Here is a 268,637-nt window from a genome sequence, read left to right on the forward strand (position 1 = left end):
GTGAGGTTGAGGATATGGATGCTCCCTGGATGGAGGGGTGGACGCTCCTGTGAGCAGACAGGAAGGCTGGCCACGCCGAAGAGGGGAGACCAGGCACATGTGAGATGATCAGAGTCCTGCTTTATGTCAGTTATGTATGAGAAGAAAAATATAGAAAATACTAAACAGAAATAAGAAAGGAAAACAATGTAAAGTAAAGGGAACGCAGCCCAGTGACACCAGATCTCTGGGCAGGAAGCTGGGGTGCTCGACATCTTCCGCGCTTCGGGCAGAGGGCAAGACTTCTGGACTTCAGCCGCTCCGCAGCCCACCTTTCCAGGTTCTAATTGCAGAGAGGGCTTCCCTGAAACTCGGGGGCTGCAATGAGGTAGAGGACGCTCCTGCAAAAGGGCATAAACTTTAATACAAAGACGAGTTTAATTGCCAAGAGCCACCCCTCTGCCCCAAGGGCTGCCCAGACGGTCCTGTCTCTGCCACAGCGGCGGGAAGGCCGTCCCCTTGGCAGTTCTCTGATGGCAGCAGACCCCAGCAGTGAGAACTCGGCTCCTCTGCGAAGGGGACCCCGTGTCGCTGGCATGACCTCCAGCCCCAGGCCGCACGCAGTTTGCAGACTCATCATTAGTGGTAAATCCAGGCGGAGGTTTGAAGGACAGAGATGAGCACATGGCCGGCCGTGGCTCCTCTTCATCTTTTAGTCTTTACCCATCTGAAAATAATCGTAGGGCATTGAGGAATTCTTTGTGTCTTTGTGTTTTGCCTTATGTAAACAGGGTTCCTGGCTATGGCTCTTCAAACGGAAGCTTGGTGGCAGTCTGAGGTAGTGAAGATTGGAGACTTTGCTCCTTTGGAAAGCTGAGGGGGTTCTCCAGGAGAACTTGAGTGCTGGGCTTTCTTCCTGCGTTTACGTCTGGTGCCTGATTTTGAGAAATGCAGGGATGTGCTGCAGCAGGGGTGTAGAGGCAGGGCAGAGAGTGAGATGCCCGGCCTCGGCGGCTCTGTGTGTCGCAGAGAAAAACCTGGCCTCTGTTCACCGATGCCGAATAGGAATACAGCGACAGAGCTTTGGAGGCGTAGAAAGGAATAGCTTTATTACTTTGCCAGGCAAAGGGGGAACACAGTAGCCTAGCGCCTCAAGAACTCCCCCCCTCTCTGGTGAATAGGGAGAGGTCTTATAGTTGGGGCTCTATAAAGGGGTCAGGGGTACACAAAAAGGATGAAGGCAATAACAGTTCTGCATTCCTCTGATGGGCTGGTGGTGAGCTAAGTAGGAGTCAGCATCAACCTTCAGGTCCCACTGGTCAGGGGTCCATGCTTGCGGGCAGCATACCCTCATTAATCATTAACTTCTCACACCCGGAGGGAGTTTCGACTTCTGCAAAATAGCTCAAAGATGTTGTGTGTGTACTGTTGCTGGGGAAACAGGACCTGCCCCAAGGCTGCTCTTGACTGCTTCTCCCAGGTCTCCTGCATCCCCTTCCTTCACTAATTAACCGCTGCTTGAATCTGCCCACTGGAACTCAGGGAAGGTCATGGAGGCTGAATGAAGGCTGTTTTCCTATAATCAAAGAAATAGGGGACACAGAAAGGCTTTGTGCCCAGGAGCCCCACGGGGCCCTGCTCTGTATCATGTGTTCAGGGTCTAGCATGGAGGGCGAGGTGCATTCAGTCCACGAGCCACTTACCACTCTTTCCCGTTGCAGAAGAGAGCCCTGGCTTGGGGTTAAAGAGGGGGGCACTGATCCTGCCAGGGCTCGGTCTATGGCTTCTAGCCTTCTGCTGGCTTGGCCTTCTGCAGTGGAAACATGGGTCCCCCTGAGTTTGTATTCACAGAGGAGATTTGCTCACCTTTCCCAACGGTTGCCCAGTTACCAGCACAGAGGAATGGCATCCCGTGCTTCCCTCCAGCGTCTTTACCACACTGTATTGTAACTGGTGTGTTTACGTGTCCATATCCCTGTTACGTCTGTTGAATGCTGGGACTGTATTTCTGCCATGTCTATCACCAGGGTCTCGTGCATAGAAGGAGGTAAATAAATGAGTCCACTACCTCCCCCATTTCCCACGCAGTGGAAGTGCCATATAATATTTGGGGAGCATTCCAGCTGTAATATTTGCTAGCGGGACTTTACACACGTCGGAGCGGCCAAAGCTAGTTTTGCATTCTTACGGCTAGTGAGCCTGACGCTGGCGCTGGCAAAATAGCGCCTTCCAGGTGTCTTCGCTGACGATGAGCAGGGGCCGATGGCTGCTGGATCTCTTATCCAGGCGACATGCTTGGGCTGCAGATGGCACCAGGAATGACGTGGAATGGCAGCACTCATGCTTGGCAGTGGCCCTGAGATCCTGGAGATCGATTCATGGGGCCGAATTGGATGCAGCAAATGAGGACTCTGCTCTTTGGCGGCCCTTCTCGGGAGGACCAATGGCACCGGACTCAGAGATTGCAGTTCTTGAGTGCCCAGCCCATCCTGGTGAAATCTAGGCTAGGGGAGAAGAGCAGCCCCTTACCACATTTCTTGTGAGGCTGCATGGTGTGGTGGAAGAAAGAGATAAGGAAAATCGCTTCTAGGCTGTGGCCACTAGTTAACCAGTTACTCCTCTGGGATTCAACAAAAACAGAGGACCCAACAGGTTTGCTACTAGCTCAGGGAGTAGTGAATTCGGCAGCTGCTTTGTTGGCCCAAGACCGTTTCCTCATCTCCAGTGAGAGCCACGGCACTGGCAGAGCTAGGGAGAGGTTACATAGAAGCCACTGAGGGTGGTGGCCTTGTTAGTTGCCAGTCATGAGTTTGGGGTGATTGCAGGGCAGGAAGATAGAGAACAAGTCTCTTGTGAGACTGCACTTGGCTGGATATCATGAGTAGAAACAAAGGAGCCTCGGAACAGTTGCAAAAGGAACCAACGGACCCGTTCCCAAGGCCCAGCGTACACGGCTTTCCCAGGTTCCACTGCCAGACACCATCACGTTAGCCTCCTTGGCTGTGGCCACCACCACGTGCCGCTACAGCCCTTTTTCTGGGAGAGGCTGTGCAGGGACCCTCAGCTGATACTCATGCAGTGTTTTCTGGCCCCGGTGGCTGGGGTGCAGCATGCAGGTGAGCTGCTCTATGATACCCAGACTTCAGATGAGATTTTCCCTTTGTAGCAGGGCCTTCGTCCTCTCCAGCTCCTCCTCTTCCACAATTTCTTGCGGCTGCATAGTGTCCAGGTGTACTGGTAGCAGCAACAAGGTACATGAGCGATGAACGCAGGATCTCCAAGGATGAGTCCCCAGCCATCAACGAGGTTGGCTGCAAGACGCCTGCCCACTCTCCCTCCGTCCCTTCCCTGAGCATGGTGGAAGGTTCCCTTTGCTATCTGCTTTCTCATCTCCTGTTCCAAAGGGTCAGGTTCCATCTACTGAGGAGGAGCTCATCTCTCACACAAGAGAAGAAGAGGACAGCACAGACTCCCTTCTCTAGGAGTCCCAACCTGCTTTCCTGCAGAAAAGCAAGAGCTACAAAACCCCTGACACCTCTTTCTCCTGCTTCCGGTTCCTGTAAGCCATGTGGGTGGAAAGGCCGTGGAGCCGGGCCCTAGATTGGCTCTTCTCCCCTGCTGATACACCTTGGTTCTGGTCCTTCGTTTCCTTTCACCTCTTATTGCCTGAGGTCTCCTGCTGTTGCTGCTTAAGGCGGATCTCTTTCCTAGTTTCTGCCTGACAAGACACAGCAGCTTCAGATACCGGAGAGATTGTATTCAGGAGAAAGGGGGTGCGGGAAAATGGGGACGGGGGAAGAGTAGGAAATTGATCTGTTTGGGGACTGATGGGAGAGGAAGGCATGGGAAGATGGGGAAACCTACTAAACCAATCATTAGGAGTCTGATAGAGGGAATTCCCTCGTGGTCAGGGGTTAGGACTTGGCGCTTTCACTGCTGCGGGCCTGGCTTCAATCCCTGGTCGGGGAAGGTCCCACAAGCCGCATGCTGCAGCCAAAAAACAAACAAAACAGGTGGGAGGGAATCTCAGCTTTGTAATTCAACTATACTTCAGTAAAAATAAATTAAAAAAAGTTTTAAAGAAAGAGTCTGATAGAATTTATAAGTTCCTTCCTCTTTCCTGGAGTGTCTGGCTTCCTCTGCACCCTATTGAGGAGCAGGTCAGCTTCAGGCTTTGCCCCCACACAGGCGGACAGAGGAGGATGTAGGGCTAAGTACCTGGCACACTCTTTTCTGGCCTTGGAGGCAGCAGTCTCCCGGAAGAGGGACACATTGTGCTTGAAGAAGGGCGCGTACTTCTCCCTGTCAGGCCCAGGGTAGATGCGCTGGTGTCCCCCCAGGTGGGAGTCCTCATAGGGGTCCTGGACCAGCATTGCTGCATGGACGGACTCATTTGGTTCTCGCCTGTGGAAACCAAGCTCAGGGTGAGTCAAGGGAGGACTGAGAGAACGTTCAGTAGGGAGAGGAAGGCTGGCTGAGGCTTTGAGAGCCTCCTGCCAGCTTCATGGCCTTTCGGGCCGCGCCCACGTGGCCAGTCTCACCTGTGTGTAGCCATGAGAACAGGCTTGCCTTTCAGAAATATGGTTTTCATCTTAAGTGCAATGGCGTCCACTTGTAAACTAGCACTCCAAGTTATAGTCTTTTGGGTTTCTAATTACAGAGTAGTATTTAATTACTACTCTATACAGTAGTTAATTACAGAAAATTTACAAGAGCAAAAAGAAGATAAAAACCTCTAATCTTACTATGAAACTGGCATATTGGCTATGAGGATGAACTCTAGGGCAGGCCTTACTGAGTTTGAACCCTGGCTTTGCCACATTTTACCTTGTTCTTTATTCCTTCCTTTCCTTCCTTCTTTGTTTTAGATGAAAATGGGATTATACAGCATTTTTAAATGGCTGCCTAGTATCTTACTGGTTCTATGATTGTACTTTTGTTTATTAAGTCCCGTAGTTTTCAACCTTTTTTCTGCATTGAAAGACATGATTCCTAACGGTCATGTGCACTGTCCAGTCTCGTGGGAATACCTGGGGTATTTACAGTTACACTTCACCTTCATTCACACAGACACTTGAGTGCCAACTGTGTGCCGGGTCGTCAGGGTGTCATGGCAAAACTCACACACACACTGGCCTGCATATCACAATGTAAGTGGTGAAGTGATGCCATTACAGGAATAATCCTCACTGTACTCCAGTTCATTTTTTTTGATTGATTGATTGGCTGTGTTGGGTCTTCGTTGCTGCACATGGGCTTTCTCTAGTTGCAGCGAGCAGGAGCTACTCTTTGTTGCGGTGCGCGGGCTTCTCATTGCTGTGGCCTCCCTTGTTGCGGAGCACGGGCTCTAGGTGAGTGCGCTTCGGTAGTTGCAGCACATGGGCTCAGTAGTTGTGGCTCACGGGCTCTAGAGCGCAGGCTCAGTAGTTGTGGCACACGGGCTTAGTTGCTCGGCGGCATGTGGGATCTTCCTGGAGCAGGGATCAAACCCGTGTCCCCTGCATTGGCAGGCGGATTCTCAACCACTGCACCACCTAGGAAGCCCAATCTTATGCTAATTTTAAAAATCAATATAATTGTTGGGTTTGTGGCCAATTACCTATGACAAGTACTTTTGGGTTGCCTTGGTGGATTTCTCCCCTCTAGGGCTCTAATTGGATGGCCCTTAGGAAAATGACTCTAGAGAAAGAGAAAAAAATTATAGTCCTGTTCGGCAGATCCCCTCACCTGACTAATTAATAATACCTGCTCTGACCCTGGCCATAAATTCAAATTTTCTTTTAAGGTCACTCAGGCTCAATCAGAATGACAGCTCTAAGTCTCAAACAACAACTGTTACATACTCTCGTCTACTAAAGGGAAACTTCCCACAATTATGGGATGGATTTATGTGGTTAACACCAGGTTATAATCATTTAAGTTTAAAAATACTCCTATGTTGGGAACGATTAAGTCATACTAATCAGCCCAGTAACATCAGGAAATTAGGCTGGGTGCCTTATGAACAATGCCTACATGTTATTATTCTTAGAGACAGTGATTGGTGTGGAACTGACTGAGTCAGATGACCAGAGATTCACTGGGTTGCACCTAATGGACCTCATTGGATTTGTGGTACTAATGTATTGCCTTGGCTTCCACTGGGATGGGTAGGAAGATGTACCCTAGGATTCCCATGGACTCAGGGTCATATATGTAACAAATTAGAGATGACTGGCACGAGCTGATGGGTCAAGAGATGTATATTCTGCTGGTATGACCATTTAACAGCTATTTTGTGCCTTCTAGTCAGCCATTTTGAAGCTTTGACAAAATTCACTCAACAGGCCTTAAAATGATAGTAACCAGACTATTAGCCTATTGAATTCTGAGGTCTCTGATGAGAAAAGCGGTGCTATAAAACCACATGGCCCTCGACATCCTTACAGCATCTCAGGGAGACACTTGTGCCATAATTCAAACTGAATGCTGTGTTTTCACACCTGATAAATCCTCTAATGTAACACATTTAATGAAGCCTATGAAAAATTAGATTTCTGTCTTAAGTGACCACTCCCAAGTCTTGGTGAGCTCTTCCAAAAACTGATTTGGTGAGGGAAGCTCGTGGCTTAAGTATTTACTTGTAACTCTATTGACGTTACTAGCTATATTATTTGTATTTTGCCTGTTTTTCAAGATTATTGTTTCTTGTATTACTAAGTGTGTGACTGAACCGCCAACAAAAATAATGATGACTAGGTTACTTGAAGCAATTGATCAAATATATCGTTCTGTGTGTGACCAATGACTGTAATAGTGTAACTCTGGATATGGGAAGATGCAACAAGAGGGAATTTCTCCTGGACCATAACAGCTTAGGAATACAGGTGGTCCAGAGAACTTTGACTTTTATTACAGAGACCTAGCCCAGTACTGGCACATTGAGTGTGGCCTATTGGCAAAAGCTTCCTCAGACCTGGGAATGAGCCTTCCTAGCACCGTGGGATGAAATGCCTCCCAAAGCATGGTCGAATTTATGACCATGAGGGGGCCCCGTCAACTATAAATTCGAACTTGCCATCTTCCTGTGCAAGAATTAAATCACTTTGTGCTGCTGTAGCTGCTGACCTTCCACATCCCCTGAAGGGAATTCAGGCTGGAGATCGGGAATGAGGCACTCTGGGCTTTGGAAAATGGGTGGAACAGGTCTTCAGGTGGTTAGATGTCTTCAGGAGCTGATTTTATGAGCCCAACCCTTGCATCCCCTCATATCTAGAAAAGCACTAAATCCCTGCATGGTGATGTCTGCTCCTCGTGACGAGCAGAAAGCCCCTACCAAAAAAAAAAATGTATTTGATTACATACACTCCTCCTGATGTGGAAAAATTTGGAGTTCATAGCTTTATGCCTGCTCGCCTTTGTTTGAAAACCCTTTGCGTGTAACCCCTAGTAACGCCCGTGCTCTGTAATCACCTGTAACCTATGGAGATTGAGTAGCCAATCTATTAATCCAATCAATTAATGCCAACTGTAGCCAAGCAACTAATGCTAATTGTAGCTATGTGTTTTAACCTATATAAGGAGAGAATTCACCTAGAACGGGGCCCAGGATTTTGGAGCGTTGGCTCGTCTGGGTCCGCCGGCTCAGTAAACCTGAATTCTCCAACTCTCTGAGTGTGGTGCTTGCTTTCTCGTGGGATCGATTTGTGCAACACTCCTTTACCAAGAATACATATATGTTAATCTTCCTTCTTGCCTCTTTGGGACAGTTTCTCAGAACTATCTGAGATGCTGTCTCCCGGGCTGCGGTCCTCATTTTGTCCCCAATAAACTCAACTCGCAGCTGTCATGTGCAACTTTTTTTTAAGTCGACAACTCCAATATAAAATAAAAAATTAAAAAAAAAATAATGCAATTGGCTGTGGTAAGTTTCCAAGTTCAACGCACAGAAATGTATTAAACTAATATATATTAAATTAATATAAAATATTAAATTTATATTAAAATATTAAAATAACATGATATAGTGTAAATTAATAATATAACCAACAATGCATTTGAAGAGTAGACAATAAAACTATGGAAATTAGTAACTAAGTCACAACACAACAGAACAAGGTAAGAAATCCTCTGTTATTTTGAACATCGCTGCCTCAGGAAAGGTAGGTCTAATCAGAGGGTGCCTGTAGACTGAGGACTCCAGAGACTTCTGGATCATTTCAGGCATGTTAAGAAAACTCCTAGGGAAGTCTGGAGAACTGCTTTTTCAAACAATTTAATCGTTAAATTTACTTTTAAAGGAACCCTGGAGAAAGACGAAAAGCTCAAGGCACCACAACATTGCCCCTAGAAGGCATTAGTTTTGGACATCAGGGCCTGAGGTGAAGAGATCTTAGCTCTAATCCGCCTCCGCCTCCGCCTCCCCTGCCCCCAGGCCACTTACCACTTCATGGTAGGGGATAAACAATCTCCCTGCATATGTGCCTCAGCTTTGCTGGTCCTGGAACCAGGATGCAGCCAACACTTCAGAACAGCTTCAGCAGGGAGAACGTGCAACGGACATCCTGGACTTAAGAATATTTGTCAGTGCATCTTTACCACTACTCAACTTCGCCCAGTTGGTGTTCACTCCCTGCCCTCGGGGCCCAGTTGTAAGAGAGAAGATGCAAAGAGAAACCAAACAGTGTCCTTGGAGAAGATGGAAAAGCCAAGTCCTTGCACAAAGGTAGGTTTGCAGAAAGACTTGCTGGAAGTATAACTTGGAAGAGCTAGGTCGGACTCCACATTAGATCTGTTTCTTTGACTTTAACCTTTGCTTTTTGTTGCTTTTGTTATTATAATCATACGTGATTACCTGCCTCAGGGTACACTGCCCCTCTGCCTGAAGGTTAAACTAAAGAGCCTCTGTTGAGCTCACAGGCAGACAATCTGCCCTGCCCACCTGTGTGAATGGCAGAAATTAACACATCCCCTCACAGAGGCTGGTTGTTTCCAGAGATCTTCCGCAAGACTGATGGCCCTTTCACTTTACTTCCTCACAGCCTCTCCCTCTCTGAGTCTATAAAACAAACTGGCATCCAGACCCCAGTAATGTTTTTTTTTAGGAGACACTAGTCTGCCATCTTCTCGGTTTGCCGGCTTTGTGAATAAAGTATTCCTTGCTTCAACACCTCGTCTCTGATTGATTGGCCTGTCTTCCAGCAAGCAGAGCGAGCTTGGACTTGGTAACAAGACTATCTTTCCTACACTGAGGAGGATCAATTGGATCAATCATTGCTGGGGAGCCCCTTGGATATTAAGCCAGGGAGAAGGATCCCATGACAGAACTGGCCCTTGGGATTTTTGAAAAGGACCCTAAGGTCATCCTCTCCCTCCTGCTTTCAAAGGCTCAGGAACTGTACTTTCTGTACCTCTGACACCCCCTCCACTCAAAGGAGCACCTGGTACCCAAGGTGGGTTGTGGGGAGCAGGGAGAGGGGAAAAGGAGGGAGCCGGACAGGTTGAGTCTGGGGGTTGGAACTTGAGGACTGTCTGCTCCATCCCAGGCACCTACCTCTCTCATGGGGCGAGATACAAGGAGTTGCTAGGTGCAGATAAAAGCTCTCTGTAAAGGACAGGCTCCTTGCTTGTTATGATAACACCCCCTCCCCTTAGGATCGCAGGAAAACGTTTAGGATGTATCAATCAAACACTCGGGATTGCTTTGTTCATTGAGATTTTAACTTTTAGAATGTGTGACCATCAAGTACTGTGTATCATGGAGGCCAATTTGCCACTTTTCATATTTTCAAAACATTTTCCAGATCAATTGAAGACATAGCCAGTGAGATGGCTGTGACATTTTTTCTTCTTCTCCTTTGAGAAGACATCAAGTGTCTCAACTGAAATCTCAAGGCTGGCCAAGGAGGCACAGACCCCAGGCTGGTGTGGATGCCACCACGTACTTCAGTGCTGACAGCAAAGCAGGTGGGCCTCCACCAGAGAGGACGTGAAGAGAGTCTTCAAAGAAACAGAAAATCCATTGCAGCTTTACAGTCTTGATTTTATTTATTTATTTTTTATGTCCACTTCCCAGCCCCAGAGAGTATTAGACTGCTAGAGGGAAGGACACTGTGGAATCTCCATGCTGGCTGCTTTCCAACAACATATTCCTGGGCTCTGGACCTGGAAATAACCAAAAATAATTTAATGAGTGTATGGAAATTATTCATCAACCATTTACCAAGCCCACGCTGTTGTAAAGGGCACAGGGCTTAATGCTGGGTATAGATTAATGATACTGGAAGATTCCATTCTCAAGTACCGTCCCTAACATCTTTCCAGAATCATCTGTCCCAAAACATAAACCATCTCATTTCCTGGGCACACTGTCAGGACAGAAAAAGGAAGAACTAAATTTTCCTCCAAAAACACATTGCAAAATCCACACAAAGGAAATACACATTTTAAGAACTGAAGTAAAATAAGAGATAATAATAACAGCTAACATTTGAGTCTGTAGTACATGCCCTGCACTGCTGTATATGTTTCACATCTATTAGCTCATTCAATCTTCACACTAACCCTAGGAGTCAGATGGAGTAAAATGTTTATCCCCATTTGACAGTTGAGGAAATTGAGAGAGAGAAAAATTAAGGAGCTTGCCCAAAGCCACACTTAGAGGCAAAGTGGAAACCCAAACCCAGGCAGCAGGCCTCAGAGTCTGTGTTCTTAACCACTACCCTCCACTGCCTTTTTCTTTGTGCTGCTCTTCATTGAAAAACACCGGATCCAGTGGCTGTCACTTTACTTCCTAAATGAATCCATGGATTTCATGAGATTATGGGTGAGGCTGACGGCTACATTATCAACATTGACAAATCCTATTGAAACTCATCTAGAACTGTAGCCAGTTAGATACATCACAGAACTTTAAAATGATGATGGTTTCATCACCGCAGCTTTTCAAACACATTACCTGCTGACCATTATCAAACTCTTGTGCCAACTGAGTTCAAAACAAAAACCTAACGGGTGGTTTCAGGATAGAAATTCCAGAAAAGGATCCAATTTCTCCTAAGTTCCTGGTTTCCAGTAAAGCAGAAATAACTAGATGATGCCACGTCAGCCGCTGGGATTTCTCAGCCGGGCCCATGAACGTGGACTCCATCTATGTGGACATCCCTGGGGCTCTACTTGCTCCAGAACCTGCAGGACTTTCTCTGCTCAAGATCCAGTCTCCACTCTGGGCAATTATACACAGAGGCTGTCAGGCTCCCTCTGAGAAAAGCAAACTTGTCTAGACCAAGCACCCAGAAGCTGTGAGTTCCTTGCAATGGGCTGTAGCTCTCACCACCAGGAAGAGGATCGTAGAGGCTGCCCAGTGGCCTTGCACCCAGCCCACAGACCTTACATCTTGTTCCCCCTCCACGTCTGCTACTGGCAGGCGACCCCCAGTGGGGGTGTGGGAGTGGGTGAAGGGAGAAGTAGGGTGTCTCCCACCCAGAGAGAGTCCGAGTCCTGTGGGCTTGGTTCTCTTGTCGGCTAGGTTCTCTTATTCCAGTCTGTACATCTCACAAGCTGCCAGGAGCCCCAGGAGGAGAAAGGGCCATTGTGGGTCATTTTCTTTTCTATTTTCCAGCAGAATGCTGGGCTTCTAAAAGGAAGTCTTAATTCTGAGCCTTCCCAACCCAGGAACTCTTGGCAGGAGACTCCAGGGCCCGTCCAGGCACCAGGTAGCTACCCAGAAGACGCTGGAGCCCAAGTAGCTATGGGCAACATCGCGTCTCACCTCTGGGAGCCTGGGTCGCAGCCTTGGAGGCCCTGGCAGGAGGAAGCCTCCCCAGGGGTGGCGGCTGCTGGGCTTCTGAACTGACTCCTCCTTGGGACAGGCAGGTGCTCTGTCTTCTTGTCTGCGGCTGCCAGTGTAAACGAAGTTAGACCACTCTCCTCCCCGGGCTTTTAGCACCACCGTGGAGGCAGAGCACCTCCCTCACTACCCAGGGAGCATCCTTGGTCATCGCTCCCCATCCAGGGCTCATTTCCCCAAAAGAGGCGTCCCTGAGGCTGCCAAGCAGCCCCACCCCCACTCCCTTCTTCCTTGACATTGGGTGTCCTTGGAAGCACACTCCGCTCCATCCTCCCCCATCGCTGCAACCCACTGCCACAACCCCCAAACCAGCCGCCTCCCCGGCCGTTTTAGCACGTTCTCCCCAGTTTTGTCCACACACACGTTCCTGCACACGGCCTCACCAGATCTCACACTGCCTCTTGGGGGACACTGGCTGTGGGTCAGGCACATTCACTAAAGGCTTTCTCAATAGCAAGAGAGCTCACTTGTGACCCCAACTCCTCCAGGCCCCCGGCCACACGGCTTGGGCTCTCGCTGGGTGGGAGACACCCCGCTTCTCCTTTCACTGTCCCCTCCCACCCCACCGGGGGTCGCCCACCCGTTGCTGGGGATGGAGGGGAGCTCTGTCGTACTATACTGAGGCAACATGTCCAGGTGGGACACAGGCACGTGCTGGGGCCCCAGGTGCTCTGCAGACACACCAGCCCCCCATCCCGGAGGGACCAGGGCTGCCTTCCTCGGGCATCCCAGCCGTCTCCCCTCCACGGGCCTCCCCTCAGAGTTCTGAGAAATTCATTTTCCAAGCAAGGTCCTGGGCTCTTGTGTCCGGGGCCAGAGGTCAGGCTCTCATTGGTTTCAGGCTGCGGGTACAGTGGTGGGGGTGAAGGGCCAGCCGCTAGTGGAATGGAGAGACGTAGAAGGAGGGGCCCTTAGGAGGGAGGCCCTGGCCCTCCCCTGCCTCCGCCCCTAGATCATGGTTTGCTCTTTCCAAGGAAAAGTCTCATGCAGTACGTCCTGCTATGTCTTCTCCTCTGGCTCTGATCTTGATGGGGAGACACGCTGTTGTGGCAATTGGACCCCGTGCTGCCTTCAACTTGGCCTCTGACACCAGAACCACCAGGGTCTCCTCAGAGGACACCCGGTAGCTGAAACCCTCTTTTGCCAGGAGCCAGCAGCCCTGGTGCAACAGGATTTCCAGACTGAGAAGCCCGGGCAACATTCACTGCCATTTGTGAACCAGCCAACGGAGGCTCCTGCTCTAGCTCCCCTTTGTCAGCTTTCTAGGGGAGAAACTGCAGGATTCTGACTCCAGGGGCCCCCAGTCAGCAAGATCAGAGGCCTCAACAGCGCACCTGGCAGCTCACTTCTGAGCGCCTGTGCTTTCCCCAAAACAATACATTTCTTAAGGATCAAATCCGTTCTCTGGCCCAACATGGTGGCCACTCTCCATTCAGCCTGGACATGGGGGAGGTGTGCCCCCGACCCGGACACCCCTCACCCCATCTTCCCCCCACCCCCCGCCCCCCACCAAGTGGGGAGGGAAAGCCATGAGACACAGGTGTAGAAGGAAGACCTAGAGGAAGAGGAAGCCAATGGCCTCCTACTGAGTCTTGCTTAGGGTTCTTGGTGTAGGTGTCCAGCCACAAAGGGAATTTACCCTCTTGTGGAGAAAGGAGTTGAACTCACAGAAACTCTCTGAGCCCAAGTTTCCTCAAGTGTAGTATGAGGACAGCAGACTCCACCGTTCCCAGGCGCCCTTCTGTGGTAGACACAGTATTGCTTCCCCGACAAAGACGTCCATGACCTGTTCCCCAGAACCTGTCAATATGTTACGTCACATGGCAAGAGGGATTAAATTTGTGGATGGAATTTAGTCTGCTACTCAGGTAACCTAGAAATGGGGGCAAGGTGGGGGATATGATCCTGAAGGAGCCGGGTGAGCCCAGTGTAATCTCCAGGGCCCTTGTGATGGAAAGAGGGAGGTGGGAAGGTCAGAGTCAGAGAGAGATTTGAAGATGCTGGCTTTGAAAATGGAGGAAGGGGCCGTGAGCCAAAGGATACGGGCGGCCTCCAGAGTGGGAAAAGGCAAGAAAACAATGCTCTTCTAGAGCCTTCTGAAGGAACACAGCCTTCCCAGCACCTTGATTTTAGCCAAATGGGACCCATTTTGAACATTCTGACCTCCAGAACTGTAAGGTAATAAATTTGTGCTGCTTTAACCCACTCCACTTCTTGTAATTTGTTACAGTAGCAGTAGGAAGCTAATTCACTCTCCATACCTAGCATCCACACCACAGTTTCCCATCGCCTCCAGCCCAGGGCTCCGTCTCCTCTTTCTGTAAGTCACAGAGCCCCAGGTACCAGGACTGCTAAGACTCAGAATCCCAATCCTAGTGCAACCTCATATCAAAATATTTATGTGCACTGAAGGAAGACGGGAGTATAATGTCCTACACTTACAGGGGGTCTTGCTGTTTTGAAACCACTGTCATTGCAACAACAACAAAAAAGTAGCAGAGTGCTCTTTTGTGCCAAGTACTGAGCTGCTTCCTGCAGATGTAAAGTCAAATGGACATCATCCTTTCCCTCAAGTAATTCACTGTCTGGTTGGAAGCAACTACCTCAAACCCTTGCTGTTTCCGAAATTAGTCTAGAGCTGAACTAACCCAGTCTCCTTCAGTGGAAACAGCAAATGACAAGAAGAACGGTATTCATTGACCACCTCTGCTCTGGACTCAGCCTTGGGAGCCTACCTGGGCAGGTGTTTTTGTTGTTTATTTCTTTAATGAACAATTCTGAGTCACAGCCAGGACACTGAACCACTGAAAGACCTTTTCATGTGTTACTTTGAGTCAAATGTTCTTTGTACTTCTCTTTTGTCAGAGGTGGACGGAAAATAGGCAGCAGTAGAGAAAAACCACTGCTGAGGAGCAGAATTGTGAACAATGCATCCTTTTCCTCCCGTCTCCTCTACTTTTCCTGTTTCTCAAAACATTTCAACCTTGCGTATATTCTTTATGTAGATGGATAGGACCGACTCTAACTTACATCGTTCCTTTTTGTGTGGTTGGTTTTTGGTTTGTTTGAACCTGAGCAGAATTGCTGTTCGGACCTGCAAACAAGGACGTGGCACAGGAGACTTGCCCATAAAGGAAACTTGACTAAATTCCTCCTCTGGTGTTGAATGCTGACTTCTGAAATACCCAAACTGGCAATTTATCAGGAGGAAAACTGGCAAACCTTTGGGATAGAATGTCTAAGAAACGGTAATTTTTTTAGTGGAGTCAAGGGTTGCCTGTTTTTACAATAAGATACATACCTTCTGAACCCAGCCAGGTGAGACCATGCAGGTAGAGCTATGAGTCACCTTCGCAAGGATCAGAGCTAGCATGACAAGCTGTCCATCAACAGTTCAAGAGGCAGGGATTCTTCCTTGGCTGTTTCTTTAGCTTGAGTTTCTAAACCTACCCCCATGAAGGAGCATTGCCAAACCTATTCCAGCAAGAAGGGATCCAGGTGGCTTCAAAGATTTTGATGTTGGAAGCTTGTCCTGGTCTATCTGAAACACAGAACGCCACATTCAGTGGGCTCAGCCCAGAGCCCACACCTTAAGCATCTGCCCAGACGTCTCATCCCAATTCTTTATCCCTCTATTCTTCTCTCCTGGGCCAACTACTTCTTCATCCCAAGGGCGATGTCTATGGGGCTTTGATGCAACTGAGGAATAATCAGAGAGGACAAGAGTGCAAGAGGCAAAGGTTTAGAGGAAACCTGCTTCCAGATGAACCAAGTCCCTCATAGATGCAAAGCTTTGGGAGAGAGTTTAAAGAGCCAGTTGCCAGTCACTGCCACTTAGGAGGGGTTAGCAGAAGACACTCATAACAATCATTGGAATTAAAACATTCTTGTCACTTCCAACTTTTCAGAGCACCTATTTAAAAGCTGAGAGTGGAAGGTGTCTATCCCATTCATTGCATTGTACGTCTCCTCTTTTACCTCCCTCCCAGTCCCCATACCTGCCAACATCTCTCACCAGTTGTCCACCAGGGAGAGTGGGGACAGGGAATCCCCAGCCCATCCCCCCACCGAGGGTCATTACAACTTTCCCCCAGAGCCCAGTGGCCCTCAGCATCCAGCCTTGTGCATTCCCTTCTCCTGCAGCAGGTCTGTCGTTTCATGCTTCCTTTGAAAGACTACCACCCTTGACTCTCGAGGCAGCAACCATTCCCACCTTCCCCCTCATTTCATCTCAGCATGGGACTCTTTGCGTGCTCTAGACATCATAGGGCTGTAGGTATGGGGTGATTCAGTTACTGCATTGAAACATGACAGCTTGGGTCACTTTGGGTCTAAACCAACCCCTTTGAACGCTCGCACCAACCGCGCGATCCACCATCATTTCCCGTGATGCCACATGATCCCCCAAGCCTCATCCTTCGGTAAGAACTCGATTCCAGCTGGGGATAGCATCACTGCAGACTGAGAAGAGGTGAAGAGTGGGGAGTCGACCTTGGCTGGCTGCAAGTGTCCCGAGAGAGGAGAGGTATGATGTGACATGGGTGTTTGAGAAGGAGAGCATCTAGGCAAGGGACAGAGGACTGGGCAGGAGACAAGAGCACGTCCAGCATGTTCAACGACAACCTTTCCAGTGTGATTGGAGGGTGTGAGCAGGAGAACTGGAGAAATGGAATCTGAAAAATATTTCTGGGACTTGACTGTGGTGAGTTTTCTAAAGCTGAGCTAAAGAGATAGGACTTTATCCTGTTCACAGTGGGAAATCAGCAAAGGGTTTTAGAGCGAGGGTAAGGTGCCCCTGCTAAGCATGGTTTGAGAAAAATGGCTTGGACAAGGGATACAGGATGGATTGGTGGATGGAAGTGTCTGAAGGCAGAGAGACTGCAGTGGGTTGAATGGAGTCCCCCCAAAACTCATGTCCCCCCAGAACCACAAGATGTGACCTTATTTGGAAATAGCAAATGTAATTAGTTAAGGTGAGGTCATAGTAGATTAGGGTGGGCCCTGCATCCAATGACCAGTGTCCTTATATGAAGCTAGACAAAGACACATACAGAGAGGAGCACACCATGTGAAGACAGAGGTGGAGACTGGGGAGATGCGTCTACACACCAGGGAGCACCAAGGATTGTCAGCCATCAGAGGAAGCCAGGAGAGACGCAGGGAGCTCACTCTCCCTCAGAGCCTCCGGCAGGAGCCAATCCTGCGCACACTTTCATTTCTGACTTCTGACCCTCCAGAACTGTGAGACAATACACTTCCGTTGTTTGAAGTCTCGGTTTGTGGCGATTTGTTACAGCAGCCCTAAGGAACCCATGCAGACACCAATAAAGAATCTAGCTGGATGCAGCTCTGGAAATGACACCGCAGACAAGAACAAGGCCTTGGAGAAGAAACAAACAAAAACAACCACTTGCAAAGAACAATCAGTGAGAATTAATGACCAGGGAACTAGCAAACCGTAGCAGCAAGATCTGACTCCATGTTCACTGGGGGTGGGGGTGGGGGGGGGGCGGTTGGCGGGCTGTACAGGTGGGAACTCCCAGTGTGCTCTCAGGGCTGTGCAGGTGGGAACTCCCAGTGTGCTCTCAGGCCAGCGCACTGGGGTGTGAATTTCAGGGTAGTTTATAGTCCTTGAAGATGCTCCTGGGGGTCAGAGGTTACATTTGGCCTCGCAAACTGGGAGTCATATTGAAAGCAAATGCACGGTGACCTCTAGCAACCCTAACCCAAGGGCAAGTAAATACTACATACTGTAAACCAAATTACCTTGTTTCCCTTTTCTTGTTTTGGGGGCTTTTTTGTTTTGTTTTTTTTTTTCGGGGGAGGTGGGAATTGTTTTTCAGGGAAAAAAAATCTCTAGTAAACAGTCTATGGAATAGTGTCTAGAGCGTGCAAAAAAATGCAACGAGGAGCAGCTGCCCTGTGGGAGTTGCATGGTGGAAGCAGGAAATTTTGATGGGGTTGATGCAAAGGGGATCTTGCCTCTCCCTACATCCAGGTTTACCTCCACTTCCAACTTTGCAAGACCTAGCATTTATGAAATGGGGGAGCAGCTTTCTTGGCGTTCCTCTGCCTCCCCTCTCAGCTGGGCAGGTGTAAGCCCTCTCAAGCGTCCCTTCCCCAGTAGAAGCTCTTACCCCCGAGGCTTTGTGCTTGAGGAAAAGTCTAGGAAGAGGTGGGTTTCGCTCAGCTCACCTTAAGAGTGTTCCCCACCCCCTCCGCCCTGCTCCAGGAACCCTTCCCAGCACATCTGGAAGCTGTCATTGAAGAAGCCACAGGATTGCTTCCCTTTTTTTATTTTTTTTTGATTGATTGATTGATTGGCTGCACTGGGTCTTCAACGATGCACATGGGCTTAAAGGAGACAAAGCAGACAGATAGCCAGCGTGTGCACCAATTGCCCCAGGACCTTGCCTTGGGGTGCCTGTGCTTCTCCAGGCCTGAGGCCCTCCCTTCTGCCTAGGAGATTCTGAAAGTGTGACAGGCTCTGTCCCTGGGGGCGGCATTCGATGACAATGCAGCCATCCCCCTGGCCCCACCACAGCTTGCTCTCCTCTGCTCCTCTGCCCAGGTGGGCTGCCTCTCAGCACTTAGTCCCCCACTGTTCCCCCAAGGTGTCATTTGTCTCTCCTACAGTGCAACCCGCAGTGAGGATCTGAGGCACCCACGAGCATCTCTCCCTGAACTAAGTTGGCACAGTTGGAGGACGTGGGGCAGAGGGCCAGGCCCGATAGGAAGGCTGGCATGCTTTGCCGTGGGAGTGTCCGTTGACACCAGTTTCTTTCCTTGGAGGTAAAATCTGGTTTTGAAAGCCTTTCTTTTGTTTCTTTAATTGGTTCTCACTTCTAACCCAGAAATTCCACTTCTAGAAACTTTTTCTAAGAAAAGTAAGTATGTGTTCAAAGATTTCTCTGGAAAGATTTCCATCAGAACCTTATGTGCAATAGCAAAATAAAATTAAATAGCACCTAACTCTCCAAGACAGGAAGCTATGTCAATGAATTTGGGAACATGCCCTCAGAGGAATATTATCTCACGACCAAATTGCATGTTGTAAGGTAATATCATTTGCCGCCAGAAAGGAGAACTGAATGGCTGGGAGGTAGGCAATAAAAGGCAACTTTCCATTGAATGCTCTTTTATACCTGTTGCATTTTGAACCATTCCGATCACCGATATTAGGTAGGTAGATAAAATTTTAAAGAACATTTTAAAGAATAGGAGCTCAGACAGAGACAGATATTCAAGAAGGGTTCAGTGAAAAAGATATGCTGCAAAATAAGAATATTCTGTGTGATACCATTTCTGCTAAAAAACAGAACGTCTGGAAGGAAAATGGGTCCAAAGTAACAGTAGATATTTCTAATGGATGGAATGACAGGTGATTTTTATTTTTCTCTGACTCATGTTTATTTCCTAGCTTCTGCAAGGAACATGCAATCGTATTTTGGGGAGTGGGAGTGGGCAGGATCAAGAAAGCAATACAAGTTATTTTTCATTTTTGAAAAAATGTTCCAACGATGAGTCCTGCACTTTCTCTCCTTCCTGTTTTGGTCAGACTTTTAGAAAGAACAGAGAGACACGCTGTCTCTACTTCCTCACCCCCCACCCTACCCAGCTCTACCGGAAATACAGCCTCCTCCATCCCTCCATCCCTCCCTCTATCCAAGCCCCACATCTTCCTGGAAAGCGTCTGGCCCCGCCCCCGTTACCAAACCCACTGGATGTTTTCTACCCCTCTCTTACTGGCCTCTGTGCTGTATTTGTATTCAATGGATTTAACAAACATTAATTTAGTGGCTACTGTGTGTCAGGCTCTGGTAAGGGGATAGCAACCCTAAAAGCTCAGCTCATTGCCCTCAAGGAATCCCTCCCCAGGCTGGTGGGAGAGGAGGAGGAGTGGGCACACGGGGGAAGCCCACTCACCATGCTCTCTGGATTCTCCACCAAGCTCTTCTACAGCTCCCCTGGCTCCCTCTGCCTGTCCCTTACACATCTGTCCCCGGGGACCTCTGCTTGCCCACCACTCCCCCTCACCCTCCCTGGGCTGCATCTCTTGTTGGCTCTTATTACAGAAGCTGATGTCCAACAGCCCCACCCAGAATGACAGACCCCTCCCTTCTGTTTCCCCCCAGGCCACAAGAGACCTTGTCATCCTCACCCCCACCTCCCAACTCGCTTCCTTTCTCACTCGCTGCATCTACCTGGGACCACCCCTAGGCAAGCCAGCTCCCATCCTCTCCACTCAAGCCCTTGTCCCCGGCCCCCCTCATCTGGGGCTTCATCTCCTACCAGGTCCACTGCAGTGGCTTCTTGGCCCCACTTAGTCTGTTCTTTGCAGACTGGAGCCCCAGTTCCATCCAAAAGGCCCCGTCTGACCCCTCGCAGCTCTGCTGCTCACCGGTTTCTACGGGATAACAGCTCTCCCCGGCTGCTCCCTCTCTGCACCCACCTCCCACTAGTTTCCTGGATACTAATCCCACCCTTGATCTGTCACACCTCGGTGCCTTTTCCCAAGCCAGGGTGTCCTTCCCCCCCTCCCCCCGGTCCCTGGGACCCTTGGATTCTCTCGCAAGTACCCCTGGCCTGGCTGAGTCCTGTCTTCATCAGGGTTCAGCTCAGGCTCCCTCTGCTCTGGAGACTACTCAGGAACTCAGCCCCTGCTGGGTGGCCCTCCTCTGTGACCCTATCCGTCACAATGGGAGCACAGCGCTCACCCCATTAAGTGGATGTGACTCACACACTTGTGCTTTCCTCCCAAGTCGGCTGCCGGCCCCCTGGGACAGCCACTGTGAATAATCACTGCATCTTCAGCTCTCGACACGACGCCTGGCCAGCCCAGGCACATCCTGAGGTGAACCAAGGGCTGCTACCATCACAGAAGGAAACCAGCAGAAAGTTGGCCCTGGCCGTAGAGCTTTTGCTTAGGTCCGAAAGCATCTCAGGCCCAAGGGGAAGCTGTGTGTAGAGGTGCCTTTGCCCAGTGATGGGCCCCCACCCTGAGCAGGGGCCCCGCATCCCAGGCCCCACCCGGGTGTGCCCCTTGCTGCCCATTCCAGCCCAGCAAGGAGACCCTCCCCGCCGCGGGTCAGGCCAGGCCAGCCTGAGGGCTCCCCTCCCCCACCCAGGCGCACAGCGTTGCTCTGAAGGCCTGGATCCACCAGGAGGACAGGGCCCTGATCCCTCCAGCAGGAGACCCCCCCAAACGGGCCCAAACCTCCACGGGGAGTGAAGGGGAGCAGAGCGCCAGGAGGGCTCATTCACAAAAGGCCTCAAACCATAGGCAGTGGACCTTGTCTCCAAGTGAAGGTCTACCCAGCCATTGTATTTGTACCACTCTTAAAAGGCATTTATTTAGTAAGCGTTTAAATAAAACAGACCATCTATATGTTTCTGTACTAATTTTTGGTATTTTTCTTTTTTCTTTTCAAATAGTCAAGGTACTCAAGAAATGGAAAAGACCAGGGCCTCTTGCCATCTCCAAAATGTCCTCTTGGGGCTGACACAGGGGAGTCTGGGGGTGTCAAGGCAGGGGTGGCCTGTTCTCCAGCCCCCTCCCAGTCCCCATCCCCAAACCCCTGCACACACTTGGTGACAACAGAGCACAGCAGCCTGGAGAGGCGGGGTCCTGGGAGGAGGATGGCGAGGAGTGGACACCGCCACCTTGGGGACAGCCGGTCTCCTCTCCCTGAAGCTGTGAGGAGGGGAGAGGATGACCACATCCTGCACACACATCTTCATGCAGCCCCCACCCCCATCTCTGCGGGCTGCGTGCCCTCCTCACCCACCTAGAAAGATGCAAGAGCCGTGGCAAAACACAGGCACAGCCCGGGGGCAGGAGACGAGCCCAAGCCCCCCAGCCACTAAGCTCCCTGGGCCCGCCAAAGCTCCCACATCAAGTGTTTCCTCAGCGGAGGCAGGGAGAGCCCCTGGGGAACAACCAGGCAGTGACCAGGGTCTCCCATGCAGCCGCGATCGCCCGGACCCCATGCTGGGAATGAAGTGATTGCGTGGATTCCCCACGCGCCCGGCACATTTCCATTGTGCTAGCTGCTGGGTCCTTCACAAAGGTCTGCACCTTGTGCCTGCAGCCTGAGAATCTCCCCACTGCAGAGCCAGGAACAGCAACCGCTCAGAATTTTAGGGAGCAAACATTTCGTTGGCAGTTGAAGGCGACTGCTGAGTGAAGCCAGGGGCCAGCAGGACCCACAGTCTGTAGAGGGGCACAGAGGTGGGCAGGACACTTCAGGGCCTGCAGGGAAAAGCTGATGGGAAGGGGATGGGGGTGTGGGGATCAGCTGAGATTGTGCTGGAAGAAGAAAGGGATGAGGGAGGGGGTTTAGGCATTGTTATCAGGTGGCCTAAAGGCAGACTCTGACAACTGTTGTGTGTCCCTGTGGGGAGGCTGCCCCAAGGACCCAAAGGGGCCTTGCCACAGTCATTGAGCTACCTATCTCTTTCTTAGCCCCAAAGGCAGGAGTCCTGGCTGCCCCTGGGGCTGAACTCCAAGTGGGGACTGTGAATCAAGATCAAGTTCAGGAGGGTTGGGGGGAGTGAATTAGGAGATTGGGATTGCCATATATACATTACTAATAAGAAAAAAAAACCAAATTGCACACTCGAAATATATGCAGTTTATTGTATGTTAATTGTATCTCAATAAAAGTTCTTTAAAAGAAAAAAAAGATCCAGTTCACACCAGGGATACAACAACTTCACAGAAAGAAATCAGCCATGGCAAGTGCAAAGGAGCTGGCCAGTGCCAAGGCGGAGCAGGGGAAATGGAGCAGAGACGTCTGGGAGTGGCACCTTGCCAAGCACCCATCACGTTACCTACATGCTGTCTCCACACCAAACCCATAATGGGTTGCCAGACTTTCTCGGTTCAAGGTGCCCTTACTGCCTCAGTGATGCTGTGCAGTGCCCCTGGGCTACAAGAAATACCTGGTACTTCCATTAACAGGCAGTTAGTTCCAAACAACTTCATCACGTCCAGCCTGGCAGATGTTGCTGTGGTCACTTTGAAAACTTTTAAATATTCAGCGGTGCTCTTGGGAGTTTGCTGCAGGGCCCTGGGTCACCTCACTATGAAATTGGGAATCACAGAGGTAAACCATTGGTTAGAAGTCCTGGTTGAGTCCTTCCGTGCTTACTACCTCTTATTAGAGGGAGAAATGGCAGGCACGCTGGTCTCAAATTGTTATAAAATATGTTTGTTGCTAAGGCAGTTTCTAGAGTCAGCTGTTTTATTTCCGCAGCCATCTAATACCAGTCTTCTCGGGAAAATTTGCCCGTAAGGAACAGTTTCGTGCACTGGAGTCTACACTGTTAAAGTCGAATCATCTGGAAGGATGCTCCCAAGGATTTCAACGTTTCCCCACTAACACGCATGGGAAGAAGTTTACCCTGCAAAACATACCCCATGGAAAAGCAATGATAGCAGTGAGAGTCTGTGGCGGACGGTCGCACACTTGACCGCGTCCTACCTTTCCTGGTTTCCACAGTGACTAACAAGCACACATGTTGAACTCTCTGGTGGCATGGTTCTAACTAAATTAAGCATGTAGTATAGATTTAAAGCAGTGGGCTAGATACTGGATCATTTCTTTTCCTTAGTGAAATGTGCCATCTCTCCATGTGAGGGTCCCACCACCCTGTCTCAGGGATGCTCCACACAGCGCATCCTCCCAGCTGAGTGCTGTCACCACTAGAGACCAGGCAGGAGGACCGTGTGCGCGCACATGCACCCTTACATTCTTTCTCCTCCCTCTCAGCGTTCTGGACGCTATTCTCTAATTCTCTGTTGTTTGTGAAGCATTCCCACCATGAATGATGGAAGGCTTGCACTCTTCTGTTTCTCTACTGCAGCTTGCAGCTAGCCGAAACGGTGGCTTTGCGTGAGGAATCGGGCGGGGCCTGCCCCCTCCTGAGACTCTGTGCCTTCTCTAATGGTCGCTGAAGGGGGGCCCTTTGAAACTGATCTGCCAGGAAAAAGGCCCCCATCCCTGGCACCTCCAACTCTTCCAGCGGATCTTGGATTTCTTGCTTTTAGCAAAGCAGGCTGAAACCTTGAGAGCGCGTTTCCCTGCCCATCCCCTAAGCTCAAATAGCATGTCCCAGAAGCCCACTGACACTCCCTGACAAATTCCCGGTTTCCCATTCTGCCTCCCCATCCTGCAGTTCTTCCAAGTTCTCTTGGGCTCTTATAAATGAGACTGCACTTGGCTGGATGTCATTACTAGAAACAAGGCCTCTTCAGAACAGATGCAAAAGGAACCAATGGACCCTTTCCCAAGGCCCAGCATACACAGCTTTCCCGGGCTGCACTGCCAGACACCATCACGTTAGCCTCCTTGGTTGTGGCCATCACCACGTGCCGCTACAGCCCTTGTTCCCTTGTTCTGGGAGAGGCTGTGCAGGGACCCTCAGCTGATACTCATGCAGTGTATTCTGGCCCCGGTGGCTGGTGTGCAGCATGCGGGTGAGCTGCTCTACGATACCCAGACTTTGGAAGAGGTTTTCCCTTTGTCAGGGTCTTCGTCCTCTCCAGCTCCTCCTCTTCCACAATTTCTTGCGGCTGCATAGTGTCCAGGTGTACTGGTAGCAGCGACAAGGTACATGAGCGATGAACGCAGGATCTCCAAGGATGAGTCCCCAGCCATCAACGAGGATGGCTGCAAGACGCCTGCCCACTCTCCCTCCGTCCCTTCCCTGAGCGTGGTGGAAGGTTCCCTTTGCTATCCGCTTTCTCACCTCCTGTTCCAAAAGGTCAGGTTCCATCTACTGAGGAGGAGCTCATCTCTCACACAAGAGGAGGAGGAGACAGCACAGACTCCCTTCTCTAGGAGTCCCAACCTGCTTTCCTGCAGAAAAGCAAGAGCTACAAAACCCCTGACACCTCTTTCTCCTGCTTCCGGTTCCTGTAAGCCACGTGGGTGGAAAGGCCGCGGAGCTGGGCCCTGGATTGGCTCTTCTCCCCTGCTGATTCACCCTGGTTCTGGTCCTTGGTTTCCTTTCACCTCTTATAGCCTCAGGTCTCCTGCTGTTCCTGCTTTAGGTGGATCTCTTCTGCTTGCTGCCTGACAAGACACAGCGGCTTCAGATACCGGAGAAATTGTGTTCGGGAGAAAGGGGGTGCGGGAAAATGGGGATGGGAGAAGAGAAGGAAATTGATCTGTTTGGGGACTGATGGGAGAGGAAGGCATGGGAAGATGGGGAAACCTACTAAACGAATCATTAGGAGTCTGATAGAGGGAATTCCCTCGTGGTCAGGGGTTAGGACTTAGTGCTTTCACTGCCGCGGGCCTGGCTTCAATCCCTGGTCGGGGAAGGTCCCACAAGTGGCATGCTGCAGCCAAAAAATAAACAAAACAAACAAACAAACAAAAAACAGGTGGGAGGGAATCTCAGCTTTGTAATTCAACTATACTTCAGTAAAAATAAATTTAAAAAAGTTTTAAAGAAAGAGTCTGATAGAATTTATAAGTCCCTTCCTCTTTCCTGGAGTGTCTGGCTTCCTCTGCACCCTGTTGAGGAGCAGGTCAGCTTCAGGCTTTGCCCCCACACAGGCGGACAGAGGAGGATGTAGGGCTAAGTACTGGCACACTCCTTTCTGGCCTTGGAGGCAGCAGTCTCCCGAAAGAGGGACACATTGTGCTTGAAGAAGGGTGCGTACTTCTCCCTGTCAGGCCCAGGGTAAATGCGCTGGTGTCCCCCCAGGTGGGAGTCCTCATAGCGGTCCTGGACCAGCATTGCTGCATGGATGGACTCATTTTGTTCTCGCCTGTGGAAACCAAGCTCAGGGTGAGTCAAGGGAGGACTGAGAGAACGTTCAGTAGGGAGAGGAAGGCTGGCTGAGGCTTTGAGAGCCTCCTGCCAGCTTCATGGCCTTTCGGGCCCCGCCCACGTGGCCAGTCCCACTTGTGTGTAGCCATGAAAACAGGCTTGCCTTTCAGAAATATGGTTTTCATCTTAAGTGCAATGGCATCCACTTGTAAACTAGTACTCCAAGTTATAGTCTTTTGGGTATCTGATTACAGAGTAGTATTTAATTACTACTCTATACAGTAGTTGATTACAGAAAATTTACAAGAGTAAAAAAGAAGATAAAAACCTCTAATCTTACTATGAAACTGGCATATTGGCTATGAGGATGAACTCTAGGGCAGGACTTACTGAGTTTGAACCCTGGCTTTGCCACACATTACCTTGTTCTTTATTCCTTCCTTTCCTTCCTTCTTTATTTTAGAGGAAAATGGGACCATACAACATTTTTAAATGGCTGCCTAGTATCCTACTGGTTCTATGATTGTACTTTTGTTTATTAAGTCCCGTAGTTTTCAACCTATTTTCTGCATTGAAAGACATGATTCCTAACGGTCATGTGCACTGTCCAGTCTCGTGGGAATACCTGGGGTATTTACAGTTACACTTCACCTTCATTCACACAGACACTTGAGTGCCTACTGTGTGCCAGGTCCTCAGGATGTCATGGCAAAACTCACACACACACTGGCCTGCATATCACAATGTAAGTGGTGAAGAGTGATGCTATTATAGGAATAATCCTCACTCTTTTCACGTTCATTTTTTTAATTTAATTGATTGATTGGCTGGCTGGCCGTGTTGGGTCTTCGTTGCTGCACACGGGCTTTCTCTAATTGCAGCGAGCGGGGGCTACTCTTTGTTGCGGTGCGTGGGCTTCTCATTGCTGTGGAGCACGGGCTCTAGGCACGTGGGCTTCAGTAGTTGCAGCACATGGGCTCTATACTTGTGGCTCACAGGCTCAATAGTTGTGGCACACGGGCTTAGTTGCTCCGCGGCATGTGGTATCTTCCTGGGGCAGGGCTCGAACCTGTGTCCCCTGCATTGGCAGGCGGATTCTTAAGCACTGCGCTACCTAGGAAGCCCCTCAAGTTCATTTTTATTGTCATTAACAAATTATACTTTAGTATCAGCAACACATTACTATGTTTGTAACCCTTCTTACAATGGAAACAGTGGGTAAACGATAACGCCCTATTATTGGATGTCTAAACTGTTTTCTCTGTTTCTTGATTATAAACTTTCATGGAAATGGTTTCTAGAGGAGCTTCATTGGAAAGAAAAGAAAAAAAAACAGAACAAACCCCATAAAGTTCCTTATGTGCTAATATGAAATAGTTCTAAAATACACTGGTAAGCAGGGTACAGAGAGTGTGAAAGTTATGCTATTGTCTGGGTAAAGGGAGAAAACCAATTTATATAAATACACATATGTATGTGCATTAAAGTTTTGTGAACGTGTACACATGACCCAGGGAACACTGATCCGCTCCAGGGAGGAAAACTGAGTAGCTGGAGGAGGAGGGTAGGAGAGAGACTATTCACTGTGTCTTTTGAATTTGCATAGATAATACATTACTTATCTATGATATGTGGTGTATTATTGATGCAAAAAATTGTTTTTAATAGCTACTCAGCCCCAGACTGCCTTCTCCATCTAGAGAAGGACTCTTACTCACAGGCAAGTAATAATAAAAGAAGATAAGTTACACAACTAAGCACACATCAAACACCTGGGGCACCTGGCTTCTCGTGGCTCTTGGTGGCACTGGAAAAGCCGCTCCTTCACTCGCCGCTTGTCCTCTTCCATCACCTTTCTTTTGTCACAGCCCCAGAGGTTGACAAGGGTCACGGTATCACAGAGAAGTGCATCCTTCACTTCTCGATCAAGGCATGAGTCAGCGGTGAAGCTCGGAGAGTGGTTTACCTGCCAGGAGAAGGCATTATCCATCCCCTTCCTAGACCACCTGAGCAGGTCATGATTCTTGCAGGCCCAGCTGGAGGGTCTAGGAGAGACATCCCCCTCCAGTGGCTTTAGCTGAAGAAGCTGGATGTTCTCACTTCCAAGGCCACAGGACTCTGCCACAGAGATTCCCTCCAGTGTACAGGCTGGTGAGAGCAAATCAGACAGCCTGACTCTATAGCTATAGTGTCCTTACAGGCAAGGCTTACACGAGGAACGTTTGGGATCCAAGATCTGGGTTCCTATGGTGGAGGCCAGAGACCACCAAGATTGGACTTAGCAGGTCAGACGTGCCGATGTCTTACACCTTCTGTTACATCCTATCCACCCTAAGGCCTGTGCGTCCCCCATTCCATGTTCCACCAGCTGAGTACACTCCTATCCCAGGTGTCCTGTTCAGGGACAGACCTTGGTTTTGCAAAGCCTGGGAGATGATCCTCACCTCCAGCAGCCAGGGCTTCAGTGTGTGGTCCAGCAAGATGTCAAAACCAAGGATCTCAAATCAGGCACATGTACCTCCACTCAGATATTGGGGAAAACAGGTTCAGCAGTTGTGGCGAAGAACAGAATGTGCCGAGATGCTGGTTTTGATGATGATGTCCTCGATGTCTCCCCTCCGCTCTCGGGGGTCGTAGCTGTGCTCTCGCAGCCAGGCGTTGAGTGTTGACAGCTTCCTGTGAGGCCCAGGGGTCAAAGGAAGACCAGCGGAGCCGGGCTGCAGGCAGGAGGCTCCCTAACACTAACCGTAATTCCATGCCTAGGTTCCTTGCTCTTTAAGGGGTTGCCACCAGCTTGGAGCAGGGCTTAATTATAGGGTGGGGTTTGGGGCTGCACTTGGTAGTCAGGCACAGGACAGGGGTCTGTGAAGGTTAAGCCAGCTCAACCTCCCAAGGGCCAGCTCATTTCATGGGCTGCTGAGACCGTGGGGCTAAAGGGCAGAGAAAGAGGAGAAAGCAGAGTAGAGCATACCTTTCACTGCCCACAGCATCCTCCCGGACAATATGCTCCCTGTGTTTGTGGGTAGCATAGTTGGTCAGGTGCATGCAGACGTCATCCTGGGAAGAGAGTGGCCCTGTGGCCTCTGGCTGCTTCCACATAGTTCTTCCCTCCAGCCCTGCGTTGCCTTTTGATGACCCACCCCTCCCCAGGGTGACTCCTCTCCTCTCCCTCTTCAGGGAGGACTGTTCTGTAGGCTCCCAGGGAGGGGGGGTGTCCTTCCTGCAGGTGTGGCTCTTCTGCAGTCAACCCCCCGCCCCGCCCCCACCACGTGCTCTCCTCCTACTCCTCCTAGCCAGGTGCCCAGGCACTCCAGGTTTCACTCCTTGTTCATGGGTGACAAGCTAGCTGCATGACAAGCCCCTGTACCCAGTTTCTCCGCAGAACCTCAGTACTCGTGGCAGTGGAAGAGGGTGCTGCCCTGCACCGTAGGGCTGCTGGCTGCCCTCTTTTGTGTTTTGTTTTGTTTTTTTTTAAGGATTCTCTTAAGATTGTTTTGATGTGGACCGTTTTTTATAAAGTCTTTATTGAATTTGTTACAATATTGCTTCTCTTTTACATTTTGGTTTTTTGACCATGAGGCATGTGGGATCTCAGGTCCTTGACCAGGGATTGAACGCGCACCCCCTGCATTGGAAGGCAAAGTCTTCACCACTCGACCTCCAGGGAAGTCCCCCAGCTGGCCTCCTACAGGTGGTTGTGCCTGGGCTCCACGTAGGGCATGGTGGCAAAGCGGGCCAGGCCCTCCTCATACGTGAAGATCCGAAGAGGGTCACAGGATGTGATCAGGATGTAGATTCGCATGTCAAACTTGAAGCCGTCAATGAGGAAGGGCTGAGAGCAGCAAAGCCACCAGAGGAAAATAATAATACAGTGGTTTCTCAGTATCTGCAGGGGACTGGGTCCAGGACCTCCCCAGGGATACCACACCCCGTGCATGGTCACGTCCCTTGTACAAAATGGTGTCAGCCCTGCGCATCCATGGGTTCCACATCTGCACAAACAGAGGGAGGGCTGACGACTTTTGAAGTACCTACTCTGTCCCATAAACTGTTGTAAGCGCTTCAAATACATAATAACTCATTTAATTTTCACAGCAACCATATAAGATACTGTTTTCATGCCCCTTAACAAATGAGGTAACTGAGGCATAGCACAGGCAAGAAATTTGACCAAGATCACATATTTAGAAAGTAGAAAAACTCAGGTTCGGAGCACGTTAGCTCCGAAGCATGGCTCCATGCTGCCTCCCAGATAACAGGGGGTCGCAGGAAGGGGAGGAGCCTAGAACTGTCTTCCTCCCTGGCTGTGGCAGAGATGAGGCACCCCAGTGCTGGCAGAGGGACCTGGTGGTCCTGAGGCACCCTTCACCTTGGAGGTGTATTGCTGGCAGATCACGTGTTCTCCTGGCTTCAGCTCCCGTGGATTTCGGGTGATGAAGACGCCACGTCCCTGACAGCCTCTGTCCGGCTTGCCGATATAAGTGCGGGTTTTTCGCTGAGGGGCATAGGACTGGAAGTCCCATAGCTGTGTGCAGAGTGGGGGGAGGGGTGGTCAGAGGGTTTCTGTGCATGATGGCTGTCCCAGGACCCTGGGGAGTTCTTCCCGCTGTCCAGTCCCTGCTCTTCTTGGAGTACTCAGTCTCACACCTACTTCTTTTTTTTTTTCCCTCCAAGTTTTCTTTTTTTAAAGAACTTTTATTGAGATATAACGGATGTGAAATAAACTGCATGTATTTAAAGGGTATGATTTGCTATTTTTTTCTTATTAGTAATGTATATATGGCAATCCCAATCTCCCAATTCAGCCCAGCCCAAGTTTTTTTTTTAATTGAAGTATAGTTGATGTACAACATGATATAAGTTTCAGGTGTACAATACATTGATTCACAGTTTTTAAAGGTTATACACCATTTATAGTTATTATAAAATATTGGCTCTATTCCCTGTGTTGTACAATATATCCTTGCAGCTTATTTTATACATAATAGTTTGAGACTTACTTTTCTTTAACCTGCTAAAACTGCCCTTCTACTGCCATTCCCCTGAGACATCCTAGGTCCTGGGGCCAGGGTCTGGTGGGAACTGAGATGGCGAACCCTCTCCTCCCCCAGAATCTCAGCCTGGGCAACTAGGCTCACTCACTCTGCAGGGAGGCACCAGGTGCGTGGGAAGATGTTGTATTCGGTAGGATAGAGTTTCTGCATGCGGTTGAGGTTCCGAGCCCGCAGATTTTTGCGGCAGATTTCTGTCATGCCAGGGAAGTGGCTGATTTTCTGAAACAGAGCCAGTTGGCTATATTACCCCTCAGAGTAAGGAGCCGTTCCTGGGGCCTGGGCATTCCAGGTAGCAGTGGAGAAGGACTGGGGAGGTCAAGGGAGACGTCACAGTGGAGGTAAACACAGCACCTAGTCCCCCAGGGGAGAAAAGGAAGGTTCCCTAAGGCAGGTGAGAAACTGCCCCTTGGCCTCTCCCCAGAACACACATACACAGCCGGGTGAGGAAATGAGGGGTGGCGAGGAGGGCTAGGCAGGCCTTTGGGCCTTCTAGCCACCTTATAACATCCCGCAGACGACCAGGGCCTAGTGCTATGGGGATAACGGGTGCAGAGTAACACAAAGCAAATGAGAAAACGTTTCCCCAAAAAGAAAGGAGACTAAGATCAGCCTCAGGGAATGCACAGCCGTGGCACCCTCAGAGGGCAAGGCACTGGCACGGTGGCCTGCTGGAAACCCCCACTGCTCTGGCCCACAGGCCTAGGAGTTGCCCTGCCCTCTGGCTTCTCCCCTCACGAGCTGTGGGAACTGCGTGTTTCTGAGCCTCAGTGTCCTTAACAGAGGGTATCTTTTGGGAATCCCCTGGCGGTCCAGTGGTTAGGACACGCTGCTTTCACCACTGGGGGCCTGGTCGGGGAACTAAGATCCCACACGCCGTGGAGCAGCCAAAAAACAAAACAAAACAAACGTAAGGGTATCTTTTTGAGGATTTAATGAGGGGAGAATGTAAAACACTTAACAGTGTCTGACCTCAGTAAATGCTGTTATGGTCACCCTCATCTCACAACTGCTCCCTGCATGCCCCTCCTTAGGGGCTTCCTGAGCGCTTCTAGCAGTCTCTCTCTCTCTGTCTCTCGCTCTCGGTCTCTCTCTTCTCCCACGAGTCTCAGGACAGGTGATAGTCTCAGCTCCCTGCCTGCTTCCCTCAAAATAAGCCTTACAGACACTTTTAAACTATTTTATTGCTAACCACCCCGTAGACCCAATCAGAGCACAACAAACACACCATGAAGAAGTAATGTCTTCTTGTGGACCCCAGTCCATCTTTCCTGACTTTCTTGCTGCCTTGCAGGACCCCACACTGACTCTTAATGGATGTGGAGTGCAGGTGAAGCTGCTCACAAGGCTGGATCACTCAGCTGGCTCTGCTGACAGCTCTGAAGCTCCCCGTCTTGCCGGTAAGATAGGCTCGCCTGCCCTGCAGGGGCCAGCTGAGCACAAATGCTTCCAGGCAAGCAGCATATATTGAGATAGGATGTGCCCAGCAGACACTTCCTTCAGATTACAGAAGTTCCAGAGACCAAGAGAAAACTATTTCCATTGGTGCAGGAGCCCCTGGTCATGGCCTTTCCTACTCTGCCCAGGGCTATAGCTACCCAGAGTGGCAGCCTCGGGTGCCTGGGCGAAAGGTTGGGAGTAGCCATTCTGGGGCGGTAGTTCCTTTAGGATCTTGGGTCGGGAGGTTGTACCTGAAACCTCTTCATGTCCCTGACTTGTTCCAGTGAGACATAGCAGTCTGTCCAGTACACAGTTCACTCTTCGTCCTCCCCCACTTCCTTCAGGCCACACATTTGGGCTGCCCGACGCACTGTGGAGAGAGGCAGGTCAGTGGAGCCAGCCTGGGCACTGGCAGCAAGCTTTGGGACTGTAGCTGGGTCAGGAAAGGAGGAGACCTGACCAGAAAGCAGGATGAAGAGGGAGGTAGTTCCTACCTTAGCCCTGCAGTTTGGTTACCATTGCGAAAATTCCAAGTTCATGAGGCCATCAGGGCCCTTCCAATATCTGTGACAGAAAACTAGAGCCTGGCTCTCTGTTCCTTTCAGTCCTGTCAATTAGGAACGGTTTCTGGCCTGCAGCGCTGACCCTCAGAGGGGTTACACGGGAGCCTCACACTTTGGGGGGACCCGCAGCACATTTGCCAGTGGGGAGGAGGGGAGGAAGAAACGACTAACCGAGCTGGTGATTTGTTTTTTTAATTGCTGAAGCCCCCTCAAAAGCTGTCTTGCAAAAACACGTTTAACCTGGTCTCATCTCATCTCTGGCAAGATCTAGGAGGGGCGGGGGATTTTTGCCCTTTTTTTTCTTTTCTTGTTAGCTAACTGGAGATTCCCACTCTACCGCTGAGACTAAGTGGAACAGTGATGTCTCAGCTGCCGGGAGCTGAGCCAGGAGGCTTTGTACAGGCTATAGGCCAGCCTAACAAGATCCAGGGGCCGGGAGCAGATTGGGGGACCATCTCCAGAGTGAACGCCGCAGCCCTAAATGTCCTCTTACGGCCAGTGGTGCGAGTGATGAGCTGGGTGCCTACCACTCTCATACTTGCAGTTGGTCGGATCGCTGGCCAGGGGTCTGGAATGGAGGAAGAGCACACATCAGGCAGAGGGAGAAAAGGACCCTGGGCTGCCAGGCACCCTGATGGAGAGATGCCCAACAGATTAACAGTGCAATTCCTTTTCTCTAGAAGCCACTTAAAGGAACCTCCTGGATGATATAAACATGCTGAAATTCGAAACTCAGCCAGCCCAAATGGTTCTGCATTTTGTTTTAGTGGTACCAAAAGGCTAGTCATCTCCTGTATTTCCTGTCCTCTTTGCCAGGCTAAAGGGAAGACTGGATCCCAGCCTGACGGCTGAAGGGCAGAGGATTACTCTCTGGAGCTGGGCAAGTGAGGGGGTCCTGGGAACGGTTACCTGCGTTTCGGCCTTCTCTTTCTCCTCCCAACTGCTAAGTCATCTGGGGCAGCTGGGGGTATGATTTTCTTTGGTATCTTCTTGGCTATGGTGGATAAAGGAACTCTATTGCTAAATGCACTATAGTCAGCCTCTGAGCGTGCCTGCTGAGAAAGGTTAGAAGGGATGGTAGCTTCCCCTTCAGCACTCCTCCTCAGGTTCCTCCTCTTCAACATAGTCTTCCTCGGAGTCACCGGTCTTTCAGGTACTTGGCTCCATCCCCTTAGATTCTGAGGGGAGAGGGGTGGGAATGAAATATATATGACGTCCCTCCAGGTCCAGGAAGGCCAGGGGGAATCCACCCAGGGATCTTTATGGCGTTCTAAGGGAACATTGCAGCTCCTTCAGAACAGAGCAGTCCCATTACAGAATGGGATGTTTCCAAGTAGGTAACAGAGTCCATGGGATGCCCATGAGGTGTAGAGTCTCTGACAAGCCCCAATCTTCCAAGATCACTGCATACAACTCTGGGGTGCATGAAGGAGCTGAACTCAGCTGGCAGTGGCCATGACCATAGCTTTTTGCTCTGAATGTGATGGGGGATGGCTGGGGGCCCTGGGGGGAAGTTTGCATTGAAAAAAAGAGCTTAAGACCAAAGGTCGCCTAGGCCAGCTTTTTCCCTGTCCCATGATTCAGTTTCTCCATACACACACACACACACACACACACACACACACTGGGGCCAGGCCCCCAATGGCCAAGACCCCTTGGGCTCTGACAGCAAAGGGGAAGCCCTGGCGGGTATTGCCCACCCCAGGTTCTGAGGAGAGCGGAGGGGCTGCTGGGTCCGCCCCTATGGCCTGGTGTGGGACTCAGCGGCTTGCTAATGACACCCTCGGGCGCTTCCTGCTCCTTCCCGCGTGCTGCTGGGCCTCTGGGACCGTGTCCTTGTTCCACTGGACTGGCTGTTCCCGCCAACCGCGAGGGGGAGCCCGCTCCCCACTGCACCCCAGCTTCAGGCCTGGCTCGCAGAGCCCAGGGGAAGCGGCGCCTCCTGAGGCAAGCCGGCCACCCTAAGGGCAGCCCTATTGGCCGCCCTAACGGCTGCGTCCATTGCCATGGACACGAGGGCGGCCCCCACTGGAGATGCGTCCTGGGGGCGGGGCTTTCCCGAGAACCACACCCACTTGGGCGCCTCCGCAGCTCCCTGGGGGGCAGATTTGATTGACAGCCACGATCCCCAGTGAACAGCGCCCCCCAGAGGCCGACTTGGTTTCGCCCATTTCCCCACGCTCTGAACAGGGAGCGCGGGCCCAGCGCTCACTTGCGTGAGCTGGGAGAATTGCGTGGACCCTTCAAAGCTGGTTTGAGGCATAATCCTTCTACCACAGGAACACTCGTCTCTGGTCAGGAAGGAGACAGAACCTGGACAGGTGGCCGCTCGCTGGCAAACGTCCCTTCCAGGACACCTCCTTTTCCGGGTACGCCGAGCGCTTTGCCAGCGGGCGGGCCTTCCGGGAGGGGTGGGAAGTGGCTCGTGTCTCTGGCAGGAGGCGGGTGTGTGTGCGGGTGTAGACCCGAATCCTGCGGGCGGGCGGAGGGGCCGCAGGCCTGAGGCGAGGTCCCCCGAGGCTGCGGCTGCTCGGCCGGGAGGCGGCCATTCGTTCCTCCGGTGGGGCGGCGCAGCGAGGGCCCCTGCGGGGGCTCTTCCGAAGCCCGTGCCCTCACCTGAAGGAGGGCCGTCCTGCGCTTGCCCGGCTTCCCCGGCGCGCTGCCGGTCATCCCCCTTCCACCGTGCGGCTCAGGTCACCGCTGCCATGGCTTTGCCCCATCGGCCGGATGCCCCGGAGCTGCCTGACTTCTCGATGCTCAAGAAGCTGGCCCGAGACCAGCTCCTCTATCTGCTGGAGCAGGTCAGTGCCCGCCCCGCGGGGGGACTTCGCTGCATCAGCAGTGCAGCACTCCCTGGATGCATAGCTCTTTCTCACTGAGTTCCCTTGATCTTGCTCTTGGCCCTTGGTGTTGTCCTTGGAGCTTCTGTGGCAGGTCCAAGATGAAGCACTCGGGCAGGAAAATCAGAGGGCAGTAAGAGCTGCTTGGGTCGCCCTGGCCTGAGAGTTCATGGGACTCTCCCACCCACCCCCACCCCGCCCCTAATTTTTTCATACAGACAAATGAGACACCCCTAGTGTCAGGCATCCCTGGGGACGGAAAGATGGTTAAGACAACCTTATCCTTAGAGTTCTTGCATTCCAATGGGAGCCCTGTGAAACACAGATGACCACACACAGGGTATCATGTGGTAAATGAGTGACAGCTAGGGTGCCTGCAACAATCATTTCTAGCTGGAGTCATCTAGGAGTTTCAAGGAGGCGGAGTGTGAAGATTAGCACATTTTCCTTGGAGATGGGAGAGGATGTTCCAGGCAGATGGGCCGGTAGGAGCAAAGTTGAGGAACCAGGGAAGGACAAGGCATGTAGTACAGGGAAGAGAGGGATGAGAAGTTACACCGTGAGCATTAGGCAGCTGCTGAAGGTTTTTCCCCCATACGTGACATGAAACAGTACTTGAAGATGACTGTAATAGCCATTGTGAAGTTGGGTACATGGGCAACAAGAAGGCCGCTGAGGAGACCATAGATGAGACTGAAGTAGTAAAGGCCCACACAAAGTTAGTGGCAATGGAAGTGAAAGGAATTGATGGGGGGTTTTGGTTTTTGAGTGGAAGACTCAAAGACGTTGACTGGTTGTAAAGGTTAAGTGAGAAGCAGAGCCGAGTCTGGGGTTTGTAACTTGAGCTAATGAGACAGTGATGCTGTTACTGTGATGGTAACGGGTTGTGCATACAGTCACTTGTTGACTGTTCATACTTCCCACTAGATCGGAAGGTCCTTGAAGACAGGGAACCTATTTTGTTCAGCACTGTGTACCCAGTGAGTACCTAGCTTAGAGTCAGGCGCTTAGCATGTGCTTAATAAATATGTGTTGCATGAACATTGAATGGAAATGAGAAAAAGAATTAGAAAGAGGAAGGGGTTTGGGTTGGTGGGGAAAGTTGAGTAGTTTGGGTTTGGATAGGGTGAAGTTAAGATGCTAGTAGGAAATACTGATTGTAACACATCAGCAGATGGAAATGCAGGCTTGCAGCTGGGATAAAGATGGGGACTTGGGAGAATCTCAGAGAACCTCAGGGGAGGTGGAGCCATAGTTTATTTCTCTGACCTATGTCTTGTAGTGGTAGCACAATGATTGGCACATGGAAGACACCCAACAAATGTCTGAGGGATTGAAAAGAGATGCTAGTTAGAGCCACTAGTTCAGGTGAGCTCCGCATGAAAGAGGGTGAATGAGACCAAGGATGGAAACTTGTAAATAGAGTGTATTGAGGAAGAGCTGCCCGCAAGGGTGACTCAACGCGTCCAGAGTGGATTTCTGTGCACTCATGTCCTCTTCGAACGAGCTCCTCTGACTTAATTCTTATTAATAAGCACTGCTGTTCAGGCTTGAAACCTCAAAGTCGTCTTTGACTCCCCTTCCTTCCTCACACTTAGCTGATCCAGTTGCTGAGTCCTGTGGATATTTCCTTACACCTGACTTTTTAAATGGTGATTAGAAAATAACACATACATATTCTCGAAAATGTAGAAGATTAAGTGTAAAGAAAAAAAATCACTTATAACCCTAGCATCAGATACAAGCACTGTTAATGCTGTTAATTTCTTTCAAGTATTTTTAAAAATTCTAATACACGTTCCATGTATCTCTTAAATGGCCTATTTTTGTTCACATCACCACCAGCCTAAATCAGGTCCTCCTTCATTATCCCAGGCTTGGGCTGCTTGTTTGTTTTCTGTTTTTGTCTTTGCTTTTTCTGCCGCACCCTGTGGCATGCAGCCCTTCCCCGACCAGGGATCAAACCCTAGCCCCCTGCAGTGGAAGTGCAGAGTCTTAACCACTGGACCACCCAGGAAGTCCTTGGGCTGCTTGGACTGTCGCATTAACCACATAAGTGGACTCCTTGCCTCCAGTTTCTCATGTCTCCAAGCCATTTTACCCGCAGTTCCCAGATTTACCTAACGAAAACTCCCCGCTGATTGGATACTTCAGTGCACAAAAGCTTTCTATTTTTCCTTGTTAGAGGAAGAATAGAGGATCAACTGCAAACTCCCTAACCCAGCATTTGGGACCCTTCATGCTCCAGTTCCTGTCCAATGTTTCAATCTTGTTTCCCGCCATTCCCTACATCAGGATGTCTCAGCCTTGGTGCTGTTGACATTTTGGGCTGGTGAATTCTTTGTGGTGGGCCTGTCCTGTGCGTTGTAGGATATTTAGCAGCGTGCCTAACCTCTACCCACTAGATGCCACTAACACCCCCTGCCCCAAGGTGGACAACTCAAAATGTCTCCAGGCTTTGCCAGATGTCCCCTGGGAGGCAAAAGCAGCGCTGGTTGAGGACCACTGCCTTGCACGTACCTTACCCATCAGGCAAACTGAATCGTTTGTGCTGCCCTTCCCATTCAGCCTGTACTCTTTCCCTGGCCTTTGCCGGACTGTCATCTTAATCTATCACTGCCCACATTCTACCCATTTCTCAAAGCCTAGTTGAGAGGAAGCTTTCAACAACTTCCCCCTCTCTTCCACTCAGTGTGACCTCTTCTTCCTCTGGACAGATGGGAGAGCGGCGTCAGGAGTGCTGAAGCAGGAACCAGATGATAGGGATTTGGGGTGGGAGACGCGTGGGTGGGTGAGGGCTGCCCTGGGTTCAGTTTTCTGCCTTGAACAGAGGTTATTTTTGTAATTAGAAGCAAAATGCCATTTAAAGAGATATCTGGCAGTCAGTTGAGGGGCTGCGGGTTACATGGTGCGGTTTTGTTTTGTTTGGCTTCATTCAGCAGGGGATGGCTTGGGCTATCAGGAGGCAGAGTGGAGGAGGCAGTGGAGTGGAGGAGCCATGATGTAGAACAAGGTCACAGGCAAGCAGGAGGGTTGAGCGGTGAGGACTTAACCTTAGAAAGAAAGTGAAATATCCTTCCACTGGTATAGAAAATGAGCAGACAAAATAGGTGAATATGTAGAGAAGTGTCAACTGTGGATATAGGCAATAAACAAGTTGCTGGGGTAGATGAGGTCTAGTGACCTTCCAACCCAGAGACTGTGCTTCTCTTCAACGGATGGCTGGATGAGCTCTCAGCCGAGGGCCCTTGGGTGACCTCCAGCGTGACCCAAGATATTATCTCCTTCAGCGTCCAGGAAAAAAGGACTTGTTCATTGAGGCAGATCTCATGAGCCCTTTGGATCGAATCGCCAATGTCTCCATCCTAAAGGTACCTTGTCCCTTTTTCCAGCTGGAGTCAGGCCGCTCTTTTCTCATTAAGCAGTGTTTCTTTTGGTGAACAGTACAAATTACTGAAGAGTGACTGCCCTTCTAGGATAAATAGAGGATGGCAGAGTTGAGTGGACAAGGAGGGGTTGATACTCTTTGTATTGTTTCTGCATTGTTTTATTTTTGGTTTTCCTATTCACAGTGAGAGGACAGTTCAGTGGAATGGTTGTCGTGGGCGGGGGGTACTTTGATTCCTAGAATTAGTGTAAACAGGAGGGAGCCCTTCCAGAAGACCCCTGTCTTTGAATCAGGCTTTGGGTTTCCAGGCACACGTATGTCCACTGTTTTGTTGGGTTTTCTCTATAGCAACACGAAGTAGACAAGCTGTACAAAGTGGAGCACAAGCCAGCCCTCAGCTCCAGTGAACAGCGAGTGTCTGGAAGACTCTGTCTCGGCTCCAAGCTGGAGGAGGTCCCTGCACACGTGCCTTTGATCAGTCCTTAGCCGAGATCTGGCACCTTGATGTTTGTGATAGGGTTCACCTCCCTTCTTTTTTACAGTTTCACCCCAGGTTATGCTTTAGCCTCTTAATTGGTCTCCCTTTCTGCCGTTTCTCCCTCCCTTGTCCTCTTCTCTCTCTATGGCCAATCTGCCATCTCTAACCAGACTGATTATTCTTTCAAAACTATTTTCACTGTGCTCTCCTCAAGAACCTTCAAGGCTTCCTTTACTTACCCAGAGAGGTCCATGTTGCTTGTCGTAGATTCCAAGGCTGCCTCTAGGGAGGCCTCTCAGCCCCTTTCCAGCCTGGTGACTTGCACATCGCCCCTACTTGGCTCAAAACTTTTCACATGTTTCCCAGCTCTGCACACGTACCTCTGTGCTTTTGGCCACTCCACCCGCTCTGCCTGAAATTCTCTCCTCTCCTCACTGTTGTGAAAAATACCCATCTTTCAGGGCACAGCCCCACCCCCTCCACGCAGCTGTCAGTTGCCATTCCAGGGTGATTTTCTCCTCTGGGTTTGCATGGGGTTCAGTGTTTGTCCCATTCACCTGGCACATGGTCACATCCTGCCTGTTGTCTGGTGTTTGCTTTTATTGTTAATATTTCTCAACCTAAGTAATGTACACCCTCCCTTAGAGGAAAAAGCTCTCCTGGATACGTGGGACTACATCGCTGAACCCCAGCTGGAAGAACATTATTTTATATACCTTCTTGTATTGTTTTTTAACACTTGATTGTTGACATACTCCATAGGTACGTGCATCTTATTTGAGAGCAGGAACTCCTGGGTCTACCATAAGGCCAGGAAGTGCCCCCAGCTCACCAGGATATACCTGCTTTGTCTAGGGGAGTCTTCTGTGGTTGGTATGTGGTGAGCCAGGAGATCTGCCAGGGCTTTGGCTGGGGTGAGAACTGTAGCACATGGTGGAAGAGTTGGCATTGTTTAAGTTTCTTCTAAGCTGCTGTCACCAACTTCATGAGTTTTCTTCACTGAGGTGTGTTGGTTTTGTTTTCCCCCCTTCTCTCCCACAGATTGTGCTTCTTGGTCAGACCTTGCATCAAGAATATGCGGTAGACAACGAGGGGGGAGTCAAGGAAGGGAGGGAATACGGGGATATGTGTATAAAAACAGATGATTGAACTTGGTGTACCCCCCCAAAAAATAATAAATAAATAAAATTTAAAAAAATAAAAGAAAAAAAAAGCAACAACAAAAAAGTTACACCCTAAAAAAAAAAAAAAAAAAAAAAAAGAATATGCGGTACATTGCCAGTGAGTGTGCCATGGTGTTCATTGTAACTAAGACTTGGGAAAGGGGGGAAGGTCTGAGGGCCTTGGCCATAGGAACTCTGTCCCCTTGTAAAGTCTCTCTGCTTCCTTGCTTCTGGTCTAACAAAGGCCCATGGCTTTCTGGGTTGCATCCCTTCTGTCTGTAGATCTTGTCAACGCTGACAAAATGGCTGGCCGAACTCGGAAATACAAAGTGATCTTCAGCCCTCAGAAGGTGAGTTTGGATCCTGGTGGGAGTGAGGTAAGGTAGAAGAGGACTGGGGACTGGGAAGGGGTAAGGGGCCAATAGCTACATCTCCCTCAAAGCAAAGTATGTGTCTTTTTCTGAACATAGCAGATAGTCTGTCATCAAATTGCCCCAAATATAGATTGCACAGTTGTGAGAGGTGGCCTCTACATAGATTTCTTTAAATGAAAAGATTGACACTTTTGAAGTAGAATCTGCTCTGTAGCCCATCTAACACCAAATCCTATGTGATAATGGTATACAATCTTATGGCTTTCAATGACGTTCTCCCTGTATCCCTTTAATGTAAACATAGTAAATCTTCACCCCCTCCATACTCATCCAAGGCATGTGGCTGGCCTGCCCTTGGGTTGTTAGAACCATACCAGTGTACTTTGGAAAAGCCTTTTCTTATACAGGGTGCGGTAAAATGGTGTCTAAGCTTGGAGCCCCTGAGGGAACTGAAGCCTGCCATCACACAGTGAGTTAGCATTGCCAGGCCAGGTTTCGTCCATCTTTACCTCAATAATTGCAGTAAGTGTTAGGTGATCTATCATAGTATCTCTGTTTCTCGAGTCCATCAACCCCCCCTGGCCTCCCCATATCAATGGGTTGCATTGCAGGTCCATCCTCAACGTGACTGATTGGGATGGATGATATACCAGGTCTCTACGTTGCCTGCCATAGGCCTATACAGTTATACCAAGTAGTTCATGTCACACTTAGAGTAGGTAGAAATTAAAGTTGAAAGGATAGGGATTTATCCCTTTGCAATTTTCCCAAGAAAATTCTGAAGAAAATAGAAGCAGTAGGTAAGGCTAAAGACAGTGAAGCCAAACAATGAACTCTCCCAGAAAGACAATGCAAAAGCCTTGACGTTCACAAAAGAAGATTTACAGGTGGGATCAGGAAAATGAAAATGGGAAGCACTGTGTGATACAGTATCACACCTACCAGAATAGTGGAAACAAAAAGACTGATGATGTAACATTCTGGCAAGCAACTGAAATGCTTATGCATCACAGATCAAAGGATGAAACAGGACAACCATTTTGGAAAGGCGTGTGGCATTTTCTAATAAAGTTAAGCATACACCTACCCTTGACCTGGCAATTCCAGTCACAGGTATTTACCCAAAGAAAATGAAAATATGTTCACAAAAAAATTCATATAAGAATGTCCATAGCAGCCCTCAGTTCATAATGTCAATCAACAGGAGAATGGATAAACAAACTATGCTGTATTCACACGATGGGCTATTCTTCAGCAGTAAAAAAGAATGAATTACTGATATACACAACAGTATGGGTGAATCTCAAAAACTTTATGTTAAGCAAAAGAAGCCAGACACAAAAGAGTACATATTGTATGAAGTCCAAGAACAGATAGTACTGATGTATATTAATAGAAATGAAGAAGTAGTTGCCTGGGAGGAGAAGGGAATTGATGAAAAAGAGGCCGGAGGAAACTTTGGGGGTGATGAAATGTTATGTACCTTGCTTTGGGTCATGGTTACATAAGTACCTACAGTTGTGAAAACTCATAAACCTGCATGCCTGATATCTGAGCATTTTATTGTGTATGAATTATACCTCAGCAAAAAACAAAAACAAAAACAAAAACAAAACAAAACACCAAAAGCAAAACACATGTTTTTTTAAAGAAAAGCATGTGTGTCCTTCCTTGAACTGTCAAGGTGTCTTGGTGAGATGTGACATAGTAGAAAGAGTGAGATTTAGAGTCAGACACACTGGGTTCCAATCAAGCTGAAGGAGCTTGGGAAACTCACTTCACTTTTTTCAGTTTCCACCTGGGCAAGTGAAAATAATGTAATTTACAAGATGGCCATCAGGATTAAATGGAAAATTGATGTTAAAATGTTTAACTCAGTACATATCACCTGGAAAATTCTCAATAAACTTAGCTGTTCTTAAAAACTGTTTTAAATCAAATGTAATCCGGGGCGGGGCTGGGGGGGCAACTAAAAATATATTCTGTTCTGCTTTGCAAATGATACCATATGCACCTTAGGACAAAAACTCCAAAATCAAAAGGAAAAACTGGAAAATCATTAAGTTAAAGAATCCAGTCTGCTCTGTGAGGGAGCCTATGGACACAGCTGGTAGCTAAAAATTACTGGTGATTATTACAAGAAAATCTGGTACTTTCTGTAATCATACACAAATTTGTCATCCTCATGTCCTACCTCATCTTTTTACCAAGTGTCAAAAGGGAAGGGAAAGGCTGCTTGGAATGGGACTAAAGTAAAAAGAGTCATAATTATTGGAGGTAGTCAGCTTCAACTTTTCTAAAGGAAACTCCCATTTTCACCTTTCCAGATGTTTCCATGACAAATTATGTATGCAGTTTCAGGACTAATCTGAGGTTTAGATTAAGAATTAATGGAAAGGTTTTGGAATCAAGATGGCAGTAGGAGGACATGCACACATTCCCTCTTGCAAGAGCACTGGAATTACAACTCACTGCTGAACAATCCTCGACAGAAAGACACTGGAACTCACCAAAAAAACCCACCCCACATCCAGAGACGAAGGAGAAGCCGCACTGAAACGGTAGAAGGGGCGCAATCGCGTTAAAATCAAATCCCATAAATGCTGGGTGAGTGACCCACAAGCTGGAGAACAGTTATACTGCAGAAGTCCACCCACTAAAGTGAGAGTTCTGAGCCCCATGTCAGCCTTCCTAACCTGGGGGTCCAGCAACTGGAGGCGGAATCCCCAGAGAATCATTCTTTGAAAGCCAGCGGGATTTGGTTGCAGGACCTCCATAAGACTGGGGAAAATGGAGACTCCACTTTTGGAGGGCACACAAAAAATGTGCTCACCGGGACCCATGGGGAAGGAGCAGTGACCTCATAGGAGACTGAAGCAGACCTACCTGTTGGTGTTGGAGGGTTACCTGTGGAGGTGGGAGGCAGCTGTGACTCACCGAGGGGACGGGGCACTGGCGGCAGGGGTTTGGGGGAGGGCTCATTGGCATGAGTCCTCCCAGAGTCCGCCATTAGCCCCACCAAAGAGCCTGTAAGCTCCAGTGCTGGGTAGCATCAGGCCAAACAACCAGCAAGGTGGGAACACAGCCCCACCCATTGGCAGACAAGCAGATTAAAGTTTCACTGCGCTCCACCCACCAAATCAGATTAAAGTCTTACTGAGCTCCGCCCATCCAGCCCAACCCACCATCAGTGCCTCCCATCAGGAAGCACCCATGAGCCTCCTAGATAGCTTCCTCCACAAGAGGGCAGACAGCAGAATCAAGCAGTATCATCAGTATTTCGTCTTGTGGGACTGAAAACCACAGTCACAGAAAGAAAATGAAAAAGCAGGGGACTTTGTACCAGATGAAGGGACAGGATACCACCCCAGAAAAACAACTAAATGAAGAGGAGATAGGCACCCTTCCAGAAAAAGAATTCAGAATAATGATAGTGAAGATCATCCAGGACTTTGCAAAAAGACTGGATGCAAAGATCGAAGGTTTACCAAAGACCTAGAATAATTAAAGAGCAAACAAACAGAGATATGGAACACAGTAACTGAAATGAAAAATACACTGGAAGAAACCAGTAACAGATTAACTGAGGCAGAAGGGTGAATAAGTGACGTGGAAGACACAGTGGTGATAATCACTGATGCGGAAAAGAATAAAGAAAAAAGAATGACAAGAACTGAAGACAGCCTAAGAGACCTCTGGGACAATGTTAAATGCACCAACATTCGCATTATAGGGGTCCCAGAAGGAGAAGAGAGAGAAAGGACCCAAGAAAATATTGGAAGAGATTATAGTTGAAAACTTCCCTAACATGGGAAAGGAAATAACTACCGAAGTCCAGGAAGCGCAGAGAGTTCCAGGGAGGATAAACCCAAGGAGAAACACGCCAAGACATATAGTAGTCAAACTGACAAAAATTAAAGACAGAGAAAAGTTATTAAAAGCAACAAGGGAAAAACGACAAATAACATACAAGGGAACTCCCATAAGGTTAACAGCTGATTTCTCAGCAGAAACTCTGCAAGTCAGAATGGAGTAGTGTGATATATTTAAAGTGATGAAAGGGAAGAAACTACAACCAAGAATACGCTACCCAGCAAGGATCTCATTCAGATTCGACAGAGAAATCAAAAGCTTTCCAGACAAGCAACAGCTAAGAGAATTCAGCACCACCAAACCAGCCCTACAACAAATGCTAAAGGAAGTTTTCTAAGTGGGAAACACAAGAGAAGAAAAGGACCTACAAAAACAAAAACAAAGGATTAAGGAAAAGGTCATAGGAACATACATATCGATAATTACCTTGAATGTAAATGGACTACATGCACCAACCAAAAGACACAGACTGGCTGAATGGATACAAAAACAAGACCCATATATATGCTGTCTACAAGAGACTCACTTCAGACCTAGGGACACATTCAGACTGAAAGTGAGAGGATGGAAAAAGATATTCCATGCAAATGGAAATCAAAAGAAAGCTGGAGTAGCAGTATTCATATCAGATAAAATAGACTTTAAAATAAAAAATGTTACAAGAGACAAGAAAGGACACTACATAAAGATCGAGGGATCAATCCAAGAAGAAGAGATAACACTTTTAAATATATATGCAGCCAATATAGGAGCACCTCAATACATAAGGCAAATGCTAACAACTATGAAGGAAGAAATCGACAGTAACACAGTAATAGTGAGGGACTTTAACACTGCACTTACACCAATGGACAGATCATCCACACAGAAAATTAATAAGGAAACACAAGCTTTAACTGACACAATAAATCAGCTTGATTTAATAGATATCTATAGGACATTATATCCAAAAACAACAGATTACACATTCTTCTCCAGTGCACATGGAACATTCTCCAGGATAGATCACCTTTTGGGTCATAAATCAAGGCTTGGCAAATTCAAGAAAATTGAAATCATATCAAGCATCTTTTCTAACCACAATGCTATGAGATTAGAAATCAATTACAGGAAAAAAAGTGTAAAAAACACAAACACATGGAGGCTAAACAATACGCTACTAAATAACCAAGAGATCACTGAAGAAATCAAAGAGGAAATCCAAAAATACCTAGAGACAAATGACAATGAAAACACAATGATCCAAGACCTGTGGGATGCAGCAAAGGCAGCTCTAAGAGGGAAGTTTATAGCAATACAATCCTACCTCAAGAAACAAGAAACATCCCAAATAAACAATCTAACCTTACACCTAAAGAAACTAGAGAAAGAAGAGCAAACAAAACCCAAAGTTAGTAGACGGAGAGAAATCATAAAGATCAGAGCAGAAATAAATGAAATAGAAACAAAGAAAACAATAGCAATAAAACTAAAAGCTGGTTCTTTGAGAAGATAAATAAAATCGATAAACCTCTTGCAAGACTCATCAAGAAAAAGAGGGAGAGGGCGCAAATCAATAAAATTAGAAATGAAACAGGAGAAGTTACAACAGACACCGCAGAAACAAAAAGCACCGTAAGAGATTACTACAAGCAACTATATGCCAACAAAATGGACAACCTGGATGAAATGGACAGACTCTTAGAAAGGTATAACCTTCCAAGACTGAATCAGGAAGACACAGAAAATATGAACAGACCAATCACAAGTAATGAAATTAATACTGTGATTAAAAATCTTCCAACAAACAAAAGTCCAGGACCAGATGGATTCACAGGTGAATTTTATCAAACATTTAGAGAAGAGCTAACACCCATCCTTCTCAAACTCTTCCAAAAAATTGCAGAGGAAGGAACACTCCCAAACTCATTCTATGAGGCCACCATCACCCTGATACCAAAACCAGACAAAGATACTACAAAAAAAGAAAACTACAGACCAATATCACTGATGAATTGAGATGCAAAAATCCTCAACAAAATACTAGCCAACAGAATCCAACAACACATTAAAAGGATCATACACCATGATCAAGTGGGATTTATCCCTGGAATGCAAGGATTCTTCAATATATGCAAATCAATCAATGTGATACACCATAGTAACAAATTGAAGGATAAAAACCACACAATCATCTCAATAAATGCAGAAAAAGCTTTTGACAAAATTCAACACCCATTTATGATAAAAACTCTCCAGAAGGTGGGCATAAAGGGAACCTACCTCAACATAATAAAGGCCACATATGACAAACCCACAGCAAACGTCATTCTCAATGGTGAAAAACTGGAAGCATTCCCTCTAAGATCAGGAACAAGATAAGGATGTCCACTTTCGCCACTACTATTCATAGTTTTGGAAGTCCTTGCCACAGCAATCAGAGAAGAAAATGAAATAAAAGGAATCCAAATTGGAAAAGAAGAAGTGAACCTGCCACTGTTTGCAGATGACATGACACTATACATAGAAAATCCTAAAGATGCCACTGGAAAACTGCTTGAGCTAATCAATGAATTTGGTAAAGTTGCAGGATACAAAATTAACACAAAGAAATCTCTTGCGTTTCTATACACTAACAATGAAAGATCAGAAAGAGACATTAAGGAAACAATCCCATTCACCATTGCAACAAAAAGCATCAAATACCTAGGAATAAACCTAACCAAGGAGGTAAAAGACCTGTACTCAGAAAAGTATAAGACACTAATGAAAGAAATCAAAGAGGACACAAACAGATGGAGGGACATACCATGTTCTTGGATTGGAAGAATCAACATTGTGAAAATGACTGTACAACCCAAAGCAATTTACAGAGTCCACGCAATCTCTATCAAATTACCAATGGCATTTTTCACAGAACTAGAACAAGAAATGTTACGATTTGTATGGAAACGCAAAAGACCCTGAATAGCCAAAGCAATCTTGAGAAGGAAAGATGGAGTTGGTGGAATCAGGCTGCCTGACTTCCGGCTATACCACAAGGCCACAGTGATCAAGACAGTATGGTACTGGCAACAACAACAAATATAGATCAATGGAACAGGATAGAAAGCCCAGAGATAAACTACGGTCAACTAATCTATGACAAAGCAGTCAAGGATATACAATGGAGAAAAGGCAGCCTCTTCAAAAAGCGGTGCTGGGAAAACTGGTCAGCTACATGTGAAAGAATGAAATTAGAACACTCCCTAACACCATACACAAAAATAAACTCACAATGGATTAAAGACCTCAATGTAAGGCCAGGCACTATAAAATTCCTAGAGGAAAACATAGGAAGAACACTCTTCAGTGTAAATCACAGTGAGATCTTTTTTGATCCACCCCCTAGAGTAATGGAGATAAAACCAAAAATAAATATGAGGGACCTAATGAAACTTCAAAGCTTCTGCACAGCAAAGGAAACTATAAGCAAGATGAAAAGACAACCCTCAGAATAGGAGCAAATATTTGCAAATGAATCAACAGACCAAGGATTACTCTCCAAAATATATAAACAGCTCATGCAGCTCAATATCAAAAAAACAAACAACCCAATCAAAAAATGGGCAGAAGACCTAAACAGGCATTTCTCCAAAGAAGACATACGGATGGCCAAGAGGCACATGAAAAGCTGCTCAACATCACTAATTATTAGAGAAATGCAAATCAAAATGACAAAGAGGTATCAGCTCACACCAGGTAGCATGGGCATCATCAGAAAATCTACAAACAGTAACTGCTGGAGAGGGTGTGGAGAAAAGGGAATGCTCTTGCACTATTGGTGGGAATGTAAATTGATACAGCCACTATGGAGAACAGTGTGGAGGTTCCTTGCAAAACTAAAAATAGAACTACCATATGACCCAGCAATCCCCCTACTGGGCATATACCCAGAGAACCCCATAATTCAAAAAGACATATGCACTCCAGTGTTCATTGCAGCATTATTTACAATAGCCAGGACATGGATGGACCTAGAGACTGTCATGCAGAGGGAAGTGAGTCAGAAAGAGAAAAACAAATATTGTATATTAACACATATATATGGACTATAGGAAAATGGTACAGATCAACTGGTTTGCAAGGCAGAAATAGAGACACAGATGTAGAGAAGAAACATATGGACACCAAGTGGGGAACGCGGGGAGGGTTGGGGGGAGTGAATTGGGAGATTGAATAGTACACTGTAAATATATGCAGTTTATTGTATGTTAAAAATAAAATAAAGTAACAAGAGCAACAAAAAAGAATTAATGGAAAAGTAAGAATGGAATTGAAATGCACCTGTAACCTGTCTGCTTAATCTCTGCCCTCCGCTAAATCATCTTTCATTTCTCGGCCTGATCCATTTTTGAGAAATAGAACCTCTTAGGGCATTCCCTGAGAGACCCTCTTCTTTTGACCTCTTGCCTCTGCTTGGAGAGTCCTGAGGAGCCAGCCCACTGCACAGAATACCTCCTGCTTCTCTCTGGGATTTTTCTGGCAGATCTAGCTGGTCTGCAGTAGCCCTTCTCCCAGGCTGTGGTCCAAAGGCCCCATTCTGGCTCCCATTCCCACCAGTTATTATAATAAGCTAGTTGAGGGAAAGGAAATTTAAAGGACACCCTTGCACTGTATGATGGCTTTTTCTCTGTTCTCAGGGAACCAGACAGACAGCTTGTGGTAGTCTTGGCCAGGTCGTCTCCAGCCCATCATCATTTCTCAGCCTCCCAGGGACTGCGTGACATTCATTTTCTTTCTGCAGAGACGTTCTGGGAGCTTGGTAACTGGACACATTGTTCTGCCACCTGTGGCCACTTGGGAGCCCGAGTTCAGAGACCTCAGTGCCTGATGGCCAATGGGCAGGAAGTGAGTGAGGGCTTCTGTGATCACCTCCAGAAGCCACTGGCTGGGTTTCAGCCCTGTAACATCCAGGACTGCCCCTCGAGGTGTGTGTAGTCACTCTTCTTATCTCATTGGTACCAGGTTTTTGCTTGTTTTTAAAGGGGCAGTCATTTGGATTTAATAACTCAACCACTATCATTTCTTTAGCATGTACTGTACCAGGCACTCTGCTAAGTGCTTTATGTGGATCACATCCAAGTCGCCTATGAGATCAACAGGACTCATTTCTGTCTTACAGAGGGAAAAACTCCCCTAGGCCACACAGTTACCAGGGCCAGAATTCAAACTGAGATAGCCTGATTTCAGAGCTTCTACTCCTAATCGCTACGCAAATCAGCTTCCTGCACTCACAGTGTACCTTAAGAGCACAGTGAAGGTGGTTTCCTGGGTTTACCTGGGAGAGAAGGCAGTGGGCCAGAATCGCGAGAGGCACTAGTTAAAAGCACAGTTCCCTAGGTTTTACCCCAGGGGTAGGACCACTAATAACTTTTCTATGTCATAGAGGACACAAATCAATAGTTTAAAGAGTGTCCAGAGTCAGACTCATGGTCTCCACCAAATCTGATCCGTTCCCAGTGTTCCAGGTCACAATGACTGCATCCTTAACTCCCCCTTTCCTCTCCCTTCTGTCCATTCTTGTCAGCTTCCCACTGTTAGCACTGGAGTCCAAGCCATCATCATTCCTCACGAGGACCACTCCAGGAGCCTCCCTAGAGTGCCTTGTCCACCCTATAAGCAGAACCGACTTTTAAAACACAAACTCATCATGATGCTCCTCTGTTTAAAACCCTTCCATGCCTTCGCATCGTTCTTAGGACAAAGGTCAAAATTCCTAGTGTAGGGGCTGTGTCTGTCTTGTTCATTCCCCCCCGCCCAATGTCTAAAATAATGCCTTGCACATAGAAAGTGCCCAGTACCTACTTACTGCCTGAACGAATACGTGAGTGAAAGAATAGACGTCCCTTGGTGGTTGGGTCTCAGGCTGCCGTTCTACCTCATTGCTGTGTCTCCCAGCCTGGTTATGGGAACTCCATCCACATTGGTCTTTTTTGGTCCCTTCGGTATGCCATTCTCTCTCCTGACTGAGGGCCTTTGCACATACCACTTCCTCTGTTTAGAACACGGTTCCCTCTCTTTTGACTTCTTGATTCCTATTCACCTATTTTCAGGGAAACTTTCTAGGCCCCACACTAAACCAGGCCCCTGTGCTATGTGTTTTTCTGTTTCCTTATCTTTCTTCTCCACAGCTCTTACCACAATCTGCCTGTCTTGCTCTCGCACTGGACCATTAGTTCTATGAGAATAAGTCCACGGCTGTCATGCTAAACAGCACTCAGCACAGTGATTGGCCCATTACACACTTTCTAAAAATGCTTGTTCAGTGAATGAAGAATGATTGAGTAGCATAGTCCCTAGCAGGTAATTGACCAGTGATGCTGTCGACTAAAAAAGAGGCATCACCTAAAAGTTGAGAGGCGTGTTTTTCTTGGCGGACATTCGGAGGACATTAAGCTTGGAGCACAGCATCGCAGATAATGCTGAGAAGCTGTTCTGAAGAAGCAAAGTGGGAGGGGGGAAGCAGGATATATTGAATTTTTACAACGAAAGACCAGGTAGTTGGAACATCAAAAGATTACTGTTAATTAAAGAAAACCAGCTATCTCAAGTTAAGGAATTTAGCGCTTTTCTCTGTATGGGAAGATGCAAGAGTCTGGGCTCGCTGAAATCACAGAGTCAGCATCCTGTGCTTTCTCCATCCTGTGTCCCCTCAGGGTGCACCGTCGGGGTGGCTCTAATGTGATGGCTTGATGCCTGCAGAATCCTTTGTTCACTGATATGGCAGGCAATAATTTAGTTCACAATGCAGAAATCCACATTAAAAGACAAAAAAACCAAACCAAAAAGACAAACAGTAGTAGCATTTATTGAGCACAAACCTATGAGGCAGACACTATTATCAGCCTCATGTTACTGAGGAGGAAGTGGAGGCTGCAGAGTGTGGTACAGCTCACTGCCCTGTGCAGATGCGCACCCTGGATCCGTGATCTGTGTCTTGGGGGAGAAGTGGGAGAGAGGGTCACACAGTGAAACAAAATGGGTGTTTTGGAACACATTGTGTGTGTTTGTTTTTGGTTGTCATAATGGGCATGTCTAGTGGGTAGAGGCCAAGGATGTGCTGAGCATCCTTACAATGCACTGGACAGCCCACCAGCACAAAGAGGGATCTGGCCCAAAATATCAGTAGGACTAAGGATGAGAAACCTTAGTCTTAGCCCAAGCTTTTTCCTTTTTTTGGCCACACAGCATGCGGGATCTTAGTTCTCTGACCAGGAATTGAACCCGCACCCCTTGCAGTGGAAGCGCAGTGTCTTAACCACTGGACCACCAGGGAAGTCCCCCTAGGAACGTGTTCTCAGAAGGGCTGTGGATACTGTGGGTACCTTGACTGGCCTGTCTTCCAGTGCCCACTGTGTTCTTCAAAGGAAGAGCTCATGTAAGAGTCATCTGTCCCCCAGGAAGCATCAAATTCATGCTGGAATAACTGGGAGGAATTCGATCCAAGAAAACTGGTTTATGTCCATTCTCGATTCCCACAAAGTGCGAAAAATTCACCTGGGAAATTTGTCCATATTTATTAAGCTCTCTCAAGTTTTACCCACTCCTAGAAAAGAACAGAGTCCTACACTTTCATACCCAGAGGAAACAGTAGAGATCATCTACTCTAGATTCCTCTACATCAGGGGTCCTTCCCATTTCTGTGCCACGGACCCCCCGTAGTCTAGAGAAGCTTTCTCAGAACAAGGGCTTTAAATCTATAAAATAAAATATTTGATCACAAAATGGAAATGTATAAAATATATTTCCAATTTTATAATTGGAAACCAATTATATTGAAATACAGTTACTGAAATATTTTTAAATGTGTGTTATAGGGACTTCCCTGGTGGTGCAGTGATTAAGAATCTGCCTGCTAATGCCAGAGACATGGGTTCCAGCCTAGTCCAGAAAGATGCCACGTGCCACGGAGCAGCTAAGCCCGTGCGCCAAAACTACTGAGCCTGTGCTCTAGAGTCTGCAAGCCACAACGACTGAGCCCGAGTGCTGCAACTACAGAAGCCTGTGCCCCTAGAGCCCGTGCTCCACAACAACAGAAGTCACTGCAATAAGTAGCCTGTGCACCGACATGAAGAGTAGCCCTTGCTCACTGCAACTAAGCAGCAGTGAAGACCCAAGGCAGCTGAAAAAAACCAACTGAATGATAAATAAACCTTTAAAAAATAATAATAATAATAAAAAATGTGTGATATAGTAGATTTACCTCTCTATTAACACACTAAATAATAGGATCTACTAGTACAATTGATTTTGAAATGGTGGTGAATATAGTTGCTGTTTTGAGATGCCCGCCACAATGTTCATGTCATGTGAAAACAGGTACGATTTCTATTGGTAACAAAATCACAAATATTGCTAATACTACTCTATGTTGGGACCTACATGTTTATCCATTAGAGCTTCGTGACAATGAAGATGTAATTCTTTTCCCATCCAAGTGCATGGTTTCCTTGGAGAACACCATGGGGTCCAGGGCAGGAACCCTGCTCTGCAGTATCCTGGCGGCAGCTTGAACATCTTGAGTGACAGAACACTCAATATCATCAAGATGTCCACTTCCAAGTTCAGTCTCCTGAGATCATTACGAACTTTAGGGCCATATAAATCTGGGATCAATGCCGGCTTTACTGGCATATTAGTTATGTGACCGTACCTTTTTAGCCCTGCAGACATTGGTTTCTTCATTCCAAGAATGGCAACAAGGGCTTCCCTGGTGGTTCAGTGGTTAAGATTCTACCCTTCCATTGCAGGGGGCATGGGTTCTATTGATGGTCAGGAAGTGCTGCATGCTGTGTGCTGTGGCCAAAAAAAAAAAAAAAGATTGGGGACGAAGATAACAATTACATAAGTTAACATGTAAATATGTAAATATCTCTCAGCACCAAGGGCTCATAGGTGCTTTAATAACATTTTCTTCCCTTTGGTTTCAATGAGTTGAAATCCACCCTTTTGAGACTTCCACTCCATTTTGCCCTAGCTCTACTCTCTGAAGCTGTTACCAAAATTCAAGGGCAGTGAGGCCACACAACACCAAGACATCAGCGTTTGGAGCAGAGAATGGTTAATTACAGGGCCATGCAAGGAGATGGGTGGCTCATGCCTGAAAACCCCCCCAAAACGTGAAAGCTTTCAGCAAAGCCCTCTTATGGGAAAGGTAAGCAAGGGGTGTGGTTCGTTGTTGCAAACTTCTAGGTGTCAGCTCCTTGGTTCTTGAGGTCAGGTCGTGGTCAGGTAATGATGTTCCTGTAAATCTCCACCTAACACATTACTCGCTAAGCTGACAAGAAAGGACAAGGTCCCAAGGCACAACTCTCACCCTCTGAGACCTGGCTAAGAGGAAAGGGGTGCATGAGTGGTTACCCCAGCCCAGAGCACCCGCCCAGCATCCAGTGTGGGTCCCCACCAGTGCCCAGGCCTGGCTGAGGAGGTGGGTCTCTGGTGGTGGTCCTTACTCACCTCCTGTAGTTTCTGCTCTTAGGGGGTGCACGGGCGCGTTCACCGAGTGCTCTGTGTCCTGTGGTGAAGGACTCTGCAGTCGCCACGTGACAGGTCAGCGCACAGGAGCCAATGGAATGTGCAGGTGATGCCTCCGAGAGCTTGTGACCCAAAGCCAGGCCTCTGGGAAGAAGACCCTGTTCCAGTCACGTGTGTGTTCAAGGGCTCGCTGAACCAGGGAACCAGGTGACAACTGACACATCTTGTGTTTTTTTTGTTTTTTTTTTGGCACACGGGCTTAGTTTCTCCGTCATGTGGGATCTTCCTGGAGCAGGGATCGAACCTGTGTCCCTTGTATTGGCAGGCGGATTCTTAACCACTGCGCCACCTAGGAAGCCCACATCTTGTGTTTTGATGGTAGAATCATCCAGGATCAGCATCCAGTCCCTGTGGTCACACCCACACAGCAAACAATTAAGAAAGGGGCTTCCCTGGCAGTCTAGGGGCGAAGACTTCGCCTCGCAATGCGGGTGGGTGTGGGATCGATTCCTTGTTTGGGGAGCTGAGATCCCTATAAAGACTTTAAAAATGGTCCACGTTAAAAAAAAACAGAACACAACAAGAACAAAAACGTGCATCGGAGTCCCTCCCCCAGGGGGAAGGGGAGAGCCCGGCTCCTGCATGATAGGCAGGAAGCTCAGCTGCACAGGGACCTGACCGCAGCGCCCACAGGCTGCTCCACAGGACCTTGCTATCTTGTCATGGGCCCCTGTAAATAACACAGGCCACAGGGACCACATTCCCCTCGGGGCTTCTGGCAATATTCAGGAATGTCACAGCAGGAAGGCAATACACTCTTTCCGCACGTCTGACCTGCTGTGCAGCAGTTGTTGCTGTTGGGACTCATTGCACTAATTCTCTTAGGTCATTTCTCCATTTAGTTGTTCTCAATTCACTCCAAGTACTACATGACCACCTGCTTCTCTAACTGGGAAATGCCCAGCCCCAATTCTGTGCAGGGAGGATGCAAAACAGAGTTTATTAACAATCAAGTTTATTCACAAAAATTGCAAGAACCAAGGGCTGGGGCGGGGTGTGAAACAAGGCTTTTGATGGCCATGGAGGTGCTGCATTTGAATCCCGTGCAGAGAACACTCTCATCGTCCACCGGGCCAGGCCCCACGGAGTGCGGCAGCCCGAGCGTTGTCGGTCACCTACGGGGTGCAGAGAACAGTCTCACCCTCCACTGGACCCGGCCCCACAGAGCGTGGCAGGCTGAGCATCTTCGGTCACCTACGGGGCGCAGAGAACAGTCTCACCCTCCACTGCACCGGGCCCCACGGAGCACGGCAGCCTGAGCCTCTTCAGTCACCTACGGAGTGCAGAAAACACTCTCATTGCCCACTGGACCAGGTCTGAGCGAGCGCGGCAACGTGACCTCCTGTGGTTTTCCACGGGTTATATTTACAAGGGTTTAACTTTGGTTGATCTCCTCTTGCTGGGCAGCCTGCAGCAGAGGTGAGTTAGGATGCAATTCCATATTCTCCGAGCCAGTCCCTTCTTCTGTTTCTGCCTGTGGCCAGAGGGAGTGGCTGGAGACACACTCTCAGGCTGCCCAGCACTGGAGGCGCTTCCGGTGTTGGCCACCCCTGGGGGGCAGTTGCTTCTCTCTTGGGCTTCAGTCCTGTTGCCGGTGCTGCTGCTAGAGGAGGAGGCCCCAGGGCCACACGGAGTGGCTGGACTGGGGGTGGCGGTCCTCTCCTCTGTTGTGGGTGGGGGAGAGGGTGCGGGAGTGAAAGACTTGCTTGTCTCCTGATCTTGGTGCTGCAGCACCTTTCCTGCATCGTAGAACCACTCGGGTATCAGGGTGGACACCTCTGAGCTGGAGGAAGACTCAGTGTAGCTGCCATAGAGCCCAGTTGAAGAGCAGTTCCACACAGTGCTGGCAGTGATGGTGCAGTCCCCCACCTCAGATCCCTCAGAGCTCTTGCTGCCTCTTCTTGACTCCTCCATGTCTTCCCACCTCGAGTCCAGGGTTATCCGCACTGTCGCCCCCAGGTTCTCGTCACAGGCTGGCCGGAGTGGCTCCTCCCGGCCCACGTTCACCCATACGTGGTGCAGGAGTTCGGTTGTGTTGCTTCGTTTGCTGGGGTTGACTACGATCATTCTCTTGATCAGATTTCTGATTTCTGGTGAGAGATTAAGTGGGATGTGGTATCGCCCTCGTACGATTTTCTGCTGCAGATCTGAAAGGCTTAGTGCCCAAAACGGCCGGGACCCGGTCACCATCTTGTATAGGACGACTCCCAAGCTCCACACGTCCACCGGTGGGCCATAGTAACTCTTGCGTTGGAACATTTCTGGGGCAGAGTACATAGGACTTCCACAGAATGTGTTCAGCTTCTGGCCCTCCTTGCACTTTCGGCTCAGGCCAAAGTCGGTGACCTTCACGTTTAAGTGGGCATCCAGCAGGAGGTTCGCTGGCTTCAGGTCCCGGTGTACGATGCCCCTCTGGTGACAGTGCTGCAGGGCGGAGAGCACCTGCCGGAACGGGGCTCGGGCCTCTTCCTCGGTCATGTAGTCGTGGTGTTTCAGGTAGCTGCACAGGTCTCCGCCACAGAGGTACTCCATCACAAGGCACAATGTCTTGTCGGTGTCAATCACCTCGAGGAGTTTCACGATATTTGGGTGATCTAAAGCCTTCATGTTCCCAATTTCTTGGAAAGGTTCCCAGTACTCAGAGGAGGTTAGATCCAGTTTCTGAATGACCTTGACGGCAACCTCTGTCCCGGTCCAAATGTGCCGGGCCAACTTCACCTTGGCGAACCTACCTTCGCCGATGGTGTGGAGGATCTCGTAGTTCTCAATACGAGCCTCGTTGTCAGTAGAGGTGGCCGTGAGGCCCTGCATGGTGGTGAACTGCTAAACTACACTAGCCAGCAATGCTAACTATGCTAACTAACAATGCTAACTATACTAACAATGCAAAGTATGCTGACTATACCAATTGTACTAACTATGCTAATAAACTGTTAAGTATACCAACTACACTATTCCAGTGATACTAGCTATACTAACTGTACTAAGAGCACTAACTAATACTAACTATGCTAATAAACTATTAACTATACCAACTACACTAACTATTCCAGTGATACTAACTATACTAACTGTACTAACAGCACTAACTAATACTATGCTAATAAACTATTAACTATGCCAACTATGCTAACTATTCCAATGATACTAACTATACTAACTGTACTACGTGTTAATAACGATACTAACTATGCTGATAAAGTATTAACTATACGAACTACGCTAACTATTCCAACGATACTAACTATGCTAACTGTACTAATACTAGCAATACTAACTAAAAAAAACTAGGATAAATGAGAAAAATAACAAAAAACAACTAAGATAAAATAAGAAAAAATAACAAAAAAGAGCTAAGGTAAAATGAGAAAAAGAACAAAATGAGGAAAAGACCAAAAGGAAGGTAAAATGAGGAAAAAACACAAAAGAAATAAATGGGAAAAATTGAGAAGAAAAACAAATTAAAAGAAAATGATAAAAAGACAAAAATAAAGAAAAATGAGAAAAAGGCAAAAAAAAAAAAAAACCAAGGAAAAATGAGAAAAATAGACAAGAGAAAAAAATCAACAAAATGGCAGGAACAAGGCAAAAAACACACTAGCTGGGGATCAACGCTCTCAGGTCACCAAAAACAGCTTCCTGGGCTCTAAGGACCTGGGCCCAGCTGGGGTATTTTATAGGGTGAGTTTCATCACAGTGGTGCCCTGTGAGCAAGGGCAAGAAACGGACCAATCAGAGCTGGGGATAAGCCACAGTGGTTTTCTCACTTTTTCAGTTCAAGTCCCCTTTACACTTAGGAAAAAGGATCCCAAAGAGAATTTTCTTTATGTGTGTTAATAGAGATTGGTATTTGCTGTGATAGAAATTAAAATCTGTAGGGTGCTTCAGTGGCCTTTTCCTTTGTAGTTTGAAAATCTGTAATAATTTTAAAGACCACATAACATCTACACTTGAAGTATTCAGTTCCTTTTCCTGAAACTCTGGTCTCAAAATAAATGTTACAACTTAACTGACTACATGATATAATAGGAAACGTTCTGGTGCATAAGACACTGATAAGGTACATCATTCATGTCTGTGAAGCTGCGAGAAGATTTGCCAGGAGGGTCGTGAGCAGATTTCTCATCAGGAGCCTCGGAGGCCAGATGGCAGGGGTCGGTGTATTCCAAGTGTTGAAGGAAAGAGGCTGTTGACTGAGAATCCTATATCTAGCAAAACTGTCCTTCAAAAACAAGGGTGAAGTTAAGTCATTGCCAGCTAATCAAGAGTTGAGAGAGTTCTTAACCACCAGACCTGCCTGCAGCAGGGAGATCTTCAGGGTGGTGTGAAGGACCCTGGACAGTAATACAAAGCCTTGTGAAGAATAAAGATCTCTGGTAAGAGCAGATAGCTGGGCGATTAGAAAAGCTAGTCCTAATGTTCCTTTGGTTTCTATTTGATTTAAGGGACTATCATAGAATTAAAAACATGAACACACACAAATCATCACCTTGTTTCTAATCTTTTTTTTTTTTTTTTAATTTGGGGGTGGGGAGAAATCTGCTTGTTCTCTAAAATGAATGTATGTGTCTGACCTCATGGATTGCATTTAGAAATCATAGTGTCTCTGTCTTCCAATGCAAAATTAAACCAAGGTTGGGTCCCTTTGAATGCAGCAGCTCAAGAACAGAAGCTACAAGATAGATGGATTTGAGGCAATAGGAATAAGAGCAGGCTTCAAGAAAAGAAGCAGAGGAACACTAAGTAATATGTGCACAAAAGTCTCAGAACCCTTATTCCAAATACCACCTTGAATAATATTATAATAAAAAATATTTGGGAAAAAAATTTTGAGAAATGTGTAGGACCTTGCATTAGCCTGCTGGACACCATAAGAGAAAACCACAGACTGGGTGCCTTAAACAGTAGAAACTACTTTCTCACAGTTCTAGAGGCTAGAAGTCCAAAATCAAGGTGTTGTCAGGGTTGGTTTTGGTCAGATGCCTCTTTCTGGCTTGTAGACAGCCATGTTCTCACTATGTCCTCACATGGCCTCTTCTGTGTGCACAGAGAGAGAGAGAGAGTTCTGGTGTCTCTTCCTCTTCTTCTACAGACACTATTCCTATCGGATTAAGGCCCCATGTTTATGGCCTCGTTTAACCTCTAACCTCCTTGTAGACCCTGTCTCCAAATAGTCACATTGGTGGTCAGGGCTTCAATATATAAATTTTGAGGGGATATGAATTGGTCCATAACATTCTGCCCTTTCCACCCCCAAAATTCATGTCTTTGGCGTATGCAGAATACACTCCATCGCAATATCCCCAGAAGTCTTAACCCATTCCAACATCAATTCCAAGCCCAAGGTCTCATTAAATTTCACCTGATCAGGTATGGATGAGAAATGACACATAAAATTAACCATCACAGAACCTATACAGAAAAATATCACACATTGTTGAAACACATAATAGAAAAGTTGAACAGTACTATAAAGATGTCCATTCCCTTAAATGAACTGAAACATGTAATTCCAATTCAGATGACAGTAGAATTCTTTTTTTGGAACTTAAGATAATTTTGACATTCGTATGGGAGAATGAGTGAGGACAAGACATTTTTAGCAAGGCAAATTATGCGAGGTATAGAAAGACGTTCCTTATCTGATATCAAAGCGTGCTGCAAAACTGTTGTAAGTAAACTAGTGCAGCGTTAGTGCAGGAGTAGACATGAGTCATGGACTATAATTAGAGTATAGGAACAGACCCATGAGAAATGAGTTTAAAGTTCAAAGGCAGGTCATCACAGAGGGAGGAATAGTTTAAAAAATAAATACTATAAAACTACAAAAAGATTTTTTTCAGGACACTAAAGATCTAAATAAATGAAACGATATCTTCTACTTATGGATCAAAAGACTTAATATTATTCAGATGACAACACTGCCCAAATTAATCTACAGACTCAACACAATCCCTATCAAAATCCCAGCTTCTTTGCAGAAATTGACAAGCTGATCCTAAAATTCATATGGAAATATAAAGGACCCAGAATAGCCATAACAATCCAGAAACAGGACAAAGCTGGAGGGCTCAGATTTCTCAGTTTCAAAACTTACTACAAAACTATAATAATCAGGACAGTGTGGTACTAGCATAGAACAGACACATAGATTGATGAAATAGAATTGAAAGTCTGGAGATAAATCCATGTTATCTATGTTGATTGAGTTTCTACATGGGTGACAAGACCATTCAATGGGGAAAGAATCATCTTTTCAACAAATGGTGCGGGACGACTGAACATCCACATACAAAAGAATGAGCTTGGACTCCTAGCTTATAACATGCACAGAAAAGTTAAGTCAAAATTTATCAGAGACCTAAATTTATGAGCTAACATGATGAAGCTCTTGGAAGAAAGTGTGGCCATGAATCTTCATGCTTTGGATTAGGAGACAGTTTCTTAGATGTGACACCAAAACCAGAAGCTACAACAACAACAAAAAGAGAGACGCTGGACTACATCAAAATTAAAACCTTTTTTGCTAAGGACAGTATCAAGAAAGTGGACAGCCCACAAAATGGGAGAAAATATTTGAAAATCATAGACATGAAAGGGAACTTGTTTCTAAAGTATATAAAGAACACTCACAATTCAATAATAAAAACACAGATAACCTGATTAAAATTTTGACAAAGGATCTGAATAGACATTTCTCCAATAAAGATTTACAAGTGGCCAATAAGAACAGGAAAAGGTACTCAGCATCTTTAGACATTAGGGACATGCTAATCACAAAGAGAGATAGTAAGCAAGTGTTGATGAGGACCTGCAGAAACTGGAACTGAATACATTGTGAGCAGGAATGCAAAATGGTCTAGCCACGTTGGGAAGCAGTCTGACAGTCCCTCAAAAGGGTAGATGTATGGTTACCATATGACTCAGTGATTCCACTCCTAGGTATGTACCGGAGAGAAACGAAAACAGGTTCACACAAAAGCTTGTATGTGAATGTTCATAGCAGCATTATTCATAACAACCAAAAAGTGGGAACAACTCAAATCAAACCCATAATAAAATTCCAAAAATTGGCAATAACTGATGGATAGATAAATGTGGTATATTTGTACAATGGAATATTATCTGGCCAGTAAAAAGAATAAAGGACTACTATGTATAACAACGTGGATGAACCTTACAGACATTATGGTCAGTGAGGGAAGGCAGACACAAAAGGCCACATAGTGTATGATTCCACTTATATGAAGTGTCTACAATAGGCAAGAATATTTCGTTACACATTAAATCTAGAGACAAAAGTAGGTTAACAGTTGTCTAGGCCTCAGGGGAGAGGCTGTGGGAGGAACCGGAAGTAGCTGCTAAAGGGAACAAGGTTTTCTGGGGGGACGTTGATAATGCCATTTTTTTTTTTTTAAAATTTTATTTATTTCTTTTTGGCTGCGTTGGGTTTTCGTTGCTGCATGTGAGCTTTCTATAGTTGCGGAGCATGGATTTCAGTAGTTGTGACTTGAGGGCCCAGTAATTGTGGCACACTGGCTTAGTTGCTCCGAGGCATGCGGGGTCTTCCCGGACCAGGGCTCAAACCCATGTCCCCTGCAGTGGCAGGCGGATTCTTAACCACTGAGCCACCAGGGAAGTCCCGGTGAGAATGTCTTAAAATTGATCGTGGTGATGGTTGCAGAACTCTAAAAGCCATAACAGTAAGTCCTCTCCATATGAACGAGGTCCATTCTGAGAGCATGTTTGTCAGTCCAATTTGCTCATAAGTCCAACAAAGTTAACCTAGGTACCCAATTAACATAATCGGCTATATCGTACTGTACTGTAATAGGTTTACAATACTTTTCTCACAAAAATGCATAAAAAACAAACATAAAAAATAGAGAAAATATTTTAAACCTTCCAATACAGTACCTTGAAAAGTACAGTAGTACAGTACAACAGCTGGCATACTGGGGCACATTCACGTCTTTGAAAGTTCCCAACTTGAAGGTTTGTATGTAGGCGACTTACTGTAAATTGTATCCATTAAAGAGTCTGGTCAATTACAGATTGGCCCTGTCCTTTTCCTTTCTCCAGAGGTGGTCTAAGTTTCTGGGGGCAAAGAGGAGGAAGGGAAACTCAGGTATCTGTCTGGCTCTGAAGGAGGGCTGTCTGGTCCTCAGAGCTGGGCTTCCATCCTCCCTAACTCCCCTTGGGGACAGCGGATCCCTAGAGCTAGTGTTTGGCAAGGCTGCCACAGCACATGGGTTTGGAACCCCAGCATGTGTGAGCTCACGGTGTTGTTTATACTGCATTGTGCTTTTGTTCCAGTGTCCTGGTCGTTGCCTGGGTCGCGCTGTGAGGATGCAGCAGCAGCATATCGTTTGTCAACACCCCAACAGTTCTGAGTCTGGCTGTGATGACAAAAGGAGGTACCGGCCCCACCCTAGGGCAGCACACACCCTCTCCCACCTCAGATAGTGACTTTGACCGCCTGAAAATGGCATCATCTCTGCTGTGTACCACCTCTCATAGTGGAGAGTTCCTGCTAAATGATGGTTTCTCATAGTGCCATCCTCAATAGTATGTATTATACCAATTAGTATGTAAATACTAATTAACATGTACTCTTTATAATTACAGATCATTGGGATGTCGAACATATAGAGACACCCCAAAGAGAAAGAAAAAGTAGCATTGGGAATAGACAGGTTCTTTTCCCTTTATATACAGAGTTGATGAGGCCTAAGAATATTTCATTACACATTAAATCTGTAACCTAGTGTTTTCACTGAACTACTCTATTCCTTTGTTTAGAAACTGTTTAATGAGGAGATTGGCACAGTGGGTTAGCAGAGAATAAAAGTAACTTTTCTCTTATTTAGGGCCTTAAACAGGAAAAAAATGCTTTTCTCTTTGATAAAAGTCTCAGCTGGTAGATGGTTTAGGGGAAGAAGAGCTTTGTTCCCTGAGGTCACTCAGAGGTCACCCAGACCTCTTCCTTCTGGCGACTCTACCACCCGGGAGGAGCGTGCTCCAGCCAGGGAAAGTGAGGAGAGAGCCGTGAGGGCACACTAATGGGGAAATTTGGAGTTCTACCATGCTCTTCTTGTGTAACCTTGGACTACCTAACCTCCTAATCTGCACAGTGGGGTGTTACTGTCTGTGTGAAATTGTGGCTGGGAAGTTGGTGTTTTTGTTTTACTGAAGTATAGTTGATTTACAATGTTTTGTTAATTTCTGCTGTACAGCAAAGTGAGTCACATATATATATATACACATATATATGCAGTCTCTTTAAAAAAATATTCTTTTCCATTCTGGTTTTCATAGGATATTGAATATACCTTTCTGTGCTATACAGGAGGACCTTGTTGTTTATCCATTCTGTATATAAAAGCTTACATCTGCTAACCCCAACCTCTCACTCCATCCCTCCCCCAATCCCCTCCCCCCACCCCTTCGCAACCACAAGTCTGTTCTCTTAAGTCCATGATTCTGTTTCTGTTTCATAGATAGGTTCATTTGTGTCATATTTTAGATTCCACACATAAGTGGTACCGTATGACATTTGTGTTTCTCTTTCTGACTTACTTCACTGAGTATGATGATCTCTAGTTGCATCCATGTTGTTGCAAATGGCATTATTTCATTCTTTTTTATGGCTGAGTAATATTCCATTGTATATATGTACAATATCTTCTTTATCCATTCCTCTGTCGATGGACATTTAGGTTGTTTCCATGTTTTGGCTATTGTGAATACTGCTTCTATGAACATAGGGGGCAGGTATCTTTTTGAGTTATAGTTTTGTCTGCATATATGCCCAGGAGTGGGATTGCTGGATCATATGGTAATTCTATTTTTAGTATTCTGAGGAACCTCCACACTGTTTTCCACAATGGCTGCACCAAACATACGTTCCCACCAACCGTGTAAGAGGGTTCCCTTTTCTCCACACCCTCTCCAGCATTTGTTATTTGTAGACTTTTTAATGATGGCCATTCTGAGGGTGTAAGGTGGTACCTCATTATAGTTTGGATTTGCCTTTCTCTAACAATTAGTGATGTTGAGCATCTTTTCATGTGCCTATTGGCTATGTGTATCTCTTCTTTGGACAAATGTCTATTTAGGTCTTCTGCCAATTGTTGGATAGGGTCATTTGGTTTTTCACATCACTTGCAGATATTCTCTCCCATTCTGGAGGTTGTCTTGTGTTTGGGAAGTTTTGATTAATTGGTTTAGAGCGAAGCACGTAAGCAGCCTGGGTCATAGCAGATGCTCAGTCTGTGGCTCTTCCTTCCTCCTCCACATCGTGAGTCTTGCTGGAGAAAATGAGATGACCTTGACGATTGGCTCAGTTTCCATTTTGAGCCTTCAGTAAGGCTTGGCAGTGTAGTGTCAGCTGCGTTTCCTATTCCTGACAATTCCAGCCAGAACCATTCTCCTCCAATGGAAAAGTTTGGAACAGCTGCCCATATTCCCAACAGAAAACCTATTTTCCAGTTTTCCTCAGAAGATAGAGACCACACACAGATTGATATGTATCATCCCAGATGACTGACTTTGCATGCTCAAAGATATATTTCTATGACAAACATTTAAGTGGATTGAGCTTTCTTTATGATATCCTGGACATATTTTTCTGACACTTGTTTTTTCTGCACATCAGTACAGTATAGACTTTTTTCCCATCCAAGTATGTAAGAATCACTTTATTCTTTTGAATTATTGTATTTAATATTACCTCACTCCATTGCTGATGGGCATTTGATTGTTTCCAGTTTTTCGCTATTCCAAACAAACGCTGGGGCGAACATCCTGGAACGTATATCTTTATACACAAAGGGTAATATTCTTATACATTACGTTTTAGATATGGACTTGAATTGACAGACATGCTCATTCGGGTCCTACTCAATTACCCTCAAAATGTCTATACAATAGTATATGAGAGTCCCCCTTTCCATCAACTTTATACAGGTTTTCAGTGTTTTAAAGTTTTTGCCTATCAGATGAAAAATTATATCATACTGTAATTTGTACTTTTCTGGTCACTTTTTATATATTCTTTGGCTCTTTGTAATTTTTTTTGGCAACCCATCTACTTTGTTCCATCTTTACCACCATCACCCTTGGCCAACCCATTGATCTGGTCTCCCCCCATCCATCCATGCTCCTTTCCAACCCAGTCTCCCTACTGCAGCCAGAGTAATCTTTTTCAGAATGCAAATCTGATCATAACACTACCACACCCCATCTCCCTGCTAGATTAACATCACTTTAGAGGCTTCACTTGCTCTTAGGGAAAAGGTTGACCAAAATCCACAGTGTGGCCTCTAAAATATTGCACAGTCAAGTCCTACCTCCCTGCAAAGCCTCAGCCAAGACCTTACTCTGTCTCACTCTTTGTGTTCCAGCCACATTGTCCTTCTTTCACTAGCAGCAAAACATATAATGGAGAGGATAAAAGGCATGGAAGGGTCTATCAGGAGGATATCTGAATAAGTGGGGTTTTAGAGAAAGAGATATAGAAATGAACTGGAAGGAGAGACATTTTTAAAAGAAATAATAAAAGAAAAATTCCTAGATTCAAGTTGCCTTTCATTTTCTCTATTATTTCTGCTTCCTCCAAGGTTGGCTGTTTGGTTTTATCCTAGTGCTTTTCTTTCATGCTGTTAGTCTTCCCCAGATCTGGTGGTTTATGGAAGAAGGACCAGGTTAGTTTAGAGAGCTTCTGTGGGTTTCTTTTGCAGTTTTCTGGCCTCATTTCTACCACCACCCCCGTCCAAGGCCACTTCTGCTGACTGGGCATGCTTCCTGTGGGCTTGCTGAAGGTAGGTGAGGAATTAAATCTCAGTTTACAGTGAAGCGGGCAGACTGGAGACCCCCAGTTGCTGTAGTAGGGCCTCGGCAAATATTAGAGGGTGTTTTACAGGGAGTAACTTTATGAGTGGCCATGGGTAGAGAATCACCGAGGAGCAGGCTGTCTGTTATCCTATTTTATCGGCCCTGGGAAGGGTTTGGGAGGTGTGGTTGCCATTGAAAAGTGTTATAAACGGAGTGAGAATTATCAGGGTAGAACTAGCCCACATTATGGCAAGAAGACAACATGGTGATCTGAGGAAATGCTTGAGGACCCAGAGAGTTTGTTCCCCAAAGGGGCAATTCCTAACCTCAGCCATGAGTCAGAATTCCCTGGAAAGTTTCTTCAAAATAAAGATTCTTAGTCCTCCACTGGGACTTAATGAATTAGAATCTTTGAGAGGGAGTGGAACCTGGCAATGTATATCCCTTTGTGTGTGTGTCTTTTGTTTCTAATTCTTTCTTAACCTACATCTTTTTTTTTCCAATTTTTTATTTTTTATTTTTTACGATAAACTGCATATATTTAGAGTGCACAATTTGTATCCCAATCTCCCCATTCATTCCCCCCCCCAACCCTCCCCGCTTTCCCCACTTGGTGTCCATATGTCAGTTCTCTACATCTGTGTCTCTATTTCTGCCTCGCAAACCGGTTGATTTGTACCATTTTTCTATAGTCCACATATATGTGTTAATATACGATATTTGTTTTTCTCTTTCTGACTCGCTTCACTGTGTATGACAGTCTCTAGGTCCATCCATGTCTCTAAAAATGTCCCAGTTTGATTGCTTTCTACAGCTGATTAACCTACATCTTTTTAAAGCTGCCCACAGACTTCTGATAATAAGCCAGACTTGAAATCTACTGCCCTACAGAATCCGTCGTTCCACCTGGCTGATTATGAGAGGTGTTTCATGAGGGAGGAGCAGAGCTGGACTGAATAGGAATGAGAAATTGAGAAAGACTAGTAAAAACAGGCTTACTTTATGATTTCTGCTGCCATTTCTACTTTCATGGTTTACATAAAAAAACACATGAGCTCCAATAGTGTGCACAGTGTTGGTGCCCAGACTGTGTCCCCATAGCTCAGGCATCCCTATACCCTGCCCCATCCCTGGCCAGAAGGAAGTGAAGCTGTCTGCTAGACTGATCTTGCATTCTTTTACTGGGTCCTCAAAGACCAACCTCCTGGGTTTCAGTGCCTGCATTGGTCTCCAGCTCCCTGTGCCCCTCTCATCTTTTATATTTAGGAAGTTACATAGTTTCTTCTGACTTCCCACTGGCCCTGTCTTCTATGGAAGCAGAAAAAGAGGCTGTATTAGTTACGGTCCTTTGGGCTGGCACAACAAAAGTCAACTTGGAATGATTTGTGCAAAGAGGGTGGGAGATTTCTTATTAAGATAGGACGACCATTCTTACATGCAACAATTTGGTATCTTTTAAAATGTATTCTTTGAGTATTCTTGGAATATTTGTTCAACTGTTTTCAGTAGGAAAGCTGATCTCTGCATAGGGGATGGCTGAAGAGTACTCAGTCTCTGCCCTGTTGTCCAAAGCAACTCATCTTTTGGCCTCCTGAGATTCATACCCTCTAGGGAAAACAAAACCCCTGCAGTTAACAGGACACCCTCATCCTTTAGCCTCTTAGAAATGTTATCAACAGTTGGATGTGACAGTGTTGTTTAAGTAAACCCTTTGATAGAGTTTCCCCCTCCTGGATAATCAAAGTCTTGCTTCCAGCTATGTGTAATACTCTCTTCTTAGAAAAGTTCAGGGGATCAGAATTGTCTCCATCTTATTAGATTTCCAGTGGTGTTTCAACACTCCTTATAGGTTATGTGCGCTGATAAGGAGCCTTTTATAGGAACACAAAAATGTCTCAATCCAAAGGGATAATGCCGTCAGAGCTCGGGAGGGACAGTAACCAAGAAATGAGAAGTCATTAGGGTTATTTCTCCTTTTGTCTCTGCAGCTCTGTGCATTTCTGCTTCGTTCTTTGGTTCTTCCTGAATGTTATTTTTTCTACTTGTCTGGCCCATGTGGCAGAGTGTGGCCACCACTACTCCAGCCTTCATGTTTATATGTCTTGTTCCTGCAACTTCCAAATTCCTGGGAGAGAGACAGTGATTGAACTAGTTCAGGCTAGGGCCCTCTTCCAGCCTTTGGGCATGAGGAGCCCTTCTCACATAGTACAAATACATCCGTTCCAGGAGCCCTGCCCTGGGGAACAAGGGCAGATACCCCAAAGTGGGCCCCAAAGTGGCTCACCCTCCATGGTAAATATCTTTTCAAAAATCAGAGGGCATTCAACAGGCACATGAAAAGATGCTGAGCATCACTAATCATCAGGGGAGTGCATATCTCCACAGAATTAGAACAAAAAACTTTACAATTTGTGTGGAAACACAAAAGACCCTGAATAGCCAAAGCAATCTTGAGAAAGAAAAATGGAGCTGGAGGAATCAGGCTCCCCGACTCAGACTATACTACAAAGCTACAGTGATCAAGACAGTATGGTACTGGTACAAAAACAGAAATGTAGATCAATGGCATAGGATAGAAAGCCCGGAGAGAAACCCACACACATATGGTTACCTAATACATGACAAAGGAGGCAAAGAACATACAATGGAGAAAAGACAGCCTCTTCAATAAGTGGTGCTGGGAAAACTGGACAGCTACATGTAAAAGAATGAAACTAGGACACTACCTAACACCATACACAAGAATAAACTCAAAATGGATTAAAGACCTAAATGTAAGACTGGACACTATAAAACTCTTAGAGGAAAATGTAGGCAGAACGGTCTATGACATAAATCATAGCAAGATCCTTCTTGACCCACCTCCCAGAAGAATGGATATAAAAACAAAAATAAACAAATGGGACCTAATGCAACTTAAAAGCTTTTGCACAGCAAAGGAAACCATAAACAAGACAAAAAGACAACCCTCAGAATGGGAGAAAATATTTGTAAATGAAGCAACGGACAAAGGATTAATCTCCAAAATACACAAGCAGCTCATGCAGCTCAATATCAAAACAAAACAAAACAAAAACAACAACCCAAACAAAAAATGGACAGAAGACCTAAATAGGCATTTCTCCAAGGAAGACGTAAAGATGGCCAACAGACACATGAAAAGATGCTCAACATCACTAATCATTAGAGAAATACAAATCAAAACCACAATGAGGTATCACCTCACACCAGTCAGAATGGCCATCATCAAAACATCTAGAAACAATAGATGCTGGAGAGGGTGTGGAGAAAAGGGAACCCTCCTGCACTGTTGGTGGGAATGTAAATTGATACAGCCACTATGGAAAACAGTATGGAGTTTCCTTAAAAAACTAAAAATAGAACTACCATATGACCCACCAGTCCCACTACTGGGCATATACCTGGAGAAAACCATAATTCAAAAAGATACATGTACCACAGTGTTCACTGCAGCATTATTTACAATAGCCAGGACATGGAAGCAACCTAAATGTCCATTGACAGATGAATGGATAAAGAAGATGTGGCACATGGATACAATGGAATATTACTCAGCCATAAAAAGGAATGAAATTGAGCTATTCGTAGTGAGGTGGATGGACTTAAGAGTCTGTCATACAGAGTGAAGTAAGCCAGAAAGAGAAAAACAAATACCGTTTGCTAACACGTATATACGGAATCTGGAAAAATGGTACTGATGAACCTAGTGGCAGGGTAGGAATAGAGATGCAGATGTAGAGAACAGAGTTGAGGACACTGTGGGGAGGGGAAGCTGGGACGTAGTGAGAGAGTAGCATCGACATATAGACACTACCAAATGTAAAACAGATGGCTAGTGGGAAGCTACTACAGAGCACAGGGAGACCAGCTTGATGCTTTGTGAAGACTTAAAGGGGTGGGATATGGAGACTGGGAGGGAGGCTCAAGAGGGAAGGGATATGGGGATATATGTATACATGTGGCTCTTTCACTTTGTTGTACAGCAGAAACTGACACAATATTGTAAAGCAATTATACTCCAATAAAGATTAAAAAACAAAAAACCAAAATGAGGTATCATCTCCCACCTGTCAAAATGTCTGTTGTCCAAAAGACAAGTGATAAATATTGGTGAGGATGAGAAAGGGGAATGCTTGTGCACTGGGGAATGTAAATTAGTATAGCCACCGTGGAAAACAGTATGGAGATTCCTTAAAAAGTTAAAAATAGAACTACCAGCTCATCCAGGATTCCACTCCTGGGTATAAATCTGAAGAAAATGAACACACTAATTCAAAAGGATATATGCACCCCAATTTTTGTAGCAGCATTATTTACAGTAGCCAAGATGTGGAAACAGCCTAAGTAGCCATCGACAGATGAATGCAATAAGAAGATGTGGTGTATGTATATACAATGAAATACTGCTCAGCCATAAAAAATGAAAACAAATGAAATTTTGCCATTTGTGACAACATGGATAGACCCGGAGTGTATGTCTGCTTAGTGAAGCAAGTCAGACGGAGAAAGATAAATATCATAGGATATCACTCATGCGTGGAGCCTGAAAAATACAACAAATGAATGACTGTAAGAGAAGCAGACTCATACACACAGAAACAGACTAGTGGTTACCAGGTGGGGAAAGGGGTGGAGGAGGGGGCAAGACTGGGGTAGGGCACTGCGAGGTGTCCACTACTAGGTATAAAGTAAATAGGACACAAGGATGTAGTGCACGGCACCGGGAGTATAGCCAGTATTCTACAATAACTTCCACTGCAGCATAAACTACACAAATATTGAATCACTCTGTTGTTTACCCGAAACTAACATAATATTGTAAATCAGCGATACTTCAATTTAAAAAATTAAGTACTTACTGTGTAGGTTAGTTGTGAGGATTAAATAAGTCAATCTCTGTAAACTATTTGGAAAATTCTCTGGCGCATGGCTGTCCAGTCAACGTACACGTACAGTGGACCCTTCTCGACAACAACAGCAACAAGAAACCAGAGGGCGCCACCTTCCTGGTCTGTGTTGAAGGCTGAGGAGGCTGGAGAGAGACCTCTTCCCAAAGGTCTTTGGCAGCTCTCACTACAAGTCATCGTGTGTCCTAAATGGACACCAGAGCACTTGTCACAGCGGACGAGATTGCTCACAGACAAATTCACACTCACACCAGAAGGTATCGAGCGCTCATGTAAACAAGGCTGAAAGTTTGTGAACAAATGTGTCCTTCTTTTCTTATTTGTCTAAATGATCTGCTGCAGCTCATCTGGAGAGCATCTCTTTTGAGTCGCGTGCTTCAACGTGGTGTCAGAGACGCCACAAGGGGTTTTCTTGCCTGTTTTAAGGGCATGATTCCTCCACCACTTTGCCTGGAACAATGCAGATCAGTTTGCTGCTGAGTAAGGTCCTAAGTGTCAAACCTTTAACATATTGAAAATAGAGTGCTTTCTACCAGCAAGAAGTGACACCCCACTTCTCCCATGGCGCACTTTTTGGTGATGTTTTTTCATTCCAGACCCGCCTTTAGGAGGAACTGCTCGTCGGGGGTTTGTGACGCATGTTGGCGCGCAGGCCCTTGGAGACCCTGTATGGCAACCTGTGGCCACGGCGTCCAGGCTCGGAAGGTCGACTGTGTCCACGCCAGCAGCTGCAAGCCGGTGGCTGAGAGACTCTGTGTGCCGAGCGAGAGACCCACCTCCTGGCGGCACTGCCTTGGGCCTTCCTGTGATAGTACGTACCCCTCTCAGGTACCACGACCGCCCCAAAGCCTTGTCCAAACCAGACCTCGTGCAGCCAGCCTTGTCCGGGTCTCGTCTGCAGGGCCATTCTGAACAGATGTGGTATCTTGGGACATTAGGAGATTAGCTGCTTTGATGTGGGTGCAACTCAGTGTTCTTTAGAGAAAAAAACAGTAGAGTGGGTAGGGTGGTCAGTGGCCTTCTAGCAAGCACTGGTAGCCTCTCCCCAGACTCCCTTCTGCTTGGAGTTTCAGCGCCTCAGACAGGGCTTCCGCAGATGGGATTGGGCAGGTTTGCAAATGTCCTGAGGTTATATATGAAATATAATCATATATTTTTCTAGGGAGCCAGACCATAGCTTTGATGAGGTTCCCTGGGGTCCATGACACCCCAAAAGCTAATGCTGCTGTCAGCACTGGGAGGAGCAGGTGGCTCCAGGGCTGTGAAGTCCCCAGAGGGCAGTGAGAGGCCACTTGTCCCAGCTAAGGAGTGAATCTAGGGCACTTCTGACTCCAGTGCAAAGCAGTGGCCCTAACCCAAGCCTAGTTTTTTTGCTTCAGTCTGTGATCTCAATTTCTGCTTTTCATAGAATCAAGTGCTTTTTTAAAAACTAGGTCTCTGATGAGCTATGTGTTAAATGGATATATATATATATATATATATATATATATATATATATATTGCAGGAGAGTGCACAGACACAACCCACTACTGTACGTTTGTAAAGCATCTTAATTTGTGTTCGCTAGACCTCTACAAACAAAGGTGCTGTCAGTCGTGTCAACAAGGATAAAACTTTGGGAGGGGGAGTCGTAATGCTGCTGTGAAGATAAAATAAGTATGTAAAAGCTCGTTTCCACATGTAGCTGGTACAAGAACATGTATTTCTTTTTTCTTTTTTTTTTTTTTTGGCACATGGGCTTAGTTGCTCAGCGGCATGTGGGATCTTCCTGGAGCTGGGATCGAACCCGTGACCTCTGCATTGTCAGGTGGATTCCCAACCACTGCGCCACCTAGGAAGCCCAAGAACATGTATTTCTTAAAAAAACAAAAACAAAGAAAAGAAAAACAAAAAAACAACTCTAGATTCTGCAATCAAACAGAAGTCAGTGCAGAATCACCACTGTTAAAATTTGGCATTGTCCTTTCCCCATGGCCAGTTTTTAATTCCAGCTCTTTTAAATGGTATATTCCAGGACTAACATAAAATACCATAGCAGGCAGGCCATTGCACTTGGGACCTCGTCGTGTTCTTCTAATCAGGAATTCACCAAGATCACCTGTGCATTGTCACGAGCTGCCTCTCCCAGTGATTTGTAGTCTAGTCCAGAGTAGCACATCCTGAAGCACTTGGGAAGCACAGCAACAGATGACTTCTCTCAGCTTTAGGGTTGTAACAGGTTTATAAGACATTTACATTGTAGAAGCTCTGGTCAGTAGTTGTTAAGATGCTGGCTCTAATGGCATGTTATAGATCCTTACGTTCAGTCTGTGAAAAGGAGACAGTCACTCTGGACAGGCTCGTAACCCTGACTGATCCACGGGTCCTGGGGGGATGGTATCTTGTCCTTGCCCTTAGAGAACCTATGGGAGAAAACAGAGTAAACGTTGCTGCCATTGTCATAACTATGGAAATCGATCTGAGACCAAATGAGGCATCTTGGAAATCAAAGGAGAGGGAAGGTTAACCTTTTCTACTGATTTTGAAGTACGTTCAAAGCGTGCTTTTAAGAGCTGTGAATGAGATTTTCTAAGCACTATTCTCTTGCACACAAACAGAGAAATCAAAGCCTTATTAGACCTAATTTATGCATAAAATAGTATTCCTAAGGATTTTTATTTTGGAAAAATTAGAAGAAAGTAATCTAACTATGAAACATGATAGCTGAAAGGAGTTGTTTATACTAAATAATTGTTTTCATTTGAACTGATTTTTCAGTAAATCCAAAGCGCGTTAGGGTTGGGCTGGAAGGTACAGTTGGGCTGAGGGGTTAGAGTTAGGATTTGGTGAGCAAGTTTAGGGTTCTTTTTATTTTGGGGGTTGGGTTAGGTGAGGCGAATGGAAGGTAAGTTAGGGTTAAGGCTAGAGTTGGCTCTGTGCATTAGGGTTAGGTCAGAGTTGGCTTGGGTTTGGATCGGCCAGTGCTGGTGTTAGTGATGGTGTCAAGGTGGAGGTTAAGTTTGGAGTAGATGTTGCTGCTGAAGGAGTTTGGGACCAGTATTCAACTGTAAATTCTAAAGCTGATGTGGTGAGGGGGCTCTTTCCTTAACATCCTACCAGTTATGGCTGTAGATGGCACGCAACCCCAAATAAAGGGTCGTACTTGTTTACTCGGGGCCCCCGCTGCCTGTACGCATGCTGCCTGTAGCCTGTTGGCAGCAGAGTTACCCGAAGCAGGTGTGCTGACCCTCGTCCCTGGTCACTCACACGTGGACAGTGGGTTCTGGCTTTGGATCTGCCTGTGGACCAGCTCGCTGAGTCTCTCTGCCATATCCTGAGCCCCAGGCCCCCTGTTCTAACTGCAGGCTCACCGACCCTGGGATGAGCGACGCAGCGTGCGGAGGGCTTGGTGGTGGGAATGGGGGCGGGGACGTGGCGGGGACGTGGTGGGGACGCCCCAGCCCGTGAGTTGTTCATCATCCATCCCACTTGGTGGTTCAGGCTTTTTAAGTTAAAAGAGAGATCATTTGTACACTACTCTTTGTATATATTTATTATATGACGTAAAGGTGCAATATTTTATTTTGTACAGTATGTAATAAAGACAGGGGACATATATTTTTCTTATTAACAAAATCTCTTATTAAATTGCTTCAGCTTTGTATTCAAAGTTGCTATTTTTCATTTGCTATTGTACTTTTTGTCTTGTTATCATTCAAATGACATTCCTGCATACTGGATTTTACCACTGTTTCTATCACAGAAGAGTTAATGTTTCCCTTTCATGCTCCTGACTAGGAATTCAGATAATAAATGTACTTTGATTATTCAGGGGCACCCTTCTAAATGCAGGTGACTCATTTGCATTCTGTTTTTGGTGGCCTTGGGTCATCTTGGCTGTCTCTTTGTGAGGCCAGGAGCAACCCTGCTGCGCTCTGTGCCCTGGGCCGTCCTTTGGGGTATGGGTTACAGGATTCAGAGCAGATCACACAGAGATTCACTCTCCCTCCCTCATCCCAGTCCTTTACTTCCTGTGAATCACAGTGAAAAGAATGTCAAGGGCAGAAGGAGTGGAAAGGAGTTCCAAATGGACAGCCTGAAGCAGGTGTGGAAGTGGGTGGTAGCTGGGAGAGCAGGAGCAGGAGGAACTAACACCCTTTTATTTTTGGCTATTGTGAGTTTAGGGAGGGATTTGAGGGCTCGCATGGAAAGACTTGTTAGCAACGTTTGCTGAGTAACCCCTTTCAATACATTGCAACTCATACAGTTGATGGGCTTGAACTGCTTGGGTCCACTTACACACAGATTTCTATGACTAGTGAATACTACACTGTCCAGGGTTGTTTGAATACGTGGATGTGGAACCGCAGATATGGAGGGACTGAGTATACAGAGCACCAACTACAAGTTATACAGGGATTTGCCATGGCGGGGATGGGTGGCGCCCCAATGCCCACATTGTTCAAGGGTCACCTGTATAGTGCTTCAAGATTAGCAGTGAGTCTTTCTAGAAAACATTCATGTTGTTGGAATTGAAATTCCCCTTTATGTGCCGTGGGCCTTGGCGTTTCCAAGGTCATGTGATGAAGACAAAAATCAACCATTTCACAGTAATGTGTGAGCCTGTGTCAACCTCATGAGGCTGAGCCACGCAGGAGGTGAGCGATGGGACACCTTGAATATCTCAACAGCGTGCTTTCCTTCTCTCCTTTTCTTTTCTTCCTTCCTTCCTTCCCTTCTTGACTCTTTCCCTCTCCTTCCTTCCCTCTCCTTCCCTTCCTTCCTTCCTCCCTCCCTCCTTCTCCCTCCTTTCCTTTCCTTTCCTTTCCTTTCCTTTCCTTTCCTTTCCTTTCCTTTCCTTTCCTTTCCTTTCCTTCTTCCTCTTTCCTTTTCTCCTCCCTCCCTCCCTCCCATCCTTCTTGATGTTTTATTGGACACTGTGACCCTTTGAAAAGCACATCATCAGCACTCTTTTTAAACAGCCTTTGAACTTTGCTAATGGTGACAAGTTTCACCTTCCCCTTCTCTGATGAATGTTCAGAGGTCTCCTCTTCCCTTCATATTACCAGGCTCCTCTCACACAGCCGTTCTCAGAGAGGGCTTTAGAAAGTTTTGTATAAAGTCTGTATATCTGATGCGTTAAGGGGCTGGGGTATGGGATTCCTAACTTCCAACTGGTGAATACTCCCCTCCTTTCTTCCTGCTATGCAGTCTTTGTATTTAATGGTCTTTAGGTTTTAGAGCAGTTTTATGTTCACGACAAAATTGAGTGGAAAGTACAGAGTAACCCTGTACCCCCCTGCGCCACACATGCACAGCCTCCTGAGTACTAACAGCCTGCGCCCGAGGGTACATGTGTCACAAAGGGGGACTTGACTTTGACACAGCATAATCACCCAAAGTCCATGGTTTACATTAGGGTTCACTCCTAGCGTTGTCGTCCCTGCAGGTTTTATAAACTACAAAGACTTTCTTTCTCATTCTGTGGTCTTATTTTCCACAACAAGGATATTCAGGGAGACAGGATGGAGATGGGATGGGGTGGGGGTGGAAACTTCCTACTGCCTTTTTGTCTCCAAATGTCCTCCTTTCTTCAACAGATTCATCCAACTTTGGGTTAGTGGAAATCCATTCTAAATCTGGCAGATGTTTAAACAATACTATTACTAGTTTCCAGTGCTGTTACAATGTTGTGTGACTCTGTGTGTGTGAATTATGCATAGCTTAACCTAGATAAAAATTTATTAACAAGCTCTCTTTCCCAGAGAATATTGGTTGCAGAAATGACTTCATGAAAATTCATTTAGTGATGCTTTGTTAATATTACTAATTATATAAAATTCAACATAATTTTCCCTAATTAATATGAAAGTAAATAAAACAAAGTATGTCACATAATGAAAAATATTTTAATCCAATGTTGACGCACTCATTCTCAGTTAAGTATATATTTTGAAACAATTCTAAAGCTACAAAAGACTAAACTTTGAGATAAAATAATCATGTTATCCCATAATGCATCATTGATCAAAGAAAAACGACCCACTAAAAGTTTAATTCGTTGGAAAGTCTCAGCATTTATAAATGCAGTCTGTTCTTTCTACTTCACTTGATGGCACCATTCCTTCCCTCCTTCCCTTCTTGGCACTTCTCTTCACACTGGAGGAGGAGGAGGACACAATTGTGCCCATACCGAGCCTGGTTCTTCTTCTGCACTGATTCTGGGAGTGGCAATTAGATGCACAATTACCTGAGGTTACCCTGAAAATGTTCTTCAGAGTGGTCAGGCATTCCTGAAACTACTCTTGCAAATGTTTTTTCCTTTTTGGAAATACTGTCATTCAAACCACATGAATCCCTGCATCCAAGCTCTCTGCTCTCTGTAACAACTTCTAGGGTGCTTGTGAAGCTTTAGAGGACAAGACTCTTCTCAGAAATCATACTACTTGTAAGCTCCAAGCAGATTCGGTTATTTTACAATCCTTGCTACAGGCCAGAAAGTGAGCGTTGAGTAGTTAATTCTCCTAATTTGAAAAAGGAGAAACAGGTACAGAAAAAGATTGACTGATTAACAATCCCTGACCTCTGGTTACACTTTTACTGGATGGATTACAATGGATCACATGACCTGATGCTCAGAGGAAAATTTCTGTGAGGTAGGCAGAGCAGACATTCTCTTACAAATGATGACACTGAGCCTCAAAGACAAGAGTCTCTTGCGTAGTGTGGCACAAGTAGAAACTGGTGTCATTGGAACCTGAAGAATTCAGATGCTTTGGTTCCCAGCCCACAGAGCCTTTACTTGTCACACCACAATGCCTCTTACTAACTTGAACATGGAGAGGAGCAGTGCAGCCAACGTAACACCACCAACCGAAACTTGACTCAGGGTGCACTATGCAGATGCCTTGAAGTCTAAGGAGAAAAATACCATTGTCTTGAAAGAAGAATCCACGTGTCATTTTCAATGGTGTTCTAGCTAGTCCTAAGGCACTTGATAAACAAGAACTCGTGTGAATAACCATGTAATTGCCATAATTATAAACACATACAAATGATAATAGACTGAAATAAGCTACCAGACAATATGTTGGGATTAAAATAGTTCAGATGGGAATGTACATTATTCAGCTCTCAGAAATCCCTATTAAAGAACAATCTTGGTTAAAATATTAATATTGATTTTAAAATCCTGATTGCCTATAACACATTTTCTAAATTTCTTGTTTAGAAATTTTAAAAAATGATTTGTTTCAGCTCTCAAAATATTTTCTCTACTATAGAAATTTGTTTTCGCCCTTGGGAAACCAACACTCTGTTCATTAGCTTCCTTTTAAATATGATTTGATGATTAGAAGGCCGTCCCTGTGGGAGTGATCTTGAGGAAGAATTTGTGACCTCGGGAATTTGTGTTTTCAAAGATATAACCTGGAGGTGAAGGATAGCTAGCAGGGCAGATTTCCTGTTTCTTTGGTGCATACTCTAGAGAGTACATGGTTACATCATCAAATGGAATAGAACTCTTAAAGGGAACATTTACAGGTTTGCAGCTCTCTGTTGGAATCAATTCGTGTGGCACATAGTGAGATCTAAAAGTGCTCAAACCATCAAATTTTCCAGATGGGTTGGGAATCAGCTGCTCCTTCTTAATAAGTCCTTGACGACCACTTTCCCATGCTGGGAAGTCTTCCTTCATGGTGCTTTTTCCTTGGAAAGGAAAACTGTGATTTCTTCTATGAGAAACTGGCCTGATGGGAAGAACATGTTTGGCCTGATACGGAATATAGTCGAGGTGGCTTGTGCTGTTTAATTGCATGGTACCTGTGGGAGGGATGTACTCTTGTACTTTCTTGACTTCAGGCGGTGGGATTTCCCATGGTTGAAAACTGTCACGGAATTCAGTGCTTCCTTCAAATTGACCATGTTGGGCCACTCTGGTGTAAGCAGGTCTGCAGATTTTTGCAGTTTCACCAACAAGACCCTGAAAGTCATATCGGTGAGTTGTGAGATCCTCAAAGGGTTGGTCGGCTGGCTTGTAGACTTCTTTTGGCCTTGCAAACTTGAATTCTAGCTGATGAGGTACATAATCAAGGCGATGACTTGTATCACCAATAAAGGGGGCTGTAGAACGTTTGACCACAGGGCTGGGTTTAAAGCTTTGCCTAGGCTTTATCTCCTGAGGAACATAGGCATCCTGAAATGTGGTTGAATTTCCAAATTTCACAGTAGGGGGACAGTAAGTTTCTTTTGGTTTATAAAGTTCACTTTTCTGAATGTCCCAAGCTCTATAATCATCTTGAAAAAAAAAAAAAAGAGCATGTTTAAATACTGAAGAAAACAATCACTTTCTAAAAATCACGACTGACTTCTCTCACTGCCATCCTTCCGTTTCCTTTAGAAATCAGAACACCAATGAAGTATGAAGTTTCACTGATTCCCTTCAGATTTATTCTTGTTTCTTCACTTCCACTTTCCTCTTCCTAGCTCTCCACTTTAATGCATATAACTTTCCACTTTCAGATTCTTCTGATTACACAAGGAAATGGAACATCTGAGCCCGATTGTTCATAGTTTTTGAAAGCCAAAAAGGTTGTGTTTTGGGTGAAGACAGAGTTTAGGATATTAGGTTGCATTCCCAGGAACTGGTTGGGATTTTTGCTATAACTTATAAAATGCTAAAGTAAAACATAAAATCTCAGGATTAACATAAAATCAAGGGCCCTGATGTGTGGGCAAAAGTGATGTGGATATTACTCCTTCCTTTGGAGGGACTCCTCAAAGGAGAGAAAATTTCAACTCCATTGTATCCTAGGAAGCCTATAGGACTCCCTGAGCAAAGATACAGGACACATAGTAACTTGACTATCCCAGAAAGATCACTGGCTTCCACTTTGTCTCCTCAGGAAATGGACTTCCAGGCATTCCTGAAAGACATCTAGAGGTGAGGGGTCCAAACTGAGTGCTTTTGAAAGTGTTAGAAATTGTATATGGAATTTAGAAATGAACATCAGAGCTGAGTCCGGCATTTAGTGTTAAATACCTTAATTCTGCTTCCCTGCAGCTTACCTAGACCATGGATGGAAAACTGAAGTGCTTATATTTCAACTGAGGGTTATTTAGGTTTTCCATTTCTCCATGAGAAAGGTAGAAAGCTGAGAAATACTACAGAGTTGACTTCATTCTAAAATATGTATTTCTAAATACCAAAAATTAATTTATAAAAGACAAGATATACAAGATAAAGAATTAGACTCTAGGCTAAAGTCCATGCATTGTTTATTGGAAAGGCCAAAACTCAAATGCTTTTTATGTGGATACCTCCTTTGAAGAGAAAAATTCCTCAGCCATAGTCATTTGTGCCAAGATGGCCAAGTTTTACACCAAATGATTATTCCCACCACCCTCAAGCTATGGATGTTTTCATGAGAGTGGATACCTGACCTAAGAGCAGGCAAGAAACAACCTGGCAAGAAAAGATGATCTGGGTCGAGCACATTCTCATTCTTGTGAACCTAAATTTGAAAATACAGGGCCAGATAAAAGTGGGAGAGGAATGTAAAAGGATGCCATGAAGCAGAACTGGAGAGCTATGGTGGGCCAAAGACGTCAAAACAGACACGTAAAGAAACAGAGATGATACATAGGCGGAAGAGGCCAGTTCGTAGAATGGCAGTCAGAGAAGATGTGTAAAGGGAAGGGAAGATGCTGTGAGAGAAGCCATGTAGCTCATGGCAGAGATGCAGGGAGTAGCTCTTCCCTCAGGTTTCCTCTGTGCCTGATAGCTTTCCATTTCCAGTTCACATGAAGCTTTACCATAAACTCACTTTTTCTTGAGGCGCCATGAAGGAATCTCTGTTGTTTGCAATCTAAAGTATGAAACTACAGCACTATTTTTCAGTAAATAAAAGGAAGCCAACCTTAGGATGTTACTGAAGGTCTATTGTTCCATCTAAACATACAGGGAGAGCCTTTGCTGCTCTAATGTCTATGAGGAAAAGATGTTAATTTCATGAGAGAACCTAAATAGGAGAGACTATTTCTCCCTTACCAAACAACTTTGGTTTTCAAAAAGGAAGCAAGAATTTGGAGACTGAGAGACAAGGTTTGAATAGCATAAATATCAGTTTCAGATAACTGCAGAAAACTGATTTGCCTCTCATAAATATTCCTACGCTTATATGCCTGGAAAATTGATTATTTGTTCTGGAATATTTTCGATAACATTCTAGCAATACCTTTAAAACATCACAGTCTTTATTAATATCATCTGTTCTTAGTATCCTATGACACTCACGGAAAAAAACAAACATAATGCCATCTACATCTAACAATGCAGTCTGGTCATTTGGCAACTACAATATTGCCCTTGTGAGAGAAGGGCAATCCAGTTTCCTCAGCTCATTCTTTTGCTTTCTAGTCACTAAAACCTAGACAGGAAGTGTGCTTTCTTCTGAACAATTTCAAGTCCATGAGGTGCTTGTGTGTGTGTGCTCACCATGAACATCTGTAAGCAGAGCTGCGCCCCCATCCTTTCCAGAGTGAGCTGTTCTAGGTTCCTCTTTGAGGACAAAAGTCCCCAGCTGCATACGGGAGTTCTTTCTCTTGGCAGCTGGGACTCTGTTTCCTGTGTTGTCTTATGGCACCAAGGAAGCGGGACCAATTTTCATAAAGTCAGGGGGCTCCATCCTTTCTTTCTCCATCTATACATCACCAAACTAGTCTGACAGTTTTAATCCTACCTGTAAGCTGATGACTCCCAAACTTGAGTCTCTACTCCAGACCTCCCTTCAAATCCAAACCAACATATCTGTCTTCCTACGAGACATTTCTATTCAGATGTCCAAGAGGTAAACCGAAGTTTAGTATGGCCCAACGGAATTCCCCGTCTTGCTCAGGCTCATATTCCCCCAAAATAACACATCAACAACAAAACACTTACTATTTTGAATTTGGTATCTCACGTAAAGATTTCACCCAGCCAGTTTTCTCTCCCTCACTCCCTGCTCCGTTTCGTTTTCAAATCCTGTCAATTTGATGTCTTAAATTTTAACTTTTTCCTTCTTGAGGCAAACATACAATGAATAGCAACTTGATGAAATCATCAAAAATTAGAATAAGGACACAGAAGAGATCATAATGTAAAACACTGTTCTGTAGGGTCTGTAGTGAGACCCTTATTTTCATTCTTAGTATTTGTGATGAGTGTCTTCTCCCCCACTCCCCAGCTTTGTGAGCGTGGTGAGGGTTATTCACCTTTACTCTCCTGTAACAGAATCAGCTTTTTCATCGATTTTCCTCTAATTGTTTTCCTGTTTTCAGATGTATTGATTGCTGCTCTTCATTATTTCTTTCCTTCTACTTTGCTTTGGGTTTAATTTGCTCATTTTTCTAGTTTCATAAGATGGAGGCTTAGCTGTTAATTTAAGACTGTCTTCTAATACAAACACTTCATGCTATAAATTTCCCTCTAAGCATTGCTTTTGATACATCCCACACATTTGAATACCATATTTTTTCATTTTCATTAAATAAATATTTTGGGCTTTATGGTCCATATGGTCTGTGTTGCAACTACTCAATTCTGACATTGTAGCATGCAAGCAGCCATAGATAATATGTAAATGAATGGCATTGCTGAGTTTCAATAAAATTTTACTTTTTATGCAATTTATAATTTGTATTTGAAAGCTGGATATTGTATGTAGCACAGTAGAGACTGAGATAAATAGTACTTATGTTGAGAAATGGATATACATCATCATCTGCCAGGCCTTGAGTGAGTGGGGTTAAGTCAGCTCAATTAGTAGTTGACCTAGGTTTGGGTTTTGTTGTTGCCTTGCCTTCCTTCAGTGTACCATCAGCTTTAAATTCCTTTGGCATTATCTTGTGCTTCGGGTGGGGGCTGGTTTTCTTCATTTCTGCTCCATCCTCAGCTTTAGGCATTCTCTTTGCACCTGCACCTGAGAGAATGTCTCTCTCTGTAACCTTGCTTCTCTTCAATGGGAAACTATTGTTGCTTGTTATTCAGTGCTCAGTAATCTGGTGTATGTGCTTGGTGGTGGTGGGGTTCCTCTGTGGTCCAGGTCCAGGCTCAATCTTAAGCAACACCTGTGTCCCTGAGCCTCAGTGGTGGGATTCTCTCAGTGTTTCTGTCTGTCTCCATGATGTAAATATCTAATGGTTGGGCCAAGGACAATTTCCTGTTCTTCCTTCAGGGTGGAGCTTTGTTGTTGTTTTTCTTTTCATTTCCCCTGTGATCTCAGCTTGAATACTGTGCAGTATTCATGAATATTTATGATTTTGTATATTATCTGGCTGTTTCTTGTTAAGTTGGAAACACTTTTTTCTAGCCATCTATATTCCACTCAGAAATTAGAAATCTTTGAATTTTCTTTATGGTCTAGTTTTACATTACACCTTACATTCTACACATGCAATTTCTTTAACAGATATAAGGCTATTCAGATTTTTTCCTTCGTGAGTTAGTTTGACAAATTGTATTTTTCAAGGAATTTCTCCATTTTATAACAATTATTGGCATAAGTTTTCCACAATATCTTCTTATGTTTTTACTGTTTCAGTAATCAATCTTTGAGTTTTAATTGTAATATTTATTTTATTTACATTTAATGTAAAGAATGGTCTAGTTTAGTTTAAGTTGACTATATTGCTATCTGCTTTTGGTTGGTCCCATATGTTCTTGGTTCCCCTTCCCCTTATTTCCTGCCTTCTTTTGGACTAATAAAGGGTATTCTTATTATTCCATTTTCTCCGTTAGCATTTTAATGATAACTTTCTGTATTTCTAGAAAAAGGTGCATTTTTGACTTATTAGGGGATCTTTTTGTCCTAGCCACACTTTGATGTTTTTACCACTTCTAGAACAGTGGAAGAGGCTTTCAACAGTTTAACTCCATCTACATCTTTCTGCCTTTTGTGCTGTTGTTATATTTTACTTCTATATTTGTATAAAATCACCTAATATAAGTATTATTGTGACTTTAAGAGATCAATATCCTTTTACATTTACTCACTTATTTATCCTTTTTGTGTACTTCATTCATTACTGCATTTCATGCTTCTCTCCAGAATCATTTTCCTTCGACCTGAAGAACTTTCTGTAAGTATGTGTCTGCTGTTAACAAATTCTGTGCTTTTTTCCCCTCTAAAAACATTTTTATTTTGCATTATTTTTGAAGGATATTTTCACTACATATAAAATGCTGGGACTCACTAGGTTTGAAATTCTCAATTTTTTTTCCTTTTGGTACTTTAAAAATATCATTCCAACATCCATCCTCAGTCTTCCATAGTTTCTGGTGAAGTTAAGTACATTTCTAATTTTTCTTTTGTAAATAATGTGTAGTTTTGCTCTTACTATTTTTAAGAGTTTATCTTTGCTTGGTTTTCAGAAATTTGATGGCAGTTGCCAGACATGGTTTTGTGTTTATTTTGAAGTTTGTTGAGCTTCTTGAACCTGTGGCCTGATTCCTTCATCAATTTTGGAAATTTCTTGACCATCAACTCTTCAAATATTTCCTCAGTCTTCATAGGTCTCATATATGCTGGATGTCATGTATAAGAAAACCACAGAAACTAAAATCAATGTTATCTTCAACAGAGGACAGCTTGCTCTTTCCTACATTGGGCAGATAGGATATGGGGCAGATCACCTTGATCCAATCAGGAACAGAGTGAGACTGGCATTCAGCAGCACCTTCAGTTAAGCACAGTCTTTCTCTAGTTACAGATTTATCAAGGACAAGACCTGTGATGTGTCTGTGGTAGAGCCTTCATTCTAGTGGGACTTTGGCTCCTAAACACCTGCTCTCAAGGGAGACTGTGGATGTTTCTGTGGGGTCTTTCTAGCCCAATCTCCTAGCCTGCCATGCTCCCTAAACACTGAGCAGACATCCCACAAGGAAAGCCAGCCATGCATCTGGGGTACTTATAGGTTCCAACTGGTCATACCAGCCTACATGTCAGGTGCTCCACTGGTTTCCCTTTCCATAGGAGGGTCCCCCTGCTTATGAAGACCCCAGTCTTCAGCCTTGGCCTAGACATGAACAAATGCTCCCAGAGCAGTAAACAACTGGCCATCTTAGCTCATCTAGGAAGGGCTCTTCCATCTCTGTAATTTCACTTCTTTGCTTCCATTAAAAAAAGATTTTCAAAAATTTATGTTTTTTTTTTTTTTTTAGCTGTTTCAGTGGAAGTAATGGCTTTCTGCCATCTACCATATCCTATCTGTTAGAAAAACTCAAAAACTTTTAGTGGCTACTAGAAAAATGTTAAGTTCCTCAGTCTGACAACTAAGACTTCAACAATCTGATCTCAACCTACATTTATAGAACTACACACCAATCTCTCAGATCCTGAAATTCTCTGGTCCCCACCATGTTCACTGAACAACCCTTTCATTTTTCTGGTCTTATGATTTTTTGCTCCTCTCATCCTAGCTTTTAGGGTGTCCCTCCTCTTTCTACATATCAATACTTAACTAGCCTCTGATGCATTCCCAGACTAGCCTGGAGTGATATCTTGATCAGTCTGTTTTTGAAGCATGAATTGTTCCATTAATTTTCTAGTGAAGTATTCCCCCCTCCTTGTCATATTTCATATTATTTATTTCTCGTATGAGCATTTAATTCTTCATGCTATTATTGCTCTTTTTTCTCAATTCAACTGTAAAGTTTCTAAATGTCAACAACCAATGTTGTTGTTCAGATCTCTATTCCTTATAGTGGCTAGCACACAGAAGAGTAATCCCCAGAAAGTATTTATCAAATCAAATACTGACCTATTTTCATTACCTACATTTTAATCTGAATGAATTTTTAAACCAAGGCTGCTATGGGCAGATACGTTTCTGTCAAAGAGTCACCGGTTTCACGGAACCACATCTCCAGAATCTAGATGTCACCGTTCTCACCAGCTTGTAGAGTTCTTCGCTTTTGTTTTTAATCAGATCCCATTTCTACCTTGCCTCTGTCCTCTAATTCTTAGGTTATAGTGAGAGACTCTCTCCCCGTTGTGATTTCTCTTCAGCTACAGACCTGTCCTTAAGCAGGTATCTACAAAACCTGCCGTACAGTCATCACGCAGAACGATGAATTATTCCCTTGGCCCCTAGTATGTCTTGTCTCATGCCTGAAAACCTGGAAATACAAGGATAACTTTTCCTCACTAGGGAAGATCAGGAGAGAGAAGGCCAGAGGGAACCGAGGAATCCTCAACATTGGATTATGGGAGTGGCCGTATGGGAATCTATAAGAAACCCAGGTAATGAGAAGCCAGAACTAGTGTTGATGTTTATGTGTGGGGTGTGTGTGTGGTGTGTGTTATATGTAAATAGTCACAGCATCAAGGGATATCAATATTGTTGTGTTTTTAAATAGACTTTGTGGGGAAGAAAAGAAAAGAAAATCTTACTATGGTTGTTGAAAAGACCCAGTACAGACATTTCACCAATTATCTTTTATGTCAAATTATTATGCAATATATTATCTCCTCTGCATAGCAATAAATATATATCTTAGCAATTGCTATATGCTATATTAGATGATAACAATATATTTGTTCACCATATGCATCGTCTTAAAAATTTATCCCTCGTATAGCATCTTACATGCTCACAGCTTAAAAAAATAGAAAGAACACTGTTCCTGATCTCCCTACTGGGCTGACGTCTATAGATCATAGTATACTGATACCATACACTTACTTACCCATTAAACTGATGAGAGTGATATTTAAAGAAAAAGTATGTATTCAGTTATTACCTATTTAAAGTATAAATCCTTACTTTTATTGTGGATGGCATCACTCTTACAAAAGGGTTTTATATTAGGACATATGCATTCAGTTATATCACATAACTAGTGAAAAGGCTGTAAGTCTAAATATGCAATTACATTATCAACAGAAAAAATAGAAGAAATGTGAACTAACACGATAGCCTATTGTTTAAAAATAAAGATTCCCCCCCCTCAAAGAAAAAGCAATAGAATATTATAAAATCAGATTGATTTTTGGAAAGAAAGCGGTCATACATTGTCCAGCCCCCTACTCTCCCAAGGGGTTGCCATCAGGCAGAAGGTGTTCCATGCGGGAAGTCTTAGAGGAGCAGGTTGCCCATGTGGTGGGACAACACTGTCTCACTGGGTGGACAAGCCTATTTTATTCTGAGGTTCAGTATCAGGAACAATCTGCTAACAGATGCAAACTTCATCCTCTATTCCAGCCTTTATGCGTATAAAGGGAATATTTTGGTTCTCTACCTAACACTTTTGCTTTCTCAGTTGGTTAGAACTTGACTGGTGAAGAGGCTTGCTGTTTATTTGAGTTTCTCAAAAGCTCCAGTATGCTCAGTAGAGTTTCAACTCAGCCTGGGATGGAAGGAAAGGAAGAGTGCCAACTAAATGTGCCATAATGTGGCAAATATGACATAATGCTTGTTCAGTGGCATCCTTTGTTTTCATGGTTTGAGATAGAGAAAACTAATTAAGTGGCTGAATTTGGACAGGAATCCAGGTCTCTTGACTCTCAATCAAGCCAATGGTCTTTCTTTCTCTCACTATATGATACTATTTTGACAGAAGAGAAAGTTTTTTCCTAAGCCACGGAGACTTAAGTTTGGCAAGGCACCAGAATTATGATTGGATGTTAGATATCAAAGCTGGAAGTAAGCTTTTGGTTTTTGGCTCTTTAAGTTTTAAAATGGCAAGTTACCTTTATAAGTTGGGACAGTGTCCAACGTTCCTTTTTTAACCTGTTGTCTCTCCAAAGGCCGAACTATTGCCACAGGTTGCACTTCATAAGAATTAAAATCCCGTTTGTAGGTAGTACCAAGGTCAATCTCTCCCTGTTTTGGTTTATATTCTTCTGGTGCACGGTGAGGCTGTTTGACTATTTCATAAGGACGATAATCTGATCTGAAATATATAAATTTGAAACTTAGCCTCATAGGTTCTTTTATTTGTATTTCAATGCAGTATTAAAAGTTGTCAAGACTTTGTAGATATTAACGTGGTGATGGTTGACAAAGTTTCTTAAAGAGATTACTGAATTCCTTTATATCCTATCCAGTGACTAAACATAAGAAAAATAAATGTCAAAAATCCTAGTTTTCAAGACATCTTTAAAATGGATCCTCAGTTTTAGCTGGATCTTACACAAACAAAATCTTCAAATAATTGAATTTTTTCCTAATGTGGAAGGAAGCCTCAGGTTAAAGATTTAATGAATCTGAAAACAATTTAAAATATATAGCCTGGGCCCACTTTGTCAAAATCCTTATTCATCCTATTAAGGACTCTAATAAACTATTTGGGCATATTCTCGTCTTGTTGAAGTCATGCCGTCTTTCTGCTCATCATTAAATAATTAAAGAAATAATTTATGTCTAAACTCTGGCCTTTAGACATAAATCATAGTATGGATGTAAGTCTTACCCATCTTCAGATCCCCCAGAAGCCCTTGCTAGGGATGGGAGTCATGTGGTACCCCAGCCGCCCTGGGCAGCATGTAACATTATGAGGCAGAGGTAGTACTGCAGACACTGCGGTGGTCTGGTGGGGTGGAGAAGACCACCGACTCAGACTGATCAAACTACCTGGGTCCAAATCCTGGCTGTGTCATTCACTAGATGTATGATGTGGGACAACTTAATCTGTCTATGCTCCAGTTTCCTTATATATAAAATAGGACGATAATATCGTCTATCTCCTAGGGTTGTTTTAAGGATTGATACATACATCACGTGCACCACACACATCAGTGTTTAGTGCACAGTAAGGGTGATATGTTAGCTACTACTGCTATTACTAAAAGTCTTCAAAATTGCTTTTTTTTTTTCTTTAGGACTCTATTGAGTGTTTCACTCACTTTATGATTTACTTAAACCAGCCTGTATTAATCAATATTATCTGTGCATGTCCATAAGCTCCAAAAAACAAAACTTGCTGAATCCCTTCTCTATTCAGGTATAACCTCTCAGACGTGTTAGCTCCATTTCCTTACCCCCATCAATGGGCTTCAACCTACCTCTTCAACCCACCGCAGCCTGGTTTCCAGCACTGTCACTTCTCTAATACAACTTGAAGGTTCACCACGACTTCTGGGTGATTAAATCCATCAGACATTTTCAGTCCTCTTCTTACTTGACCTCTCAAGTAGTAATTGACATTATTGCCCACTCCCTCTACTTCTGAGAAACTGTCTTCCTGCCCTCGTCATTATTCCTTCTCAGTCTCCTACGCAGCTTCACCCTCCTCTAGTCAGTCACGAAGTGTGGGAGTTCCTCGGCACTTGGGCCTACACACTCTCCTCTTCTCATCCAGTGTTCCCTCCTGAGGACAACTCCTCTGCTCCCACAGCTTTAATTCCTAACTATGTGCAAATGCCTCTCAAACTTCTCTCTCCACTCAGACCTCTTCTCTTAGCTCGATACCAGTTTTTACAATGGCTTGTTGGATATTCAGTGGCACCTCCAAACTTAATACACCCCTAACCAAACTATTTCCCCCAACATATCTGGACCTGTTGGCTTGTCCCTTCTTTTGGCGAGTGGCATCATCATGTCCTCAACTGCAGTCAGGAACCTAGGACTCGCCCTTCACCCCGCTCCTCCCTCCTGTGTTCAATTCATCATCAACTCTTGTCAATTTTGCCTCTTAAGTATCTCTTACATTTAATTGCTTTCCTTTATCTCATCACCACCCTGATATCCCAGGCTTTCCTAATAGCTGATTCAAATCAATTCAATACCTTCCTAAACACATTTACTCTCTCCAGTCTTTTCTTACATCACACCCAAAGCAGTCATTTCACATATAAACTTGATCAGGTCATTCTTGCCGTCATCTCCCTAGCCTCTTCCTCACCTCTTTTTCGTAACCCCCTCAACAAACAAACAAACACACAAAAAACAAGAAAGAAAAGTGGCTTCTTACTGCTCCAAGGATATATAAAAAGCTGAACATGTCCTCTTCGCTAGCTTCAACTCACATGGTGCTTCCTCTTGCTCTCTCTGCTCCTGCTGGCCTTCTCTGACAATTTCCTTCTTTCCATGCTCCTGCCTGCTGCATGCTGCTCTCTGCCTGGAAGGCACTTTCTTACACTCTTAATCCAGTTAATTGCCTTACAGCCTTCAGATTGTAGCTCATTTTTCTCATTTCCCTGATAAAGTCAAGCCTCTTATTCTGGCTCTGAAGTTATCATGTGCCTATCCTTCATAGATTTGATCACTGTTGCAGTTTTATACGTATTTTGAGTGATGTTTTTAGTTGCCACCTTCACCAGACTGCAACGTCTGTGGGCACAGAGATCACGATGGTTTTTGCTCGCCACTGTATCCCAGGTGCCTCGCATAGCACCTGACCCTTAACAAATGCTTAAGAAATATTATTTAGTGGATGAATAATAGTAGGAATCACATACCTCTGCTTCTCAAGACATCTGAGTTGGTCTTTGCTCTTCCCAAATACCAGCTAGAGAGGAATAGGCTAAAATGCAATCTGGAAGTGGAAGAATCAGGCAGAGGACAGAGAAAGCTTAGAAGTCTTAGTTCCTCTAGTTAGATTAGTTGAGTGTTAGAAAGTATACCTCCAAATCTAAAGCAATGTGCTATGGGGAAGTAGTAAAGGGTAAATACACTTTTATTCATCCGATATATTCCAAAACATGTGACATGTCTGGAATCAGACTTTCAGGGCAGATTTCCTGCCAACTCTGGCAGTCATCTACTGTGCTACAGCTGTAATGCTAGAAAGGATCAAGAGTCCTGTACATGTCCAGACATGTGCTTTTTACACAGCCTCTTCCTATATTGTAGGAAAGTATGGAACAGAATGACACATCATTCTTTGTACAGATGTATCAGCTGCTTTCTGTTGCCTAGTCAATATGTCAACATGAAGGAGTTAAGGAAGACTTTTAAAACCCTCGAATGTGGCTCTTGGAAATACCACTAGTTCCCTGGTCAAAATATGAAGAAGAGATCTAGTGTTTTACTAAGCAGAAAGATGATGGTTAAAGAAATGGAAGTTTTTGTTTTGTTGGCATAGTTGAACCTTTTGGGAGTTGGGATTTCTTTTTTTTTTCTTTTGTACTATTAAGGGCTACTTGAACAAGGCAACTGAGGAAATCCAGAATTGAAAAGCAATTGTCTTTTTAAAGAAAGATGAGGCAGGTTAAACTTTCCTGATTTTAACACTTAAGAGTTGGTTAAATGCAAAATCTTTATTCAATAAATATGAATATTGTGAAATTTATTTCAAATCTCTATTATGAATGATTGTCATCAAGGAAGAGAGGAGTAAAGGTGACAAAAAAAGAGCAACCATTCCCATTTGCTCTCTCTCAACCAACTGCTCAATTCCTTCATCTCATTTACTATGATGTGTCATGATCTTGTGTATCTGATCTTTGTTTTGGTACTATCATTCCCACAAGACTATAAACAACAGTGGGAAGCCCGTCTTTCTGTTCCACGTTATACCCAGTGAACAGTCCAGTGCCTGCCCATTGCACTGAGTCTGTAGCAACAGAATCGCCAGCAGTGCTGGTTAGAAATGCATGTGCCTGGGATTCATGCCATTGTCTACTGACTATTTTGGGTGGAGCTCTGGAATCGGCAATTTTAACCTTTCCAGATGATTCCAAATCACACCAGAGTCTGAGGACTATGGAAAATCTTCAAATTTCTGGAAGAGCCACATACCTATAGAAGTAACTGGAATCACCAAATCCCTGCAAGAGTTGCCTGAAATGTTAAGAAGGTACAAGTATTGGACTATAAGTTTGAAGGTCTCCACCTTTGCTATGTAAGTAAAATGAGCTCTATCTGAAAAGAAAATGGATAACACTAAAAATTAAAGTCGTTACAGGGCATTTAAAAAACCATAAATTATGGAAATCTGATGTGTGAGTTTCTTGAAAGCAAAACCTCTATTTATTGATATTTTTCTACTTAATGCCTCAGATTGTACCTTGAATACAGTGTGCACATTAAGAAACTACAGAAAAGAATTCACCCACTGAATTGACAAAGATACAAAGAGATCAAAAAAGCTGAGTCCAAATGAAAAGTTTAGGCTTAGGACATTTTTGTCTTTCACACACAGAATAAACATTGAGTGCCTACTATGAGCTAGTAGGCATTGTAGTAGGTTTCTGGAAATAGAATGCTGAGATAAGAACAGACATAACTCCTGCTTTCATGGAACACTGAGAGTAATCTAATGATAAATAATAGGCAGATGCTTTGAGAACTTGCACAGGGGTCTGTTATGAAGCCTGAAAATAGGGTGAGTGTCAGAGAAGGCTTTTCAGAGTGATAATTGTGTTGAGACCTAGAGGTTAAATGGGCATTCATTAGGGCAAGAGGCAGGAAAAAGTCTAGGCAGGTAAAATAGTATCTTGGAAGACTCTGTGACAAGGGAAATCTCGTACTTTCAAGAAATGAAAAATGTCCTGTGGGATGTAACCATAAGAGTGCAAAGTACATGACAGTGAAAATAAAATCAGAGAAGAAAGGGAGCAAACAATGAAGGGATTTTGGTGTGTATTCAATATAATGGGAAAATATAAGAGCAGGTTTAGCAGGGAGGTGATAGGATTAGATCTGCATTTTAAAAAGATCATCTTGCTCGACATCACTAATTATCAGAGAAATGCAAATCAAAACTGCAATGAGGTACCACCTCACTGCAGTCAGAATGGCCATCATTAAAAAGTCTGCAAATAACAAATGCTGGAGAGGGTGTGGAGAAAAGGGAACCCTCCTACAATGTTGGTGGGAATGTATGTTGGTGGGAATGTATATTGGTGCCACCAGTATGGAAAACAGTGCGGATGTTCTTCAGAAAACTAAAAATAGAATTACCATATGATCCAGCAATCCCACTCCTGGGCATATATCTGGACAAAACTATAATTCAAAAAGATACATGCACCCCTATGTTCATAGCAGCAGTCTTCACAATAGTCAAAACCTGGAAACAATCTAAATGTCCATCGACAGATGAATAGGTAAAGAAGATGTGGTATATATATACAATGGAATACTACTCAGCTTTAAAAAAGAACAAAATATTGCCATTTGCAGCAACATGGATGCAACTAGAGATGATCATACTCACTGAAGTAAGTCAGAAAGAGAAACACAAATAATATGATATCACTTACACGTAAAATCTAAAACATGGCACAAATGAACCTATCTACAGAACAGAAACTGACCCACAGGCATGGAGCACAGGCTTGTGGTAGCCAAGGGGGAGGTGGGCAGGGAGGGAATGGACTGGGAGTTTGGGATTAGCAGATGTAAACTGTTACAAATAGGATGGATAAACAACAAGGTCCTACTGTATAGCACAGGGAATTATATTCAATATCCTGTGAGAAACCATAATGGAAAAGAATATAAAAAAAGAATGTCTATATGTGTATAACTGAGTCACTGCTGTAGAGCAGAGATTGACCCAACATTGTAACTCAACTACACTTCAATAAAAAAAATAAAATTTAAAAAACTAAAATAAAAAGGTCATCTTTGTTGGCTAAAGTTAGAAAACAGATCAGAGATGCAAAAGATACAGTAGATAAAAACATAACCATTAGGAAGCTACTGCATTTCTCTAGGTTCTGGTCACAACGGACAGCAGAAAAACACAAGAAATTTTAGGAGGGTTAAAAAAAATGAATAAAACTTTTCATATTTCGCTTTTTCCGTCTCATTTTTGTCATTCTAACTTAATTATCATCTGTTTTTCTCAAGTTATGACTCAACTAGTTTCTTGCTTCTTAGGTTGGTTCAACTTAAATCAACTGAATAGTTTAAAGAGTTGAAAAAAAAACTTTATTAAAACCAGAAGAGTAGGGGAGAAAAACAGGTAAAGCAAATAGTTTCTTGATATTTACTTAAAGGTTGTTATTCCTTCCATTTTACCACGATATGCTCGAAATTCTTCCTTGCGCTTCAGACTCTGAGGTGGAAGAACACTGCCATACATAGGATATTTTTCCAAATATTCAGTTGTAGGACAAGACACGTCAAAATTTTCATAAATCTTTGTGGTTCCATGTGGGCAATGATGTCGCCTATGCAAACATAAATAGTTTAAGTTACATGAGCAATTGTATACACACACTGCAGAGAAAAATATGAGATAGAAGGTTGTTTGGACTGATACAGTGAAAGAAATAGACATTTGAAAAGATTTAGATACATAGTAGGAAAAAAAAAAGATTCAAACAGCAAGATGAAAAAGTAGCCGACACAGGTCAAAATTCCCTGAAGGGGGTCTCTTGAAAATCTTGATCCTCCTAAACAGAGGCAATGTATTCAAATATTAATGAGTTTGTTCTCCTTGTTTTTTTCCACCTCCTTGATTTCAAGCAGGTAGTCAGGACCTTGATATTTCCTTCTTGCAGCGCTTTTGGAAGGGCAGAAGGTAGAAGCTGCCTGCAGTCAACACATTTTCCTGAATTTTATAAAAAAACAATTCATGAAGAGATGAAATCAGATGTCCTTCTGGAAATAAGGTCCTAAGAGGAAACGGATTGTCTTGGTGTGCAAAAGAGGGAAGAGGGGCTGATTCCCAGAGAGAGGAAGGCGGTAAAAAATGAGGGGGAAGGAGTTCTTAGAAGAGCACGGGTCTTTGCCCCATTGTATCAGTGTTAAAGGAGGTGGCCAGATCTCAAGAGTTGGCTAGGTGGAACCCTACAATAGTGGCCCCCAGCTTTGCCAAGATTCTTGTACTTAAAGCATAAATTAGAAAGCAGGGTGGTACCATTCTTGAAGGGGTTATGTGAACTTCAGCAAGAGATATTTCAGTGGGAAGCATTACCAATGTTTAAAGCCCAGAGGAGACTCCTCTTGCATTGGCAGTGCCTCTGCTCCCTGGATCATTTTACTGCTTGAACAAAAGGAAGCCTCCAACATAAGGAAGACTGAAATTTCCTGACAGTTGGATGGCAAAGGAACTTAGGTTGGAGAGAAACTAATTTAAAGATTAAAAAAATAATTTTCTTGCACATCAGGGTTTTCAGATATGAGTCAAATTCTCAAGTCGATTTATCTTTTAATCTACATCTGATTATTAAGTATAAACAACATTTACGACGAAACTAAGGGGAAAACTGCTTTCCATCAAGGTGCAAAATGTTTTTCCTTTGGAAGGGATTGCAATACGACAGGACTGACATAGTCATAACATTAATTTAGCAAATAGTGAGCTAATCTCTGGGTCAACAGGGAAGTGGAGGAAGGAGACGACTGTTTATAGGTGGTGGGAGGTTGTTAGGGAGGACTCACAGACCAATTCTGGGTTTCAGGAGATTACCTACTACCTTTTCAGTGTGTCAAACCCCAAAGGAGCACAGCCTGGACGGGACTGGGCAGGGGAATATGGTCAGGCTGGGATGGAAAGCGAGGGGATAGAAGAAAGCGTAACATGGATGGAAAACTCACGGACTTGCACACCATTCTATTCTTCTTCCGTCTCCTTTTATGTATTTACTTTTTAAATTTTGTGGGCTTACACTCTCCCAGTGGGATCCGATCCCCCGCTCACCAGCCTGACATCCAGCCGCCGCCACACAGGCGTATATTATCCCCCTGGCCCGACAGCATTTCAGGTTCCGCCCCTGGATAGGAGCCGACAAAGCAGAGCTGTGTAACTGTAGCTGGCGGTGCGCGGCGGGCACTCGTGGACCCGGAGACGTGGGGCGTCGCCGCGCCCGCATCTCTACACCTTCGCGGGGCGGCCCCTCTGAGGGCTCCGTCCCCCGAAGCCCCAGCTCGTCCCGAGCCCCGGCCGCCGCCACACCGGCCGTGTCTTACCCGCAGGTGCAAATCTGACACAGACACCAGGTCCTCATGCTCCGGCTGGCGGGGTCGTCTGGACAGCTCCTGACGCAGCTCCTCGGCGCCCGCCGTAGTCAAGGCAACCAGAGGAGTCCGGGTGACGGACGCATCGCCCTCTTCCGGCGGCGACAGGGATGCGCGCGGGTCAAAGGTCGTGCGTCCCCTGCCCCGCCCCCGGAGCGCGGGCTTCGGGAGACGAGGAGCTGTGGGCGGCTGTGGCCGGCGGGGTGTGGCTGGGCGCTGCGGTCCGCGCGGGGCGGGGCGGGTGGCGGGAGCCGGTGAGTGCGGCCCCGCAGGCGGCGGGGCGTCCTCCTCCGCGAGCTCCAGGGGTGGGGAGGCCCGGGTCGCCGCTGCCCGGGTCGCCGCGGCGTGGGCAGGGGCGGGGCGCGCCCGGGCTGGGAGCTAAGGCGTCGTGTCCGGTCCCACCGGCCGCGTCTCACTGCGCCCCTGAATCCTCACAGAAGAAGGGAGTGATGATGAGGGGAATGTCGAGTTGAGGGCCTGTGTTTCGTTTCCTCAATGTGGAGAGGCATGGAAGACGCTCGCTGCACCTGCTCCAAAAATAAGCACGTGACCCTAAACTGTGTTCGGGCCCTGTGGCAGTCATAAGACTGGGTGTTTCAGCGCCAGTGAAAGCAGGCGGCAGTGATAGCAGGAGGGGCTTGGCAAAAGATCGAGGAGGGGAAGGGAGAGATGTCAGCATCTTCTCTGCCTCCTGCATCATCACTGACTTGGGGAAATAGACCCGGAGTACAGAGTGGGGGCAGAGTTGCAGGTGTCACTGTGCACCCAGCCCCCAGGAGCTTTGTGATTGGTCCCAGCGGGCCAATCCGGAAGGGGGAGGAAACTCCGCGAGTACCATCGTGGTACAGTATTTGCTTACGTGCTGAAATTGGACTTGAGCCTGGGTGGGGCTACGCCTTTGGTAAGCGTTCATTGGGTTCTTCCTTTAAGGAACTGGAGAAGTCTTGTCAGCTCCCAGCATTACAAACGTTTTTCTTCAATGCCCCGATCTCTAGCCATTTGTAATACATGTTTAATTTTTAGTCACAGGAAATAAGTGACCATGGTGCTCGATAGTTTGGATAAGATGATTCAACTGCAGAAAAGCACTGCAGACATCAGGAATATCTGTGTTTTGGCTCATGTTGACCACGGTAAGAACCCTTTCTAAACGGCTTATTTTCAGTAATTAAGGGTGTGTGTCTCCACATGCGTCAGTGGAGTCAGGCTGTGGATAGTTGAGAGTCATGCTTGCTAAGTTGCAAGTCTTGTTTCCTTTTAAAAGTTTGATGTGGGAGGAACAAAGCTAACTAGTGATTGGCATTCTGCTGTATAGTATGTTCTGTTGTATTTTAAACGGGAAGTTGAGCGTTTGTTAAACAAGGCTTGACGTAATATCCTCAGAACCTGAGATTCTGTTTAACTCATCAGATATTTACTGAACATCTGCTAAGTTCAAGGTATTTTGCCAGGTGTGCCAGAAGGTAGAGATTTTCGCACAGGCCAGCAACCCAGCTGTAGAGGTGATTTGGGGATTGAGGCAGCACACCATGAGACAGGCAAAAAATAGACTATAAGGATTGAGAGAGGTGGAGGGTCAAGAACCTAGGAATGGGTTAAGAAAAGGCTTTATAACATTAGTAAAGATGACCCGTGAAGGGTGATTCAGGATGGCAGCTGGGGATACACATTTCAAGTGGGAATACTGTCAGCAAGAGGAGAAAGAAATGTGTGTGACCAAAGCAGGGGACGAGAGAGGGGCAGCGATGCATGGTGCTTAGCTTCTGACAGACATTGCTTTCATGCAGCATTGCCTCCTGCTAAGCCTGCTCTTAGTTTCCAACTGCTTCTTAGTTCCCGTAGCCACAGCAAAGTGATAGGAATGGGAGTGTGAAAGGAAACCTATATACCATCCCATAGGTGAGGGCATAAGAGAGGAAAGTGAAGACGTAGGCTAGGCTGTATCTGAAAGAGCCCTTCATACTGACTAGGCACTAGGAGAAGGGTTAAGTGCCCCAGCTCTGGAATTAGACAACCTGAGTTCAAAACTCCATTTCAAGTTACTTTGCCTTTTTAGGCTTCAGTAGACAGCATCTGTATACTGCGGTAAAAGCTGTACCTACCTTATAGCATTGTGAGGATTCAGTGATGACAATGAGAAGCCCTTGGCAGGTGCGCGTTATCACCAAGCTGATCATTGACGTTTATTATTAGGTAATAGGAAGCCATTGGGAGAACAGAACAAAGCAAGGATGTTGTGATCAAATAGTAAAATAGGAAGAGTCATCTGGTGGAAGTGTCTAGGATGGATTGAAAGGCAGAAAAGAGGTTAGGTGGCTATTGCCATTGGTGTAATAGTAGAAGTGAAGTAGTATGGGAGCTAAAAGGAGAGGTAATAGGTCACTTTGTAAGTGAAGGCAACGGAGAATGAGTTTTGTACACACATCTAGTGAGTAACCCTACCCGATGAGTTTCTATAATTACGCTGCTCACGTTTTGAGGACATAAAGTTTGACAAAAGTATGCTTTTGCTTTGTGAGTTAAATCATGTGGCAAGTCAGTGGCATGTGTGTGTATAGCAAATTACTTTCAAATTTACTTTTTAAAAGTGTGTTAAGATAGTACTATTCTAGAAAACTTGTGATTCATTTATTCTTTCAACAGATATTCATTGAATGTTTCTTACATGCCAAGCCTTGTTCTGGTCCTAGAGATACCGTCATGAATAAAGCAAAGTCCCTGCTTTCTTGACACTTGCATTGTGGGGGATATATGCTTGTCATACTTAGAATGTTCTGCTCCATTGGAAGCAGGAAAATGACGCTCTAGAATTATATGTTAGTACATAATATTTACATGGCAAACACGTAGTACAGTATTAAAGGTCCAAATGGATACTTGAGTATACTAAGAATTTCTTTTATTATAAAGTAGATTCCTGGGCTTATGTTTAGATAGTAGGTAGCATTGGTCACTACAGTGTAGCTGATGTCATCCATTGGCTTGCAAACAATAGGAGATATGGGTAAATTTCCTGAATTTGTTTGCCAAATAAGTGTTTTCTTTAGATAGTTTAGTTGTCAAAAGCCATACGTTGAAATATTGCAGAAGATAGTGTTCTCTTGTTTTTCGGTGATGTTTTACCCAGTATATCATTCAGAGAAAAAATGATTGCTGGGCTATCCTTTTGTCATGCTGGGCTGTCAAGACTTTAAGTTTATAGGCCCAGTCACTGTTATGGATATCAGATGACTGATGTAATAATTACAAGAAACTTGATCAAATTCTTGTAGGACAGATTTTAGTAACTATGTAAAAGTTGTCTATGAGATGTTTTATATTTTGATTATCACAGTGGTTTGTCTTCTCACAGTGGTTTGACTTAAGAGTCTGTGCATTTTGCTCTGTGTACATTATACCTCAATTTAAAAAAAAAAAATTCTGCCCTAAAAAAAAAAGCTGCTTGACAGATTTTAAAGTGAGGTTGATCCACAGAGTTGGAGATACAGATTACAGCACTCTAGAGTGCTAGAATCTCTGTTCTTCCAGATGATGTTTTCTTCAAAAGTCTAATTAAAATGCCCGTTGTGTCTTGTTTCACTTGCTATAGGTAAATAGGAAAGATTTGCTAAACCATTCCTTATGGTTCAATATTAAATTTGTAGATACAAACTACCTACATCCCCCTTTAACAAAAGAAATCAATTGAAATTAATATTGTAACTTTAACAGGAAAAGCTCCTCTGGCTGACTGTCTTATATCTAGCAGTGGAATTGTCTCCAGCCGCCTGGGAGGCAATGTATATTACTATATTTGATATATACTTGCATTTTAGTAAGTATTAGCAAATCTACAATTTGATGAACCATTTCTTCTGTTCTTAAAGATCCAAAAAAGTATAAAGCATAGTTCATGCATCTAAGAAGCTGCCAGTCCATTTAGCAAGATAAAATAGATTGGTGAGAAAAAGTTATTTCTCTATTGGTCTATATGACTTTATATTAATATTTTATGAGTGCAAGAATGAGTTTTTGCAACAAGTCAGATGATAACCTGGCATGATTGTAGAAAATTTCACAGGTAAAAGAGATGCTTCACAGCGGGAAATAACATGAATAAACTGGATAAAGGCTGATTTGTGGGTTGTGCTTGATTTGAGGGGAACATTTGCCTAGAGATTACTGAGAGAGAGAAATGTGCTCGTAGAAAAAAATGTATCAGATTGCAAAGACCTTGATGGCTAACCTGAGTACGGAAGGAAGGCTTTTGAAGCCTGAGGGTCCTGATGAAAATCGTGTTTTAGGAAATGAAATGAAAGAAACCTTTGTTTCTAGCTGTGAACTGAAAGAACTTGGAATAATTTCTTTGCAGTAGAAAAACAGAGATGTTCCTGCCTTCAGTGAATTTAGGATACAGTCAGCAGGATTGATCAGGTGACTGATAATATAGAGAAGAGGAGGTGGGGAAACAAACTTGAATTGAAAAAGCAGACCTAAGAGACTGAAGGAAGAATTGGGCATTTGCGGCAGGTTGGGTGGGAAACTAGCCCAAGGTAGTGTCTATAGGAGGCTGACAAAACTGGGTTGAATAAAATAAAGTGCTTTTATTTTTGCCACTTGAGAAGTTAGAAAAAGTACAATGACTCTAAAGTCAGTAGATCAAGGAAATAATAAAGCACAAGTTAATGAAGTAGAAAAGATCAATGAAGCCGAAATTTGTTCTTCAAAAGATGAATACACCTAACAAATATGATACAATAATGGTGGCTGTGTCATTATACATTGAAAGAGTGAATCCTAATGTAAACTGTGGATGTTAATTCATCATAATGTATTGATATTGGTTCACTAAGTATAACATGTACCACACTCTACACTAATATACGATGTAAATAATAGGGAAACTGCGTGTGTAGGAGAGGAGGGGATACTTGAGAACCTGTTTACTTTACAGTCAATTTTTCTGTAAATTTAAAATTGCTCTAGAAAGATAAAATGTATTAATTTAAAAAAATTACTAGCAGTGTAGACAGTTTATGATTATGTTGCATTACAACTGAGAAATACCTAGAAATTGATCAAGGAGAAAGGAAAGGAGGAAGAAATAAGTGGTGCTAGGAAAGAAAAATGCCACAGAGATTAAAAAGGTAATAATGGGACATAATGAACAACTTCATGGCAATAAGCCTCAAAATTTAAGAATTTAAAAAAAAAATTCGAGTTTAATATTACATTTTAATTCATTGGGAAATAAGGATGCATGTGTTGCATTTTCACAGTTGAAGTACGTGGACAGCAGAGATGATGAACAGATCCGAGGGAGCACTATGAAATCCAGTGCCATTTCACTACATTGTGCAAAAGGTACATCAGTCTGTGTTTTAAAGAACAATGGTTTTGTATCTTTGGTGTCTTCCTTTCTCTTCCTGAATTAATTTCATGCCTCAGGTGTTTTGCTTTACATTCCACACATTTCATTCTGGCCTTTCCAGGTGATCTGTTGTCAGACCAGAGTCAGGCTGTCCAGACGTGGGTACAGATGGGGACCTCTGACTGGCTTGAGGGCAGAAGAACTGGCACTTCACACCTGCCCCTATCCACCCAAGGAATTGCATAGATCTCTTCACAGCGAAGGTCTGCAGTCTTAGGACCTCGCTGCTTCAGCCTGATGGTCCCGTTTCCTCGCTAGGTTCTCGTTCTGTCCCGCGGCCTGCATATTAGATCTAGAGTCTTATTTACTTGACTGTGTTTTGCCATGATCACTATAGTTTTTATCCCCAGATCAGGATACCATTTTGACAGTAACACGTCTAGGAATTTATCTGACAGAAATAGTCATACAAGCATGTGAGATATATGTTTATCGATATTCACCCAAAAGTTTGTATTAACGAAAAGAATGCCAACAACCTTAATGTCTGTCTTTGGAAAATAGTTAAGTAAGCTGATACATCCATGCTGTGAAATGCTATGCAGCTGTTCAAACATGTGTTTGATCTATATATAATTATATAGAAAAAAGACAAAAAGCAAGTTGCAGAGTAAATACTTATAAGATGTGAATGTATTTTGGTAATAAGGATATATTAAGTATGTAGATAAAGATGTTTGGAAGGATATATACCAAAACCTTAACCATAGTTTTGAGGGGCTAGATTATGTGAAACTTACACTTTTCAAAATATTTATTTTGCAGTGTTTGGAAATATTACACAACATGTGAATTTTTAAAACTAGAAGAAAATAATAAAGATATAATTCATTTCCCTAATGGACTGACCTGTGTTTATCCTTCACAGTGTCACATCTCTGGCACTGCCATCAAGGGTGGTACTTTGTGGGGCGTGACTCTTCTCTTTGAGGTGAGTCTTAAAATATTTTTGAACTAAACCAGTTTTGAAGCTCTTAAGTTCATGAATTCCCAGTGTTTAGTATTTAAAGTAATGCCTTCTTTTTTAAAAACTACCTCTCACATTTTAAAGAGTATGTCCTCATTCTGTAATCCAGCGAATGGGTCAGTGGTCAGTTTCTTTTTTTCTTTTCTTTTTTTTTCCTGTGGACCTAGAGCAATGCTCCAGTCTGCTCTTGTCCTGTGTCTTTTTTCTGTCTTTTCTTTGTTTGGTGTCTCTGCATCTTCTTTCCCCTTTTGCTACCCAGTTATAGACTTTCCTCAATGTTCAACTTTTGCTTCTGGGTCTTTGTTCCTATTCATTGTTTTGAGGTTTTCATCCACTTTTATGGGTTTATATAGCAACTAAACTCAGCTGCATGGAAGGTCTTGGTCTTTTTCCTTTGTTGCATTTTTATTCCTGTTTGTCTTTCTTATAAATCCATTTGGAAGTACCCCCTACCTCACACTCCTCAACTGAACTGATTCCATCTTTTTCTGCAATCCAGTTTTCACTTCCAGTTTCTTTAGGTCAGTTTATTTCTTATCTCTCCTTAGTTTTACAGACGTCAAGAGATTTGTAGCCTTCCTTTTGCCACACTCATATTACTAGTCTGTTTTTATTTGAAGCTTACTTTAGTGTCAATTTTAGTTGCTCTCTGGACTTTGTCTCTAGTTCCCCGACTCCCTATGTTAATCCTTTTATTAAGGTTTACTTTCTATACAATGACCTTCACCGATTCCATTTTCGTCTTTGTGGTTTAGTGTTGTAGGAAAATGGATATTGGACCCGGGGAATTGGATGGTCTGATCTTTATTTTGTTTAACTGTATGACCTCGGGCAACGTGCCCTCTTACTGTTTTAGATATACTTTCTTGATTGCACAGAGCAGAGGCTTAAGCTAGCTTAGGGTGGGGTCGGATGGCTTATTGAAAGGGTATGTATGAAGTGATATTAGAAGGAGTATTCATGAAAATCAAAACGCAGGAGCATAATTGGAGTGACATCTCAAAGAGATTGAAGGCAGATGTTGATTCTGGATGCAGGATGGCTCTCGAAACCGTCAGTAAAGGTTAATGGAGCTTCCCTCTGGAACTCCACTGTCAACCTTGGGTTGAGTTCTCTGTTTTGATCTGTTTTTACCCTGTACGTCTTTTCGGTGTTTTATAGCGTTTGCCTGCCCTTAGCGTCTCCATCTTCATACGTTGCCCTTGCCCTGACCCCTCCTCTCAGTGCCTGCTTTCCCCCTTAGTTCTGCTGCTCAGCGCTGCTTTCTCCTGTGGTCACGAGCACACATGCTCAGAGCAGGAGGTTGCTCAGCTTCTCTCCTGATGCCAGGCCACGGCAGAGGTTGCACCTGTGGACGGGCCCATCTCAGATGGTCACCTCCTCGCCTGATCCGTGGGGATTGGAGTGGAGTCATAAAGTATTTCACCTGTTTCCCTGTGACTGTGATGGCCTAGAAGGGGCCTTTGGGTAGGCAGTCACCACGCTTGACGGTTAGAGCCTTGTTTTCCACATCTACAGAATGGGGATGGAAGCTGGGGATGTTGACTGAGACACATGTTCTCGGGATATCTGAGAGATGAGATACGTTGTCATCTGTGTCTCAGCACTGACGCTCTGCAGTGGGGCGTTTCCTGCTGCGAAGGTGGGACCGTCTGAAGGGGAGGTCCCTTCTGGAGGAGGAAAACCTGATGGTTGAAGAAACTCCACAGGTGATTTTTGTGTTTACCACATCTTCCCCTCCTTCCCATTCTCCTTCCAAATGCATCTTAGTTGAGGATCTCTGTACTAAATGGTAATGAAGTCCTTTCTGGTTTTGACTCTTAAGTTAACCAGCTTTCAAAAATTTGTTCAAATCCTTTTTGCATTGAAAGATAAGGTATTTTTGTAGTTTAACATAAGCAAATAAGCTTACCAAAACTATGCATGTTACAGAAATGGTGTTGAAAACCATCCTGGTGATATTCTTATCTTAGCATTTTCCAGGGACCCAGTTCTTTCTTGAGAAAATGGAGCCTCTCTCATCTTTATTTATTTAGTTAGTTAGTTATTTCATTAGTTAGTTTTCTCTCATCTTTACATTTGTGACTAAAATTTGGTACAAATGTTGGGACCATGTTGTTAAACGTTGTTATTTTCCTATTTCTTAGCTCTCTTTGTGACCTTCCCAGAAGAATACCTACATTTATCTGGTCATGTCAAGAGTTAGGAAATAATCCCAACAATCTACATTCTGTTAAAAAAATCCTCAGGGCATGTAATGCCTTTGAATCCTTTAGCTTAGGATGCAAATATAAGTGAGAGAAATGTATTCAGATGGGTTAAATCATTAGAAATTCATGGACTATTCTTTGAGTAGTCTCAAAAGGCCTGTTGTTGTCATTTCTACTCTGTAGCCGCTCTTTGTACGTGTGAGCAGATATTGCTGTTACAGAACTTTATGAAATGAAGTTTTCATTCCAATTCATCTTTTTAAAAATTTTAAGTAAATTTACAAGTTTATGTGTCGTTATAGAAACTTCACTATGTCGTAGAATGTAAAGTAAAACACAAGATTGAAATAAAAATTACTTTTAGTTTTACCACGTTATATTTTCAGTTTTAGCATTTAATCCTACCATAATTGTACACGTGTATGTGTGTACATGCAAGCTGTGAGGTAGGCATCTAACTTAACTTTCCCCCCAAAGAGTAAGTACTTATTCCAACACCAGTCTGATTTGACTGTTAAGTGCTGTGTTGTTAGTTCTTGATGTGGTGCTGGTGTCAACACCTCTCCATGAATGAGGCAGTCTGGGTGGGACTGTTATGAGCTGGAGAGTAGACTCTGCCCACCCATGAAGCACCTCCCCACCCCGGGTTGGGGCTAGTGCTGTTCAGCTTCAGCTGATTGATGCCTTGTGTTTTTCTGTTTTTTCAAGAAAAGTTGGCATCAAGATTTTTGGTAAAATCCTCCAATTTTTAAAATACTGGCAACTTATTAAAAATTATGAAGTATTGTACTATGTAGAACAAATTGCAGGTACAGGAGTTCAGTGTGCACTTCAGGCATATGTGCTAGCTAACAGCCTGGTGTGGTGGACACTCAGGATGTACCCCGAGTGGCCACCACATCGTAGCTCGGATGTGCTCCATGTGTGGAGACCGAGGATGTGGCAGGGCTTTCTGCAGAGACATCCACGTGCAAGTTCACCTCTGTAAACACCTCGATAGGGGGTTATGGTCGTGGGCAAGTGGAGAGTTTACACCCATGTTGGTTTCAACTCTGTGGCTGTCTGGTCTTAATCTCTGAGACTAGGCCATGGGGAAACTGACCCATGCCTTCCAGATTTACACAGTCCAGCATGTATCAGTAGCTTCCCTTACGTTGTGGCTATGTGAATGTAAACCCGTGGTTCTGAGTACTGTCCTCTTCCTCTGGGACCAGGGCTCGGAGGGAAGGGTCCCATAATCCCCTGTTTGACTAAAGATCAGGTGTTTTCCTCTTAGGATAATGAGGGCTTTACTTTGTGAAGCACTCAGTTGATGCCAGATCTGAGAAAATGGGCGCATGATCGTTTGATTCTGAGCCCGATGCCTCAGATGTGTGATTTTGTTTAATCCTCACAGCAGTCCCGTGAGATGGACACTGTCCTCATCTTACATGTGTGCAAAATGGAGTCCACAGAGGCAAAGAAACTCTCCCAAAGACAGAGTAGTTAGCATGTGGCAGTTGTCCTGGGGACCAAGTAATTACATTTCCAGCCTGTTCATTTGGACCAGAAGGCTCTTGGAAATCAGTCATTCGTGGCCACAGCTGAGTCCCTTAAGCGTCCCTCTCTCCTGTCCAGCAGGGATTGCCACGACTACATACGGACATCTACTTGTGGCCAGCGTTACCCATGTCCCAGCTGTCTTTGGTCACCACCCAAGGTGGAGGTCACGTGGCCTGGCCTCTCAGTAGTCTCTTCCCCATGTTTCTCTGTGATTCTAATACCCTCTCTCAACCTCTCACTATTCCCTTCCTTCCCAAAACTTTCTCTGAAAACATTCCAAGGTAAACAAGTATCCCTACATCCTCAACATCTTTTGTTGCTGTTCCCTCCTCCTCCTGCCTGGCTGTTTTCCGAGGACACAGCTCTCCTTGTTCTTCTTTCACATGAGTGCTACTCATTCTTTCATGCTCCATCTGTCTGGGTTAGGACGTGGGATTGCCGTTCCCTTGTCCCTAGTTCTGGTTCAAAGCTTAGTTCTTTCACCCTTGCTTTAAAACTCCCATCTCCTCTGAGACTCTTACCATCCATCCAGTTATTCTCCACCCTTTCTTAGCACTGTCAGCTCCCGGTTACAGTCCCCGCTCCCTGTTCATCAGTGACTTTGGCACCTGGCTCATCGTTTTCTTTTTTACCCAAATTCACCAAGGTAGCCTTTACCGTTTCTGAAAACGACCTCTCCAACAGCATGGCCTTTCAGCAGTAGTGACATGTAGATCTCCACTTCACCCACCCACTGGCGTGGCTGCTTTCTGGACTTTAGCATCCCCCAGGACTGTTCATCTTTGACATTTCAAATGTCAGTATTCCCTTCTCCGCAATCTTTGCTTTTCCTAGCTCTCCCACCTGTGTAGCGAGGCACCCATTCTTTGACTTCAGAAAGCCTCTCAGTCTCTTGAGTTCCATCACTGTCCTTCATTGACTTCCTGCCTCATGTGCCTCAGATTTGTCTGTTTGCTGACAGTCTTGCCAGGGTCCCAGTTTGCTTTTTTGGCCTTCTGTCCTCCCAGTAAGACTCTAACCCATCATAGAGCAAACCGTCCGCACTTTTTCCTCCTTCTACTTGGGCTGGGTTCTCGGCTGGTCCTCGGGCTGCTGGCGTACTTCCCTTGTGTTCTCTGTCGGGCCTTGCTCATTCTCTGCAACAGCTCTCTTAAACCTTCTAGTCTCTTCCAGTCCACCTCTCAGTCCCTCTCCCACAATCTCAGCAAACATTTTTACCTTCTGTTTCACAGAAAACAGGAGAATTCGCTCAACTGTTTGGCACTGCCCCTCAAAATGTAATGTTATTAGTGTCTTTGCTTGCCTCCTGTCACTGTGAAAGACTTGTGCTCTGGACTTCTCTCCTCTGTCCTGGTGCCTGTCAGCTTGTAAGCATGCTCAAGTCCCTCACCTTAAGAGCGTGTGTGTGTGAGAGTGTGTGTGTGTGAGTGTGTGTCTCTGTCTCTAAGTCTTAGTCAAAGGTGCGCTGCTGTTACCCTTTCAGTTGCTCTGACAGTAGGCCCTGTGCCTTATGGTAATGGCACATATTAGCAATGTGAAGTTGAGTGAAAGATCGTTGGTCCTTGTTCTCTGAGTTTGTCTCCAGGGTGATGTGAGCATAGAGGAGTCCCAAGTAGGTTGCAGAGGTTTCAAACCCTTAAATGGGTTCCAAGAAGTGCACATCAATCTTTGTTCTCTCTGGGGTTCCTAATGCTGGTTCTTAGCCAAGTGAACAAACAAGTGTTTGTTTCCCTAGCTGCAAAGTATCAAGGCATTGGTGACCTTGATAGGAAGTGACTCAGGTGCTAGATAGACCTGTGTGTGTTTCTGGCTTGCAGCTGCTTTTGTGACCTTGGGTAAATTTCTTCCCTTTGGGGGACTTTCACATGTTTATGAAATGAAGGGTTGGGCTGCAAAAATGCTGAATGATTTCAAGAATCTCACAGCTTTTGTTTTATGTGATGGGAACGGATAGAACCTGAACCTTGCTAGCATTGCTCATTCTCCTCTGGTCTGTTTGGTTGGGCCCCTGGTGCTTATCCACAAGGGTGGCTGTGAGACCTGACATTAAAAGGCCTGATTGAGGAGGCACCAGGGGTGGAGGTGGGGGGGTAAGGGACAGGGAAGAGCCCTGGTTCATTGGCTTTCTTTAGATATGTCCACTCTAAAGTCTCCTCTAGTTGGAGTCTCCTCTGGTTCATTGACTTTCTTTAGAGATGTCCACTCTAAAGTCTCCTCTGGTTGGAGTCTTCCCCAGAATTCCTTACAAAGCAATTTGCGTGAAAAGAGCAGGAAGCAGGGGAAGGAGTGGCATGTAAGAAGGCAGTCTTGCTGTTGATGGCAGTCTCTTCCACTGAGCCCACCGCATTTTGGAATCCTTAATCTAGTGTTCAGAAATTCACTACCAGTGGGCATCTTGGCATGTGAGATGAAATGTATGCCATCTTGAGGGTAGTGGTTAAAGGTATGACTTTGGAGGTAATAGATGGGACTTCCACTTGACTGGCTTGAATTCTTTGATCTTAGGCAGTTTACCATAGGCTTTGATTCTAGCTGGATGTCCTTCAGAAAGATATTTAACTTTTTCTTGCCCTGATTTCCTGCTCTGTAAAATTGAACTAATAGTAGTAACTACTGCAAAGCTTGTTGTACGTAAACATTAGATAACATCTATACAATATTTAGAACAGTGCCAGATAGTGCCCAGACAGGCAGTCCACACGTGGGAGCTCTGGCTGTGGTTACATGAGTGGTGGTGTTTTATCATTATTGGTATCACATAGGACACCAGTCAGGTCAGCAAGTTGTTACAATTACACTGAGGAAGTTCCTTTAAATGGCCTATGAGTTACAGTATTCAGCTCTGTAGAAGTTCTGGAGCACACAGAAGTTGAAAAACACTGAGTTAACAGGAGGAGCAAAAGTGAAGTATAGATATATTCAGGTGTTCGATCATTTAAATAATTATTTTGCCGTTAAAAGAGAATTATATCAAATTGAGCAGTAAATGGGGAATGAGTGTAGAATTCTAATGAATTAGTATTTTTCTGCTTGGTTTACTTAATTATGTTTTATTGGTAATATGGTACTCTGTAACCAGTAGTCTGGTTTGTCTGGGACTGACCTAGGGCTTAATGGGACATGGGACTAACTTTGGCATGTGATGGGATGTTAGACTTTCAGAGCTAAAACAGGACACACAGGCATGAGTCTTCACCATGCTGTAAGCTTAAAGCTTTGTTGTGAGGATTGAAGAAGGTATAGCACACTGCTTGGCATAGAGTAGCTGCTCTTTACATTTGTGTAGGATTGAACCTAAATCTTGCTGCACATATTCACACAATGCTCTTTGAGAAGTTGGAGAGAAGTAGTTGGTCAGCAGCTTTGTGTCTTTTCTTCTTTTGGCCCCTTTGAATAGCTTTCACTCTCAGGCATTAGTTTCTTTTAGTCTCAGCTTCCTAATCTGTAGAGTGAGTAGACTCATGTTTATCTTATGTGGATAATTTTAAGGGTTTAGTAATGTGTGATTAGCACGAGTGTGTAGCACAGTGCCTGGCTCACAGTAAGCTCTTGATAAGTGGTAACTATTAGAATAATAAAATCCTTTAACATGTTATGCAGATGGTGTTTGGAGTAAGTAGTTCCATCGTTGGGAATTCCTAAATTGGAATGGTGGCTGTTGATTGAACTTTTGTCTTCAGCTTTATTCAGTCATTTCTTAGAAGCTCTCTTCCTCTAGGTTGCCTGAGGAATAGTGTTGTATACCTGCACAACTGAACGTGTGTGTGTTCAAATTTCATTGCAGGTGATGAGGAGTACCTGATTAATCTGACAGACTCTCCAGGACCCGTGGATTTCTCCTCAGAAATATTGACAGCTGTTCTCATTTGTGAAGGGTGCATCATTGTAGTGGATGCTGTGGAAGGGGTCTGTCCGCCGGTAGTGGATTGTAACGTGGAAATATGTAACAGGTTAAAGAAGGTGGGACGAGAGGAGGAACTGACTGTCGATGCCTATGTGCCACTCTAGACATTTCAGTGAGCATCAGAAAGCTGGTTTTACATTTCACATTCGATACTGTCCCAGTCTGCGATGGCGTTAAATCACCTGAGTTTTGAAGGGACATTAGAGAGAATGACTTTAAGGTGGTTTGACATGTGTCTGTGATGTCCTCTTGGAGACAGACTCGGCAAAAATGGGAGAGGTGTTTAGGAGGATCTGGAGGTTTTACTCCAGTGGAAAAGCTTCTGAACTGTGAAAGGCTATTGATAGCAAGATACTGAGCTAGTTCTCCTCATCTTTCCCTAGATGGGAAAGTCTCTCCTGTTGGTTTCTCAGTCTACACTTAGGGCTCCTCCCACCTACACACACTCTCTCTCTCCCTTCTTCCTCCGCTCTCTTACTCTTCCAGGTCCTTGATCTAGGCTTTCTAATCTTTCCCACTAAAGTTCAAAAAGTTCACCCCTAAGGCCAGAGTGAACATGTAACTCCGGTCGACGTGAAACTCAGAGTGGCTTTCTAAACTCCATTTTTAAAATAGTTTTTCTTTGAAATTTTATGTTTTATTTTTAAAAATGTTGTCACCTTTGTGTCCTACTTCTTAATATATGCTTATTTGTTTTAATGTCTTTTAAAAAGAATACTAAAAGGTTTAAATTCCAGGCATACCTTGGAGATATTGCGGGTTTGGTTCTGAGCCACTGCAGTACAGTGAATATTGCAGGAAGGTGAGTCACAGGAATTGTTTTTGATTTCCCAGTGCATATAAAAGTTATGTTTACACTACACTGAAGTCTCTTCAGTATGCAGTAGCATTATGTCTAAGAAAACAGTGCATATACCTTAATTAAAAAAATACTCTATCGATAAAAGCTGCTAACCGTTTCTGAGTCTTCCTTGAGTTGTGATACTAACATCAGAGACCACTGATCACAACAAATATATTAATAACGAAAAAAGTAAAATATTGTGAGAATTACCAAAATCTGACATAGCGACGTGAAGTGAGCAAATGCTGTTGGAAAAATGGTGCTGGTAAACTTGCTTGTTGCAGGGTCCCACAGACCTTCAGTTTGTCAAAAAAACTGCAGCATCTGCAAAGCACACTAAAGCAGAGCACAATGAAATGAGGTTTTCTTGTAGAAATGGAGAAAATTTGATAATTCCAGGAAGACATGCTGTAATTATTCTGTGACTTCCCCTTTGATTGCCCGTAAGAGCACAGGTCCCCCAACTAGAGAAGCACAGCCTTAGTCTGTGTAGTGTCTTAGGTGTTCTGACAAGATAAGTAACATGAATAGACCTGACTTCAGAACAGCAGAGTAGTGTCCACCGCTGTTAACCACTGAGAGGTGGCGTATGATCATGAAGGTGTACGTGGGGCTTCTGGAAGAATGTTCTGTTTTTCGACCTTTGTGTTGGCAACATGAGTGTTTGTTTTTCTCATTATTCAGTAAACTTTGTGTATGGGTATAATTCCACAAAACTCTTCACTATCTTTTACACAATTTTATTTTTCCTTCTTAAATAGACTCAGTTCCATAAAGGCAAGGACAGTTTCTTGTCTGTAGTTCTTTGCTTCTGTGTTATGTACTTTCTGAATGTCTAGTGAACACCTGTGTCTGACTGGCATGGCCTGAGTTGTGATAAAAGAGTATGGAAATGAGCTGCTTATTAATCAAGATTTTCTAATGTGCTTTAATTATTTCAAATCATGAGCTTTACATTTTCCTTTCTGTTTTAAACAGACACAGGCAGTTCTGTGACAAGCCTGGCTTGAAAACATCCGTCCAGTTTTAGTGATTAATAAGATAGATCACTTGATAGTGGAACTGAAATTCACCCCACAGGAGGCCTAGTCTCACCTCAAGAATATTTTAGGACAGGTATTTTATCCTTTACTTCAGTTTTTAAAAAATTGTTGCTCAAAGAAGGGTTGTAAGGAAGTTGCTTTGTTGAGTATGAGGCATTGCTATAGAAAATTCACTTACTTAGATTCATATGTGTTGGAGTCCTCACACCACAACAGAGGCAATAGAACAGGTGGCATCTCAGGAGTCCCCTCCATCTCCTGGAAGCATCCTTGAATATAAAGCTTGGACCATAGCTGTTAATGTTCTCTTGTTTAAAATCTTGTAGTTTGGTTTCAGAATGAAGCAATATTAGGAAACACTTTGGCTGTTTTTATTATCTGCCTTTGGCTGAAATTTTACCAAAGCATTCATTCATTTATTTATTTCGCAAACATTAACATAGCTATATGTTGAATAAATGAGCTCTTGGGATGTTCACTTTGTGCTGAGGATTGTGAATGTAAAGACAGACAGATCAGAGTCCCTAGTTTTCAAAGATGTCACAGTGTGGTAGGGCAGACAAACACTTAAAAGAGATGTTTGGAGAACAGTGAGATAAACCCTGGATGTGATTTGAGAGCATAAACAAGGGCTGCTTTACCCAGACTGGGTCAAGAGGAAAGGGAGAGTTAGGGAAAGTCTCACAATAGAAGCCTTGAGATGGAAGAACAGTAGCATTTGCTAGGTAGAGAATTAGGGCAAGGGCCTTCAAGAGAGAAGGAATAAGACATACGAAGTTATAAAGGGAAAAAAAAAGCGTAGTACAATGTTTCATTCAAAGAACTGCAAATTATTTATTAGAGTTGAAGAATTAGATCATGTTGAGTAGTGATAAGAGGTGGGAGTAGGAAGGAATATAGGGTTTAGATTATGGTGAACTTTGTATGTCATGCACAGAGGTTTGAAATATCTTCTTCGAGACGGTGATGAGACCAACTTGAGAATATTTATTTGCTAAAGGAAGGAAGTGATAAAGATAGAGCTGTGAAAAAGAATGGGTCAGTGGATCTAGTTCCCTGAAGAGACCATCAAGGATGGGTACAGGTGAAATACTCCTGCCCTGCAGCGGGAGGAGAAGGGCCAGAGGTATTTGTAGATATAGATGCACTTACTGGTTGGTTTTGGGGGAGCTTGCAGGATTTCTGAAAACTAGGTTCCATTTTCTCTCTGAGGTAGGAAATAAGATAACCTACTTGGGAGTGAAAATAGAGGTTAGAGTTCAGGAACAGGGCCTAAAGAGAGTGGTGACCAGTTCAAACGTCTGATATGAGAAATGGTGAGGGAGTTGACCCAGGTTATAAACTAAGATTGTGAGGGTGGAAACCATGAGTTGTAGTGACACCGGGCCCTGGTACTGGAAAACAAGTTGAAGATATGACAGATTCATGTTTGCATTAAGCTAATACGCACAAAAATGACCTTCCAAAGCCTTACAATTTAGTTTTACTGAGTATAAAAGAATGGGTTGATAACATATAAGTTAGTGATTGCTATAAATGTCACCTCCATCCATGTGTGCTTAATATGAGCTCAAACTGTGACTTATGATTCTAGGCTTAACAAGGGGTAGACAGTGTGTCTCCTGTCATGGGCGTGCTAAGCATCTGAATGACATTCTGCCATTTTACCATCTCTCCTAGTTTAATGCACTCACAGGAACTCTTTTTACTTCAAAAGTGCTAGAGGAAAGAGCAGAGAGAGAGAAATTGAACCCCAAGCGAATCCAGATTCTGAACAAGGAGAGCAAGCATATGACTGGAGCACTGGCCTGGAGGACACAGATGATTCTCACCTTTACTTCTCTCCAGACCAGGCGGCGGCCACATGGCCTTTGATTTCTCTTGGTCTGAAACTATTTGCTTGCTTTGGAGTCTGTGAAGTCTTAAAACGTTCTGAGACAACACTGAGATCGTGGTTACAAATTATCGAAGCCAATTATCATGCTCCTAACGCCTACCACAACTCTACACATGCTGCCGATGTGCTTCGCGCCACTGCCTGTTTTCTCTGCCAAGAGAGGATAAAGGTGAGCTGTGTTTGTGCTGCATGCTCAACAGGCAGCAGCAGTGGGGTGGGCTGCTGTGCCATGTGACGGCTCCGGGGGGCCCGCACGGGCGCAGCCTGGCCAGCCGAGGGGGCGGCCACGTGAGAAGTCAGGCAGGAGCCACGCTGTGGCTCTGGGGAGTTGATAATTAATTCACAACATGACCCCAGCCATTCCGTGGAAGACTAAGGAGCCGGCCTTGGTCCCCGGGGAGAGAGCCAGCAAGGACAGGATAGGGCTGTTTTTCTGAGGGGTCTCACTCTGAACCTGCAGGTAAGTTGAGCCAACTAACGGTTGGATATGGCCACGTTAGCCGCCCACCCCCCCAGCCCTCAAAGTCAGCGGGGTTTGAGACCAAGCTCATCACCTTTGCCCAGCACGGCTCCCACCCAGGGTCGCCTGCCTGGCCCAGAGTCCCATCATCCAAGCAGATACCCAAGTCAGAAGCCTGGGGTCATCTTCAGTTCTCTCCTCTCCTCAAGCCCCCAGCACCTGGTAGGTCATCTGACCTTGCTGACTGCAACCCCTAAGTGTTCTCAGCATCGTCCCCTTCTCACAACGTGGCTGCCACCATCCCAGTGAGGGCCCCGTCATGTGTCATGACAGTCCCAAACAAGAACTCCTGGCTACCTGGTCTCCTAGGGAGCTCGCTCTGACCCATATCATGCCCAGGAACAGCCTCCTGTCTCCCACAGGCTTAAGCTTTAAACTCCACAGACAGTGTGCACCACTCACAACACACAGGCCACGTTTGGGCCGAGCTGAACCACTCAGCTGGGACCATCAGGCCTTCTTAGACTACTGTGCCTACTCACAGAAATCACATGACTGACTCCTTTGGAAAGTAGCTTGATGGGCATAGAATCAGAGGAGATGCCTGCTCATGTCTTTGACTGTGTTCTTTGCCCCTGCTCCCTCTTCCAACCTGAATTTGCTTCAGGGGGCCAATAAGCAGAGAGTCCATCGCACCATGGATTGAGATTCCACATCCAGAGGGGTTCCTTGTGAAGCCGACAGCATGTAGTACTGTGAATAGCCAGAATCCAGGACTAAAGGTGGAACTTAGGTTCTCATCCTGGTTCAGCTGGGTAGCTTTGGGTGGGTCTCTTCACCTCTCAGAGTCCCAGTGTCCTCGTCTGTAAAGTGTAATAGTAAATTATACTGATTTTCATGCCTACCACAAGATCTTTTTGTGAGTGCGGATCGAAAGAGAATGACTAAGTCCTCTCTACACCATAAAATGTTAGGCAGTATCACTATATCTGACACAGTCCTGGTACACTGACAGCTAATGCCCAAGACCATACCTCTCACAAAGCTGGGTGATTGGGGATTGGCTTGTGAGAAGCAGAGCCCCTGGTTGGACCACAACACGCTTTCTGTTGTGAGGGCAGAGAAATCTTTATTTTTCAACTCACACTGTTTTTCAGTGAATATTATAAAAGATAAAGCCAGTCTTTGAGTGCTTACCAAGGGAGAGTGATAGAACAGAAAAAAAATGCACCTGTAAGAGTGAGAGAAAGAGCCAGGAAGGAGGGGAAAGGCAGATACGCCAAACTCCAGCACTACCCTCTATTTCTGGGTCCTGCTGGAATCTCACTGGGCCTTGGTTTTCCCCTTTGTAGAGTGAGGGTCCAACCTCAATGCTCAGAGTATCCTCAGGACTGTTTTACGAGACCCTAACTTGTAGATCCTGGACAGTGCCTTATTGTGGTTACAGTGGGACCACAGGACTAAAACTAGCTTGGTACCTAGGGACCCATTTTGATTGCTTTGACTTCCACTCATGTTTTAGGAAACTGATAAAGATCAAGAAGCCATAAACACTATGCTCAGGACTCCAGAGAACTGCACTCTGGTCAAACGAATGCTGATTAAGTGTGCTGATGTGTCCAATCCCTGCCGACTCCTGGAGCAGTGCATTGAGCAGGTCGCACGTATCTCAGAAAACTATTTCTCTCAGGTAAGATGCAGCTTCTTAAGTTCCTTAAGCAAAAGAGAGAAACACCATAAAGACCATAAGAAGTAATGGGCTTGAAACTAGGAAGTAGAATTCTAAATGAAATTCTGTCCTTGAAGACCATTGCTTGTATTATAGGCTTCTTGGTAATAATTCTATTAGTTTTTTTCTTATCTGAAAATGTGTTTTATTTTGCCATCATCCTTGCAGAATATTTTCACTGGATATTTGACATTTTCTCCTAATAGTGCTTTAAAGATGTTAATTATACTATTGTCTGCCCTTCGTAGTCTCTCTGGGTAGAAAAAATTCTTGTGAGGCAGAAAAAAAATTAGAAGACATAATGGCTAAGATTTTTCCAAATTTAGTGAAACATACATACATACAGCTTTCAGAAACCCAGCAAATCCTAACCCATGCCCAGGCACATCATAGTCCATCAGCTACAAGCTAAAGATACAGAAAAAATTTTGAAATCACCCAGAGAAGAATGACACATTACTTATAAAGAGAACAGTGATTCTCATCTTTTATAACTTCATGTCAGAAACTATGAAGGCCAGAAGACACTGTGGAACAACATCTTTAAAATGCTGTTACGAGGAAACTGTCACCCTAGAATTCTGTATCCAATGACAATATCCTTCAAGAATGAAGGCAAAATAAACACATTGTCAGATAAGGAAAAGCTAACAATTCATCACCAGTAAACCTGCAATACAAGAAATGCAGAAGGAAGTTCTTAAGGCTGAAAGGAAGTGATACTAGATATAGACTGGAATCCTTAGGAGGGAATGAAAAGCACCAAAAAATGGTAACTAGCAAACCCACAATGAGATATCACCTCATATCTGTTAGAATGGCTATTATCAAAAAGATAAGAAATAGCAAGTGTTGTCAAGGATGTGGAGAAAAGAAAGCCCTTGTGCACTGTTGGTGGGAATGTAAATTTGTGCAGCCAATAAGGAGGTTCCTCAAAAAAAAAAAATAGAACTACCCTATGATCCAGCAATTCTACTTTTTGGTATTTATCCAAAGAAAACAAAAGCACTAACCCCAAAAGATATACGCACCACCATGTTCATTGCAGCATTATTTACAATAGCCAAGTTGGAAAAAACCTAAATATCCATTGATAGGTCAGTGGGTAAGAAAATGTGGGTATGTGTGTACATGTGTTTGTATGTGTGTGTGTGTGTGTGTGTGTGTGTATACAACACACACACAATGGAATATTATTTAGCCATTAAAGAAGAATGAGCTCTTGCCATTTTGGACAACATGGATGGACCTTAAGAAGTTAGAGAACTAGGTTAGAGAAAGACAAATACCATATGATCTTACGCATATGTGGAATCTTACAGTGAACAGATTGGTGGTTGCCAGATGAGTGGGTAAGGGTGCAAAATTGGTGAAGGGAGTCAAAAGGTACAAACTCCTAGTTATAAAATAAATACATCATGGGGTTGTAATGTACAACATGGCTAAGGTAGTTAATACAGTACTACATAGTTGAAAGTTGCTAAGAGAGTAGATGTTAAAAGTTGTAATTACAAGAAAAACATTCTGTAATTATATATGATGACAGATGTTAAGTAGATTTATTGAGGTGATCATTTTGCAGTATATGCAAATATTGAGTCATTATGTTGTACACCTGAAACTAATAGTGTTGTATGTCAATTATAACTCAGTAAAAATAAAAAGACAAAACACTTTAAAAAATGGTAAATAACTGGGTAACCATAAAAGATTTTTTCCTCCTCGTAATTTCTCTAAATACATAGAACTATTTTAAGCACAAGGTATAACATTGCATTGTAGAGGATATTATATATGTAGGTATAAACTATGTGACAACTATAACATAAAGGATGGGCTAAAGTAAAATGCACTTCCATGAATCCAGGGTTTCTACGTGTTACATGAAGTGTTATAATATTAGCTCAGTAGACTGAAAAGTGAAGGGTATATTTAGTAATCCCTAGAGCAATCAGTGTCGCTTAAAAGCTAATAGATTACAATGGAATTCTAAAATTTATTAAATGATACAAAGGCAACAGTAGAAATAGAAGAATCAAAAAGAGGAATAAATAGAAAAAAAAGTAAAATGGTACCTCTAACTCTAATCATATTCATATGTATCTTAAATGTTAGTGGACTAAACAGTCCAATTAAAAGACAGAGACCATCAGAATGGATCTTGAAAAAATAATACCAACTACATGCAGTCTACAAAGGACACACTTAAAATATAAAGAAGAGATAGGTGCAAAATAAATGGATGGAAAAAGATACATCATGAAAATTGTAAACATAAAGATTGGAATGGCTATTTTAATCTCAGACAGAATAGACATCGAGACAAAGAATATAACCAGAGATGAAGTAGGACACTTCATAATGAGAACAAGTTCTATAGGAGACATAATAATCATAAGTGTAGATGCATCTAATAACAGAACTTCAAAATTAATGAAGCAAAATTGACAGAAACAAAGAGAGAAGTAAAATCATAGTTGGAGATTTTTATTCCCTCTTTCAGCAATTGATAGAACCACCAAATTGAAATACCAGTAAAAACACAAATAATTCAATCACCTTACCTTAGTTAATATTTATAAAACACTACACCATAAATCTGCAGAATATGTATTAAGTACACTTGATATGTTCACCAACATACATCATATGCTGGGCCACAGAAAAGATTCAATAATTTTAAAATAATTCAAATCATACATATTCTCCAGCCACAGTGGAATTAAGTCAGAAATCACTAACAGTAAGGTATCTAGGTAAACACCAAATATTTTAAATTGACAACACATTTCTAAATAATCTATGCGACAGATAAAGGAAATTAGAAAATATATAGAATTAAAATGTTAATGAAAATATATTAAAATTGTGGGATGCAGCTAAAACAGTGACTAGAAGGACATTTATAGAGAAAAAGCTCTAAAGTTAATGACTTAGATTCCCCTTTAAGAAACCAGAAAAAGAAGACAAAGTAAACCCAAAGGAAGTAGGTAAAAATAATAAATATAAGAGCAAAAAATGAGGAAATAGAAAACAGACAGTAGAAAAAATTATAGGAGACAAGATGGCAGAGTAGAAGAACTTGAGGTCATCTCCTCTTATGAAATCAAAATCACAACTAACTGTTGAACAACCATCAACAACAAAAGAGTGGAACCTACCAATAAAGATATTCTACATCCAAAGACAAAGAAGAAGCCACGACAAGATGGTAGGAGGGGCACTTTTGCAATATAATGAAATCCCATACCCACCACATGGGTAACCCACAAACTGGAAAACAGTTATATTCTAGAGGTTCTGCCACAGGAGTGAGAGTTCTGAGGCCCACATCAGGCTCCCCAGCCTGGGGGTCTGGCATTAAGAGGAGGAGCCCCAGACCATTTGACTTTGATGGCCAGCAGGGCTTGAGTGCAGGAGCTCCACAGGACTAGGGGAGACAGACTCCACTCTTGGAGGGCGCACACAAGGTTTCACATCCACTGGAACCCAGGGCAAAGCAGTGACTCCATATGAGTCCGGGCCAGACCTACCTGTGGGTCTTGGAGGGTCTCCTGGGGAGGCAGGGTGAGCTGCGGCCCACTGCAGGGGTAAGGACACTGGTGGCAGAGGCCCCTGTGGAATATAACTCGGTGTAAGCTCTCCTGGAGGTCACCATTTTGGCACTGAGACCTGGCCCCTCCCAACAGCCTGCAGGATCCAGTGCTGGGATGCCTCAGGCCCAACAACCAATAGAGTGGGAACACGGTCCCAGCCATCAATACACAGGCTGCCTAAAGTCATCCTGGGCCCACAGCCACCTGTAGACACACCCCTTGACATGGCCCTGCCCACCAGAGGGACAAGATCCAACTCCACCCTCAAATGGGCAGGCACCAGTCCCATCAGGAGAAGCCTGCACAAGCCCCAGGACCAACCTCACCCACCAGGCAGTAGACACCAGAACCAAGAACTATAATCCTGCAGCTTGCAGAATGGAGCCCACAAACACAGAAAGTGAGACAATATGTGATGGCAGACAACGGAACAAGATAAAACCCCAGAAGAACAATTAAGTGAAGTGAAGACAGGCAATCTGCATGAAAAAGAATGCAGAATAATGATAGTAAAGATGATCCGAGGTCATGGGGGGAGAAAAAAAAGATAGAGGCACAGACCGAGAAGATACAAGAAATGTTTACCAAAGAGCTAGAAGATTTAAGGAACAAACAGAGATGAACAATACAGTAACTGGAATGAAAAATATAGTAGAAAGAATCAATAGCAGGATAAATGAGACAGTAGAACAAATAAGTGAGCTGGAAGACAGGTTGGTGGAAATCACTGCTGCGGAACAGAAAAAAAAAAGAAAAGAAATGAGGACAGTCTCAGAGACCTCTGGCACCACATTAAATACACCAAAATTCACATTATAGGGGTCCCAGAGGAGAAGAGAGAGGAGGGATCTGAGAAAATATTTGAAGAGATAACCAAAAACTTCCCTAACACAGGAAAGGAAATACTCAAGTCCAGAAAGCGCAGAGGGTCCCATACAAGATAAACCCAAGAAGGAACGCACTGAGACACATATTAATAAAATTGAAAAAAATTAAAGACAGAAAATACTAAAAGCAACAAGAGAAAAGCAAAAAATATATTATACAAGGGAATCCCCAGTTTTTCAAGCAGAAGCTGCAGGCCAGAAGGGAGTGGCACAATATATTTAAAGTGATGAAAGGATGAATTGGGAGATCGGGATTGACATGTATACACTATTGATACTATGTAAAAAATATATGTAACTAATGAGAATATACTGTATAGCACAGGCAACTGTACTCAGTGCTCTGTGGTGACCTAAATGAGTAGGACATCCAAAGAAGGGGGGATATGTGTATACGTATAGCTGATTGTTTTGCTGTACAGTATAAACTAACACAATATTGTAAAGCAACTATACTCCAATGGAAAAACAATAAAGTGATGGAAGGGAAAAACCTACAACCAAGAATACTCTACCCAGCAATGCTCTCATTCAGATTTGATGGAGAAATCAAAAGCTTTACAGACAAGCAAAAGCTAAGAGAATTCAGCACCACCAAACGAGCTTTACAACAAATGCTATAGGAACTTCTCTAGGCAGAAAAGAAGAGGCCACAACTAGGAACAAGAAAATTACAAATGAGAGCGCTCACCAGTAAAGGCAAACATATGGTAAAGGTAGGGAATCATTCACACACAAATGTGATATCAAACCAGCAATCATGAGGAGCATACATACAGAGGATAGTGGAAACTGCATTTGAAATTGAGACCAGCAACTTAAAACAATCTTGTGTGTGTGTATGTATCTATGTATGTATATATACATATACGTATATGTGTGTGTGTGTGTGTGTGTGTGTGTGTGTATAGAGAGAGAGAGAGAGAGAGAGACTGCTATACCAAAACTTCACGGTAACCACAAACCAAGAAACTTGAATAGATAAACAAAAAAGAAAAAGCAATCCAAACACAATACTAAAGATGGTCACCAAATCACAAGAGAAGAGAACAAAAGAGGAAGGAAAGAAAAAAGACCTACAAAAACAAACCCCAAACAATTAACATACATATTGATAATTACCTTAAATGTAAACGCATTAAATGCTCCAACTGAAAAACATAGACTTGGTGAATGGTTACAAAAACAAGACCCATTTATAGGCTGTCTACAAGAGACCCACTTCATATCTAGGGACACAGACAGACTGAAAGTGAGAAGATGGGAAAAGGTATTCTACACAAATGGAAATGAAAAGAAAGCTGGAGTAGCAACACTCATAGCAGACAAAATAGACTTTAAAGACGGTTATAAGAAACAAAGAAGGACACTACATAATGATCAAGGGATCAATCCAAGAAGAAGATATAACACTTGTAAACATATATGCACCCAACATAGGAGCACCTCAATGTATAAGGCAAATGCTAACAGCCATAAAAAGAGAAATTGACAGTAACACAATAATAGTGGGGTACTTTAGCACCCCACTGACATCAGTGGACAGATCATCCAGAGAGAAAATCAATCAGGAAACACAGGCCTTAAATGACACATTAGACCAGATGGACTTGATATTTATAGAGCGTTCTATCCAAAAACAGCAGAATACCCAGCCTTCTCAACTGCGTGTGGAACATTCTCGAGGATAGATCACATGCTGGGCTATAAAGCAAACCTTGGTAAATTTAAGAAAATCGAAATCATATCAAGCATCTTTTCCGACCACAAGGCTGTAAGATTAGAAATAAACAAGAAAAAAAAACTGTAAAAAATGCAAACACGTGGAGGCCAAACAGTATGTTCCTACACAACCAATGGATCACTGAAAAATCAAAGAGGAAATCAAAATACCTAGAGACAAATGAAAATGAAAGAATGATGATACAAAACCTATGGGACTTGGCAAAAGAAGTTTTAAGAGGGAATTTTATAGGAACACAGTCTTACCTCAGGAAACAAGAAAAAACTCTCAAGTAAACAACCTAACCTTACACCTAAAGCAACTAGAGAAAGAAGAACAAAACCCAAAGTTGGTAGAAGGAAAGAAATCATAAAGATCAGAGCAGAAATAAATGAAATAGAAATGAAGGAAACAATAAGGAAACATCAATGACACTAAAAGCTGGTTCTATGAAAAGATAAACAAAACCTTTAGCCAGACTCATCAAGAAAAAAAGGGAGAGGGCTCAAGTCCAATAAAATTTCAAATGAAAAAAGAAGTTACAACAGACACCACAGAAATACAAAGGATCATAAGAGACTATTACAAGCAACTACAAGCCAATAAAATGGACAACCTAGAAGAAATGGGCAAATTCTTAGAAAGGTACAACCTTCCAAGACTGAACCAGGAAGAAATAAAAACTATGAACAGACCAAAATCAGACGTACTGAAATTGAAAGTGTGGTTAAAAAACTTCCAACAAACAAAAGCCCAGGACCAGATGGCTTCACAGGTGAATTCAATCAAACATTTAGAGAAGAGTTAACACCTATCCTTCTGAAACTATTCTAAAACATTGCAGAGGGAGGAACATCCCCAAACTCATTCTATGAGGCCACCATCACCCTGATACCAAAACCAAAGATATCACAAAAAAGGAAATTACAGACCAATATCACTGATGAACATACACGCAAAAATTCTCCACAAAATACTAGCAAACTGAATCCAACAATACATTAAAAGGAGCATACACCACGTTCAAGTGGGTATGATCAAGTGTGATTTATCCCAGAGATGCAAGGATTCTTCAATACCTGCAAATCAGTGTGATACACCACAGCAAAAAGTTGAGGAATAAACACCGTATGATCATCACGCAGTATAAGTTTTTGACAATATTCAACATCCATTTATGATAAAAACTCTCCAGAACGTGGGAATAGAGGAAAGCTACAACATAATGAAGGCCATATATAAAAAATCCACAGCTAACACCATACTCAATGGTGAAAAGCTGAAAGCATTTCCTCCAAGATAAGGAACAAGACAAGGATGTCCACTCTCACCACTGTTATTCAACATAGTTTTGGAAGTCCTAGCCACAGCAATCAGAGAAGAAAAAGAAAAGAAAAGAATCCAAATTGGAAAAGAAGAAGTGAAACTGTCACTCTTTGCAAATGACATGATACTATACATAGAAAATCCTAAAGATGCTACCAGAAAACTACTTGAGCTAATCAATGAATTTGGTAAAACTGCAGGATACAGGATTAACACACAGAAATCTCTTGCATTTTCTATATAATAACAATGAAAGATCAGAAAGAGAAGTTAAAGAAACAATCCCGTTTACTATCACATCAAAAAGAATAAAATACCTATGAATAAACCCACCTATGGAGACAAAAGACCTGTACTTTGAAAAGTATAAGACGCTGATGAAAGAAATTGAAGATGCCACAAATAGATGGAAAGATATACCATGTTCTTGGATTAGAAGAATCAGTATTGTCAAAATGACTATGCTGCCCAAGGCTATGTACAGATTCAGTGTAATCCTTATCAAGTTACAAATGGCATTTTTCACAGAGCTAGAACAAATATTTTTTTAATTTTTATGGAAACACAAAAAACCCTGAATAGACAAAGCAATCCTGAGAAAGAAAAACAGAGCTGGAGGATTCAGGCTCCCTGACATTAGACTATACTACAAAGCTATGGTCATCAAAACAGTATGGTACTGGCACAAAAACAGAAATATATATCTATGGAACAGGATAGAAAGCCCAGAGATAAACCCACACACCTATGGTCACCTAATTTTGAAAAAGGAGGCAAAAATATACAATGAAGGAAAAACAGCCTCTTTAATAAGCAGTGCTGGGAAAACTGGACAGCTACATGTAAAAGAATGAAATTAGGACATTTACTAACACCATGCACAAATATAAAATCAAAATGGATTAAAGACTTAAATTTGAGCCCAGACACTACAGAACTCTTAGACAAAAACATAGGTAGGACACTCTTTGCCATAAATCACAGCAAGATCTTTTTTGATATACCTCCTATAGTTAATGAAAATGAAAACAAAAATAAACAAATGGGACCTAATAAAACTTAAAAGCATTTGCACAGCAAAGGAAACCATCACCAAGGTGAAAAGACAACGCTCAGAATGGGAGAAAATATTTGCAAACAAAGCAACTGACAAAGGATTAATCTCCAAAATGTACAAATAGTTTGTGCAGCTCAGTATCAAAAACACAAACAACCCTATCAAGAAATGGGTGGAAGACCTAAACAGACATTTCTCCAAAAAAGACATATAGATGGCCAAGAGGCATATGAAAAGATGTTCAACATCACTAATTAGTAGAGAAATGCAAATAAAAACTACCTTACAGTAGTCAGAATGGCCATCATCAAAAAGTCTATAAACAATAAATGCTGGAGAGGGTGTGGAGGAAAGGGAACCCTCTTGCATTGTTGGTGGGAATGTAAATTGGTACAGCCACTTTGAAGAAAAATATGGAGATTCCTTAAAAAACTAAAAATAGAACTACCATACGATCCAGCAATCCCACTCCTGGGCATATATTCGAAGAAAACCATAATCCAAAAGGATACATGCACCCCAGTGTTCCTTGCAGCACTATTTACAATAGTCAAGATATGGAAGCAAGCTACATATCCATCGACAGAGGAATGGATAAAGAAAATGTGGTACAGCTATACAGTGGAATATTACTCAGCCATTAAAAAAGGATGTTATCATGCCCTTGGCAGCAACATGGTTGCACTTAGAGATTATCATACTAAGTGAACTAAGTCAGACAGAGAAAGAAAAATATCACATGATATCACTTCTATGTGGAATCTAAAAAAAATGATAAAAAATGAACTTATTTACAAAATGGAAACAGACTCACAGACTTGAAAACCAAACTTATGGTTACCAAAGGGGAAACATGGTTGGGAGGGATAAACTAGGAGTTTCTGATTAACAGATACACACTACTATATATAAAATAATCAGCAAGGACCTACTGTATAACACATGGAACTCTACTCAATATTCTGTAATGACATATATGGGAAAAGAATCTGAAAAAGAATGGAGATATATATCTATATATAGATATATATTTCCAAAACTGAATCAGTTTGCTATACACCTGAAACTAACACAACATTGTAAATCAACTACACTCCAATATAAAATAAAAATTAAATTATTAAAAAATTACAAAGCCACTAGTTGATTCTTTGACAAAATTAACAAAATTGGTGAATACTTAGCTGGAATAATGAAGAAGAAAGAGAGAATGCAAATTACCAATATCAGGAATGAAAGAAGTATTGTGATAATAAATGTGACTATTTAAATTAAATGGACAAATTCCTTGAAAATTAAGATTTACCAAAACACACAAGATTAACCAATAACCTTAGGAGCCCCACATAAAGAAATTCTTTGTCAAAATGTTTTATTTAAAGTGTTTTTCACAAAGAAAACTCTAAATGGTTTCATTGAGGAAGTCTATCAAACATTTAAGGAAGAAATAATGCTAGTCTTACAAATTATATCAGAAAATAGAGGTGAGAACACTTTTCAACTCATTTTATGAAGCCATTATACTCCTGATATGTAAACCTGACAAAGACAGTACCAGGAGAAAACTACAGTTCATTATCCTCATGAATATAGATGCAGAGATACTTAATTGAACAGTATATAAAGAGGGTAATATATCACTAAATAGAGTTATCCTTGGAAATGCACGGTTGGGTTAATATCAGAAAAATCAATCATTATAATTCATCATACTAATTAAAGGAGAAAACCACATGATTATTTCATAGATGGAGAAAAAGCATTTGACAAAATTCAGCATCCATTCATAAAAAAAATTTAGCCAACTAGGAATAGAAGAGCTTTTTTTTTTTTTATTTTTTATTTTTTTAATTTTTTGGGGGGTACACCAAGTTCAATCATTTGTTTTTATACACATATCCCCGTATTCCCTCCCTTCCTTGACTCCCCCCGCCTTGAGTCCCCCCCACCCTCCCCAGAAGAGCTTATTTTTAAAAGGGTATCTACAAAAACTTATAGTTATCATTATACTTAATGGTGAAATAGTAAATACATTTTTCTTAAGATTGGAAACAAGGGAAGGAAACCCATTCTATTCCATTCCATCAGTGTATCTGTTATCTTTATGCCAGTACCACACTGACTTGGTTATTGTAAGTTCTGAAGCCGAATAGTATAAATTGTCCAACTTTTTCAAGTTTGCTTCATTTATACAAGATCCTTCACCTTTCCATATAAACTTTAGAAGGAAATATTAAATACATTTTAAGGCTGAAAACAAGGCAAGGGTACACATCTTGACCCCTCCTATCCAACATTTTATTGGCAGTCGTAGCCATTGCAACAAGGCAAGGGAGAAAAAGATATACAGAGAACAGAAAGTAAGACATAAATTTGTTTCTGTTTGCAGATGACAGAATTCTTTTTAATCTTTAAAACTGAGTGTATGACACAATTACTGGCATTAACAAGTGGAGATCATTTAGCAAAGGTTATAGGACCCAAGCTCATTATACAAAGACAGTTGTATTATTTTATGTACTTGCTGCAGACAATTGGAAAATGAAACTAAAAACCCAATCCCATTTATGATAGCAATAAAAACCAAAAATTACTTAGGATAAATTTAACAAATAAGAGCAGTTCTTTACACTGAAAACCACAAAACATAGCTGAGGAAGAACACTTCAATCAATGGAGAGATGTACCATGTCCACAGATTGGAAGGCTCAATGTTGTTAAGATACAGTTCTTTCCAAATTGATATATAGATTCAGTGCAGTCCCGATCGGAATCCCAGCAGTTTTTTTGGTAAAAATTGACAAACTGATTCTAAAATATATTGGAAAGCTGAAGGACTTTGAATAAACAACACAAACTTGAAAAAGTCGGACGATTTATGCTATTTGACTTCAGAACTTACAGTAACCAAGCTGGTGTGATACTGGCATAAAGATAACAAATACATTGATGGGACAGACTAGAAATCTCAAAAACAGGCCACATGTATACAGTCACTAGGGAAAGCAAAATGTTTTTCAGCAAGTGGTGTTGGAATATTTGGGTATCTCTAGCCAACAAAAAATCAACCACAACTCCTGCCTCATTCCGTGGAGAAATATCAGTTCACAGTGGGTCATACACCTAAATACAAAACCATAAAGCTTTTAGAGAAAACATAGGAGAATATACTTAATCAGTTGGAATGGGATAGATGTTTCTGAGGTACAGAAAACAACAACCATAAAAAGAAAATTTGGTGAGAACCAAAATTCAGAAATTATTCTTGTCTAAACACAGCGAAGAAAATGAATAGGGAAACCACAGTGAAAGAAAATATGCACAAATCATATCTGACAAAGGACTGTATTCAGGATATATAAAGAATTACACTTCAATAATAAGCCAAACCAGCTAATTAAAAATGGCCAAATATTTTAACAGACACTTCACAAGGGAATATATATGAAAATTTGCTGAACGTCATTAGTAATCAGGGAATTGCACATTAAAACGACAGTGAAATACTACTATACATCCACTGGGATGGCTAAACATTAAAAAGACTGACCACACCAAATGTTTGTGAAGACATGGAGCAACTAGAAGTTATTCATCAGGTAAAATGTGTAAAATGCTCATCATGCAGTGATGATGTGTAAAATCATCATTTTGGGAAGCAGTTTATCAGAGGTTTTCTTTGTTTTACTGTGGTAAAACAAAATAACCATTTTACATAGTCATGTTTTTTCCTTCCATTCTTTTCATGTGGTGTATTACATCAATTGATTTCAGCTGCTGAATCACCCTTGTATTATTGCAGGACTAAAATCCCACTTGTTCATGGTGTATGATCCTTTAATATGCTACTGAATTCTGTTTGCTAGTATTTCGTTGAGGATTTTTGCATCAGTATTCATAAGGGATACCAGTCTGTAGTTGTAGCGTTTTTGTCAGGCTTTGGAATCTGGTTAATGCTGGCCTCATTGATTGAGTTGGGAAATATTCTCTCCTCTTCAAATTTTTGGAAGTGTTTGAGAAGGACTGGTATTAATTCCATTTCAGAGCTTGGTAGAATTCACAGGTGAAGCTGTCTGGTCCTGAGCTTTTCTTTGTTGGTAGGTTTTTTATTGCTAACTGAATATCCTTACTAGTTCTAGGTCTATTCAGATTCTCTATTTCTTCATAATTCAACCTTCGTAGGTTGTGTGGGTAGGAATTTGTACATTTCATCTAGGTGATATAGTTTGTTGGCATACAGTAGCTTGTGACACTTCCTTATAATCCTTTTTTTTTTCTGTAAAATCAATAGTAATTTCTGATTTTAGTAATTTGAGTCTTTTTCTTAGTCTAGCTAAAGTTTTCAATTTTGTTGATCTTTTCAAGAAACCAACTTTAGGTTTTGTTGATTTTCTCTATTGTTTTTCTATTTTTCTTATCTCTGCTCTAGACTATTAGTTCCTTCCTTTTGCTTGTTTTGGGTTTAATTTTTTCTTATTCTGGTTCCTTGCAGCCTAAATTTAGGTTGTTGATTTGAGAGCTTTCTTATCTTTTAACACAGGCATTTACAAATATCAGTTTCCCTCTTAGCACTGCTTTTACTGCATTCCATACCTTTCCATATGTTGTTTTCATTTTTTTAATTAATTAATTTATTTATTTATTTATTGGCTGCATTGGGTCTTCGTTGCTGCACATGAGCTTTCTCTAGTTGCAGCGAGCAGGGGTTACTCTTCATTGTAGTGCACAGGCTCCTCATTTTGGTGGTTTCTCTTGTTGCAGAGCATGGGCTCTAGGCACGCAGGCTTCAGTAGTTACAGCACACAGGCTCAATAGTTGAAGCTCACAGGCTGTAGAGTGCAGGCTCAATAGTTGTGGCACACGGGCATAGTTGCTCCGAGGCATGTAGTATCTTCCTGGGGCAGGGATTGAACCCATGTCCCCTGCCTTGTCAGGTGGATCCTTAACCACTGCACCACCTAGGAAGTCCTGTTTTCATTTTTATTTGTGTCTAGTATCTTACAATTTCCTTTGTGGTTTCTTCTTTGACCCCTTGGATAAGAGCATATTGTTTACTTTCCATATACTTGTGAATTTTTCATTTTGCTTTCTGCTATTGATTTCCAGTTTCATTCCATTGTTACTGGAAAAGGTACTTTGTAAGATTTTGATGTTTTAAAATGCATTGACTTGTTTTGTGGCCTAACATATATTCTGTCCTGAAGAATGTTCCATTTGCACTTGAGAAAAATATGTATTCTAAATGTTATTGGGTGAATGTTCTCTATGTCTGTTAGGTCCAGTTAGTTGGTTTATAGTGTTGTTCAAATCCTCAATTCCTTATTGATCTGGCTGTCCTATCCATTATTCAAAGTGTGTTATTGACCTCACCAACTATTATTGTAGAAGTGTCTGTTTCTCTCTTCAATTATGTGTGTTTTCTTCATATATTTTGGAACTGTAATTGTTTGGTGTGTATGTGCTTTTAATTGTTACATCTTCTTGGTGAATTGACCTATTTATTAATAATGTCCTTCTTTGTCTCTTGGAACCATTTTTGGATTTTTAAAGTCTATTTTGTCTTATATTACCAAGCCACCTCAGCTCTCTTTTGGTTATTTGCATGGAATATCTTTTTCCTTCCTTTCACTTTCAACCTATGTGCTGATATCTAATGTAAGTGAGTCTTTTGTAGACAAAATATAGTTGGATCATGTGTTTTTACCCATTCTGTCAGCTGTGCCCTTTGATTGGGGAGTTTAATCCATTTACAATTAAAATAATTGCTGACAGAGGAGGACTTACTTTTGCCATTTTGTCTTCTGCATGTCTGATAGCCTTTTTGTCCCTCACTTTTTCTATTACTACCTTTCTGTTTGATTTTTTTTTTGTAGCACCATGTTTGATCTGCTTCTCATTTGCTTTGCAAGTATTCTACAGATAACTTTTTTTATGGTTACCATAGAACTTACATATGACATCCTGAAGTTGTAGCAGGTTAAGTTGATACTGACCTATATTTCAGTTGTATACACGAACTCCTATACAGCTGTGTTTCTCCACCTGACTTTGTTCTTGATGTCACAAATGATGTATATTACATTGGGTGGCCATTAACACAGATTTGTAATTTTTATGTATGTGTCTTTTAAATCTGTAGAAAATAAAAAGTGGAATTTCAAGCCAAAATTGCAATAATACTCTTTTGTAATATGTACTTATGGATTTACCTTTACTGGAGATCTTAATACAGTATCTTTACATGACTTCAGAAGGAAAAAAATGATTTACCTCCCAAATGATTTTCCCTTAAGATTAACTTTTATAAATTGAAACTTAGAAATACTATTTTTAATATGCTCCATTGCAAGAATGTATAGTTTCCAGAATTTCACACAAGATTAAAACTTTCACACAGATAATGGGAGGATAAAACATGCGACAGTGTGCCATAATTGCTACAAGTAGCAGCAAATTTAGCTTGGAGTTTCCTAGCAGCCAAAGTAAAAACAGAATAAGATCAGTTCAAAATTGATAATAACACAATAAGCAGGAAATTCTACAAGTCTTTTCTTAGTAGATTTGAGAACATTTCTCCTATGGGATACTCTGTAAGGTAGTTTGGTACTTTTGACTAAATTCTGTACTTGTACTGTGACATCAAGACCTTGGATCAGGGGACCTCCCTGGTGGTTCAGTGGGCAAGACTCCATGCTTCCAATGCAGGGGGTCTGGGTTTGATCCCTGGTCAGGGAACTAGATCCCCCATGCATGCAGCAACTAAGAGTCTGCATGCTATAACTAAGAAATTTGCATGCCACAACGAAGATCCTGCATACTGCAATGAAAACCCCTTGCAGCCAAAAGTAAATAATAAACAAACAAACAAACAAACCTTAGAACAAAGCTCCAAGTTCGGGTTTAATGTTGATCCTCACTGCCTGCAGGAAGGTCACCATCTCTGCTTCACCAACACTGGGGTTGCCTCTCCCACCAGATGATTACCTTCTATCTACCAGTGATGCTCCAGCAATGGACAGGTGACCCTGTTCTGCCGAACATGCCACAAAGAGAAGTCTACAAGGATGATTCTGAATCAAGTACTCACTCCCACCAAAGAGCCACAGGGAAAGACCATCTCCCCTCTCTCTCTCTCTCCCTCTCTCTCTCGAGGTGGGTTGGGTCTGGATGTGACACCTGGGACTGCTGCAGCCATATTGCTACCAGTCCAAGGATGAAGCCACCTCCAACAGTGACAGAGTTGAAGGATGGAAGAAATCTGGGTCAGTGTTATCGACCAGCTCCTGAATCCTCAAAACTCTAGACTTCCTTTCAGTAATATACTTGCCTTGTCCTTATGGTTGCCACTAGATTCATTCAGAGTTTTCATTTCTTTGGAAACAAAATGTTTTTAGAGAAAAGACACAAAATTAGAAATGGGAGTTTCCTACACACGAGAAATCTTGCATTAATAAGGCTTCATCTTGGCATTATTTGAAAGAGCAGAAAACTGCATATAATCTTCATATTCGTCATTAAGTGAGTGGAGACAGACATCCATCATAAGTTATTGGTCATATTCATGCACAGGGGAATCTCAAAGAGCCATGAAATAGGAATGGGAAAGAAACCAGTACTCACTAAGTGAAAAAAGTGTAGGGCACTGTGGAAAGTGTGCTTCAGTATGTATTTAGAAGGAGAGAAATATATACAGTTTTTTGCAAATGCTATTAATAATCCATTGGTACATAATAAATTACTCAAACACTTAGCAACTTAAAAGAACAAACATTTATTATCTCAGTTTCTGTGGGTCAGGAATTTGGGAGTGGCTTTGTAGGTGTCTCTCATGGGTTATAGTCAAGATGTTGGCCAGGAAGTGATATCAGTGAAAATGCAGTAAGGACCTTCAAAAAATTATAACCTCCATAAAGGTGATAAGAAAACTAACCAAAATTGTCAGAACCAGTTTTTCAGAACTCTGGAAACTAACCGAGAGAGTGTAGCATTCTGGGGAGTTTTAATCAAGAAAAGTGGCTCAATCTCAGTAATGACAGTGAGTTTTGTGGCAATATAACTTGTCCTATTTCTATCCCCCTCTCTCCAGCTCTGTGAGAGCCTTGAAAATCAACAGCCACAATCATAGGGAAAAATAGAAGGCAACAGGAGAGGCAAATCAGGGTTGGAGCTATCAGGAATGAGCTACCTCATTCCCACAGAATTGTCATTATATGACCTGTCTGGTGGCTCCCTGGAAGACTACTTGCAGGGCTGTCTTTATTGAGTAGACTGGGAGCTCGTCCAATGTGAAAAATCTTTTCCCTGGGGGTGTCGGCAAAAACATTTCGATGCAGTTGTTTGATTTTATGGCTGCTGGAGGCAGTGGATAACCATTGGGGCAAACAAGAGGCTACCCAAAAAGCTTAAAAGTAAAATCTAGGGAAGGAGCTGTCCATAAGGGCTGTGAAAATCTGAAATATTCCTCAAAATCTAGAATGCTAAGGCACACGGAGGACTGTGTGCATGCTCAGAAAAGAACTGCTCGCCTCTAGCTGCCATCGAGGCTCTTTACAAGCAGAACGTGAAGTCTAATGCAGAGTTATTAAGTGTCTGGCCGAGTGCTGAAGGCATGCCACAACAAGCATACAGAACCCCTTGGCAATGACTGGGTGATTTACTGGTTCAAGGTATCAAAGGAAATCTTTGACCAATCATTAGCTGGCCACTAATCTAACTGAGCAGAGACCTCAGTGGGCACACACAAAAAAGAACACAGACCTTACAAAGATAGTGCAAGAAAGTCATTAAACAAATAATTTCAGCAACTACAAAAACCTTTGAGGATGAGGGAAGAACCTGATTTCCAAAGTTGCCACATGTCCAGTTTTCAACAATGTATTTTACAAAACATGCAAAGAAACAAAAAAGCGTGATCCATGTGCAGAAGGGAAAACACTATCAATAGAAATAGTTCCTAAGAGCAGACCAAAGACTTTAAATCAGCTATTTAAAATACGTTCAAAGAACTAAAGGAAATACTATCTGAACAACTAAAGTATGAAAACAATGTATTACCAAAGAGAATATCAATAGATAGAAATTATAAAGAACCACATAGACAGTCTAGAGTTAAAAGTACAATGACTGAAATGAAAAATTCACTAGAGGTGTTCAACAGCAGGTTTCAGCAGGTGGAAGAAGGAATCAGTGACCTTGAAGACAGGCCCATTGGGTTTACCAGTCTTGAGGAATACAAAGGAAAAAAAATAAATTGAATAAAGCCTCAGAGACCTCTGGGACAGCATCAAGTGTACTGACATAACCATAATGAGAATACTAGAAGGAGAGGAGAAAGGGAAAAAGAAGAATATTTGAAGGAATAATGGCAGAAAAGTTCCCAAATTTGATGAAAAACATTTGCTTACAGACCCAAGAAGCTCAATGAAGTCCAAGAAGGATAAACTCAAACAGAGCCAAACCAAGACAGATCATAATCAAACTGTTGAAAGCTGGAGACACAGAGAGAATCTTAAAGGCCAAAAGAGAGAAATGACTTATCACCAAAATGTGCATGACATCCTCGTTAAGATGAGTAGCTAATTTTTCATCATAAACTGTGGAGACCAGCAGGCAGTAATGTGATATGGCAGTGAGATGTGGATGGGCATCCAGTATATAAAGATTTAATGTGGAGGATAATAACACAAAGGAAGGGAGAAATAGAACTGTGTAGGAGCAAAATTTTGCATATTGTTGAAATAAAGTTGGTATTAATCTGAACTAGATTATTATAAACTAAGATATCCAGGACAACCACTAAGAAAAATAACTCAAAGGATATATAATGAAAGAAATGACAAGGTAATTGAAATGGTGCACTAGAGCATATCTGTTCAACAGAAAGAAGGCAGTCATGGAGAAATAGAGGAACAAAAGACATAAGACATACAGGAAACAAATAGCCAGAAGGAAGGCATTAAATTCTACCATATCAGAAAGGACACTCAATATAAGTGGATTGAACACTACAACAAAAGGTGGAGATTGTCATAGGGGATTTTTTTTAAAAACAATCAAATTATATGCTATCTACAAGAGATGCACCTTAGATTCAGATACAAATAGGTTGAAACTAAAAGGTACTAATATCAGACAAAAGAACACTTTAAAACAAAAATTGTTACTAGGAACAAAGGACATTTTTTCATGACAAAAGAGACAACCTATCAAGAAGACATAACAATTACAAACATGCATACCTAATAACAGAGCACCAAAATACATGAAGCAAAATCTGACAGAACTGAATGGAGAATCAGACAACAATAATTGTTAGAGTCTTCAATACTCCACTTTCAATTATGGATACAATGAGTAGACAGAGGATCAACAAGGAAATAGAAGATTTGAACAACGCTGTAATACAACCACTTAAAATGCAACTAAAACATTGCATCCAACAACAGAAATATACACATTCTTCAAATTATACATGGAACATTCTCCAGGATAGACCATATGCTAGGCCACGATACAAGTCTTAATAAGAATTGAAGTCATACAAAGTATGTTCTCTGACCAAAATGGAATGAAGCTAGAGATCAATAGCAGGAAAATTTGGATATTCACACATATGTGGAAATGAAACAGTACAATAGGGGTGGGGAGAGGTGGGGCAGCCCTGGCACAGGCAAAGGCTCAGGGCTGGGGTGCAGCTGCTGCAGCTCTTGCTGAGAGATGCACACGCCACCGGAAAGGACCCTAAGTCAGAGTGATTGGCCAGAGACAACCTCAAACCCACCCCATCACCATAAAACCCCAGACTATGAGCCACGTGGCAGAACAGTCCTTTTGGGTTCCCTTACCCTCCTGCTCTCCATCCAGGTGCCCCTTCCCAAAAAAGTCTCTTGCTTTGTCAGCACGTGCCTCTTCTTGGACAGTTCATTTCCTAGTGTTAGACAAGATCCCATTTTCAGGCCCTGAAAGGGGTCTCTCTTCCTGCAACAACTGGCGACCCAGATGGGACCCCTTCTTTGCTACAGCTGACATCCTGACTGCTCAGGGTACTCGAGAACCAACTTGCCTGCTGATGGACCAGACCCAGCATCCGCAACTGGGACTCTTTTTTTGTCCCTGGTCTATTCCTGAAGCAGATTACTGGCCAGAGTGTCCCGACTTGGTAAGGAATAAGAGACTTTGTTGACCTCTCTCCCCTACCTTCTCACTTTCCTCTTTTCAGCCCTCCTATCCCATCCTTTTTTCCTTCTGTCCTGGTCCTGGACACAGGAATTTAGTTGAAGGGCCTCAACTTGAGCTGAGGGTCAGAGTCTGATCACCTCTGGTAGGCAGAGAACTCAAATTCTGGTTCTGGTCTGGTATCTGGTTTCTGGTAGGGCCGAGTTCCCGTCCTCAGATCCCTCGCCGGGCAGTGACAGCCAACTCCAGAATAACAAACATGACAATCACGCGGTAAATGTCCCACAGGTGGCCTCTGCTCAGTAAGGAATACCAGTTGGATCCTTTCTGGTTATTCCCAAATGGGAGTAAGCAGAAATTCCAGTCAATGGAGACACAGCCTGGGAAGGAGCCTAGACTAGACCCGACACCTCAATTTATGCCTTTTCTTTGTCCAGTTAATTTTTCTACCTTCTTCATGAATTGAAAAACTCGGGAGATGGGGAGCCCTGGAAAGGGGGGGGGTGGGTTCATGAGGGAAAAAGGGACGGGGGAGGGAAATGAGGGGGAAGTACAAGGGTTTTGGAAGAAGCAGAAGTAGCACACCACGTTATTGAAGCTCCACAAGTCAGAGCTTTCATGGAACACTGGAATCCCAATTTCAGCTGTTGCTTCATGCTGTCCACACCCAGGGCACCAATACCTTTCCTGGTTTCCACAGTGACTAACAAGCACAAATTTTGAACTCTCTGGTGGCATGGTTCTAACTAAATTAAGCATGTAGTATAGATTTAAAGCAGTGGGCTAGACACTGGATCATTTCTTTTCCTTAGTGAAATGTGCCATCTCTCCATGTGAGGGTCCCACCACCCTACCTCAGGGATGCTCCACACAGTGCATCCTCCCAGCTGAGTGCTGTCACCACTAGAGACCAGGCAGGAGGACCGTGTGCGCGCACATGCACCCTTACATTCTTTCTCCTCCCTCTCAGCGTTCTGGACGCTATTCTCTAATTCTCTGTTGTTTGTGAAGCATTCCCACCGTGAATGATGGAAGGCTTGCACTCTTTTCTGTTTCTCTACTGCAGCTTGCAGCTAGCCAAAACGGTGGCTTTGCATGAGGAATCAGGTGGGGCCTGCCCCCTCCTGAGACTCTGTGCCTTCTCTAATGGTCGCTGAAGGGGGGCCCTTTGAAACTGATCTGCCAGGAAGAAGGCCCCCATGGGCCCTGGCACCTCCAACTCTTCCAGCAGATCTTGGATTTCATGCTTTTAGCAAAGCAGGCTGAAAACTTGAGAGCGCGTGTCCCTGCCCATCCCCTAAGCTCAAATAGCATGTCCCAGAAGCCCACTGACACTCCCTGACAAATTCCCGGTTTCCCATTCTGCCTCCCCATCCTGCAGTTCTTCCAAGTTCTCCTGGGCTCTCTTTCCAGTCTCTACATCTCAGAAGCAAACGTGAGCGCCAAAGCAATGAAAAGTGGTGGCATTTAAACAGAGATACAATGAGAGTCCTCCAAAGGAGGTTTCTCATCACAGTCCTTTCCATCCGGGACCCCCAGCATGTCCAGTCACCAAGGAGAGATGGGGCCCCACAAGGTGGTCACCTCAACCCCAGGCCTCTGGGTCCATGAGGCCAATAGATGCCCCAAGCTTCAGGCTTGGTGTCTCTCTGTGCTACTGCAGGGCCAGCTGGTCCCAGCAGCGATGTTGTAGTCTAGACCAACGTTGTTCAATTTGTTTTGACTCCCAAAACCACAATGAGAAGTAAATGTGTTTTTTCATCACCACCCAGTACAGATATCTAGATACAATAGAGGTATAAGTATAGTTATAGGTATGGAGACATGTATATACATTGAAAAAAAATGTTCACCCTTTCTAAATGCGATACACTGAGGCTTTTGTTTTTAATCTGTTGTTTTAAAGTGCTGACTGTAAACCACTAAATTGACTTCACAACCCACTAACGGTTTGCGACTGGCAGCGTGAAAAACACAGCAGTGTGAAATAGGAGGTGCATCTAATTCAGTCTTGCACACTGGCAAGGAGCCTTTATTCTCGAGGGATACCAGGGAAACCTCCAAATCTGAACAGATCTCAGAACCACCGTCTGCACCGGCCACATCTCCCAGGGGGAGGCTTCAGGAGGCTGGCTGCTGCACTGCCTCTTGGGGAGACTCTGCTATCAGCAAAGTCTCATGGAGGCCAGGCTGGGTGTGGACAGGGCTTGGCCGCATGGCCCTCCATGGCTGTTTTCCCTGAACCTCCCCACCCACCTCCTCTCTCTTCATCCTTTACAAGATGGTGATGTGAACTGCGTCTGAGCCCAGGATGCTTGCAACTCTGGTGAGAGGGGAACGAATGGGGAGAAGTGGGTATGAGGAGGAGGGAGGCAGGGTCAGATCCTGCTCCTGGGGGGGGGGGTGGGCACACTGTCCCCATCCCCAGCATCTCTAGGACAACAGTCGGTTGGCACTGCAGCCCAGGCAGGCCTGGGCACCAGCCTCTGCCCACCTACCCCGCCAGGTGGAGGACCCCATCTTTCAGTTCTGAACCCCGTTTCTCCACCCAGAAAACCTTTTACATAACAGAGACTTTACCTGACCCTGAGAATCCAGCAGAGGCTGGTTGCCACCCACATCCTGAACGGCAGGGGTTTAGGGACACCTGAGATGACGTTTCACTCCAGCTTAGAGCGGATGAGACCCTGGGAGTCACTTGGCTGAGTCTTTTAGTTTTGACAGAAGAAATCTGCAGTCTTCTGGGCCCTCCCCTGTGCCCCCACCCTCCCCGCCGTGGCCTTTGCTGCCCCAGCCAGGAGCTCCTCTGCTGCCAGCTGACACCTGCACTCATGTTCTTCCTCCATCCCTCCCTGGGGGGTGCAGTCCCTCTGCATCTGAGACATTAACCCCCCCGAAAGGAGAGGTCCCCTGAAACAAGTGGTCCTTGTTGTGTTCGTGACACGACTTCCAGCCCCAGCAGCTTCTCTGAGGACCTGCACCCAGGTTGTCTGCCCCACCCCACCCCCACTCCGCATGTCTGGGGAGTCTGAGTGGGTGCAGTGGACACTGGGCCCAGTGATAGCAATTTCTGCTCAGGCTGCTCAGGGGCTGGGGCAGGGTTGGGATTCCCCGTTAGTGGGTACAGAGCGTTTCCCCTTCTCCCTCAAGAACACAAGGAGCCACCCCTCGACTCTTTCTTCCTCTCTCCCTTTCTCTCTGCTCACTTCATCTCAGCCCAGGTTTCTTCCAGGCCATCCTTGACATTAGTATTGAGTCGACGGCTTCCTGTCTCCTACTGAAGGTTGCAATTCCCGTAGACCTGGCCCGGGGGGGTCGTGGGAACATCTTAAACCCCAAGCCGGCAGGCAGGGCAAGCACAGCCTTTGCTCAAGGCTGAGGCTTCAGAGAACCACAAAACACAATCCACGCCCTCAAGGAATTCACAGTGTGGCGAGAAATACAGACAAATACAGGCACCATGGGAGGCAGCAGGCGGAAACTAATCAGTTTGTAAGATTCCTAGAGAGCACTGGGCACCCGCAGAGGGGGATGCAGGCTGGAATCTGAGCGAAAGTCAAGGCCCTTAACGGGGAAGGGAGACGGGGGTGTGAGCCAAGTGCTCGGGAACAACTGGGGAAACGTCTGGCCGAGGATGGAAGGCGTCTGCAGGAGAGGAGGGAGGGACACGGAGGGTCTGGACCCTCACCCCAAGTAAGAGTTTGGGCATTCATCTGTGGGTGATGGGAAGATGTTGAAGGTTTTGTGAACCAGGAAGAAACGGATGGTCAGCGGTGTCAGGGGAGCATCACTTGTCAGTGGTGCCTGGAGAGGTCTGGAAGGGTTGAGCCTGGAGACTGGGAGACCAATGGGGAACCAGTGCAGAAATTCCACGATGGGCAGCCAGGCTGTGGAGTCGTCTGGAGATGGGGTGTGCCTGAGCGGGCGGGCATTGCCGTGAAAGGGCTGGGGAGCGGGAATCGACACCACTTGTTAACTAATTGTCTTGGGGTCAAAGATGACGTCCGGTTTGGGAGAACCGGACGCCATTGGACAAGGGGGCATCCGCCGTCACTGGAGAGCACAGTCCAAAGAGTTTCTCTGCAGGAGTGCTGGGCGGTGGGGTTATATGGAAGAGCTACATCCTTGATGCACCGGGGGACAAGGCTGACGAATGTACTCATGTCCTCCCTCTGGGCTGTCCCCTACCACCCCATCCCTTCAGGCATTCAAGAACGTGTTCCCTGGACCTGGGTGTCATTCTGCCTCAAGCAAGACTGGCCTTTCTCAGCTGATAGATTTGCAACCAACTGCCCTACCGACGAGGCAGCCCAAGCAGAGGTGGGGCCACACCCTCAGCGTGGCGGGACCTGACAGTTCACAGAGGACAGCCGGTGTGCTGCCAGGAGCACCCCTGGGCCCCTCAACTGACGTGTCCTTGGGGAACAGTAGTGCCTCTTGTGTTTCTGTTGGCCCAGTGGAGTGGGCAAAAGCCCCACCCGTTCCGTGTCTTGTGGTTTGGGCCTCCCTTCTTGCCCAGTAGGTTGCTGGGAGGGACGGGGATCCCCACAGAAAAGTGTTAACACCCAGGAATAAGGCCAATCCTACTTCCCCACAGTCTGATCATCTATCTACGCCTGTTCCTCGTGATGCACAAAGTCAAGTCTACCTCAGACCAAACATCCGGGCCAGCGTGCTCTTGGCGCCTGCATCTGGCTACTTCCCCTGAGGTACCATTTCTATTCACACTGAGGGGATATGGGAGGTCCTGCCCTCCTCCCCTTTGTGGCATTGTCCGAGCATCCTAGGGCCCTTGGCCTCTGCCTCTGGAATGGCATCTGTGGTCAGCCGTTAGGATGCCTCTCCCAGCATCCTGGTCCCTGGTACCACCTAGACGGAGGAGCAGCCTGTGCGGCAGGCAGCAAAGGTGGGGTGGGGAGCAGCGGCTCCAAACAATGATCAGAGGGGAGAAGTCCAGCCCCACCAACCCAACTCAATTTTTCCTGCCTTCCCAGTCCAGGGGTGGTTCTTTGGAGGGCCCGGTGTTGTGGAGTGAGCCCTCCTGTGTCTTTCCCTCTGTTCCTTGGTCTTGGTGGCAGTCCTGATGCCACCAAAGACAGCTGCCCCTGCCGATGCTGGGGCTCAAGTCCCTTTTGCTCAGGGCCCCGCAGCTCAAATCCTCTTTGGCCGCACTGCACACAAGGCAGCAGCCCAAGCCATCACAGGCTGTGACCTACCGAACTCAGGGACCGCCACTCAGGGTAGCCCTGTGGATGCACGCTGGACCCAGTCTCAGAAAGACTGGTGCCAAGCAAAGGACATGCACAGGGCCCTCCAGGCCACAGCGGCCTCAGCTATAACATGAGGTCTTTGGACTCGGGGAACTGGAAGTGCCCCTGCAGCCCTGGCAACCCATCATTTTCAGAAACCCCATCGCTCTTTCGTCACCAACTCAACTCAATTTTTCCTGCCTCCTACGTATCAAGGACGCAAGAAGGAGTCAACACAGCGGCCCAGTGACTATATCGTGATCATTGGCCCAGTATCTGCCTGAATAGAAACCAGGTGACAGCACTAGAAGGACTGCCATTTTGAAAGCACTTTCATTCCCTAAGCATTGATTCAATGCTTCCCACGGGTACCGGATACCCGCCCAGCAGACAAAAAATGAACAAATGACCCCACCTCCATGCGCTCAGAGCTCGGTAGGAGAAACCAACAGGCAACAATCTAAATTACAGTCTTTACTGGTGGACCCGAGCCCTGCCTCCTCCCACATTAGCATGGGATGCTGGACTCCTGCATCCAGCAGTGGCGAGAAGGCAGTGATGTTCCTCCTGATTCAACTCAAAAGCACCGAGACCCATTTTGCTTTTACTTTATGCTTTGGTGCCCTCCTTGTTTCTTGGTTTACAGGTGTTTGGGACCTTTTGATATTGACACTTTTATAAATTTGGCTGAGGTACACTGATTCTTTCTTCCTGGAACTGACTTCAGGGGATTCGTGCCCCAGGCTCATTTCCTGATGGGCCACGGGCACGAGAAGAGGGGGCAATCTTGTCTGCACGGCTCTTCCCTGGGTGTATTAACACAGGGGCTGGTGGCCCTGGAAAAGCTGGGTGTATTCCTGAGAACTAGGCAGAAACTGTCCACCTGTTGGTGCCAGCCCTCACCATAGGACCTCCTAAGGGAGTGCCAGTGTCTCCTTTTTTCTTCGCCCTTCTCCTCAGCCCACTTTCCTCCCAACCAGAGGCCAAACCCACCTGTTTAGGTGACATTTTTAAGCCATGGCAATTGTTGCCCCCCATCTGCCCTAACCCTCCTGCGGCCGGGATGCCCCACCTTCCTTTCCCTCCACCCACCTGCCCCAGTCAATCTTTTTTTTTTTTTTCCCCAGTCAATCTTGACAATAAAAGCCTAGAAGTACAGTCTAAAAGCACAGATGTGTATTGGCCAGCGGGACGAGGCGGGGGGCGGGGGGGGGTCCTTTCCGTGTAGCTTTGAGGCTGCCATTGAGGGCACACCCCACCCCTGACTAAGCAGCTCCCCCGACCCTAAACAAAGTGGCTTCCGACAGCCCCAGACACCACCTCCCCTCCCTACTCCTGGAGACAGACCTCCTCCAAATCGTCTGTGGACACGTCAGCCTTCCTGAGGATAAAGTGATGAGCAGGCCGACAGGATCTCTGCCCTCAGGAAGCCAGTCACCTAGAGGGATGAGACAGGTACAATCAAATAATCACCCAAGTTCATACTGACCATTCTCAGTGCTGGCAGGGAAATGCCCAGGGCGATCTGAGAAGTGTGCAGATTAAGGTGGAGAAAGGGGCTCTAGGGAACTCGAGTTCCCTCTTCCCCGAGCTGAACTTGACGACTCAGCAGCTTTACTAGTCGTCTGATGATGGTTTCTTCCAATTCCTTTCTGAAACGTGAGATAAAAGGGCTCCCCTGCAGGTAACTCTAATGTAGACGCCAACAAGAAGTGGCCTGTAGGGTCTGCATGGTTCCTGGGGCTCCCAGGGCCCCGAGCAAGACCTCCTCATCCACCTTCTTCCACGGGCGCCAGGCTAAACACACAGAAACACAGCAGCCGCACAACAAAAGCAACCAACAGCCTTGTAAATGCAGGAAGGTTGGGTTGCTATTTTTGTTTTTTTAACCCTTCTCTGTTCCACATTCCTAGCACTTGTTTTCAGAAAGGCCCAAATGATTTTGAGCCTGGTTCTAGAAATGGAAACTTAAAGCACTTTGTAGCTGCCCCTGGTGCCTTCCCCCCTGGAGAGGCCCTGCTGGCTTGGGTCTGCTTCCAGTCCCTCCTTGCCAGGGACGGGGTGCTCAGAAATTCCTCCAGAGAGTTTGGTTCCATCACCGTGTCCAATATGCACGTCTAATACCATTTACCTGTGGTAAATTTACCTGCACGGCCAAAAGCAGACCCACCTCTCTGTTTCTCATAGGTTAATTTCCAGCAGGAAGGCGACGTGCCCTGGGGCAGATCTAAATGTGCGTTTGCCCCCAGATAACCCATAGCTGAATCTGTTGTGCAGCCTGTCTGGACCCCAGTCAGCTCACCTCTCAGGATGCACGACGTAGCTAATATTCATCTGAAGGCCGTCTTCAATTCTTGTTCAAGACCCTTTCTCTGGGAAGACTCCTTGAGAAGCACCTGGGTTGATCAGAAAGCTTGGCTTCCAGGAATTGATTCAACAAGTGTCACTTTGGTCTGTCCTTCTCTGGCTGATGGGATCCTATGAGCGGACTGCATTGGCTCTTGCAAATGTCACTGAGAAAGAGAAGTGGAGCCTGACTAGTTCTCTCGTGCTGTTGGGCCTCACTGCCGCATGGTGTCACTGTTGAACACTGACCCTGCACAGCTCCCTGGACTTGGGCTGGTTGGTCCCAGAGCAGACTGCAGGCTTCTTAAAGGGAAGATGGTCCCACTTCCTAGATGTTAAGTTCACTCTAGGATGCTCCACCTTTGAGCACGCGCGCGCGTGCACACACACACACACCACTCACACTCAGTCACTATTATCCAGTGTGCCTGAGTGGCTGGATAAAGGGTTGCTTCCACACACCACACACTGTGCTAGAATCCCATCCTTTCCGCAGCTCACACTCTCTTTGCGACTTGCTTATAGTGAGCCTGGGTCAGCAGTCTTTCCTCAAGGTAATATTTTATGCTTGAGTTTGGCCCACCCTTATCTACCCCCAAAAGAGTGCAGGACTTTGAATGTCAGGAATTAGGGGTTGGAGTCTTCCCCAGAAGACCTAGCTCCTATGCAAATACTCCACCTCCTCGCCTAATTAGCTTTGCATTCAGGAGACTCAGGGCAAGTCACGGAAGGTTCTATAACAGCAAAAATCCATAAAACATAACAGCTTTCTCTCACTGTTTCTGCATAACTAACAGGGATGCTCAAGTGGGTTTTTAAAGGGGAAAGATTTGCTTCTCTCAATTAAAAACAAGTTGAGCCAGCTGCATTAACATTCCTTCTGTATGCGTGGCCCATTCTGTCTAATTGGGGAATATGGTCCCCTTTTGGCGATCTTTTGTTTATTCTGTATATTCCACTAAAGCGTTAACTATCAAAACCTAAATTCTGAGATTTTTCTAGCATAGGCAATGGGCCTTCCCTGTTAGAGCTGGAAAAGAGAATACTTTCCCATGGGCTGTTTTTCTAGAAAAAGACATAATCTAAACAGAAAATCCCTTGACCCACTTACCCATAAATAGTGCTGATAGTGTTTGATGTGGTACACGGAATACGTCTAAAACAAAAACAAAAAGAAACAAAAAACTTAACCTCGTGTACTCTGGAGCCACAGCATAAATTGTATCACATGTGGCCCCGTTGATCACTCTCCTTTAAACTTTTGTGATATTTAATTGGGAGGATTAGAAACCTAAATATGCCAGACTGTACTGGCCACGTGTTGCTTTGTAGCAGACCCTCAACAGCTCTCACCAGTAAACATCTCAAGGAGAGATTTCTTACCTTACTGCCTATCAAGCCACTGCTGCTTCTAACTAACTCCTTGTGACTGGTTTTATAACAACTGTTGAAGGTCAGCCCCCAGTCAAAAAATAATCTTTCTAGTCAAAGACCACATCCAAATCTTATCAAATTATTATAAATTTCACTGTCATAAAAAAAAATCTCAGATAAAATAAATCCCTGATGGAGAACCAGAATTCGCTCACCAGATCCAGGGCAGGGAGCTGTGATGGGAAGAGGGAAGGGCGGGGAGCAGGGAAATTCAAGCACTCACTTTTTATTACGTACCATTTCAGGTCATTTGACACTTTTTAGGGTAAGCAGTTACTTTCAAGCTTTGCTTTCATAATTCTTAATATTTGAAGTTTTAGTAAATGTCGTTTCATAATTAAATCCAGGTATTGCTGTCTTCAATTACTGTGGTACAAAAGATAAAAGGATTAAAGCAAAATGGTCTAGAGCCAAATTGGTTTACTTGTTTATCATGTCAAGGGAAAATCTTTTAGGAATAGCATACGGCTACAGCTTGTATTGAGTTTTGACTCCATTGATACGAAATGCTTTGAAATGTGCTAAATGAGACCAGTTCAGATCAATTCAAACCTATTTTGTCTGCTCATTTTCTATACCAGTGGAAGGATATTTCACCTTCTTTCTAAGGTTAAGTCCTCACCACTCAACCCTCCTGCTCACCTGTGACCTTGTTCTACATCATGACTCCTCCACTCCACTGCCTCCTCCACTCTGCCTCCTGATAGCCCAAGCCATCCCCTGCTGAATGAAGCCAAACAAAACAAAACCGCACCATGTAACCCGCAGCCCCTCAACTGACTGCCAGATATGTCTTTAAATGGCATTTTGCTTCTAATTACAAAAATAACCTCTGTTCAAGGCAGAAAACTGAACCCAGGGCAGCCCTCACCCACCCACGCGTCTCCCACCCCAAATCCCTATCATCTGGTTCCTGCTTCAGCACTCCTGACGCCGCTCTCCCATCTGTCCAGAGGAAGAAGAGGTCACACTGAGTGGAAGAGAGGGGGAAGTTGTTGAAAGCTTCCTCTCAACTAGGCTTTGAGAAATGGGTAGAATGTGGGCAGTGATAGATTAAGATGACAATCCAGCAAAGGCCAGGGAAAGAGTACAGGCTGAATGGGAAGGGCAGCACAAACGATTCAGTTTGCCTGATGGGTAAGGTACATGCAAGGCAGTGGTCCTCAACCAGCGCTGCTTTTGCCTCCCAGGGGACATCTGGCAAAGCCTGGAGACATTTTGAGTTGTCCACCTTGGGGCAGGGGGTGTTAGTGGCATCTAGTGGGTAGAGGTTAGGCACGCTGCTAAATATCCTACAACGCACAGGACAGGCCCACCACAAAGAATTCACCAGCCCAAAATGTCAACAGCACCAAGGCTGAGACATCCTGATGTAGGGAATGGCGGGAAACAAGATTGAAACATTGGACAGGAACTGGAGCATGAAGGGTCCCAAATGCCGGGTTAGGGAGTTTGCAGTTGATCCTCTATTCTTCCTCTAACAAGGAAAAATAGAAAGCTTTTGTGCACTGAAGTATCCAATCAGCGGGGAGTTTTCGTTAGGTAAATCTGGGAACTGCGGGTAAAATGGATTGGAGACATGAGAACCTGGAGGCAAGGAGTCCACTTATGTGGTTAATGCGACAGTCCAAGCAGCCCAAGGACTTCCTGGGTGGTCCAGTGGTTAAGACTCTGCACTTCCACGGCAGGGGGCGAGGGTTTGATCCCTGGTCGGGGAAGGGCTGCATGCCACAGGGTGCGGCAGAAAAAGCAAAGACAAAAACAGAAAACAAACAAGCAGCCCAAGCCTGGGATAATGAAGGAGGACCTGATTTAGGCTGGTGGTGATGTGAACAAAAATAGGCCATTTAAGAGATACATGGAACGTGTGTTAGAATTTTTAAAAATACTTGAAAGAAATTAACAGCATTAACAGTGCTTGTATCTGATGCTAGGGTTATAAGTGATTTTTTTTCTTTACACTTAATCTTCTACATTTTCGAGAATATGTATGTGTTATTTTCTAATCACCATTTAAAAAGTCAGGTGTAAGGAAATATCCACAGGACTCAGCAACTGGATCCGCTAAGTGTGAGGAAGGAAGGGGAGTCAAAGACGACTTTGAGGTTTCAAGCCTGAACAGCAGTGCTTATTAATAAGAATTAAGTCAGAGGAGCTCATTCGAAGAGGACATGAGTGCACAGAAATCCACTCTGGACGCGTTGAGTCACCCTTGCGGGCAGCTCTTCCTCAATACACTCTATTTACAAGTTTCCATCCTTGGTCTCATTTACCCTCTTTCACGGGGAGCTCACCTGAACTAGTGGCTCTAACTAGCATCTCTTTTCAATCCCTCAGACATTTGTTGGGTGTCTTCCATGTGCCAATCATTGTGCTACCACTACAAGACATAGTACAGAGAAATAAACTATGGCTCCACCTCCCCTGAGGTTCTCTGAGATTCTCCCAAGTCCCCATCTTTATCCCAGCTGCAAGCCTGCATTTCCATCTGCTGATGTGTTACAATCAGTATTTCCTACTAGCATCTTAACTTCACCCTATCCAAACCCAAACTACTCAACTTTCCCCACCAACCCAAACCCCTTCCTCTTTCTAATTCTTTTTCTCATTTCCATTCAATGTTCATGCAACACATATTTATTAAGCACATGCTAAGCGCCTGACTCTAAGCTAGGTACTCACTGGGTACACACTGCTGAACAAAATAGGTTCCCTGTCTTCAAGGACCTTCCGATCTAGTGGGAAGTATGAACAGTCAACAAGTGACTGTATGCACAACCCGTTACCATCACAGTAACAGCATCACTGTCTCATTAGCTCAAGTTACAAACCCCAGACTCGGCTCTGCTTCTCACTTAACCTTTACAACCAGTCAACGTCTTTGAGTCTTCCACTCAAAAACCAAAACCCCCCATCAATTCCTTTCACTTCCATTGCCACTAACTTTGTGTGGGCCTTTACTACTTCAGTCTCATCTATGGTCTCCTCAGCGGCCTTCTTGTTGCCCATGTACCCAACTTCACAATGGCTATTACAGTCATCTTCAAGTACTGTTTCATGTCACGGATGGGGGAAAAACCTTCAGCAGCTGCCTAATGCTCACGGTGTAACTTCTCATCCCTCTCTTCCCTGTACTACATGCCTTGTCCTTCCCTGGTTCCTCAACTTTGCTCCTACCCGCCCATCTGCCTGGAACATCCTCTCCCATCTCCAAGGAAAATGTGCTAATCTTCACACTCCGCCTCCTTGAAACTCCTAGATGACTCCAGCTAGAAATGATTGTTGCAGGCACCCTAGCTGTCACTCATTTACCACATGATACCCTGTGTGTGGTCATGTGTGTTTCACAGGGCTCCCACTGGAATGCAAGAACTCTAAGGATAAAGTTGTCTTAACCATCTTTCCGTCCCCAGGGATGCCTGGCACTAGGGGTGTCTCATTTGTCTGTATGAAAAAATTAGGGGCGGGGTGGGGGGTGGGTGGGAGAGTCCCATGAACTCTCAGGCCAGGGCGACCCAAGCAGCTCTTACTGCCCTCTGATTTTCCTGCCCGAGTGCTTCATCTTGGACCTGCCACAGAAGCTCCAAGGACAACACCAAGGGCCAAGAGCAAGATCAAGGGAACTCAGTGAGAAAGAGCTATGCATCCAGGGAGTGCTGCACTGCTGATGCAGCGAAGTCCCCCCGCGGGGCGGGCACTGACCTGCTCCAGCAGATAGAGGAGCTGGTCTCGGGCCAGCCTCTTGAGCATGGAGAAGTCAGGCAGCTCCGGGGCATCCGGCCGATGGGGCAAAGCCATGGCAGCGGTGACCTGAGCCGCACGGTGGAAGGGGGATGCCCTCCGCCCTGAGAAGGCCGGCAGCGCGCCGGGGAAGCCGGGCAAGCGCAGGACGGCCCTCCTTCAGGTGAGGGCACGGGCTTCGGAAGAGCCCCCGGCAGGGGCCCTCGCTGCGCCGCCCCACCGGAGGAACGAACGGCCGCCTCCCGGCCGAGCAGCCGCAGCCTCGGGGGACCTCGCCTCAGGCCTGCGGCCCCTCCGCCCGCCCGCAGGATTCGGGTCTACACCCGCACACACACCCGCCTCCTGCCAGAGACACGAGCCACTTCCCACCCCTCCCGGAAGGCCCGCCCGCTGGCAAAGCGCTCGGCGTACCCGGAAAAGGAGGTGTCCTGGAAGGGACGTTTGCCAGCGAGCGGCCACCTGTCCAGGTTCTGTCTCCTTCCTGACCAGAGACGAGTGTTCCTGTGGTAGAAGGATTATCCCTCAAACCAGCTCTGGAGGGTCCACGCAATTCTCCCAACTCACGCAAGCGAGCGCGGGGCCCGCGCTCCCTGCTCAGAGCGTGGGGAAATGGGCGAAACCAAGTCGGCCTCTGGGGGGCGCTGTTCACTGGGGATCGTGGCTGTCAATCAAATCTGCCCCCCAGTGAGCTGCGGAGGCGCCCAAGTGGGTGTGGTTCTCGGGAAAGCCCCGCCCCCAGGACGCATCTCCAGTGGGGGCCGCCCTCGTGTCCAAGGCAATGGACGCAGCCGTTAGGGCGGCCAATAGGGCTGCCCTTAGGGTGGCCGGCTTGCCTCAGGAGGCGCCGCTTCCCCTGGGCTCTGCGAGCCAGGCCTGAAGCTGGGGTGCAGTGGGGAGCGGGCTCCCCCTCGCGGTTGGCGGGAACAGCCAGTCCAGTGGAACAAGGACACGGTCCCAGAGGCCCAGCAGCACGCGGGAAGGAGCAGGAAGCGCCCGAGGGTGTCATTAGCAAGCCGCTGAGTCCCACACCAGGCCATAGGGGCGGACCCAGCAGCCCCTCCGCTCTCCTCAGAACCTGGGGTGGGCAATACCCGCCAGGGCTTCCCCTTTGCTGTCAGAGCCCAAGGGGTCTTGGCCATTGGGGGCCTGGCCCCAGTGTGTGTGTGTGTGTGTGTATGGAGAAACTGAATCATGGGACAGGGAAAAAGCTGGCCTAGGCGACCTTTGGTCTTAAGCTCTTTTTTTCAATGCAAACTTCCCCCCAGGGCCCCCAGCCATCCCCCATCACATTCAGAGCAAAAAGCTATGGTCATGGCCACTGCCAGCTGAGTTCAGCTCCTTCATGCACCCCAGAGTTGTATGCAGTGATCTTGGAAGACTGGGGCTTGTCAGAGACTCTAACACCTCATGGGCATCCCATGGACTCCGTTACCTACTTGGAAACATCCCATTCTGTAATGGGACTGCTCTGTTCTGAAGGAGCTGCAATGTTCCCTTAGAACGCCATAAAGATCCCTGGGTGGATTCCCCCTGGCCTTCCTGGACCTGGAGGGACGTCATATATATTTCATTCCCACCCCTCTCCCCTCAGAATCTAAGGGGATGGAGCCAAGTACCTGAAAGACCGGTGACTCCGAGGAAGACTATGTTGAAGAGGAGGAACCTGAGGAGGAGTGCTGAAGGGGAAGCTACCATCCCTTATAACCGTTCTCAGCAGGCACGCTCAGAGGCTGACTATAGTGCATTTAGCAATAGAGTTCCTTTATCCACCATAGCCAAGAAGATACCAAAGAAAATCATACCCCCAGCTGCCCCAGATGACTTAGCAGTTGGGAGGAGAAAGAGAAGGCCGAAACGCAGGTAACCGTTCCCAGGACCCCCTCATTTGCCCAGCTCCAGAGAGTAACCCTTTGCCCTTCAGCCGTCAGGCTGGGATCCAGTCTTCCCTTTAGCCTGGCAAAGAGGACAGGAAATACAGGAGATCACTAGCCTTTTGGTACCACTAAAACAAAATGCAGAACCATTTGGGCTGGCTGAGTTTCGAATTTCAGCATGTTTATATCATCCAGGAGGTTCCTTTAAGTGGCTTCTAGAGAAAAGGAATTGCACTGTTAATCTGTTGGACATCTCTCCATCAGGGTGCCTGGCAGCCCAGGGTCCTTTTCTCCCTCTGCCTGATGTGTGCTCTTCCTCCATTCCAGACCCCTGGCCAGCGATCCGACCAACTGCAAGTATGAGAGTGGTAGGCACCCAGCTCATCACTCGCACCACTGGCCGTAAGAGGACATTTAGGGCTGCAGCGTTCACTCTGGAGATGGTCCCCCAATCTGCTCCCGGCCCCTGGATCTTGTTAGGCTGGCCTATAGCCTGTACAAAGCCTCCTGGCTCAGCTCCCGGCAGCTGAGACATCACTGTTCCAATTAGTCTCAGCGGTAGAGTGGGAATCTCCAGTTAGCTAACAAGAAAAGAAAAAAAATGGCAAAAATCCCCCGCCCCTCCTAGATCTTGCCAGAGATGAGATGAGACCAGGTTAAACGTGTTTTTGCAAGACAGCTTTTGAGGGGGCTTCAGCAATTAAAAAAACAAATCACCAGCTCGGTTAGTCGTTTCTTCCTCCCCTCCTCCCCACTGGCAAATGTGCTGCGGGTCCCCCCCAAAGTGTGAGGCTCCCGTGTAACCCCTCCGAGGGTCAGTGCTGCAGGCCAGAAACCGTTCCTAATTGACAGGACTGACAGGAACAGAGAGCCAGGCTCTAGTTTTCTGTCACAGATATTGGAAGGGCCCTGATGGCCTCATGAACTTGGAATTTTCGCAATGGTAACCAAACTGCAGGGCTAAGGTAGGAACTACCTCCCTCTTCATCCCGCTTTCTGGTCAGGTCTCCTCCTTTCCTGACCCAGCTACAGTCCCAAAGCTTGCTGCCAGTGCCCAGGCTGGCTCCACTGACCTGCCTCTCTCCACAGTGCGTCGGGCAGCCCAAATGTGTGGCCTGAAGGATGTGGGGGAGGACGAAGAGTGAACTGTGTACTGGACAGACTGCTATGTCTCACTGGAACAAGTCAGGGACATGAAGAGGTTTCAGGTACAACTTCCCGACCCAAGATCCTAAAGGAACTACTGCCCCAGAATGACTACTCCCAACCTTTCGCCCAGGCACCCGAGGCTGCCACTCTGGGTGGCTATAGCCCTGGGCAGAGTAGGAAAGGCCATGACCAGGGGCTCCCGCACCAATGGAAATAGTTTTCTCTTGGGTCTCTGGAACTTCTGTTATCTGAAGGAAGTGTCTGCTGGGCACATGCTATCTCAATATATGCTGCTTGCCTGGAAGCATTTGTGCTCAGCTGGCCCCTGCAGGGCAGGCGAGCCTATCTTACCGGCAAGACGGGGAGCTTCAGAGCTGTCAGCAGAGCCAGCTGAGTGATCCAGCCTTGTGAGCAGCTTCGCCTGCACTCCACATCCATTAAGAGTCAGTGTGGGGTCCTGCAAGGCAGCAAGAAAGTCAGGAAAGATGGACTGGGGTCCACAAGAAGACATTACTTCTTCATGGTGTGTTTGTTGTGCTCTGATTGGGTCTATGGGGTGGTTAGCAATAAAATAATTTAAAAGTGTCTGTAAGGCTTATTTTGAGGGAAGCAGGCAGGGAGCTGAGACTATCACCTGTCCTGAGAATCGTGGGAGAAGAGAGAGACCGAGAGCGAGAGACAGAGAGAGAGAGACTGCTAGAAGCGCTCAGGAAGCCCCTAAGGAGGGGCATGCAGGGAGCAGTTGTGAGATGAGGGTAACCGTAACAGCATTTATTGAGGTCAGACACTGGTAAGTGCTTTTACATTCTCCCCTCATTAAATCCTCAAAAAGATACCCTTATGCTTGTTTTGTTTTGTTTTGTTTTTTGGCTGCTCCACGGCGTGTGGGATCTTAGTTCCCCGACCAGGCCCCCAGTGGTGAAAGCAGCGTGTCCTAACCACTGGACCGCCAGGGGATTCCCAAAAGATACCCTCTGTTAAGGACACTGAGGCTCAGAAACACGCAGTTCCCACAGCTCGTGAGGGGAGAAGCCAGAGAGCTGGGCAACTCCTAGGCCTGCGGGCCAGAGCAGCGGGGCTTTCCAGCAGGCCACCGTGCCAGTGCCTTGCCCTCTGAGGGTGCCACGGCTGTGCATTCCCTGAGGCTGATCTTAGTCTCCTTTCTTTTTGGGGAAACGTTTTCTCATTTGCTTTGTGTTACTCTGCACCCGTTATCCCCATAGCACTAGGCCCTGGTAGTCTGCGGGATGTTATAAGGTGGCTAGAAGGCCCAAAGGCCTGCCTAGCCCTTCTCGCCACCCCTCATTTCCTCACCCTGCTGTGTATGTGTGTTTTGGGGAGAGGCCAAGGGGCAGTTTCTCACCTGCCTTAGGGAACCTTCCTTTTCTCCCCTGGGGGACTAGGTGCTGTGTTTACCTCCACTGTGACGTCTCCCTTGACCTCCCCAGTCCTTCTCCACTGCTACCTGGAATGCCCAGGCCCCAGGAACGGCTCCTTACTCTGAGGGGTAATATAGCCAACTGGCTCTGTTTCAGAAAATCAGCCACTTCCCTGGCATGACAGAAATGTGCCGCAAGAATCTGCAGGCTCGGAACCTCAACCGCATGCAGAAACTCTATCCTACCGAATACAACATCTTCCCACGCACCTGGTGCCTCCCTGCAGAGTGAGTGAGCCTAGTTGCCCAGGCTGAGATTCTGGGGGAGGAGAGGGTTCGCCATCTCAGTTCCCACCAGAACCTGGCCCCAGGACCTAGGATGTCTCAGGGGAATGGCAGTAGAAGGGCAGTTTTAGCAGGTTAAAGAAAAGTAAGTCTCAAACTATTGTGTGTAAAATAAGCTGCAAGGATATATTTACAACACAGGGAATAGCGCTAATATTTTATAATAACTATAAATGGTGTATAACCTTTAAAAATTGTGAATCGTATTGTACACCTGAAACTTATATGATGTTGTACATCAACTATACTTCAATTAAAAAAAAAAACTTGGGCTGGGATGAATTGGGAGATTGGGATTGCCATATATACATTACTAATAAGAAAAAAATATCAAACTGTACCCTTTAAATACATGCAGTTTATTGCACGTCCATTATATCTCAATAAAAGTTCTTAAAAAAAAACATGGTGAAAAAAAAAAGAAGTAGGTGTGAGACTGAGTACTCCAAGAAGAGCAGGGACTGGACAGCGGGAAGAACTCCCCAGGGTCCTGGGACAGCCATCATGCACAGAAACCCTCTGACCACCCCTCCCCCCACTCTGCACACAGCTATGGGGACTTCCAGTCCTATGCCCCTCAGCGAAAAACCCGCACTTACATCTGCAAGCCGGACAGAGGCTGTCAGGGACGTGGCGTCTTCATCACCCGAAATCCACGGGAGCTGAAGCCAGGAGAACACATGATCTGCCAGCAATACACCTCCAAGGTGAAGGGTGCCTCAGGACCACCAGGTCCCTCTGCCAGCACTGGGGTGCCTCATCTCTGCCACAGCCAGGGAGGAAGACAGTTCGAGGCTCCTGCCCTTCCTGCAACCCCCTGTTACCTGGGAGGCAGCATGGAGCCATGCTTCGGAGCTAACCTGCTCCGAACCTGAGTTCCTCTACTTTCTAAATATGTGATCTTGCTCAAATTTCTTACCTGTGCTATGCCTCAGTTTCCTCATTTGTTAAGGGGCATGAACACAGTATCTTATATGGTTGCTGTGAAAATTAAATGAGTTATTATGTATTTGAAGCGCTTACAGCAGTTTATGGGACAGAGTAGGTACTTCAAAAGTCGTCAGCCCTCCCTCTGTGCAGATGTGGAACCCGTGGATGCGCAGGGCTGACACCATTTTGTACAAGGGACGTGAGCATCCGCGGAGTGTGGTATCCCTGGGGAGGTCCTGGACCCAGTCCCCTGCAGATACTGAGAAACCACCGTACTATTATTTTCCCCTGGTGGGTTTGCTGCTCTCAGCCCTTCCTCATTGACGGCTTCAAGTTTGACACGCGAAGCTACATCCTGATCACATCCTGTGACCCTCTTCGGATCTTCACGTATGAGGAGGGCCTGGCCCGCTTTGCCACCATGCCCTACGTGGAGCCCAGGCACAACCACCTGTAGGAGGCCAGCTGGGGGACTTCCCTGGAGGTCGAGTGGTGAAGACTTTGCCTTCCAATGCAGGGGGTGTGCGTTCAATCCCTGGTCAAGGACCTGAGATCCCACATGCCTCATGGTCAAAAAACCAAAATGTAAAAGAGAAGCAATATTGTAACAAATTCAATAAAGACTTTATAAAAAACGGTCCACATCAAAACAATCTTAAGAGAATCCTTAAAAAAAAACAAAAAAAAAAAAACGAGGGCAGCCAGCAGCCCTACGGTGCAGGGCAGCACCCTCTTCCACTGCCACGAGTACTGAGGTTCTGTGGAGAAACCGGGTACAGGGGCTTGTCATGCAGCTAGCTTGTCACCCATGAACAAGGAGTGAAACCTGGAGTGCCTGGGCACCTGGCTAGGAGGAGTAGGAGGAGAGCACGTGGTGGGGGCGGGGCGGGGGGTAGACTGCAGAAAAGCCACACCTGCAGGAAGGACACCCCCCCTCCCTGGGAGCCTACAGAACAGTCCTCCCTGAAGAGGGAGAGGAGATGAGTCACCCTGGGGAGGGGTGGGTCATCAAAAGGCAACACAGGGCTGGAGGGAAGAACTATGTGGAAGCAGCCAGAGGCCACAGGGCCACTCTCTTCCCAGGATGACGTCTGCATGCACCTGACCAACTATGCTACCAACAAACACAGTGAGCATATTGTCCGGGACGATGCTGTGGGCAGTGAAAGGTATGCTCTACTCTGCTTTCCCCTCTTTCTCTGCCCTTTAGCCCCACGGTCTCAGCAGCCCATGAAATGAGCTGGCCCTTGGGAGGTTGAGCTGGCTTAACCTTTACAGACCCCTGTCCTGTGCCTGACTACCAAGTGCAGCCCCAAACCCCACCCTATAATTAAGCCCTGCTCCAAGCTGGTAGCAACCCCTTAAAGCGCAAGGAACCTAGGCACGGAATTACGGTTAGTGTTAGGGAGCCTCCTGCCTGCAGCCCGGCTCTGCTGGTCTTCCTTTGACCCCTGGGCCTCACAGGAAGCTGTCAACACTCAACACCTGGCTGCGAGAGCACAGCTACGACTCCCGAGAGCGGAGGGGAGACATCGAGGACATCATCATCAAAACCAGCATCTCGGCACATTCTGTTCGCCACAACTACCGAACCTGTTTTCCCCAATATCTGAGTGGAGGTACATGTGCCTGATTTGAGATCCTTGGTTTTGACATCTTGCTGGACCACACGCTGAAGCCCCGGCTCCGGGAGGTGAGGATCATCTCCCAGGCTCTGCAAAACCAGGGTCTGCCCCTGAACAGGACACCTGGGATAGGAGTGTACTCAGCTGGTGGAACATGGAATGGGGGATGTACAGGCCTTAGGGTGGATAGGATGTAACAGAAGGTGTAAGACATCGGCACGTCTGACCTGCTAAGTCCAATCTTGGTGGTCTCTGGCCTCCACCATAGGAACCCAGATCTTGGATCCCAAACGTTCCTCGTGTAAGCCTTGCCTGTAAGGACACTATAGCTATAGAGTCAGGCTGTCTGATTTGCTTTCACCAGCCTCTACACTGGAGGGATCTCTGTGGCAGAGTCCTGTGGCCTTGGAAGTGAGAACATCCAGCTTCTTTGGCTAAAGCCACTGGAGGGGATGTCTCTCCTGGACCCTCCAGCTGGGCCTGCAAGAATCATGACCTGCTCAGGTGGTCTAGGAAGGGGATGGATAATGCCTTCTCCTGGCAGGTAAACCACTCTCCGAGCTTCACCACTGACTCATGCCTTGATCGAGAAGTGAAGGATGCACTTCTCTGTGATACTGTGACCCTTGTCAACCTCTGGGGCTGTGACAAAAGAAAGGTGATGGAAGAGGACAAGCGGAGAGTGAAGGAGCGGCTTTTCCAGTGCCACCAAGAGCCACGAGAAGCCAGGTGCCCCAGGTGTTTGATGTGTGCTTAGCTGTGTAACTTATCTTCTTTTATTATTACTTGCCTGTGAGTAAGAGTCCTTCTCTAGATGGAGAAGGCAGTCTGGGGCTGAGTAGCTATTAAAAACAATTTTTTGCATCGATAATACACCACATATCATAGATAAGTAATGTATTATCTATGCAAATTCAAAAGACACAGTGAATAGTCTCTCTCCTACCCTCCTCCTCTAGCTACTCAGTTTTCCTCCCTGGAGCGGATCAGTGTTCCCTGGGTCATGTGTACACGTTCACAAAACTTTAATGCACATACATATGTGTATTTATATAAATTGGTTTTCTCCCTTTACCCAGACAATAGCATAACTTTCACACTCTCTGTACCCTGCTTACCAGTGTATTTTAGAACTATTTCATATTAGCACATAAGGAACTTTATGGGGTTTGTTCTGTTTTTTTTTCTTTTCTTTCCAATGAAGCTCCTCTAGAAACCATTTCCATGAAAGTTTATAATCAAGAAACAGAGAAAACGGTTTAGACATCCAATAATAGGGCGTTATCGTTTACCCACTGTTTCCATTGTAAGAAGGGTTACAAACATAGTAATGTGTTGCTGATACTAAAGTATAATTTGTTAATGACAATAAAAATGAACTTGAGGGGCTTCCTAGTTAGCGCAGTGCTTAAGAATCCGCCTGCCAATGCAGGGGACACAGGTTCGAGCCCTGCCCCAGGAAGATACCACATGCCGCGGAGCAACTAAGCCCGTGTGCCACAACTATTGAGCCTGTGAGCCACAAGTATAGAGCCCATGCGCTGCAACTACTGAAGCCCACGTGCCTAGAGCCCGTGCTCCGCAGCAAGAGAGGCCACAGCAGTGAGAAGCCCGCGCACCGCAACAAAGAGTAGCCCCCGCTCGCTGCAATTAGAGAAAGCCCGTGTGCAGCAACGAAGACCCAACACGGCCAGCCAGCCAATCAATCAATTAAATTTAAAAAATGAACGTGAAAAGAGTGAGGAGCATTCCTATAATAGCATCACTCTTCACCACTTACATTGTGATATGCAGGCCAGTGTGTGTGTGAGTTTTGCCATGACATCCTGAGGACCTGGCACACAGTAGGCACTCAAGTGTCTGTGTGAATGAAGGTGAAGTGTAACTGTAAATACCCCAGGTATTCCCACGAGACTGGACAGTGCACGTGACCGTTAGGAATCATGTCTTTCAGTGGGGAAAAAGGTTGAAAACTACGGGACTTAATAAACAAAAGTACAATCATAGAACCAGTAGGATACTAGGCAGCCATTTAAAAATGTTGTATGGTCCCATTTTCCTCTAAAATAAAGAAGGAAGGAAAGGAAGGAATAAAGAACAAGGTAATGTGTGGCAAAGCCAGGGTTCAAACTCAGTAAGGCCTGCCCTAGAGTTCATCCTCATAGCCAATATGCCAGTTTCATAGTAAGATTAGAGGTTTTTATCTTCTTTTTGCTCTTGTAAATTTTCTGTACTTAACTACTGTATAGAGTAGTAATTAAATACTACACTGTAATCAGAAACCCAAAAGACTATAACTTGGAGTGCTAGTTTACAAGTGGACACCATTGCACTTAAGATGAAAACCATATTTCTGAAAGGAAAGCCTGTTCTCATGGCTACACACAGGTGAGACTGGCCACGTGGGCGCGGCCCGAAAGGCCATGAAGCTGGCAGGAGGCTCTCAAAGCCTCAGCCAGCCTTCCTCTCCCTACTGAACGTTCTCTCAGTCCTTTCTTGACTCACCCTGAGCTTGGTTTCCACAGGCGAGAACCAAATGAGTCCGTCCATGCAGCAATGCTGGTCCAGGACCCCTATGAGGACTCCCACCTGGGGGGACACCAGCGCATCTACCCTGGGCCTGACAGGGAGAAGTACGCGCCCTTCTTCAAGCACAATGTGTCCCTCTTCCGGGAGACTGCTGCTTCCAAGGCCAGAAAGGAGTGTGCCAGGTACTTAGCCCTACATCCTCCTCTGTCCGCCTGTGTGGGGGCAAAGCCTGAAGCTGACATGCTCCTCAACAGCGTGCAGAGGAAGCCAGACACTCCAGGAAAGAGGTAGGGACCTATAAATTCTATCACTCTTTCTTAAAAAACTTTTTTAAATTTATTTTTACTGAAGTATAGTTGAATTACAAAGCTGAGATTCCCTCCCACCTGTTGTTTGGTTTGTTTTTTGGCTGCACCATGCGGCTTGTGGGACCTTCCCTGACCAGGGATTGAAGCCAGGCCCGCGGCAGTGAAAGCGCTAAGTCCTAACCCCTGACCACGTCGGAATTCCCTCTATCAGACTCCTAATGATTCGTTTAGTAGGTTTCCCCATCTTCCCATGCCTTCCTCTCCCATCAGTCCCCAAACAGATCAATTTCCTACTCTTCCCCCATCCCCATTTTCCCGCACCCCCTTTCTCCTGAATACAATTTCTCCGGTATCTGAAGCTGCTGTGTCTTGTCAGGCAGAAACTAGAAGAGATCCGCCTTAAGCAGCAACAGCAGGAGACCTCAGGCAATAAGAGGCAAAAGGAAAACAAGGTCCAGAACCAGGGTGAATCAGCAGGGGAGAAGAGCCAGTCCAGGGCCTGGCTCCGCGGCCTTTCCACCCACATGGCTTACAGGAACCGGAAGCAGGAGAAAGAGGTGTCAGGGGTTTTGTAGCTCTTGCTTTTCTGCAGGAAAGCAGGCTGGGACTCCTAGAGAAGGGAGTCTGTACTGTCCGCTCCTCCTCTTGTGTGAGAGATGAGCTCCTCTTCAGTAGATGGAACCTGACCTTTTGGAACAGGAGGTGAGAAAGCCGATAGCAAAGGGAACTTTCCACCATGCTCAGGGAAAGGACGGAGGGAGAGTGGGCAGGCGTCTTGCAGCCATCCTCGTTGATGGCTGGGGACTCATCCTTGGAGATCCTGCATTCATCGCTCGTGTACCTTGTCGCTGCTATCAGTACACCTGGACACTATGCAGCCACAAGAAATTGTGGAAGAGGAGGAGCTGGAGAGGACGAAGGCCCTGCTACAAAGGGAAAATCTCATCTGAAGTCTGGGTATCATAGAGCAGCTCACCCGCATGCTGCTCCCCAGCCACCGGGGCCAGAAAACACTGCATGAGTATCAGCTGAGGGTCCCTGCACAGCCTCTCCCGGAACAAGGGCTGTAGCGGCACGTGGTGGTGGCCACAGCCAAGGAGGCTAACATGATTGTGTCTGGCAGTGGAACCTGGGAAAGCCGTTTACACTGGGCCTTGGGAAAGGGTCTGTGGGTTCCTTTTGCATCTGTTCCGAGGGTCCCTTGTTTCTACTAATGACATCCAGCCAAGTCCAGTCTCACTTACAAGAGGCTTGTTCTCTATCTTCCTGCCCTGCAATCACCCCAAACTCATGACTGGCAGCTAACAAGGCCACCACCGTCAGTGGCTTCTGTGTCATCTCTCCCTAGCATTGCCAGTGCCGTGGCTCTCACGGGAGATAAGCAAACAGTCTTGGGCCAGCAAAGCAGCTGCCAAATTCACTATTCCCTGGGTTAGTAGCAAACCTGTTGGGTCCTCTGTTTTTGTTGAATCCCAAAGGAGTTAACTGGTTAACTAGTGGCCACAGTCTAGAAGAGATTTTCCTTATCCCTTTCTTCCACCACACCATGCAGCCTCACAAGAAATGTGGTAAAGGGCTGCTCTTCTCCCCTAGCCTAGATTTCACCAGGATGGGCTGGGCACTCAAGAACTGCAATCTCTGAGTCCGGTACCATTGGTCCTCCCGAGAAGGGTCGCCAAAGAGCAGGGTCCTCATTTCCTGCATCCAGTTCGGCCCCATGAATCGATCCCCAGGATCTCAGGGCCACTGCCAAGCATGAGTGCTGCCATTCCACGTCATTCCTGGTGCCATCTGCAGCCCAAGCATGTCGCCTGGATAAGAGATCCAGCAGCCATCGGCCCCTGCTCATTGTCAGCGAAGACACCTGGAAGGCACTATTTTGCCAGCGCCAGCGTCAGGCTCACTAGCCGTAAGAATGCAAAACTAGCTTTGGCCGCTCCGACGTGTGTAAAGTCCCGCTAGCAAATATTACAGCTGGAATGCTCCCCAAATATTATATGGCACTTCCAGCTGCATGGGAAATGGGGGAGGTAGTGGACCCATTTAGTTACCTCCTTCTATGCACAAGACCCTGGTGATAGACATGGCAGAAATGCAGTCCCAGCATTCAACAGACGTAACAGGGATATGGACATGTAAACACACCAGTTACAATACAGTGTGGTAAAGACGCTGGAGGGAAGCATGGGATGCCATTCCTCTGTGCTGGTAACTGGGCAACCGTTGGGAAAGGTGAGCAAATCTCTTCTGTGAGTGCAAACTCAGGGGGACCCATGTTTCCACTGCAGAAGGCCAAGCCAGCAGAAGGCTAGAAGCCATAGACCGAGCCCTGGCAGGATCAGTGCCCCCCTCTTTAACCCCAAGCCAGGGCTCTCTTCTGCAACGGGAAAGAGTGGTAAGTGGCTCATGGACTGAATGCACCTCGCCCTCCATGCTAGACCCTGAACACATGATACGGAGCAGGGCCCCGTGGGGCTCCTGGGCACAAAGCCTTTCTGTGTCCCCTATTTCTTTGATTATAGGAAAACAGCCTTCATTCAGCCTCCATGGCCTTCCCTGAGTTCCAGTGGGCAGATTCAAGCAGCGGTTAATTAGTGAAGGGAGGGGATGCAGGAGACCTGGGAGAAGCAGTCAAGAGCAGCCTTGGGGCAGGTCCTGTTTCCCCAGCAACAGTACACACACAACATCTTTGAGCTATTTTGCAGAAGTCGAAACTCCCTCCGGGTGTGAGAAGTTAATGAGGGTATGCTGCCCACAAGCATGTAGACCCCAGACCAGTGGGACCTGAAGGCTGATGATGCTGACTTCTACTTAACTCACCACCAGCCCATCAGAGGAATGCAGAACTGTTATTGCCTTCATCCTTTTGGTGTACCCCTGACCCCTTTATAGAGCCCCAACTATAAGACCTCTCCCTATTCACCAGAGAGGGGGGGAGTTCTTGAGACGCTAGGCTACTGTGTTCCCCCTTTGCCTGGCAAAGTAATAAAGCTATTCCTTTCTATGCCTCCAAAGCGCTGTCTCTGTATTCCTATTCGGCACTGGTGAACAGTGGCCAGGTTTTTCTCTGCAACACACAGAGCAGCCGAGGCCGGGCATCTCACCCTCTGCGCTGCCTCTTCATCCCTGCTGCAGCACACCCCTGCACTCCTCAAAACCAGGCACCAGACGTAAATGCAGGAGGAAAGCCCAGCACTCAAGCCCTCCTGGAGAACCCCCTCGGCTTTCCAAAGGGGCAAATTCTTCGATCTTTGCTACCTCAAAGACTGCCACCAAGCTTCCGTTTGAAGAGCCCTGGCCAGGAACCCTGTTTGCATAAGGCAAAACACAAAGACACCAAGAATTCCTCAATGCCCTACGATTATTTTCAGATGGGTAAAGACTAAAAGATGAAGAGGAGCCACAGCCGGCCATGTCCTTCAAACCTCCGCCTGGATTTACCGCTAATGATGAGTCTGCACCCTGCGTATGGCCCGGGGCTGGAGGTCATGCCAGCGACACGGGGTCCCCTTGGCAGAGGAGACAAGTTCCCACGGCTGGGGTCTGTTGCCATCAGCGAACCGCCAAGGGGACGGCCTTCCCACCGCTGTGGCGGAGACAGGTCAGCCTGGGCAGCCCTTGGGGCAGAGGGGCGGCTCTTGGCAATTCAACTCATCTTTGTATTAATGTTTATGCCCTTTTGCAAGAGCGTCCTCTACCTCATTCCAGCCTCCGAGCTTCAGGGAAGCCCTCTCTGGAATTAGAACCTGGAAGGGTGAGCCGCGCAGTGGCTAAAGCCCAGAAGTCACGCCCTCTGACGGAAGCGGGGAAGACACCCAGCACCCCAGCTTCCCGCCCATCCCAGTGACTTCCGGTTCCACCTCCTGGCTTCCGGTGCTGCAGGCCTGGGGGTTGTGGAAGGTTTTTATTTTTTGGTCGACATGGCGGTGGCTCTGAACTTTTTGCTGGGCGGGCGTTTCCATGCAGCGGCCGCTCGCTGTGGGTTTGCTACCAGGGGGTGGCGATCCCGGGTTCTGTTGGTCGCGAGCCGGACCCTGATTCCGACTGGGAGCCGGAGGAGCGGGAGCTGCAGGAGGTGGAGAGGTACCAACTGCTTCCCGGGCCCAGAGCCTGAAGCAGGGCCTCAGGCCTGGGCGCCCCAGACCGCACGCCCTTGGCGCCGGGCGCCCTGCAATGGCTCTTATTTCTCACCCGTTGTCAGGGGCTCAGGGGCAGGTGTTAACCCCTGTGGGACCGTGTTTCCCTTCACCAAGGACGTATTTCATCACCTGTTTAAAGAATTTGGCAACAGCTTCTGGGCTGTTGTTGTCCTTAGATTTCTGGGGCGGGTTCAGAGCAGGTCTAGGCTGGCAGACATGGCCAGGTTGTCCTTGTGAAGAGAAGCAGGCTGGGCGCTCTGTGACTTAGCCCAAGGCTCTTAAACCACCCATCTGGCTTCCACGCATGGCTTGTGCCATTGCTTCTCTCCCCCAGCTCCCTGAAACGACAGAAAAAAGCCATCCGGTTCCACAAAATTCGGAGGCAAATGGAGGCGCCAGGTGCTCCGCACAGGACCCTGACGTGGGAAGCCATGGAGCATATCCGGTAAGACTCGTGGTAGTTGGGTTCTGCTGTAATGAGAAGGGAAGGATACTGGAGCCTAGAACGTTGTTTTTGTATTTTTTGCTTTTCATCTTTTAAGATTCCTAACAGAAAAGTCAAATAATAGGACAGACTTCGATAATCCCACCATCTAGATTTAATAGTTTTAAACTTTATGACATGGTTCATTTTTTGCTGAAATTTTTAAATAGTAAGTTACAGGGGTCACATAATTAACTCTATACAGTAAGTAGATAATGACGTTCTTCATCTAAGGTCCAGGGATGGAGCTTCCATGGCTACCTTGCTCTGAATAGAGGATCCACATCTTAGAAAATCTTTTTTTAAATTTTAAGTTTTTTGTTTTAAATAGATAATACAGGGACCTCCCTGGTGGCGTAGTGGTTAAGAATTTGCCTGCCAATGCAGGGGACCCAGGTTCAATCCCTGGTCTGGGATGATCCCACATGCTGCAGACCAACTAAGCCCCTGTGCCAAAACTACTTAGCTTGTGCTCTAGAGCCCATGAGCCACAACTACTGAGACTGTGCCACAACTATTGAAGCCTCTGCGTCTAGAGCCTGTGCTCCACAATAAGAGAAGCCAGCGCACGGCAATGAAGAGTAGCCCCCCTCATCTCAACTAGAGGAAGCCTACAAGCAGCAATGAAGACCCAATGCAGCCAATAAATAAATAATACAAATGGCTCACAATTAGAACTGTGTAACAGGGCATATGCATTGAGAAATGTTAATCCCCCCAGTCTCCTATGGAAACAATTTTTAATAGTTTTTGGTGTCATTTTCTGGGTTCCTTATACAAATACAAGCAAGCAAGTATGAATATAGAATTTTATTTTCACTTAATCACGAACAGTAGAATACTATAATGTTCTATGCTTTGCTTTGTTTACTTAACATACCCTGAAAATCTTTGCACTTCCTGAGCGAGAGCTCCTCATTCTTTTTTGTAGATTCTTAGTAAACTGTAGTTTATTTGACCAGTCTTTTATGATGGGCACTTGAATTGTCTCTGCTCCCTTGCTGTAACAAATACTGCTCTAGTGCATAACTTTGTGTACATCATTCTACATATCTGGCAGAAGTATTTGTATACACATTCCCACAAGTAGGCTTGCTGAACCCAAGGGCAAGTGGATTTGCATTTTGAAAAATATTGCTAAATAGTCCTCTGGAGGTCATGTTCCATTTTCCATTCCCATCAGAATAACTCTGGAATGTGAAACTTAGAATAAAGGGGGTTTATAGAGCTAATCAAGATTTTATGAACCTGTAGCAAGTCTCTCCTGTCAGCTTCCTCTCCTGTCTTACACACCAGCCTTTTCAACCACTCTCAACCTTGTATCGTATTCACGCCAGCCCTTGTGGTTCTTAAGATTGCAAGATGCCCTTCAGCAATTACTGTCAGGAAACTGTGGTGGGTGGGTGGGTGTGTGTGAGAGAAAGTTTATTACTTACATGACCTGGAAATTATACAGCACACCTGAGGCCACACAAGGTTGTGGGTAGAGAGAGGTGCAAGGGTCTGGGGTTCTGCTTTTACTGGGGTCAAGTGGGTGCCTAGGGTTTTGAGGGCGCACTCTTTTTTTTTTTTTTTTTTGGCCACACTGCACGGCATGTGGAACTTCCACAACCAGGAATGGAGCCCCTGCCCTTTGCTGTGAAAGCGAGGAATCTTAACCACTGGATCACCAGGGAAGTCCCTCACTCTTATTAGCTTTTATTACTAGCTTTGATATGTTTTCCATTTACCTCATCCCCTACCATCCTAATGCTCGCTAGCTTAAATCTTCTGTTTTCCATTCTTGTAAATCTAAGGCTTTCGTACTTACTAGTTCTCTGTCCCCAGATTTTCACTTGGCTGTGTCCTTGCCATTCAGGCCTCAGGTCAAATGTTACTTTCTTGGACCTTCCCTAATCACCCTAATCTGAACAGCTCCCTTCATGTTCCATCACCACACCCCAGTATGTGAAATGTATCACTAATGCCTTAGCTGTCATCACCCACCTTGCCCCATGAGGAGGCCGACTCCATGAAGGCAGATCTGCCTGTGTTCAATGCTGTAGTTCCACTCCAAATATACATTTCTTTTTTCCCTTTTGGCCACGCTGTGTGGCATGCGGGATCTTAATTCCCAGACCAGGGATCAAACCCGTGCCCCCTGCAGTGGAAGTTCAGAGTCCTAACCACTGGACTGCCGGGGAATTCCCCCAACATAGATTTCAATATTGGTTGAGTGAATGGAGAAATGGCTGCGAAACCTTACACCAATCAGCCAATCCACAATGGCAGAAAGCCCTGCCTTTTACGTTTGCCAGCCTACACATCGAGATCTCAGCCAAGAAGGCCTAAACTTCCTGTAGGTTGACGTGTTCCTGCTTTATGCTGTCAGCATGTTTCGGATCCTAACCCGCCGGCACTGAGGTGTTTTAGGAAACTGTTGTCCCCTCCTCCCCAGCACCCCCACTGCCCCAGCCCACGCTGGGAGGCTGGACAGGTGAAGGGGATTCACTCAGCCTGTGTTCCATTGGAGGAGGGGAGTCATAGGACTCCATGGTTCCCTATCCCCAGGCAGTCCTGTTTCATGACACGAGGAAGGACTTTGACTTCACACTGGATGAGGTGGAGCTGCATTTGGGGGCACAGGGGCAGCATCTGGTGGAGGAGGCAACAGATGACAAGACTGCCTAAGCTGGAGTGAAAGCAACTTTGGTTGGAATGGGCACCTCACAGTAACCTTGGGGCCAAACTCAAGAGGTTGGCAAACTGTACAACAGAAGGGACTTAAGTCTCTGCGACCTGGAGGGTGTATATGTCACTCATCTGGGAAGGGCAGCTTCTATCTTTCTGTTAGATTTGATCTAACTAAGGGGATGGGGTGAGAGGAAGCTCAGTAAACAATATTAGATGACATTTTCAAACATTTGAAGTAGAATACAGTAATGCAATGAACCCCTGTGCACCCATCACCCAGCTTCAACATTTAACAAATGGCAAATCTTTCTTCATTATCCCGCATACTTGCCCCACATCTCCCCTTGGCTTCTTTTAAAGCAAATCCCAGAAACTGTATTATTTCATCTGTAGGTACAATAGCATGTGTCTCAAAGAGATAGGGACCTCTTTTTAACATAGACATATAAGCCATTACTATACCTTGAGAGTTTTAGGAATTCCTTATTATCAGCTAATATCCTGATAATATTCTGGTTGATTTCTATTTTTTTATTTTTTTATTTTTTTTTTATTTTATTTTTTTTTGGCACACAGGCTTAGTTGCTCCGTGGCATGTGGGATCTTCCTGGAGCTGGGATCGAACCCGTGACCTCTGCATTGTCAGGCAGATTCTTAACCACTGCGCCACCTAGGAAGCCCTCTGGTTGATTTCTTTGAACTAGGATCCAAAGTCCACACATTGCAATATTGCATTGTGTTGTTATGTCCCAGAAGTCTTTGATTCTAAAGTAGTTTCTTTCCCCTTCCACTTCCTTCTCATTGCCGTTGGACAGGTTCTTTGACCCATATAATTTTCTGCATTTGGATAAGGATTTTTATCCTTATCATGTCTGTTACCCTCTGTATTTCCTATGAACTGGTAGGTAGAGCTTGAGGCTTGCTCAGGTTCAGCATGTACTTCCTGTGCATCTCACCAGGAGATGATGATGTGATGTCATGATTGATTAGTGAGTTCAAGTATTGTCAGCCGGATCTGTCCATTATAATGTCTCTCGTAAGCTTTTTATTTTTATTTTTCTTAACGAAGTAAATATAGATCTTTACCATCACCCCTGAAAATTCCCAATTTTCATCCCCAAAGTCAATCACTTTTGTGAAATTTTTCACTATAGTTTTTCCTGTTCAATAAGCTGATATAATATAGATGTCACTCTCAAAACTGTCTGGCTTCTTTCATTTATTTGGTTTTATTTGTTTGTTTATTAGCTGTGTTGAGTCTTCATTGCTTATGCATGGATTTTCTCTAGTTGTGGTGACTGGGGGCTACTCTTCCTCGTGGTGTGCGGGCTTCTCATTGTGGTGGCTTCTCTTCTTGCAGTGGCTTTTCTTATTGCGGAGCACGGGCTCTAGATGCATGGGCTTCAGTAGTTGTAGTTGTGGCATGTGGACTCAACAGTTGTGGCTTGCAGGCTCAGTAGTTGTGGTGCAAGGGCTTAGCTGCTCCAAGGCATGTGGGATCTTACCCACAGGCTTGAACCCGTGTCCCCTGCATTGGCAGGTGGATTCCTAACCACTGTGCCACCTGGAAAGCCCCGCTTATTTTTAATGTATGAATATGCCACACTTTATCCATTTTCCCATGAAGAGCATTAATGAATCAAAACTCACAGCTGGCGGGATTTAGCTTCCACTGGCTTCTAACTCATTCCTCTTCTCTCCCCTCACACCCCCCCCCCCCCCCCCCCCTCCACCTGTCTAACCTCCTGCAGTTGGGAAGCCAGAGAGCTGGTGCCTAAAAGGTTTGCCCCTGGGGCTGGCTGTGGAAGTGCAACCAAACTCATGGCACTCAAGGGCAGATTCTTGTGGCAGCTGACCTGGTGCATGATAGGACCTGTAGTCCTTCTGCTTTTACACCAGTTCACACAAGCCCCACCGCCATCCTTTCCAGTACCTGCCGGCTAAGCCCCCGGAACTTGGCCAACTCAGTGTTTGGGTATCTGCTTGTCTTCCGTAAGTGTTTTGAGTAACCATGTCTTGAGCAGTGCTAGCCCTTGGGAGGTAGAGCCGTGATTAGCACAGATGCCCTTGAGGTGCTCATCAGACTGCTCCTTTACTGTCACCATCTTTTCCTGACATTCACCCCTTTGACTTCTGATCGCAACCTCCACCAAACTGGGCCCAGTTTGTCACTTTAAGGTTATCCTTTGTGCCTAAATCTAAAGGACACTTAAAAATTTCCCTCCTTTAAAAAGACATGGACATTTTCCAATTCATAGATTTCTTGATTTTCTTTCCGTATATGATACGCTATCATTCCCTCTTTGAAATGCTTTGGAGTCCCTTGACTTCCAGGATGCACATTTTTCTCACTTTTTTAACAAATATTTAATGTTCCAGGCATGGTTCTAGTACCTGAACTATCATCATTTCGTGCCTGAATCGCCACCATTCAGCACAGCAGCCTCTTAATCGGATTCCCTTATTCTATACTTCTCTCCTTCATCCATCCGTCCGTCCGTCTGTCCATCCACCCATCCATCCATTGCAGCTTAAGTATTCTCCCTAAAATGCAAATTCATTACTCCCCAGTTTAAAACTCTTCAAGGTTTCTTATTAGATCAAGTCCAAAACCCCTTATTACAAGAGACACCTCATCAAAAAGCAAAGAAAACAAACAAAGAGCAAGCAACGAGGTGGAGAGGCCCTGAACTGGATCATCCCTTACCTAGGGCTCTGGGTATAACAGGTCTCCTAAGTGTTCCATATTCCAGCTTAGAAAAAGCTCCCATAAATCCCCTTCTTGACGATTCACAAAGTATACACAGCTAAGAAGTACCACCATAAAGAAAACTTATTTGATTTTTACTTTTTGTGGAAAAACTTATTTGGGGCCAGAGAAGGCCTTCCTCTGAACATTAGTCCTAAGGAAAAACTGGGAAAATACTGGTATTTGTACTCATCACATTGGACACACAAAGTGCACTTTGCTGTAATGGTTCAGAGAGTGAACAAGTGAAATAAAGTGATGTTAGTGGAGCCCGTATTTGCAGAGGCATGCAGAAAGAGGCGTTAAACTAAAGTTACTGCAATGTGCCAAAAACACGAGGGTGGCCAAAAGTTGTTTAAAGGAAGTTAAATGTTAAACTGTTTTTCTTATGAAATGGGTTGTGATGTGTATTCTGCCTCATCTCAACGAGACTATTAACATGGTGGTCACACATGCCTAGCCCCAGCTCAGCTTGTGGGGTTGGATTGCATGTGTTGCAGTCCTGACTCCACTACTTTTGAGTTATCTGACCTTGGACAAGTTACTAAACCTCTGTCAGCCTCCTCTCTTCATCTGTTAAATGGGGGTATTAAGAGGATCTGCACTTTCAAGTCGAGAGGACACCTTGTTTTCACATGAAATGATGTATGTGAAGAACACTCAGCTCAGCTTTGGGGCTGGAAGGAAGTTCAAGGTGGCCAGGTAGGTGAAGAATGTGCTATGAATAGGGTATATGGATGGAGGGGACAAATGTAGGAGCAGGATGAAGAAATACAACTCAGTGGTGACCAACGGGAGAACAAGCAGAGAGGCAAGAACAGAGGAAGCGGTAAGCTATCCCTCTGCTAAGACTTGATAAGAAAGGAAGAGAAAAGTCAGCATATAAAAGTCAGGAGTGTGTAACTCTTGCACACACTCCCTTCTTAACAACAGGTTTGACATCCCTGGGGCTTGTCTAAGAAGAAAGGTGAAAAGCAGCAGATACATCCATGAGCGCTCATTCATTAGATTTATTCTAAGGTTCCTCCTCTTTAAAGAGACCACTTACCAGTTCTCTACCCCTCCCCTTAGGCTGAGACATGTGAGAAGGCATTCATGAAAGTGCCCACATGACCCTGATGGACACCTCCCCGGAAGGAGACTTAGATCAGCTACAAAATAAATACTTTCTGGAAGGATTACTGCTCCTCCTGGGCTAGCAAGGCCACCAGTGCTGCCTGCACCTCTTCTGCATGGGCTGGGGGCAGCAGACAGTCTCGGATGATGGCCAGAGCCGCCACCTCTGTCAGGCTGCTGAAGACCTGGGACGTTTTGATAGGGAGATGCCCAGCCAGCTCACAGAGGGCAACATTGAATGCCTTGCCTTCCTTTATCCCAAAGCTGGATTTCTGGGGCCACATAATTACTCGGACCCCCGTGAGGGCGGAGGAAGATGATGTCTTTCCAGGTGGGGCCCCGTGGGTCACAAGTTATGTGCAATCTCGTGATCAGTCAGTCAGTGGCCTGACATACCCTGCTTTATCAAGGCTTCCAAGTCGGGTCCTGACCTGCTGGTGTAAAAGGAAGCCGGGAACTGGGAGGGCCTGGAGCAGATGCAGACGGCCCCCAGGGTCCAGAGGTTCGCTTGGGGCCCCCTCCACGGGCAGTCTGTGGGCCAGGTAATAGCTACACAGGTGGAGGTGGTTCACTGAGGCCAGGCCACCAAGGCTGTTGAAGCCACCGTGGAAGCCTGGATGTGAACTCAGCAGCACAGCCTTGACGCCAGTCCGCAGTGCCCCTGGCAGCAGGTGCTGGGGGAGCCATTGGGCCGGCTCAGGCACCAGCAGCACATGGCTCCACTCCAAGGGGCTGACATTGATCACCACGAGGATGTCCTCTTGCTGGAGAGCACCAAGGAGATAAGGCTTCTGGTGCGAGCGGAAGAGGACTTCTCCTGGCCGGATCTGGTTGAAGTTAAACTGTTCAAGGTCAAACGTTTGCCTCACGCTCCTGATGTTTTGGGGGCGCCTTTTATGCACACCTCGCTCCACATTCAGCTGAGCCACAAAACCCACGGCTCCAGGGAGGGTTTTGATCTGCTCCCCCAAAGCAGTAGCGGAATAGCCCCAGCTCCATCTGCTGCCTCCAGGCCGAGCAGAGGGCAGAGTCAAAGCAAGACAGTGGCAGTGTGTCCAGAAGTCTGGGTGCACTCCTTGGCCACTGAATCCCTTCTGGCACAAGTTCCTTCGTCCCGTAGACAAAGTCAGGAATGCTGTACCCTTCCCAGTCCTCACTGGAGGCAGTAAATACGAAGTTTCATCTGAATCACATGGAAAAGCCATGGTGCTGACCTAAAACAATCATAAGGTGAAAAATACATGATGCTATCCCATTTCCAGAGATTTTATTTTATTTATTTATTGGCTGTGCCACGCAGCTTTTGGGATCTCAGTTTCTCGACCAGGGATTGAACCTGGGCCATGGCAGTGAAAGCCTAGAATTCTAACCACTAGGAAACCAGGGAACTCCCCTATTTTTCGTTTCAAATAAACTTTATGCTCTGATTACAAAAGTAATATATACCTTTGATAAAATATTTTGAAAATACGTATTTTGAAAACACATAATTCCACCAGCTGCAGATTAGCATACATTTTTGCTGAATTAAAAATATAAATCAAATTCTCTTTGTAAAAATTATATATACACATATATATTTTTTAAATTACATATATAAACTTTTAATAGAGGGGGAGAAAAAGATACAACCCTTATTCCAATGCCCAGGGGAAAATCACAATTTACATTTAACCTCATTTTCATACGTAGGTGGTTTTTAACTCTTTTTTTTAAATTATTTATTTATTTATTTGGCTACACCGGGTCTTAGTTGCAACACGTGGGATCTTTAGTTGCGGCATTGGAAGCGTGGAGTCTTAACCAGTGGGCCACCAGGGATGTCCCAGATCTTGATTTTTTTAACCAACCTTTAACTGTTGTACGTTTAGGTTGTTGGCAATTTCATATTATTATATTACAGTGTTTGTGATGAACATCCTGTGTATCTATCTTTGCAGATGTTTTTATTTTCCTTTAAAATAAAATCTTAGTACACCACTGGGTCAAGAGTAGGTTCATGGCTCAGGCTTTTGATACATAGTCTGTCAAACTGCCCTCCAGAAAACTGCACCAGTGTTCCAGTACATGAGAATGGCCAGGGTTTCAAAGCTGACCACTCCTTTTGTGGGAATAGCTTTTCCACTGTTGGGTAGTGATTCCAAATGCATAGAACCATTTGGGTGAGCATGGCCAATCATAAGTGCCCTGGGCCAATCCTTTAAGGCAGAAATAGATGCCTGTCTTCATCTCCCACTGGGCCCCTGGAGCCCCATGGACCCAGAGATGTCAGGGAGACAACTTGCTTTTGGCCCAGATGGGACTTCAGAAGGAAGATTACCTCAGTAGAGTTGCCTCAGTACAAACTGGGGTACCCTCAGCTCTGCTGGTCCAGAAACTCCACTTTAATAAAACAGAAAGAAAACAAAAAACATACAAAACAACATATTAAAAGTCAAGCTGAGTTTAATGGGTATAGAGTTTCAGTTTTGTAAGATGAAAAAGTTATAGAGATTGGTGGCACAACAATGTGAGTGTACTTAACACTACTGAACTGTACACTTAGAAATGGGTAAGGTTGTAAATCTTATACTTTTTTACCACTAAAAATTTTTTTTAAACTTGAGCTAAGCAGAATTTTGACAATAAAATATAAAATCTTACATTATTCTATTAAAAGTGAGTCTAAGACATTTCTCCAAAGCTACACAAATGGCCAACAAGCACATGAAAAATGCTTAACATCACTAACTAGGGAAATGCAAATCAAAATCACAATAAGATATCACTTTACATCCTTTAGAATGGCTACTATCAAAAACAGAAAATAATAAGTGTTGGCAAGGATATGGAAAAACTGGAACCCTTGTGCACTACTGGTGGGAATGTAAAGTGATACAGCCACTATAGAAAATAATACAGCAGCTCCTCAAAAAATTAAAAATAGAATTACTATATGATCCAGCAATCCCACTTCTGGGTATATATCCAAAAGAATTGAAAGCAGGGTCTCGAAGATCTATTTGTACACCCATATTCATAGCAGCTTTATTCACAATAGCCAAAAGGAAGAAGCAACTTAAGTATCCATTGATAGATAAATGGATAAACAAGCTGTGGTATATACAGACAATGGAATGTTATTCAGCCTTAAAAAGAAGGAAATGCTGACACATGCTACAACAGGGTGAACCTTGAGGACACTATGCTAAGTGAAATAAGCCAGTCACCAAAGGACAAATATTGTGTGATTCCACTTACATAAGGTACCTAAAGTGCTCAAATTCATAGAGACAGAAAGTAGAATGATGGTTCCCAAGGGTTCAGGGGAGGGGAAAATGAGGAACTGTTTGTTATTTAACGGGTGCAGAGTTTCAGTTTTGCAAGAAGAAAAAATGTTTTGGAGATTGGCTACCAAGCAATGTGAATATACTTAACACCACTGAACTACACACTCAAAAATGGTTAAGGTGTTAAATTTTATGCTACATGTTTTTTAACCACAATTTTTATTTTTAATTAATTTTAAAATATTTTTAATCAATTTATTTGGTTGTGCCAGGTCTTAGTTGCGGCATGTGAACTCTTTGCTGTGGCATGCATGTGGGATCTAGTTCCCTGACCAGGGATCAAACCCTGGCCCCCTGCATTAAGGGAAGTCCCTTAACCACAATTTTTAAAATGTCAAGATGGTAAATTTCATATGATGTATATTTTACTACAATTTAAAAAAATTTGAGTCAGTCTCAAAGTAGACTTAAGAAATCCAACAATTTGCTGAGCTAAACGTAAGTATTCACTTACTCTCTCGTTTATTCAGTATCAATGCCCATCTCATCCCCACTGTTGACATTCTGGGGGCACCTCTTCTGTGCACCCTGCTCCTTGTTCAGCCGAGCCACAAAACCCAAGTATTTATGAAGTAACTGCTGTGTATGAGGCAATGAGGACATGGTAGCAAATAAAGGAGAACAAAGTCTATATCCTTATGGAACTTACATGCTGGGGTGGAGTCAGATGATAAGCAAAAGGAAAATGTTAACTACCTGCGGTGACAGCATTTTGTCAGAAATAAGTGATACAAGGGAGGGTGACTGAGCAGTGGGATCAGGGCATTCCACTTCTACAAGAAGGCCCTCTGAAGTGACAGCTGAGCTGAGACAGGATGGATGAGAAGAGGCCCACAGTGAAGAGCTGAGGAACGTGTACTCTAGGCAAAGGAAATTTAAGTCCAAGGCCGTGAGTCTCACAGGGCAGGAAGTTGGCCAGTTCAAGGAACAGAAAGGAAGCTGTGTTACGGGGGCGTGGCCGAGTAGGGGAGAAGGCCTCCGATGAGGCTGGAGAGGAAGGCAGGGGCCAGATTAGCTGCAGGGCCTTATGCATCATGGTCAGAAACCTGGATTTTATTCTGAATGGAGTAAGAAATCACTGGCAGGTTCTAAGCATAAGGATCACCTGATATAAACTTTTTTCTAACTGTTGTGTGGAAGATGGATTGTAGGGGAGCAAAAGGGAAGCAGAGACCACTTTGGAGGCCACTGGTGGCCAGGTGAGTGGAGACGGTGACTGGACAACACAGGTGGCGACAGAGATAGAAAGGAGTTGGGGATGTGGGTCATGTTTCAAAGGCTGAACCAACAGGGCCTGCTGACATGCTGACTATGGGGACTGACGGAAAGGGAAGAGCTGGGAGTGACTCGGCTTACCTAGGCACTGCAGTGGCATTTGCAGAGATGGAGAGGCTGGGGAGGTGGGGTGGGGGAACAGGCTGACTAGAAGAAGGGAGAGATCAAGAGTTCAGTTTTGATTATTGAGTTTGAGATGCAGCCTGGGCATCCAAGAGAAGTGGTATAGGCAGCTGCACAGTCAAACCTGCAGGTCAAGGGTAAGGTCTGGGCTAGCTACAAATTGGGAATAGCACTGAAAGCCAGGGGCGAAGATGATACCAAAAGGCTAAAAATATGAGTAAAGACATATCAGTCAATAGAATCAACAGAAAGTGGGTATGGTTGTATTTATATCCAAGTGAACTAGGAGGCAAAAACAGTATCTAGGAGTAAAGAGGAATACTTGAGAGTGACAAATCCTAGTGTGACCACGTGACAGGACTGACCCTTCATAGGAAAACCAGGAGAAAGGGAGCACTGGTCTCACGTCTCTACTGTGCCAGCATGGGCTGGGGGCTTTCCAAGTCCACTCAGGTGACCCTCACAACAAGCCTGTGCCGTGGGTATCATCCTGGGAGGAAGGTGAGAGATTGGGTTTTGGAGGCTGACAAGGTGTTTGGATTCTGGCTCTTGCATTCACTAGGGATGTGATCTTGAGCCCCTAGAATGAAGTCCATTTCCTCACCATGGCCTCTGGGCTCTCAAGGCTTAGCTGTGCCTCCCCTCTCACCTCATCTCAGACTACTCTTCCCCTTGCCTGCTCTGCTCCTCCTCACTCTTCCTAAACTTCTTCCTGCTTAGGGCCTTGGTGCTTTCTGTTCTTTCAGCCTAAACTACCCTTCTCCCAAATTTTCATATGCCTGTCTCATTTAGGTCTCAGATCAAACATGACCGCCTCAGACAACCCTTGTGTAGCCATCCTATCTACTGTCTCAAAGGAAAGAGGAAGAGGGAAATAATATTACAAGCAGGGAAAGAAATGTCTTGGGGGAAAGAAAAACTTGGAATTCACACATCCAGGCGTTGGTACTTTGACAAAAATATGATCAATGAATGACCCTTTGAAAGATCCAACCAAGAAACAAAATAATTTTACAACAAGCAGCACTAGGAGCTTTTTTTAAATCAGCCACTCAGTTTTATTACTGTATCAAGGGTTGATCGGGCACAGGAAGGACAATATGCAAACCAGACTCACCAGGGGCTGCTGGATAACTTAGAATGCCTACTTTATAATGATCCCACTACTGGGCATATACCCAGAGAAAACCATAATTCCAAAAGACACATGCACCCCCAATGTTCACTGCAGCACTATTTACGATAGCCAGGTCATGGTAGCAACCTAAATGTCCATCAACAGATGAATGGATAAAGAAGATGTGGTACTTATATACAATGGAATATTGCTCAGCCGTAAAAAGGAACGAAATTGGGACATTTGTAGAGACATGGATGGACCTAGAGACTGTCATAGAGAGTGAAGTAAGTCAGAAAGAGAAAAACATTATCGTATAGTAATGCATATATGCGGAATATAGAAAAATGGTACAGATCAACTGGTTTGCCAGGCAGAAAGAGAGACACAGATGTAGAGAACAAACATATGGACATCAAGTGGGGAAAGCAGAGGGGGCTGGGGTTGGATGAATTGGGAGATTGGGATTGGGGATTGGGACATTACTAATAAAGATATATATATATCAAGTTGTACACTTTAAACATGCAGTTTATTGTATGTCAATTATATCTCAATAAAAGTTCTTAAAAGTCAAAAATAAATTTATAATGAGAAACATGCCATATACCGCAAAATGTTCTTGGTTGGTATAGACCCTCCTCTGTACAAAAATCTACCAGGAAGCAAAATTATCATCAAAAGGTTGTTCAATGAAGAAGGGTTTAAAGTCAAGTGAGGCAGCTGGGCGATCTAGATCACAGCTGTTCACCATGGTGCAGAGCCAACTCCCACATCTTCACCATGAAGAGACACAGTCTCACCCTGAAGTCCAGGGATTTGCACTGGCTGGCCAGTGCTCCCTCTCCTCAGCCTAGCACAGGAGACACCATGACAGCTTCTAGCTCGTTGCCTTTTATTAACTGAAGACCAACCCTTTCTTGGATAGGAGCTTACTGTCAAGAGACTACAATCCAGGGGACTTCCCTGGTGGTCCAGTGGTTAAGACTTTGCACTCCCAAAGCAGGGGGCCCAGGTTCAATCTCTGGTCAGGGAACTAGATCCCACATGCATGCCGCATCTAAGAGCCTGCATTCTGCAACTAAAATACCTCACATGCTGCAGCTAAAGACCCCACATGTCACAATGAAGACCTGTCACAGCCAAATAAATATTTTTTTAAAAAACAGCGAGACTACACTCTAGTCACTTTAACTGGGTTTGATGTTCCCATTGCTCTGCAGCCTCCACTTTCTGGAATGGAATATTTCCACAATGGTGGGAATCTCAGGTTGATATAGTGAGTCTTACCAAGTTACTCTCAGATGATCACCTCATTATTGTGCTGGGAAAATTAGTCACTCAGCATGCATTTACTCAACAACTGCCACACATCAGGTCTGAAGATCATGATTCCCATTGCTCCTCATGGAGCTTGCAGCTTAGCAGGAGAAACAGACATTAACCCAACCATCATCCAAGTAAATATAAATAGCAAATATGATACATGCTGTCAAGGAGAAGCACTGGGTCCTCTGTGAGTGTAAGATGGATCCCTAATCTAGTCTAGGCAATCAGAAAAGGATTCCTTGAGGATAAGATGGAAGAGGAACTGAGAGCCCATAGTGGCTGAAACCCAGAAAGCCTGAGGAGACTGCAGAGAGAGAGAGAGAGCAGCTGAAGTCAGATTACAGAGGTCTGGCTCTTCAATAAGTGGTGCTGGGAAAACTGGACAGCTACATGTAAAAGAATGAGATTAAAACACTCCCTAACACCATACACAAAAATAAACTCAAAATGGATTAAAGACCTAAATGTAAGGCCAGACACTATAAAACTCCTAGAGGAAAACATAGGAAGAACACTCTTCGACATAAATCACAGCAAGATCTCTTTTGATCCACCTCCTAGAGTAATGGAAATAAAAACAAAAATAAATAAGTGGGATCTAATGAAACTTCAAAGCTTCTGCACAGCAAAGGAAACTATAAGCAAGGCGAAAAGACAACCCTCAGAATGGGAGAAAATATTTGCAAACGAATCAACAAAGGATTAATCTCCAAAATATATAAACAGTTCATCCAGCTCAATATCAAAAAAACAACCCAATCAAAAAATGGGCAGAAGACCTAAATAGGCATTTCTCCAAAGAAGACATACAGATGGCCAAGAGACATATGAAAAGCTGCTCAACATCACTAATTATTAGAGAAATGCAAATCAAAACTAGAGTGAAGTATCACTTTACATGGGTTAGAATGGGTATCATTAGAAAATCTACAAACAGTAAATGCTGGAGAGGGTGTGGAGAAAAGGCAATCCTCTTGCACTGTTGGTGGGAATGTAAATTGATACAGCCACTTGGAGAACAGTATGGCTGTTCCTTGAAAAACTAAAAATAGAACTACCATGTGACCCAGTAACCCCACTGCTGGGCATATACCCAGAGAAAACCATAATTCCAAAAGACACATGCACTCCAGTGTTCACTGCAGCACTATTTACAACAGCCAGGTCATGGAAGCAACCTAAAATGTCCATCAACAGATGAATGAATAAAAAAGATGTTGTACATATATACAATGGAATATTACTCAGCTGTAAAAAGGAACGAAACTGGGACATTTGTGGAGACATGGATAGACCTAGAGACTGTCATACAGAGTGAAGTGAGTCAGAAAGAGAAAAACAAATATCGTATATTAACACATATATGTGGTATACAGAAAAATGGTAAAAATCAACCGGTTTGCAAGGCAGAAATAGATAGATGTAGAGAACAAACATATGGCCACCAAGTGGGGAAAGTGGGGAGGGTTGGGGAGGAATGAATTGGGAGATTGGGATTGCCATATATACATTACTAATAAGAAAAAAAATATCAAATTGTACACTTTAATTATCAGCAGTTTATTGTATGTCAACTGTATCTCAATAAAAGTTCTTAAAAAAAAAAAACATTACAGAGGGCTGGGATTTGGGTATTTCACCCCTAAATGGTTTTAAACTGAGATTGACATGCTTGTATTTAGACTTTACAAAAATCAGCAAGTGGAATGACTTGGAAGAATCAAGAATTAATCCATACATTTTATCTGTCAAGTATACCTCATTAAAGCTGAAAATAAACAACAGTTAAAAAAAGAATCTCCCCTCTACCTCCTCCACTCCGTAGCTTGTAATCCTCACCGCTTGGAACAGCGTAGCTTCATTCATTCATGCATGTTTCCAGTAAATATTGAGAGCCTCTTAGGGGTTGAGAGGGGACAAGAGCAAACAAGTCAGCTTCGATCCCTACCTCCCCCAGCATGCAGACTGGACGCAGGGTGGGGTCAGAGGACAGCAGGTAGGACGCAGGGTAGAGAGGAGTACAGCAGTGGGGATCCTTGAAAAGAGTCTTAGACTGGAGCGACCGCTTTCTAAATGCACGAGTCTAGACAAGTCAGTGACCCCCAATGAGCTTCTATGTTTCCAACTCTGTAAAACGGGAACTTACTTTGCAAAGCTGTTGTATGCACAGCGCTTGGCATTCAGTGGGCCCTCAGTAAGCAGCAAGGTTATGGTTATTTCTGGAGAGGTGGCATGACGGTTGTAACACGTACTGCAGGTGCCCGGTGGTAACGTCGGGGTGGAAAAGCCCTCGCTGGGCAGAGGGGCAGCCGACCGCCTCGGGCCACTCAGTCGCGAGGTTTCTCGGTTACCTTGGCTCCAAACACTTCCCTAATGCCCCTTACCGGACTCCGCCCAAGGCCGCCGCCGCCGCCACCGCCACCTACTGCAGGTGAGGCGAACGCACCACGCGACTCCCCCCAAACTCCTACCGGGGCTATAGCGAGGTCGCGGCACTCTTAACGCATGCGCAGCCCGCACGCAAGCACGCGGCGCGGCCCGCCCCTCCCACCCCGGAGGCGGGGCCGTATGTCCTGGGCTCCGCCCCGGAGCGTCCGGCCACGCCCCGGGCCCCGCCTCCAGCTCGCCAGGGACCGCCCCGAGCCGGGAGCCTGCAGGCTGAACCCGGCTGGGAGCGCCGGGGAGCTTCAAGGAGGGGCGGGCCCGGGGGCGGTGGCCGCAGGAGCGGTTGCCGCGGGGACCGGGCGGTGAGGCGGCCCGAGTGCGGAAGTGAGAAAGTTGCCGGAGTCCCGAGACGAGTCGGTGGCGCTGTGCGCGCGGCGCGGCGATGGGGGGCTCGGGCAGTCGCCTGTCCAAGGAGCTGCTCGCCGAGTACCAGGTGCGCGAGGCGCCGGTCCCCAGGGAGTCTGCGCGCGGCCCTGCGCTACGGAGGGGAGGGGTGTCCCCGAGAGGCGGCGGGGGGGGGGGGGGCGGCCTCTGGCCCGGAGCGGCCCGCTGACCACCCCCCTCTTGTTTTGCCTTCCAGGACTTGACGTTCCTGACCAAACAGGAGATCCTCCTGTAAGTGCTGTCGCGAATCTCACATCCGGGATCCTCTGGGGACGGCTTCGGGGGCAGGGAGTGAGGGAGGCTCTGTCTTTACAAATGGGCAAACTGAGGCCCCGCCAGAGGGAGGGGCAGGGGCCTGGGGTGGGGGGGGAGGAAGCAGCGTAGCCGGAACTGGATCCAGGGCCCCGGGCCCTAGGCTGTGCCCTCTTCGCGGCGCGCCGTCCCCGCTCGCGCCGGCGGCCCCACCTCGCAGCCTCCAGCCAGAGTTGGGCGCTCTTTGACCCCGCTCCTCTGGCTTCTGCATAGCCGAACTTCCTGCCCCAGTCCTGCTGTAGTTCCAGGCTGCTTGGCCTACTGGCAAAGCCAGAGACGTCCTGGGGAGCCGGGCTCCTCCTTTACCTGAGTAACACAGTAACCGTTAACGCTTACTGAGCATTTCCCATGCGCCAGGCTAAGAGAGTGTCTACATCACTGGAATTAACCCTCACGAGGGAGGTATGGGGACGATGAAACAGTTTGATAACTTGCCTAAGACTCCACTCTGAGTAAGAGGATTTGAACTGGGGCTGGAACCCCGTTGCTAGCCGTGGACCGGCCATATGTGGCCAGGGCACTTGCGTGAGAAGAGTCCTGGGCTTCTGGTGGCAAAAGTAATCCCAATGGGAATGAGGTAGGGCCTAGGGAGGAGAGAGTTCAGAGTAGTTGCTTTCAGGAGCAGCAGGAGATTCCTGAAATGAGAATGAGATTTCAATTTAGCTCTTTTTCACTTGTTCTTCAGGGCCAACTTTCTGGCCCCTTCCGACCTCTCCATCCCTCGTGGAGTCTAGAACCGCGGGCCCAGCACGGTGCCTGGGACACAGTGGGCCCACAGTAAATACCCATTGCAAGAACGGACTCCCAGCCTGTACTGTCTTGTGATATATCTTCTCTTGGCTTATCATGCCTGAGATTCAGGCGTTCAGTGTATGGGGCTTAGCTCCTCACCTGGTTTATAATGGGTAGCGAGGCAAGGAGTGGGGGTGTAATACACTCAGAAAGGGGTGCCAGCCGGTTTCCCTCCTTCTGCCAGAGCCCACAGGCGGTTTTGTGAGCTGCTTCCTCAGGAGCACCGGAGTGTGGAGGAGTCACTGCGGGCACGAGTGTCCTTGGAGCAGATCTTCAGCCTTCCAGAGCTCAAGGTGCTAGCTCTGCAACCTCCCTCTGCTACTCCTTTTGAGATCATGTGGTCACTGGTCCCTATTCTAGTCTTTTCTCTGTTTAGCCCTAATTTCCTGGGGGCGAGGGCTTTACCAAAATCATCCAGGGGAATTATATAGAAGGGTGTTTTGCAAACTGGGATTCTCGGATATATTCTTGGAGGTTTAAAGACGTTTTGTCCTTTCAGAGGAGTTGAGTTACCTTATTAAAGTTTGAGAAACCCTATTCCAGAGGCTGATGACCTCTCCACAGGGCTGTTGTGAAAATTTCTATGCAAAGGGCCTGACCTAGTGCCTGTAACACAATAAATGCTCAATTAAATGTTTCTGTTTTAAAATAACCAGCCCATCTTGTTCTCTTTGCTTAGGATGCCTTCCTCTTCCTTCTCTGCTCCCAGGCCTGCCTTTGGGTTAAGCTCTGACTCCCAGGAAGCCATCCCTGTCCCTTCCCCAGCTGGGTCGTTGGTCATCCTGACCTCAGTGCTGGCCCTAAAGCACTGATCGTTCTCCCCCCGAGAGCCTGAGCTGCTCCCTCCTGTTTCCCAGTGGGGTTTGAGTGTGTGACTCGGGCTGCATCCTGTGGCATTCATAGAAGGTTTTCTTGCCTAGGCCAACCCCTTCAAGGAGCGAATCTGCAGGGTCTTCTCCACTTCCCCAACCAGAGACAGCCTGAGCTTTGAGGACTTCTTGGACCTCCTCAGTGTGTTCAGTGACACAGCCACCCCAGACATCAAGTCCCACTATGCCTTCCGCATCTTTGGTAAGGACCAGGGGCCAGGTGGAACACCAGCTCCTTTGACATGGTTTTTCTGGGGGTACTGTAGAGAGCTGGGGGTCATGAGCTTGGAGCTCATCCCAACCACATCCTTTTTGGCTTCCTGTGTCTGCTTTCTAGACTTTGATGATGATGGAACCTTGAACAGAGAAGACCTGAGCCAGCTTGTGAACTGCCTCACGGGAGAGGGTGAGGACACACGGCTCAGCACTTCAGAGATGAAACAGCTCATTGACAATGTGAGCAGCTGGGCTGGGCTGGGCTGGGCTGGGCTGGGGAGCAGGAGGGAAGGGTTGGGCTTTGACCTGAAGCTTTCCCTTTCCCAGATCCTGGAAGAGTCCGACATTGATAGGGATGGGACCATCAATCTCTCCGAGTTCCAGCACGTCATTTCCCGCTCACCGGACTTTGCCAGGTATGACTGTGGCACTCATCTGCTGCATCGGCTCTGGGACGTTATTATGGGAGGCAGTACCCAGGGTGAGAGAAAGCCTCCTGCTTCCTCTGTTTTAGGGTAGCTCTTCTTCTAGGGGGGACTCACAGTTGTGGAACACAGCCCATTCCAAAGGGTCTTGGGGGAGAGGTAGGTAAGTTTGGGTTTAGTCCCTATCCTCCTCTTCCAGCAGAAAATGCAGCTTTTGTTCAAAACTCTTCCCTTGTTCAGCTCCTTTAAGATTGTCCTGTGACAGGAACCACAGCATGTGTCCCAGCACCGTGTCGAAGAACCTTTCCACTGCTGAGCCGTGGCCAAGGTTACCTGTGTTGCCAGGGCCGGCCTAGCTGGCCCAGCCTGGAGCTGGCACTGCGCAGTCTTGCTCGGGGCAGGGGAGGGCCCTCCACGCCGGGGCCTCCCCCCTTCTCACTGTCATTGTCATCACTGTTTGTGTTTCTACTAATCAGTAATAAAGGTTTAGAAGTTTTGAGCCTTTGTGTGGCACTAGAAACGCTAGTTGACACTAGAAACACTGGTATGAGGAAGGAGTGGACTTCTAGTCTAGGAGCCTTCGGTCACACTGGGAATAAGTAGGACCTAAAGGAGACAGCAGGAAGTCAGGCTGTACCCTGCCCTTCCCACCCTCCCTTGTGAGGGTGTGCGTATGGTAGCATGAGGGGTGGAACTCTGCTGTATCCTGATTGTGGTGGTGGTTACATGAATTTCTACATGTGTTAAAACTTACAGAACTGTGTAGTAAAAGAAAAAAGTCAGTTTTAACTTTATGATCATTTTAAAAATAAAAATTATTTTCAAGTTAAAACAAGAAAACCCAAGACTTTGTCCCCTGTGCCCCATCCCTGAACTGAGCTGGGGATGCATAGTAAAGGAACTGAAGTAAAGCAAACAAATCCCCTCCCCCACCCCATCAGTGCGTTAAACTCCCCACGTTTAAGAACCTGGCTTCGCTGCGAGGTGTGGTCAGCCAGGCTGGGCTGGCTTTGGCCCACTAGCACCTGAAAGAGGAGGTCTAAAACCTCCCAGAACTCAAAGAAGCAGATCAACCTCAAAAAGCAACAGTCCTTTAAGAGGAAGGGCCACGATTCAATTTCAATTCTTTAGATTTTATTACAAAAAAAAAAAAAAAGTAAAGTGCATCTTATTAAAAAAAAATATAAAATCCACATAAACGCAGGATCCCTGTGCTGGGCAGTATCACTATCCCTTAGGGTGGAGGCTGCAAGGTGTAGGGTGAACTGGGGACTGGGTTTCAAGATGAGGCCAAGGCAGGTGTGGGGAAAAGAGACACAGGTTTGCAGGCTGGGAGGGAGGAAGGCAGGCAACAGTCTCTTCCTGGAATTCTGAGGGAAGGTGTACATTGGCATATACCCTTTCCTGGGCTCACGCTGCCCTCTGTCTCTCTCAAGTGGCCACAGCCTGATACAGGCTGGAAAGGTCCAGGACGTGGGTCTGAGCCCAGGGCCTCGTGAGGGCTGCAGTGCCAGTGTGGCCCTCTGGTCCCTGAGGTGACAGGATGGTGGCTGCAACAACTGGGCCATGTGGTGAGCCTGGACCCACCGGAGCCCGAGCTGGCCCCTGGGTCTGCAGTGAGAAGGGGCAGCCTGTGGCCGTAGGATAAGGCGGAAAGTGGAAGAGGATAGTTGGTGAGGGATTTCCAGCTCTGTCTCAAACAACCACTTTGGATGAGTCCTCCCAGTCCAGAGGCTGGAAGGCTGGGAGCTGGGCCGGCCAAGTGCACGGCGTTCTGTGTTGTCTCTTACTCTTCTCTCTCGTTTCACATTTTCAACTGTTTTGAAACAAAGGGCTCAGTTTACACAAGGAGCACTGTCCTGCCCACGCGGGCAGGCCCCTATCTTGAGCCAGGCCCTGTGTGGCCGTAGCCATCTGGGGTGGAGGGGGCCTTGCCACTTGGAAGCAGGCCAGCTGGCTCCATGGCTCCCGAGGGCTGGGCACCGCGGCTGTGTTCCATGAGAAGCAGAGTCCAGCCGACCCTCTCTGAGCACTCCCGGCCCCAAGAGGGAGGCCACCTCTATAAGTCTGCTCTCACACCACGGAGTCCCGGATCTCAGAGCCCAGGCGGACCCGGGGCCGGGGACACACCGGAGACACCTCCACAAAGCTGTCCTGGATGCTGAGTGGCCTCTTCTCCGACTCTGTGAAGACCCGGGGCCCTGGGGAGCTGTCCGACAGGGCCTGGTAGCCTCGGTGGTCGAGTGGGGTGCTAGGGGGGCCCACGCCATTGAGCGGCCGGGTCTCAGGTGGCAGCACCACTGGACGGGTCTTGGGGTGCACGCTGGCACACTCCCCCTGCTTCAGGAAGACTTTCATGCCGCCGCGGTGCCGGTAGAGGAAAAATAAAATGAAGAGCACCATGGCGAACACGAACAGTGCGCACATCACCAGGAACTCGGTCCAGTAGGACTTGTCCACACCCCAGCTGGCCTTGTTCCCGGCCGGCGCGCTCACCCGCGACGTGTTGATGACGACAGGCACGCTGCCGCTCCGGTCTGCTCGGTCTGCCGCCACGTCCTCCACCACCTTCGGGCAGTAGCTGGCCTCCAGCTGCTGGAAGCCCTCCTCCAAGGACCAGCACTGGAACACCCCCAGCTCCTGCTGGCTGCCCACCAGCAGCAGGTCCCCGGTAGACAGCACGCGGCAGGAGGCCGAGGCGTTGATGGGGGCCCCGTTGTGCAGCCAGAGCCGGGCTGCCAGGTTGGAGAGGAGGGGGCAGGCCAAGGTGTTCACAGTGTGGGGCTGGAAGTGAACTGGCTCACACGGCTTCTCGCCTGCAGGCAGGAGAGTCACAGTCCCGGGTACATCAGGGGCTGGCGTCCACTGTAGCCCCAGGCTACCCATTTCCCTCTGGGCTGTGCTTCTTGTGCTGTAACAGCAACTCTGGGGACTTCAGGGACTGTGGGTCTCACTTGCCAGGGCCCTGTTTGCAGGGCCAGAGGGAGGGGTCAGGAAGTGAGGACAGGCATTTACACCCATCAGTGGCTGCAGGAGCATTCTAGGCAGATTTGACCCCCACTTCTCCTCCACCCTCTGACAGGGTACCTTACCTCTTGGTACAGAAGTCTGGGCCTGGGACAAGGTAGTGTTGCAGAGGCCCTTGGCATTGGCCTCCTCAATGTCCTGGATCCATGGCCTGAGGACCAAAGAGAGTCTGGGATGGGCCAGGACTCCCCTCCCACTCACAAGCCCGCATCTGCCCACCCTCCTTGCAGCGCACACCTTCACACAGCCCTGCAGAGGCAGGCATGGGGAAGGGCTCAGGGACCACCAGCCCAAAGCAGGGATGAGAGGCAGGTGGCTCCCCTGGGCAGATTCCCCACCCCATAGGGTTTGAGCCGGCATCTCCTCTGTCTTAACGCAGTATTTAGTTCAAATAAAAGTTACTGTAATACTTCCTTGAATTAAAAAAGCAGTGTGAGCCCTTAGAAAGAGTCTGGAAGGATGGCTGGATCTGTATGTATAAATCTGTCTCTTTTAAAGCACTGCACATGCACTGATTTGTTTTTAGAAAACCAGAAACATTCAACCAAGCACAAAGCCTAAAAACATTACAAAAATCACAACCATCCATCCAGCAATATGACAGGCAGCATTTTTTGGAGTGTCCCTTCAGGTGTACACGTGTATGCATACATGGTGTTTTGAAATGTTAAACTGGAATCATGTATCCCCTTGAGTGAAGTATGGACACTACAAATAAGACATCTCATTTTTATTTAAAATGTGTATTTTTATTTTACCCATATGTAGAAAAAGCTGGGGGCATATATATTAAAATCTCACCGTAAGTCTCTCTAGGTGGTAGGATTAGGGTAGTTTTTATTTTCTTTGTGCTTATCTCTATTTTCTAAGTTTTCTATATGAACATTTTAAACCTAAATGTGATTTTTCAAAACAACTTTTAATGGGTTGCTTGGTTTGCTTTTGGCCACGCCGTGCAGCATGCGGGATCTTAGTCCCCCCGATCAGGGATCAAACCCGTGCCCCCTGCAGTGGAAGCACGGAGTCCTAACCACTGGACCACCAGGGAATTCCCTTAATGGGTTTGTTAACGGACTGTTATGTAGCCCTTATTTTTTGTTACTTAACTACATTCACATGCCAATCCACATTCTCCTGCAAAGCTTTTCATAGCTGTGATATTTCATACTTTACCAAATCTTGTCCCTGCTTTACAGGTGGGTAAGGCAAATATAATTTATTGTCTGAACTACAACACTTAAAAGAATCAGAAGGGGAGCTGATTAACAATTATCCCCAGACAGTGGACACAAACGAGGCTGTGTAGTGATTCCACAGAGGACCTAGAGAAGGCACTCGGAGGCCCAGTGCACAGGGATGGACAAGTGGGCAGGGCCTTTGGAAGCTCTCACCTGGAGGCCACCTCAGGCCGGTAGAGGCTGATGTGCTTGCAGCTGGAGCCGCTCCAAGCGCAGTAGGGGTCCCTGGCCAGGAGGCAGTCCCCGCAGCTCTGGTACAGGCTGCAGTTGGCCATGGGCACCTGGACCACGCCCGAGTGGGAGGCAGCATACAGCAGTCCCTGCACAGACACAGGGCATGAGGGGCAGGCAAGGGCAGCCAGGGCCACCACCCAGAGCTGCACCCAGCTCAAGGGCCCACCAAAGCCACCCCCAGGGGGCCTCCCCTCATGCTCCCGAACCCCCACATTCGGAGAGCTTATGCCAGGAGCCTGGATCTTCCCACCTGGCTGGGGCAGGGCTCGGGCACCCCAAGCACGCTGCCCGGACTCCTCCTCTGCTCACCCTGTCGGCATCCAGAAGCAGGTCCCGCACGGGCTGTCCTGGTGAAAAGACCTGGAGCTCCTCGACGATGTGCACCCCGGCGCCCAGGCTCACCGCCTTGTGCAGCCAGCCGTCATCTGCAACACGGACAGCACTCAGGCCCTGTGCGGAGCCTGCTGCCCGTGTTCCAACAGCCATGCCCCCCTGCCTCTGAGCCTGCCCTGCTGGGGGCACTCACTGGTGCCCAGGAAGAGGACGTCGTAGGTGCGGTGCAGGCCAGGGACACGGTGGACGGCCACACGCTGGTAGCGGGCCTGGGGCTGCAGCAGCAGCAGGCGGCTGCGGACCTGCCCGTCCATCAGGAAGTGGTCCTTGAGGAAGTTCAGCACACGGTCGGGGAGCTGCAGGGACGAGCTGATCTTCCTTTCCCGGGCGCTGTTGGTGATGCACTGAAGGAGGAAGCAGTAGCTTGAGGTGAGTGGCACTTAGAGTGGCAAACAGGATGGGGGGGGGGGTCCTACAAATCCCACTGGGACCGCTGGCACTGCCTCCCCAGTGGACAGCAGGGGTATCTGCCCCACCCTTAGAAGCCACGGCAGAGCATTCCAGCTCTTAGAAGCCAACACACTGACCTACAGGCCTAAGGGCAAAGTCCAAGGTGGAGGGTGCCCAAGGGCCCCAGCTGCCTGGGTCCCCCTCTCTGCCCTTCAACCACCCCTCCCTTCCTGTCTACCCTTCCCCTGCCCCTCACCCAGGCCTCAAGAGGCATGACCACACTTCCTGCTCCTGTAGCATCCTTTCACCAGTGCTCTCAGGAAGCCCTGGCTGGCCAAGGCTTCCTAGTGTAGGGGCAGGAGGGTGCCTGCAGTGACTTTCCTATATTGCCAGGGGCCTCCTGATTCTCTCTGCTCCAGGGGATTCTCTGTAGCAGCCCCAGGAATTAATACCCTGGAGTGACCCTCAACTGCTGAGGCACAGGAGTTGGTGACAAACACCCCCATGGGACGATGCTGAGATGTGCTCCATGCAGCCTCCCAGGGCCCCGGGACTGAGCTCCAGGTGCCCACAGCAGTAGCAGCTCAGTGACACGCCCCTTCTTAGCTCCGCCCCCTCCCCTTAGATCCTGTTCTCTCCTGCTGCTTCCTGGGATCACCTCCCCTAGAAACTGCTCGCACTCACATCCTTGCCTCAAGGTCGGCTTTGTGGGGAGCTCATTAGGCTGGAAGTAAAGAAGAAAGGACTATTTCCCCAGGGCCTGTCACTCAATAACTAAATAAGGAGCTCACAGCAGAGTTGGGGAGAGGCACATGCAGTCAGCACCCTGATGTGGGACACCCCTGCCCAGCCTGAGGCAGGGCTGAAGCCATCCCAACATCCATGGTCACATCTGACTCATAAAGACAAGCAGGCCTGGGCTCTGTCCCCACTTTCAAGATGAGAAAACAGACTCAGAGAAGACACGTGATCCCAGCTCGGGGCAGGGACCCATCCTCCCAGCACGCGGCCCCGGTGCAGGGAGCAGCACTCAGCACTCACCGCGCCGGGCCGGGGCGAGGGCACCGGGTGGGTCACGGTGTACCACTGCTGTGTCTCGCGGTTCACCTCCTTGTAGAGGCCATTGAAGGCCCTCTGCACGTCCCTCATGGTGAAGACACAGATGGCAGAGCCCTCTGTGGTCCCCCTGTGCCTACCAAGGAAGTGGCTGGATTAGCCCAGTGGGGCCCACAGGCCAGCTCCTTGGCCCCACTCCCGCCCCTCCTCGCCCCTCACCCCGATCCCTGCTAGATCCTTGGGGCCCTACCACTGGGATGTGAAGACCCCATAGAAGAGGGTGTCACGCCAGTCCTGGGGGCTGGGGCTCAGCGTGAAGACATCTTGCAGCACATTGAATGGGAAGCCGTCATCAGGCCGCAAGCACAGCAGCTGGGCCTTCAGGAAGGATGTCCAGCGCTGCTGCAGGACCCGCTCACCCCCCTCGTCACCCTGGGAGAGGGAAAGAAGGGCTGGGCTTAGGCACGAGCGAGGGGGTGGGACGCCTAGTGCCAGGCCTGAGTTCATCTCAAGTCAAGAAGACTTGAGGCGGCAGCCTTCAGGTCCCCTCACGGGGAGGCTGGCTATGTAAACAACAGTGCTTTCCTTACTGTGGGACGCCAGGGAGAAGGAGAAAGGGGAGTCTACCTACAAACGAGGAAAGATGTCCGGATTCACTGCTGAGCAAAAAGGGAAGCTAAAGAATCTCATTACAGTATAACTCTTGTTTGTACATAGTTTTAAATAATACAAACACATGTATATTTACACACGTGCAAAAAAAAAAAAGATTAGCAAGGAACCTTCTAAATTGTTAACAGTGGTCCTTCTTATGGTAGGATTATAACACCAACAGCCAACAACTAGTGGTTGCTCACCACATTTCTAAAAGCCCTACGTGGATCATAGCAACCCTGAGGGAGTTTTGTTATGATTCCCACTGAACAGAGGAGGAAACTGCACATGCTTTCTCAGCAAGGAAACTGCCCACGATCACATGACCTGCAGGGTTCGAACCAAGGCAGCCCAGCCCCAGAATCTACGCTCTTAATCACAATACCACGCTGCCTCTTTATCTTGTGATTTTTATGTGTACTTTTCTATATTTTCACACTTTTTTAAATAAGAAAAAACAGAGACATTTTCACTTAAAAGGAGAGAGAGAGGGACGTCCCTGGCGGTCCAGTGGTTAAGACTCTGCGCTTCCACTGCAGTGGGTGAGGGTTCCATCCCCGTTTGGGGAACTAAGATCCCGCACGCAGTGCTGTGCGACCAAAAATAAATTAAATATTAAAAAAATATTACCTTAAAAAAAGGAAAAAAAAAAAAGGAGAGAGAGAAAAGTCAGTAGCCAAGCTGCTCCTCCTGAAGGGCAGAAGGCCACAGGTTCGGAGCCTCCAGGGCCTCTGGGGTGGCTCGGCCCCTCACCTTGCAGACGCGGGCTATGCGGGACACGATCGTGTTCTCAAAGAACTCAAACTCCTGGCCAGTCTCACTGAAGAAGAAGTAGATCTTGTCGTCATCCCCTTGCAAGCTGCCCAGGCTCTCGGGAATGAAGGCCGAGGCCACAAATGCTGGGTCTGTGGGGGCCGGTGGGGAGCGCAGAGTCAGCCCAGGCAGGCGAGACTCCGTTCTCAGGCCCTGCTGGGGGGACGGGCCCCCTCCCTACCCACTGGGCGGGAGGGGGCGGGAGCACTTCACCTTGTAGCCAGTTGAGGGAGCTCTCGGTCTTGGTGGGGCGGAGGCTTTGGCTCCGTGAGATGGCCGGGTCATTCCCCTGGAAGCTGCTGACTGTTCCAGTGTACAGCTCGCCATCTGCCAAGAGAACATTTCCATGGGAATGGGCCCTCGGCACAGCCCTTCCCGCTCGGGGCCCGGAGTGACCTGAGTGCCGCCCTTCTTGCTTGAGGAGGACAGATGGGGGAGTAGGAACGAAGAAAAGCCAACCAGAGGGCGGCCCAGGGCCACAGCACCGCCTGGGAAGCAGCGTGGCACGCACCCACCAGCTCACGCCTGGGGCCCACCCTGCCCCCCTGCCCGCCCCCACACGCAGCCTCAGTGAGCTTATCCTGCCCCCTTGCCCTCAACACTCACCCACCACCAGGGCCGTGGACTTGAAGTTGGGGTCAAAGGGACAGCGGCCCTTGCCATCTTCCAGAAGGATGTTCCCCGCCACATCTTGTGCCAGAGTGAAGTTCTCCACGTTCTGCAGGGGAGCAAAAGGGGGAGCTCAGGGGCCTGGAGCTCAGCGCCAGGGAGTGAGTGGGCTCAGCGGGAAAGCGGGGAGGTGTGCTGGAGAGAAGGGAGGGGTCTGACGGGCCACCCTCCTCATCCCGGCACCCCAGCACAGACCCAGAACCGTCTCACCGGGACCCGACGTGGTGGGCCCTATTGCCCCACTTGGCAGAGAGGAGAGGAGGCTTAGAAAAGTGATGTAAGCCAGGAAAGGGCAGAGACATGATTTGAACCCAGGTATGTCTGACTCCAAAGCTGGTTGTTCCAACCCACGGCCTCAAAATGCCAGCCTCTGCTAAGGTGTGCACAGGGCAGAAACGCAAGGGTGTGCGTGTGTTGAGACGGTGGACGAGGCGGGCTGGCGGGAACTGAGTGAGAGCAGGGGACAGAGCAGGAGGAAGCGAGAGGGCGTGGTCGCAGGGAGGCCGGCCATCAGGGCTCCGGGGGTCCACGGCTGTCAAGAAGCTTCCCGCCAGGCCCTGCCCTTTACCAGGGGGTCCGTGCTAGAGACCAGCTTCCCTGGGCAGAAAGAGGGCCCGTTCCCGGGCCAGCCACAGGCTAGCTGGGGGTGAGGAGGGGCACTCACGACGTAGGTGCACACGGGGCTGAAGGCTGCGGTGCCACAGGTGAACAGGTGGCTGCTGTTGAGTGGCAGGAGGATCTTGACGTAGTTTTGACAGTCCCGCTGGAGGGGGGAGGAGGATGTCAGGCCCAAGCAAGCCACCAGGGGGCACTGCCGAGCCCTCCCCACCGGACCCAAGGCCTTTCCTGGGGGTGAGACCTCTGCTCCCCAGCACTCAAATCCCAGAGTAAAGGAGACTCCAGGAGCCTCGTGGGGCAGAGCAGATGGAGGACCAAGGAGCGTGTGTGCAAGAGGGGGACCTTGGGGCTCAGCTAGTTCTGTAACTGGAAAACTTCTCTTCAGTCTGGAGTGAAGGCACAGAATTTCACCCTTCTGGGCTGTCTTGGCCCCACCTGGTGAGGAAGCTCAGCCCAGAGCTGGAGGAAGCACACAGCCCTGAACACTGCACCCCAGACCCTCGGACTGCCTCTGTGAGCATGTCTAACAGGCATCTTCTACTGAGCTTCTGATTGTTGCCCCAAAACTCTCCTCCAGGGTCTCCCCGCTTTCACTGACAGCAACCCCACCTTCTCAGCTCCTAAGGCCCCAAGTATCACAGCCAGCATTGACTCTCCTCTTATACCCCTCCCCAACCCCAGTTCTTCCATCAGGAAATCCTGGTGGGCCCCATCTTCAAAATACCTCCGGGAGCTGACCATTTCTCACTCCCTTTGTTGGCCTAATCTGCGCCACCATCGCCTCTCTCTCCTCACTGGTCTCCCTCCCTCTGTCTTCACCCCAAGGAGGCTGTTCTCCACCACGGTAGCCAAAGGGACCCCTTGAAAACGCACTCCAGACCACGTCACTGCTCTGCTCAACCAGCCAGTGGTTCCCCACATACCTCACTCACAGTGAAACCCACAGTCCTGTTCTTTCCCAGGTCAACTCCCTCACCTCCTTCTAATCTTGGCTCAAATGTCACTTTTCAAATGAAGTGTAACCTGATCACCTTTGAAACGGACTGATTTCTTCTTTTTCACAATGATATAATAACCAGTGTCTAAAAGCACCTGGCCACACAGCAAGTGCTTAATACGTTTTTGTTGAATAAAAGAAATCAGGGGCAGTCAGGACTTGAACCTGTGTCTTGACCCCAAGTCTGGTGCTCTTCTGCCTTCACCTTAACTGCCCTCTGTTGCACTCAGGACCAAGAGGCCTCTGGGAATGGTGGGGAGTCCTCCTGGAGAACCCTGGGCTGGACCAGCCCCCACTCACTGGTCTGGCCAAAACCAAGTTAGGGTATGTCAGACCTGCCACATCAGGCACCATCCTCAGAAGGACAGACTCCTACCCCCACCCATCATGCTGCAAGCTGATGTTTATTTGGCACTTAATATACCTTTTAGCTCATTGAGTCCTCATGGTAAGTCCAGTGAGACAGGCATCATTATCCCCAGTTTACTAAGGCTCAGAGAGGCAAATCTACTTGTCCGAGGTCACAGAGATAGTAAGCATAGGGCTGAGACTCAAACCCATGTCTGACTATCAGAAGCCTATGCCCTTCCCACAGCTGGCTACATCTGCTCCCACCTCCTGCCTCCACCCTGGGCCCAGATCTACCACCCTCCATCTCTCCTTCAGCCCAGGTCACCTCCAGGTGCTAGCTCACCTGTGGGTCCTTGCCCTTGAAGCTGCACTGCTGTTTCCTCTCTGCATCTGCACGCCACAGCAGCTGGGGGACGAGAAAGGGGAAGGTAAGTGTGCAAATGGGAACGAAGGATACGCCTCTCTTCCTTTCCCCTCTCCCGTGTGCATCATCCTCGGACCCGGAAGTTCCATCTTCCTCGCTGGCATCCTCCACCCAGCATCACCACCCCTGGGTATCATCTCACCTCCTGGTACCCCCCGCCTGGCAGGAAGCTGATGCTGCTGTTGAGCGCAAAGAGGGCCTCTCGGGCACCCACGAACAGAGTCCCGCCATCACTGCTCAGCAAGAGAGCCGTGTAGTTGGAGATGTTTTCTGCTTCAAATCTGAGGAATGGCCGCTTTTCAGAGCCTGGAGAGAAGACGATGGACATTACCTGAGGGCCACCCCTCCCACGAGAACCCCCTTACACCAACCTCTAGAACGGGCCGATGTGACTGAAAGCAGATCAGCAAGGCAGCGGCTGCCATGGGGCTGGAGACAAGGCGATCAGATTTAAGGGGAGCAGCATTCCTGGACCCTCAAATATTATGTACAAAACAGACGCACAATGATGAATGTAAAAGAACATGAATTATAGCACCATTCATGTTAATGAGAAATTGAAACAACCTAAATGTCCAACCACAGGGGACTGGGTGAAAATAAATCTGAATACTTCCTTTGCTGGGATACTATGCAGCTGGTAAAATGCAGTTGTATTAGAAACTCCAGACAAACAAGCAAATAAAGTTACATAAGAAAGGCATGGTTGAAATATGAAGCAAACTAAAATATAAAGTGATGGATTTTGAGCATCTAACAGAATATAAGAAAGTATATTTAACATTCTTCTTTGAGTGGCATTAGACCCAAAGAGAAGGACTTGCAAGCACAGCCCACTACTGTGGGCCGCAGTGAACATGATTTACAGAAGAATGCAAACACGGGGCACTGGTCTTCAACTGAACTGCCTCTCAGCCACTCATGGAAGATTTATGGTTGTTAAACAGCATGCAAATGTTACCAAGCTTGACCTCAGAAACTTGAGTGTACAACAGACAGGCACTGTGATGCTGGGGGCCAGGGGAGTCAAGGAAAAGGTAGAGTCTCCATATCTTCCTCCAAGAGCAATGAGGGCCACAAGAGACTGTCCGTGGTTAGTGGAACGAGAAACTGAGGCTTGAGTATATTAGTTTAAATTGCAAAGGTAATTGAATATAGTGGCAAAAAGTGTTTGGAGGAAGTGGGAAAGGGTGATAGAAGTGATGGAAAGCTTTATTTTTCTCAGCAGCAGTCAGTAAGTCAGACAAGCCAAGAAATCATGGAATAAGCATTTTACTTAAGTGAAGGAAACCACTGTATAACAAGAAGTCTAAATGGTTAAAATTGCCCCTTTTACCCAGGCCTGGGGCTGGGAAGACTGAGGCAGTTACTGCTTTTCAAACTAAGTCCTCCTATGCTTAAAAAAATTATGTGCATGTATATTTCATATAAATTTCAAGTATTTTTCATTGTTGTAGAATATGTAATAACAAGGAAAAATACTAATTATCTACCATTAAATGAAAATGAAGGTTATAAAACAGTATGCATAGTTAGATTCTATTTTTTTGTGGGAAAAATATAAACACAGAAAGAAAATCCAGAAGTATGAATCACAAAATGCTGAAAAGTGGTATCCCTGGTGGAATTATATGTAATTTTTTTTCCCTTTGCACTTGTTATCATATACTTGTGCAATGCTAAAGAAATAAATTAGAGAGAAGGAATGGAAGAAGAAAAAACACATACACACACATCTATCCACCAGGGTACCATCTGTGCTTTCAGTGACTAACGGATTTAGAGAGAAATTATTTTAAAAATTCTAAGCAAGCTCATAAGAAAAGAAAAACAAGCAAAAAGCAGCCACCCTGTCCAACCCCAGGCATCTCCTAACTGACCAGTGGATTGCAACCACGCAAAAAAAACGTTTCATGAAGCTGAGGAAGCAAAAAATGCAACATGCCAACAAAGCAGTTGTGAAGACAGCTTCATGTATGTTTACATGGTGAGTGTTTTTACATACCCCCAGCCTGGTTCCACAAAGGGCAAGGAAACACAAAGAAAAGAAGGTAGTAAAATATAGACGCTAAAATCAGGAGCAGAGGGAAAAACAAATCTGAAGGAAACATCTAAAACCAGAAACGAAGGATAGATTCATATAAGCAGGTCATAACGTCCTCGCACAGCTACCAGAGATGGGCTCCACATTTAGTGCTGAGCCTCCCGTGGCCAAAGGAAAAAGGGAAATCAAGTTGCCTTGTCCTCACTGTTTGAGAGGAAGAACACATACCAGCTTTTCTGGGGAAGCCAAGCGTCTTCCCTGGCCACGGATGCTGAAGGAAGCCCTTCAGCAGGACTTCCTAGCACATACACGGGGAAACCCTGCCAGCAAAAAGGAACAATGCAGTTCCCAAGGCTGTTCCTCACCATGTCTCGTGGTGCGGGAAGGCAGCTATCACAAGGTGCCAGGGCAGGAATCTATCCACAAGGGAATCTGCAGCTAGGAGGCCTGTCTCTCTAGCACCAGAGCCAAAACAGGGACTGCACTGGGAATTCACAGGGCAAAGTCCAGCCTCATGTCTGGAGCCCGAACGCTCACTGAAACCACATAGGGCAGTTGTGATCCGGGGAAGTTAAGGCCTTTCTCCGGAGTCTTAAGTCCAGAATCACACTAGACTCCAGGAGGTCTTTTGCCTCAAATTCCCAACTGCTCACCACTTTCTGTCAGCACTCTATATACTGGGAGGCCCAAGGAAAGTTTCTAGCACTAACCCCCTACTTTTCCCAACCAGAAAATTTCCCAACACGTAACTGGGGCCCAATCATGTCGCTTGTAATTTGTGCTGATGAGCTGGTGAGCCTTCTGGAACAAGCAGCCTGACTGTTCTGCATTCTGAACCCACCCACCCACCCAACCGCAGTCCCCCCCGGAAGGCGCTGGGTAAAAGTGTTGTAGATATTAACTCCCTGGGTGCCCACGATGGTCCCGTGAGGCAGGAACTGCTGCTGTCCCCAGGTTATAAATGAATACACTGAAGCTCAGAGACATTAAGCAACTTACAAAGACCCCCACAGGAACACAGAAGCTGTGGTGGAAGGCCGGCTCAGGAGGTCTCCTCCCTGGACACCTGGTCTGCCAAGGGCAGCATGCAGCAAAAGCACCTGGAAGATCTAAACTCCAGACCCACTGCCTGCCCCCTGGAGACTCTGCTGCTGCTGGCTTGGGATGGGGCCTGAGAACGTGCAATGTCATGAGCTCCCGCGGGATTCTGGAGTAGGAGGCCCAAGGAACACACCTGGAGAAGCACCGTGGAGGTAGGTCCTTTGTAGGATGGTGTGGACATCATCTCACCGAACTGTAGTTTTCTAATACATATCATGAGGATAATGAAAATAAAACCCACAGCAAGCTCAGGAGGAGGCAGACCGGGGCAAATGGCTACCGCAGCCCCTCCCCATCTTTTGCAGCCCTCCAGGTTCCTGACAGCAAGGGCTGGCTCAAATACGCCCATGCTTATCTGCCTACAGAGGAGGGGCATTTCTACCCAGGCGGGTCCCATAAGTCTGGGCAGGCGGCTGCTCTTGGAATTTGTCCAGATACAGAAATGCCAAAGGTCAGAGATAAGCTTCAGTCTCAGGTGGAAGCTCAGCCGCCCTCAGGCCTGGCGGGGTGGGGGTGAGAAGACCTGCCAAGGGTCACGCAGACAGAGCACAGCCAGGTTGCAGGGCCAGCCAGGGCGCCAGCTGCCCAGCTCTGGTCCAGCCCAGCCCTCCAATGAAGCCAGCTGCTCAAGAGCCCCCCAGACCCCCTCCCGTCACACTGGGAGTCCAGTCCAATGAGATGGCAAAGAGACAGAAAACGCCTGGGAGAAGCGGGTGAGGGGCCCCTCACACCACACACTCCCATTCTGCGGATGCTGCCCCTTCATCCCTCTGCCTTGAGTGTCTCAGACTCAAAGCCATGGTGTCCTAAAAGCCTGGCCCTCCAGAATCCCTCTTGCCCTGTGCACTTCACCAAGGCCAGTCAGTGGGGCTGGCTTACCGACTGGGTGTCTCGGCGAGACAAGAGACTCAAAGCGCAGACCAGGGTTCAAATCCTGCCTGCCACTTACTGTCTGTTTACCACCAGGATAAACCACTGAACATCCTGGAGCCTTGCTTTCCTTATCTGTAAAATGAGGATACTAGCACCTCGCCTCGTCGGGTTGTTATAAGAAGAAATGAGATGATACACGTAAATAATAATATACATAATAACCCACATTTACTGGGCGCTTTACTCAAAACAACTTTGCACATGTTATCCCAGTGTTGGCACGGTGTCTGGCACGCGATCAACTCTTGAGTGGATCAAAAACAAAATAAAAAAGCCCTGCAGGAAAATCCAGCCCAGCGAGAGCTGCCAGAGGAGCAGGGCTGCTTGGAAGAGCTGGGCCTCCCTGGTCCTCGTGGTTAACCAATTCACCTTGGGTGATTCTAACCTAGGTCTGCACCTGGTCACACGAGGGGCTTCCAGCTGAGCGGAGAGCATTGGCTCAGACACAGGCTGGTGTCACGGGCGCACGTGGTGTGTGTGCACCCATCCCTGATCGGCGGTGTTCTGAGTGGGACTCCTGCCTGAGCTTGCCCGTGTGTGCGTGCGCATGTGTGTGTACACGCTACCGCAGGGCTTGTCCATGCTTGTATGTTCCCTCCGGGGTGCTACCTGTGGAGGTGACTGAAAGGGGGTGTTTGTGCACTCAGCTCTGTGGGTGCTGGCCCACCTCAGGGTCAGTCCTACCGTCTACCCTGCTCTCTGTGTGGAGAGAGAGTATCTTGTGCGGTCTCCCGGGCTGCCTGTGCCTGCCACATCCTCCACCCAGCGGGTGAGTCCAGTGCAGAGAAAGCCCGGCTGCCTGAAGCTGTGGTGCGTTCTCCCAGGTGGGCTGAAGCCCTCCCATCCAGCCTGGGCAGGCCTGAGCCGGTGGCTTCTCCAGGGCTCCGAGAAGGCAGGATGCGGGCTGGCCTGGAGCTGTCCCGCCTCCTAGAGGCCGTGAGTCCCCTCCCCCTCCCCTGCAGGGCCCCACTCCCACACCCTCAGGGGCTAGGCTCGCGGCAGGAAGTGATGCGGGAACAACTCAGCCCCCAGCCTCATCTAGAGCTCCCCTCCTGGCCTGTGACTCAGCCGGAAGCGTGGAGCTGTCGGAGGTGAGACGGGAACAGGGCTCAGCACCATCCCCACCCCGGGCAGTCCCCACCCTGCCAGCCAGGAGCTGCAGCAGCGCTGTGTGACTCAGAGCCCCACCCCACCTTGCCCTCCACTGTGGCTCCGGGGGCACCAGAGCTGACGCTGACCCGGCCTGCACAGCCCTCCACAGGCCCCAGCAGGATCAGGCCAGGACACACCAGCTTCCCTGCGGAGTCAGCGTCTGGAAGGTGCCCCCAGCAGGAAGAGGGGGAGGTGTGGGCAGCTGGTTGCCCCCCAGCTTGCAGCACAAGGTCCCCAGAGAGGGGTCTGGGCCCTGGAAGAGTCCCTGAGCGCCTCCCGAGGCTCTGCTGGGGCACCTCTTCCCCAGGGAGTCCCACGGGACCCTTGGACCCACTGGTAACAGCAGGAGCTCCACCTTCAGGACAGCAGCGCTGACTCAGCAGCAAACTAGGGCTCGGCAGCCGCTGACTGGCCGCGTCCTCCCTCCCCACCACCCAGCGCAGGGGCAGGGCGGCCTGACAGGCTGGAAGCAGCACGCCAAACTCTGCTGTCACCAGGCTGGTGCCAGGGCAGAGTCCCCGGTCAAGGAAGGGTCACTTTTGATGGGGGAGGGGGGGGTGTGCCACACGTGCTCCCCATGGACTGAGGTAACCAAGAAAGAGGCAAGAAATCAAGGGAAGCCAGCCTAGACGCATCCAGGGTTCCCGGGGCAGGCACGCTCAGGAGAGCCCGCTTCCCAGCGGCTTGCCGCTACCGCCCCAGGTGAGCTGGCCCGTGCTCCTGCCAGAATCACCAGGCGGCCCCCAGCCCCTCACAGACACCCCCCTCCTGCGTCCATCTGGCCAGCAGTCTTAACCCAGGACTTGTCATGAGCTGCCATCACCTTGGGAGCCTGACCCCACCCCACCCAGGACCAAGGTCCGCTCCTCTGACCCTCTGCGTGGGGGCTGGCTGTCCTCTGAGGCCTCTACCCCACCTTCCCCCTCTCAGCGGCCCCCCTTTTCTGAGGAAACTGGGGCCATTAGGCATAAACAACCTCAGCTCCCCGCTGCACCCCCTCAATCTCCTCAGAAACGGAGTCCTGTGTCATCAATCTCTGCCTCCCAGAACTTTGTTCTTCAATATTCATCCTAGAAATTTGTGTGCCTCCCTCCTCTCTTCTCAGCCAAACTCCCGAGGAGAAGAGCCACCCAGTGCCGTCTCCATTCCTCACCTCCCACTCACTCCCTGCCTGCGAGTCAGGCCTTAACCAGCCCCACGCTCGCCTGGGCCCAGGCACTGCCTCACTGCCAAACCCCAGATGCCAAGGGGCACGGCCTGGCGGGGGTCCCCTGTCCTCCGGGTGTCTGCCACACTGGTCTCACTCAAGGGTTACCTCATGTCTCCTTCACACTCCTCCTGGGCCTCCATCCCTCCAAGAGCTAACGTGCTATAGCACTTACTCAGCACTTTAAATGGGCCGGTGCACGTAATCCTGGCCAGGAGGTTGTGCGGTAGGAATTACCACCTGCTTTGTCAGGTGAGAGAACTGAGGCACAAGTGAAATGACTTGCCCTCAGTTACCCAGTTAGGGAGAGCAGTGGGACTGGGATTTGAACCTGGGCCACCAGCTCCCGAGTCTGTTATTAATCACCTTCAGCCTCTCCAGCCTTTGCTCTTGAATGTTTTTGTTCAGGGTCGGCCTTTGGCCCTTGGGCCAGCCTTTGGCCCTTAGGCCACACATCCCGGCCCATTGCCTCAATGTCCTGGACGCTGGCAACTTCCAAATCTCTTCATCCAGAGCAGGTCATCCTCCAGTACGCCAGACCCCACTATGCAGGAGACCCTCCACGGGCACCTCCCCCACAGCCCCTTCCAGACCACTCCTCAGCTTGGGATCTTGTGTCTCTGTGTGGCACCACTCACTGGACTGGAAACCTGGCAGTCACACTCTCTCACTCCCTTTCCCTCACCGTGGACATTCAATCCATGATCAAATCCTGCCCAGTCTCCCCTCTCAATATTGTCCAAACCTATGCCCCTCACCATCCCCCTACCACAGTCCCGAACTGGGCCGTCACCCGCCCTCACCTGGGGCACGGCAGCAGCCTCCCAGCTGGCCCCTGCCCCCAGCCCAGCTGCTCCACTGCGGCCAGAGGGCTCTGCGGGAACCGTCACAGTCCTGTGTCCCCACGTCCTAGCCCCTAGCTCGCCAGCCCTTGCCACATCCCCCTCCCATTTCAAGAGAATGAACTGAGACTCACGGTCCTCTTTCTCCTCCCCAGTCTTTGCTCAGGCAGTCCCGCTGCCCGGAATGCCCTTCCTTTTGACTAACTCCTACTCATCCTTTGAGACTCAACTCAGTTTCACCTCCTCTGGGAGGCCTTCCTGAATTCCCGGCTGGGCAAGGGCCCGTTCTCTGTGTACCCATCATTTCCTGCTCACACCTCTCGAGGAGCACTGGCCACATTGTTTGAGGATGATGGGTTTCCGGTGCCTGTCTCCCTCGCCAAGCTTTGATCCTTGAGGATCAAAACTGTCTTCTTATTTCTATCCCATATTTGTATCATCTGGCCAGGTGAGTCCCAAGGAGCTGTTCACTAAACACTGTTGATTGAATGAATGACTAACAGAGTCCCAAGTCCCAATGCGGGGTGCTCTGGTCCAGGGATGGACACCAGATTCAAATGGGGCAGTCGGGAGGTCCTGAAGCCTCACGCTCGCAAGAGCGCACCTGCGAAGCACGGCCTCTGCCCTGTCCCCTCCCCAAAGCTCAGTCCTGGAATCCCAGGGTCCAGATGGAAGCGTGACAGCTGAAAGTGCTTCAGGGAGGCGGGAGAGGCCACAGGGACCAGAAAGGAGAGTCACAAGATCCGTGTGTGAGTCCTGACTATTGTCACTGACCAGCCAGACAAGACGCCTGCCGTTTCTGGGAGGGAGCCCTCACAGGGCTGCTAGGAAGACCAAATAAATGCAGCACGGGGACGTGCCACGCTCCCAGGTCAGGGGGCCACCAACAATTAGGATGCCCCCACCCCACCCCCCCTCCTCACCCTCGCTCTACGTAAACCGCCAGCCCCTGGCCGCCTCGGAAGCCCACCTGTGCCGGGAAGGGGGACGAGAGCAGGCGGGGGTGCGGCCTCCTACAGGCAGAAGCCGCTCTGCCGGGCTTGCTGCTGCTTCGCCCTGGACCCTCGCTCTTCAATGGAACGAGGCCAAGCCTCATCCGGTCTTCAGAAGAGCTGGAGACCTGGATTTTTATAGACAATTTCCTGAGTTTTAAATATTGGCGACTCATTAAAATTTTTCTAAAATACTTGGGAGGCCAAACGAAACATATCGCCATGCTGGCTCTGGCCTGTTGCTCCCCCGCGTGCAAATGTCTGTCTGAGACGTTTGCCCCAGTCTCCGGCCCGCCACGTTCCTGGCCAAGTCTGCCCTATTTCTGACCATGGCTGTGCCCTCAGGGCCTCAGCGGGATCCCTTGTCCCATCCAAGGAGTGACCTCAATAGATTTCTTTACCACATGGAAATAGGTAACTTATCAATTATGCAAGGGCTGAGCTGGGTCATTTCGCTGCTCCTGTACATTTCACAGGCGAAGCAGGAGACAGATGTTCTCATGGAAAGAATGCGACTCTTGAGGCAGAGCGTGTGTGGCCCAAGGCTCAGCCGCAACACGTCTAGCTGCGTGGCCCTGCCAATGTGAGTTCTCGTCTCTGAGCCTCAGGTCCCTCATCTGTACAAGAGGGAACAGTGCCACCGTCACACCCCAGAGCAGCCCCAGCACACGTCAGGCACTCACTCCTGGGCGGTTTTTTCCCCTCTTCCCATTAACACCTCTCTCAGAGGATGGGCAAGGGGAGGCCAGCAGAGAGGCAAGCAAGTCAGTTCACCTGGCGCCTCTTGAAAGACAAAATGAGAGGCTTCTGTCTACTGCCTACTATCCCCACTGAAACCCCCTCACCACAGGGCCCCCGCCTCTCCGAGCCCCACTGCGCTGTCAGGATGGGCTTCTCAGATGGACAGGTGAGTGCAGATCAGAGAGAGGTCCCGTGGAGAACAGGTCAGGTCGCAGGCTCGCGAAGCAGAACTGTGTGACGTGAACAAGATACTTCACGTCTCTGAACCTCGGCTATCTTATCTGTCAAATGGGGATAATTCAACTGTAAGTGGAAACGAGATACTAAAAGCCTGGTGCCCATAGTAGCCCTACACCTGCTATATCTTACCTTCTACCTTCTTCTAGGTGCTGGTTGGAGGAACACAAACATAAGGACGCCAGGTATGCCACCTAAGGGCTGGCTCCTGCCCCACAGTGGAGACGGTCACACAGAAGTGGTGGCTAAAGAATGACCAGGGAGACCTCACAGGGCTCCACTCTCCATCTTGGACTCGGGGAAGCACTGCCAGGACAAGGAGATCAGAATGCAAGAAGAGGAGAGGCAGGGGGGACCTCCAGGGAGAATCACACCAGAGGCCACTCGTCCGATCCTGAGCGCCCAGGAACGGGGGGGAGTGGAGCCACAGGCCCTGAGAAGGAAACAAAGGAAGGAGTGATGGATGTGACCTGAGTCCAGCTTCTTCTCCAGGCCCCCTGCCATCCTCTCCATCTCCCTTATCTGGGAGAGGAACATGCAGGTATATCCAGCTGTGCCCCAGAAGTTGTGCAAACTCAGAACTTTGCTGGGCTGGCACACAAGCATTTCAACACCCAGCTAAATGTGGGTTATGCAGAGGGCAGAGGGAAGGCAGCAAGGGACAGGGAGGAGGGAGAGGTGCAGTTCAGCCCCGGGCAGAGGAGGTTCTCGGGGAAGAGGAGGATTTTGAAAGAGCTGAACCAGGAGCACTTGAAAAGTGGACTGAATTAAGCAGGACCCCTGGGAATGGCCTCCAATCAGCCCCTGGGGGACTTGCTTGGTCTTCTAGCCTGGGGTGGGGGTGGGGTCTGCACCACTTCATTTCCCGGCCAGAAGGTCCTAGCACCTAGCAGAGGGCCAGCATACAGCTGGCGCTCAGTGTCTACCCAAGTGATGCAAATAACCTCACCCAGCAGGGCGGGCAGGGAATTTCCACCATAGAACAGCAGCCGCTACCTTTTACCGGGGACGCAGCACGTGCCAGGCCCTGTGCCAAATGCTATGTACATTATTTCATGTAACCCTCTCAGGACCCTGAGAAATGGGTCCGGCTATTACTCCCATCTTGCCAATGTGAAAACGGGCTTGCAGGAGGTGGGCGCTTGCCCCAGGCTGTGCCGTAAGCCAGCTGTTAGCACCACAGTTACAGCCATGATGATGCCAGCCCACGGAACAGAGCTGAAGACAAATGCTCACGTGAAGCGGAGGCCACATCAAGAAGGGAGGCCAGTAACCAGCCAGGTAAAGACTTTGAAAACGGCCTGCATGGGGCTTCTTAGGGCAGTCATGACCCTGGGTGCCTGCTCCGGGTCAGAGGACAAGCAGCTGATTCAAGCCAATGCCCTGTTCTCTCTGCTCAATGGGGTTCTGTTGACTGCGGTTTGCAGGCCTATGGATTTCTATCCAATCTAGTTTGGAAACACTGTGTCCAGGGCCTTCCCGCCGGGCATTTCTGGGACAGGGGGACATGAATAACTCCTTTTAATTGCCCACATAAGAGGACCTGACTTTCATGAGCACAGGAGCAGGTTGTTTTGTTTCTGCCCACATGGCCAGGCTGGAAGGCACTGCAAACCTGGGGCTGTTGTTTCCACTCGGCATCTCTCCTGCTCCTGACTGCTGCAAAGCCTCTGTCCTGACCGCAGTCTCCCATGCAACAGAACCAAAATTCCACACACGTCTTTGAAGCATCCCTTTCACAAAGACAAGAAACTTCCTCTTAAGGCCTCTGCTTGCCTAGCAGACCCTGGAGCCCCCAGTCCTCCCGCCCCTCCTGTTCACTGGGTGAGACCATAAGTGAGGCAGCCCATCCTCACGGCCCCAGGCATCTGCTGCTGATCAACAGTGATGAGGGTTCCATACGAAGGACCTCAGATGCAAACTGGATGTTCTGCTTCCAAGGATTTTGTTTTAAACCACAGACACAGGCCATTTTCCCTAGCCATCTGGGCCCTTGGGGATCTTGGGTGGGAATTCAGTACAGGAAGGCAGGTGGCAGGAAGAGGGTGTGTTCTCCATTCCATGCCTCTCGCCCTGCTCTGTGAGGGAGAGGCCTGGGGCTTCAAGCCCTGATCCTATGGTCACCATGGGCCTGCTTGGTATGGGCACATTGCCAGGAACATCTAACGAGCCCCCAGGGATGAGGCAGGAAACCACCTCCGGCCACACTTGGAGGGTGTGCCCGCTCAGTCACCAGGGCATTCCCCTCTGGGGCTCCCAGCTGGCAGGGAGGACCTGCATGTAGACGGGAGGGTGTAGAGGGGATCAAAGGCCTGGAGGGAGACCGGGGAGGTGAGCACTCTGGGTGCAGCGCAGTGCAGCTCAGCAAAGTGTGGACACGTGCTCACAAGCCCAGGGGCTGGGGTGCTGCTAAACGATGCCAGGGCTTTGGTGGAATCAGAAAAAAAGGTCCTCTCTGGGTAGACCCAGCCTCAAGAACACAGCAGAAGGTCTGTTTCTTTAGGCTCCACTGCTTGGATAGCAGAGTATGAAGTGCATCTCAGGCCCTCCACCCTTCAACCGGGCACCTCTCGGCTGTGCACAAAATGTATGCATTTGTGGAGTCCTCACAGGTGAGCCCAAGTGTCTTAGTCTTTTGAGGGGTTAGGATTTTAACATATGAATTTTGGGGGTACACAGACATCCACACCACAGTACCAAATGACCTGTGCAGGGGGTGCTGATGTGTGACAGAAGGCTGTGCTATGGCCAGGCCACGGTGCCGAACATGTGGAAGCGGGCCAGGTCTCGGGACAGTGTGGGTAGTGACGACCAAGTGTTCTAGCTGCTCTCAGGAAGCAGGTCCTCTCAGTTCCTCCTCACAGCTCCCCCCTCTGCCTTTTAGTCACCTCATGAGTGGTCCTCAGCCAGCTTCAGAGTTGGACACAATACCTGCTACAGCTGACATGGCCCCGTGAGCCAGCCAGGCTTTCCCAGGGCCAGAAGTGGAGTCCATCAGAGCCTTTGTGCCCCCCTCACCTCACCTTCTTGCAGAGCTGAAAGGGTCTCAGGGCAAAGGGAGGTGTGGCCACAACAGCAAGTGAAGTGAGACACCTGGGTCCGGATACACCTGTTAACCTCACTTGCCCAGCTGGAGCACCCAAGGGGCTGAGGTCAAACTAACGCACCAGTACCGTCCCCACCCCAGGCAGAATCACCCCAGTTCTGCGCAGGATGTGCTGGAGTGAAGCCTGTGCTTAACGCGTAGCAATAATGACAGCTAATACTTACTGAGCATGTTCTGTGTACCAAGCCCTGTCCTAAGGACTTTCCAAACAGAAACTGATTTAACCCTCACAACTTCGAGGTGGGTGCTATCATTATCGCTACTTTCCAGATGAGGAAATCAAGGCCCAGAGAGGTTAAGCAGCTTGCTCAAGGTCACCTGTTACCTAGTGGCTGAGGCAGGATTTGAACCCAGGCCATCTTCTCAGTACTATCCTGCAATGTTTCAGATAGGGTTTCCCTAGTGGCCCTGACTTAATTTAATTACTAATTCTGCTACTCCTTCCTTTTGTAAATGGAATACTTTTAGAGGTGGGGATGCTGTAAAGAGAAGGAAATCTGGTACAGTTTTAGTCTGTAACCTCTAATTTATACACCCTTTATTCTAATTCATTCAGTGTGACAACCAACAAGTGAAAGGGCTTGGAGAAACACCATGAGTGGGCACCTATATATGTTGCCTAGTAACACAGCTAGTTTCATGAGATCTCCAAGATAGCCTCACAAATATCTATGACAGTGCCCACTTTACAGATGAACAAACTGGGAAAAGGGGAAAAGGACTCACTTGCCCAGTAGCAGAAACGGGGCTGGAATCCAGGTCCCTCTGATTTCGAAGAGTTGGAAAAGCAACCAGATGAAAGGATGGGAGTAAGGAGAGGGGAGAGTGGAGGGCTGGAAGGGAGGGGGCCAGAGAAGCAAATGTGAGCACCAGGCGAGGGACCTGGCCAATGAGGATGGTACTCCTGGGTGACTCCGAGGAGGAGTCCTTCCCAGGGCCTGGACGTCTCGGAGCCCAGAGCTACCCCCATCCCTAGTGCGGTCGCTCCCAGGCCCCGGGGGAATCCCACCAAGTCTGGGCGGGGGGGGGGCCGGCTGCGCTGGCCCACCAAGGTGAAGAGGTGGAGAGAGAACGGGGCACTCGCCGCGCCGCGGTTCCCAAATCCTGCTGCGACTTGCTGCAATACCAGAACCCCCGTGTTTATGGGGCGTCAACAAGGCCCCCTCCATCCCGCGCCGCCCTCGGGGGCGGCTGCGCGGCTGGCTCTGGTCAGCATCAAAGACAAGCAAATGGGCAGGCGGACCAGCGGGCAGCCAGCACGGGGGGGGGGGGGGGGGGGCGGGGGCGAGGAGCGACGCCACCGCCGAAAGGGCGCCCTACCAAGGGGCGAGCAGGGGCGACAGAGCGGGCGACAGACCCCCTCTCCGCCCATTAAAAGAATGGAAGAAAGGGGCCCGCGGCCCCACAGCTCCCCTCTCCTCTCCCTCCCTCCCAGCAGCGTTCTGAAAGGAGGAGGGGTCCTAATGGACCCCAAGCCTCCGACAGTCCCCCTCCCTCGCTCCCTCCTTTGTCATCACAACCTCCGCGCGAGGCACCTCTCCGGCCGCTTCCCCTCCCCCAGACCCCAGCCCGCGCCCCCCGGGGGCCGCCCCAGCACTCACCCAGAGGCAGGCTGATCCGAGGGGCGAGCGCTCGAGTCGGAGAAGGCGGCGGCAGCAGCAGCAGCAGCAGCAGCAGCGGCAGCGGCGGCGGCCAGCTCCCCCGGCCCATCGCGGCGCGCAGGACTCGGGCAGCAGGGAGCGTCGGCGTCCTCCGGGCTCCGGCTCAGGTGGCCCTACGGCACTCGCGGGCGGCGGCCCCGCCGCGGAGTCTGGCGCGGGTGTCGGTCTGCGGGCCGCCGCCTCCGGACGCGCGGGCTGGAGCGCGGTGGGAGGTGGGGTCACGTGGGCTGCCGCGAACCCTGGCCCCTCCGCCCCCCGGCCCCGCGCTCCTCCGCCGGCCCCGCTCGGTTGAAGCTCGCCCGCGAGTGCGGGAGGGAGGGGCGGAAGGAGGAAGTGGGGCGGTTAGTCCAGCCTCTCTGCTCCGCTCCTTGCCTGCCCCGCCCCTTCCCCTTCCCCCTTCCTGGGCGCTGGAGGCTCAAAGGATGCCAGCTGGGTGCCCCCAGCTCGGTGCGCGCCCGGAGGGGGCCGAGCCCGGGGATCAGTAACAGCCGAGGCCGCGGGAGCGCGGAGGAAAGCCGACCCCTAGTTCCCCGCCCCCACCTCTCAGACCCTCCCACAGCCGCCCCGGCCTCTTCCGGCTCCTCTGGGACCCTCGGTGCGTTCGCTGGGAAAACGTTCGGGTCTCTCCACTCTGCGCTCGTGTCTTCCCTCTTTATCCCTGCCGTCCCCCACCTAATGTACCTGGCACCCACTTGTCCGTAACCAAATGAACTCCGCCAAGCTGGTACTGACTCCGGGGAGTCTGCACCTAATTTCTGCACGGGTCAAACCACCTTAGGTCTTGGCTGAGTGTTCACTACAGGCTTATTAACACTTAACCTAGGTACCCTGCGGGGTCATCCACGCTTGGAATTCTGTCCACACGAAGCCAAACCTCGGATGGGGGGATCCGGGCAAGATTAGCTTAAGTGGGATAATAGGATTTAATGTACTGCCAAGGAAGTGAGACCTTCTCCACAACCTGCGCATGGCTTGGCAGGGGAAAGTACTCCCTAAGGCTGGAAACCCAGAGGAACCCACCCCCAATCCTCCTGAAGTTTGAATCCCCTGTGGTGGAGTTCAGTTGTGCTGAGACCAGGGCTTTCAAACTGCAGACTGGATCCCTTATTGGATCCTGAAATCAATTTAGTGGATCGCTATTAGCATTAAAAAAGAAACAGAGAGCCTTGGGGTTCTATCCCTGGTAGGGAAACCCACATGCATGCGTGCCCCAACTAAAAGTCCTCGTGCTGCAACTAAAAGATCCTGCATTCTACAACTAAGACCTGGTGCAGCCTAAGTAAATCAATATTTTTAAAAATAAAAAAGAAACATAAAAAAGAAACAAACGAAGATATCAAACTGCAATGATCATAGAAAGGATAAGTAAGCTTTAGGAAACCACTTTCAACTTTCCCTAAGTGTGCACAGGATCACAATAAAATGTAATTCTTCCTGTAGTTCAAGTCAAAAGGACTTTGAAAACCTCTGCCAGTCATTTCCATGGCAGTGGGCACAGTTTCTCCAGGAATTTGCCACAATGGCTGGAAACTTCCCCTTCACCCCCAGCCAAAATTAGGCTTCTCAGAGCCAGCACCTTTTGCTCTCACCCTACTCCCAGGGCCTCCCACAGGGTGGCTGTCATGGGGTGGGCACAGTGCTCATGTGGTCCCAGGTCTCCTCCAGCACAGCCAAGCTTCCATGATTTCTGTACCTCCACCGTCCCAACACCCTTCTGTGGCTATGGTCCAGACTAGCAGCACCCCCTTTAAAGAGGCTCCCAGCACTGGACACAGAATTCCACATGGGGTGTGGACAGCACCAACTGCCTGTAGTTCCAGCATTGCCCAGGCCTGGGACACTTGGCCACTATTAATGGTGTCAATCCATCTTTAGCCAGTGATATCCATGCTTCTGTCTGTAGCTAGGACCTCTGTCCTAAACTCCAACTGGCCTCAACATTTCTACCACACTGTCTTGTCTGACAAGTGTATTAAATTCAACATGGTCCCAAACCAAGCTCCTGATCTCTCCCCTCTCCCTCCCCAAAACATGCTCCATCTGTGTGAGCCTTCCCCATCTCATTTAATGGCAAGTCCATCTTCAAATTGCTCAGGTTAAAAACCTTAATTCCTTTCTTTTCTCTTGCTCCTCACATCCAATCCACTAGCAAATCTATAATCTGACTACTTACCATCTCCTGGGGTCCCAGTTACTGGCCCTTTCCTGGATACTGCGAGGTCCACCTAACTGGGTCTCCCTTCTTCCACCCTTGCGGACCTACAATCTATTCTCAACTCAGGAGCCAGAGTGAGTTTTTCAAAACCAAAGTCAGGTTATGGCACTCCTCTGCTCAAAACTGTCCAGTTGTTCCTCACAATGGTCTGCAAGGCCCTAGAATACCTCACGCCCACTACCATTGCATCATCCACTGCTCTTCCCCTACTCACTCTACTCCAGGCACACTTGGGAACACTCTTGTGTTAGGACCTTTGCCCTGGCTACTCTCTGCCTGGAGTACTCTTCCCAGAAAGTGACTGAGTCCCCTGTTTCCTTCAAATCTTTCCTCAAAGATCACCTTCTTGAAGAACCTGAAATTCCCCCAATAGTCCCCTTACCCAGAGATGTTTTTCAAAGTGCCCACCATCTTCTAAAACACTATCTGATTTGCTTATTTGTTGTGCTTTTTCTTTATTGTCTGAACTCCCCACCTGCCTTCTCACCCCCAAGAAGGCTGACTGAGGAGGGCAGGAATTTTTGCTTGTTAACTAAGCTATCCCTAGCCTCTAGAACAGTGCCTGGCACATGGCAGGCCCTCAGTAAGTATTGGCTGTGTGAATGAATGAATGAGTGAATGAATGAGTGAGTGAATGAATGCTGCCTAAGAGTCATGGAATACGGCTGGTGCGTGTCAACTAACAACCAGAGCTACTTTTTGATATCAACTTTGGTCTAGAATTCCCCCAAAGCGAAATTATGCAATTAACTTTTTCAACCTAAGCACAAGACTTTGTATTGATCTCCTTTAAATCTGTTGGTTCTGGTTCATCCTATTGAGGTCATTTTGAATATTGATTCTATTACACATTTGGCTTCCGCTCTGAGTTTTGAGTCATCTGTAAATCTGATAAGCATTCTTGACCTTTATTCAAATTATTGATAAAAACATTAGGTGAGCAGACCTAGCACCCACTTCTTGGTTTCTAAATACCACTCTCCAGTAAAAGGTACCAGGATGCCTTGGAGAAATGAAAGGGAAAGTACAAGGTGAGCCTGGGACATTGTGTTGGGCCGGAAAACAAGGAAATGACTAAAGACTAATGGGGTCATGTCAAAAGGCTATAGGGCCAGCTTGGTGACCAAACTTGGGACAATTTGAGCATTAGAAAGCATAATGAAGTAATGGATTCTAATGCATCAAAATAAAACAATCCATTAGTCCACAGTAAAACGCAGAGAGAGAAAGAGAAGGGCTAGAAAGGATGCTTTTCTTTCTTTCTTTTTTTTTTTTAAAGGATGCTTTTCTTTATGGAAAAGTGCTGCCTGATAAATGTAGAAGAAATGGTAAACTTAGAAAATTGAGATTCAAGCAAGGATAATCAATGGATGCTAAAGCTTCGGGTGGAAGATTGTTAGGAAACTATATTAACAAGGTCTCAAAGTCTGTTCCACAGATGACTTACTAATTACCAATGGGAAAATGTCTCTCTAAGGTAGAGCTCTGGTGGCCACCATCTTTTTTTCTTCTTCTGGTGGCCACCATCTTAATCAAGTGGTCAAAAGAAACATCACTGGTGGGACTACCTGATATCATTTACCTCCTGATACAATGCAGTAAGAAATACACAACTCAGCAACCATTGTAGCAAAAGTGTCTAACCCAGATCTAATAATGAGGACACAATCAGATACATCCAGCATTCTACAAGACAAATAGCCTGGACTCTTCAAAAAGGTCAAACTGATGAAAAGACAGGGGAACTGTTTTAGGTTATGAAACTAAACAGGCATGATAATCAAATGCAATATGTGAACCTTGATTGAATCCTGAAGGAAAAAAAAAAATAAAGCCATAGAGCAACTGGGAAAATTTTAACATGCACTGTGTATTAGATGATATTATGTATGGCATTATTGTTAGGTATAATAATAGTATTGTGTTCTTAGGAGAATGTCATTGTTCTTTGGAGATGGCTGCTGACGTCTGTAGACATGAAATGTCATGACGTCTATAACTTTCAAATGATTCAGCCAAAACTAGTGTGTTGTGTGTGTGTGTGTGTGTGTATTAGAAAGGAAAAGGGTGAGCTACTGAGCCTGCACTCCAGAGCCCGCAAACCACCACTATTGAGCCTGTGTGCCACAACTACTGAAGCCCATGTGCCAAGAGCCCATGCTTCGCAACAAGAGAAGCCACTGCAATGAGAAGTCCACACACACCACGAAGAAGAGTAGCCCCCACTCACTGCAGCTAGAGAAAGCCCGCGTTCAACAACAAAGACTGAATGCAGCCAATAAATTAACTAATTAGTTAATTAATTAAAAGAAAGAAAGAAAGAGTGTGAGTGCTACTGTGGCAAAGTTTTAACAACTGGTTAATCCAGAAAGTTATTGGAGGGACCTCCTAGGTGGCGCAATGGTTAAGAATCCACCTGCCAATGTAGGAGACACGGTTTCGATCCCTGCTCCAGAAAGATCCCACATGCCAAGGAGCAACTAAGCCCGTGTGCCACAACTTTTGAGCCCGCGCTCTAGAGCCTGTGAGCCACAGCTGTTGAGCCCGTGGGCCGCAACTGCTGAAGCCCCTGCGTCTAGAGCCCGTGCTCCACAACAAGAGAAGCCACTGAAGTGAGGAGCCTCTGCTCGCAGCAGAGAAAGCCCGTGTGCAGCAACGAAGACCCAACGCAACCAATAAATAAATTAATTAATTTAAAAAAAACAGGGCTTCCTAGGTGGCGCAGTGGTTGAGAATCTGCCTGCCAATGCAGGGGACACAGGTTCGAGCTCTGCTCCAGGAAGATTCCACATGCCGCGGAGCAACTAAGCCCGTGAGCCTTAAAAAAAAATAAATAAATAAAAAATAAAAAAACAAGTTATTGGGGAAAAAAAGAGAATCCCCTGGCGGTCCAGTGGTTAGGACTCCGTACTTTCAATGCCAAGGGCCTGGGTTCAATCCTTGGTCATGGAACTAAGATCCCACAAGTGGCACGACCCAGAAGAAAAAAAAGAAAAGAGAGAGAGAAAATTATGGGTGTTTTTTATCATTGTTTTGCAAATTTGGGAGGTGGGGGGAATTGAATGAGACAGGGCCAAAAACAGAGTCCAGTGCCACTGGGTTGAAACTGATTAATACCCTTTGTAAGTTGAACAATTAGCTATGTGTCCTCCTTACTGCACCATTCAGCCCATATTTTTTCATATTATCCATAAGAATAATACAAAAAGAATTGCAAGAAATCTTACTGAAATCAAGGTACTAGCTATAGCATTTCTTTCTATCTTCTGCTCACCCTGTTACCTAGAACAGGGCCTGATGACTGGCAAGTGCTCAATTAGAATTTGTTGAGTGCCTGAATCTCCACATCAGGGACTTCCCTGGCAGTCCAGTGGTTAAGACTCTGCACTCCCAATGCAGGCGGCACGGGTTCAATCCCTGGTCAGGGAACTAAGATAAGATCCCGCATGCTGCATGGCAAAGTCAAAAAACCACCCCCCAAAACAAAAAAAGAATCACGTCAGGTAGCTCCCCAAGCAGCAGTGAAGTTGGTGTGTCCTAGTGTCTTGGCAATACATGGGTTGTCTGACTGCTGTGCTCACCTCCGAGGAGAGGAGGCAGGGGCTGATGCAGTCTCGCTTGTGGTTAATTATATCCTGCTCATGGCTGCTCAAATGCTTAAAGTGTGTCTTATGCCCACTCGGTGGCAAGCCCCTTGAGGACAGTGAAAGGTCTTGCCTTTGCAACCTCCACTGCCTAGCATGGCACTCATATAGGATCTCCACAGGGCAGACAAGATGAGGGACCCAACTGTTGGCCTGAAGGTGAGCCCTCTGACCCATGCCCCCAGCATGGTGGCCTCGGGCCTGGTGGGCTCCACTGTTTTCTGTTAGTGTGCTAATTTGTCCTCCCCAGAGTGGAAAAAACAGGAGGACGACTGACAGAGAAAACCCTCATTTGAGCTGACTTCTTGTGGGCTAAAGAGCGGTTCCCAAGCCAACGCAGCGTCTCCTGCTCCCCTTTGCCACTCTTGAATGTAGGCAAGTCTTTCTCAGCCAGAAAGCCGATGTTTATAAAGAGCTCAGGAGGCAGCTTGGAAAGAGTATAAAAAGCAGCACTTCCTCCGTGCCCCCAGCCAGCAAGATGCAGGCATCAAGTCTGACCCTCTTTTTCTGTCCACACTCACACAGCCTTAGTCCATCCATCCTCACCCTCCTTCCTTCTCTCTCTCTCACTGAGGTTCCCTTTCTCCTGTACACACAAGACACACATAAGAAGGATAAAAATGCAAGAATGAGAGGTAAAATGGGCATAGCCATACATGCAAAGAGGCCAAAAAAAAAAAGGGGGCCGCATGCTTCATAGGCAGACAAGGAAACCTTAGGGATGACAAGAATATTCTATACCTTGATCTGGGTGTTGGTTTTTCAGGCTGTACACTTAAGATCTGTGCATTTTCCTGTATGTAAATGGATACCTTATACCTGTTATCATGCGGGGGGTGGGGAGGAAGCAAGGAGACCAAAAGGTAAAATGAAAAAAAACAAAACAACTCACCCTCAGGATCAGGTGAAAGAAGAAACTGAGGCTAGCTATGAAAGGGAGAGAAAATGAAGAGAAATAAGAAAGACTACAAGAGAAAAAGAAAATAAAAGGAAGCGTGGCTAAAAATACAAAGCAAATGAACATATGTGTCCACTGCCTCGCTAACCTGCTCAGCACAAAGAAAACAAGCAGTGTGGGCTCAGGGCAAGTGCTGACCGTGGAGGGGTCAATCCTGACCACGGTCAGCCTCTCAAGCCATCAATACTCATTAATCATCTATAGGTACAGCCTCTGCCCACGTGCAGGCCAGCCCCGTCTCTGGGCACAAATGGCTCCTGCCAGGCTGCCCCCGGCCAGGCCTGCCCGCTCTCATTCCCACCCTGGGGATCCTGGCTGTCCAGCCCCCACAGTTCTCCTCTGGGAATCATGGCTTTGCCTTTGTTTGCTGGCCATGGAGGAGGGGCCTGCTGCCAAGCCCAGTGGAGCTTGAACCCAAGGTCCCACCCGCCCCCCTCGTAGAGTAGCACTCAAGCCCCTCCCGTCCCCTCCCGTTTTCCCGGGGTTCTGGCTGGCAGGCTGCCCAGCACGGCCTCACGGACACACACGGGCTGCGGCCCAGCTCCCCGGGCCTTGGCCCCCCGCCACCATCCCCTCGTAGCCCTGAGCCCTCCTCTCATGCCAACCCGCCGCTGCAGCTCCCCACCCTGCCCGAGCTGGGCACGCTGCCGCCGTCTCCTCCCCCGGGGCTGGGCAGCAGCTCGGGTGCAGCATCAATACCTTTGGATGAGGACGCGACACCAACTGGCACACCCTGCGTGTGCTTTCAAATCAGCCAGTGACTTCCAGATCCTGGGGGTCGGGAGCTTCCCTGGGGCAGTGCCCTCTGCAGCGGAGGGCATTTACAGGGCCAGCACGAACACTGCCTTTAAATCTCACAGGCGGCTTTTAACCAGAGTCGGGCAATAAACGTAAATGGCCTCATCTCTGTTCCCCAAACCGCACTCCCCTGCGCTGGTGCCTTGTTTCTTGTTCTAGTAAGTGATTAGAATCCTAGGGTGAAGCACACCAGTTCTTCCATAAGAAGGAGAATCTCAGCACCATCCGTTATTTTGGGGACAGTGAGCAAGCCACACGCTCTCTCCGAGCCTCAGCTTCCTCGTCTGTGAGATGGGAACGCGGACAGTACTGCCTGCGCTGCGAGGAGAGCAGAGGAGACAGTGCACACAAGGTGACGGGCAGCGCCGGCATGTGAACACTCATTAGGTTATCATTTTATTATCGGTTCACCTCATTACCTAAAAGTGGCCATGACTGTCTCAGATGCCCAACCCAGAGGACCCCCTCCTGGGCTCTACGCTCAGCCGCCTCCTACAAACCCAGCGCTGAGGCTGCAACTCTCACAGGGAGACGCAACCAGCCTGCCCATCCCAGGCCCCGGGTGCAGCCGCCGTGCTGAAGAGCCGGCTGCCTGGCCCAGCGCCACCCCCGCTAGGGCCTGTTGGGGCTTGAGTGGGCCACTCCCTGGGAGGAGATCCCCCTGCCCCACAGGGCTGTGGTGCAACCAGCAGGGCTCAGCCTGTCCCTGCCTCCAGAGGGTAGAACACAAAGTTGCCACTGTCATGCCCCGCCTCCAACACAAGTTCAGGAGGGGCTGTCTGCCTGAGCCGCGGGCCTGTGCCCCAAAGGGCCCTGGAGAGCCTGGGTAATTGGCCTGGCCGATGCCTGGCACCTGTCACCCCGAAGGGGCACAATTACTGCTCAGCAAGTCTCCCCTGAAACCACTGCAGCCACTCACAGGTGGGAAGCAGGCGTTCTAGGCCAGGTGAAACGGAAGGGTCTAGGGCAGAGTCTGGTTTCTAGTTTGGCTTATCAGACCGGAGGCCCCTCCACTCCTAAGCTCTCAAGAACCAGGAGTCTACCTCTCCATTTGCCCCCAGGTTCTTCCTTCTTAAATCCCACTCAGAGCCCTAGACCCCGGCCATTGCCACGTGAAGGGAAAGACCCAGCCAAGGCCCTTCCTCCACCCCAGGGAACGAGGCTTCCTTTCCAGAGGACCAAAGCGCTCCCCTCCCAAAGAGGAAGGGCTCTCTGACTTCTGTAGTCTCCCAGTCACCTTAGGTCCGCTGGTGGCTACGACTCTTTCTCCCAGACAGAGAGCCTTGCTCTTGGTTCCAGCACCGCCTGCGGAGAGTGGGCCTAGACAGGTGAGCCCATCAGGTAAGGGAAGGACAGGTGGGTTCCATTGATTTCCTGTGGCTCCAAAGACTGCTTTGATAGGATGGAGGGAGGAATGCATTGCTGTGGCGGTGTACCCACCTGCCACCCTAAAACAATGGCACCAGGAGACGACACTCACAGAAAACCAATGTGAGGGTGGCACCAAAGGTCCATGCTTGGACGGGGATCTTACACACCAGCTACCCAGGCCCGAGATTCCTGGGATGCCTGACAGCACCATTTATATGCTGGGTGTCAGGCTGGGGGATGCCACGAGGCTCTGTGTGGGCCCAGCTTGGCTCTAGCAAAGGAGGGGCCTTTAAGGGACCTGGACCTGGGGCCTGACCCATCCAGTCCACAGGGACCCCAAAAGCCCCCTGAAAGGAAGCAGACCCACCTTGCTCCTCTCAAGCTCTCCTATGAATGCCGCCTTTCCTCTTTCCTTATGGCCTGTGAGCAGTGGAATGGAGAAGGGAGCCCCTTAACCACCAGGATTGGCTTCAGTGAGCTGTGAACCTCAAAAATGATATGCCACTTCTGATGAGGGGGAGCCAAACTTTCATCTGATTTCAAAAAGATTGTTGCCCTCCACCCACCAAAAAAAAAAAAAAAGGAAGAATAATTTCTTTGAGGTGTATTAGTCTGAAGACACAGGGAACTTTCAGAATTAGCCTTTATCAGGTAAAAAGAAATGATACCTTATTTAGGAGTAGTTATATAATTTTGACATGAATTATTTGGCAAACTATTCCACCTAAAGCAAAGTTGACATTTATAAGGCTAACATTTATTGAGCACTTGCTATAAGCAAGCCACAGTGCTAAGTTTTTTATTCCCAGTCATTTATTTAGTTCTCATAACAGGGTGAAACTGGAATTATGATATTCCCACCTTATAGATGAGAAATGGGTGCACAGAGAGGTTCAGGGACTTGCCAAGGTCACAAAAGCAGTAAGTCAGGACTAGGACCAGAAACTGGATCTGACTCCAGAGCCCCATGTAGATGCTCTACGTATAGTTAGAATTTCAACAAGGGTTTTGACTCAAGGTATAGCCACCCTCCACTTGTTAATATAAGCTGTTGTCCTTTTCTCCCTCTCTCCCTCCCCTCTTCTTCCCTTCCTTCTTTCACTCTCTCAACAAATATTTCTCCTTGCTGCCTGCTAAGCATTGCTGAAGTTGAAGGAAACTGACATGGTTCTGCCTTCACAGAGCTTCCAGTGCATCAAGATTCCTTAAATTCTTCTTTCCAGAGAACACCCACTCTTTTCCACACTTCTTTAGCCACTTTCACTCACTTATTCCTTTGTCTCCAACAAAGGGCCAACCTGGCAGAGCTCCAGAAGTGATCCAGGCTTTGCAGGCTAGAATCAGTGCTGTTTTCAACTCATTTCCAGAGTAGCTCCTCTGAGCTCCCTCCATACTCTGCTCAGATTTCCATTAAGGCACTCATGATGCTGTAGTGACATACCCATTTACACATCACATCCCTCTCTTCTCATCTCTTCCACAAGCTCCTTAAGTGCAGGGACTAGGCCTGCCTCAGGTTTTTAATCTCCAGCCCCAGTGCAGAGTTTGGAAAGAGCAGGCCCCCAGTAAATGTTGACTAAGTGAATACATGAGTTTTCTGTTCTAGCTGACTGTGTCAAATCATTTCCAAATGATTCATTCAAGTGTTCCTTCCCGGATCTCTTTTTCCACCTTCCCCTTAACCTTTTCAAAGGAAAGGCACCTCACTGATGTAGGAAGTCCCATTTCCCTGCTTTAGGGCAGCCAAAGGATTTCTTGCTCACACAGTCTCAAAAGATTTGTTGGCTTCAGAAGAGATGGTATTTTGGAAAGCTACTGAATGCTTGGCTCCTGGCGATTTATTTAGGGCATTGCCGTCAGAAACTACATTAAAGCAACAGCCCCAAGGCACAGGACCTATGCACCAGGGGAGAGAGGCTCTTTTGGCTCTCCCCAAGGCGCCAGCCTCCATGTCCCATCTTTAATTCACCTGCTGCCAATGTCCTTATCTTCAGATCACCCGTCACCAAAAGTCTGAGCCCCGGTTGCAAGGAGACAGACCCCAGATTTCCCTGAGCTTCCGCAATAATAACCGCCAGAGGAAACAGTCACAGCCTGGAAGTCAAGAGACTGGGTTCAAATCCTGATCTTCCCAACTCCCTGTCACCTTGTAATTTAACTTCTCTGGATCCAGTTTCTCCTATGAAAATAAGGGGGTGGGACCGGCTGGATTTCTAAATCCCTTCCAGTGCTAAACCATCTATGGGAAAAAACCTTTTTTTTTTTTAATTGTGTGCTTCCCTGTCCTTATGGCATTCGACCCTTACAAGAAACCTGTGATTCATAAGCCAAATGACACACTCACATTACAGGTGAAGAAATGTGAGCAGAGGTTGACGGCCTACCCAGGTGACCCAGGGCCCCTGAGTCTTTTTGCCAGACCGAAATGGCTCCAGAGAGGCCACTAGAGCAGCCTCATTTCCAGGACCCCAGCTTCCTTTCCCTCCTAACCCCTACATCCACTTTGTCACTCAGAGAGTAGAAGCTATGACAAAGAGCCTAACTCAAAGGTCATACCCACAACCATTCTGAGGAGGGACCCAAATCTTTCCCAAATTCCAAATGATCTCCCTCCAGGGCCAGGTTACCACCTCTCAGTTGCAGGTTTGGCGCAGAGGCCGCAGGTGGCCATGGGAACGTGGGCCCAGCCTCCTGCGCTGCCATGACAACAGGCTCCCCCCGTGGCAGGCGCGGGTGCCCATCAGAGCGTGCAGGTGGCGCCCTCTTGGGAGAGGGGCCCCGCGGGAGGGGGGAGGGGGAGGGCAGGGGCGGCGGCTGCCTCAGGGTGGCCTCCACTCGGTCCGTCTTCTCCCGGGACCGCGGCTCCCGCCCGCCTTGTGCCTTGCCCCTACCTGAGTGTCACCGGCCCGCGTGCAACCGCCGACCACGACAGGGTCACTTCCGCGCGGCGGCGTGGCCCTTCTTCTCGGGATGTCCCCAAACTCGTCCCTGCTTCCAGGCTGGCCCGACGCACTCCCCTGCGACCCGGGATGTCCCCGCAAACACCCTCGGTTTGGCGCCGCGTCCCCGGAAATGCAGGGCCGCAGCTAAGCCCCGCCCCGCCCGTGTTAATGGAAATTGTCCAGAGGCGCCCTCCGGGCTCGCCTGCTGTCCAGCGGCCCTCCGCCTCTGCCCCCGGGCGTTGATGGCGACACTAGGCTCGCTGCTAGTCCCAGTTGGGACCTGTCCCCGCGACGGCTCGGCGGCCCCCTGAGGCTGTGGGGCCTATGGGGCCGCCCCCTCCCCAACCTTGGGAGCCTCTGCCTGGCCTTACTTAGGCCCCGCAGGGGCAGTCTCACTAGCTGGAATCCAGAGGGCCGGGGTTGTTACCCTAGATCTGTTATTAAACCAAACTTGCGTCCCCTTACCTGCGCACGCATAGGAAAGCCAATTTACTGACGCAGGTCTACTACCACCCAACTGGCTGTGTTACCTAGAGCGAGTTCCTTAACCTCTCTGAGCCTCGAGTGCTTCATCTGGAAAGTAGGCCTCAGAACAGTAGGGCCCTCACAGGGTTGTGGTGAGAAATTGCAATTATGTAGATACACACCTGGCACCTGGTCAGCTCTCAATAATGGTAGCATTGTTTGCAGTAAGAGGCAAGGGAGAGCGAGCCGCAGAGCCATCCACCACGAAGCCACCCACGTTTCCGCCCTCGGGAAGTGCTGCTCACTGCGCCCCTTAACCTGCCATGGGCCCCGCTGTGGGAGTGGGACGAAAGGAGGGGATCTGCGGGAGCGGCGAGAGGCATGCTTATAAATAGTATCTAGCGTTTATCAAGTGACCTTGGCTCGTCCCTCTCCAGCCCTTGCCTCCTGGCTCTCCTATCTTCCAGGAAAGCAACAGCAGCTCTCAGGGCGGCTCCTGAAACAACCAGTTCTGGGCGTGTAAGTGGTGGAGCTGGCCAGAGCTGGCTGGTCAAGGGACTGGTGAAACCAGAGGCCAAGTGTCAGCCTCTTCCCAGGCCAGCCTAGGCCTGCGTGCCCGCGGCCGTTCCTCTGCTGCTTCTCCTCTGGACGGCGTGGGTTGGGGGGGCGGTGGGGGGGGGTTAGGGACTGCCAGACTCCCCATAGAACGCTCTCCCACAGTAGAAAAAAGTGGTTATTCTGTTGTCTGTCTACAAAAGTGAACACATATTTACTACCATAAAGCTTGAAAACAGAAAAACGATGAAAAATATCACCCTACTCTGAGACCACCAGTGCTAGCATTTTCTCAAACTTTTTTTTGAGGTACAACTTACATGCCGTAAAGTGCACAGATCTTAAGTCTACTGGTATTAATATTTTGGTGAAGATCCTCCTCTCTCTTTTCTATGCAGAGTTATACATTTACATTTTTTTAGAAAAAAAATTATTCAGTGCATACTCTTTTGTGACTTTTCCCTAGGACAGCAGTATATCACAGACATTTTTCCGTAACATCAAAAATTCTCTCCTGCTCGAAGCAAAGGGAGAGCTCCCTAGTCACACCAGCACCTGTGCTGACCAGCGAGGTCGCCACTAGCTGCAGATGGCCTTGAGCCCTTGAAGTGTGGCTGGTCCCATATGGGGATGTTCTGTAAATGTAAAATAGACACTGATTTCAAACACATAGGGCTAAACATGTGGATAAGATAATTTTTATATTGATTGCATGTTAAAATGATGATCCTTTGTATATATTGGGCTAAATAAAATCTATTCCTAAAATTAAAAAAATTCTCTCATACCTTCATTTTTAGTGTATTCTGTCATATGAATGTGGCAAACATTTTTAACCAAGTCTCTACTATTGGACAGTGAACTTGTTCCTAATTGTTCATTATCATAAATAATGTCCAGATGAGCATCCTTATCAATAAGCTTGTACATACTTCCTCATTCCTTCTGTACTTTGTGTACTTTCTTCCTACTCACAGTCTCCAATTCGTAGTAGCTGTGTTTATAGCTAAGGTGGTACACTTTATTTGTGCAAATGCCTTTAAAAATAGTCCAATCGGGACTTCCTAGGTGGCGCAGTGGTAAAGGATCCGCCTGCCAATGCAGGGGACATGGGTTCGAGCCCTGCCCTGGGAAGATTCCACATGCCACGGAGCAACGAAGCCCGTGAGACACAACTACTGAGCCCATGTGCCGCAACTATTGAAGCCCACGCGCCTAGGTCCCGTGCTGCACAACAAGAGAAGCCACCACAATGAGAAGCCTGCACACCACAATGAAGAGTAGCACCCGCTCGCAGCAACTAGAGAAAGCCTGTGTGCACGAAGACCCAACGCAGCCAATAAATAAATGAAATAAATAAATAAATTTATAAAAAAAAAATAGTCCAATCGCTTTATTAACTGCCTTCCACACACTGCTGGGGGTGGGGGGTGGGGGACAGGAAGACATGCAAAATCAGCACTGCCAAATTTCCTGCAGGCGGAGCCCCTCTTGTCCTGCTGAGCCCCAGCTGTTCAGAGGAGCTTCTGGAATCTAGGCTTCCCCCGTGGGGCCTCAGAGCTCCAGAGGGCTTTAGGCAACCCTGACCCTTTCTGTCTCCTGTCCAGCCCAGGGCCCCCAGGAAAGAATGCTGTCCACGTCCACATCCCCCCCTCCCCTCCTCTCTTTCCATCATCTCTTCTTCCTTCCCCCTCCTCCCTTTTCTGCCCCTTCTGCCCACCCCCCTTTCCTGCCTCTCCTCCTCCTTCAACCTTCTCCCAGCCTTTTATTGAAAAAAGGGAAACATCTTTAATGTACTGAAAAAAGGCCTTGTCTTCAACATTATTGATCTTCCTCCACCCACCCCCTTTCCTGGCTGTGAGACCTCAGGTGCAGAGAGGCTTGAGTGAATCACCTTCTCAGTTCACAGCACATTGTCACCATGGTCTGCACAGGGTCGCTTGATTAATGTGGCTGTTCATTTGCTTTTATCTTTCCATGCCTCCTCCCGCCGCACCCCCTACAGGCTACCATTTTAAGGTGTTTAATACATGCTTTTGTTCACATGCCTTCTTGCAAGATGTATTGTAGAATTGTGTACAGGTACTTTTAAAAAAAACTTTTTAAATTTCAAAATAGTTATAGACTCACGGAAAGTGACAAAAATACATACATAGTGTCCTGTGAGCACCTCATCCAGCTTTCCCCAATGGTGACATTCTACAACTGTAGTGCAATAGCAAAACCAAGAGATTGACATTGGTATCATACTGTTAAAATAGAGACCTTGTCGTTCAGTTTTCACTAGTTTTCTCTTGCCCTTATTTGTGTGTGTGTGTGTGTGTCTGTGTGTGTGTCTGTGTGTGTATAGTTCCATGCTGTTTGACCCCATGAATAGATTAGTGTAACCATCACTACAATCGAGATACAGAAGTGTTCCATCACCACAGGGGATCTCCTTCGCGGGGTCCTTTTACAGTCACGCTCCCCCAACGCAGGGCCCTGTACCCTGGCAAGTGCTCATCTCTTCTGCATCCCTATAATTTTGTCATTTTGAGACTGTTATATAAACGGAAGCTTTTTAAAAAAAATTGATTTTTATTGGAGTATAGTTGACTTACAATGTTGTGTTAGTTTCTGCTGGACAGCAAAGTGAATCAGTTCCACATATACAGGTATCCACTCTTTTTGAGATTCTTTTCCCATATACGTCATTACTGAGTATTGAGTAGAGTTCCCTGTGCTATACAGTAGGTTCAGATGGAAGCTTTTGAGATTGGCTCCTCACTAAGCATAATGCCCTTGAGATACAGCCAGGTTGTTGCAATGTATGGGTAGCTCTTTCCTTTTTATTACTGAGTTGTATTCCATGGTATGGGTGTACCAAAGTTTAAATATTCACCCATCGAAGGAGATTTGGTTTGTTTCCAGTTTGGGGCTATTACAAATAAAGCTGATATAAACATTCATGTCCGGGTTTATGTATGAATGTAAGTTGTTTGGGATATATTCCAAATTTGGGATTGCTAGGTCTTATGGTAAGCACAGCTGTAGTTTTATAAGAAATTGCCACACTCTTTACCACAGTGGCTATACCATTTTATAAGAGATCCAGTTTCTCCACATCCTTGCTAGCATTTGGTGTTATCATTGCTTCATATTTTAGCCCTTCTAATAGTTGTATAGTGATATCTCATTGTGGTTTTAATTTGCATTTCCCTAATGGCTAATAATGTTGAACATCTTTTTATGTGCTCATTTGCCATCCATAGCTCCTTTTTAGTGAAATGTCTGTTCATCTCTTTGGCCCATTTTCTAAGTGGATTGTTTTGTATTTTTAACGTATATAAATGGCATTTTGTCTTATACCTTATTCTGGTTTTTTTGTTTTTTATTCCACAGACCCATCCATGCTGCTCTGGACACATCTTGTCTACTGCTTCTAGCTGCTACAGGATACTCCGAGATGTGCATCTACCATATTTTATCCATCTACTTCCCACCTGTCTACAACTCCCCACCCTCAACTCTGCAGTGAACATCTTCTTCCCTCTCTACCTTATGGGCCACGTGAGAATTTTCTGTCTTCAGAGGATATCACTTGCTCTGGACCACAGGGCACCTCGTCCACAGGCCAACCAGCCATGGACCCCTGCCCTCTGCCAACTCATGGCATTATCCAGCTGTCTAATTTTTCCAATCTAAATGATATAGTTTTAACATTGTATTTTTTAAATCATGTTTACCAAGGTATAATTTACATACATAATATTGACACATTTTACACACTTATTTTGATGAATTTTGATAGGTGTATATACCTGTAAACACAACCCAGGGACTTCCCTGGTGGTCCAGTGGTAAAGAATCTGCGTTCCAATGCAGGGGACGTTGGTTTGATCCCTGGTCCTGGAACCGAGATCCCGCATGCTGCAGGGCAACTAAGCCCGTGTGCCACAACAAAGAGCAAGCACACCTCAACGAAAGGTCCCGCATGCCTCAACGAAGATCCCGCGTGCCTCAACTAACACCCAACACAGCCAAAAATAAATAGATAAATAAATATTAAAAAAAAAAAACCCACGCAACCCAAATCAAGATGTGAAACAGTCCTGGGACTTCCCTGGGGGCACAGTGGTTAAGAATCCACCTGTCAATGCAGGGGACACGGGTTGGAGCCCTGGTCCAGAAAGATCCCACATGCCACAGAGCAACTAAGCCCATGCGTCACAACTACTGAGCCCATGCACCACAACTACCGAAGCCTGTGCACCTAGAGCCCGTGCTCCACAACAAGAGAAGCTACTGCAGTGAGAAGCCCATGTACTGCAGTAAAGAGTAGCACCTACTCACCACAACTAGAGAAAGCCCGCGTGCAGCAACGAAGACACAATGCAGCCAAAAATAAAATAAATAAATAATAAATTTTAAAAAAAAGAGATGTATCAATAGTTCATTCTTTTTTTATCATTGAGTAGTATTTATTGTATGGATATCAATTTGTTTCACCTACTGATGGCCATTTGGGTTGTTTCTACTTTGGGAAGTTTGGGGCTACTGTAACTAAAACTGGTAACAGCTATTGTTTTAATTTATATTTCTCTGATTTCTAATACAACTTAACATCTCCTCCTGTATTTGTTAACTTTTAAATTACTCCCTCTGTAAATTGCCTATTTATCTTTGCCCATTTCCCTCCCATTTCAGTCCCATCTTTTTCTTATTGACCTGCGGAAGTTCCTAGTATATTCTGAATCTAGATATTAGTTCTTTGTTGGCTTTAGATATCACAAATATATTCTCCCAATCTTGTCGTTTGTTAACCTTGTCAGTGTACACGTCCTTGGGCAGTAATCAAATGAACTTTTTTTTTTTTTGCCTTATGGTTTATGCATTTGAAAGTTTGTTTAAGAAGTTAATTCCTACCCCAAGGTGACAGAGATATTCTTCAACATTTTACATTATTAACTTCATAGTTTTCTGGACACATTTAGGTCTTTAATCCATATGGAGTCCACATTTTTTTTAATGTTATTTATTTATTTGTTTGTTTGTTTATTGCTGTGTCGGGTCTTCATTGCTGCACATGGGCTTTGTCTAGTTGCAGCGAGCAGGGGCTACTCTTTGTTGTGGTGTACGGGTTCCTCATTGCAGTGGCTTCTCTTGTTGGGGAGCACTGGCTCTAGGTGCGTGGGCTTCAGTATTGCGGCACACGGGCTCAATAGTTGTGGCTCATGGGCTCTAAAGCACAGGCTCAATAGTTGTGGCGCATAGGCTTAGTTGCTCCGCTGCATGTGGGATCTTCCTGGAGCAGGGCTCGAACCCGTGTTCCCTGCATTGGCAGGCAGATTCTTAACCACTGCGCCACCTAGGAAGTCCCTGGAGTCCACTTTTTCATGTGATAATAGATTTCATGAGAGGTTCAGTTTTATTTTCTTCCATAAAGTGAATCACTTTTCCCAGTACCATATTCCTGTGGGTCTCAAACTTGAACATGAATAAAAATCACCAAACAAAGCTTGTTAAAAGCACAGATTGCTTCCCATTCCTGGGCATATACTCAGACAAAACTATAATTCAAAAAGATACATGCACCCTTATGTTCATAGCAGCACTATTTACAGTAGCCAAGACATGGAAACAACCTAAAAGTCCATCAACAGATGAATGGATAAAAAAGATGTGGGATATATACAATGGAATATTACTCAGCCATAAAAAAAGAATGAAATAATGCTATTTGAAGAAACATGGATGGACCTAGAAATTATCATACCAAGTGAAGTATGTCAGAAAGAAAAAGACAAATACCATATGATATCACTTATATGTGTAATCTAAAATACAACACAAATGAACATATCTATGAAACAGAAACAGATTCACAGACAGAGAGAATAGACTTGTGGTTGCCAAGGGGGGAAGGGAAGGATTGGGAGTTTGGGATTAGCAGATGCAAACTATTCTATATAGGATGGATAAACAACAAGGTCATACTGTATTGCACAGGGAACTATATTCAATATCCTGGGATAAGCCATAATAGAAAAGAATATGAAAAAATATACGAGGGTGAGTCAAAAATTATCTGCCCTCCAGTTATACTAAAACTTCTGTTGGCCACACTGTCTTAGCGCTTTCCGTTCAAGGCTACTGTCTCCCCAGTCACTGCTGTGCAGGTGTGAACATGTTATATCAGTTCATTTGTAACTGTGGTGTGAGCAAAAATGGATGCCCCACTTGTGATCTGCACAAAAGAAGAGCAGCGTGCAGTGATTCATTTTTTGTGGTCTGAGGGTGTACCTGGTGCCATTATTTATTGAAGACTTTGTGCGCAGTATGGAGAAAGTGTTTTGTCAAAAAGTGGTGTGTATGAATGGATAGAGAAGTTCAAGGAAGGTCGCACAAGTGTTAGCCATCAAGAAGGAGCCGATTCACTTCTGATGAAGAAGTGAAGACAGTGGTACATTTGTGGCTCGCAGCTCGGCCTAAAACATTTTTTAATGAGGGAATACAAAAGCTTGTTGACAGATGGACAAGGTGTATTGAAAAGCAAGGAGATTATGTTGAAAAAATGATGTATTTGTCTTTTGTAAAAGTTAATGAAAATAAATTCTACAGCCAGAGTGCAGATAATTCTTGACTCACCCTCATATATATGTAAAAGTGAGTCACTTTGCTGTATGGCGGAAATTAACACAACATTGTAAATCAACTATATGTCAATAAAAATTTTTTTTAAAAAAGCACAGATTTCTGAGCCCCACCCAGCTGATTCAGGTAGAACCCCAAATTTTACATATCTAATCAGTTCCCAAGTGATGAGATGGTGCAGGTAGAGAAAGTAAACTTTGAGAACAACTGCCGTATTCTTAAAACCTTTACTTCATTGAGTTTTTTCTCTACCTCACTGGTGTCCCCCGTAATACCCTGCACTTCTTGGCTGTCCTCCATCCTACACCTCTCCCCTACCTCCCCCAGGGTTCCTGGGACGTGAGGCTCCAACCACACATTTCATGATCATGTTCCCATGCCTCTCCTGAACCACACTTCTTCCATCCTCTGGTAATTGCCCTGAGGTTGTTCACCCACCTCCTGGCCACTCCCCTGTAGTCACTGGAGACTTTGGCACATGGCTCCACATCCTTCTCTCCACCTAAAGCCCTGTCATTGTCCTTGATGACTTCAGCATCCACGTGGAAGACACATTCTAAATCTGGTTTCTCAGGTCTCCAGTGACCTCCCCCAGTCACCTCAGCCACCACTCCCATTTACTGCCAGTAATTGGCTCCATTACCAAGGCCCTCAGTTCAGGCATCCCTCTCTCTGGCACAGTCTCTTTTCCTTCCAGCTTTCTGGTTTAACACACTGCCTCTGACCCTCCTTGGACTTCACCACATCTTTATTTATTTATTGGCTGCATTGGGTCTTCGTTGCTGTACACAGGCTCTCTCTAGTTGCTGAGAGCAGGGGCTACTCTTCATTGTGGTGCGTGGGCTCCTCATTGCAGCGGCTTCTCTTACTGTGGAGCATGGGCTCCAGGCTCATGGGTTTCAGTAGTTGTGGCACATGGGCTCAATAGCTGTGGCTCACGGGCTTTAGAGCACAGGTTCAGTAGTTGTAGTGCACGGGCCTAGTCGCTCTGCAGCATGTGGGATCCTCCTTGAGCAGGGATCGAACCCGTGTCCCCTGCATTGGCAGGCGGACTCTCAACCACTGCACCACCTAGGAAGCCCGGGCTTCTACCTTCTCTTGATCCACCCCCATCTCTCCTTCCCCTTCCTTCATTCCCTCCTTACCCAACTTAGAGCCCACGATTAACCATTCCAACAGTGTCAGTGTCTCAATTCCCTAAACTCCGTTGCTACTATATTTTCACTGTCTGGTGAAAGCCATGGATGAGCTCTGGGACCTATGTTCTCAATGCTTCTTCCCTATCAGTGGCTGCAGGGCCTCACTCAGGGTGGAAGTTTCCACTGCGTTATCCAGGTCACCAGATGGACCGCCACCACCACCTGGCTGTCCTACTCATTTCTGCGTTCACCTCTACCATTCTCTGTAACAACTCTCTTCAACCTTCTCCCTTCTCCCCCAGCTTCCAACACCCTCCCTTTACTTCACATACAGAGTAGAAGCCATGGATGGGCTCTCCCTTATCTTTCTCCTAATTGCATTGAGAGAGACCCAGGCTACTTTCAGGAAAACGGTGGTAGTCTTGGGCTAGATAGGGAGCATGCCAGAACCAGGTTACAACAATGCAGTTCTTTTCAATGTTTCGGCACAACAAATTAGTGCTTTTCAATATACTCACATGAATACAATAGAAATAGGTACAAATACATATGGTAATAACATCGTAAGTTTAAATCTGTGGACCTTCCGGAATGTGGGACCCTCCTGGGCCCTGATTGGCCCCACCCATTGTCTCTCCCACCCCAGCCTTTTTTCCATCGCAGTAGTGGTTTCCCACCTGTGGCTGCACATTGGAGTCACTTGGGGGAGCTGGCTGCACCTGCAGATTGTTTGCATCAGAGTATCTGGGGAGGACCCAGACATCAGCATTTTCTAAACTCCCCAGGTGATGTCAGCTTGCAGAGGAGGCTGAGAAACCTGCGCAGTAGGAACTGCCCCTCCTCCGTCTATCCCCCCCACTGAACTTCGCCTCCACTCCCTCTCTCTCTCTACTGGCTTACTCTTAAAAGTTTTTTTCTTTTTTGGGTTTTTTTTTTTTTTTGTCTGAGCCATGCAGCATGTGGGATCTTAATTCCCCAACCGGGGATCCAACCCGTGCCCCCTGCAATGGAAGCGTACAGTCTTAACCACCGGACCGCCAGGGAAATCCCACTCCTAAAAGCTATTAAACTTGCTCGTCTCTCCCACTTAAGAAAAAAATTTACCCTTAAACAACATGGGGGTTGGGGTGCCCACCCCAGCAGTCCAAAATGCTCCTATTACTTTACAGCTGGCCCTCCATACCCATGGTTCTGCATCCACAGATTCAACCAACTGCAGATCCTGTAGTACATATTCGCTGCAAAAAAATCCCTGTACCCTTGTTGTGCAAGGGTCCACTGTACATACACACACAAATAGCCTTTGACTCCTACCCCGATGCCTGCTCCCTCCCACCCCAGGGCTCTTACCTGGAAGAGCCCTCCAGTTTCAAGCTGTCCTGAGACTGGTAGCTCCTAGTTCAACCCTTACCACTGCTTCTCAAGCTTTCGTATGTAGTTGGATCACCTGGGGGGATCTGGTTAAAATGCAGATTTAGATTCTGCAGGTCTGGGATGGGGACTAAGATTCCACATTTAAATAAGCTTCTATATGTTGTGCTCAATCTTCAAGCAGGAAAGCTTTATTTTATTCATTTACTGAGAATTTATTTTTTTGCCACAAGCGCGACATGTGGGATCTTAGTTCTGGACCAGGGATCAAACCCGTGCCCCCTGCATTGCAAGCTCAGAGTCTTAACCACTGGACCACCAGGGAAGTCCCAAGCAGGAAAGCTGTAGACCTCTGCTCAAGGTCTCCTCAGGAAAGCCTCCTCTGACCTTCCTAAATTATATCCCCGCCATCAGACACTCAGCACAGGCACCTCTCCTTCCCAGCATTTAACCCTGTTATTTGACATTTGTTCTTGTGATTTCTTTTTTTTATCAAATTTTTTTAAATTTTTATTTTTTGGCTGCATCACATGGCATGTGGGATCTTAGCTCCCCATCCAGGGATCTAACCCACACCCCCTACATTGGAAGCGTAAGGTCTTAACCACTGGACTGCCAGGGAAGTCCCTGTGCTTGTGATCATTTTACCACAGCCCACGCCTCCAGAAAATGAGCCTTCCATGAGGTATGGGACATTTCTATCTGAGTGTGCTTGCAGTTGTGTTGCCATTGTGTCCCCTCACATAGTGCCTGGTACAGGGCAGGTGCCCTATTTGTAAACAAATTAAACATTGTAAGAAATATGAAGGGATACATTGCTCAGTCAGTCAAAGGAGCATTTCCTGCTCCTGCCCTGAAGTCCCAGGCTCCCTTCGTGCTCCTTTCAACCCCTCTCTTCTCCCTCTAGGCTCCAGCATCCGAGACCAGGAACCAAGAAAGCGATGCAGGAGATGTCCGGGCTAAACGCCTCCTGTCTGCCCCCAGGCATGACTTAACTCCCCCCAGACAACCCACAGGAAACAGGCCCAACCAATCTTTCTAGTTTCTCGGCAATCGATCTCCCTTTTTGTTGTTATTGTTCTTAAGGGTTGTGTGGAAAGGGTTAAACCATTTACAGAAAGCGAAGAACCTCCCCACCCCACGCCCCACCCCCCCCAAGCCCCCACCACCGACGACTCTTGAGATGCTCTGCAAAAGGTCAGATGTTTCCAGAATCTCAACAGACAGCCTGTGTCTGTTTAAAGGGAAACACAACATGTTCTTGGGCCCCCAGCCAGCCCTCATGGGCAATTCTCGCCTGGTTCTGCAGGCACCCAACCAGATGCCTGGCCAAAAAGCACACCCACCCCTGCCCCCTCTAGAGTGCCCTGGGCAGGCCAGAGCTCTCCAACCCCCAGCCTGGAGTCCCTTCCCCTGGGGAAGGCTGGCATCTGACAAATAGGGCACGCATACCAACTGCTTGGGCCTGGGATGCACTAGGAATGATGGGGGAGGGGCAGCTTATGCAGACATTGGATCTTTTCAGCTGGAAGGGCCTGGTATTCTGACCCTCTCACTGTAGAGATGAGGCTCAGAGAGGGGTGGCTGTGAGGCAGTGTAAGAATATCCTGGCCCAGAATGAGGAAACCCCGGTTCCGAATCCAATTCAGGGGCCATGAGCTGTAGGGTCTCGGGCACAATGTGGGTCCTTTCCATGTGTCTGTATCTATTTGTAAAAAGTTCCTACAAATACCTCCCACCTCAGGCAGTTTGCCAGAGGTCACACACAACACAAACCAAGGTTTTCTGACTCCCAGACAAGGACCCAGGCCCCTCCAGAAGTGCGCAGCCTACCTTAAGCATTGATTGATCATAAAAAGTAGCTGAAGACACAGTTAAATAACCCTTTCTTTTATTACTTAATCATTTTCTTTGCACAAAGAAAAAAATTCATATTCCCATCCCCTGGAGGAAATAACTGCTAATATTCTGGCATTTATCCTTTTGTAATGTCAAAGCATATATAAGGTATATATTTATATACTATTTATTTATTTTTTATTTATTTTTGGCTGTGATGTGCAGCTTGTGGGATCTTCCCCAGCCAGGGATTGAACCTGGGCCCTTGGCCATGAAAGTGCAGAGTCCTAACCACTGGACCACGAGGGAATTCCCTATACACTTTTTTCAACAATGAAATCATAGGAGATCGATCTATCTATCCACACTTTTACATACATATTGCTCTTTTCCATATAACTTTTCAATGGACAGCTGATATCCTTTCATGTCTAGATATAGTTGGATAAACAAAGCATTCTATAGTTTGTTTAATCCCCTATGTCTAGACCTTTAGGTTTTCAATTTTTCATTATGAGCAATAAAAAATCCATCTTTATTCACTTGTTCTGTTATTTTCTTAGGCTAAATTCCTCTCTGTGGACTGTTGGATCAAAGGGTCTGTGTATTTTTAAGTCTTCTGATACATGCTGCCAGATGGTCCTCTAGAAAAGCTGTGAGGCTTGTTATTTCTTCAAACAACATATTTATATATGAAGGCTGGTCCTCCTTTAACTAGAAAGCTATTCTCTTCAACAGCGCACTCAGCTTTAGAAAGACATGGGTGGGAAGAAGCAGAGCCCAGATCGGTTGTACAGGGCTGGCTGATGCAGGGCAGCTGTTTTTTGCACTTGACCCACCTCTGCATCTCACCAGGCAGCTACTACTGGGCCAATAAGATGCTCCTCTCTCCCAGCCCACAGCACAGCTGGGGATTACCCTAGAAAACTCTGATAGGGACTCCCCTGGCTGTCCAGTGGTTAAAACTCTGTGCTCCCAATGCAGGGGGCATGGGTTGGGTCCCTGCTGGGGGACCTAGGATCCCGCATGCCATAGGGAGAGGCCAAAAAAATAACCCAAACAAACAAAAAAACACTCTGATAGATGGAAAGGGGCTTTCTTTCCCCATATTTCTTTGTACACCCCACTTCCAGCCCTCTAAACAACCACTCTCAAGAAACTCTTTATTTCCTAGTTAGACACCACTACTTTTGTAAGCTACTGTTTATTAAAGGTTTCATTTACACTATTGCATTTCATCCCTACATTGGCCCAGGAAGCAGGTACAGGTGAGAAAAGTGAGTCTTGGGCAGATCAAGCATCTTGTCTAAGAACAGAGCAGGCAAATAACCTACTTGGGATTCAGACTTAGGTCTGCCTGACTACCAAACCTGTGTTTTATTTTTAAATTACCGTAGAACTACTATGTATATCAATGTAAACACAAAGGCCTGGAAGGATGCAGCTGGTTTGGGGTGGGTGGTAGACATTACCAGGGCTCATCATTATTTCCGGCTCCCTTCTTTTTCTGGATACATAGGAGGACTATACTTCCATACTGTCTGGAAGTTAGGTGTAGCCACATGACTTGCTCTGGCCACTGAAATGTGAGGAAAAGTGAGGGAGGCATTCGAGAACCAGTGTGCAGTTCTCATGCATTCTTCCCTTGTGGTGGTGAGTCCTGAAGCCTCGTGTTGGGATGGTGGCATCATAAGAGTTTAACGCTGACGAAGGTGTGGACTACAAAGTGCTGAGCCTATATAAGCCACGTTGGGAATTTAAGCACGGGCAAGAAATAAATTTTGGTTGTGATACCGAGCAGGGCCTTGTGGTGCTCCTGGCCACAAAGACTTCCTGTGTCACCTATTTCTTTGATTATAGGAAACAGCCTTCATTTTGCCTCCGTGACCTTCCCTGAGTTCCAGTGGGCAGATTCAAGCAGTTGTTAATGAGTGAAGGGAGGGGATGTGTGAGACCTGGGAGAAAAAGTCAAGAGCAGATTTGGGGCAGGTCCTGTTTCCCCATCAACAGATACGCTCAATATCTTTGAGCTATTTTGCAGATACTGAAACCCCCTCCAAGTGGGAGAAATTAAGGATTAACAATGGTAGGCTGCCCACAAGCATGTAGACCCCAGACCAGTTGGACCTGAAGGTTGATGATGCTCACTCCTACTTAGCTCACCACCCACCCATCAGAAGAATGCAGGACTGTTACTGCCTTGATCCTTATCACCTACCCCTGACCATGAGCCCCAGCTATAAGACCTCTCCCTATTCCCCAGAGAGGGGGGCACAGTTCTTGAGGCACTAGCCACTGTGTTCCCCCTTTGCCTGGCAAAGTAATAAAGCTATTCCTTTCTACCCGTCTGAAGCTCTGTCTCCGTATTTCTATTCAGCATCGGTGAACAGAGGCCAGGTTTTTCTTGGCAATCATTGTTTTAAGCCAGAGATGTTTAGAGGTGTTTGTTACCACATCATAACCTAGCCTATCCTGACTGCTGCAAGTGGTGATGGGGAGTTTCATGTCTTAGTCTAAATTTTTCTGTAGTTTTTATCCTTTGAGAAGATATCCATTTATAATTTAAAAAATAAGAGTCATGAGACTTCCCTGGCAGTCCAGTGGCTAAGACTCCATGATCCAAATGCAGGGGGTGTGGGTTTGATCCCTGGTCAGGGAACTAGATCCCATGTCACAACTAAAAGATCCCACAACTAAGACCTGGTGCAGCCAAATAAATAAATAAATAATAATTATTATTATTTTTGGCACATGGGCTTAGTTGCTCCGCGGCATGTGGGATCTTCCTGGAGCAGGGATCGAACCCGTGTCCTCTGCATTGGCAGGCGAATTCTTAACCAATGCGTCACCTAGGAAGCCCCCAATAAATAAATATTTTTTTAAAAAAGTCAATACATTCACACAATTGAGAGCATAATATACACCCTGCTAGGCAACTTCCCTCATTCTTAAAACTAACCATTTCCTGTATCACTATACCTAGATCTACTTTATTTATTTATTTGGCCACACAGTGGCATGTGGGATCTTAATTCCCTGACCAGGGATCAAACCCGTGCCCCCTGCAGTAGAAGCATGGAGTCTTAACCACTGGACCGCCAGGGAAGTCCCTACTTCCTTGCTTTTAATAGTTGCATAGTATTCTATTACCTGATATACCATAAGGTGTTACAGCTGACCACTATTGACAGACATGTAGGTTGTTTCTGGTTATTCACAAAATACATGCTCTAAGCTACAGCTAGGCTGTTGCAACATTTATGGGAAAGGAAAGATTACTATTTACTTTCCTTTTTTTGGTTCATGTCTTGCGGTTAGTTTACAGTCTGAGCTCAGCACTCAAGAGGGCTGTGGGTACCTCCTAAAGGGAGATGAATAAGCCAAGCGTGCCCGCACCCTTCCCAGGATGTACGGATGAGGAGGCTGGTGAGCGCCTGTGCGTGTGTATGCGTGAAGGCTGGGAGCTGGCCCAGAAGAGCAGGGCAGGGAAGCACGTACACATACCACTTGGGCTGGACTGACCCTGACTCATAGGCAGATAAGTTAACGGCCTGGAAACTCCAGAGCTCTGCGTGAGTTCTGACTCACTGACGATTACCCATAAACAAGTCACTTCACTTCTCGGCTTTCTTCCGAGGGCCAGCACACAATACTTGGGAAGGGCTGTGACATTAATCGTTAGGAGACTGAGAAAGATGAGAGCTGTTCAAAGAGGGTGCCAAGAGGATTATAGTGGTTAGCCTCATTCACAGGAATATGTCTAATTACTCCTTATTACATCTGTATTTTGAATGGCACCCAAGCAGAGAGTCCACTAGCGGCCGACACAGGTTTTACCTGCATTGCATTCCCAGAGTGACTTGACCGAAAGCCTTGGTCACATGCCTATCAAGACCTCTTCCCATTCCTTTCTCTTCAATGGCTTTTCTCAATTCCTTTTTAAGATGAAAACAGCTTTATTATTATTATTTCTGATTATAAAGGAAATGCTTGCTCAGACAATACCAAAAAGCATAAAGAGAGCGTGGAAGTCACCCAGAAGGCCATCCCCAGAGAGGCCACTATTGACATTTTGAAGTACATCTTTCCAGACGGACTCTATACATCTGCACAGCCACACAGGCACATATACGTCAAGTTACCAATCAGTATAAATTTCTGCTCCCCTGTGGAGGAGCTGCCGTTATTCCATCATATGGATGCAGCTGGAAGCCTCTCATCTCCTCCCTCTCTCACTGCAAGGTCTAGCAGAAAGCCCTGGCAAGACTTAACAAATCGCTCTTAATGAGCTTAATGAAGGCATCTAAAGTCGGAGTGAGGATGTGAACCATTTACGCCTCGAAGAACTCGCAGCTGGAAGTGAATTCACATGTAGATGAGCGTGGTGGGCAGGACACCCTGTGGGGAGTCAGGCCACCTGGTTCTACAGCTGAGTTCTAGACCCGCCTTTTCCACTTTCTCAGTAGGCAAAGTCCCTTTGTCTCTCTGAGTGTCATCTGCAGTTGAATATATGTGAAAGTGGGTGTGACGTATGACTATGCAGAGTACTAAGTACTATGTACTTATGCACTAAGCACTAGGTACTATGTACTATTTAGAGGCATCTCTATAATTCCATAGCAGAAGAGCAGGGAAGAAACTGGGGTTTCTCAGCTAAGAAAGAGGGCAAATTTTAGAGCTTCCTTGGATGTGACTTACAGGTAACACATATTTCATAGAGTTCTAGAAAAACTTAGAATTAACTATACTTCAGTAAAAAAAAATTTTTTTTTAATAAAATGAGAAAAAAGAAGGAAAAAAAAAAGAAAAATGAAGCAGGAAAGAAACTTGGAGATCAGAATACTACCCCCTCACACAGTAATTCTGAATATCTGTGCATCTGTAACATGACCTAATGGAAAAATGGGTTTGGAATGCGGATTTTTCTCTTTTAAGGCATTCTCTTGTCTGGCTTGGAGTCCTGGAAAGAGCTTCCTAGTCTATATAGTCCTGGTTTGGCACCTATGACGCATATGACCTTAGGCAAGTTCCTTAGGCCTCTGGGCGCCTCAATTTTCTCATCTATAAAACGGGGTTTCTGATCTTGCCCTACCTGTCCTACAGGTAGGTGTGACGTGAGATTTAAATGAGGCACTGCACGTGAAAGTGTTTTGGAAATCTAAAGCGACTTCACACCTGCAAAGCTGCCTCACTAGAGCTCCCATCTACTGCCCAGAGCGGAGAGGCGTGAAGGGAACGGCCACCAAGACCCTCGTCCAAAAGTGGGTCTTAAAAAAAAAAAAATGAGTCTTACAGGGACTTCCCTGGCAGTCCAGTGGTTAAGAGTCTGTGCTTCCTATTTACAATAGCCAGGACATGGAAGCAACCTAAATGTCCATCAACAGATGAATGGATATAGAAGATGTGGTACATATACACAATGGAATATTACTCAGCTGTAAAAAGCAATGAAACTGGGACATTTTTAGAGACATGGATGGATCTAGAGACTGTCGTACAGAGTGAAGTGAGTCAGAAAGAAAAAAACAAATATCGTATATTAACACATATAATGTGGACTATAGAAAAATGGTACAAATCAACCTGTTTGCGAGGCAGAAATAGACACAGATGTAGAGAACAAACATATGGACACCAAGAGGGGAAAGCGGGGAGGGTTGGGGGGGGATGAATTGGGAGATTGGGATACCAAATTGTACACTCTAAATATATGCAGTTTATTGTAAAAAAATTTAAAAAAATTAAAAAAAAGTCTGTGCTTCCACTGCAGGGGGTGCGGGTTTGATCCCTGGTCAGGAAACGAAGATCCCTCATGCTGTGCAGTGCAGCCATAAAGTGAAAAGTAAAATTTTAGAAAATGTAAAAAGTGGGTCTTACAGAGGTGGGATCTAGAGAGAGCCCCTGAGCACCAGGGACTGCTCTGGAGCTGGGGAGGCAGCAAAAGGAAAGACAGGCAAGGCCCTTTCCTCCAGGAGAGACAGACAATAGAAAGGGAGACAAATAAAAACAAGGTAGCCTCAGAGAGAGATGAGTGCTCCAAGTGAAATGAAACAGGATGGGGTTGTTTGGGATGAACGGGCTAGATGAGGGGGTGACCAAAGAAGGCTTCCCTGAGAAGGTGACGCCTGAGAACTAGGAGCTGAGTGACAAGGACAGCCACACGGAGACCCGGAGCACAGCGTTCCAGCACAAAAGGACAGCCAGTGTAAAAGCCCTGAGGCAGGAACAAATTCCTGTTCAAGGAACTTGGAGAAATTGGTGGCTTGGAACAGCAGGGGAGAGAGCGGGCGGGGCGGCGGGCCAGAGATTGTGGTGGGTTTTCAGGAGATGCGAGCGAGACGTGGTCTAGTTTGTGTTGTACTAAGATCAGCCTCCATTAGGTTGGAAGTTCCATTGCTTACAGGCAGTGCTGGGGGCCCCAAGAAATTTTTAGGGTTTTCAAGGACTTTATCCAGGAACTAGCCCAACCTCCTGAACCTTTATACTAGGAAAACTGAGAGGCAGGGGGAAAGGCCACTTGTCGAGGGGGACCCCACTGCTCCCTTCCTGGGCTGGCACTCAAGCCCAGGTCTCTGATCCTAGCCCCTGAGGCCCAGACTCTTCCGCCCAGGGCCACCCCACCAATGGAGGATGGGGGCAGTGCACGGAGGCCACGGAGCTGGAAGGTGGGCCCAATGCTCCAAGGCTTCCTGCTTCAGCCCAGGAGATCCAGGGCTGGGCTCCAGAAGGGAAGGGCACTGCCCAGCTGGGCCTTGTCCTGCCTCACCAGGCCCAGCACTCAGCCCTCAGCTGGCAAGGGAGTGGGGGGGCGGGGAGAGGGGGGCGGCTACAGGAGCTCAGCCAGCCAAGAGCAACCTGATCGAGCAGGAAACGGGCCTGCAGCCAAAGCATCAGCCAGCACCTGGAGCCTTTGTTCCCTTTGTTCCCGTTGCAAACTTTCCCAGGCACCTGCAGCTGGGCCTCAGGAGCACCTGGGCCAGGAAGGGGCTCCCACGGGATCTGGTTCTTCTACCACAGGTAGTGGCCGGGCTTGTGACCCGGAGGGAGGTCTCATGGTATAATAACAACAACAACAGGTCCACTTACTACGTGCAAGAGACATTTCATTTAACCTCACAACAAACCCAGGAGTCACTACTATTACCGTCTACGTGCTTCAGATTATATGCTAAGGAGGCACAGGGAGATAAAGTGACCGGTGCAAGGTCACACAGTATAAGGAAGTGAAAACAGTCTGGGTTTTGGAATCAATGAATCCCAGCCCTACTTACTTCTATGACCTGTGGCAAGGCATTTAAAATTTTCCCAGCTTGTCATCTTTTTCTGATCTCAGAAGACTGCACTGCAGATTAAATGATTTGAGGTGTGCAAAGCCTCTGGCACATGGCTCCCCATCCAGACAGGTCTTGCTGTCCTCCTCCCCACTTCCCATAGCTCTGTGACCTTGGCATGTTACCATCCCGAGCCTCAGTTTCCCCCTCAAAGAAATATGTACAATGACATTTCCCAATAGGGCTGTTGAAAGCCTGATGCTCTTCTGAGAGGCATGCCTCATCTTTTGAAAAGGCTCCATTCCTGAGACCATCCAAGGAAGATGCCATTTTACAAAATTGCCATCTTTGCCGTCTTCCAAAATAAACAAAGAAACACAAATAGAAAAACCAGTCTTAGAGCCATTCCCAATTTGAGACAAAAAGCCAATATTACTCACACTGCTGGGCTTAGAAGATTTTTCTCAGGAGGAAAACCAGAAGTGACAGCCCAAGTCATAACATGGCTACCAGGATTCTCTCCACACCCTGAGACGAATGACCCCACCCACCGCAGCCAAGACCAGACGGACAGCTGTCGGCTTATGCAAAGTGCAGGGCAGATCCACCAGGGATTTCAGCCAAAACCAAAACAAAACACTAAACTCCTTTTCCTATAAGTCAGCCAATATTTATCAAGTTCTTGTTATCAGCACATGCTTCTTATCCCCAATAACAGGGAATGTACACGAAAACATAAGCACCACCCTATCTACACCACTGTTGTAGATACACCTCAGGGTGGTGTTTCCATCTTTTCTCAAACTCCATGCCTGTGTCTTTTCTCTTCTCTTCTTTTCTCTCTTTTTTTTAAAAAATTAATTTATTTATTGGCTGCGTTGGGTCTTTCGTTGCTGCTCACAGGCTTTCTCTAGTTGTGGTGAGCTGGGGCTACTCTTCATTTGCACTGCGTGGGCTTCTCATTGCGGTGGGTTCTCTTGTTGTGAAGCATGCGCTCTAGGCACATGGGTTCTGTAGTTGTGGTGCACGGGCTTAGTTGCTCTGTGTCACGTGGGATCTTCCTGGAGCAGGGATCGAACCTGTGTCCCCCGCATTGGCAGGTGGATTCTTAACCACTGAACCACCAGGGAAGTCCTCACACCCATTTCTCTAAATCATCTTTTGGGGGATCAGCTGCTCTTGTTACTGAGTCCCAGCTCGCCCTGCTCGCCGCACGACAGGCCAATGAATCGAAGACGAGGTATTGAGGCAAGGAATATGACTTTATTCAGAAAGCCAGCAAACTGAGAAGAAGGCAGACTAATGTCCCCTAAAAAAAATCTTATTGGGGTCTGGATGCCAGTTTGTTTTATAGAATCAGAGAGGGAGAGGCTGTGGGGAAGTATAGTAAAAGGTCAGAATAGAGAGGGAGAGGCTGTGAGGAAGTAAAGTTAAAGGGCCATCAGCCTTACAAAAGATCTCCGGGAATAACCAGGCTTGGGGAGGGGATATGTTAATTTCAGCCCTTCACACAGGTGGCAGGGCAGACGGCCTGTGAGCTGAATAGAGGCACTTCAGTTCAACATTCAGGCAGAGGGGCAATGTTCCCTGAGGCAGGCCATCATGTATACAATAACAAAAGCAACAAAAAGCAAAGGTTAAAGTCAAAGAAACAGATCTAACAGGGAGTCCAATTTAGCGCTACAGGGTGACACCCTTTCTCTAGTCCAACTCAGCCATTCATGTGAGGGCTGCCAATCAACCTACATCACTGCCTCTGGTCACAGTGAGAAGGGTCCAAGAGAAGGGTATGTGATCCAGAAAAGCCAAGTCTACCAGAGCTCTTACCAGGATTTCACACTTGGAGCTGGAGAGGAACATCCTAGTTCTCTTGGATTGGTGAGCTCGAAGGATGTAAATCCAGACCAATGACAGTGATTTTCTGGATGGAGAAGGCCTGTTTGCAAAAGCAGGGGATGAAGACCTCAAAGAGAGCAGACATGATGAGTAGCAGGGTGTCCCGACATTATAATCCCAGATTCCTGTCGTCCCTAAGGCAGGTTCAACCCTTCCTGCCCATCCCCTGGTGCTGTATTTCAGTGAGCCAATAAAGTCCTTCCCATGCCTTGTGAGTTAAGAGCCCTGCCTGACCTGGCCCCCAAGCATTGGGTGGTAATAAACACAGCGGTTCAGGAGGAGAGGTGTCACACGCAGGACATGATGACTTGCCAAGTGAAAGTTTTAGGCAACCTGGGCTGTGAGGTTAGAGACAAACAGGATTTCCTGATTCATTCAAGTCAACGAACACTTACTGAGCCCCTACGTATGCTAAGGTCAGTATTAGGCATTCAGGATGTAGCAGTAAACGGGGCAGACTAGGTACTTTTTCTCACTTTGGAGTAATCAGAAGGGACTTCCTGGAGCTGGGGAGGTTTGAGGAAGTCACTGAAGGATGGTAAAAATCTGGCCAGGCAGAGAGTGAGGGGGAGAAAAGCACAGGTAAAGATATGGGGGCGTTAGATTCGTGTCCGTGAAGGTGCACTGTCCTGTACCTTCATTGTGCCTGGCTACAGTGGGCACTCAATATGGGTTTTGTTTGCTTGTTTGTTTTTAAATATCTATTTATTTGACGGTGCCAGGTCTTAGTTGCAGCACGTGGGCACTCCGGATCTTTGTTGCCACATGCGGGATCTAGTTCCCTGACCGGGGATAGAACCCGAGCCCCCTGCATTGGGAGCACGGAGTCATAACCACTGGACCAGCAGGGAGGTCCCTCAATACTTATTTATTGCGTGGTATGAATAAGTGAAAGAATACATGAGTGAAGTGAAGTGCATGTCATCTGGGGGAAGAGCAGGTCATTCAGCTCGGCTGGAGAAGAGCGGCTTTTACAGAAGGTAATTCGAAGGGGGGGCACGGAAGCCAAAGTGCAGAGGACCTCTCTGAAAAGTGTGGACTTCACTTGGGCCGCACGGTACAATCCCAGTTCTGGCAGGGCTGGGAAGAGCTGGCCGGGCAGCACAGCGGATCTCGCAGGCTCCGTGTGGCCCCCGTCTCTGTTGTGGTTGCCACACCCACGCTCTCTCAGCCTTGCCAGCCAGGCTCTGCCCAACAGCCTAACCAGCACCCCAGCCACCCGAGGTCATGCCCCAGACACCTCCGCCCTCCTGGCTCCTGGGTGAAGCTGCCAGCACAGCACTCCTGCCCAGTCTGTAATTTAAACATGACCTCCTCCCAGACTGACTGCTGTGGCCTTCTGCACCCCAGATGTACCCGTTGTGGGAGCTGCCCAAAGAGGAAAAGAGATCTGGTGTCCGCAGAGCCCCTGGACCTGGGCTGCGGGGAAGGGCTTTAAGTCCTTGCTAGGCTGAGCCTGGGCACACCTGGGGTCGGGTCACAGAGGCCGCTCCTTAGCCCAGGATTAGGGAGACCACGCCCCCTCGTGGCCAGGAGCCACCCAGCACCTTGGTCTTCCCGGACTACGACGTATGCGCAACTTTATCTTACTTTGGGGAAGTTTTAAAAAAGGAGATACATTTCTGAAAAGCTTGAGAACATAAATCACAGAAGTTAGGTTGATATCTCAAGGAAACTCATAGTAAGACTTCTAGAAAAAAGCTATTTCAGATTTTCCAACGCCAAAGCAAATTTTTCTGACTCCAATTTCTTTTACATTTATCTGCTAAAGCGGGAGGATGTGATGTCTGATAATTGTTGTTTTAGGTATTTTCCAGTTCTATGAAGAGTCTTCCCAGGTTAATAAGTTCCCTGAGGTTATGGAACACGCCTCCCGCTTCCTTTGTGATTCTAACAGCCCTGTCAGGGCAAATGGATGCCTCATCTGTAAAATGAACTATGAGAGTAAAGAGCTCCTCTCTACACATTTTTCAGCTTTGAAAACTCAGCTTCTCACCTACATAGGGTTTGTTTGCAATGGGGGCAAACCTCTGAGCATCGGTGATGTCAACTTATTTACAAGCATTTTTGTCTGTGATGCGTAATGCCCTGCACTAGGTGTTCATTGTTATTCCTGGTGGTAGTGTTTGTGGAGGAGGAGGATGGAGACTGAAAAAGAAAACTAGAAGACAGAGCCTGATCTCAGGGGTCTGTATCCACCTTAGGCACAATATACACACATGACACAACCTGCAAACAATCACAAATTAACAGCAGGGTATAAACTAAACACACACGTGCTGAGAGCAGTAATCAGAGTGGGTGCTTCCACTGCTGATGGCAGGACACTTGCTGGAAATATGGTCCCAGAATATGTCTGGGACCACAAATATTCTGGAAGAATGCCAGGCCCGCAGACTGAGGCCTTCCGGGGCTGGATAGCTGTCAAGAAGGGGGCCAGCATCTACACACCTTTGGAGATACAACCATTACGCCCCCAAGGCACGGTCGCCCACCCAGCACCTCTTCTCACTGTTCCACCCTTGCCAAAGACCCCATACTCTTTTCTCACCCTCCTGCTCCTATCATTGGGCTGCCACGTGGTCAAATAAGAACCACTACTAGGGATACCTGGCGCATGTGAACACCTCTTGCTGCCTCTAGCAGAGGCAGTACCTGGGGACATCAGAGTACCCCTTGCCAGTACAACCTCGGTGAGGTTCTGCTGGTTATGCCTTTGTCCTGCCTCGGTCTTAGAAGGGAGCCAACCAAGTTCTTTGGATCCCCAGAGCTATGACGTCTCCCAATCCCAGAAGCCAGTTAGTCTCACTCTCACGGCAATGAAGACTTGGGCAGAACTGAGGCAAGCCTACACATGGATGGGGCTGTAGTACACTGCAGGTGGTAACTGTGCACTCTGACTATGAATAGCCTAGAAGTTTGTTTGTTCCAGTCAGTGGGTTCCGTATAGAGGTCATGGGTTATGAAATGCCATATGTGAAGTGGTGTAGCTTGAGAGCAGGAGCCAACTTTTTTAACCAGGAAGGTCATTAGTGAGGAATGTTGGATGCAAGGATTGAGGGATTCCACTGGGCCTGTCCATTCTTCACTAGTAATTTTTCAAAAGACAAAGAGAATACTAATTGATTCATTTTAGCAGGGTATAGAATTGCCACGCAGTTTGGAAATCCTTAGGAACTAGAAAGTTGCTCAGTGAATAAGAAATTCAACTAAAGATGATCAGATGAACCAAATAGCCGAAGACATCAGGTCAAGAAAGCCCAAGGCAGTCATATTACCACCCCAAGTCCCAACTTTTTAGGATCATCTCTACATTTGGATCCCACCAAGCCTCTTAACCACTCAGGATGCAGCCTCCTCTCATGACCATAAGGACTGTACATTATCCTAGGCACTTGCCCACCCACTGCTGTTGGAATAGCTTTTGGCCCATTCTCTGGGAGGGATTTTGCTGTCAGCGATGATCTCAGCATTTGGACCTGGACCTGTTTGGATTTGGCTAGTCCCTGGATGAACCAATTAGACTCTATGATCTGGCTTCTGGGCTGAACAACTTTGCTCCTAGGCTCAGGGTGGGAGGCAGGGCATCATTTGGGATATTTTTGGTTCTAGGTAACAGAAACGCTACTCAAGCTCGTTTAATCAGGGAGGACATTTATTGTGTCATTTAATAGGAAGTGCCATGGGAGCGCGGTCTCCAGGTAAGTGATACAGCATTTCAGTGAAGACATAAAAACCCCAGTTCACGTGTTCCTTTGTTCACTCCTTCCCCGACATAGGAGACCGTGCCATTCTGCCCTTCATGCTTGAGAGCACCTGCCTCCTCACAGCCTCACCAACAGAATGCATTGTCAAACGTTTGGATTTTTGCCAATCTGATGGGTGAAAAGTGGTATAACAGTGTTATTTCAATTTTAATTGCTCTCACTATGAGTGCAGTTGAACATTTTTTCACATGCTTAAGGGCTACTTGTTTTTCCTTTTCTGTGAACTTTGTCTTTGCCTACTTTGCTCACTTTCCATTTGGGCTGTTGATCTCGGATGCAGGGTTTTTTTCCATCTCTCTGCTCTGGCCTTTTCCGTGCTTGCTTCCCTGCTCAGGCTGGAACCAAGATGGCGGCGGCAGTTCCAGACGTTGAGATGTTCAGAAATTAGGTGTGTCACTTTCTGTTCGTAGCTAACCCAGTTCCACTTCCCAACCCCCTTCTCCCTTTCCTGTTTCTTCTTTGTTGTTGTTGTTGTTGTTCTTTAGTTTTAGTTTGTTTCTTTGTTTGTTTTTTGTTTTTTTGGCTGCAGGATCTTAGTTCCCTACCAGGGATCAAACCTGAGCCCCCTGCAGTGGGAGTACCAAGTCCTAACCACTGGACCGCCCAGGAATTTCCATCCTGTTTCTTCTTTGGACAAGAAGAGCTAAAAACTGACTTTCCCAGTTTGCTTTGTAGCAAGAAGTGGCCATGGGACACAGTCCTGCCCAATGAGATGAAAGTGGGAGAGTGTGAGGGAGTTTCTGGGAAAGATTTGGCTAGAAAAAGCACAGGTGTCCCTGGCATAGCCTCTTTCTTCTTGCCTCAGCACAGACAGAATGGCTGGAGTGGCAGCCTTCTCAACACCATAAACAAAAGACAAAGACAATCACAGAGATGTTGGTCCTAATATTATCAGAGCCACCAAACCAATGCCAGGAACCACCTGCCTCCAGACTTTGTACACCACTCATTAAATATCTTCACTCTGAAACTATTATTTCTCAGGGCATGGGCAGAGGGGGGTGTGTTCTGTTACTTGCTGATGAAAACATTCCTAAGTGGTACAACTGTGACTTTCTCTTAGGAGGGAGGAAACTTCCCAGAAGTCATCCTTCCCATTTCCCTCCACTTCCCCTCAGGACATTGTTCAGATTGGGTCACATGTTCTTTCTGGAACCAATCACCTCAAGAGGCATAGGATTCCCCTTAGGCCAATGGGATCACTCCTGGGGCAGGGCAAGCTTCCCTGAGGCATATGGATGAAGGAAGAGAGGTGGAAACCAGAGGTGGGGGGGTGGTGGCAGTTTTAGAAAGGAAGGGATGAGAAATGGCTGTCAGGTGGTCCGGGCTGTGCCTTAGGGAATGACTTGTGTCTCACCCGCTGGACCCACTGCCCAGTCACTCTGCTCCAGGGCACTGCTGGCCTCCACCTGTGTGCAGAGCTTTGTGACCTGTCCTACATGTTGGGCAGCAAAGTCCTGTAAACTACAAATGCACGGTTACATGAGCTACATATACCTCTCTCAATGAGGTCAAAGAAATGGTTCTATTTCCTTAAAATAAAAACAAACCTTCCTTAATAAATGAATAGATTATACTAGTTTATAAACCTCATGAGGGCAGGGGTGTAACTTTCTTATTTTCTGCTACACCCCTAATCCCTAGCAATTGATTAAAAATGTTGAACAGGACAGAGGCCTTTTTTGGCTGTACCTCGCAGCCTGCTGGATCTTAGTTCCCCGACCAGGAATTGAACCCGTGCCCCCTGCAGTGGAAGCACGGAGTCTTAACCACTGGACCGCCAGGGAAGTTCCCTGAGCTTTTCAACATAGACCTTGACATCAATCAATCAAACTGATCTGGGGCCTCTGATAATTCAATCTGCTAACGTCTGACCAAATTATACTGGTATCTACTCTTTACTTCTCCCTCCCCACTACAAGACTACAACAAGAAGTCTGTTTGGAGACCTGCTGAACCCAAGGATATCTGCATCTGAATTTCAAGCCAAGGGTGCTGTGGAGCTGCGGCTGATGAACCCATTCTGGCTCCCAGGAATCACGGCTTCCTTTTCTGGGGTTTCCCATATCACCCCTTTATTCCAGCTCAGTTCTCTGACAATGTTTGAAGTCTCCACTTTCTTCCCTTTTAAAATCGGGAATGGCCTTTTGACCCTCTCCAACTTTCCAGCTCATTTTCTACTGTAATAAATCAAAGACCTCAGGCAGTGACTCAGCATCCTATTTCCCAGCCGCAGGGATATAATTAGTCCAGGCCAAAGGACCTTATTTCAAAAAGCCAGGAGCTCATTTGCAAACTCTCCAACCCACCCTGGGCTGGCTAAGAGCTAGTTCCTCTGTGGCGATGCTCCCTCACGCGCACACTTCTCCTCCAGGTCTGAAAAGCAAAGGCCCCATCTCCTGAGGAGTTCCCACCTTCAGCATTCCACCCCAGCATCTAGCAGCAGGCCAGCTCCTTCTTTCATCTCCTTGCTCTGAACAGAACTAAAAGCTCCTTTTCATTGTCCTCCCTGGCAGTGTTCTATTACAATTGTTTATTTCCTCCAATATAAAAAGTAATATAAACTCATTTAAGAAAATATAGGGACTTCCCTAGTGGCACAGAGGTTAAGACTCTGCCTACCAAATGCAGGAGACGTGGGTTCGAGCCCTGGTCCGGGAAGATCCCACACGCCGCAGAGCAACTAAGCCTGTGCACCACAACTACAGAAGCCCGTGCACTCTAGAGCCTGTGTGCCACAACTACTGAGCCCATGTGCCACAACCACTGAAGCCCATGCGCCTAGAGCCCGTGCTCTGCAACAAGAGAAACTCCGCAACAAGAGAAATCCTTGCACTGCAACAAAGAGTAGCCCCCAATCGCCACAACTAGAGAGAGCCTGTGTGCAGCAACAAAGACCCAGCACAGCCAAAAAAAAAGGTAGAAAATCCAGCTAAGTAGGAAGATGGAGTAAGGAAAAATAACATACTACCCCCTTTACCTGAGGTCAAGCACTGTCAACATTTCAGTGCCAGAAACTAACACAATTGTAAATTAACTATACTCCAATAAACATCAATTACAAAAAAAAAAAAAAAAACCCAGTCACACCCTTAACAAACCAAACCAAACCAAAACATTTCAGTGCCTTATGGAAAGCTATTCCAACAGGTCTCCCTTATCCTCATATACCTTCTTTTTATAAATTCCTGTTAAATCTGAGCTCTAATGATTAACACTTTGTATACCCTCCTACAATACAATTATAGAATCATGGTGAATGTGCACGAAGATTTACTCCACAGCCAGCCCAGCACAGGGATGTTTTCTCCAGGAACATGTGAACATGTAGAACAGGGCAAGTGCAGGTTGGGATGTGCAGACCAGGACATTCCTGGCAGCAGCTTGTGCAAGCCCAGAAAAGGTGTGAGATGTTCCCCTCTGTATCACAGCCCTGCTTTTTGGGGAGGAGGGGGTAGAAGTGGACACAGAGGGGTAGGCTTTCACTTTTGCTTTATGTACTTTACAAAAAACTATGAAAAAGAATGATTTTTGCAGATCTTCTTACCTTGGTTTCTTCATCTCTGGAAATGTTCTACAGTGAACATACGTTGCTCTTGTAATCACAGAAAGGTAACACGTGTTATGGGCTGAATCATGTCCTTCAGTTCCGTATGCTGAAGTCCTAATCCCCAGGACCTCAGAATGTGGCTGGATTTGGAGAAAGGGCATTTAAAGAGGGAATTCCATGAAAATGAGGTCATTAAGGTGGGCCCTAATCCAATATGACTGGTGTCCTTATAAGAAGAGGAGATTAGGACACAGGTGCTCATAGAGGGAAGCCCAGGGAGAAGATGGCCATCTGCAAACACAGAAGCCTCAGAAAGAGGTTGCCAATCCCTTGATCTTGGACTTCTAGCCTCCAGAACCATAAGAAAATAAATTTCCGCTGTTTAAGCCACCCAGTCTCAGGTATGTTGTTACGGCAACACTAGGAAACAAACATACTGTGTAATTAAAAAGAGAAAGTAATCAATACAACAAACTCTTGGCACTTCAGATTTTCACACTGAAGGTTATTGCTGGTCATGAGAAAGGCATGGGTTCAGGAAATAATTTGTAACTTTTTTTTTTTTTTGGTGGCTAGAATTTGCGTCTCAGCCTGTGGGGCAGGGAGTAAACAGAGGATCCAGCAGAGCAAAGGTGAGGCATCTCTACTACAAGCTGCCACCTGCGTCCACCTCCACACACACTAAACCACATTCGTAGAGCCCTAAAGGCAGGTCTCTTTGTGATGAATAGAAAGCCTGCCCCTGGGGTGGGGAAGAGAGGGAGGAATCAGGAGAAGGGTGGTTCTTGGCCAGAAAAAGTCTTCACAAGAGCAGACAGTGCAAAATGTCCAATCTGGTGGCCACTCAGGCCCACCACATACTCCAGGCGTGGTTCTGACCCTCCTGTGGGTTCCAGACCCCTTTGGAAATGGAATGAAAATAAGCAGCCTCTGGGACTTCCCTGGTGGTCCAGTGGTTGGGACTCCGTGCTTCCAATGCAGGGGGTGTGGATGCAATCCCTGGTTGGGGACTAAGATCCTGCATGCCACAGGGTGTGGCCAAAAAAAAAAAAAAGAAAGAAAGAAACCAACCAGAAAACAGGCAATCTCTCTCTAGAAAGATGCATACGCATAATTGGGGGTGGGGGGTTCTGTCTTCCCCTTCCAATATTCACGTACCCTAATTTAAACCTCCCTTCTAGTTAAAAACATAGAAAGGCAGTTTATGGTACTGTTTCAGTTGAGCTCCTGCCAGCACAAAAAGTGCCCACTGAGTAAGAGATAAGACCAGACTGAAGGGTAAAAGGTCAGTCAGATGGAAACTGGGAGGAAGCCAGGAACCTGTACAAACATTTGTACGTAGCAGGAGGAGAAGGCTCTGTGTAGATCTAACGTGACCCTCCTGAGAGCAGGGTTGAGTGGAGGACCTGAAAAAGTATCTTTTTTGCATAATATGCCATGGGAGAGGCGACCTGGGCAGACTCTGCAGCCCAGAAACGTTTCCTCCTGAGCGGAAGCTCATCAGAGAGCAGGAAGATAGGTGGAACCAAGTACTGGATGCAGATGAGAGTTGCCTGTGTGATGAGAAAGTGAAATTATGAACATACAAGTAAGTGGCCAAGTTCAGGGATTCTTCCATGCATGGGGATATGTGAGGCTTGCTGAGTTCAATGGGCTCCTTCCTACACTCCTTGAACGCCAGACAATGAAGTAATGGAGAATAAAAACGTTTTGCCTCTACATTGGATGATTGGGAAAACAAATTTGGAAGAATGTTCATTGCAGGGCTATTTATATTAATGAAAAATTGTCCCCGACAGGGGCCGCTGAAAGAAATTATGGTGCATTGTTTGATAGACTATCAGGCAGCCATATAAAATGATGGTGTAGAAAGTCATGGGGTCATTTTTCCCTTGAACTTTATTTTATTTTTTTTTGGCTGTGCGGCATTTGGGGACCAGGGATGGAACCCATGCCCCCTGCAGTGGAACCCAGAGCCTTAACCACGGGACCGCCAGGGAAGTCCCTTCTTTGAACTTTTCTAAGCAGATTTAACCTTCAGTGTGGGGATCCAGGTAGCCACGTCACCTCCTTCCCTGGCATGCACTGCAGTGTGAGATGATGTCTCCCAAGTTTTCTCTCCACGTAGGTTCAGATCCCACTGGGACCACATACTGGGCAAGACCATTTAGCCTCTTTTACCCTCACTTCCCGCTCTGTAAAGCAGAGGGAATAAGAGCAGGCAGCCTCGGCAACTACTGAAGCCAGAGTGCCTAGAGCCCGTGCTCCTCAACAAGAGAAGCCACTGCAATGAGAAGCCCACACACTGCAATGAAGAGTAGCCCCTGCTAACCACAGCTAGAGAAAGCCCGTGTGCAGCAATGAAGACCCAACACAGCCAAAAATTTAAAAAAATTAAAAAATTAAAAAATATTAAAAACATAGAAAAGAAGAGCAGGCAGACTTTTTCTTTAAGTCCTAAGGGAGATGAGACATGTAATGGTGACAGCACAGCCCAGTGGTTAGGAGACCAGATCCCCAGCCCACACTTGCTGGGTTTGGTGGTTCAGGTCCTGGCTTGGCCACCTTCCTCTTGGCTGGCCTTGGGCAAAGTGCTTCCGCTCTCTGTAAAATGGGGATAACAAAAGCACGATGATGGGACTAAGTGCATGAATATATCTAAAGGACTTACACTGAGAATTAATATATCTAAACTAGGCGTCTCAGAGAGTAGCCATCAGCCACCTGCACCCACTGAGCACTTGAAATGTGGCTCTTTCAGACTGAGCTGTGCCAGTGTAAATTCACATCGGATTTTGAAGACTTAATAAGAAAGTATGAAACATCTCACTGATAATTAATATTTTGCATCTTTTAGGTTAAATAGAATATATGTTACAGTTAATCTCACTTTTAAAAAACTTTTAAAAATACAGAGCAGTCACAAATTTTCCCCCTGGATATCAACAATGTATACATTAGGTATACATGTTACTAACTTCTGTTTGTATTTCTTTTTTTTTAAATAAATTTATTTATTTATTTATTTATTTATTGGCTGTGTTGGGTTTTTGCTGCCGAGGATGGACTTTCTCCAGTTGTGGCGAGCGGGGGCTACTCTTCCTTGCAGTGCTCGGGCTTCTCAGTGCGGTGGCTTCTCTTGTTGCGGAGCACGGGCTCTAGGCACTCGGGCTTCAGTAGCTGTGGCTCGTGGGCTCTAGAGCACAGCCTCAGTAGTCATGGCCCACCGCACCAGCTTAGTTGCTCCACAGCATGTGAGATCTTCCCAGACCAGGGCTCAAACTCGTGTCCCCTGCATTGCAGGCAGATTCTTAACCACTGTGCCATCAGGGAAATTCCTGTTTGTATTTCTTAAACAGTAAATAAAATAAAATGCAGCTACTAGAATATTTTAAATTATATATGTGGCTGGCACTGTATGTTTATTCGACAACTGGCTTAGAACAGGGCCTACCTGGCATGTAGCAGGAGTAATTGAAGTTACTATCAGTGTTTAGCGCCTGGCACTGGGTAAGTGCTTATCAAGTGGAGGTTTTTGTTCTGAAGACTTCTCAGGAGCCCTCTCCTGCCTCTGCTTTGGAGATCTATGCCTGGAAGGCATTGTCTGTTTCCCCATGGGGCTTGTCACATTCACCCACTCGGGGAGCTCCCGGTCTTTCCTTTAATCTTCCCCACCCCCATGACCTCTCCAGGGATGTCTACATACATGGCGCGTGTGCACAAATACAGGCAGTGTGGACTTTCCTGAGGTCCAGTCCTCCGTCACCTCCTGTCACCCCTGCACTGTGGTCCCCAAGCGCCTCTGGGTCCCACACCAAGTTCATCTGGCCTGGGCTTGGGGATCCCTCTTTGCCATCATCGTTCTCTGCTTTCTCCTCAGGCCCTGCACTTCTGAGGCGTGATCCGTGATGCTCAGACAGGTGGAATGTTGCCAGCAGGGGCTGTTACAAGCAGGCTGCCAAGAGGCTGCCCAGAGTGGCCTTCACTCTGACGAATTCACTCCTGGGGCCCCCAGGTCCACCCTCAGCCTGGCAGCTGGTGGAGAGAAGACGGAGTCTCAGTTGTGGGCCTCGGTAACTCAGTTTCTCAGGAGGCCAATGTATACACCAGGTGCCATGTTTTCAATGCATTTAGCAGGGTAGGAACAGTTTTTGTTTTGGAAAATATCTAGATCAACCAATTTGGCTGAGGAAAGGGAGGTGCCAGGGACATGGTTAAACACATGTGGAACTAAACAGCTTTACAGGGGTGGTTAACAGGCTTGGGGGAAAGGGACCCCCAAAAGAGAGGAGAAGATAGGAGAAGGTCAGAAAAATGAAAAGGGGCCAGAACAAAAGACCAGGAGCCTCAGCCTGGAAGGTATATGTTCAGTGAGAAATTCCCAGTGGCAGGGACAAAGGACTTTTTTAAAAAGTTGTGGTAAAATACATGTAACATGAAATTTACCATCGTAACCGTTTCCAGGTGTACATTCTCCTCCTTTTGCAACTGTCACCGGCATCCATGTCCAGAATTCTTTTCATTTTCCCAAACTGAAATTCTATACCCGTTAAACAATAACTTTCCATTCCCCCAGCCCCTGGCAACTACCATTCTATTTTCTATGGATTTGACTACTTTAGGTACCTCATATAAATGGAAACATACTGTATTGTGTTTGGCTTATTTCACTTGGCATAATGTCCTCAAGGTTAATCCACGTTGTAGCATGTGTCAGAATTTTCTTCCCTTTTAAGGCTGAATAACATTCCGTTGTACGTATAACCACATTTTGTTTATCCATTCACCCATCAGTAGACACTTGGGTTGCTTCCATCTTTTGGCTGTTGTGATTAATGCTGCTATGAACATGGATGTACAAATATCTCTTTGAAGCCCTGCTTGCAATTCTTTTTAGGTGTCCATCTAGAAGTGGAATTGCTGGGTCATATGATAATTCTATTTTTAATTTTTGAGGAACTGCCATACTATTTTCTACAGTGGCTGTACCATTTTACATTCTCACCAACAGAGCATAAAAGTTCCAACTTCTGGAAAGACAACCTACTGAATGGGAGAAAATATTTGCGAACAATATGACCAATAGGGGTTAATATCAAAAATATATAAACAGCTCATACATCTCAACATAAAAAAAAAAAAAAAAAACCAAACAACCCTATTGAAAAACGGGTGGAAAATCTGAATAGACTTTTTCCAGACATACAGATGGCCAACAGGCACATGGAAAGATGCTCAACATTGTTAATCATCAGAGAAATGCAAATTAAAACCACAATGAGATATCCCCTCACACCTGTTGGAATGGCTATCACCAAAAACACACAAATAACAAATGTTGGTGAGCATGTGGAGGAAAGGGAATCCTTATATGCTGTTGGTGGGAATGTAAACTAGTGTAGTCACTGTGGAAAACAGTATGGCGTTTTCTCAAAAAACTAAAAATAGAACTACCACATGACCCAGCAATTCCACTTCTAGGTATATATCCTAAAAAAATGAAAACACTAATTTTAAAAGGTACCTGAACCCCAATGTTCATGGCAGCATTATTTACCATTGCCAAGATACGGAAGCAACCCAGGTGTCCCTCAACAGATGAATGGATGAAGACGATGTAGTATATATATGTATAATGGGATATTACTCAGCCATAAAAAAGAATGAGAATTTTCCACTTGCAACAACATGGGTGGACCTATAGGGTATTAAGTTAAGTGAAATAAGTCAGACAGAGAAAGACAAATACTATATGATATCATTTAGATGTATAATCTAAAAAACAAACTAGTGAGTATAACAAAAAGAAACAGACTCACAGATATAGAGAATAATCTAGTGGTTACCAATGGGAAGAGGGAAGTGGGGAGGGGCACGATAGGGGTAGGGAATTAAGAGGCACAAACTACTATGTATAAAATAAGGGACTTCCCTGGTGGCACAGTGATTATGAATCCGCCCGCCAGTGCAGGGGACACAGGTTCAATCCCTGGTCCAGGAAGATCTCACATACCTCAGAGCAACTAAGTGCGTGCACCACAACTACTGAGCCTGTGCTCTAGAGCCCAAGTGCCGCAACTAATGAGCCTGCATGCTGCAACTACTGAAGCCCATTCTCTGCAACAACAGAAGCCCCTGCAATGAGAAGCCCAAGCACCACAACAAAGAGTAGCCCCTGCTTGCCACAACTAGAGAAAGCCTGTGAGCAGCAAGACTCAGCCAAAAAAAAAAAATTGTGAATCACTATGTTGTACACCTGAAACTTATGTAATATTGTACATTAACTAATACCTCAATAAAACAAAAAAGAGTTACGGGAATTCCCTGATGGTCCTGTGTTTAGGACTCGGTGATTTCTCTGCTGTGGCCCAGATTAAATCCCTGGTTGGGGAACTAAGATCCTGCAAGCCACGCAGTGTGCCCAAAAGAAAAACAAAACAAAACAAAAAGAGTTCCAGTTTCTCCACATCCTCACCCACACTTGCTATTTTCTTTTTTCTTCTTCTTTTAATAATAGCCATCTAATGTGTATTAAGTGGTATTAATTTGCATTTTCTGAGTGATTAGAGATGTTGGCCAACTTTTTATGTGCTTATTGGCCTTTTACATATTATCTTTGGAGAAATGTCTATTCAAGTCCTTTGCCCATTTTTTAATCAGATATTTGCTTTTCTGTTATATAAGTCATTTATATTCTTTGGTTCTTAACCCCATGTAAGATCTATGATTTCTAAATATTCTCTTCCATTCTGTGGGTTGCCTTTTCATTCTGTTGTTGTTTCCTTTAGTGCACAGAAGTTTTTAATTTTAATGTTGTCCAACTTGTCTATTTTTAATTTTGTTGCCCATCATATCCAAGAAATCATTACCAAATCCAATGTCATGGAGCTGTTTCTTTTTTTTAAAGGTCAATAAATTCATGTTATTTCTTTCTTTTTTAAAAAAATTATTTATTTATTTATTTATTTATTGGCTGCGTTGGGTCTTCAATGCTGCACACGGGCTTTCTCTAGTTGCAGCAAGTGGAGGCTACTCTTCATTGTGGTCCACAGGTTTCTCATTGCGGTGGCTACTCTTGCTGCGAAGCATGGCCTCTAGGCATGTGGGCTTCAGTAGTTGCGGCACACAGGCTCAGTAGTTGTAGTTGTAGCTTACGGGCTCTAGAGCGCAGGCTCAATAGTTGTGACACACGGTCTTAGTTGCTCCTCAGCATGTGGAATCTTCCTGGAGTAGGGATTGAATCTATGTCCCCTGCATTGGCGGGCAGATTCTTAAGCACTGCGCCACCTAGGAGGTCCTCTGTTTTTTTTTAAATTTTAGTTATGTGTTTATTTTTTGGCTATTGTTGGGTCTTCATTTCTGCAGGCTTTCTCTAGTTGCGGCAAGCAGGGGCTACTCTTCATTGCTGAGCATGGGCTTCTCATTGCGGTGGCTTCTCTTGTGGTGCAGCACGGGCTGTAGGCATACCAGCTTCAGTAGTTGCAGCATGCAGGCTCAGTAGTTGTGGCTCCAGGGCTCTAGACCACAGGCTCAGTAGCTGTGGTGCACTTGCTTAGTTGCTCTGAGGCATGTGGGATCTTCCTGGCCCAGGGATAGGACCCGTGTCCCCTGCATTGGCAGGAGGCTTCTTAACCACTGCGTCACCAGGAAAGTCCATGGAACTGTTTCATTCTAAGAGTTTTATAGTTTTAGCTCTTATACTTAGATCTTTGATCCATTTTGAGTTAATTTTTGTATATGGTGGTAGGTAAGGGTCCAGCTTTTCTTTTGCATGTGGACATCTAGTTTTCCCAGCACCAACTGTTGAAAAGAGTGTCCTTTCCCTATTGATTGGTCTTGGCACATGTATCGAAGATCATTTAACTATATACAAGAGGGTTTATTTCTGAGTTCTTTCTCCTATTTCTTTGGCGTATATGTCTGTCATTATGCTAGTAGCATGCTGTTTTGATTACCATAGCTTTACAGCAAGTTTTGAAATCAGGACGTGTGAGGCCTCCAACTTTGTTCTTCTTTTTCGAGATTGTTTTGACTATTCAGGGCCTCTTGAGAGTCCATATGAATTTTAGGATGGATTTTTTTTTTTCCTTCAAGAAACATCATTGGGATTTTGATACAAAAGGACTTTTAAGCCCAGGATCTATAATATTGCATTTTAAATAGTTCATTTTCCTGCCAGGTATACTCCTTTATTGCCCCCACCTATGTTTTGTGTGAGGAGAAATCATAGATAAGAGACTGACTCTTGAGTCCAGGATGGGTGCACAGCAGAGGGAAGAAAAGGATGGAGGAGTGAGGGGAAGGGGCTTGAGAGGTCAGTGGTGCAGGACAGGGGGACTGGAAAACAAGCCATCTTGAATCCTGGAAACAGTGAGGAGGATGCTAGGGGTCCCACTTCCTGTGGGATGGGAATGGAGGAGATTCTATTTAGATCTCAGCGGCCAGGGCCACCCCAGTGCCACACAGGTCACTGCCTGGGCTCTTTGTCCCTGCCTGGCCTTACCTCATAGGCAGATCAACTCAGGGACCAGGCCTGGAAGAAAGGCCTGGCAGTCTTCAATCAGGGCAAGGGGCCATAAGGGGCTGCACACTTGGGTGATTCTGGCTGTGGTCGGGTGAGGGATACCCCCTCAGCCAGGGGCCCTGGGTAGACACTGCCACCTTCTGGCTCTTCGTTGACCAACTGCCCCGCCCCATCCCAAGAAGAACTTTGTCCTGCCCAAGGAAAGGACTTGGAATGAGGTTTCCTCTCCCGGTTTACAATCCTGTCTTCTTGGGGCCCCACCCAGGTTGCCTGCATGAGAACCTTTTCAATCTTTTGGTCTCATCCACTGACAGCTCAACACAACTGTTGCTTCTATACCTCTCCAGAGATAGCTTTATCTGCCTTAATTTTCTGTTGTTTGGGGGCAGGGTCTCGCTGTGGACTGCCACCATCACTGCGGTAAAGGACTCGGGCCACAACCACTGTTTGCAGTCTCTCTCCATTGTTTCTGTGCTTGATGGTTGGTTGCGTGTCTTTTTCTGGGAATCCCCAGCACTGCCCCAACTATTGTTCCCTCTTAGGCAGCATCCCATAACCAGTTAACCAGTTTCTCAAGTTTATCAAGGTGTTTTTCTACCTCCTCTTTTACAGTTTAACTCCCTCCCTCCCTCTCTCTGTCTCTGTCTCCCTCTCATTACCTGAACTGTGGGCAAACGCTTTCCTCCGGGCCCCCTAAGAATCACTCTGACCTGGCCCCAAGCCCTTTGTTTGGATGTCCCAAACTCAGTGCTAAAACCCAAATCCTCTCCAGCAGCAGACCCCAGCGGGAGACCAGCTCTTCACCTCCTGGGTCTTCCCATTCCCAAGTTCCAAACAGCTGGGCTACCATGTTGATTGGTTTCTTGTCTTTGATTATATATATACATGTGTGTGTATATATATATATATATGTATGTGTATATATATATAATTTATTTATCTATTTTATTTATTTATTTTGGCTGCTCCCGGTCTTAGTTGTGGCACGTGGGATCTTTAGTTGCGGCAGGCATGCGGGATCTAGTTCCCTGATCAGGGATCAGACCCAGCCCCCCCGCCACCCCCCCACCCCACCCCCACTGAACCACCAGAGAAGTCCCTATATGTATATTTTGATATGGACCATTTTAAAAGTCTTTATTGAATTTGTTACAATATTGCTTCTGTTTTATGTTTTGGTTTTTTGGCCCTGAGGCATGTGGGATCTTAGCTCTCAGACCAGGGATCGAACCTGCACCCCCTGCATTGGAAGGCAAAGTCTTAACCACTGGACTGTTAGGGAAGTTCCAAGATAATATATTTTTTAAATATTTTACTTTATGTATTTATTTTTGGCCTCACTGCTGGGAATGTGGGATCCTAGTTCCCCAACCAGGGATCGAACCCGGGCCCCCTGCAGTGGGAACGTGGAGTCTTAACCACTGGACCACGAGGGACGTCCCTGGTTTCTTGTCTTAGATTCCAGGGCATGCAAAGATATTGTCCTGGCCTTGTCCAGGGAGGCCCTTAGGTCCTGTGGATTCAATGGGGAAGGAGAAGAACCTGGCGGAGAGGCCAAATCTTCCCTGGCACATGCCGCATCCCCCAATGCTCAGGCTCCCATGGACCCTCCTTCCCTGGCTGGAAGATTCTCTTCCCGCTCCATGTTTCCTTCCCCACTCGCCACAGGGCAGACCTACTCCTTAGCCACCTGCAGCAATACACTTCCTTCCTCCTCTCCCCTTGTGCACCATGTTTCTGAGGTTGCAGCATCTCAGAGGTTCCCACGGAGATCAGCCTTCTGGAGGCGGAAGAGAGGGCATGGCCACCGCTGTCCCAGCCAGATTGCAGCCTGGTACTCAGAGGGCATCCTTCCTTCCACCCCAAACGTGGCTGTCAGATAGAAACAAGGGTTCTCACTCCTGAGGTCCCTGGGGGTTGCTAAGGGCACCTTGAGGTTGTCTGTATCCCATTGGTTTGACCCAGGGCTTCAGAAGCTGTCCAGACCTGTGAAGTCCATCAGTGCAGATACAGAGCAGCCCTTGTGCTCCCAAAGTGCTCATGAGTGACAGTAAAAGTGAGAGGCTCATCAGAGAGAGCCTCAGAGGAAATGGGAGGAACCACCCCTCTGTCCTGGTGACTGTTCCCCTGAATGTCAGACCTCGAAGGACCAGATCCTGCTGACACACCCCCAGCTTCCAGTGGTCACCCTCTTATTGGAATTTTCTTCAAGCCATTCTCCACACATCACCTTAATGCTCTTTTTATACTTAGCCTCACTTAAAAATTTTCATTGGGGGCTTCCCTGGTGGCGAAGTGGTTAAGAATCCGCCTGCCAATGCAGAGGACATGTGTTCTATCCCTGCTCCAGGAAGATCCCACATGCAGCGGAGCAACTAAGCCCGTGCACCAAAAAAAAAAAAGTTTTCAATGGCCTCCTAATGACCCTGGAATAATGGTGTCCTTAACAGGCCTTCAAGGCCCAATGTGACCCAGCCCCTGCCCATTCCTCTGAACTCACCACCCATCCCTCTCCCCTGACTCACCAAACTCCAGGCACATTGATCTTATCCCGGTCCTAGCATTCCAGCCCTGTTTCAGGCTCAGGGCCTTTGCACCTGCTGTTTCTTCTGCTGGGAACGCTCTTTGCACAGATGGCCGTGTGGCCGGCTCCTTGTCATTTGGTTTGCAGCTCAGAAGTCAACCTCCCCAGGCTACTGCAGTCCAGAGTAGCCTCCCCTTCCTTATGCTCTATCACCTCATTCTATTTTATTTTCTTCTCCACACATACCTCTTTCTGAAGCTTAAGCTTCAGGATCCCTCACACACACAGGGCCCTTCCAAGGGTTTACTTAATTTTGTATTACTTTCTTAAAAAGAATCCTCTGCCCAGCCAACCCAGCTGTGTAAGCTTCAGGCCCCAGAGAATCTAGATTCATTTGTATCTAGAGGAAAGGACCCGGCTGTATTTGGTACATGCTGTGCCTGCTGCTGGCAGGAAGACGAACTCAGCATTCATCCTGCCAGGCTATTTCATCACACCCATGGCCTCCCTGGTCTCTTCAGGTCTGGCTGCCAAGAGGAAACCTTGCCCAGGAATCTTGGTAACTGCCCTGCTCACTGCACCCTGGATTCAAGGTTGGGGTTGGGGGCGGAATGGGAGTGGTGGTGGGGGAGGAAATGGGGAATGTCTAAACTCCAAGAGCTACTGTTTGTGCTTCTCCCTTCTGGACACCCTTGCCTTGACTCCCCCAAAATAGACACAAACATTCTCAATCAGCAGCCAAACCACTCTCAACTACTCAGCCAGGAGACGGAAAACCCTCGCCTTTCGTACAGTCTTTCATCTCTTTCCTTTCTAAGCTTTTTCTGCAAAGTTAATCCTAATCTCTATCAAGGATTCCACCTCTTACCAGCTCAAGCATATATTTAGCGCACAGGTCTTAACTCTCCCGCTGCCTTGCCTTTGGCGGGCCTGGCTAATTGATCACAGGACTTTTCCAGGTGGGCCTTAGCCACCACCGATTGATCAGAGAGGAAACCTAATTACCTCCTAAAGAAACTTAGGTCTAAATGACTGAAGAGGTAAATGTGGTTCAAAGAAAAAGGGCTAATGCTTCTGATGAATTCCTATACCTACGCTGAGGCCAGGGAGGCCAGTTCCAAGGACATATTTTCTATTTAATTAAGTGAAGGGAGACTTTGGGAGACCATGGCACCTTGCGGTACATCCCACGACACAGTGGAAAGCTCACTGACCTGGAGCTGGAAGTTCTGCTCTGGTTCTGGGCAAAAGGACTTATTCATTCTGCATGTGGGGTTACTATGCCTGGTGTCTCAGCCAGCTCAGGCTGCTGGAAGAAATTACCACAGACTGGTGGCTGAAACAGATAACGTTTGCTTCTCACAGTTCTGGAGGTTGGGACTCCAAGAAGAAGGTGCTGGCCGATTCCGTGTCTGGTGAGAGCCCTTTTCCAGGTTGCAGACAGGTGGCTTCTCCTTGTAACCTTACGTGGTGGAAAGAAATCCAGAGACACTCTCCTGCAGTTCTTACTGGGAGCCATGGTGAGCTGCCCTTAGTATCCAGAGAGACTGTCACCTCCTGGTGGCAAAAAGAAGTAAGACAGTTGATGGTGAGTGAACTTAATGAACTAAGGGCTGTGGACACACCAGCATTCACAAAGGAGCCTGTCTGTGGTGCCGGGCAAGGACTCCTGCAGGGACTTCCCTGCCCGCCCGCCCCGCCCCGGGCACATGTGTTACTTCCTACTTCAGCTCCTCTCTTGCCAGCCTCTCAAGGTTGTCCCAAACTGTCACAAACTCTATCACGCTCCTCCGTGCTCCTGACTACTCATCCCCCTCACTCGTTGCCTCCCACCTTTCAGAGGAAATAGAGGCCACCAGGCAGCAATCATGACGGCTCCATCCTCCCCAGGAAAGAAGGTGAAGTTTCTCCTGTCTGCCATCTGGGGCGTGGACCCCTCAGAGTCTGTGGTCTCAGTCACCTCTCGCCTCTGCCCTCCTCTCTCACTGGCATATCCAGCCTCACTTCTGCCAGCTCCTTTTCCTCAGCATTGAAATTTGCCAAAGGGACTTCCCTGGTGGTCCACTGGTTAAGACTCTGCACTTCTAATGCAGGGGGCATGGGTTCCATCCCTGGTCAGGGAACTAAGATCCTGCATGGCGCACGGTGCAGCCAAATAAATAAATAAATAAATAAATTTGCCAAAGATAACCCCAGCTTAACAACCAACCAAACGACCAACCTAAAACCCAAATTCCCAAAGCCCTCTTTCTACCTCGGCTTGCTCTTCTGCTTCCTTCGTCTTGTGAGAGAGGTCTACACTGGCTGACCCACTTTGCTAGCTCCCAGCCTTTCTTCAACCCACCACTGTTGGGTTCCTGCTTCCGTGCTGCAGCCTCCTCACCATCCAGCAGAGCAACGGAGGAGTGGCCCCTGTCAAGGTCACGACTGGTCTCTGGATGGCTGTATCCAGGGCTCTGTAGCTTGTTCGCTTGTCCACTCCGTAGCTTCCCCACTGCGGTCCATCCCCTGGGCATCTCGCACTTCCTGTGACAGCCTTTCTGGGCCTCCTCTTCCTCAGAGGCCCTCAGGTGTTTGTGCCCTCCAGGGTCTCATCACTGCCCTTTCATCCCCTCCTCTTCTCCAGCCTCACAGCACAGTCTCTCCTTGAGCAATCTTTTCAGACCCACGGCTTCCACCACTGTCTCTAGGCTGAGAACATTCAGGAGGAAGCAGCAGGTTGAAGAATGCAATCTAAGCACATGTGAACTGAGGCCACCGTGTGAAGGAAGATAGTTGAGGGAGAAAGGAAAAACACTGGGTCCTTTCCATGTGACTGGGGGCACATGAGCACAGCACCCTAAGTTCTGGATTTCTCATCCACAGAACTGGGACAAGAATAGTACCTGCTTCATAGGGTTGCTATGAGGCTCAAGTGGGATAATTCTAGAACAAGCACCCAGTGCCCGTACTTGTTAACATGATGCCTCTGTTAGTTGCAGGGGTGGAAAAGCAATGGGCAGAATGAGGTTAAACGGAGAAATGGTACTTTGGGTCCAGGTTTTGAAATATATGAGAGCAGTAGACTGATGGGACTGAGTGGACTATTTGTCAAGGGCATTCCTAGCCCCAACGATGCAGATGCCATGGGGCTCAGAGCCCAGGAGCCAGCAACTCCTTCCCAGGTCTGCTACTCTCCTTCTGACCATCTGGATGACCTTGTGAGCACCTGACATGGGTTTAGCAAGTGGCTGGCCACAATGCCCTACATGCATGTCCCAGGCATTCCCAAGACACACTGCCCTGAAGTTGGAGGAGGTAAACAGTTTAGAGCCAGGGAAGGAAAAGTTCACCTTTTGGGCTGTGTCCCGGGGGGAAGGGGCACTGTTACCAGGGGGACGAGCACTGGTCTTTAAGAAGTACATTGAACCTGCCCTTAGCACTTGTCCAGTGGCAAGTCCTGCACTTAAACACGAATGCTATTTGTCCACGACACAGGCTCCAAAGGAGGACCCGTGGGCTAATTCAGCGGTGGCTGCAGCCAGCTTATACAGGCTCATGAGAGCCAACCGTTAAATTTTCAGGAATCTTGTAAGCCAGTTATTAAACAGAACTACTATTAAAAATTGTTATATGGGGCTTCCTAGGTGGCGCAGTGGTTAAGAATCCGCCTGCCAATGCAGAGGTCACGGGTTCGATCCCAGCTCCAGGAAGATCCCACATGCCGTGGAGCAACTAAGCCCCTGTGCCAAAAAAAAAAAAAAAAAAAATTAAATTATATAAACTTACGATTAAATAAAATATATCAAAAGACTCAAAACTCATCACTTCCTATTTATTGTATTATATTTTACTACAATATTTCTCCTCTTGAGGATATTTACATGTATTGTATCTATCTGCTGGAAACACTATAAAATGGAAATACTATACAACTCTGTATTTAGTGATGTTATGTTGGTAGTTAGAAATTGGCCATGGTGGAAGTGTCTACACCACAGAAATACTAAAATCAACACACACACACACACCCTCCATAGAGCTGGTTGTTGAAAATATTTACCAGCACCTCCCTGGATAAACTGATGTCTGAATTTTTTTTTTTCCATGTGGCTTGTGGGATCTCCGTTTCCAGACCAGGGATTGAACCCAGGCCACGGCAGTGAAAGCCTGGAATCCTAACCACTAGACCACCAGGGAACTCCCACTGAAATTTTGTCTTTAGCCACTTCTCATGAGTTTCAGCAGTCTCCATCTGCCCCACATAACCAGGGCCCGAGTCCCGCTCTAGGCCTCTGAGTTTCCCCACTCCAGTTCTGGAGTGAGCTCCCAACTCTCACTGGTCTCTACTCCACCAAGGCTGTGAATAATGGTGGCCATTCTTGATCACTTAATGCTGTCTCATCCTCCCTCAGCTCACCCTCACAACATCACCAGGAGGTTGGTATTAACCTTTTCCTCTACCCGTTTTACAGAGGAAAAAGTGAGCCACAAAGTAAGCAACTCTCTCCCAAGGCAACCAGGAAAAACAAGGGGGAATCCTCTCATAACCACTACAGATAAAGAAGAATCTGATAATCTGATAAAGAAATGTGATTAAGTGGTTCAACTGCCACTCCTTCACGGTGCCAGCCCTGACTTTAGTTTTCAGCTACCAAAGGGCATTTTTTTAATGTTCTTAGTCACATCCAATAAAACTGTGGACTCACAGGATGTGGCCTATCCCAGGTCTTTAGGAGACTTTGATGAATAAATAAGACTGTTCTAGAGTTAATTGATCCACTGTTTCAGTTGCTGTAGTGCTTCTAAATCAACCAATTTTTAATTAGGAATTGAGATCCAACTATGAAACCAACTCAGTTCAAAACCTGGGCACTCCCATGAAAGCTACAGACCAGGGTCTTTAAATTACTTGCCAAACGTTACACAGCTTTTAAGAGATGAAGACAAGATATTAACCAGGCCTGTCTGATTCCAGAGCCCCTGCTCCAGGGAGAGGCACACGTTGACTATGCCAAAAAGCAAAATTCAACTGAGTAAATTTGAAGATTTAATTGTCTTGATTCAACAATTCATGAATTGGGCAGCCTCCCATCTGGCAAACAAAGGAGCTCTGAGGAGCTGTACAAAAGGGAAGACTTTTATAGGCAGAAGGAGGTGGGGCAAGGAAGTTATTCTAGCTAAGAGTGGATTGTTTCAGGCAAGGTCACCTTCCTTTGGGGGAAGGCTGGGTCTATCGGGCAGATTACCTTACCAGTGCTGACCAGGTATTTCTAAATTGGCTGACTAAAGGTCACATTCCTGGGAGAGGCTGAAACTGCAGAGAGGTTAGGGTTATTTATTTATTTATTTTATTGACGTATATTTGATTTACAATGTCGTGTTATAGGTTATGTATTAAAGCCTTGATTTGCTGATGTGGGGTTTAGCACAAGTGAATCTGAAACAGAAGGGAAGGGGGCAGGGCACAACCTTTAAAAGAATAACGTAGCCCGAGGACGTGACAGAAACTGGTTGGAAGCAACTAGGTCCAAGGTGACGGAAGATTCCACTTCCAGTAGACCCTGAGCCTCATTATATGCTCATTGTAATACATTAGCTAAATGACATCCCCATCAGCATCATGACAGTTCAGAGCTAACCAAAAAAAGGCCTAAAAGTGGGCGATGGCCCAATTCCTGGAAATCCCTGCCCTTCCCCACACCCTCCCCCCCTCCCAGAATAGTTGGAATAATCCTCCCACTCATTAGCCTATGAAATTACCCACACCACATTTCAGGGCCTCTCACTTTCTGAGATGGCCCACACTCTGTCTGTGGAGTGTGTTTCTCTCTAAATAAATTCACCTTAAAAAAAAATTATTTATTTTTTGGCTGTGTCGGGTCTTAGGTGAGACACGTGGGATCTTTTGTTGCGGTGCCCGGGCTTCTCTCTAGTTGTGGCGCAGGAGCTCCGGAGTGTGTGGGCACGTGGCTTAGTTGTCCTTTGGCATGTGGGATCTTAGTTCCCTGACAAGGAGTCAAATCCAAGTCCCCTGCATTGCAAGACAGATTCTTAACCACTGGACCACCGGGGAAGTCCCATAAATCCACTTCTTACTTATCACTCTCTCACTGAATTCTTTCTGCCATAAGGCATCAAAAACCTGAGCTTCATTAAGTCCTGAGGCCAGGTGTGTGATCTTAATTAAAAGATCTTGGGTTCAAGTCCCAATCCGGGTTCTGGCTGGGTTTGAGAACTGGCATGTGGGTTCAAGTCCCAGTCTGAGTTGAGTGGCAAGGTTTCAAATTCATTTGGGCCTGTTGTCTTTTTTTTTCTTTTTTAATTTATTTTGGCTGCACTGGGTCTTAGTTGCAGTGCGCAGACTCTTAGTTGTGGCATGTGTGCAGGATCTAGTTCCCCCACCAGGGATCAAACCTGGGCTGCCTGCATTGGGAGCTCAGAATCTTACCCACTGGACCACCAGGGAAGTCCCTGTTGTCTCTTTTTAAATAGCTGTTAGGCAGCTATTAAGAAAAAGTCTTGTAGAAGAATATTTGATAAAGGCAAAAAAATGCCTAAGTATTAAATTAAAAATGGAGGTTAAAAAATAACTGAACTTTATTGATTTTGGATACATACCGTTTTTCACGTTTTAACATATCTGAAATAGGATACATCAAAGTGAAAGTTAAAACAATAAAGCTTCTATAAGATACTATAGGGTTAAGAGAGGATTTATCAAACAGGAAATAAGACATAAATATAAAGGTCAAGTTGGACTAAATTAAAATTAAGAATTTTTATGTATCAAAAGACATTTTGAATGAATGAGAAGGCAAGCTACTGAGTGGGAAAAAAAAAAACCAAACTTTTGCAATACATACATCCAAAAATGGGACTCATATCAGAATGTGGTTTTTTTTAACTTTTTTTAAGATTTATTATTATTTATTTATTTATTTATTTATGGCTGTGTTGGGTCTTTGCTGCACACAGGCTTTCTCTAGTTGTGGCAAGCAGGGGCTACTCTCCATTGCGGTGCACAGGCTTCTCAGTTCTGTGGTTTCTCTTGTTGTAGAGCACGGGCTCTAGGCTCACAGGCTTCGGTAGTTGTGGCACAAGGGCTCAGTTGCTCTGAGGCATGTGGGATCTTCCTGGACCAGGGATGGAACCGTGTCCCCTGCATTGGCAGGCAGATTCTTTTTTTTTTTTTTAAGCTCTTTATTGGCGTATAATTGTTTTACACTGTTGTGCCAGTTTCTGCTGTACAACAAAGTGAATTAGCTGTATTTATACATATATCCCCATATCCCCTCCCTCCCACGACTCCTTCCCACCCTCCCTACCCCACCCCTTTAAATCATCACCAATCATCCAGTTGATCTCCCTGTGTTAGGCAGCAGCTTCCCACTAGCTATCTATTTTACATTTGATAGTGTATGTGTGTCAATGCTACTCTCTCACTTCATTCCAGCTTCCCCTTTGCCCCCCACACAAGGTGGGGGGCGAAGGGGAATTTCATACATAGGGACTTGCCTGGTGGCACAATGGTTAAGAATCCCCTGCCAAAGCAGGGGACATGGGTTCAATCCCTGGTCTGGGACATGCTACAGAGCAGCTAAGCCCGTGTGCCACAGCTATTGAGCCTGTGCTCTAGCGCCCACGAGCCACAACTACTAAGCCTACGTGCCGCGACTACTGAAGCCTGTGCGCCTAGAGCCCATGCTCTGCAACAATGAGAAGCCTGAGCACCACAACGAAGAGTAGCCCCCACTCCCTGCAACTAGAGAAAGCCTGCACACAGCAACGAAGACCCAATGCAGCCAATAAATAAATAAATAAATAAACAGAATTTCATACATAATGTGCAGCAAAAGACAAGTGCCAGAACATTCATAGAAGCATCATTAATAATAGCTTAATAATAGTTTCCCAGACTGCAAACAACCCACATGTCCATTAATAGTAAAACAGATACCTTAGTTGTGGCAGATTCCTAAAATAGAATTTTATATAGCAGCTGAATTAATTACAGCTACATGCAAAAACATGGATGATTTTACAGAGGCAATGTTGAGAAAAAGACATAACAGAGTACATACTGTGTGATTCCATTTACTGTACTGAAAAACAAAAACAGGCAAAACCAGTCTATTTCAGTAGAAGTTAGGATAACAAACGGAAGTTGGGAAAGATAGGGCCTAGGAGGTGGTTTAAGGAGAGTCTGGGGGGTCCTGGTGACATTACATTTCCTGATCTGGGTAGTGATTTGGTCAACATTCGTAAGTTATACACTAATAATCTGTGTACTTTCTGTATATACATATGTATATATTATACTTCAGTAAAGAGTTTACAGAATGAGGATAAAATTGAACAATTTGAGATAGAGTTAATACTCACAGATCTTTGTTGAAAAACCTGTTCAATGATGCCCTTCAGTAATTAGGAAGTTGAACTCAACAGGCAGGAGTGGAAAGTAAGGCACATGCTGAGATAGGAAACAGGCAAGCATGTTGATATATCTATTTGAAAAAAAATGAGGGGGCTCAGAAAATCCAGAAGAAGTAAAATATTATGGAATAATAATGTGGAAGATAGGAGAGGAGAAATTGGACAGAAGTCATCTAAGTTTCTCATATTTTCAAAAGGATAAAGATAGTGATGAATTTTAAACTTTGTACAGTCAAGTTAATTTGATTTCTAAATGAGTAGAAATAGAACGCGTAATTTCTAAACCAGTGAATGGGCTGAGGGAGAATAAAGAAGTCTGCACCGATCCAGTAGAAAACTAAAGAAGGGGGGACTTCCCTGGCAGTCCAGTGGTTAAGACTCTGTGCTCCCAAAGCAGGGGGCACGGGTGTGATCCCTGGTCAGGGAACTGAGATCCTGCATGCCGTGTGGCAAGGCCAAAAAGAAAACACAAACAAACAAAAAAATCCAACAAAGAAACAAAAAAAGCTAAAAAAGGATGTGAAAAGAAAGTGAAAGAAAATCATGGCAATTAGAAAATGCAAAATAAAGTGATAGACATAAGTTTAAAATTTTCAGTAATCCCTATAAATATGAAGAATTTAAAAGTGTCTATTAAAAGACAGGGACTTTCAAATATGTTACAAGAACAAAATTCAGCTACATGTGGATACGTATAAAACCCAGTGACAGAAAAAATGAAAGTAAAAGGCATGAGAAAAAATATACATCAGGCAAATACCAACCAAAATACAGCTGGTGTAGCAATATGATAGAAGATAAATCTTAAAGAAAAAAGCAGTGTTAAGCATAAAGACGATCGTTACTTAATGATGAAAGGAATAATTCACTAGAAAAATACAGCACACATAAACCTACACTTAACAACATAGCTTCAAAATATATACAGCACAAATAGATGGAATTACAAAGAGAAATGAACACATCCACAACCACACTGGGAGATCTTAACACCTCTCTCAGAAACTAATAGATCAAGCTTATAAAAATTTATAAGAATACAGATTGGAAGAACGCAATGACAAGAATATTCTAAAGTGAAGATGCAGAATGCTGTATCTTATGATTAGGGAACTACATTTTTTTTCATTTTCAAAAACACATGGAATTTACAAATGTAAATGGGATTTACATATGCGATGACAAAGGAAGAGTCAATAAGTGCCAAAGAAGCATTAGACCTAGTGCAATAAAATATAAAATCACTATTGAGAGTCCCCATACCTAGTCAGACGTAAAAAAATAGGACAAACTGACACCAGGGGCTTCCTAATGCAGTGGGAATGATACAATCTACCTAAAGTTTCTGTTAAAAATTTTTAAGTGGAATCTAATGATAAGGGAACCATCAGACAAAAGAAACAAGGCAATTGTGAGGACATTCTACAAAACAGCTGCCCTGGATTCTTCAAAACTAGCAAGGTTATATACCT

At 46.5% G+C, this 268,637-nt stretch overlaps 5 protein-coding genes, 3 long non-coding RNA genes and 2 pseudogenes across 27 annotated transcripts; 4 read left to right on the forward strand and 6 right to left on the reverse strand.

The window, feature by feature from the left end:
• Positions 1-901: 901 nt before the first annotated feature.
• On the reverse strand, positions 902-33,812 carry LOC130844536 (tubulin polyglutamylase TTLL13-like; annotated as a pseudogene).
• Positions 33,813-35,024: 1,212 nt separating this feature from the next.
• On the forward strand, positions 35,025-74,803 carry LOC130844035 (vacuolar protein sorting-associated protein 33B-like). 6 transcript variants are annotated; one of them, XR_009051138.1, is made up of 8 exons: positions 35,025-35,446; positions 38,776-38,856; positions 39,222-40,864; positions 49,527-49,710; positions 53,760-53,936; positions 54,261-54,463; positions 62,633-62,733; positions 71,676-74,803. XR_009051138.1 is itself a non-coding variant. In XM_057720000.1 (4 exons), exons 1-3 carry the CDS (start codon positions 35,351-35,353, stop codon positions 39,357-39,359), a joined length of 315 nt encoding a protein of 104 aa, XP_057575983.1. In that variant the 5' UTR covers positions 35,025-35,350; the 3' UTR covers positions 39,360-40,864; positions 52,600-52,922. The 6 variants fall into 6 exon arrangements, 2 of the variants coding, with proteins under 2 accessions (XP_057575983.1, XP_057575985.1); XR_009051139.1 differs by lacking the exon at positions 49,527-49,710; XR_009051140.1 differs by lacking the exons at positions 49,527-49,710; positions 53,760-53,936; positions 54,261-54,463.
• Positions 74,804-76,987: 2,184 nt separating this feature from the next.
• Positions 76,988-96,338, reverse strand: LOC130844034 (stabilizer of axonemal microtubules 2-like). Of its 2 annotated transcripts, none has more exons than XM_057719999.1 (4): positions 95,906-96,338; positions 93,982-94,161; positions 87,790-87,992; positions 76,988-79,354 (listed from the first exon to the last, which is right to left on the reverse strand). In XM_057719999.1, exons 1-4 carry the CDS (start codon positions 95,941-95,943, stop codon positions 78,411-78,413), a joined length of 1,365 nt encoding a protein of 454 aa, XP_057575982.1. In that variant the 5' UTR covers positions 95,944-96,338; the 3' UTR covers positions 76,988-78,410. The 2 variants fall into 2 exon arrangements, with proteins under 2 accessions (XP_057575982.1, XP_057575981.1); XM_057719998.1 differs by lacking the exon at positions 95,906-96,338 and adding an exon at positions 95,534-95,897.
• LOC130844037 (uncharacterized) lies at positions 96,099-135,490 on the forward strand. Of its 8 annotated transcripts, none has more exons than XR_009051148.1 (10): positions 96,099-96,207; positions 96,977-97,086; positions 101,212-101,296; positions 101,425-101,566; positions 102,129-102,294; positions 109,867-110,042; positions 110,724-110,788; positions 111,809-111,946; positions 113,554-113,939; positions 115,753-117,967. It is a non-coding gene; the product is annotated as an uncharacterized LOC130844037 (long non-coding RNA). The 8 variants fall into 8 exon arrangements; XR_009051152.1 differs by lacking the exon at positions 96,099-96,207 and adding an exon at positions 96,274-96,854; XR_009051151.1 differs by lacking the exon at positions 96,099-96,207 and adding an exon at positions 135,447-135,490 and having other exon boundaries at positions 96,864-97,086; positions 115,753-115,920.
• Positions 126,515-162,097, reverse strand: LOC130844036 (uncharacterized). Of its 5 annotated transcripts, XR_009051145.1 has the most exons (8): positions 162,073-162,097; positions 151,868-151,973; positions 148,905-148,994; positions 148,455-148,562; positions 144,990-145,118; positions 144,430-144,474; positions 143,275-143,485; positions 139,207-142,410 (listed from the first exon to the last, which is right to left on the reverse strand). It is a non-coding gene; the product is annotated as an uncharacterized LOC130844036 (long non-coding RNA). The 5 variants fall into 5 exon arrangements; XR_009051143.1 differs by lacking the exons at positions 148,905-148,994; positions 151,868-151,973; positions 162,073-162,097 and adding exons at positions 126,515-130,681; positions 131,423-137,504 and having other exon boundaries at positions 142,320-142,410; positions 148,455-148,894; XR_009051144.1 differs by lacking the exons at positions 151,868-151,973; positions 162,073-162,097 and having other exon boundaries at positions 139,208-142,410; positions 148,905-149,103.
• On the forward strand, positions 150,096-162,024 carry LOC130844033 (tubulin polyglutamylase TTLL13-like; annotated as a pseudogene).
• A 416-nt stretch (positions 162,098-162,513) lies between the features above and the next one.
• Positions 162,514-182,907, forward strand: CIB1 (calcium and integrin binding 1). 2 transcript variants are annotated; one of them, XM_057720006.1, is made up of 7 exons: positions 162,514-163,215; positions 179,991-180,025; positions 181,083-181,191; positions 181,819-181,969; positions 182,105-182,223; positions 182,311-182,399; positions 182,649-182,907. In XM_057720006.1, the coding sequence occupies exons 1-7, from the start codon at positions 163,075-163,077 to the stop codon at positions 182,668-182,670; spliced, it is 666 nt and encodes a 221-aa protein (XP_057575989.1). In that variant the 5' UTR covers positions 162,514-163,074; the 3' UTR covers positions 182,671-182,907. The 2 variants fall into 2 exon arrangements, with proteins under 2 accessions (XP_057575989.1, XP_057575990.1); XM_057720007.1 differs by lacking the exon at positions 162,514-163,215 and adding an exon at positions 179,590-179,843.
• GDPGP1 (GDP-D-glucose phosphorylase 1) lies at positions 167,674-172,082 on the reverse strand. The gene is given in 5 exon segments (XM_057720005.1): positions 167,674-170,144; positions 170,147-170,238; positions 170,240-170,766; positions 170,768-170,949; positions 170,952-172,082. Coding segments are annotated over 5 exon segments (1,137 nt in total). The 5' UTR covers positions 170,998-172,082; the 3' UTR covers positions 167,674-169,854.
• Positions 182,908-182,991: 84 nt separating the features above from the next.
• SEMA4B (semaphorin 4B) lies at positions 182,992-219,341 on the reverse strand. 2 transcript variants are annotated; one of them, XM_057720004.1, is made up of 15 exons: positions 219,166-219,341; positions 207,229-207,483; positions 193,415-193,578; positions 193,192-193,254; positions 191,547-191,645; positions 190,820-190,931; positions 190,427-190,540; positions 190,154-190,305; positions 188,997-189,178; positions 188,732-188,882; positions 187,434-187,644; positions 187,217-187,332; positions 186,827-186,993; positions 185,501-185,586; positions 182,992-185,224 (listed from the first exon to the last, which is right to left on the reverse strand). In XM_057720004.1, the coding sequence occupies exons 2-15, from the start codon at positions 207,335-207,337 to the stop codon at positions 184,482-184,484; spliced, it is 2,469 nt and encodes an 822-aa protein (XP_057575987.1). In that variant the 5' UTR covers positions 207,338-207,483; positions 219,166-219,341; the 3' UTR covers positions 182,992-184,481. The 2 variants fall into 2 exon arrangements, with proteins under 2 accessions (XP_057575987.1, XP_057575986.1); XM_057720003.1 differs by lacking the exon at positions 219,166-219,341 and having other exon boundaries at positions 207,229-207,819.
• A 24,692-nt stretch (positions 219,342-244,033) lies between these two features.
• LOC130846385 (uncharacterized) lies at positions 244,034-259,012 on the reverse strand. The gene is made up of 3 exons (XR_009051557.1): positions 258,752-259,012; positions 247,700-247,842; positions 244,034-244,260 (listed from the first exon to the last, which is right to left on the reverse strand). It is a non-coding gene; the product is annotated as an uncharacterized LOC130846385 (long non-coding RNA).
• Between the last annotated feature and the right edge of the window lie 9,625 nt (positions 259,013-268,637).

This window comes from Hippopotamus amphibius, chromosome 2 (genome assembly GCF_030028045.1).
Source record: "Hippopotamus amphibius kiboko isolate mHipAmp2 chromosome 2, mHipAmp2.hap2, whole genome shotgun sequence".
NCBI lineage: Eukaryota > Metazoa > Chordata > Mammalia > Artiodactyla > Hippopotamidae > Hippopotamus > Hippopotamus amphibius.

Coding starts and splice junctions, on each gene's coding strand:
- LOC130844034 (XM_057719998.1), bottom strand. CDS start 95,808: ATGCGGGCGCGGCGACGCCCCACGTCTCCGGGTCCACGAGTGCCCGCC. Junction 87,993..93,981: donor GAAGGAATAACAACCTTTAA/GTAAATATCAAG, acceptor TATATATTTCAG/ATCAGATTATCGTCCTTATG. Junction 79,355..87,789: donor CACTGTCCCAACTTATAAAG/GTAACTTGCCAT, acceptor TTTTTTTTCAAG/ATGATTATAGAGCTTGGGAC.
- SEMA4B (XM_057720004.1), bottom strand. CDS start 207,337: ATGGGCCGGGGGAGCTGGCCGCCGCCGCTGCCGCTGCTGCTGCTGCTG. Junction 193,255..193,414: donor CAGGCGGGGGGTACCAGGAG/GTGAGATGATAC, acceptor CTCGTCCCCCAG/CTGCTGTGGCGTGCAGATGC. Junction 190,541..190,819: donor GTCCACGGCCCTGGTGGTGG/GTGAGTGTTGAG, acceptor TTCTCTTGGCAG/ATGGCGAGCTGTACACTGGA.
- CIB1 (XM_057720006.1), top strand. CDS start 163,075: ATGGCTTGTGCCATTGCTTCTCTCCCCCAGCTCCCTGAAACGACAGAA. Junction 181,192..181,818: donor TCAGCCTTCCAGAGCTCAAG/GTGCTAGCTCTG, acceptor TTTCTTGCCTAG/GCCAACCCCTTCAAGGAGCG. Junction 181,970..182,104: donor CTATGCCTTCCGCATCTTTG/GTAAGGACCAGG, acceptor TCTGCTTTCTAG/ACTTTGATGATGATGGAACC.
- LOC130844035 (XM_057720000.1), top strand. CDS start 35,351: ATGGCTTTGCCCCATCGGCCGGATGCCCCGGAGCTGCCTGACTTCTCG. Junction 35,447..38,775: donor TCCTCTATCTGCTGGAGCAG/GTCAGTGCCCGC, acceptor TATCTCCTTCAG/CGTCCAGGAAAAAAGGACTT. Junction 38,857..39,221: donor CCAATGTCTCCATCCTAAAG/GTACCTTGTCCC, acceptor TTTTCTCTATAG/CAACACGAAGTAGACAAGCT.